The 288358-nt window shown below is 37.0% G+C and overlaps 1 protein-coding gene across 1 annotated transcript; it reads left to right on the top strand.

Annotated features, from left to right (window-relative positions):
• Window positions 1–66327: 66327 nt before the first annotated feature.
• LOC149808315 (fibrocystin-L-like) lies at window positions 66328–251901 on the top strand. Its single transcript, XM_089966980.1, has 64 exons — window positions 66328–66331; window positions 67288–67365; window positions 67868–68012; window positions 71314–71422; window positions 73469–73526; window positions 75119–75212; window positions 80829–80888; window positions 84377–84450; window positions 84884–84926; window positions 89634–89704; window positions 90705–90821; window positions 91194–91283; window positions 92139–92407; window positions 94918–95009; window positions 98047–98206; window positions 100000–100129; window positions 105567–105716; window positions 109012–109172; window positions 112048–112278; window positions 113485–113615; window positions 120885–121045; window positions 121172–121329; window positions 122357–122441; window positions 125575–125729; window positions 131243–131365; window positions 135933–136038; window positions 136588–136869; window positions 139311–139435; window positions 140936–141068; window positions 143772–143964; window positions 153853–154097; window positions 154727–154912; window positions 156708–156884; window positions 158890–160173; window positions 160703–160894; window positions 161750–161908; window positions 164406–164574; window positions 165035–165194; window positions 166275–166434; window positions 170157–170239; window positions 173174–173303; window positions 183284–183652; window positions 184310–185808; window positions 186939–187104; window positions 188119–188403; window positions 190676–190815; window positions 191920–192049; window positions 192695–192937; window positions 193748–193918; window positions 198986–199219; window positions 204496–205221; window positions 210188–210353; window positions 210729–210964; window positions 211198–211452; window positions 218558–219109; window positions 220137–220447; window positions 224423–224791; window positions 229403–229619; window positions 235019–235132; window positions 236332–236567; window positions 237258–237328; window positions 247692–247849; window positions 249534–249848; window positions 250234–251901. Exons 1-64 carry the CDS (start codon window positions 66328–66330, stop codon window positions 250587–250589), a joined length of 14052 nt encoding a protein of 4683 aa, XP_089823106.1. The 3' UTR covers window positions 250590–251901.
• The last annotated feature ends 36457 nt before the right edge of the window (window positions 251902–288358 follow it).

Genomic DNA, 288358 nt, shown 5'->3' with positions numbered 1-288358 from the left:
CTTCGCGAATGGGAGAAAAATATATCAATAAAGTTATTATTTGGGATGAAATCTGTACTGTTTCGTTGGAAACACTGAAAACGTTTCTCGATTGGTTATCAACGAAAAATACCGCCGTAGTAATGTGTGGTGATCACGGTCAACCAAGTCCCATCGACGGAGAATCTCCCCATGACTGGTTGAAGAACTTCGTTGATTACCACGAAGAAGTTGATACCGATTATAGATCACTTGATTCAAAATTAAGTGAGTTTAAAAAATTAATTCGATTACAACCAAACAAAATTCAGTGTACGATTATGCGTGAAATAATTTCAGAAACACCCATGAAGGATTTTTTACAATCGTGGACGCCAGATGATTTGATAGTTGCAAGCAGAAAAATAATCAGAGATACACTTCAACGGAAATTATTTCAGTTGCAACGAAAGAAATCTCCAACGTCGCCGGTGCCGTTATGTTATCGACCAGCAGATAAGTGACGACAAAATATTGACGTTGATGTACCGGGACAAGGAAAAAAGAATTTGGTGTTGAATGATATTGTTGTAGTTGATAGTGAACTCGTCGAGGAAGCATTAAGCGCGGATAAATCTCATGGACGCTAGGATATGCAATTATGATTCATTCATCGCAAGGATTAACTATCGCTGACACGGTTGTTTGGATTGCTGATGATCGCATCAAGTGGTCGAATTTAGTTTATTTAGCTGTATCTAGAGTTAGAAAAATATCTCAATTACGAAGAATCGTTTTAGATAAATTAATAATTAACGATGAAATCGACGACGATGTAATAAAGAAAAAATTATCCAGTTACAAACAATTTGATAAAAATAATAATTACGAATTTGACCTGGATGTGCAATTTATAATATCGCTGAAACAACAACAAAATAATCACTGCACGGGCTGTAATTGTATAATGTTATGGCGGTATCAGAAAAATGATTGAAGACAATTTACCGTGGACAGAAAAAATAATCATCGCGGTCATACACGAGAAAATGTCACTCTGGCGTGTTTGGAGTGTAATCGACGTCACGGAGCAGGTCATTTAAGTGATTTAGGTGGTAACTGAGTGCCAGCAGGAACTATTTGTAATTCTTCACGGGTAAATCCGCGCTGAGGAGCAAGTGAATCAAGAACATAAATTGCTGGTCTACCAGACGATCTTGTCACGGTGGATATTTTATGTGTTATTATGCTCCAGATGGGATCTGTTGCTCTTTTTCTGCCACCCTGAAGTTCGCCTGGCTTATACAGGTATCTTACACTGATGCTACCTAGCACTGGCTGTGTTGAAAAATCACGTCTTTGTATTGGTATAATTGTTTTTGTAATCGAGATAGCTGGTTTCATATTTATTGCTCATGTTATTTCATTATTTATCGCTAATATTACATCTGGTAATCTTTCGACCCACTCGTGGGATCTCATATCCTGAATAAATTCTCTCGCGTATTGATATCCAAATAACCGCTCAGCAAGTGTTTTGTTGAATCGTTCAACAATTGCTTGATCACGATGAATTCCAGTATGTCCTCGCCGTATTTTAACGTTATTTTGGTTCATCAGCGATGATACCGCACCTAAAAACTCTCTACCAGGATCAACTTGAAGTAATTTTGGCCATCGTAATGGTCCTCTTTGATAAATTTTCCTAAATGCGTTTGCGACCTCAGTGGCATTTTTTGTCGCTAGCGGTTCTGCTTCTTTATATCTACTTGCAATATCAACTACCGTCAACACGTATTTGTATGTTTTATCATTAACAGTATCATGTGGCAAAAACATAATATCAGCCTGATGAACTTCGTTAGGAACACTAACATCAAAATGTGCGTGTTCGATTCGTTTAGGCGGCGGAAGATAAATTTGCCACGCTGCCTGCTTGGATAACCACGACGCGGCAATAGCAGGTTTTACTGATGCAGCTTTGGCAAGTTTTTTAATTGCTGATTTACCTTTCGAAAATCCAACTGGAGAATAATAAATTGATTCCATGATATTAATTACCAGCACCTAGCGCTAATTTGCCTTTCATTGTGTTATTAATTAACCAACTAGCTAATTTTTCCCTGATTGATTTACCAGGAATAGAATTTAGCGTGTGAATTAATTTTACATCCGCGAGATGTCTTTGTTGCAGATCGCTACTTCGATAAGCAATATCATGATCGAGACATGCTCGATCAATCGCATTTATCGGATTTTCATTTAATTTTGGTTGATTATAATTGTCAATCCTAATATCAAGTCGTGTTCCCGGCCCACAATAATTATACCCGGGAATATGTTTTTCCCCGGAATATTTAGCCCAAGGTGTACCTGGCAGTGTTATTAATTTTGCTGCGATATCACCGCCGTGTTTCTTTTTTTTAAATTAATTTTATTTTGGTTGGTTTTTGACTAGAAATAAATCTAAATTTTTTTGTGCCGCATCGCGAACATGTACCTGCGACTGCTGATTTATTATTTATAGCAACCGTAGTTAAGCCTGTTGTTGGAGTACGTGAGCGGCATTTTACACAATATAAATCCATGATATAATTATATCATGAATGTAATTGATTTTTCAGCCACAAAGAAACATGAACCAGTTAAACATCATGCAGCGCTACCGAATTCTATTAGAATGATAAAAATAGGTCCATCTGGTAGTGGAAAAACACAATTATTGCTTAATTTGATAATGAGGTGGTTAAAATGGGATAAATTATATTTAGTTGCACCATCTGTTGATGATCAGCGATGTTATCAAGTTTTAAAAGATTTTAACGAAAACGCATCGCTGCTAAGTGAGCACGATAATATTATTGAATTTATCACCGACATCGATGAAACACCATCGGTAGAGTCCATTGACGGATCTATTAATAATTTAGTTGTGTACGACGATGTGATGTTAGATAAACAAACAAATCCTGCCAGGATATTTTCTCGAGGCAGACACAAAAACACTGATGTTATTTATGTAACTCAGCGGTATACACAAATTCCAAAAGTTATCAGAGACTATTGCAACATTTTGGCTGTTTTTAACGGCATAGACACGTACACGTTAAGAACTATTCACCAGACATGGTGCAGCGGCGACATGGATATTATTAAATTCAGAAATTGATTTAGTCGCGCTCAATCAACGCCACATGGATTTATAACGATAAACTTACATGACCCTCGAACACGATATCGAATCGGTCTTGATAAAATATTTTAACAAACCAACAGCAGCAGGGAGGGAATATCCTTGGGAATATCTTATCAGGGCTGATATTTTTTAATCATCGTGGAAGCGTTTATTTTGCCAAATAAAGTTTTTTCCGGAACAATTTCTCGTGGAAGCCTTTATTGTGAAGAATTCCCCTTGGTCTGTTCGCCCTCCCTGCTGCTTAACTCAAACTGTGGAAGGCATGTCCATATTAGTCAAGGGATTAAATAATGGTTCCTCTCTCTGTGCCATATTCGAAACCTAATAGTAGACATATATTTCCCTAGAGGAAGAGTCGGTCCTTTATGAAAACAATGACTATCTTTTTCAAATTCAAGGATAACTTTTTTTGCACTGGTGCACATAAATGTATTTTGTGAGTACAGTCTATAACCATTAAGTCATGGACATCAATTACACTGACTTTTATAGGAATGAAACACTCAGAACTGAAATAGTCAAAGAGTTTTTAAAAAAATTAAAATCCATTTCAAATTGGAGCTTCTTGACAAATACTTTTAAAAGCCGTGTTTGAAGTGGACGATTATCATTGCATCTATATCCAATATATTCTGAACTCAAATAAAACAACTAATGAACGACTGTTTAAATCGTATTTATTTCTATCCTTTTGAAAACCATGACTGTAAGCAAATAATATAATATACACATATATTGGATAAATAGCACTTATGCATGTATTCAAAGGATACAAGTTCTAAAATTGCACCACATAAAACAAATGAAAGTTATTTCTGATGGCAATTTCGGCTCCATATTAGTCAAGGGATTTGTTCAAATTTTAAATGCTTTGACTAGACCTATCGTTCTTTCAATATGCAGTTTTACTACTTATTTTCCTGTCATTTAATACTACCCAGGCACACAGCAACACACACTCTACATTATTAAAGAAATTTTAGTTCCATAATTCAATCTAGGAAGTGTTTCCTTTGTTTGTCATCGAATGTAACTACAAAGGTAATTGATGGTGGCGGTGGTGCCATCTAGGTAGTAACAATAACTTGCTACTATCTACCACTGGATAATAGCTGACATCAGGACCTGGAGGAAAATATTGCTTTATTTTAAACATTTTGAGATCGGAAAAATACAGAAGTGAATTTAATATGCTTTCATAGATTTCTTTTCATATTTGAAGTACAGCAGTTTCAACACTATGTGACAAATAATAGTTTTAAAAATAGGGCAATTTTGAACACATAGAAACTGGAGTCAGAGCTTGTGATATCTAGTTTTAAAAAATCACTAGCCCTGGGTCAGTGTCGGAAAAATGTTTCTATGGGCACTTATACCCCAAATACAACTGACTTTGGCATCCCTAGACATCCATCACATTTCACCCAGCTAAAGCTTATGTAAACGGAACTTGCAAATGTGTGTGTGTTTTGTTTGTGTGTGTGTGTGTGTGTGTGTGTGTGTGTGTGTGTGTGTGATTCATATTTTTAATGAAGCTTTAACAGTTTTGTCATATCGCAATGATGTGTGCAGTGCGGCAGTTTGTAGTGATGTTTATCAATGGGGCATCATGGAACACACACATTTAGAATCATGTTCCATCTAGTCATATGTTCCTGACATCATGCCGACAAGTCCAAACATAAACCTCTTAATGCTGAGCGCCAAGCGAGGCGGGTGCTATTAACATTTATATAAGTCTTTATTATGACTCAGTTTGGGTTCAAACCCACTACCTCCAGCATCCAAGGCAGATACTCTAACCACTCAGGCCACTGGAGCAGTGTCCATTAGAAAACAGACTTCAGAGAAGGTACAATCAGACAGCCAAGTATACTTTAATGTATGGAGAAGTGGCAATATGGGCTGCTGAGTGTGAGAGATATTCTGGAAAATTCGGCATCTTGTTGCCCTGTCAGTCAACCAGGAAACATGCTACTCAAACACTGTTTATTTTTGTAAGAAAGACCCATACAACATCAATATCAAGGTGAACACCTTACATTGTATTATTGGGATTAAGTGTAACAAATTCCCAATACTTACAACTAAACTTTTACTGCCTTTTTCCTGACATGTGAGAAACCTTATCCTTCCTGGCACCACAGACACTCATATTCGTTGCTTAAAATTTACCGACAAATTACACTGGACAACAAATTTTTACAAAAGTCATGTTACTGAAATAAAATTAGTCAATTCTTATCAATTTTTATGTGCTGAACACGAATATGACAGTCAAATTGCAAAATTGGCTCTAGTTTTTTTGTAATCTGCAAGAAATTAATGTTTACATAACGAAATGCATTCCAATAGTAAAAGGTCAACTGTAATAGCCTACCTATAAAAAATCAAGTCATTGACTACATCTTAGATTTCTTCGCCTGTCTCTTGTACAGCTGTTCGGGAGCATCTCTGAGGAGTGTCCAGCAGTAGTCAGCCAGCATTGTAGTGGACCATTTTCCCTGGTATCTTTGTTCCATTGTTGCGATATCTTGATGAAAACGTTCGCCGTGTTCATCACTAACAATACCACAGTTGCTAGGAAAGAAATCCAAATGGGAATGAAGGAAGTGAATCTTTAGAGACATATTGCAGCCAAGTTTCTTATACTTCATCAACATGTCTTCTACTAGTTCCTTATAGTTTTCTGCCCTAACATTTCCGAGGAAGTTTGTAGAAACTAGGCGAAAAGCATTCCATGCTTGTTTCGCGTCACTTTCCAGCAAGTTGTTGAACCGGTCATCTTTGAAAAGCTCTCGAATCTGAGGACCCACAAAAACTCCCTCTTTAATCTTTGCTTCGCTGAGTCGAGGGAATTTTTCATGCAGGTATCGGAATGCTGGCAAAGTCCGGTCAATGGCTTTCACGAAGTTCTTCATCAAACCTAGTTTGATGTGAAGGGGTGGTAGCAAGATTTTCTGAGCCTCAACCAGAGCTGGGTGTTGGATATTCTTCTCTCCAATGGCTACATTCTGCCTGTGAGTCCATTCCTTCCTCATGTAGTGCATTTCCCTTGCTCGGCTATCCCACTCGCATAAGAAACACATGTATTTTGTATATCCTTGCTGCAGTCCCATTAAAAGGGCAACTACCTTCAAATCACCACAGAGGTGCCAGCTGTACTTGTTATACTCAATGGAATTCAGTAGCTGCCTTAAGTTATCGTATGTCTCTTTCATGTGGACAGCATACGCTACTGGAATAGATGGAAGAATGTTTCCATTGTGCAAAAGCACAGCCTTGAGACTCAGTTTCGAAGAGTCCACAAATAGTCTCCATTCTTGTGGGTCATGAGTGATTTTTAAAGCATTCATGAGGCCCTCAATATCGGAACAGAATATCAGATTACTTTCCTTTCTGAAGAAAGGCTCCAATTGCTGGTGGCGCTTTCGATATGCAGTAATTGTGACATCTTCTTCTAGAAGATTCCATTGTTGGAGTCTTGATCCTAGCAATTCTGCCTTGTTCTTTGATAAGTCCAAATCACGAATCAGGTCATTTAGTTCTTCCTGTGTTATTCTGTGTGGGGTTGATGATGCACCACAGTGAAAATCTGGATCACTGCATGCTGATGGACCAGGAGAAGAACAGGTCGACTCACCTTTGTCTTCGTCAGATGAATCAAGAGAATATTCTGCTGGAGGTTCTGGAATAGGAAGTCCCTCACCATGTGGAACTGGTCTCAATGCAGACGGAATGTTTGGGTAGACTATTCTCGACTTCTTTCGCTTCGTTATTCCGCCGGAAAGAGGAGGAACCAAGCAGAAGTAACAGTCATTTAGGTGGTTGCTTGGCTCTCTCCACACCATTGGGACTGCAAACGGCATTGATGACCTTTTGCAATTCAACCACTGTGAAAGCTGTGTTGTACATGTAGCACAGCATATATGCGGAGCCCAAGGCTTGTCTTGGTCACCAGCCTTGCATCCGAAGTAAAGATGATATGTCTTCTTCACTTGAGAATTGATACTTTTCTTCTGGTTGGCAAATGTCACTTCCCCACAAATATAGCAAAAATTGTCCGCGGTATTAACACACTTTCGAGGCATTACTGTTCTTTATTGTACGTAAATGGATAAAATAATAAGTTTTATGTAACAGTAGCTTGAACTGTCTCGCACAACGTCTAAAATATTTTAAATGCTGAACCTATCTGATTGGGCTTTATATAGTACACTGCTTACGTCAGCTTCAGCAGCCGCCTGGCATTAGTATAATAGGCCTACACATGTATAGTACACTGCTGACGTCAACTTACTTCAGCAGCCGCATGGCATTAGTATTGCATTGCATCAGAAAATGATGCAATCAACTGTGGATGATGTGAGCATGATGGTATTATGCAATGTTACATCATTATTCCGGATGTTGCTGCAGTCCTACTGGAGAAATTTACACAGTGAAACATAGAAAATGAGGTATATGAATATCTTCAAAACGAGAGCCAATACAAATTTTTCAAGGTTATATTCGTGTTCGGCACACCAAAATACTACAGATTAGGGCCTTTTCAAGTCAGTAATGATTTCACTGTTGACCAGTGTTATTTATAATAACCCATATGTTATTTTGGTGTATGATAAAATGTTTACAAAGAAATGAAGGATAAAACATAATCCCCCCTATCCAGAACAAGTATTTTTTAAACCTTTTAAACCGTCAGAAATATACTAGCCTATTTTAAGATGGGATATGGGGGAAAAAGAAATAGGAAACATTATTATTCAATGTAATTATGGAATTTTATGTTTATACAATAATAGTATGGCTCAGAATTTACGTACTTCACACAAGAAGTCAAATGCAGTGCACTCAATTCTTAGTCCATCTCTATGCTAGGAATGCCCTATTTCCAATGGATATGGTATACCTTAAAAATGCAAGCGTTACAGAACAGCTGAAAGATTTAATGCAAGGGATTAAAAGTGTGTGTAATAATCATCATTGCTACTTTTAAAAGTGAGGTGAAAAGCACATATGCGTGCAATTAATGGTGTAACGATATACCGATTTACCGGTAAATTGCAATACGAAATGCCCGAAACGGTATAACGCGATACGAGTATAGTAATACCGGTATATCGGTTATATATATATATATATATATATATATATATATATATATATATATATATATATATACACCAACATTAGCTAGTCAGGAACTAGCTTTGAGCACACCAATGTCTTTTATTAGGCTTAACGTAGTTACCATAATGGCGGCTTATGCGTTTGAGCTAGTGAAGGACTCACGGTACTAATTCAGTTCCCATTGTAAACCAATGCAAACACCATGATATTAAAAATTCAATAACTTAACATTTTTTAGTGCTCATGATCAAACCTATATTTATCAGTATAGATGAAACCTGGATTTCAGCTTCTGTAGAGAGGAAAGGACCTGCATGTGTTTGAAACATGTGTTTTCAATTCCACACCAAAGAGTCAGGTGCTAGTAATGAGTGTTCCAAACTCACGACTGTTAAAAGACTGAAATTCCATCAATAAAGCAATGTCTCTAAATTTTTCAGTTACAACTAGGATAAGCTCTCAAAAGATTCTTTTCCCTACACCATAACTAACATTATTAACCAATCCTGATCAGCCAAACCCATATATACTCCATTTTATGTTCACCCATTTCCAGGCTGGTTCCCATTTTTCCATACCATTAGTACCGTGTGTCCTAAAGAACCTAAGAGCGAAGAGTTCTGTTTGGAATAATTTTTCACTAAACAAGGAGTTTAGCACTAATACAATTGACAAAACTGTCGCTGTGTAATATGTGTAAAACTGAAATCAAGCACGCAGGCGGTACGACAAACCTCTTGACTCATTTACGGCGTCATTATCCATCAGTACTTTCCATAAGTACTGTGCAACAGAGTGACACACCGTCTAGCGCAACAGCCGAAGGTTCTTTTACGAGAAATGATTTATCCGTCAGCTTTTATGAGATAAATTATCTCATAAACTCTTAGTCAAACTATTTCCATGACCCGATAGAGAGAGAGAGAAAAATAGAAGGAAGAAGTTCAGTCCTCTTGAAAGAGGTGTCACTTTGACAACGAAGATATGGCTACATCTGGGGAATTTCGGCAAGCGAAAGTACGGGCTCGACTGTAAAGACAGAAGTCTTTTTGAGTTTCTGGAAAGAACTCTTAATTGAAATACTAAACATATAAAATCGCATTCCAATATTAATCTATATAAACTTAAATTACAGATATAAGAGATATATAAAAAAACTACGATATTCTTTCACTTAACAACATCATACAACGGTAATTTAACATGGAGCAGATTCGGTTTGTTTAGCCTCAAGGCTGAACGTCAGATGCACCCAGTTAATGGTGACATCTCCCAGGCCGGGCACCAAAGATACAACTGCGGCTCAAATCTTGCTCCCTATTCACAATTGTTCTTGTGAGCGCAAAGGCAGCTTGAGTGGCCTCATCATCCAAGTTTTCACTTTAAGAGATAGTGAAAATTTCCTTCCTTCTCCTAGTCCACACCCGTGCACGCTGCATCCTTACATCCTGTGGACACTGAGGCTCCCGCTCTTGTCTCTGCCTCTAAAATTCTTGGTTCCAATTCTCTATTTGTGGGACGACGGGTATCTGTGCTGGTAGTGGCTGTGGTGCTTGTCTCTGTGGAGATGTAATCACCATCGGCTTGACTTCAAATCTCTGTCTTAGGATCAGGTGAGGCAGGATAATTTCTTTCTTTTTCTTCTCCTCCTATTCTTCAAGACTTGTACTTTCCTGGATAGCCTCCATGATCAACTCATCCAGGAGGCGCCTGGCATACTCCAGGTACATCAGAAGCTCCATTAATTTGCTGATTCTAATCATCTTGATTGTTAACGAGTGAACACTGTGTAGCTAGACTAGGTAGGTAGGTAAATTAAATTAACGTCGATTTCGCCCGTTAGGACATGTTCGACGGTTTATTCCAGCACCGCTGGATGTTTAATTACTCCTGGGTGAAGGAATTGAAATGAAATCCCTAAAATAATGAGGAAATCTGAAAGCCCTTAAAAGGGCTATTTTTGTCCCTAGAAGGTACCACGGCGGTCCTCTGCAATCTTGACCTTTTCCGCACTTCATCTATCTTGTGCTTTGATTTGAGGGAAAGCGTATTGGTGCAAGGCGGACACATATTCTGCAGCTTCTACTAGTTGCCAGAGAGGATAATTGGAATAGGCGTGGTTGTAGTACTGGGTGAGTATCCTGACTCCGTAAAACCATTGAGCAGGATTAAGCCTGTACGTGTCCAAAGATTGATAGGCTATGAATTTTACAGCGTTAGTGAAATGTCCTCTTTCTTTACGTCTTCCATCGATGGTGATAGGCCCATTTCTTTGTACCTTTTGATTAGGTTTATTGAATTATCATTAGGGGGTCAGGTTCATCTTCTTCCTCCGCTTCTATTTCTATTTCTTCCTCTTCACTCTCCTCATTTGCGATGTCCGATTCTTCTGGACTGTCATTGGAAGTTAAAGACATGTCCAGGTCGGCTGCAACTATGCCCGCTGTTTGACAATTGGTTTTGTGAAATTGCCTGTGCTACAGGAGTATGTGTTACTATGCTCCAAATGTCTCCTGTGATGTTTGTTGCAATACAGCAGCGACATTAGTCCAGACCCCACGTTGTTGTACCACTCTATCTGTAGTAGTTTCTTTTGGTTGGCACTGTCGGTTGTTTGTTGCTAGATGTATGTTGAGTCGACCTAGGTGGGCTACGTACTGGCTGGGCTTGCACTGACTGCTCCCTCTGCTGTTGCAAATTTCTTCCACCACGGCGACTCCTGTGCCTGATTCTTTTGTCTTCTTTATTCTCCCAGATTAAGAGAAGCGTATTTCTGCTTTGTTAGGCTCTTAAACTCCAGCCGGAAGCAGCAAAAAGGCCTAAGCATTTTATTGCATTCAGCGCTGGGGGTGGGTGGGTGGTGTATTAATTCCGTCGTTAGTTCCATTATATGTGCTACCTCTTGCTCTGTTCGCTGCAGACTACCTTATGTAGCCAGAATAGTTAGTTAATTAATTTCATTAAATGGCTTGCGCACAGATGTGCATGTGTTTCCAGTTTATTCATGCACCGTAGGATGATAATTGATCATGAGGGAAGGAAACAGTGCCTCATCCCTCAGGTTTTTAGGCCCTCAGAGAGTGCTGTTAATTTAGACGACAGCTAGCGGAACATCTTGTTTCATGCTAGCTGAATGGAAGACTGACACAAATGGGAATAGACCCAGCACGACTTTATGTATAATATTTATGTTTAACTTGATTGGATGAGCGGGAATGATACCTTCACTCACTCTTTTGATGTGTGTTATGTCGGAACATATTTATGCGCGCATTGCACGCTTTGATTGGTGTCCGGCCGGGGCAAGGGAGGAAAAATGCGGGGAAAGGCTGTTGTCTGTCCGCTGGATTCAGGTTGGTGTCCGAAGATAATTCTTAATTTTGAATTGCTCTTATTATCGCCAATAGACTAACGTAGAGTATTCTGTGCTGCTTATTAACTGTTAGTTTAGAGTGAGTAAGAGAAAAGAAGAAAGAAGCAATATATATATAGACTATTATACATTTGGGCAGGCAGCTCATGACGCCGAGGTGGGTGATAGGTGCAATTGTAGCATCAGCCCGCTCACTGGCAGTACTCTCCCCATTTCGGGCTGTAAACCGTATGATACTCCCGCCCACACTTTCCCACCCAGCCGCACCAAGAGGAGTGTCCGCTAGTGTACAGTCTAATGATGTATGGATGTTTATTAATTTGTCCTATTTCTAAAATTACACCTTAGATTATATTGCCTAAATTGTTTTGATAATTAAATGGATATTTGGTGATTAAGTGGGGTTTTAGTTTATTTGGGGTTTGTTAAATCCTATTTTTGAGCCCTGTTGTTTCAAGGTATTTTATTATGTTAAGATATGTTAGTTGTTTGGTATATGAAGTCTGGATATTTATAGGGGGATCTAATTTCTTTTTTGAGCTCTTTGAAAGTTGTTTCTTGCTATCTGAAGTTTAGTGCAAATATTGAATACATGATATAGGTCTTCTACAGCGTGACACTTGTACCAGTTTATGCTTGCTGGTTTTGGGCTTAAGTATTTACCAAAACTTCCTGCTAATCTTGTTTTTCCTATCATTTTGCGGTTAATGACATTTTGGTCTACACTTTTACCCTTGGGTGGTACGATGGATCGATATACTGTTTTTAGGGTTGACTGGAGTTTCCTACATTTAGGGGTGGAATTCCAGTGTTACTGCCATTTTTGGTTAATATAGGCTTTTACCAGCATTGTGCTTCTGAAGAGCTATATCTGAGTGTGGCTGGATTGGGGTCCCCTAATTTGACTTTAGCGAATTTGTCTACTTGTTCATTGCCAGGGATTCCTATATGAGATGGTACCAACATAAACTCTACTATTTGGTTCCTTGTGGATAATTCTTGAGCATATGGTAGGTCATGGCAAAAAAGAGCTCTTTTGATCTAGTGTTGCGATTTTTGATTGAGTTTATTACACTTAAAGAGTCGCTAAAAATGACAGCATTTGGGATGTTATTGTTAGTGATCCATTTGAGTGATTAAGTGATTGCCCAGGACTCCGTGGTTTAAAAAGAGCAATGATCTGGTAGTCTGGTCCCTATTTGCATGCTATATTGCAGCTGCTTTCTTGTTGGTTCAGCTGTTTTGGATAGGTCTGTGTAGACGTTAGTGAATCCTTGGTAGGTCGTTTGAATATCATTTATGATAACTGTTTTTAGTTTGTTTTCTTGTTCCAATTTGTTTCCGTATTTGGTGGCCTTGGTGTTTGTCGTTCGGTTAGTTTGCAACCAAGTGGCTTGGTCAGGTGGTTTGGTGTATTTTGCATGTTGCTCAAGGATTGGGAGATTTTCCCTTAGCTCCAGGACTAGTTTGCCGCCTGGTATATTTGGAACTAGTTTTTGTTTGAAAGTAACATCGCTATTTTAGTAGGGTGTGTATTTGGACGGTTGGCTAATCCGATTGAGTATCTGAGGAGCATTTCTTGTCTTCTCAGATTTAGCGGCATTTCCCCAATGAGAACTTGAAGTTCGTCTGGTGAGGTAGAGGGAAGTGTGCCAGTGCACACGATTAGTGCTTTCCTTTGAATAGTTTCAAGTTATTTAAGAGTGGTTGTTTTGCCGAGTTGTAAATTTGACAACCATTGTCCAATTTGGATCTTACAAGTGATTTAAAGATTGTTAGCAATGCTTCTTGGTTGGATCCAAATGTTGTTCCTTTTAGATGTCTTAATAAGTTTATATTTATTGTGTAAGTTGGTCTATGTGGTGATTCCTTGTTAAGTGATTGTCAAAGAACATGCCTAAGAACCTTGCCACCTTTACATATTTAATAAAATGATCCTGAATGTATAGGTTTGGGTACTCAAATTTATAGTTTGTTTTGGGGGAGAAGATAATGGCTATTGTTTTCGTGCGAGATTTTAAACCCCCATTTATTTGCCCATGTCCCTATGTTATCTAAGCTTTGTTGGATTTCTTTAATAACTGGTTTGCTGGCTGGGTTATCCGCCCTCCAGATTCCGCTATCGTCGGCAAATTGTGATAGGTTTACTTTAGTGGTGGCTATGTTATGGTCTGGGTCATTAATCATAAGCTTGAAAAGCGTAGGGCTGAGTACACTCCCTTGGGGGTACCATTTTCAAGTGAAAGTTCTTCCGAGTGGGTGTTGCCTCCTCTTGCTACAATCTTGCGACCTATTAGAAAGTTTTCAATCCGTAATTCCGATGTGGTTTAGTCTTGCAATCAATCCTTTAGCCCAGACCAGGTCAAAGGCTTTTTCTAGATCAAGGAAAACCGCTATGAGGTTTCTGTCTGTTTTTCTCATGGAGTTGAATGCTATTTTTATATCCGCTTCTAGTCGGAAGAATTGATCGATGGTGGAGCGCTTGTTTCGAAAACCACATTGGTTTTCAGATAAGAGGTTGTTGTTTTCAAGGTGATGTTTTAATCTGTTCGAGATTATGGTTCCATTAGTTTACAGATATTATTGGTAACGAAGATGGTTCTATGCGAATTTATGTTACTGTGGTCTTTGCCCTGTTTAGGGATGGGAATAACTATGGCTTGTTTCCACCTATTATGTTGTGTACCACTGTTCCAAATTGCGTTTAATAGCTTTATAATGGCAGTTGTTATGTTGTTGGGTAGGTTTTTATATATTATGTACCCTATTTAATCCCAAGATAGCCGCTATCGCTTAACCGGCTTGAAGCAGCTGTTCCGCTTTTTTAGTGCCGTTTGCATGATATTTGTGCTTGTTGCCTGTTTTTATCTTCGTTATTTTGTTCATTATGTATTGGCTGTTAAATTCGTATGTGTTTCTTCATCTCCTTGTTTTGGAAATGAGAACAATTAGACTTTTTCTCAGCTGTCTTGCTCCACTGTTTTTGAACAAACCGCAATCACGTGATACTCGCCAGTCAACCCGTTTATGCTACGATGGACCCTCATTAATTGCTTTAAATGATCACTCCTTGGCTCTCCACTCTACATTGTGCTCTAGACTAAACGAACTGGGACTACATTCATCATTACCTAAATGTAAACAGAAACAAAAAAAGAAACGTTCTTTCAAAGCTGGCCGGCGTAGAACAGGAAGAAGAATCCCAGTTTCCTCCCTTATTTCGGCTCAACAATTTAAAAAAATTCAACCGTTAATTTAGATAACCTAATTCAAATCCCTATTAATTCATCAACCTTTGTGTCAACTATCCAAGAAATACCTCTACGCATTGCATTATTCAATGCCCAGTCAGTAGGACCACCGGAAAAGCGCACAAAAATAGTTAATTTTATCAACGATCAAAATGTTGACATATCCTTCCTGATAGAAACATGACTAAAAACATCAGGCGATGAACCCAAGTGTGCAGATCTAACACCCACTGGTTACTCCATCAAGTCCTTCCCCCATAATTCTCGTGGAGGTGGAATTGCTGTCATCTCAAAGAACTCCATGATAAAACGTCTTAACTACACCACAACATTCAATTTCGACCATATATCGTTTGAACTAGTCCAAACCACACTCACACTGGAGCAAAGGTCAGTCCATTTTTTCTGCCTATACCGCCCTCCTTCTAGTAGAAAAAACAAGCTGGCTGACTCTCTCTTTTTGGAGCAGTTTCCAAATCTCCTGGACTATGGAAATTCGATAGGTGGCAACCTGATTATTCTAGGAGATTTCAACTTTCACTTTGACTGTCCCGGAAACTCAAATACATCAAAACTCATAGATTCCATTAATGTTTTCAACCTCAAACAGTCACTTAACCAACCCACCCATAAACATGGTCACATTTTAGACTGTATTCCTCATAGACCTGATGATAACATTCTACGATCCTCCCTGGTATCCCATGAACTTCTGCATTATATGCCATCTGGACGTATCAGTCCCTAACCATCCACCTTTATCTGCTACTAAGAGAAACCTCCGTGTGATAAATAGAACCAAACTAATACACGACATCCAAGCTAACCTAACAACTTGCTTACTTCCTACCGCAGAACAACTCGATACTGTCTACGTTCATTGCTTGACAAACATGACCCAGCTACCAAGTGCAGAGTATCAATTCAAAAGTGTTCTCCATGGTATAGCAGTGTTAGGGACCAGCTTCGCACTGCTAAAAGAGACCGCCGTAAAGCTGACAGGCTCTGGCTTTCCACCAGACTCACTATTCATAAGCAAATCTATGAAGTCGCTAAGAAGAATGTCACAAAAGTGCAGCGAAATCAGCCCACTACACTGCTAAGATCATGGAAAGTTCCAGCTGCAAAGAGCTCTTCAAGATTACTAACAAGATAATGTCAAGGAACAAATCAACTCCACTTCCAACTACCTTCTCTCCAGTCGTCTTCCGGACATGTTTGCAAATTTCTTCCGTGAAAAAGTACAAACCATTAGAGATAAGCTTGACACCACAATTTCAATTTAACTCGTCGTCACCATACAGTTGGGATACAGAATCTGAGTGCCAACCATTAGCAGCATTTGAACCTGTCTCTGTGGATTTTGTACGTACAATCGCAATGAAGAGTGCACCAAAGTCATGTGAACTTGATCCAATTCCAACATCACTGCTGCTTGAGTGCTTAGATCCAGTATTGCCTTCACTAACTGATGTTATTAATACCTCTCTCTCATCTGGGGTATTCCCATCATTTTTCAAAACTGCCATTGTAAAGCCTCTGCTGAAGAAACCAACACTAGACCATAACGATTTCAAGAACTACGGCCCAGTTTCTAATCTCCCATTCATATAAAAAATCTTAGAAAAGGTTGTTCTATCCCAGCTTGTATCTCATCTAAATTCAAACAGTCTTTTTAGTAATGTGCAATCTGCATATCGCCCTTGCCACAGTACTGAAACTACTCTTCTAAAAGTAGTCAATGACATTCTCTCTGCGTTGGATGGTGGAAAGATTACAGTCCTCACCCTCCTTGATTTGTCTGCAGCATTTGACACAATAGACCATGATATATTACTTCACCGTCTCCAGCATGTATTTGGCATTCATGATACAGCCTACTTGGTCAACAGAACACAAATTGTATCTGCAAATGGAATACACTCCAGCCCAGTTGATCTATGTTGTGGTTCCACAAGGGTCTGTTGTTGGACCTGTTCTCTTCATCCTGTACACTCAGCCGCTCTCAAGTGTCATAGATCATCATTCAGTGTCTCACCAAGTGTACGCTGATGACACCCAAATATACAAATCTAGCCACCCAACTGAAGTTGATGCTACCATCCAAGGTGTAGAGAGGTGCATTTCTGATGTGAAATCATGGATGACATGGAACAAGCTGCAGATGAATGATGATAAAACTGAGGCCATTCTCATCACAATACAAAGACTTTCTCATTCACATCCTTTACCTCAAACAATAAATATCAGCAACACCAACATTAAATTCACACAATCAGTACGAAAGCTAGGTGTTACTCTGGACAGTACTCTCACATTGCACCAACATGTCATGAACATATGCAAGGCTGCATATCTTGAGCTGAGACGCATCAGCTCAGTTCGCAAATATCTTTCAGTTGATGCCACTAAAACACTTGTGTGTTCATTAGTACTTTCAAGACTGGACTATTGTAACTCAATTATGTCTGGTTCATCTCAATATCTACTCCAGAAACTTCAGAAAGTTCAAAACACAGCTGCTCGGATCATACTTAGAGTACCACGATCAGAGCACACCTCCCAGCTGCTCTGTATCCTACACTGGCTATCCATTTGATCCAGAATCAAATACAAAATTTGTTTTCTGTGCTACGTTTCACTGTCGGACTCTAGTCCAACATACCTATCCAATCTCAGCCATGTGTACACACCAGTAAGATAATTACGCTCCTCTTCTGACAACCCTATACTCATTATTCTCGCTATGAAAACAAAGTCATATGGACAGCGTTCTTTTGCATACCATGGCCCAGCAACGTGGAATGAATTGACCACTGAACTTAGACACAAAGACACAGTGATCACATTCAAGAGGGGTCTCAAAACTCACTTATTTCGACTGCAAGAACAAACTTAAAGACTGAATAATATTTCCTACCTGAAATATTCTCAGCATGTTTTTTGTTTTTTAATGTTTTTCTAATTTCATCGTGTTTGCTTTTGTAATAATATTACTATATGTTTTTTATCTTATAGGTGTTGTCTAATGTTGCAAAGCGCTTAGAGCTTCTAAAGATTAGGAGCTATACAAAGTCCTCATTATTATTATTATTATTTGGTCTTTACCTGGGGATGTTTATTTTTTGGAGCCAATTGCTATATCCCGTTCATGTAGAGTGTTCTCGCTATTTAGGTTCGAATCATGGGTTCCTATGTTTTGAAAGAGGTGGGACTGAACATTTTCTATTTCCTGCCTATGTTTTTGAATTTTTTAGCATGGTTACTATTGCTGCTCATGTTGGCAAAATGATTCGCTAGTATATCAGCTTTTTCTTTGTTGGTGGTAGCACCACTTAGTTTGTGGGTTGAGTAGGTTGTTCTCCCATTAATGGCTCCAATTTAAAACCAAACTTGTTTGGAGTTTGATTTTAGGTTTAGTTTGGTTTAGAAGGATTTCCATGAATTACCTTTAGCTGTTTTTGTGGTTTTTATGGTTTGTTTTAGTGGTTTTTCTTTATCTTTGTAGTGGAGGAAGTCTATTGAGTTTTTGGTTCGTTTAAATTTGTTTAGGGCTCTTTTTTTGTCCTTAAGTGCTATTCTGCATTGCTCACTCCACCATGGTAATGTCTGTTTATTTTTGGGGTTTGTGGCTTTTGGTATACTTAGTTTTGCTGCATTGATGATTGTGCTTATTATATTATCATGATAGATATTAATGTTTGGATTTTCTAGGTTTTCTGTTTATTTTAGCTAGTATAGTTTTAAACTGGTGCCAGTTTGCTTGTTTATATTTCCATCTAGGGTGAACTTCAATGGGGTTATGTTGGGTTTTTATTTGGAGGGTTATGATAATTGGGAAATGAACGCTACCTAGTGTATCTCCTTTATCTACACCTCAGTTACTAATTTGTTCTATTTTAGGGGTGCTTATGGTGAGATTTATGGCTGAGAGGGAACCATCCTCGGGGTTTAATCGTGTTTTGGAACCGTCATTAAGGATGACTAGATTACATTCAGTTATCCATTCTTCGATCGTTTTTTCCTTTTATATGTTTTAATTCACCCCCCCCCCCAACAAAAAATTCACTGTGTGCATTGAAGTCGCCACAGATTATTAAGTTGTTGGTAGTGTTGTTTGTAATTTGGCGAAAGGTGATTAAATTGATTGGGTGGTTATTGCCTCCTGGATCGTATATGTTTATTATTTGAATGTTTGTTTTTCCTGTACTTGATACTGACTGTGCTTCTATATTATTTTGGTTATTTAGAGCTATTGGAACTGGTATTGTGTCCGAATAAGTTAGAGTTTATATTGTTTATATTGCTAGGCCACCTTCCTTTTGACCATTGGGCCGGTGTTTAAATATTCCTGGGGAGTATCTCTTTATTTTAGGTAGGCGTTTATGTTTTTCAGTTAGGTGTTTCTCGGAGGCATATACTGTCAGGTTTGTTGGTTAAGTTACTGAGTTTAAGTTGTAGCTCTGGGAGATTTTTAAGTAGCCCCCTGCAGTTCCATTGCCAGATGATAAGTTCTTTTTTGCTTGTGTTGCCCATGGTGGGTGCTGTAATTATCTACTAGGTTGGACGCCCAGTGTCCTATCTGAGTGAGCATGGTCATTAAGGTAATTAGCATGGTTTTGTGGTTCGTGTGTCTCATTATTGTTAATTATTTCCATAATCCTTTTTGTTATTAGTTGTTTATCTTGGGTTGATTTTTTTGTACTCATCTTGCTTCTGGGTATATTACGAGTTGCTTTATTCTCCTGTGGGGGGTCTGTTTGTGTGGTTACTGTTGATGTTGTGCTTTTATTTTTAGTATGAGAAGGTGTTTTTGTGTATTAGTCTGGTGGTGTTTGGGTTGATCGGATGCTTTATTGATTTCAGGTTGTTTAGCTGGTTGATTGGTTTTGTTTGCTAAATTTTTTGCTGCTTTGTATGTTAAGTTTTTTTCGTTCATGAGCATTATGGCTAAGTTTTCTTTTATTGTATATCAACATTCTGCTGTTCTGGGGTGGTGTGGTTCCCTGCAATTTGGGCATTTGCCTAGTCAGACTGACGAGCACATCCTTTTTTTATTTGTCAAGCACGGACGTGAAGGAAAACACCCTCCTGATGCCAAAACTTGCAAGACCCATATCATTACCAAAAAATGACAGGAAAAACTAGGTTAGCAGGAAGCTTTGGCAGATTTATCGGACCTAAACCAGCTAACATAAACTGTTATATCTGTCACACTGTAGAAAACCTAAACCATATATCCAATGATTGCATAAAATACAGGAAAGCAAGGAACAACTTCCAGAAAGCTCAAAAGGAAATTAGATCACCCTATAAATACCCTGACTTCCTATATACATCTAATCGAAGTAAGCACTTAACTGCTCAAAATATATTCAGATTTCTAGGAATGACAGGACTAAAAAATAAGATATAATCAATAATCAATAGCTTAATTAAATAATCATTCAAACCCCATATCAGACTCAGGTAAATAATTATGACGGCCGATTAGGTCTCGTGGGTTCACAGAACAACACAATCGTTCACATCACACGGACACTTCTCTTCACATGAGTTCAATGAAAAGCACTACACTTCACATGGATTCATTGAAATCGCCCACTCAAAACAATCTAGTAAAAAAATAAAAATAAAAAATAAATCAAATTAAGGAAGAAGAAAATAAATAAATAAATAAATAAATAAATAAATAAATAAAATCTAAAAAATTAACAAAAAAATAATAATAAAAAATTCTCTAATTCACACTCTCTTAACCCGATTATATATCTCTCCTAATTATTAATTTTAAAAAAAGCACAGGATATTATCCTTTCCATCTCTAGCAACAATAATTATCTAAATTCAAAATTCGACGCAATCATCAACCTGGATCCAGTGGACACCGCCAAGGACAGCAGATGATAGCCTCCATGCGCTTTGCCTCCCTTGCCACGTCCGGACACCAAAAATTAATTACCGATATATTAACATAAAAATTCGTGAGTGCAGGTAAATTCCCACTCAACCAAACAGGTAAGCAGAAATATTTTAGTAGTATCATGAGTGCGTGGGTCCATTCCCTCTCATGAATCAGCCCTCCAGTCAGACCGCAATGGGTCCAAAAAAGGTTCCGCGGCTGAAGGCTAAAATTATCAGTGCTCCGTGTGCACATAAATGCCTGGAGGATGAGGTTCTTATTCCTTCTCCCAAGAACAATTATCAGGTCGCCGTGAAAGAACACAGCAGCAGAGGGAGCGTAATACATATATGCAAACCCAGCCAGCTAGCATCCAACCCACTAAACTCACTAAAGTGAATAAACTACAGCAGCCGGATAGACCACCACTACCAGAAACTACCAGCAACAAGGGATAGGACTAAATCTAAGGCTGTCCAGGAGAAGACGGACCACGCTCCAGCCCCGCAAAAAATAAATAAAAATAAAATAAAATGAAAAGAGACATTTGCCAACATTGTCTCTAAAACTCCACCACCACAACCACAATCACCTCCGCCAGTGAAGAGCAGGACCACTCCTAGAACAAGCACTCCAATTGCAGTTTCTAGAATGCAACAGGTGCTACAAGAACAAATTCGAGCTGATATCAGAGAAATCCTGCTATCACCACAGGTCACATTAGACCCACCACCGGACAAAACCTTCAAAGTCACCGTACAGGTAGCAACAACACATGATGAAAGCGACCCAAACATAAAGCGACTAAATGCACTGGGACTTCAAATGGCTCCAGCTGACATCAGGTTAGCGCACGATTTTATGAGAGCAACTATATTTATGGGCTGGAGGTCAGTTAAGGACAGAAAACCCACGTCGCAGCAATGGCACACAGGACGTCACATCCTCAAGAAAAGGTTCAACGTTGCCTACACTCAACATCCCTTGAATACACTGATAGAAGCAGCCGAAGTTTTAAGCGGGTTCCTTAGATTCGAAGGTTTTCCAGCCAGAAAGCGAAGGGAAACACGGACAGCGGAAGCAATATGCGAGGAAGAAGTAGTTAGCCAAGGCACCTTCCCGCCTGGGGAGAAATAACAGCCCTTCTTAGGGCTACAAATTGCCATTTATCTAAGGGGAACAGTTTGGCTTGGTTTCCCAATTCGATAAAACCACACAAAACTGACTTGATCGTTTCGGTTGCCTGCATTAGAATTTAAACCCAATTACCTAACAGTGACTAAACTTTTATTTGTCGCTTAGACAATTAGAAAAACAAAATTGTTAGGGCATCTCACTATGTACACTATGTACTAGTACTATTTCAATTGTTAGGAGTTAGGAACATTAACAGACTCATTTGAATTTGACTCAATTGCACAGGTGGCTCGCACAATATTGGTTGTTAGGGTCCATTTACAAACAACTGGATATAATTTGGCTAAGTACGGGCGGGTTGTCTGATGCCGAAATTCCCCTACACTTCCCACGTCCGGACATTCGAACAAAGGGCGGAGATTTGGAACGATTTCCACCAGCATAAAATTGGTGTCCCAGTGTGATGTCATTGCCACCAACCAATCGCGATTGACGTTATAACTGCATTGGTCGACACCACAGTGATTGGTAAACAGAAGATTTATTTTAGTATCATGAGTCCTTGGGTCCATTCCCACTCATGAAACATCCCTCCAATCAGACCGCAATGGGAATCAAAAGGACCCGCGGCTGAAGGCTATAATTACCAGTGTACCTTGTACACACAGACGCCTGGTTTCATTCCCCCAGGATCAAATAACTGTGCAACCATTAACAGTGGTACATGCGCAACGTGCGCACACCACTATAATCCAACTAATCATTTACCAAAAAACGTGAAAAACGGGGACCTAAAAGAAACACTCACATTTTACCTACAATCGCAAACTACAACCAAAACACTATTCGACAAGACCGGGAAAGAATGTGTTGATAGACGCACTTTAATTTTTTTGGACAAAAAACAAAGCAACGACGTGCTCATAGACATACAAAATAATGTGATTGGCAACTGCACTAGCATTTCTTTTCTAGAGTATTGGGGTAGCCACGAAAAGGGCTGTTTTGTGGACGTGGAGTTAAGGCAATCTTTTATCGTCTAAAATTGCGTAACCATCTGGCGGCAGGCTTTCCCACAGGATATGGTCTGCCTCATCGGAAAGAGAAGAAGAACTATTTCGTGTCTACACGGCAGTCGACAAATCATCTGTCTGGTTCCTGCTGCTGATGTTGCTGCTGTTCTCTCTGCTCTCTTTGCTTCTGAAGTCTGTACTTTTCCGTCCTTTCTTTTTTCTCATTTTTCGATTTCCTCTCTGAAGAGCTCTTCTATCAGGTCTTAGGTCATTTTCAATATTCTGACATTCTATATCTCTTCAGGTCTGGGTATCAGGCTTTACCTGACACGATGTGTTGATACGATGTAAATTCACGTAAGCTTCGTTCAGCTTGGCTAGACTTGAAGACATCTTCATAGAAGGATGAGTCAACAATGGATGGTCAGACTGGAGACTGCCTCGCTTTATATGGTTCAATCGCAAAAGCGATATAAATCAGGGTTGGTAGACATCGTGGTCAACGACAAAATAAAAGTGACAGAGAGAATGAGACGTCGTATTCGAGTAGCGTGGTTTTCTGGAGTACGTACGTGTCCTAACGGCACAGTACCGTCTCTAGCACTCTTGATGACACCAACTCTGTTGTTTTTTCTTGCAACCTTTCTCATTAGTGATAGGTTTGAATAGAAGGAGAGTCAACTTTCAAGTCACAGAAGGTAGAAAGACACAAAACAATACAGAGATATTTCAAAGATAGACTCATAGAAAGAGTAGTGACTCAAAAATGAAAATTATCTTGCATGGGTACAAAACATTTATTCAGTTACATACACGAGCGCCACGACCTGTGCTTTGGTCTAAGCATTATCTATTTAATACATAATAATTGGACATGTAACAAACATATTTACAAATTATGTACATATTCATCTGTAAATCCCAATGCAAAGTACTTTACACATTTCTGAATTACTCAACATGGCTTAGTGGTTAAAGCGTCCGCTTCGGATGCGGGAAGTCTTGGGTTCGATCCCCGGCCGAGTCATACCAAAGACTTAAAAAATGGTACTAACAGCTGCCTCTTGCCTGGCGCTCGGCATTAAGAGGTTAGTGTTAGTACTGGTCGGCCTGGTATCAGGATAATATGACTGGGTGGGACAACATGCTACATGTATTCGGCACGATGTATTAGTGCTAGACAACACTATAAACTGCCACACTGCAGACATCGTAACGATATGACTGAAAACCTGTTAAAGCTACGTTAAAAGTCCAAATCACACACACACATACACACACATTTACACCTTGATGTATCCATACTTTAGAGTCCTTATACAAATCATATGTATCATTCCTATATTCCTCTCGTTTATCCGTGTAAGGTCTGTAAATATTTCCTTTATGTACTACATTTAGCCACACGTACAGTCATAAACTTTCGCTGTCTTTTCTCTTCTACCTTTCAATTTAAAACCGTTTAGATTCACTCAACTTCATATCACAAACGAGACTGTAAAGCTCTGATACAATTAATGAATTAACCTCAAATTCTAACTTCTACTTCATCATCTTTTTCAAAAAGCAAATACTCAGGCTAATTTAGCTTCTACTTCATTACGCGCACGTTTAAGAAAATCTTCAAAGAACATTATATATCTACAAACTTCTCCAGTAAATTCAAAAGGATACCTGGAAAGAATATCATGCTGTTGCTGAGTGGTCAAATCTGTTCTTGACAAGTACAGGCTCCAAAAAAGGTTCTAACATATATGAATCGAATATATTTGTTCACCTTTCTCCTATGCAACTCTTGGCTAAGATTATCTTTATTCGCTAGCTTGGATTTGTCATCTTCGCATGACTTGTAGTGAAACTTGCAGATATGATCTTGTATTTCCATTGATAAGCTTTTTATATCAATAGTAACATTCGTATCACGTAATGGAACTTTCACTCCAATTGACTCCATATTAATTCCATGGAAGCTAACCAGGCAAAGACCAAAAAGCCTAACAACTCTTACTCAGATATATCCCATGTTTGTTTTAAGAACCCAGTTCTTTGTCCTAGAAATGTATTTTTAAAAATTACCATTCTTATCTTAGGGAGACAAAAAGTCACTTCATATACGTTTACATTTACATTTCATAAAAGAATGCCGTCTTTTTGCACGTTACATTCAATTATATTGGACGTTGTTCCCCTTTATATGCTGGTCAATATCGGTGTGTCCGTACGGCAAAGTGAAGTGGTTGGGAAGCCGTAATCGCTTCTGGCACACCATGTGATACACTTTTTCCAAAGGTCGACTGACGAGTTGCTGTGTGGGTAAACGTACAATCTTGTGCGGTTCGTAAGTGGTTACTTTAAAGTTTTCGTCCTGTCTAGACTGCAAGGCTTCTTTCAGTACACCAAAGTTCACTTTACACTCGGTGTGCACTTCTCCTTGTGGGTCTAGGTATTCGTAGCCGTAAATTTTAGGACCGCTACGATCAAAATATATAATGTTGTCGTTGGGGTGTTTGTCTGTCCAGGCTCCTAAACGGTCTCCTTCGATGTGGCGTTGACCCAGGTGATCAATGTAGATGCACCTGTCCGTGTCAAAGTACAGGACGCGATCTCCTAACAATTCTAAAGCTTCGTACAATTTTATGCGAACATGGGCTGTCACGTAAGCAGCAATGATGACATTTCCAAATTCGTCGGCTTTAAAAAGTCCAGTTCTTATTCGTAATTGACTAAGATCAAGTCCTCACGAAGGACGTCCACGTGTTTTTTTGTATTTGGTTTTGTCATGAATCATCTGGAAGTAGCATGAAAGTTCTGTCAAATACTCTGCCTTGGGTAAACACGGTCGTTGTGCCATTTTGCCCCACAATCAATTTAACATCACGCTGGCAAAGGACAGCCTTCCTTCGTTTTTCTCCACGTGGTCTAAAATGATGCCTCCCTGCTCCCAGTATTTCTCTTTGAATTTCTTTTGGTCTTCGTGAGTGTTGCACCAGGAAGGATAGCCACTGGCTTCTTCTTTCAGTTTCAAAAAGGCATCCACGTAGCCTGCGAAAATGCCTTTCTGAGTCTCGCTGTCATTGTGGCATTTTTGTGCTTCGGAAAGTGGTAAATTTCGTACACTTCTAACAATTGGTACACCAGGTCCAGAGTTTTCAACAATTCCACGCTGACCCACGTTCCCGTCCAGGCGCGTTCTTCCTGCTGTAGCTGTTGAAGGAGAAAGCTTTTTTCAACTTCTGTCTATGGCTTTACTAAATTCTCCAATTCTTCTTTTTGTCTCTGTTTAAAATCATTGACATGTGGTAAAGAAAGAGAAGGCGGCTAAAGTGCTAGTACAGGAACAAATTATTGTGAAGAAGAGAGAAAATCCATTAAATCCCAATTAAAATCGGTCTCTTCTGGATGTAGGACTGTGTTGACTTTGGTGGCTGCTGATATGCCATCGTTTCTCGTCTCCATGACCGGTGCACCCCAAGTCATCGTCTTCTTAGTTTCCATCATCATGTTTGAAAACTCTGTCGCATTTATTCACTGCGCACAAACGATAGCGCATCTATATAGGGAATGTGACGTCACATGCAGCACTGTGAAGACAGACTCCACACTGTGACTGAATTTTGTAACGCGTGTAAGAATTGATGAAAAAACTCAAACCGGTTCGATGCGCTCTTCCACTATAAATAACCGCGGTTGATTTCATTCCCTTCACCTGTTTTCGTCACAAGATGTGGATTAACTTTGAATTATCTACCCTCATATCGTCAATGCTTTTCCGAACGGACTTACCCATGTATTTCAGAGCATCATGGACAATCATCCGGATCACCGATACGAGCGTTTGGAAAAGGAGAATTTATGTGGAGAGACAAGGCTGTCTGAAGCGAGTCCTCATCTACAGTCCATAATTCAGAAGTTTGAGGAAACGAAGAAGACCTATGCAGTGACCTCTGTGTTAATGGAATGACGTTAACATAAGAGCAAAGGCCCTTTTCAGAACCACTACATTGCCTCGAAAAGATATGCTTTCTTGCCTAAAATAATTTTTTAGTGTTATACATGTGTTTACCGAAGATAGTACGTATTCAGGTCAACAACTTGCAAAACCGTTGCCATTATTCCGCTATTGTCCAGTACAGTTACGTCATTGAAGCTGGCCATTTTGAGACTGTAATTATAGACTTGGGATTTTCCACATGTTGCAGCTATAAATAGATAATAGGGTTTTTAACAAGAACGTCACACAAGTTGTGACTATAAATAGATAGTGGGTTTTCCATAGGAATTTCACACACGTTTAAGCGAAAAACAAATGCTAGGTTTTCCAAAGTAATTTCTTACCAGTGGTGACTATAAATAGATACTAGCGTTTTTCCATATAGTATTTTTGGTTTTGTAAGATATAGTCTATTTTGTGAGATTTTATCGCACTCTCTTACATTTAGGCTAACACAGCGCGTTTGGATAGTGGGTATGATATAATGGATTGCATAGTGGGTGTAATGGATATTTTTGTGGTGTAAGGGATATATATTTTGTGAGATTTCATTCTTTTTTTTTACATTCTAAGCGAATACATAACGATTGAAATGTGTGTCTGTGTATGTCTGTGTTTTTATGCGTTCGCGTACGTTAATGTGGATAGTATATCTGGGGGGTTGTATGCGTGCGCGTACGTTTGTGTGGATAGTATAGTGTGTGTTTGTATTCGTGCGCGTACTTTTGTGTGGATAGTATATTTGGGTTTGTTTATAGTAAATATTGGGGTATTTTTGATAGTAGAAATTGGGTTTTTGTGTGGATAGCAGTGTGTGTGTTTGTTTGCGTTCGAGTACATTTGTATTGATAGTATAATTGGGGTTTGTTTTCCATCCTTTATGTGTGGATAACATATTTTGGGTTTGTATGGTGTGCGTGGATGGTAGAGTGTGTTTGAATGCGTGCGCGTACGTTTGTGTGGATAGTAGTGTGTGTATTTCTATGCATAAACGTACGTTTGTTTGGATAGTATATTTGTTTTTTTTTATAGTAAATATTGGGGTAGTTTTTGTAGTAGATATTGGGCTTTTTACCCTTCCTTTATGTGTGTGGATAGTACATTTGAGGATTGTATGCGTTAGCGTTTTTCTTGTGTGGATAGTATATTAGCTCTTTCTCCTCCCTCTGTTTGGATAGTATATTTTGGGTTTGTTTTTTATTCTTCCCTCTGTTGTGTGTGTGTGTGTGTGTGCACTCGTACGTTTGTGTGTATGCGTTTGTGTTGACGCGTACGCGTAGATTTGGTTTGTGTGTTCGTTTGTATACGTGCGCGTGTACATTTGTTTGTGTTTATGTATTGGTCTTTCTTTGATCCTATAAAACGCCCTTTGTCCCTATCAAACTCATTTCACCTACCTACCTACTGTAGCACATCTTCATGTCTGCCACTTGCAACACTGTTGCCATTATTCCCTAAGTGTCAAGTACAGTGACATCATTGAAGCTGAACATTCAAAAACTATGATTATAGACTTGGGTTTTCCTCAGGTTGTAACTATAAATAGATACTAGGGTTTTTAAACAGGAACGTCACACAAGTTGAGGCTATCAATAGACAGTGGGTTTAACACGCGAACAGAGTGTACTGAAAGAGATAGCCAGGTTAAACATGCAATTAATTAGCTGTACCTGTCCCACTCAATGAAGACTTAGGTGAAGGAATATCATCGGATTCTACTGATAATGGACTGACCAATCTTCGGATTTCAGATTTTAATAAAGATCTGGACCAGAAACTTTCGCATTTGCAACAGAAAGAAAGAAATGATCTTAAACAGTATTATTTGTATATGAGCACTTATTTCCAACTGTTCCTATAAGGACAAACACATTTTTCCATGACGTTGAAATTGTAAATTCTAAACCTGTCAAGCAACATCCGTACAGGATGAACCCTCTCAAACAAGAATACTTGAAAAATGAAATTCAATATTTGCTGAAGAATGGTTGTATAAAGCCCAGTAAAAGTAACTGGAGTTCACCATGCATACTTGTTCCAATACCAGATAAAACCTTCCGTATATGTACTGATTATAGGAAAGTGAATAGTGTGACAAAAACAGATTCATTCCCATTACTAAGAATTGATGACTCTGTTGATAAGATCGCGAATGCCAAATATGTCACCAAATTTGACCTTCTGAACGGATTTTGGCAGATTCCACTAACGGAAAGAGCAAAGGAAATTTCTGCACTCGTAAGTCCAGACATTACCAATATAAAGTAATGATGTTTGGGATGAAAGGGTCGCCAAGTACATTTCATTGTCTCATGAATATGATTACCTCTGGTCTGGACAATTGTGATGCTTACATCGATGATGTCATCATCTACAACGACTCTCGGAAAGAACATTTAGCAACAATTCGGAAATTCTTTGACAGACTCACAGATGTATATTTGACATTCTATCTAAAGTGAGTTCTGCCGTGCTAGTGTAACTTTGCTAGGACACTTCATGGAACATAGACAAGTTAAACCTATAGATGCTAAGGTCAATGTTATCTCTGAAGTTCCCGTGCCTGTTAATAAAAAGCAACTGATGCGATTTTGTGGTATGGCTGGATACTATCCAAAATTTTGTTCCAATTTTTCTATAATTGCTGAACCGCTGACAAATTTATTAAGAAAAACAAGTTCCTTTGGACTGAAAAATGTCAGGAGGTTTTTGACAAGTTGAAAGTCATACTTAAAAGCGCGCCGGTTCTTACAGCTCCAAATTTCAGCCAATCATTCAAACTTTCAGTTGATGCAAGTTATGTTGGGGTTGGAGCAGTTTTGTTTCAAGAAGATGAAAATGGTATTGATCATCCAGTGTGCTATTTTTTCTAAGAAATTAAATAAGCACCAAAGAAATTATTCAACAATCGAGAAGGAATGTTGGCTTTGATAATGGCATTACAATTTGAGGTTTACCTTAGTTCGGCTCCTTCTTTGGTTATTGTATTTAGTAACCAAAACCACCTTACTTTCATCGGTGTGTAACTTATATGAGTTTTTTTTTTTTACCTCATGTATAATTAGTCTGTGGTAGAAAGAAGCTTTAGGTATAAACCTTTCTTTTTCTTTATGGGGGAAGTGTTATGTATATTTGATTTACTTGTATCTGATTTGATATATATTTATTTCAACTTATTTTTTGTCAGTTTTAAATTTTTTATTTTTCATTACATCATATTGTAATGTAAATTTGTTTACTAGAGGTGATACTTTTTTCAGAAAATATTTTGACCTTGAATGTTAATTTATAAACACCAGGTGTTGATCTAAATCCTGACCTTGTTTCAAAATTTATAGCAACCATCGTAAACAAGTTCTATTTTATTTTAAAATGATTGGTTGTTTTCGAGGTCATGATGGGACTTCGTCTTAAAGATGTAAACAATTTTTTTATTTCTTAGAGTAAAATGATTGGTTTTCGTCAGGAACACACTGGGTAAACGTGATCTGTAACAAGTACTTGCTTTCAATAACCTTCGACAAGATGATCACGTGACCCCTTCTTTACGTTTAGATTACCACATAACCCATGTTTTGGAGAATTAATCTCAGTAGAAGCTGGGCCGTTAAATTGGGAGTTGTATGTTGTGCTGATCGGGGTTATTTCAAATTACTTGGATTCAAACCGCTCCGGTGGCTTAGTGATAGAGCGTCCGCCTCGGATGCGGGAGATCGTGGGTTCGATCTCTGGCCGAGTCATACCAAAGACTTAAAAAAATTGTACTAACAGCTGCCTCGCTTGTAGCTCAGCATTAAGAAGTTAGTGTTAGGACTGGTCGGCCTGGTGTCAGGATAATGTGACTGGGTGGGACATCATGCTACATGTCTGCGGCATGATGCCCCAGTGCTAGACATCACTATAAACTGCCACACTGCAGACATGGTAGCGATATGACTGAACAATTGATACAGTTACGTTAAAAATTCAAATCACATTCTTTCACAACACACTTGGATTCAAAAGGATTAATTCTGTTATTTTTCTGGAAAATACGTGTGCTCATATATTATTGTGGAACATGGACAGTTTTTATAAACATTTATTCAGCTATCAGAAACCGGAGAGATAATTCTTGTTTCTACAAGGAACTGTAGACTTCAACAGTACAGATTGCAGCATACGTCATCGTCTTCCATCTTGGGTACTTCCTCGGGATTTGAACGTGAAATCAGTAGAACATTTTGTTATTAGAACTACTAAAATTTTATTCTTGGATTATTCTTGGATTATTTTTGGATTTGATTCCTTAAAACCGCAAGTTCATATTTTTTACATTCTTACAGAATTTTTACAGGGAAATAAATCATTGTATTTTTTCAGTGCTTGTTGTTTTCACTCTTTCTTGTGTTACTGTTTATTCGAGCCTGAACACGTGACATAAGAATAGTAGTCCTTCATGTTGAACTTTTGGAAAGGTTTAACTTCATAAAGATTTTTACAATTCGAACTTTACCTTTAGTGGGCACTCTATAGACTATGTTGTGCTTGTGTACCGTAAAACGTTACTGTATACGCTCATACGTCTACATGGATATTGGCCTTCATTTTCTTCATCTATATGTGGAAGGTAAAAACATATTTTTTGAAGTGTCCATTTCGATCAGAGTAAAAACGTTTGCGTGAATGTAGTGGAAGTAATTAAGTAGCACTGGTATTAATATTTAAATCAGCGTTTAAAATTGTGTTAGTATTTGTGTATCCATTTATGTCAGAATTGGTTATTTCACAAATGTTGTTCCTGTGGTCATTTGGTCACGTGACTAACGTTAGGTATCAGCCAAAATACTCTACAAACTAATCTTGTCTAAAACTGACAAGGTGGACTAATGGACAGGAGAAAGTAAAGGAAGAACAACCGTCCGTTTCGTTTAAATAACATATACTGTATATACCCGCTTATCAGTCGAATCAAACTGCAAAAAGAAACAAAATTCCTGATCTGCCATAGCATAATGATAAGGGTATATCTTGTTTGTCCTACACTCTCCTACTAACAAAGTACACAGACCCAGATATGAAGGCACTTTATGCGACGGCAGATCTGGGTCTATAAAGTTTGCAGTTGGTCTCGTTTTATACGCGAGTACATACGATACTAAATACGCATCTAATTGGTATCAAAGAACGGGATTGTTTGATAATGTTGATATTTTTATCGCTTCTATCTGAAATGAAGACAGTTTGGACCTGGATTTCAGTAATTATCTTGCATACTATCATTTTTTTTTTAACCGGACCTAACTTCAAAACTTCCATCATCTAGACAGCATAAACAATGTTACTGTTTGTCTGTATATTACCATCTTTACTGGAATTATATGTGTTCACATTATTACACACGACCTAGTGTTTCCAAAGTTATAAAACTCATCGAAGATAAACAAAGAAATGCTGTGCTAAAACTGGTAAAATATGTCGATGAAGCATTTGATTTTAAAGAAACGGCTTTATTCAAATTTATAAAATCTGTTATACTACAAACTCACTGCATGAACCAACTCTCATTCAAAAAATTCACTTCTTCTTCAGGTCTCGTGGGTTCACAGACCGGTACAGCCGTTCACATCATACGGGCACCGCTCATCATATGGGTTCACTCAAGAGCATTCCACTTCACATGGGTTCACTGGAGATGTGACCCTCGTACGAAACATTCAAACATTTTTCCAATGGCGTTGGGCGCTGTGTATACTCCCTGTTTGCGTCATGAGCTGAACAATTCCGCATTATCTGGATACCTGTATACATATATATGTTACATTATGTTTACAATGTTTTTACTTTTATTTTAATTTGCATGTATGGACTTCCGTTGTGATACATCTTTTCATATCACTTTCTACTATTTTGTTCTGCCTTTCAATTCTTTGTCAGGGGCCCCGAGTGGCCGAGTGGTTTAAAGCGTTCATTGTTACGGATCACTGCCATCTCACCGCTGTCTGCGTGAGTTCGAGTCTCAGGCTCGGCTAACGTGGGTACGTGAGAAAGCCTGCCAGTAGCTTCTGGTGGGTCGGTGGTTCTTCCCGGGGTTTTCCAGGGTTCTTCCTCCACCAATTATACTGGCCGCCATGTATAGCCTATCTTGTGCTGAAAAATGGCGTTTAATTCTACAACAACAGTAATTTTTCGTCTAGGTCTCGTGGGTGCACAGACCGAGACAGCAATACACATTATACGGGCAGTGCTCTTCATATGCGTTCACTGAAGAGCATTTCGCACATGTAATACGGTGGCGGTCTGAGCCCCAAATTTCAAGTACTTCAGCTTCATTATGTATGTAAACCATCATAGCAGTAACTTTCATGTTTATTTCTATAGATAATCTATACTCGTCACTAAAAGTGGCCTGCAACAACAGTCATGGCGTATGTTATTATTTCTTCCATTGGGCTGAACTCGAAAGACGCTTGCCTTGCAGTATCATTCCAGATTCCGTCATCCGTGTCCAGTCTTGCTTTCCCTCGGGTTTTAAACAAACACCTAACCATAAAACTACTTACGCCTGCGTAAGTACATTTATGGGTGGTATGAGGAGGTTGGGTCTACCTTTTACCTTACTCTGTTATGACAGTGAACATAGCCCGAAAAGGCCAATTGAATTGGCCCATAGTAGTCAAATAGGTTTCACTGGCCAATCATTAGTCAGGGCTTGCAACTGCGCACAGTTACTGTGGTAATTAGCGTCACTTTCAACTGAACAGCAGAGGAGCAGAGACGTAATCCTAGATTCAGAAAATATTTGGTGTGGAATTTTAAGTTTTAATTCCCACCGCCGCCCCTACACAAACTTCCTGTTCCCCCCTCCCCCAATACGGAGGCGAATCCTGCGCATATATATATATATATATATATATATATATATATATATATATATATATGTATGTGTATTTATTCGAGCGTAGGCATTAAGTTTTTATGATGTTGCATATATAGGTGTTTTTGTATATGCGTGTAGATATATATGTATGTGTATATCTATGTATATGTATGTGTGTATAAGTATGTAGATATAGAGATGCGGTGAATTATATGGATCACACTTCATGAACAATAACGAATTTTGTTACTGTCCATTAATATAATCTTCTGGCTCAATAGCACTGGTCAACAGTGAAATCATTACTGACTTGAAAAGGCCCTAATCTGTAGTATTTTGGTGTGCCGAACACGAATATAACCGTGAAAAATTTGTATTGGCTCTCGTTTTGAAGATATTCATATACCTCATTTTCTATGTTTCACTGTGTAAATTTCTCCAGTAGGACTGCAGCAACATCCGGAATAATGATGTAACATTGCATAATACCATCATGCTCACATCATCCACAGTTGATTGCATCATTTTCTGATGCAATGCAATACTAATGCCATGCGGCTGCTGAAGTAAGTTGACGTCAGCAGTGTACTATACATGTGTAGGCCTATTATACTAATGCCAGGCGGCTGCTGAAGCTGACGTAAGCAGTGTACTATATAAAGCCCAATCAGATAGGTTCAGCATTTAAAATATTTTAGACGTTGTGCGAGACAGTTCAAGCTACTGTTACATAAAACTTATTATTTTATCCATTTACGTACAATAAAGAACAGTAATGCCTCGAAAGTGTGTTAATACCGCGGACAATTTTTGCTATATTTGTGGGGAAGTGACATTTGCCAAGCAGAAGAAAAGTATCAATTCTCAAGTGAAGAAGGCATATCATCTTTACTTCGGATGCAAGGTTGGTGACCAAGACAAGCCTTGGGCTCCGCATATATGCTGTGCTACATGTACAACACAGCTTTCACAGTGGTTGAATTGCAAAAGGTCATCAATGCCGTTTGCAGTCCCAATGGTGTGGAGAGAGCCAAGCAACCACCTAAATGACTGTTACTTCTGCTTGGTTCCTCCTCTTTCCGGCGGAATAACGAAGCGAAAGAAGTCGAGAATAGTCTACCCAAACATTCCGTCTGCATTGAGACCAGTTCCACATGGTGAGGGACTTCCTATTCCAGAACCTCCAGCAGAATATTCTCTTGATTCATCTGACGAAGACAAAGGTGAGTCGACCTGTTCTTCTCCTGGTCCATCAGCATGCAGTGATCCAGATTTTCACTGTGGTGCATCATCAACCCCACACAGAATAACACAGGAAGAACTAAATGACCTGATTCGTGATTTGGACTTATCAAAGAACAAGGCAGAATTGCTAGGATCAAGACTCCAACAATGGAATCTTCTAGAAGAAGATGTCACAATTACTGCATATCGAAAGCGCCACCAGCAATTGGAGCCTTTCTTCAGAAAGGAAAGTAATATGATATTCTGTTCCGATATTGAGGGCCTCATGAATGCTTTAAAAATCACTCATGACCCACAAGAATGGAGACTATTTGTGGACTCTTCGAAACTGAGTCTCAAGGCTGTGCTTTTGCACAATGGAAACATTCTTCCATCTATTCCAGTAGCGTATGCTGTCCACATGAAAGAGACATACGATAACTTAAGGCAGCTACTGAATTCCATTGAGTATAACAAGTACAGCTGGCACCTCTGTGGTGATTTGAAGGTAGTTGCCCTTTTAATGGGACTGCAGCAAGGATATACAAAATACATGTGTTTCTTATGCGAGTGGGATAGCCGAGCAAGGGAAATGCACTACATGAGGAAGGAATGGACTCACAGGCAGAATGTAGCCATTGGAGTGAAGAATATCCAACACCCAGCTCTGGTTGAGGCTCAGAAAATCTTGCTACCACCCCTTCACATCAAACTAGGTTTGATGAAGAACTTCGTGAAAGCCATTGACCGGACTTTGCCAGCATTCCGATACCTGCATGAAAAATTCCCTCGACTCAGCGAAGCAAAGATTAAAGAGGGAGTTTTTGTGGGTCCTCAGATTCGAGAGCTTTTCAAAGATGACCGGTTCAACAACTTGCTGGAAGGTGACGCGAAACAAGCATGGAATGCTTTTCGCCTAGTTTCTACAAACTTCCTCGGAAATGTTAGGGCAGAAAACTATAAGGAACTAGTAGAAGACATGTTGATGAAGTATAAGAAACTTGGCTGCAATATGTCTCTAAAGATTCACTTCCTTCATTCCCATTTGGATTTCTTTCCTAGCAACTGTGGTATTGTTAGTGATGAACACGGCGAACGTTTTCATCAAGATATCGCAACAATGGAACAAAGATACCAGGGAAAATGGTCCACTACAATGCTGGCTGACTACTGCTGGACACTCCTCAGAGATGCTCCCGAACAGCTGTACAAGAGACAGGCGAAGAAATCTAAGATGTAGTCAATGACTTGATTTTTTATAGGTAGGCTATTACAGTTGACCTTTTACTATTGGAATGCATTTCGTTATGTAAACATTAATTTCTTGCAGATTACAAAAAAACTAGAGCCAATTTTGCAATTTGACTGTCATATTCGTGTTCAGCACATAAAAATTGATAAGAATTGACTAATTTTATTTCAGTAACATGACTTTTGTAAAAATTTGTTGTCCAGTGATAGTCAATCATTCTTTCGCACTGTGTATTTCATTATTATTTCATTACTGATATTTCATGTGGTTTTTATTTTTATATTGTTTGGCGGTCTGAGCCCCAAATTTCAAGCACTTGAGCTTCATTATGTATGTAAACCATCATAGCAGTAACTTTCATGTTTAATATATACTCGTCACTAAAAATGGCCTGCAACAACAATCATGGTGTATGTTATTATTTATTCTCTGGGGCCGAACTCGAAACACGCTCGCCTTGCAGTATCATTCCTGATTCCGTTATCCGTGTCCACAGTCTTGCTTTCCCTCGGGCTTTAAAGAAACACCTAACCATAAACAATGTTAATGTTTGTCTGTATATTACCATCTTTACTGGAATTATATGTGTTCACATTATTACACACGACCTAGTGTTTCCAAAGTTATAAAACTCATCGAAGATAAACAAAGGAACGTTGTGCTAAAACTGGCAAAATATGTCGATGAAGCATTTGATTTTAAAGAAACGGCTTTATTCAAATTTATAAAATCTGTTATACTACAAACTCACTGCATGAACCAACTTTTATTTAAAAAATTCATTTTCATATAATACTCTATGATCTAACACAGTATAGGAGTACATATCTACACACCATGTGTGCGAGTATTTGCTTTGTTTTAATATTTGTATTTGTTATCCATAAATGAATGTGTTTTTCAGGACGTCGGTCAGCTGTGGTAACGTGATCCAGTAACTCTACAATGTTAGACAAAAAAAAGGACCAGAAGCAACGAAAGAAAAATCAGAAAATTTTGTAAATTTTACAAAGCTAGTGAACATTGGTTTAAAGGCTAAAAAACACCCGACGGTATATAGCATACGTACATAGAGACAGAACATTTATTTAGCTGATTGTATATCGATTTTCATGGGTCATCTCATGTCTTGATTTCTATCTCAGTGCCTTCTTCCACGTATCCATCCTAGTGTTGCTTGACAAAGAATGTTACATCACGATGAACGAAAAGAACGGAACGTATTATTACATCCAATACTAGATATTTGTGAAATTGTAATGCGCAGAAAAAGCAGCATGTTGTGAAATTGTCATAGGTGAATTGAACCAACGTTATAATTCAGGTGGACCGTTATACTATGTTAATAATTTATTCATCAAATCCTCCATTGGTTGCTTCCTTTTTGACTTATTAACCAATAGCTGTCAACGGCTTTTATAACAGCGTAATGCCTGTTTGTTTAGTCAGGTATGAATTTGCATACATGTATTGTGTTCTTTTGTAACAAATGCTTAAATACGGGTAGCGAGTTTGTAACTGCAGCATACTCGTCGTGCTAGACTAAATGGAAGGAACTGCCCACACATCTTTGTGGGTACTGTTAATGCTGTCTGCATGGATAGGGTGCGCAGCAGGTAGGACATTTGTTCGAGTTTAAATTAGAAAAAGACTGCATATTTGTTTTTACATGCAATAGTAATGTTTTAGAAATGGAATTTTAAATTAATTTGCAATCGAAAATTTACATTTCAAAAATTAATTATGTATAGTTTGCTAACAGAGGCAAGAAAACGCAAAATAGAAAACGGACTAACGAAGAAATGAACTAAATGATTTGTTTCTTTTTCGTCTTTTTATTTTTCAGATTGATTTTAAATAATTGCATCCATAGATTAGAACCGAATCAATGGACATCTTTATTATACAAACTGTGATCCGACGTTTTGCTAGTTTCCTGAAATGACTAAATACAAATAGCAATGAGACGAAAAACATTTTTTAAAAACCACTGGAACCCGAAATACATACAGAGAATATATGGTCGCCAGTACAGTAGCATACATTACTGTCTGAATATGTTACTGTCACAAATATATAATATTCATAGTTTATATCTAGTTTATCACCAACATTGTCAAACTGACGAATATACGATTGCATATGTGCACAGTCATATGCTAAGAACTGGTACAATATTCAAGACAATGAAAACAAAAAGGCATTGCTAACATTTATTATCCATTTGTTAACATTCCGAGACGTTCTGAATGCAGGTGTTACAAAGAGACTACATCTCGTAACAAAAATGATAAAGCAAGCGTCGGATTAAAGCAAATGGAGAAGATGGACCAGGGCCCGTCACGTTGGGGGCGGGGGAGGAAGGGGTCGCAACAAAATGAAATGGCTGAGGGCAAGTGGCGCTTTTTGAAATTATTATATGGCCTCCCACCACCTTAATCAAGCCTTGCAGAAAGTCATGCGAATAAAATAATTTGATTATCTGCACGATCTGAGAAAATACTAAACCTGATCTGCATTTATGTCTTGACAACGTAAGAGATACTGACGTATGGGAATTACATTAATTGTTGCTACGCCGTCGTGGTCAGCATCCGCGTGATCGGAAACGATGTAAAGGTGACGTGATATGCATTTTTTAAATTCTCAGAAAGCACAAAGATATTAGCTTTGCTGATGGTGATATCAAGAATAGCGTCAACATAGTGTGCATATCTACACGCGTGCTTTGAAAAGCCATAAAGTTATATATTTCTTCATTTTCCCTTCATATACGTATTATTTACGTTTGAAATATAGTTGCGTAGAATGTCTTTAAGTTCATTGATTCTAGCACGCAAACAGCTCGATCTGACTTATTTTGACTTGCCATTAACCTAAGTCAAGGTGCTGTTAACAATAAGAGTTTCACGAAATCTTTTTCGAAAAAAAAAAAATAATGAAAGTTTGTCATAGTCACTCAAGCATTCACTTTTTTTTTCTCTCCAAAATAACAGGGATATACTATGTCTTTATTTGTATCTTCTTTACATGCGGATCATTTCGCCACTTGGTTTCCTGTTACAGTTTGATTGTAGAGTTAGTTCAAAATGTCAATAAATTGCATTAAACAGAATAATTGGCCCAACTCAGGCAAATACAAGCTGTTTGAATATAAATTTTATAATCAGATTGCTACGAAATGGTTGTACCGTATTATATATATATATATAGAGAGAGAGAGAGAGAGAGAGAGAGAGAGAGAGCACAGCAAACCACAAACCAGAAAATTATGAATTGTTTTATTGTTAATCGTAGCTCAGCTTTAGTGTAAAATATTTTACACAACTGCACAACGAGAACTCGGCTTTGATCAATTAAATATATACCAATAGACTCGGTTCCACGTGCTTTTCGTTTCTTAAATCGAATCGTTAGGAATTTATACAAATAAGTTCTCGATCCCTCTTTCTCTCCCGTCTTAAATGCGACTCGTTCATTCTTTAGCTTTACAAATATTGCACAACACACACAGCGATACGGTTTGAGTCATAAACTTTCCGTCTCGTTAAGGTTGTTTTTTAAAAGCATATTATATTTTATCAGTGTAATTTGTATGGTAAGTGAGATTTCAATAGCCGTGTTTAACGTTGGTCGATTTTTAACGTCAGTATTCATTGACGGGACTTCCATGCCACGTCAGTTCTGCTAGATATTAATAATACAATTTTCATCTACACATAAAATTATGAAATATTTTCCTTATTTTACCCAATTTTCAATTAATCAATTGTTGTGACAGAAAATGTGTATATTCGTCTATAAACGTGTGTTTATTGTCAGAAGTCCCATATCTTCCAAAATATCATATTAGATGAAAAGATGTACAGTGAATAACGTTTATGTGGAATCAATGATGTAGCAATATTCGCTTTAAACAAAGTAACAAATTATGTGAAAGTCCAAAACTAAAAATGTCATGATCTGTGGCAGCGCGGGTTTATAAAAATAATTTGCTTTTTACTCTCTGTGTGTGTGTGTGTTTATGATTTTTAACGTAGCTTTAACAATTTTAAAATTGTGGCAGTTTATAGTGATGTCTAGCACTGGGGCGTCATGCCGCAGACATGTAGCATGATGTCCCCACCCAGTCACATTATCCTGACACAAGGCCGACCAGTCCTAACATTAACCTCTTAATGCTGAACGCCTAGCGAGGCTGCTGTTAGTACCATTTTTGTAAGTCTTTGGTATGACTCGGAAGGGGTTCGAATCCACAACATACCGCTTCCGAGAAGGACGCTCTAACCACTAGGCCACCGGAGTGGTGTACTCTGTGAATTTTAGAATCAAATGTTCCAGTAAAGCTTGGAAAGAAAAAGAAATGGACTTGAGTTCATGCTCGCCAGATTTATAGAAATTCTTTGCATTTCAATCTCTTACTTATACACACTCCCACTTAACGGGTCTGAACCGAGTTTTCCATCTGTGTGTGTTTCCCTGTTAATAAGGAAATTCGTATGTATGTATGTATGTACGTATGTATGTATGCAACAAAATTGCAGAACTTGACGATTCCGCAAAACTCATGGTGACCATAGATTTTTTAATTTTTATCTATCCTTGTGACACCGTGCCGTCTACTGTACTAGCCTATAAGACGAGTCCAATTGCAAAACTGCACAGACCCAGATCTGCCGTCGCATAAAGATCCCGGCAGATCTGGGTTTGTGTAGTTTGTTAGAAGTAACCAGTACAACAAACATGATATACTCAAACTGCAGACGCATTATGCTTTTTATAGCAGATCAGGATCTTTGTTGTTTGCACCTTGACTAGATTATATGCGGTATTCATTAGTCGGGAGACTTAGTGGTTAGAGCGTCCGCCTCGGATTCGGGAGGTCGTGAGTAGTGAAGGGGGGCACCCTACGGACAATGGGAATTAGCATTACAGGGACCCCTGGGTCACTCTACGGACAATGGAAATTTAACATGGAGAAAAATCGTGGGTCACTCTACGGACAAGGGGAATTAACATGGAGAAAAATCGTGGGTCACTCTACGGACAAGGGGAATTTAACATGGCAATAAATCGTGGGTCACTCTACGGACAAGGGGAATTTAACATGGGATTTTTTTCTTTAAAAAAATAAAAAAGGGGTAGGCAATTCAAAAGACTATCTCTTTTCGAGAAATATGGCTGGCCCTGAAAAGGGCCTTTGGTTTTTATGTTAATGTATTCATTAACATAAATGGCACCGCATTGGTCTTCTTCTTGTTCTTAGGCTACGTCTCACTGTTGGTCCGTACATCAGCACTCTTTTTAGGCATCCTTGTCTTTCAACGTAGATCCTACGTATCCACAGGCTGGTGTTGGTCCTGTGGACAACGGTCCACTTCGATCGGACATACATGAGCAAGTCTGTCCGAAACATCATGGAAGACACAAGGGTGGATGACTCAACTGTAGTCCACATCTTGAAGCGACGAGAACAGGTGAATCAATGCAGTCAACGGCGCTTATTTATAGGCGGAGGAAGGATTGAAACGGATTGAGTTCATTTACCAATCCGAACACGCGTTACAAAATTCAGCCAGCCGCATCCAATCCGAAGAGAGCAGTCTGTGACGTCACGTAGTCAATATAGATTCGCTAGCGCTTGTGTGCAGTCAATCTATGCGACAGTGATTCAACATGACGGAAACTCAGAAAACGATCCAGTGGGGTGCACCAGCAGGGGAGACTGCCCAAGGGAACCCGGACTTACTTTCAGAAGAGGTGAATTGGGATTTTGTGGATTTTCTCTCCTCGCAAGAATTTGTTCCGGAACCTTCGTTACTTTCTTCATTACCGCAAGTGGAGAATTTTAGACAGAGACAGAAAGAAGAATTGGAGAAATTTATACAACGACAAAAGGAAGCGGAACAGACTTTTCTCCTACAGCAACAGCAACAAGAAGAAGAGGTAAGAAAAAAACAACAGCAACAACAGCAAGAAGAAGTAGCAGCAAAGAAACAAGAGGGTGAAAATCAAACGGTCACGGTACTGTTGGACATTTTAGCGGAGTTAAGAAGTCTGAAACAAATGTATCAGACTTCTTTATCACGACCGAAGAGAATACGACCTTCCCGAGCTAAACACGTCAACCCTGTGACTAAGCCTACCGTACCACCCTTAGTGATTTCAACCCAATCATTATCATCATCATCAACATTACGCAGTCCAGAAGTAGGCCTTGGCCGTGGCAAAGGCTTAAGGCAGTTAAAATTGATTGCTTAAACTCACCCCTACACCATGAAGAAAAAAGGCCCTTTTCAGGGCCACCCACATTTCTCGAAAAGAAATACAATTTCAATTTGCCAATAACTCAAAAAAACTCACCCATGTTACCCTTTTAGTACGTGTCTGTGTATGAGTGCGTGAGTGTAGCTTCTTATTTTAAAATCACAACTCAAAGACACTTACCTTATATCATTCATTTATTCTTTTCTCCATTTTTTACAATCCAATTCACAATTTATAACACAACACTTTAATGAAAAGTTCATTAATTTCTTCTTTTCTCCTTGTTTAGTCTCTCTGTTTTTTGAATTTCTTCACCGTCACACTCTTTTCCTCTTCTTCTTCTTCCTCCTCGCTTTCTTCCCTTCTTCTTTTTTTCTCCTGTTTCTTCACCTGTCTTCTTTCTTCCTCTGAAGAATCCCTCTCTTCCTCTGAAGAATTCCTCTTTTCTTCTGACTCCTCTTGTTTCTTTTTTGGGCAATCTGGAGACCAATGTCCTTTTTCTTTACAATAATAACAGGTATCTTGACTTTTGTCTTTTTTATCCCCTGTTTTTTTTCTTTTTTGACGGTCTGGACACTCTGAAGACCAATGCCCTTTCTTCTGACAGATATAGCAAGTATCTTGACTTTTATCTCTAAAGGAAGGAGAGTAGTCCGTAGGCTGGTCTGAAGAGAATTTTCTAATGACCCCTCGCAAAGCTCTGACGAAACGTTCCATCTGGTCAGTCTCTTCCATCGTTGTGCTTGGTTTGAGAGTGAAATGAATAGTGAAAGGACAAGACACACACCCTTTTATATACGCTGGTTTGCTATGACTATAAAGTAGTTTATGGTGTTTGAACTTGAGTCATTTGACTTTTTGCTTTCAAGATGAAACGATCCCATTCATTCGAGAAGAAAGAAGAAGAAGAAAGTAAGAGGCAGAAACGTGATCTATCGCCTCGTACCAGGGCTGAAATCTTGGCACAAATTCATGCCAGTGATTTTGAAGAGGACATGAGTGAACCAGAATCAGAACCCTCTAAACCAAGTTCACCACCCTTAGTCAACCCTGAAAAGTACTATTCCATTCGAGAGACGGAAAAGCGCTCCTCTAGAAAATTTAGAACCACGGCTTACAAATACACGGTGAAGTTTAAAGATTTCAAGGCTGAAGTGCCGTTAGAGAAAGCAGAAGGGTTCATCACCGAGGTGTGGGATTCTTTGCTCACTTCACTCAAGCAGCAATGTCAACCCAAAGAAGACGATCGCTTGAGACTTTCCATACAACACGACGGTTTGAAATCCCCTGTTTGGATCGAGTTTAGCACCCCTGCAGAATTGACTGCTTCCAAAGTCATGGACAAGATTCAACACGTACAACAATCTAACGATCAGTTTGACATCACCGATGGTAAAGCCACACTGGACATGACCCACGTCTCTCCTCCTCAAGGGACAGGACGCAAAAAGATGTTATTGGTGGACGACCTTCGCAACACCAAAACGAGTCTCGTCCGAATTAACAACCCTCATGACCAGATGTGTTTAGCCCGTGCCATCGTGGTGGGACGAACCTATGCCAACAAGAACGACACGGTAGAATGGAAAAGAACCTGGGACACTATTCAACGTTCCGACCGAGCCAAACAACGAAACGAAGCAGAACTCCTGTTACAACAAGCCGGACTGCCCAAAGACACACCCTGTGGCATTCCTGAGATGCAAAAATTGCAAGATGCCCTAGCTCCACGCTACACCTTGAAAGTGCACCCTCAAGAAGTGCGCGGACCTCTGTTGTTTCGAGGCCAAGACTTTAAGGACGGAAAATACATTCACCTTTATCATCACGATGACCATTTCGATACCATTACCAGTATCACTGGATTCCTGAGATATGTTTATTATTGTGAGAAATGTGACCATGGTTATAATAATCGAGAGCAACACAAACATTGTGGATGGAAATGCTCAGGATGTTTGGCCTCTCCACCCTGTCTGAGCGAAGAACCAGTGCCTTGTTCCACTTGTCTGCGCACGTTTGTCAGCCCTAAATGTTACCAACAACATTTGAAGACGCAAGGTTCACAGCAGAAATGTGCTTGTCAACTGCTGAGATTGTGCTCTACGTGTGAACAAGTCATACGTACCAATAATACCAAGGCACACGTATGTTCAGGAAAGAAAAAATGTCACATTTGTCACCACATCGTGGACTTGGAACACCAATGTTACGTGCAAAAATACCAACCCCCACCAGAGAAAGAGGACGGTCACAAGAAGAAAGGCAATTTCATCTTTTTCGATTTCGAATGCATGCAAGAGACTGGCATTCACATTCCTAATTTCTGCGTGTCTCATCGAGCGTGCGAGAAGTGCATTCAAGAACCTATCTTCAGTCATTGCCCTCACTGCAGCAAGATTCCTGGAGGGCGTGAAAAAATCTTTCGGGGACCAAACACGTTAGCCGATTTTGCCCAATGGGTCTTAGACCCCGTCGACAAGACGTGGAGCCAAGAGGACATCGAACGTTACGGAGATTGTCATCGTCATGCCACGGTGATGGCTCACAATTTCTCCGGATACGATGGACAGTTTCTTTTGAGGTACTATACGGAACAAGGCACCGAACGTCCTAAAGTGACTTTGAACGGGGCCAAAATCATTTTCATGCAAGTGGGACAAGTACAGTTTAAAGATTCGATGAGCTATTTGGCCATGCCTTTGAGTCGAATGCCTAAAACGTTTGGAATGACAGAAATGGCTAAAGGGTACTTTCCACACTTTTTCAATACGGAAGCCAATCAACATGCCGTTCTACCCCATTTGCCTGAGGCTCACTATTATGACCCCGACAACATGCGTACCGAACAACGAGAAGCTTTCTACGCTTGGTACCAGGCTCACGCCTCGGACCCTTTCGACTTTCAGGAAGAAATGCTGAAGTATTGTCGTTCCGACGTGGACATTTTACGGCGTTGCTGTGGAAAATTTCGAGAACTGTTCATGGAACACGGAGGGGTCGATCCTTTGAAAGAAGCTTGCACCATTGCCAAAGCGTGTTCCTTAGTGTATCGACAACGATTCATGCCTGAAAAGACCGTGGCTGTCATCAGTCCTCAAACGACCCACTTTGTCAAACGTCAATACTCGGTCAAAGCCCTACGTTGGTTACATTACTTGTGCGACAAGGAAGACAAGTGGATTCAGCATGCCCGCAACGGAGGGGGTGAAAAGACCATCGGAACGTATTCGGTCGATGGCTGGGACTTAGAAAACCCCAAGATCGTGTACGAGTTTAACGGTTGCTTATTTCACGGATGTCCCGTCTGTTACCCTGACCGTGGCACTAAAAATCAGTTTTTGCAACGAACCATGGAAGACTTGTACCAGGACACTTGTCAGCGACGCCTAAAGTTAGAACAGCAAGGATACCAAGTGGTGGAAATGTGGGAACACGAGTACGATCACCGTATGAAAACCGATCCCAAGTTTAAACGTGCCGTGGAAAGTTACCAGTTCGTGGACCCGCTGAATCCGAGGGATAGTTTGTACGGAGGAAGGACCAATGCCACCTGTTTGCTGTACCAAGCCGACGAAGAGAAAGGAGAAGAAATCAAATACTTGGACGTGTGTTCGCTGTATCCCTACGTGTGCAAATATTGTCGCTTTCCCGTAGGGCACCCGCAATTGCTGACGGAACACATCGACCTGAAAAACATTCGACAACACGAAGGCTTGATCAAGTGCAAAGTTTTGCCTCCCACGAACCTATACCATCCCGTCTTACCTCACCATTGTCAAGGCAAACTGATGTTTCCCTTGTGCCGTACTTGTGCCGAAACGTGCAACCAAGACCAGCCTTGTCAGCACAGCCAGGAAGAACGGGTCTTGACGGGAACCTGGGTCAGCGTGGAATTGTTCAAAGCTCTGGACATGGGATACCAACTGTTAGAAGTGTACGAAATTTGCCACTTTCCCAAGACACAACAGTATCGCAAGGGTGACCCTACTCAGAAAGGCATTTTCGCCGACTACGTGGATGCCTTTTTGAAACTGAAGCAAGAAGCTAGCGGCTATCCTTCCTGGTGTCACACTCCCCAAGACCAAATAAAATTCAAAGAGAAATATTACGAACAAGAAGGCATCACTTTAGACCACATCGAGAAAAACGAAGGCAGGCGATCGTTTGCCAAAGTGATGTTAAATTGCTTGTGGGGTAAAATGGCACAACGGCCGTGTTTACCCAAGACGGAATATTTGACAGAACCTTCCCGCTACTTCCAGATGATTCACGACAAAACCAAATACATGAAACACGTGGACGTCGTTCGAGAGAATTTGATCTTGGTCAATTACGAAGAAGATCTGGACTTTGTACAAGACGACCCTTTTGGAAATGTCATCATTGCGGCTTACGTGACAGCCCATGCTCGCTTAAAATTGTACGAAGCTTTAGAACTGTTAGAAGAACGCGTCCTGTACTTTGACACGGACAGTTGCATCTACATCCATCACCCGATTCAACATCACCCTAGCATCGAAGGAGACCGTTTAGGAGCCTGGACAGACGAGCATCCCGACGACAAGATTCTAAGTTTTGTCAGTGGCGGTCCCAAAAATTACGGCTACGAATACCGTGACAAACAAGGAGAAGTGCACACGACGTGCAAAGTGAAAGGACTGACTCTGAATTATCGTACCAGTCGAGTGGTCAACTTTGGGGTAATGAAAGAAGCCTTGCAATCGGGAGAGGATGGAAACTTTAAAGTGACCACCTATCAACCTAACAAGATTGTACGTTTACCCACTCACCACATCGTCAGTCGACCCTTGGAAAAAGTCTATCAAATTGTATACCAGAAGCGAGTTCGACTTCCCAATCATTTCACCTTACCGTATGGACACGTTGGTATAAAACATTGGTTGTAAGAGGATAGCCACCCACCAGAAAGATGACTTCGCCACAGCAAGAATCGAGTGAGAAACCCGATGAGAACTCCAAGTTCAAACCCTACCATTTTCCAGTCTTCTTACCTGACTATTGTGATTGTGCCCGTCGATTGGACACGTTTCAGAAATGGCCTACGGATAGGGAAGGATTACCTTCTTCGCATGTTTTAGCTAGAACAGGATTTGTCTACTTGGGGCCTGAGTCAGGATTGGGATACGAGGTACAGTGTTTCGCTTGCGGACTGAAGTTACGAATGGATCTATGTATCTATAAAGATTCAGCTATTCTGGAGCATACTCGATGGTCTCCGAATTGCCCTTACCTTTCTATGGCCTTTCCATCCATCACACTACGGTACAATGTTGACGGTACCTTAGAGACGGTACCTTCCAGAACAGGACATAAAAAACGTAAAAAAGGAAAGATGTACAAGTTGGAGACTGCATTGAGACTAGTATAAAAAAGGGCTATGGTCAAGATCGATAGTTCATTGTGACTACCAAGACCGAGCGAACAAGATGAATACTTTGAAAAAGACATCGTTCCAGTTTGGGGATTGTAAAAAAGTTGTATCTTCCTCTAGTGTGACTAATACTGGATGGATAAGACCCATGCATTGCGACGGAAAATGTCCGGAAGGAAACTGCGATTGTCCATGTGGTTACCATTGTAATTGCGTAACGGAGTTTGCAGACGAGTGCGATTGTGAGCCTTGCGATGGGACCGATGCTGCACGTTGTGACCTGAGTGATGCCGTAAAGCATCATGGGAACTTTGTTTTCACTGCCCCTGTCATGGAAAGTGATGCTGTGCGTGTCAAACCTGAGGGATGCGAAAGCGATGCCGCTCGTCCTCTTAGACATTTTACCGGGTTTAAAGGGGAATGTTCACCTTCACGTCTACCCCCCTACGGATGTCATCCAGCCCTGAGCAAACTCCTGTTCATGTCACCCAACCCTTATCGAAACGAACCTGTGAAAGACGAATATTCGTTTCCTGTGCGTTTGTCGGAATACTGCGACTTTGAAAATCGTCTTCAATCGTTCAAAGGAAAATGGCCAAAGTATCTGGGAGGACCGACCCCCGAAGAATTAGCCAGAGCCGGATTTTTCTACTTGGGCGAAGGAGATAAAGTCAAGTGCTTCAGTTGCGGTGTGTCACTTCACCACTGGGAACCGCAAGATTCGGCCTACGTTGAACATGCTCGATGGTCACCGAATTGTCATTACTTACCCTTAGTGGGACCGAGACATTGAAGAAACTTTTTACCATAATCATCTGTTCATGGATACTTTACAAGAGAACATTCGTGCTTTGCCTGTGGAGTTGAGAGAACGCATTTATCGAGAACTGGTCAAAATACAAGTGAAACGTAAAGAACAATTGCATCCGATACGTCACCGGTGTTTGAACCACTGGTACCTTCAGGCTATACAAGGACTGATTCAATTGAAAGTGTTCCATTGGACAGACATTGATCAACGACCTCCTGGTTATAAAAAGGAATGGTTTGGTATTGACGATTCTATCTACTACATTGTAAACGTACTGCATCGAATTCCAGAGGAAGAGTTAACGAATTACCAACATCTTTCACGCAATGTCAACTTGGTGAAAGAGGAAACTTCTGAACGAATTGTAATGTGTAGATTAGTGACTCAACGATTTAAATTCGACACTGAAGTGAAACCATGTTTGTGCAAAGAGTACATTTCTTGTGTCAGACCAAAGAGGATTTAGTATGACCTATTCATGGATACTTTACAAGAGAACATTCGTGCTTTGCCTGTGGAGTTGAGAGAAAGGATTTACCGAGAGCTGGTCAAAATACAAGTGAAACGTAAAGAACAATTGCATCCGATACGTCACCAGATCTTTAACCACTGGTACTTGAATGGTATAAAAGAACTGATTCGTCAGAAATTCTTTCAATGGTCAGACATTGTTCAAAACTTTGAGGTCGCTAATGATCGACATGTTCATGATTATGGTTACTTCGAGATTCACCTAGTGCAATGCATTGAGGAAGACAAGTTAAAGGATTACCAACATATTTTACGTGGAATCTACTTAGAGGAAGAGGAAACACCTAAACGAACTCTGACGTTTCGGTTACAGTATGCAAGATTTAGATTCCCTACTGGAGAACGAAGATCTCTGGCTAGAAAGTACGTCTATTGCATCCGAAAAAAAGAGAATATAAAAAGAGGCTGCCATGCCACGGTTTATGTCACATGTCATCCAACAGATTCCGTGGAAGGAACTCAATGACCATATTCAAACCGTGGATCATTACCATCAATTATTACAAGAACTTTATCCATTCAATTTTGGACGACAAGTGGTGTGTGTCTTAGTGACTTGTTTTCTGGGATTTCGTTTACCAGCCGATTCTTTGTGGACTCTTTACGATCAGTACTTACCACCTCCATGGCCTTAAATGGTCACGAAAAACTCCTTTTGTTCAAAGCCTTGCGTTTTCATCTGGATACTTCTCGACCTCAACAGGAAAAAAAGATTCGTCAACTTTTAGCGACCCAAGACGTGTATGACGATGTGTGTGTAGCTTGTGACTTACACCCTCATTGGACAGATGTTCGTGATTGGAAAAAGGGGGGTTTTGAGGTTTGGACCCAAGAAGTGGCTCAGTATGCACAAGAGTTGTTCAAGGAAAAAAGTTACTTTTCAACCCGTGTTAGTGACGGTGCCAGAAGAACCCGTCACCGAGAACAACCACTCGCTTCAGGACAGAACTGTCATGGACATGCCTGAAAGGTCATTCCGGGAGGACACTTGTGTGACAATACCTCATGTAGAAACTGTAAGAACATTACACACTGTCCCTAGGACATCTTGGTTAACCAAAACATGTTGTACAGACACTTGTTTATATTTCACTTTGATCGCTTTGCTGTGTTTTATATTCCTGTACATCACTATTTGGGTTGTATGTATTTTTGTCTTTCGTATTCATGTTTGAAAAAAAACATTCAATAAACGTGTTCTGAAAAAGTATATAAACTCTTGTCTTGTTTGTTTTTCGTGTCACAAGTGACATTTCTCATACCATGGCTACCTCTGCTGTCTCTGCTCCCTCTTCCTCCACTGTCAAAGTCATCGACGAACACTTAGATCGTGCCAGTTGGGAGGCTTTGTATCTTCGCCATCCCTTTAACATGCTCATTGCTGGACCTAGCGGTTCAGGCAAAACCGAATTCGTCAAACGTTTGATCGAACATAAACATCATTTGATCGATCGACCCCCTCAACGGATCGTGTGGTGTTACAAAGAGTGGCAATCGGCGTACAGCCTCTTGCGAGAAAGTCAAGGCGATTCCATCGTGTTTGTGGAAGGCATTCCTAAAGAAGACGATGGCATCGTCTCTGACTCCCGTCTAACCCATTTGGTCATTTTCGACGACATGTTAGGAGAAGACGAAGAAGAAATTAAACTGTGGTTCACGCGCAAAGGGCATCACCGTAATGCCAGTGTCGTTTACATCACCCAAAATTTGTTTCAACAAAGTAAAGCCCATCGCACCATCAGTCTCAATGCGCATTACGTGGTCTTGTTTAAAAGCCCTCGAGATAAATCGCAAGTGCAAGTCTTAGCCAAACAGTTAGGAACGCCTTGGCTGACTCAGGCGTACGACGATGCCACTCAAACGCCACACGCCTATTTACTCGTCGATTTGAAACCTACGACCCCCGAGGATTTGCGATTTCGTACCCACTTGTTTCACCACTGGTGCCAAGACGGAGGGCCTGTCCTGTACACGTCTCCGTCCTCGACTTCATTTCACTCCTCCCATGAAAAAAATCTATAAAAACCTCAGACCCTTTTTCGTCTGTCTCACACAGTGTGAACATGACGTCCCTTCAGTCGCATCTTCCCGTCAAATTGATTCGTGCCTTGTATGGCATCAGCCGAGAAAAAGATCCACAAACACGAGCTCGTGTCTTAGAAGCTAGTCTCAAAGAAGTCTTACGATGGTTCACGGTGACGGCACGTCAATTACTCCAAGGAATCATTCAGATTCCTCATCAAACCCAACGCTTTTTCGATCGAAACAAAGTCGCTTTGGTCCAACTGGCCGATCCCCGCATCGACACTCAAACCAAAAAACAAATCATTTTGAAACCTGGAGGGAGCGGTACTCTAGGAGGGGTCATCATTCGCTCACTCTTAAGATGGGATCCTAATGCCCCCAAAGTTATCCCCAAGACAAAAGTCCAACGAAGCCCCAAGAAGAAAAAGAAAAAGACCAGGTCCCCAAGAAGAATAACTTCTCCAGTGGCAGGACCCTCCTCTTACCAGACACCACCACCATCACCCCGGAAAAAGAAAAGAAGCCCCCAGAAAAAGAAACAGAGAAAAAGTCCCCAGAAAAAGAAAAGTCCACAGAAGAAGAAAACTAGTCGCAAGAGAGGCACTTCGGCCAGGACGCAACCTTACACTCGCAAGCCACGACCTGCCACAGCGTCTCCGGCAGCCTCACGTTTGTCCACTTCTCCGTTGATGTCACCAGGAACTGAAGAGTACTTGGAGACGTTGATTACACCAAGAACTTCTCCGTTGATGACCCCCAAAAGAACTTCCCCAGTGGCAGGACCTTCCAATTTAGCGGCAGTGGCTGCTGCTCACAAAGTACCTTCTCCCAAAATCAAAGTCCAAGAAAGATCGGGCATGTTACAAAGTTTACTGGATTTGTCCAAACAAGAACTGGCTCGATTTAGTCCGTTACGTACCCCTGCACGACGTGTCATGCCTGTCCTCAAACTGATAAAACGTAAAGACAATCAGTGGCGACGCGTTCCAGTATAAAAAGACCTGTGACCAAGTCGGGGGTATCAGTGAACTTGTAAAAGATGTCACCTCCAAAAAGCCACAAAAGAAAGAGACAAAGGCAGACGCGTCATCCGACAAAGCGCTTAGCCAAGCATCGACGTTACCCTAAAAAAAGACACAGTCGTTCCAAGAAAAAGAGGCGCCAACAAAGGGGAGGATTCCTTGGCGATTTTCGGAAAAACATTGTTACCTTTATGACAAAGCGATAGTCCCAAAAAAAAAGATAAAAGGGTGTGCGTTAAGTCATCGACGTTAGTGTCTGTTCGGTGAATGTCCCGGAACCCACAAGCAAAAAAATGTCACCCTCCAGAAAACCCCAAGGAAAAAAAAGGAAAGGACTGCCACCACGTTTAGCCAAACATGGGGACATGTTATCTGTCCTGTCCAAAGCTTCTCCACCCCTACGAAAAAAACTCATTCAAACAGCCTCCAAAGAGGTCATCGATACCGTGTGCGAATGTTGTTTGAACGTTTTGAAAGGCACGATCCCTTTGTCCAAACACCAGAAACAATGCTTAGGCAAACATCGTCACGTTCTTCGGAAAATGGTTCAAAAGAAAATTCCCATTCGTCAAAAAAAGAAGATGTTGGTCCAACGTGGAGGCATTTTACCTCTCTTGTTAGGCCCCATACTAAAAGGAGTCTTGGGAACCATGTTGGGAGGACTGATGGGAGCAAGATAAAAAGGCCTTCGGAAGTCCCAAGATCTCAGAATTCACCCCTGACAACCCCATGGAAGGACGAAAACTAGCTTTAGTGCCTTACAAACGATGGATGGAATACCATCGGTGGCAAGAACAACGCACCCCGCATTTACCTCCCAATCCCAATTTGAGCGAGATGTCCCAGTTACAACACGAATTGCAGTCCTTGATGGATCGCCAAGATTTGTCCGAAACAGAAAAATCGCAAAAGTACGGTCAACTCTTGCAACGACTGCAACTCTTTCACCAGAAAGCTTTAGACGAAACAGCTTTACCCACTCTAAAAGATTTTAAGACCTTGATGAAAAGTCCAGCACCATCATCATCATTACCACCACTACCATCCCCAAGGGTCACCAGAGATGCTACCCCACAAAGACCTGAGGAAGAAGAGATGCGCGAAGTGTTTCAAACACCGTCAGCAGCTCCCATTTCGAGTAAGATTGCAGCATCCTTATTGACCCCGTCCCCCACACCCCAACGAGAAGAAATGAAAGCTTGGGTTAAAAAGATGATGTCCACGCCTCCTTCGACAGAAGTGAAAAAGAAAGAAGGGAAACCAGAAGCGAAAAAAGAAAAGAAAACCAAAGCCATTCCATTGCCACCTCCACCGCCACCACTACCTTCGACTTCTACTCCCGTAGCCCATCGGACACGTAAATCCGTTTCCAAACCACCCTTTCGACCCACCCAAAGTAGCATCACCGAAGAGTGGGTGACTTATTAACACAAAAATGGAAAAAGTCTTAGCCAGCATTTACTACGATCCCTCGCATCCTGCAGGTTACGCAGGAGTTCAAAAATTGTATCGTGCTGCCAAAACGCGACTGAAAAGTCTCCGTTTACCTCAAGTGCAACGATGGTTACAAGAACAAGCTACCTACACTTTACACAAACCCATTCGACGCAAGTTTGCCAGAAGTCGCACCCGAGTGGAAGGCATCGATCATCAATGGCAAGCCGATTTAGCCGATGTCTCTCATTTGGCCAGCTACAATCGTGGTTACAAATATTTGTTTTGTGTCATCGACGTCTTTTCCAAATTTGCCTGGGTCGTGCCCTTGACTTCCAAATCCAGCAGCGAGTTAGTGCGAGCCCTGCAACGAGTGTTGAAACAAAGCGGTCGTCACCCTCTTCGATGGCAAACGGACAAAGGCACCGAATTTCTGAACCAAGCTTTCCAAAAAGAATTAAAGAAACGTGACATTCATTTTTTTACCACCGAGAATCCCGAAACCAAAGCCAGCATCGTGGAACGTTTTCAACGCACTTTGAAAGAACGCATGTGGAAATATTTTACGCATCACCACACTCTGAAGTACATCGACATCTTACCGCACCTGGTGCAAGCGTACAACCAATCTTACCATCGAAGCATCGGACGTGCCCCGCAAGACGTGACTCCCGACAACGAAGTGCTGGTGTTTGAGCGCCTGTTCGGTACGTCCCCGACGAGGGCTGTCCCCAAGAAAAGTGGAGAGTTGACCGTAGGAGATTGGGTGCGCATTGGCAAAACCAAACGCACTTTCGACAAAGGTTACTTACCTAACTGGACGACCGAACTGTTTCGCGTCACTGGACGAGTGCATGGCCGTCATCCTGCCGTCTATAAATTGGAAGACATGAACGGAGAAGTACTCAAAGGAACGTTTTATTTGCCCGAGTTACAACGTGTCACCAAAAAAGAAGACGACGTGTACGACATCGAAAGCATTCTCGAACGCAGAACCCGTAAAGTGGGCAAACGACGTGTCAAAGAAGTCAAAGTACGTTGGAAAGGATATCCACCCAGTTTCGATTCTTGGATCGACGCTTCGCAAGTCATCGACTATAAAAAGAAGAAGTGACCATCATGCCCTTTCACACATCAGACGCAGCTACGTCGACCACTCCTTCTTCCCCTAGTTCTTCTGTGCAAGATTTACAAAAACAACCCTTGTGGGTGTGGTGTGGAGAACGTGTGCCTAAAACGCAAATCGTCTTTTTCTGCCAAATCTTCGTGGTGTATTGTGTCATCGGGGCAGCCATCGCCAATTTGAGTTTGCAACAAGGAGACAAACAATTGTGGACCATTTTATTGAGCAGTTGCATCGGTTACCTGCTTCCCAATCCCTCCCTGAAATTCTCCTCGAACGGGAACGTTGTGTCCAGTGCCAGTGCCAGTCACCACTCCAACCACAATCAGAACCCCATTTTGGGCGGAGACACACCTCTGACATCCACTAATATTCCCTCGGACAGCCACAGAACTCTGGAATTATGAGTCACCAAAACCAATTTTACTTAACCTTACCCAGTGACAGTTCCATGGAGGTGTTTCCCAACAACACGTTGTGCTGTTACACGGCCAAATTACCTCAAGCCATCCCCTTAGATCACGAAGCCCATTGGGAAGTGGCTTTAGTAGAAATGATTCACCCAACCCAAGTCCACAATATCACTGCCCAGCAAAATTGGTTTAAGGTGGAAGTTTATGACAAACAATTGCAAGATGAGTTGGATAAGATTGGCACATATACCAATAAAACCTATGATGACAAAACTAAAACATGGACCTACAACTTGTCCATTCTCCCAGGCTATTATTTCAGTGGTGATCATTTGGTCAGCGCCATAGCCTCCAGGTTTAATGGCGTGTTCCATAAAGCTTTGAGTAATGTCCAAAAAAGTGTCACCCTGGAATACCACAAAATAGCTCGTCGCTTTCTGATGAAATTTTCTGAGGGGTCCAAAAAATTCATGTCTTTCTTATTTTGTCCTGAATTGTTTGACATATTGGGTGGTGACACGGAGATGAGGAAGATAGGAGAACGAAAAAAAAGCCCCGAATTAGCAGTCATTCATGACAACGACTCTTTTGCGAGGTATTTTCGTTTCCCGGTAGAACTGAACCAGGGACTGAATTTGATCTTCGTGTATTCCGATGTGGTGGAGTACAACGTGGTGGGACACACCTCCGTGCCGTTACTGCGTGTCATTCCTTTCAAAGTGGATTCTGCCACAAACGCTGACGAGGAAGGTGGAAACACTTATCACGTCCACCGCGAATTTGTCCATCCTCACTATTTGCCGGTCAGCAAGTCGTATTTGGACACGGTCAACATTACTATAAAAGGAGATTTGGGACAAAATATTCCATTCACCAAAGGAAAAGTCACGGTGAAACTCCATTTTCGAAAACGGTTCTCTCACGACTCGTAAGCAAGTCATGTATCCAGTGTACCAAGGGGTGGCTCGACAGCGAGGACACGGTTTAGGAGACATGTTAAAATCGGCCTTTCGTTCGGTGGCCCCGGTGTTAAAACCGATGGTGACACGAGGATTGCACGCCTTGAAAGATGCGGCACTGACACAAGGCAAAGAATTTCTCCAAAATGTCATCATCGACAAACAAAACCCTAAAGAAGCCTTCATGAGGGCAGGCAAAAATGTCTTGCTGCAAACGGGCAAAGACATTTTGGGCCGACGAGACACACCTATAAATGCCCTGCACGCTACCGAGTCAAGCATTCAGCAAGGACAAGGCAGAAAGAGACGACGAAGAAGAAAACACCCTTTCACCAGACTTCAAGCGAGAAAGGCCAAGAAAAGAAGAACCGTTCGAGACTTAGACGTTTTCGATTATTGAAACACAAAACAAAATGATGCACCGAGAGTCTTGCGCTTGTTCCAAGACGGAACTGGATCCGTTTGCCATGCCCCCCACCATGATGACCATGCAAGAATCCCAATGGGTGGAATTTCATCCCGTCTCCTCACTGACCGATTCCGCTCCCATCGAGTTTGAAATCAAAGGACAGCCCGAAGATTACATCGATCTGAATAGCAGTTACTTGTACTTGAAAGTCCAAGTTCTAAAAACAGATGATAAAGGAGTAGAAGACGATGATAATATAGCTCCCGTCAACAATTTCATGCATTCCTTGTTCAGCTCAGTGGATTTGTACTTGAATAACAAACTGGTCAGCAGCAGCATGGATACTTACCCTTACCGTGCCTACCTGGAAAATCTCTTGACGTACGGAACAGATGCCAAGACAAGTCATCTCAATGCCTGTGTGCTGTGGGCAGATGACACAGCGGGCAAGTTCGACACAATAGATACAAGCAATGAAGGCTTTGAGGCAAGAGAAAACAAAATCCTAGGTAAAAAGAGTTTAGAACTGATGGATCGTTTGCATTTGGACATGTGGTTGCAAGAGAAATATTTGCTGAACGGGGTCAATGTCCGCTTGAGACTGAATCGCAGCAGTGCCACTTTCCATTTGCAGGCTGCTAATCTTGACAAGGCTCCTAAAAGCATAATCCAAGAAGCCAAACTCTACGTACGACGCGTAGAAGTGTTACCCAAAGTGGCAAACGACATCAGTCAAACGTTGAGCAGAACGACAGCCAAGTATCCCATCCGACGTGTGGAAGTGAAAACGTTCACCATTTCAGCTGGACTGCAATCCATAACCGAAGATCATCTGTTCCAAGGACAGCTACCCAAGCGTTTAATCCTTGGTATGGTCCTGAATTCAGCCTTCAACGGAGCCATCAAACTAAATCCGTTCAACTTTCAACACTTCGACGTGAAGAAAATCGAAGTCAGTCGTGATGGCAAGACCTTGTGTACCCGACCTTTCGAACCTGACTTTGATCCCACAAAAATGAATTACTTGAGATCGTACTTGTCCCTGTACGAAGCCACCGGTCAGTTAGGAACCAACACCAGTCACGGCATTGAGTATGACGATTATGCAGGAGGCTATGCTTTGTGGGCTTTCGATTTCACTCCAGACCAAGGCAGCGACGAGGGACATTTCCACCCTATAAAATCTGGCCAGATTCGTGTGGAACTTCAGTTTGCAAAGCAACTGGACCATACAGTGAACGTCATCCTGTATGCAGAATTCGATAATACCATAGAAATCAACAGTTTGAGAGAAGTCATTCTAGATTATTAGAAAGCCATGGAAGACTGTTATCCCTCTTTACCTAGTGGAGAAACTTTGGAGATGGAATGTAAGGAGACCGTGGAAGGAGAAGAATCTCAAGACAAAGACGAAGAAGTTTTGATGAAGTCGAGATGGCCAGAACAAGAAGCCCATTTAGTCTCCTGTTTTGCCAAACACTTGGTCGACAAAATAACGGAATTGATCAAGAAAAATTGCTATGGATGTCAAAACGATCATCCCAGTCAAATTCAACACGATAAATGCCTGATGTTGAGTCAAGAAGAAAAATTGGACGAGTATCTGGACGAAGCTTGGAGTCTCATCTCGAACGAAGACGTGTTGCACCAGTGGTATAAAGACTTGCGTGAACATTCTTGTCCACCATTAACCACTCAAGAGATCCATCGTATCGAAGCTCTCCTGAATCAGAGTGAGGAAACAGAACGAATAACCGTTTATTCGTCAGACATTTTCAAGCAAAAAGTCAGGATCGAATTGATGACGTATTATTACCTGTGAAGAAGAAAAGAAACACAAAAAATGGATACCTGGGAACTTCATTACCTTTTGAACCACAGTTCGTATACGGCTTCTTGGAATCCTGTCGTCTGTGCTAAAGATGAACTCCCTCATCGCAAACCTAAAAACCATCAAGCTTACGTGATCAACACGGACGAGAGTCATCTCCCAGGAACCCACTGGGTAGCCGTCTACTTTCCTCAAGAAGGATGTGTGGAATATTTCGATTCGTATGGATTACCCCCTTTGGAAGACGATATCATCGACTTTATGAAAAGAAATGCTCAAACCACCCGATTCAATAATGTGAAATTACAAGGCACAGATTCCTTGGTGTGCGGACAGTACTGTGTGTATTTTCTGCATCATCGCAGCCTGGGCTATTCCTTAGAACATTTAGTGACTCATTTTGATCCTCGTTCTTCTGCTAGAAACGATGTGAAAGTAGATCGATGGTTTTGTGACCATTATGCTTATCTTTTGTCTCAAGCTAGGAAACGTAGTGTCCATCAATGGCCTAATGATTTCCAACAGTGGAAATCACGATTTCATTCACAACGTTGTCAGCCTTGCTTAAAGTAGACTGTCAATTGAGAAAAATGCTGTGTTTTGAAAAAAATTGTTTGATGTTATAGTATTGGGTTATTGTTAAAAATGTTAGAGTTGTTGTTTAGTGTTAAGTGATTTTTGAATAAAAAATGTTGTGTTTTGAAAAAATGTCTTTGTCTTTTGTTTAGCTAGAAGAATGTTGGATTGATGCTCTTTCATTTCTTACTATCCCTCTCATGAACGTTGCGGCTCGAAAACCGTGTGGGGGATGTTTTCCTTCACGTCCGCGCTTTCACTTTAAGAACCGGGTTGTTCCCAGTCTAGCCATCCATTGTCGACTCATCCTCCTAAGAAGATGTGCTCCAAACTAGCTAAGCTCAACGAAGCCTACGTGAATCTGCATAGGGTCAGACACAGTCTGATACCGAAACCAGAAGAAATAGAGAATGTGAGAATGTTAAAAATCACTGAAGACCTGATAGAAGAGCTCTTCAGAGAAGAAATGAACAGGGAGAAAGAAGAATGGACAGAGAAGTACAGACTTCAGAGACAGCAGCAACAGCAGCAACAGCAACAGCAACAACAGCAACAGCAGCAGCAACCTGAAGCTGACAGAGGCTTTGTGGATTGTCGTATCGACACCAAAGAATTCTTCTTCTCTTTCCGAAGAAGCAGACCAATCGCCAGAAAGTCTATCCTCAGAGGACATCGCATTCTTAGAAACTAAAAAAGAATGCCATAGCAAAAAAAAAAAAAAAACAAAAAAACAGCCCTTTTCAGGGCTACCCAATACTCTAGAAAAGAAGTAACGATCGATTTGCCAATGTGTGTGTAGGTAGAGTAGTGTGAAAATAAACACTAACTCTTTTATAAAAAATGTGAGGGCATGTGTTTGTGTGTTTGTAAGAGCTAACGTAAGTTGGTGAGGATAGTAGATTAAAATGATGTTAGTTTTTTGGGCTGTTTGAGGTGTATATTAGGGGTTAGATTGGATTGATTTGCGTATGTGGATAGTCTATTAAAGTGATTTATAAAAAATTTTAAAATAGTGATGGGTAGCATAAAAAAGTGAGTGAGTGTTTCTTTTAGGTCCGCGAGTTGTTGTTGTTTTTTTTTGGTCATGATCTAGGTAAGATGAATTTTATGTTATTAGGGGATGTTTTCCATCACGTCCGCGCTTTCACTATAAATTGAAACTCGTTCGGCAGTCCAGCTACCCTTGTTGATTGATCAACAGTAAAAATGAGCAACAGACTGACTAAATTGATGGAACTTCAGATGCATCTGGAGTATGTCAGATACCTATTGAACAAGCTGACTGCGGAGACCCTTGTGGAAGAAGTGAGAATAGAACAAGAGGAGAAGGAGAGAAAAATGAAAGAAGAGAATGAAAGAAAGAGAGCTGAACCACAATCACAACAAAGACAAAGAAGACAGAGGGAAGAAGAAGTGTTCACTATTCCGCAAACGGAGGAGTGGGATAGTGAAGCCAATCACCCACCGTCTGCTCTTCAAACAAGTCATGTGAATTGGACTAATGATTGGAGTAGACGTTGTGTCTGTGGTGCCAGACCCGGAAGGTGCCACCATTAACCAGGGTCTCTGAAGTTTTAAAAAAACAGCCCTTTTCAGGGCTACCCAATACTCAAGAAAAGAAATAACCATCAATTTGCCAATGTGTAGGTAGAGTAGTGTGAATATAAACACTAACTCTTTTATAAAAATGTGAGAGTATGTGTTTGTGTGTTTGTGTTAGTAAGAGTAAAGGTATGTTAGTGAGAATAGTAGATTATGGGTTTCTTTATTGTTTCTAAGCAAATGTGTTGGGTTATATTATATGAAATGAAAAAGTAGGGGGATGTTTTCCTTCACGTAGGCGCGTTGTTTGGTCATGATCTAGGTAAGATCCATTGTATGTTTTTAGGGGGGGGTGTTTTCCTTCACGTACGCGCTTTCAGTATAAGAACCCACGGTATTCGTCGTTCAAACCATTCTACATAGAAGATGGCTTCAAACCACCTGGATAAGTTTCAATCATTGCAAGACGTCCTTGACAATTTGGGCATGATAGAACAAATGCTCGTAGGACTAGTTGAAGACCACTATTCTTATAGTCCGCATAGAGTAAAAATGGAAATTAACAACTTAAGAAAAGCAAAGGAGAAGATTAGTGGTGTGATGAAGGAAATAAAGGAGGAGAAGGAGGATGAAGAGGAAAAGATAAGAATAAGAACATGGAACGAAAAAATTGAAAAAGAAGAAGAAAATGAGAAGAGGAAGAAAGAAGAGGAGGAAGAGAAGAAAGAAGAGAAGAAAGAAGAGAAGGAGAAAAAAAAGAAGAGAAAGAGTGTTGGAGATAAAATAAGAAGTTGGTGGAGGAAAAGGAGAAATTAGAAGAAGAAGAAAACCCAAAGGCCCTTTTCAGGGCCAGCCATATTTCTCGAAAAGAGATAGTCTTTGAATTGCCTACCCCTTTTTTATTTTTTTAAAGAAAAAAATCCCATGTTAAATTCCCCTTGTCCGTAGAGTGACCCACGATTTATTGCCATGTTAAATTCCCCTTGTCCGTAGAGTGACCCACGATTTTTCTCCATGTTAATTCCCCTTGTCCGTAGAGTGACCCACGATTTTTCTCCATGTTAAATTTCCATTGTCCGTAGAGTGACCCAGGGGTCCCTGTAATGCTAATTCCCATTGTCCGTAGGGTGCCCCCCTTCACTACTGTCGTGGGTTCGAACCCCGGCCGAGTCATACCAAAGACTTACAAAAATGGTACTAACAGCTGCCTCTCTTGGCGCTCAGCATTAAGAGGATAGTGTTATGACTGGTCGGCCCGGTGTCAGGATAATGTGACTGGGTGGGACACCATGCTACATGTCTGTGGTATGATGTCCCAGTGCTAGACATACTATAAACTACCACACTGCAGACAACGTAGCGATATGACTTCAGAATTGTTAGAGCTATGTTAAGAAATCAAAATCACACACACACACACACACACACACACACAGACAGAGTAGCTATGATCTTTAATCTCGCATCGCTCGACACTGGACATACTCTAATGCAATGATAAACAAACGCGTATGATTACTTTGTCGACTACAGATCATCCTCTCTCTCAACCAAGATGCACTTGAACGACTACAACTATAATATTGATGTACACATATATTCATCTTAATGATAGAAATTAGTATCAAAAACAGAATATACAAGTGACATCATTGCATAAAATATATTACATAAAACCAGGGCCGTAGAGCAATCACAGGCCCTGGGGTAAGAAACACCCGACCTTCTACTAGTTCTTGTTGAAAAAATTTCTTTAATAAAATTAAAAAATTTTGTTCGGATATATCGGCCCTGCATTAAACATGTGTATTTTGAAATACAATAAGTCTTTTTCTAAGTATCAATTAGGTCTATATCTAATTTACTACTCTGTACCGGCGTGTAAAAATCATAGATCTGACCCCTATCCAACACGCGACATTAGCCTCAACGGCAATTCCACAGAAGCACCCGTCACACCTTGCAGATAATCAAATACGATTAAGATCATTGTGAGATAAACTGTTATTATTATAGTAATCAAAGATCTGAATGTGCTTGAGGCAGTTGAATGTCTTAGCCTCAACTTGATTGGTTGTGGTTGAAGTAGGGATACTAATTAGTCCTACATGTAAACCAACATGTGCTGTGTCTTACCTTGTAGGACTAGGGTACTATAGGGGACGTCCATTAATTATGTCAACAATTTTTAGGCAATTTTTTACCCCCCTCCCCCCCCCTTGTCAACAACTGTCAAACTTTCAGTGACCCCCCTAATAAAATTTTACCCCCCCCCCACAAACTAACAATATTTTATACCCTGGCTTTTATGCTAAATATAGAATTATGGAAATTAAAAGGTCTAGAAATAAATTTTAATACATTTTTTTTACTCGTTTAACAGATTTCAAATTGACTATAACACTTTGAATTCATGAAAAAAATCTCGAGTTTATATTCTAGCTTCTATCATCTTCCCACAGGGAAGCCAAATGTTCCTCAATTGTTATAATGGGCACAGTGGCTGATTTTTTGTAAAAAAAAATAACATTGTTGACGTCAATTTATCTTAAACTCCCCCCTCCCCCATGTCAACAATTGTCAAACTTCTTCAACCCCCCCCCCCTTTTGTTGACATATTAATGGACTACCCCATACTAGTCTGACTCTACATCCCCGTTTGTTTGTACCCCCTACCGATTTCAAACACGAGATAAAAAGTGCACAGAACTAAGTCAATTGAATCAATGATTTTTAATTTCTAACCTGACTGAGACCAGAAAGGCACTAATGCTGGTATCCCCTGCACCATTTCATGCTTAACGGACTTTCAATACTAACACGGCGCCATATTGCGCATACTATAGCTAGTTTATTTTCATCCTACAACGTAATGACGTAGTTCATCCTGTTCGGCAACTGCTAAACAATTGCCTAAATTACATAACGTTGTGAGTTTGGAATTATAACCCTTTGCATATATGAACATAGAAAATAAACCGCTTGTTAAATCCACATAAAAAGCAAATTTGGAGTGGTCATTATTTTCCTTTGCTTGATTCGATGTAGTAAATATCGGAAGCAGACCACTTACACATATACAGCTACAGTCACGATACACCCCTTTACTGCAAATGGACTTGTCCAGAAACTGGAAATGGATCCGAGCATGTCCATCTATTACACTGAAAACTTCCGTTAAGCATGAAACGCGCATAAGATGACGTGTTAGGGCCACCCTACTCTCTCGGGCTCGTTGCAAAGAAAATCAAGGAACGGGGGTTCTAACCTTTAATAATATAACACAGGGGAAGACACCGGTCCGCACCTCTCAGTAGTTCCAACACTGCTAGTTTATCCTAATTGCGTCTGCTAATTTCCAACTTAGGCCAGACGTAATCAAGAATAGTTCAATTTTCAAAACAGCTCGACACACTTCGTTCAGTTTGTGATATAATGGAGAAAATGCAATAATTGTTCGCCGATCTTGACGTCTGGACAACAACCCGACTAGAAGTGCAATTTTGCATTCGGACAATCTTGGATTTCACCATTGACCGAAAGGTAAGATCCGAACAAACTCGAGTGCGCAGTTGAGCGCTAAATACGAGCAGACGATAGCAAAGAAAGAAATGGAAAATTTTATTGTGCCATGGTAAATTTAGATTAGTAGCTAAATATCTAAATGTAAAATTGTGTTCATTATTTTATACACACTCGAGTTTGTTCGGATCTTATAGCTCTGCCTTTTTCGACACACACGAATCAAGATGAACAGTTCGGTCTCGCAAGTTTGAACGTGTGACACAGTGCTGCAACCGAAATACATTATCCAATATTTGTAGACTTTTATTTTGACGCACATACTTTAAACTTTTTTTATTTTTATACACGAATTATTTTGGCAGATTATGCATAACTAATGACAACGATTTATTCACTGGTACTCTATTTGGCAGGATTTCAAGCGGACACACAGTGTCAAAGTTCGTATAATGCGCCACTTGTATTTGACGTACTTCTCATGAATCTCTGCCAGTTGCACTGTTGTACATATGCTGCAGTAAAACATAATTATTGCAGAGCAGTATCTTCAGCATATAGAAAACACAAGTTTATAGGATGCGTGTAATAAGGAAACTTACATTAGCATTCCAAAATTGTTTTCTTACATTTATCATAATTTTAGTTTTTAGTGACATTTTTTTGTCTCAGAAGCCAAGAGAAAAAATCTAGGGGAAGAAAAGGATGGTAAAATTGTTTACTTGTAAATAAAAGATATGTATTAGATTTAATGCATATATGCAGAACATAGTCATTGAATGTATTTAAAAATTCTCTCTTGCATCATTTTATCTGTACAGGGCATGACATAGACCCTGATATTTTTGCTTTTGGGTTGCCATTAGTCCTACAATGTAAGACGTAGCACATGTTGGTTTTGTTTTAGTGCTATATCTTACTATCCAAATAACGGCCTTATATAGCATGTTCCGATGTCAACGAGATCGGAATGAGTAGTCAAAGTTTCAGGAATATCTCACACATTTGGCAGCATATATCAACACTCTTCCACTAATTTATGTATAATTAATATACTTACTGTGCTGTCTTTATCATGGCGGAATGAAAATATAACACTAGCAAATGGATGCCTTTTCATGTTCCGTTGATATACATTTGAATTTGTTGTAATCTGATGGTAGTCGAGGTATGCCGAAGTATGTTTAAGTAGGTTCTTGTGGCAAATATGTTTCTTGAATGAAATGAAGAGTTGCATTACAGTTTCAATAGGCATAATATATTTTTATTTGTTTCGTTAAAGAATAATATTTCAACTTAACCTTGTTTCGGCATTCCCGGCTTTCATCGCTTTTCAGTCAGCTGAAGTGTAGGCCAACAAAACTTGAAAACAGGTCCATTTTTTTGGTGAGAATTTGAATTTATTAGAGAAAAGACGTCAGAGTAAGTAAAGTCTGACTAAAACATTATGACTTTATTTTGTATAAAAGCTCCATTATTTAGTTGCCAGTTATGTGAGATATTCCTGAAAATTTGACTTTCGTTACGATGTTAGTCAACATCAAAACACACTACACAGTGCTGTTAGTTAGGTAGTAAGACCCTGACGCCCAAAACATGAATATCAGCATCAAGGTCTTACATGGAGGACTAGGTCGACATTTGACTGCATAAATAACTATGTTGTGTAGCATGTTCCCTGGTTGACTGTCTGGGGAACAAGAGACCAAATATTCAGGAATATCTCGTACACTTGGTATCCCATATGTATGCTTTTCTGCAACTTAAAGATGTATTGCGCTAGTCAGACTTTGCTTATTCAGATGTCTTTATTCTAATAAATTAAAATTCTGACACAAGCAAATGGCTGTTCTATTGACCCACATTTAATTTGGCTGGAGACTGCTCCGGTGGCCTAGTGGTTTAGAGCATCCGCCTCGGATGCAGGAGGTCGTGGGTTTGAACCCCGGCCGAGTCATACCAAAGACTTACAAAAATGGTACCAACAGCCGCCTCGCTTGGCGCTCAGCATTAAGAGTTTAATGTTAGGACTGGTCGGGCTGGTGTCAAAATAATGTGACTGGGTGGGACATCATAGTGATATGACTGGAAAATTTTTAAAGCTACATTAAAAATCTAAATCACACACACACACACACACATTTTGGCTGGAATGTGATGGAAGCCAGGAATGCCAAAATGGGTTAAAAGGAAGATAAGCATTTTGGATGAGATAAAGCTATTTGAACACTTTCTTCAATATTAGTATATTTTATTCATTTTGTTAAAGAAACATACTTAAACTTAATCCAATTCCAGTATTCCTGGCTTCCATTTTATACATATGGTCAGCATCACAAGACACCACAACACTATAAACTACAGGTCCATAACACTAAATTAGCTGCATTGAAACTTGAAAACTATCCCATTTCAATATTGTCACTGTCCGTCACTTAATTCACACACAAATAACAACTTTGGTTCCGAGTTCACTTACAAAGTAAATTGTTAAAGTGTTTGCATGCACAACATAAAATATTAAGTTCTAATGGCTTAGTGTGAGTGTCAAAAATAACTTTAAACTTCAGCATGGATAGATCACACGACTTATAGTCATCTATAAATAGAAACCGGCAAAATCCGAACCAGGCTGGCCCCCAGCAAACAAACACATCATTATTTTGTTTTGAACAAGAGTAAATAAAATGCACCAGTGGATAACAAAAATTAAACTCCATAACAAAGAAATATCTTGACATTCCAGCATTTATTTCATAACTCAGAGAATATCAGTGATGGTTTTCAGGTTTCTTTGCAACTGATTTAGTGTTATGGACCTGTAGTTTTTTAAGTTAAATGACAACACTGACACCTTGATCATTTCATAGTAAATAACTAATCTGTTAAGTTTGATTGGCACTAGTACTGGTAGTGCTGTTGCAGCAAATACAATATTGAAATCTTTGACAGTTTAACTTCATTAAATTTTAGTTCTTTAGTACAAGTACATGAAATCATTGCAAATGCCTTGCTACAGAGCTGCTGTTGTTATTAGAACAGCATTAAATTTGGGTGCATTCTAACTTATTTTTTTAAAATTTAAGTAAAATGTGAGCAGTCTTTACTATTCTACATAAGTTACATATATATTTCCAGTAGAACCTACAGTAACAGGAGTAACACCCCGTTATGGGAGTTTGAATGGAGAGACAAGACTCACCATCTATGGAAAAGGTAAGAAAACAACTTCTGTGTGATTTGTAGATTACATCAGGTTCAGGTGAAAATTTTATAATTTTGCATAGACCTCATACTTGTCATAACAATTTGGATTTTTTAAAAACAACATTTTCATTATATACAGAATGATCATAATAGATATTGTGATAAAATTTAAGTTATTTTATTTTTAAAAATTCAGCTTTAATGATAGAAATGATAAAATTCTGATTTCAATTTCTGTTCACTATCTCTATTGTTATCACCTATGGGATAATCAGTCTTAAATTAGAGTTTTATAAAAGTGAGAAAACAATGATTTCTGTGTGTGCTGATATATGAAAATTCAGCAAGATATAGCTTTTTATTAAGGTAAACCACATTTACAAGAAATAAAGATTTGTTGGAAGTAAAAAAAAAAGATATGATACTCTGAGGGATCAAGGCAAGAACATTATGGTTTTAACATTTGTTTTGCTTCATTTGTAACTTTACATGTTGGAAAATTATATTTCAGGATTTGCTGCTAATCAGTTCAGCTTTGGAGATGGAAATTCCTACCTTGGAAACAAAGTTTCCCTGGTCTCCGACACAGCAGAGTTTGAGTGCAGAGTCCATACTGATGGTACCTTGGAGACCCAAATCATGTGTTATACTCCTAAGTGAGTTTTGTATGACTTAATTTAAATGATTTTTGTTGTTGCTGAAATAGCCCCTCAGATTCTGCATTGCCCCCCAAAAGGCACATTTTTGAATATAGGCAGGATTTAATAAAACAAGGATGGTGTAACTTTATAGTATGATGCATTTTATTGATTTTTAAACACACTTATGAGAAATTAGCATAAATCCACAATTGCATGCTCTAGAATAGAACCGGCATCACACTTCCAATATATCATTGCAATATTTAAACTGGATTATGCTACACAGCCTTCCATGTGAGTATTGGTGCATGGAGAACCAGATTATAAGTAACACCTAAGTAAGTATTATAATGGAGACTCAGATATATTACACTCCCAAGTGAACATTTCAAGAGACAGAGGCCCAGTCCAGATGTGTTACACCCAAGTGAATATTCAAGAGACAGAGGCCCAGTCCATATGTGACAATATCAGGTGAGTTACACTGTGACAAAGAGGATTTATTTCATACCCAAGGGATGCTGACTTGAATGATACTAAAGTATGTCAGTGTCTTCATGTATGCGCATTAACTTAAATTATTTATTGTTGTTCAAATATTTGATACTAATATAGTGTAATTAAAGTCTATTCAGTCCAGATTATTGAATGATTTGCATCTTAAATGTCCAAACCAAAAATTATTCATTGCTATGGATGTGTACAGTGGTGGCAGTATACTAAACTCGGTCGAGAAAAGAGGACTTTGGGTCTATTATAACAAATTACAGATTGTTTCACAACTTCTTGCAGCTTCCATTTTAGCATGACATTCAGTTCACTTTGTACTGGATCACACCTTTAGGTTGACTTCATCCAAAAATGTCCGTTAAATTTAACATTTATTCATTTTGTATTTATTGTGTATATAATGACATTCCAAGGAATATACATGCATGAGAATCAAGTAAAGTGATTACTCTCCAACTAATGGTATGTGTAATCAAATTGTAAACTATTACACCTATTATTGAAATAGTCAATATTGATTGCCTACATGACCTGTATGATTTAGCTTGATTATACATGTCATTGGCTTAAGGCCCAAGGGGTTTTGAATCCTTGAGAGTACATATTGTTCAGATGATACTTACCTGATAAATTCTATTTCTGATAATGCATTTATTGGAATACATTGTGTTTCAGCAGAGATTAAATTATGAATGGCTACATTTCAACCAAATTTGGAAATGGTGTCATGAAATGTGTAATTTGAAAATGTACCTCTACCTGCTTTAATTTCTACCTGCTTTAATTATCACTGTGATTAACAAGAATATATATATATATATATATATATATATATATATTGACTTGCTTCATAAGAGGCTTGCAATCTTTACTGCTCACAAGCTAGAGGAGCTAGGAGATGTCCTTTTGTCCATTAATTGTTGGACCATGTTTGTTATTGTTACTACACCTAACCTGCTTGGTCCATGGAGCGTTATCATGAGTCTTTGCAAACACATTGATCCATTATGGTCTAATTGTTCATAGGTACAAATGGTGGTGCTCAGAAATTTAGTATGGCCACCACAGCTGCCATCTTCAATGTCATTATTGCTACTCCATCTGAATCGATGATCATATCACCATGGGTATTTCCACTACAAGACTTCACATCATATCTAGCTAGACCTAAATGAAAATAATGCAGATCTGACATCCAGTATTCACCATGAAACTTGTTATGTTGTCTTGTTGGTTCTATAGGAAAAACTTCATATTATGATGTCTAGTTGATCCTAAAAGAAAATGATGCCAGTCTGACAGCTAATATAGTAATTAATGTAGTTGCATATAAATGTACAAAAATCTTGTTGTATTTGAGTTGGTGAAGTACTTTGAGATCAGTTGGGTGGACACCAGCTTGGAAGAAATTCAGTCCATACTTATAAGCCAATTTCATGATCCTGGAAAGAAAAGGCCTGTTTATTTGCAAAGGCCTGATTTGGAAATTTGCATTAATAAGATTTGTAACTTGATGGACTCCATAAAAGCATATTATATAAACTAATTATTATTCTCCTGAAATTATATATATATATATATATATATATATATATATATATATATATATATATATAGGTATATGTATGTCTAGGTACATATGAACTATGTAGCAGAATAATCCATTATGAATAATATTAATCACATTTGTACATGTTGGTGTAGGTGCTCAGCCATGTTAAAAATGCCCGGACTCCCATTTTAATAGAGATGTTGATCCATACCAGCTGTAGAGTATGTAATTGGTAAATAAAATAAAATTCTATATCTTTCTGATTAATATTGCGACGAGAGCTTTATATCAGATTAAATTTTTATTATCTGACAAAGAGTCAGTGTTAGTGTTTATCGTCTTCCTTTAGGTGAAAGAGTATAGCAAATACTTGGCTTGTTAGCGTTTTCAAATAGGAATGTCTAGATTTCTCTTTTTGTTAGTATTCACATCTCTTCTAATCATGTGGAAGATAGAAGTGCTGATGATCTTCCTTAGAGATTCATCAGGCTGTCTGTTTATTTTGGGATCTGTCAGATTGATATCCTGCAGAGGGTTGCCCTCACTTCAGATTAAATATTAATTACTCGAAAGTGACGACTGAAAGGATGTGGAGATGCACCCTTCCATATGTGGGTGGATCTTATCACCCCAGGTCCCTGACTGGTTTCGTTACTATTGTAACTCATCAGTGGGAATTGATTTGGTTGATTCATTTGTTCAAATAATCACTTTGCCTTATCAGTGAGAGGTTTATATACCCCACTGTCACTGGACTAGTGTATTGATGCAACCTGTTATTGCAGCTTCCAGTTTTTTTTTAATGATACCATTGTTTTGCAGTCAGATTAGCTAAAGCTGCTATTACCATTTTTATAAGTCCTTGGTATGATTTGGCTGGGGATTGAACCTGCAATTTCCTACATCCAAGGCAGACACTCTAACCACTAGGCCACCAAAGTAGTCATTTTTATAAATTTTATATAAACAAAGTTTTTGTAATGCTATAATCCTAATCAAAAGACTGCGCATGATGTTTTTCCATAGTGTTTGGAATATTATAAACAGTTGGATGTAATTGGTGTTTTCTAGTCAGCAGTACCTGCTGCACTGGCAACACAGGCGAAAAAGGGGTAATAACATAACTGATTTTGAATTTGAGAAGAAAAGGTGCCCCATTGGATTTAGGGAAGGGACTTATGCAAATGGTAGTTAAGTCTCAGAACAACTTTATTATAGTACCTTTACACCTTTGTGTTCTTTCCTTTTCTTCAGGGGGATGCGAGAAGTCACTTATCACCTAGCGGTGACTGTAGATGGAATACCAGTGAAAGATAGTAATTACTGTAATGGAAACAAGTACTCCTGGAACTGCTTGTACATTGTAAGTTAAATGTTTGGTGCTTCACTGACATTTTTTTATAGTGTGAATTAGATGGACAATATATATGCCATGTTTTTTTGTGTGGGAATAAGATGGGCAATAAATATGCCATGGTGTTTATGGTGTGAATTAGATAGGCAATACATATGCCATGTTCTTTTACGGTGGGTATTAGATGGTCAATACATATGCCATGTTTGTTTTGTGTGGGAATTAGACGGGTAATACATATGCCATGTTTTTTATGGTGGGAGTTAGATGGGCAATACATATTGCCATGTTTTTTTGTGTGGGAATTAGATATTCAATACATATGCCATGTTTTTTATGGCATGAATTAGATGGGCAATACATATGCCATGTTTTTTATGGTGGGAATTAGATGGGCAATACATATTCCATGATTTTTTATGGTGGGAATTAGATTGGCAATATGTATGCCATATTTTTTATGGTGGGAATTAGATGGGCAATACATATTCCATGATTTTTTATGGTGGGAATTAGATGGGCAATACATACGCCATGTTTTTGTATGGTGGGAATTAGATGCATTGGACAATACATATGCCATGTTTTTCTTTGGTGGAATTAGATGGGCAATATGTATGCCATGTTTTTTTATGGTGGGAATTAGATGGACAAGACATGCCATGGTTTAATGGTGGGAATTAGGTGGGCAATACATATGTCATGTTCTTTTATGGTGGGAATTATATGGGCAATACATATGCCATGGTTTTACAGCAGGAATTAGTGGGGCAAAACATATGCCATTTTCTTTTATGGTGGGAATTAGGTGTAAAATACATAAGGGCTGGTTACTGGACATGTTTTCTTGGCTTGTTTCTTGTACAGTTATGAAATTGTGATATACATAAGATGTGAAAGAATCTGAAAAAGTTAGTCCCTGCATCCAAGTCAGCTATAACTCCCATTACAGTCATTTCACATAAACCAGATTTCTTACTATATATCCAACCAGGACTGGATTAAAATATAAGTGATTATGATTTACTTGCAGTCTTAATTCAGTTATTTCTATACATCCCCAGTTATCAGCTAAAGTCTTTTTTGGATCAGGATCAGAATGTGGGATCAAGTAGTACTTACCCTTTTTGTCAGTCTGACTAATCATTTTAAGTGTTATGGCCCATGAAAGCCAATCTTTTCCAAAATTTGGTTTTACAATAGAAGTTATAGTTTTTAAAGTCCTGCCAAGCAGGCTGTAGAGAGCAGGTCCCTTGGTGATGGACCCATTGTTTTATTTAATAATGATTGTGTCTGTGTATATTAAAAAAGAAGCATGAATAATTCAGTTCCATCCTGAAGTTTGGCATAAAATTATATGGCATTTTGAAAGAACTTTTAACAGGGCTTTGCTTAGTTTTTTTTTTCAAAGCGTCACTGGGACCCCTAAATAAAGGGTCAAAGAAAAACAATAAAAGCTTCAAAAGAAAAAGTAGCAGGTTAGACATGATAGGTCATTCAGGGAAGTCAAATAATACCTTATATAATTAAAAAAAGAAGAACTGATAAGTAACACACACAACTGCACACACACACATACACACACACACACACACACACACACACACACTTTGTACTATATGTCCCCATTTAACTTTAGTAACAACCATCATTTGCTCTTTTAACTATTTTGTTCAAACCATGAATATTTAATATTTGTATTTATTCTGAATTGTTTTTGCAGAAGTTAACGGGGTTATTTTTGGATACGACTTCAAGGTAGTGTATATTATCAGAATAACGATTCTGAGCTAAAATTGTTTCCTTCAGCTATTGAAAACAGGTCTTAAAAATAGTATTGCTTCAAATTGGTGTTGCCACTTTTTTGTGGAGGACAGTTTGGTTTTAAAAGAAGGTGCCATTTATGGCATGAGAATTACATAAAAGACAGCTGTATAATCTAATATTCTCCCTTACTGACAAGCAGACTGCTATATGTCTACACATTGTTAGATACATAATTACAGTAGTTTACATGGTTTGTACTTTCTAGATTTCTTTATATTTTTTTTCCAGCCCTGGTTTTGGAACACACCTTTGATAGAATACATTGTTCCAACCTCAGGATCTCCAGGTGAGCTAGACATGAAACTTGCTCCTAACACACTTATTAAAGCTACGGCAAATGGATATCTATTGGACATTTATATGCCTCCAGTGATTAAGATGAATCGATTAGGACAAAAATGATCAAAGGAAACTAAATTTGAAAAATTGAAGGAAAATAGTTTTGTATGTCAATATAAGTAAGCCTCATTTCATGATATATTTACAGTGAATATAAGATATCTGTTTTTAAAGAAGTTTGGTAGGATGGCTTTTTATCTGTCATCCAACATCTGCCTGTCTGTTAGCACAAGATTTTATCATTACTCTTCCAAAACTACAAGGAGAATTTCCATGAAACTCTTGTGCACACATTCATCTAAAGGTCTAGTTGATTCTAAATGAAAATGGTGCTGCTTAGCTGTCCAATATGGCTGCCACAGTGGCCATCTTGACAATCATCTTGTTACTGCTACTCCTCCAGAATGGATAGACATATCAAAATAGAGTTTTCACTTAAAGACTTCTTATGATGTATGGTTGGTCCTAAATGAAATTAATGCTTGTTACTCTACTCCTTCTGAACTGAAAATCATATTATCATGCAGTCTTCACCAGAAACGTCTTGTGGAGTTTTGTTGGATCTAAATGAATGTGATGCTGCCTGGACATTACTAGAGTGGCTGTATTGAAAATATTGTTGTTACTATTCCACCTGAATGGATTGTCATGTGACCATCAGGTTTTCACTTAAAGACTTCTGATATTTTCTAGTTGGTCCGAATGAAAATGGTGCTAACCAGACTTCCACTTCCAAGATGCATACCTTTCAAATCTTGTTACTGTTACTCCTCCTAAATGGAAAGTTATATCAGCATGGATTTTTCATCATAAGACTTTTATGATGTCACAGTTGATCATAATTTAAAATTATGTTGATCTCAGATCCAATATTGGCCACCAAAGCCACAATTTAGAAAACTTATTGCTACTCCTTCTTGATGAAAAATCATATTTGTATTGAGTTTTCATCAAAAGACTTGTTATGATGTCTCAGATTTTACGGTTGATCTGATATCCATTATGACTACCACAGCTGTCATCTTTAAATCTTATTGCTACTCCTCTTTAATGACGCATCATATCAGCATAGGGTTTTCATTAGAAAACTTCTTGTGATGTCTAGTTGGTACTAAATAAAGATGGTACCTATTTGGTATCCAGTATGGCCACCATGGCATCCATCTTGAAAATATTCTGAATGCTACTTCTCCTAAATGGAAAGTCATATCAGCATGTTTTTTTTTTAAACCAGAGGACAAATTATGATATCTAGATGGTCCTGAATGAACATAGTGCTGATCTTACCTCAGATATGGGTGCCATGGTGAACATATTGAAAATTCATTCACTAATTCTCCTGAATGGATGGTCATATCAACACGAGTGTGGGTGTAGAAAGGGAAAGACACTGGAACTCATTTCTAAAATACTTATGCATGTTGATTTTGAGCCCGCTCAATATCTTTATTAAAGGAAAGGTTTCCACTGTAAATAAAAAATGTCCTTTCCTCAAACAACATTACCTGCATTGTGATGGATTTATTGCAATTCTTTCAGGCACCATTTTGACAATGTATGGACGAATCTTCACAGATAGATTTGGATCCAATATTGACCTGAGCACAAATGGATTAGAACAAAAAATTCTTCGGTAAGAATTGTACTAGCTCATGCATCTCAGTTATGATGAATTTATTTGAAATAATTTTTCAGACTTTACATCAAACGTTTTTATGGTTGAAAATGAAATAGAACAGAAGATATTTATTAGTTTGTGGAAGAACTACTGTTTTACTTGCATTGTACAAAGAGGAAGTAATTTTAAAGTAACATGCTGGTTGCATAATGAAAACATTTGTATTCTTTCAGTAAGTGGGTACCATCATATAAATATCAAAATGATAAAGAATGATTTGTAGGAATTGTCAACTTTAGTAGGTATTGTACTTTTTGCATACATGTTTGATAGTTTTACAATTAATAAGGGACTATTTATGCATGTTGCATTAATTTTCTGGCAAATTAATGAGGGACTATATATGCATGTTGCATTAATTTCCTGGCAAATTAATGAGGGACTATATATGCATGTTGCATTAATTTTCTGGCAAATTAATGAGGAACTATATATGCATGTTGCATTAATTTTCTGGCAAATTAATGAGGGACTATATATGCATGTTGCATTAATTTTCTGGCAAATTAATGAGGGACTAAATATGCATGTTGCATTAATTTTCTGTTGCATTAATTTTCTGGAAAATTAATGAGGGACTATATATGCATGTTGCATTAATTTTCTGGCAAATTAATGAGGGACTATATTTGCATTTTGCATTAATTTTCTGGCAAATTAATTATATATGCATGTTGCATTAATTTTCTGGCAAATTAATGAGGGACTATATATACATGTTGCATTAATTTTCTGGCACATTAATGAGGGACTATATATGCATGGTGCATTAGTTTTCTGGCAAATGAATGAGAAGCATGTTGCATTACTTTTCTGGCAAATGAATGAGGAGCATGTTGCATTCATTTTCTGGCAAATGAACGAGGGACTATATATACATGTTGCATTAATTTTCTGGCAAATGAATGAGGGATTATATTTGCATGTTGCATTAATTTTCTGACAAATTAATGATGGACTGTATATACATGTTGCATTAATTTTCTGGCAAATTAATGAGGAACTAAATATGCATGTTGCATTAATTTTCTGGCAAATTAATGAGGGACTATATTTGCATCTTACATTAATTTTCTGGAAAATTAATGAGGAACTAAAATACATTAAATCATGTCCTGGATTTCAGTGTCTTTAATATATCAGAAATTAATTTTCTTTGTTAAATTCTCACAAAATTGTTTTCCAATGAAAAATAAAAGAGGTATATGATTTATGATTAATAGAAGTGGCACATGTACATTACTCCATAGTTGCCAACCCTCACGAATTTGGTGTGAATTTCACGACTTTTTCAGCGATTCACGGATTCACGCCGCAAGCCAAAAATTCACGAATTCTCCAATCCTCAATTATTTTAAATCTTAATAAAATAACCGATTTCCCGTTAAGCGCTAGTCGTGATATTCGCAGTTGCCGAAACGGTCCGGTACTGCTGGTCGCGATATTAGTAGATCTACAGCCGATTAGTACAGTTGGCCCGGTAGCAAGCATTTTAGCCTATTTTAATCTGTATGTATAAGAGTAGTTTTACAAATGCTTTTGAGAGAAACTGGGGTCTAACCGGAATTTTGCTCCGCGCATGCGTCACCAACACTGATTTGAGTTACGGTTCAGCATCGCATGTACGATTTTGAAAACGTCTTCACCACTTAGAGAAAAGAACTCTGTTACTCAAAAAGTGAAGTTTAATTTGGAATATATAAAAAATTGGCCATGCATTCTGACATTAAACATTGATATTCATCATGCTTTTTGCACTCAGTGCGCCATCGCAGAGACGATGTGAGGAAGCACGTCGGTTGCAGAAAACACGTAGAAGTTGGGAAAACTAAGAATTCGCAGATTTTAGCTCCGGAATATTTTAAACAATTGGCGGAAGAAATGCAGGCTACCAACGCTGAAACATTATTTGTGAGTTTTCTTGTCGAACACAATCTACCTTTATCAGCTGGAGACCATGCTAAACATTTGTTCTGACAAATGTTGCCGGACTCGAAAATCGATTCCAAATTTTCCTGTGGAAGGACCAAAAGTGCTTCAGCTCCTGTGCATTCCTCACAGCAACAGTGCAAGCGAAAGTGTATTTTCTCTTGTGAGGAAGAATAAGACTTTAGGGCCTCTTCAGCTGCAGAAAATTTGTCAGTAATTTTAGTCACCAAGATCAACCAGCCGGCAAGAAGTCTGAACTGTTTAGAAAACAAATTTACGATCAAGCAGTTGAGGAAGTTCAAGTCTGCCACAGTATCATATCTTGATAAATAAATATTTCTGCATATATGTAGTGTTTTAGTTTTATATTGCAAATTTGATATAATGTAGTATTTACGGTCAGAGTGGATGGAGTTATTGTCATGGTATTTTTCATGAATTCTTGTCCAAATTCACGACTTTTTATCCCTATTTTCACTAATTGTGAGCCTGGAAGGTTGGCAGCTATGTTACTCTGTGGATGCATATTTCCATGATAAAATATTCATATAATCATCATTCATTGATCATAACAGAGATCAAGGTCATGGGAGGTTAATCCCAAGAAGGACTATACCTAGTATGGTTAATTCCCCTTTTATTGATGGCACTAACTTGAAACCTGTAACATATATGCAGCCAAATTCTAGTAACAAACATATGTAAGGTATATGCAGCCTAACATGCATCACATTTGTAACATATATGCAGCCTAATTCTAGTCACAAACATATGTAAAGTATATGCAGTCTGACTCTAGTCACAAGCATCTGTAAGATATATGTGGCCTAACCCTAGTGACATCTGTAAGTTACATGTAACCTAACTTGCATCATATGCATGCACTTTTAATATGGTGAAACTAATGCAATGCTTTTTATGTGTAACCCTCAAAACCTGACTTACAGAAATAGTACCTAGTTTGGATATTTTTGTACCGCATGCTCAACCCAGGTTGATGATACATACCTATATTTATGATATGTGCTTTAAACCATTTTCATGTATTGGCAGATATTATTGGGGCACTAGTACCTGATTAGTTCAAGTTTCCACTGAGTTTTCTCACCTACAGCAGATATTTTGACAGAGTCAGACATAGTGTTTAAACTATAACTTGTTGCATTAATAGTATGGTATTTCAGTTTATATCCAGTACTTGTTAACAGATTTTAATCTCAGTTCTACATATCTTAGTCACGTAATCATCATGTTATGGCTTGCATAATCAGAAGTAATCAAGTTTTCATAGGCCTTTTCCCTGCATAATCAAAAGTAATTTCATTCCATTGACCATTTCCCTGCATAATCAAAAGTAATTTCATTTCCATTGGCCTTTTCCCTGCATAATCAAAAGTAATTTCATTTAATCAAAAGTAATTTCGTTACCATTGGCCTTTTCCCTGTATAATCAAAAGTAATTTTGTTTCCATTGGCCTTTTCCCTGCATAGTCAAAAGTATTTGATTATCATTGGTCTATTTCCAGTATTATCAAAAGAATCAAGTTATCATTACCCTGTTCCATGTATAATTTGTTTATATAACATGACGTTTGAGATTATGAAACATGGGCTGTGCGATTTGGACTTTACAATTATGTAAAGTGATAAACTTTAATCATACGAGGTAAATTTTTTAAACTTAGTAATTTTGTCTCATGATAAGGCTTATTAAAGAGATTAAATATGTTGTAACTGTTATGAATGAGTAACTGAATTGTCTGTTAATTGATTTCAGGCAGGTAGCGTTTGATATAATGTCATATAATTTTTCTAATCCATGAATAAAGCAACTATATTTTGTCTTGTGTTTTTGGCAAGTTGCTATAAAAGGTAAAGTTAAAGGAAACTCATATTAGTGCCTTATTGTTTCCCAAAAGAAGCATGAATAACCACTTCTAGTACCATGTTATTATGCATTTTGTTATTATGCATTTTGACAGTGGACCATTTTGGAGAACCATTCAGACTTCTCAAAACCACTAACAAAATTTTAAAAATTTCGTAAGAATGCATTTTGTCTTGAAGACCGTTGAAGTTACAGAAATGATGCTGATCTGCCATTAAGTATTGCCACTGTTACAAAAACAACAGCAGTTTCTCATAAACTCAAAAGTTGACCACATTTGAAAGAAACTAACGTGTATTTCTTAAGTTCATGCAAATATTACTGATCTGACTTTAGCTGTCCTTGCTAAAACAATATGGTAAAAAACCTTTATATGTTTGAAAGCATCATAATAAACTGCATTTCTTGGCCAACTGACCTTACATATGGCTTTTAAGTGACTAACAGTGAAATTAACAACCTCATACCCTTATGAACTTCATGTTACATGGTCACAGTGCCCAAAATGATTATTGATATCTAGGCAATTAAAGCTGAGAAATGTATAATGGCTCATTTAGATGAACCATTTGAGTTATGGCAATATTTAACAAAAATAGAGAAATATTTATTTTTGTCATTATCTTTGTAACAACTAAAGAACAATTAATTGTTTGTCTTGATCTTTGTAACATCTAAAGAACAGTTAATTGTGTTACAACTATATACTATTAAACTAAGTAACTGAAAGAAGCAGGATCAATTTTTTTTTGTAAAACTTTACAAATAATTTAAATATCTCAATTATAAATGAAAATTTAAGGGGGAATTAAAGTATTGTAATAAATCCAAAATAAATTAAAACATTCTATCACAAGTCCAAAAGAATTTATTGTTCCAAATGAATTCCAGGTCCTGTATGTTCTGATGTATCAAAAGCCTTGAATGTGCTAAAGTTTCTTCAGTCTTGATGAATCACACAATGGCATTGTCCAAAATTCCTTTGAAGTGATTCACAATAATTCCAAAATAGTATTAAGTCCAGTCATATGATCACTTTGTTGTATCAATAAATGATTTAAATAAATGATTTCTCTTAAGTTAAATATAAACACAATGTTAAATACTTCTGCAGACTGAAAATAAAATAAAAACTAATAAAAATTGGAATTACAAATGTATTGTTTTCTTCTTCCTTATATACATTCCCATGACTATATCATGACTCTGTGTTGCAATATGTCACAACACAACCCACCTGACTTAATCATCCAATGGAAAAGTATCCCAAACTGTAAGCAGGTTCATTAAATAGAACTTGAACCCAAATCAACAACCTATTTGTAGGTCATTACCTTAAAATAGAATCTGTACTCATGAACAAAAATTTATTATATAATATCTTGTCTACAGATGATTGTTACAATCAATGATCATGGCAAAAAATAAACACACAAAATAGATATACATGACAATTGATTGTCTTATTCTTTGTAACATTTAATGAGCAATTAATTGTGTGTCTAGATCTTTGTAACATCTATTGAACAATTAATTGTTTATCTTGATCTTTTTAACATCTAAAAAAAGATTGATTGTCTTTATCTTTGTAACATCTAATGAACAATTAATTGTTTGTCTTGATCTTTATAACATCTAAAGAGCAATTAATATGTTTGTCTTTACCTGTGTCACATCTGATATCTATATGGTTATTTGAACATTACGATTATTTGTTCCTGCACTAATTTCATGCACATATATTTTTTATCTAGGGTCTATTCAGGACCACATTTGTGCAGCTTGAAAGACACAGATGCCATTGCTGACACCTTGTAAGTAACAATGTCTTAATTGATAAGTACCATGTATACTCACATATAAGTCCTAATTGATAAGTACCATGTATACTCTTATATATAAATCCTAATTGATAAGTACCATCTATACTCACTTATAAGTTAGGTCCAACTGCAAACAACATAGACCTTTAATCTGCCATTGCATGATGCCCTGGCAGATCTGGGTCTTTATTTGTTCTACCTAACAAACAGCATTGACCCATATATACTGGCACGTTAGGTGATTGGTGATCTGGATCTATGCAGTTTCATTTGGATCTTGTATGTGATTATATGCAGTATATTAATGCCGCAACAAAAGTAATAGTCTATTTTTTCTTCAGATTTCCCAACATTTCAACCTGAACTTCTTTTTGAAATATATTTACCTAATTATAATACATTAGGAGTACAACCAATGCATTACTGTCCAGCCCTCTCAAGTTTGTTTTACCAACAAAAATGTTAAAAATTGTCTGCCTACCTATATGAAAGGTAGATAAGAGTGAACTTAGAGGAATTGAAGTCATATTTTTTCCATATGTTTGCTACTTTTTCCACTTATGCTAGGAGGCACATTCTTTTGAGAGACTTGCAAAACTGATATCTTTTGCCTCTTCACCATTCGAGCTTGTGAGTTTCTCCACAGGAAGGGGCTTTAGGTGGGAGTTGCTCACACAGGAAGGAGCTTTAGGTGGGTGTTTCTCACACAGGAGGGGGCTTTAGGTGCGAGTTTCTCACCAGGAAGAGGCTTTAGGTGGCCAGTTGGTCTAAGGTACATGCAGCACAACAGATTAGATTATTGGGTCATTCAGCAACTTTTAAAAGACATGGTCACTCTACTTTCATTTGGTTTGCATGAGGAAAACTTTCTTTCTATAAGCCACATCCAGTCATATATATATGCTGTCACTAATCTGTATTTCTCATGAGATTTGGAAATTTTGCCATCTGCTGGATAAACAGATGTAACTTGTTCCACATCTTACATATTCTTCTTCTGTATTAAGATTGGCGTAATGCATTTGGAGAAGATATACATTTTTGAAGTAAAATGTTTTTTTCTTCTTCTGATAACACTTACCCAATAATAACATGGGCACACCTTCCCAACCTCCCCAGTTACATGTCCGCTCCAGTACTAACTGAGATATGGAGGAGATTTGTCACCAATCTCACATTCCAAAGTGAGAATCATTCTTATCTGATTCAGCCTAGATGAACAGACAAATTATAGCACTTTGTTGCAAAAAGCAAGCTTGTGAAAGTTGATTTGTGAGGTAGTTATTGTATTCCCAATGTATTAAGATTACTTAACTTTATCGAAGGAACAATTTTAGTCCAATAATTGGTTTCTTATCACCTTAGAGATTAATTTGGCAAATTATGTCAAAGATTTAATTTGTTTTAAATTCTATTATGTATGTGTAGTTATTAACATGCTTCCAATAATAATAAACAAGTGAGTCTTCTATTCTAAATCCTTGATATGCATGGCATTAATTTAAAGAATGAGTTTTCTGTTCTATTTAATGAAAGGCATTCTTCTAGCTATAGCTTTTCTTATTTAGAGTTTTCTATAAGGTAAGCTATAATTCAGCCTTTCATAAGAATGAATATACTGTAGTAATAGCCAATAAGAAGATAAGGAAACTTACCAAAACTGACCCACTGTAACATGGTTTCCAGCAGACTCACCAAATATTTCGGTCCTGTTAAAGCTGTTCTGATACTGCTGTTTGCTGTTGATACTGGTCACCTCTATGAAGAAATCAAATGTTTTGGTCCTAACAGTACCCAGATATATATATATATATATATATATATATATATATATATATATATATATATATATATATATATATATATATATAATGAAAGGCATAATGGATGTATGCCTGCATGCAAAATATATATTTTTATAGCTTATTTTATGCTAGATGTATATTGAATATCAGAGCCGTGTATTTGTGTGGTAAATATTTTGTCTCCTTTTAATTTTTATTATTTTTTTTGTTGTTTATCTAATTTTAGCTCTGCTGGTAATAGATCAGAAGAGCTTATGGGATAATCTATTGTCCACTGTCTGTCCATCCAGTAATGCAATTTTGTTGTCCCTACTCCTTAACTCCTTGGAGGATTAACTTGAAACTTTACACACATACTCAATCCCATTATCTAGTTGGTCTAAATGAAATGGTACTGCTTGGACATTCAATATGGCTGGCATGGAGGCCATCTTGTTATCTTTACTGCTTCTAAATGGATGGTCATATCACATGGAGCTTTCACTGAAAGACTTGTTATGATGTCTACTTGGTCTTATATGAAAATGGTGGTCATCTGATGTCCAGTATGGATGCCACAGTGGTCATTTTGAAAACTTTGTTATTGCCACTCCTACATGGATATTCATATCAACATGGGTTTTTTGCTAAAAAGACTTCTTATGATATCCAGTTTGTCCAAATTAGAATGGTGCCACTGTGATGTCCAGTATGGCAGTTAAAATACTTTTTATGATGTCTGCTTGGTCTTAAATGAAAATGGTGCTGATCTAATGTCCAGTATGGCCACTGTGGTGGCCATCTTGAAAATCTTTCTATTGCCTCATATTATCATGAGGTTTTCACTAAGAAAACTTAATATGATGTCTTGTTGGTCCTAAATAAAGTGTGCTGATCTGACATCCAATATGGCTACCATGACAGCCATCTTGGAAATCATTTTATTGTTATTTCTCCTAAATGGATAGTCATATCAACATGGGGTTTTAACAAAAAGACTTCTCCAGATATCCAGTTTGACCTAAATGAAAATGAGGCCAATCTGATGTCTAATATGGTCATCATGGTAGCCATCTTGAAAATATTATCATGACTTTACTGCAACAGAAAGTCATATTGATGGGGGATTTTCACCCAAGACTTCTTATGATGTCCAGTTCATTGTTATTGAAATTATATATGATTGGCACAGCAGCAATCTTGAAAATCTTGTTATTGCTACTCGTCCTGAATGGAAAATCACATCTTGAAAATACTGATCTTTATTCCTCTCCAAACGGGTGGCTATATCAACATAAGGTTTTCACAAATAGACTTCTCATGGTACCTAGTTGGTCCTAAATGAAATTAGTGTCAGTTGTAAATCCAATAATGCTGCCATGACCGCTGTCTTACAAAGCTTTTCACTACTCCCCATGAATGGGTGATCATTATGACGTGTTTTTGCTAAAAGGTTTCTAATAATGTTTGATTTGTTCTAAATGAAAATAGTTTTAGGCTGAGGTCCAATATCTTTACCACAGCAGCTAATTTAAAAACCACCTTGTTATCAATGATGCATATTAGAGATGGTTTCAACACTTAACAGTTAAATGGCAGAAATGGTTTTATCTTGAATTCCTGGAAATTCTTTTTGCTCAGTAGAGCATCAGTCCTTAAAGGGACTCTTGCTTATTTTTCTTACTGTTTTGCTAGCTATGGAATACAGTTGAACTCAGCGACCAGCACATGGGGATACATGAAGTGTAAAATGGAAGGAACATACGTTGGTGAGTTCAAATTTAAACCTTTATGGAGGAATTTCCTTGTAAAATACAAGGCTACTAATGTCTATACATTCAGCATTTAATTTGTATCCAGTTATTTGGCATTGTATTATTAATTAGTTTAAATAATATATAATCTTCATGTGTGTTTGTAATGAATTGTGTAAGGAATACCATTTTGAATTGGAAAATTTTGTTAATTTGCTCTGAAGTGATTCAAGTAGAATTTACTTCTCACTTTTAAATTTAAGATTTTACACATATCTGGAATTTTAAAAATGTTAGTGTGTATTCAGTCAGACATTTTTAATTAAGCTGTTGTGGGGTGAGGCTGTATTTAATGACTACAATATTTGTCCATATATGTTCTGTTATGTATTAAAGTCAGAAAATTGTATGAATGTGCTTCATCACTTGCTTAAACTTTTTTCAACAGGTAACTTGAATACCAGTTTCATAATTGAAGCACCCTATGGAAGGTAATGTAAACAAATATATTTTCTGTATTAAAATTTGTGGCATTTATTCCATTTGAAGTTGCAGATGTTAACCATTAAAGCTTTTCCTAGTAGCATAGATTTCCATCCTGAATAAGGGTTTGACAAATTACGATTGATTAAAAAATGCTTAGCTTAATTTCAGAATCTCTCAGAAGGTACTTTTCTTATACTAAAAATGAAGGGAACAAATTACCCCAGCCATCTTGAAAGGAAAGGTGGGAATGAAACTATAGAGAGAATTCATGAGTATATCAAAGTAAGACCAAAACATTATGTTTGATTTTGCATGTTTTCTTAACTTTTATGTGCAATACTTATGAAATTAGAATGAAATCTCACAATCATTCATCCTTAAATAGACCATTCTATGACATAATTAGGTGTTGATCAGAATGGTTTGGTTTGGTTTTGTGGGTTTAACTCATTATCCCCTGGAGACTTTTGTCATTTTTGCTTGAAGTGCGAGTAGGAAACACATTTTGGAGTCTGCTTCTGAATAAATCCAAATAAATCTGCTTCCAGGAGATTTTTTTCCTTTAGCCTTATTACTAGTTGTGTTAGAAATGTTTTTCATTGGCTATTTTGCTTGCACATGTGCAGAAGGGCATAGGTGTTATTTGGGAGGTTATCATTTTGCTTATTGGGCCCATAATTTTTGTATCCTAGCCAAGTTTTACTCCAAATCCAGAACGTATCCTACTTTTTGCAATGGTTTGTCTGTCTGTGTGCAGTTCAGACCAGTCAGCCTAATCTGTGTCCAGAAAGTATAGAATCCGGACAGAAAATTTGATTCCAACAATGGGCGAATTATTTGGTAGAAATAAATTGAGTCTAAAATAATGTTTTCTCTCTGTATTTTATAATGTGAGTAGAAAGTCTAGATTATTTGGTATCATTGTAAAGCTACATCTCTCTACTTTTCTGTAATACCACCCACTTTGGTGTATCTTGATTCTGCATTGCTCAGAATTAGGGTACTAACTCTTAATGCATGAATGTGGTGCCATGGGTTAATGATTTAATGCTGTTTTTTAGGGCATGCTTGCTAAAACATGGCATGGTAATATATCTGTTGGAGCAAGAAATCGGGGCAGAAAAGCCCTGGGAATAACTGCCAACCCATGGGAAGCTTCTGGCAAGCTTCTACCCACATGGACAGAGGTGATATGTCAGTGATCTGTAAAGGCGAGCACCTAAGACCACTGTCTCCATCAGAATTTGTAATACTAAGTGAGGGCTGTGCACTCTGCTTGCATGCCTTTGTGTGCACAAAGTTTGAGAAAGTATTCTTTCACTTAAAATTTCAAAATTTAATGCAGACTGGTAAAGTTATTTATAAAGACCTGAATAGTGTATAAATATTTAAACTTAATTTTGTTTGTTTGCTATGTATTTTCTTCTTTAGATACTTTATTCAGTAATAATATCTTAAGAATATAACTACTACCTTGCAAATCAAGCCCTCCTGAACTTAAATGTTTAGCTATGAAAGGTAGAGGTTCTCGGCCCACATAGGTGGGAGTTAGATAAAACTGATCTCCCCTTAGATAGTAGAATTAGTGCCAAATCCTGTTCATACTTAGTTACAACTACTGCTTATTCAAAGTAGCATGCTCAGTAGGTACCTCGCAAAAATCCAGTATCAAGAGTTACTTGTATGCATAAATGGAGCAGGTTGGAGGAGTTTCTCATATAAGGGAAACTAAAACAAACTGTCCAAGTTTACGAGTACATGGTGTCACATCTCAGCAAATGGAAAAACCTCACTTGGCTTATGACAGATGTTCTCTTTCCATTCTTTTGTAATATGAATTTGTATGGAGGCAAGCATGGCAGGCCATTGGATTGTGGTCTATTCAGCATTGACTATTACACATCAGAATCTTAGAAATGAAGGCCATAGTAACAGCCTTTAATTGGTGGCAGGACACAATTTATGAAAAGGTCATACTCATTCTATTTGACAATTCCACTATGGTGAATTATCTATAATTGCAATGCCAGTAGCTGGTAAAGGAAAGTAACATGTCCACTGGACAGAATGTTACCACGTGATCAAAATGAATGGCGTTCATTTCTGTATGAACTGTAAGGAGAACTACTTTTCTAAGAATACCCACTTCTATAAATAGAGTCACGTGTACAGCAATAAGATAAACATTGCCAGTTAAGGCAGACATGAAGTTAGCATTAAAGAAAAACAACATTCTAACAAACAAACAAAATAATTGAAAAATTTTCTCTTCCATTGGTCGAAGGACTGGTATTATGATGACCTTATTGCGATCAAGCTAGACATCCCAAGTGCTATAAATAGTTACTTAACAGAAAAACCACAAACATGTAATTCTACGCTCAATTAAGATTTCTGTTTTTTTAATGATGCAAACAAAATAGCATAACAAATAATTAAAATTTCAATTATAAGAGTTTGACATTGTTTTTTCTGAGTTTATTGTGGTATAAACTGTCAGTTGCTGACTCACACAGCTTACATAACGCCCTTTGGGCGTTATTTGCTGTGTGAGTCGGCAACTGACGGTTTTTATATCACGATAAATGAGAAAACAACGTTAAACTCTTACTAGATGGCAGGTGGGCCAAATTCCAAGACGTCCACCTCCTGTTTTGGGATTTTCTAAACTGGTGTCATAAGCAACAAATACATATTCAAGTTCTGCACATTCTTGGCTGACTAAATATATTAGTGGCCTTGTCCTGAATTAATTAACTGTTATTTAGTTTGTATTATTATCTGCTGGGATTGACCATTGGTAGAGCAGTCTGTGACAAGGTGGAATGTAAAACTCGCATCCTTTGTCTCTCCAGTCCCAGATCAGAAGTCCTGGGCAGCTTATGTTCATTACATGGCTTGCAGTGGTGTTGACAGCTACTCTTATTTTCCATCACCTCTGACGATGTAGAGCTTGCAGAAAGCAAGGAAACTAAAGTTCTGTCTTATCCTGACTGCTCCTTTCAAATGGTAAAACTCATAGATAAATGATTTGTTAAATATGGCAGTGGAATTCAATGGAAGTTGGGTCCTTCTCTCGCCTGCTCTAGCAAACTTGACAGCCAGAGTTTCATTTGAAACCAGATATGTTGAACCTGCAAATTGAGACCTTACTGGGGAAAACCCTCTGAGAAACACTTTTTAGAACAAGAGGTGGAGAGAATCACTCAGGCGCATGAGAAGTGGTGAATTTGCTCACAGGGGTGTGAGGAAGGACATGTTTCTCCACTTAAGAAACTCTTTACCCTCAGTAGGTAACTGTCTGCTATAGTTTTTCAAGATGAAAAAGCTAGCACCCATCATGATAAAAGGACACCATTCCACAATATAAAATTTGTTGCATCACCATGGAAGGGTGGGTATAGGACATACAAAAACCTCTGCAGCCTTCTGGGAAACTTTGATTTGTCATTACAGAAGGCTTTGACACTGTGCCAGAAATGAAATCTACCATGTATTTTACATTATTGAGTAAAATAGCTTTTGAGTTGTTCTTGAAGTCAACATTGGTTCATAGTTTATCTCTTGTATAAGACAATTTTCCTACTTGTCTAATCTACAGCAGGTATGATCAGAAAAATAAATTGCCAGTCAACCCAGCCTACCTACAGTTCCTTCAAGATAGTTCAGTTTAACTCATGATGGCCTCTGCCTTCATTGTCAAGAACACTCAAATTCATGGGCAATCAGTCTTTAGTGGTGAAACCTATTTGTATGTTGGACTCTTTGCCTCAGGACCATTGAAAGAAGGAAAGGTTAATACTTTAAGATCAGACTTTGAAAGAAGGAAAGGTTGATACTTTAAGATCAGACTCTATAGTCATGGATAAACTAGGTTATTTATTCTGCATTTTCAGAAAATTAACGTAAGATAAGACAAGGTTATCACACATTTCTTATGTTCAGGCTAGAACAGTTTCCACCAGCATGTGAAAGCAGCTATGCCATTAGTAGTTTTACATAAAATTCTAAGCCCATAATATTATAGAAGTTGTAGGAGGTTGGTCAGAGATGACTTGCGTTAGGTTTACATCTGAAATCTTAAATAGTGAAAGGCTAAGTTAGACCTGTTTGCACCTATAGTAGTAGTACAACAAGCAATTCAGAAGAGATAATAGCCATGAATAAGGTTGAATTACAATACTAAAATTATATGATTGAAAAATACTTTTTTGGTCATGATGAAAATGCAGTATATAATTGCAGTTCAAACATCCTGATAATGAGGGAAATGAGGTGCAAGTCATCCCCTTCCTTGTCAAAAAATAATCATGATTTAATGTCCGCTATGACTCGGACAAACTTCAGTGGATTTTATGATGGTTTGGAGGTGGCTCTTGTGACAGATGCCAGGTCAATGCATATCAGAATTATTTATAAGAAATGGTTATGTTTTATCAGTTTTTATGGAAAGAAATTATTAATCAGGGTAGAAAGAATAATAAATATGATGCAAAAGAAACTGGAAAACCCAAACAGTAGAGGTTTAATGTAGTGAAAAGTTCCCAGTAATAATCAAAAATATATGCAGCCCAGAAGGCAGTGGTAATAGAAGAATACAACAACACTTTCTTTTTTCTAACGTTTGTTAGGGATATGGATTCATGTTTGTTTCTTTGACTGGTCAGTTGTTTGCTGTAGTGAGTTTTCTATATGCTAGGTTTATTTTGCAGATCTCTTCCTGAAAGCACCACACTGAAGATCTTCAATGATGACAATATTGCTATGTTTCAAGCTTACACAGGTAAATCTAGTACCTTTTCAGAGTGACAGGATTGCCATTCTTCAGGCCTACACATAGGTAATCTTGTACCTTTTGTGTGTAACAGGATTGCCATCTTTCAAACCTTCACATGTTGTCTTGTACCTTTTTGGAGTTTGTCTTGTTTAAAGAGGTCTAAATAATATCTTTATTTTCCAGAGATTATATACCTTGATTCAGTGGTACCGAGGCTTGTTATTCAGGTATTTTCATCAGGAAAAATTTGATTCATTCTTGCAAAACTGTATATATAATTTAATTTTAAAATTAATTTTCAATATATTGTGATTCGTTATTTATAAAATATATATTTATTTTATGATTATAAGTATTATGCACACCATAATTTTTTATTATATAATTTGAGTTCTGATGAAATGTTGAACATTTGTCAATACGATATCAGGGTATAATATTTTTTTTTTAAATGTGCATTATACATAATAAAAATATTATTAAAACTTTATCTCTGTTTATTCATAAATTTTATATATATATATATATATATATATATATATATATATATATATATATATATATATATATATATAAAAGGAGGGATGGATGGATAGATATATAGAGAGAGGGAAGGAAGGATGGAAGAATGCATTGACCATAGTATTATTTTGTGTATAGATGTCTGAAAGTAAATAGGCTTATAAATCAGAGAGTGAATGGAGTGATTGATAATTTGGATAATTAAATGGTGAGACCCATAGTTATTATTACAGTGGTCAAAATTGAATTATATTTCAGTGTAATCAATATAGGACAAATCATTTCAGTTATCCACCTTTCAACAATGGTATAAATTGACATCTTAGCTTCTTGATACAGTTCAAAGTTGACTTCATAAATGTATTTGTATTGAATCATTTTAGAGTGAAATTAATATTAGATTATATTAGAACCCTTAACAATGACGAACCATCATGCAGATTATGTCAAAGGACTGAATTCCCTTACATAATTTTTATTTCAGAAAGCACATCCATCTCTCCTAAATCAGGTAGCACAGAGGGGGGCCTTCTATTGACCATATATGGCAAATACTTTGATGAGCATGCCCCTTATTCTAAGGCCAGGGCCTACGTCGGGGGTAAGTACAGTGTTATGTGCTCAGTGTTAATTTATATAATATCGTTCTTGCAGAAAGCACGGAATCAATTTTAATTATTTATGTTATTTGCTATTAATGTAATGTATTTGACAATTTGAATAATATTAAGTATATGATTCTATTCAGCATTCATTTGTTTCATGCCAGAAGTCTTGATTGATTGATTCCATTCTATTTAGCATTCATGTCCTTCGTGCCAGAAAGCTTGAATGAACTCATTACAATTTGACTTGATACTTGAAATTTTATAAAACTTAAAATGTAAGCTCAAATAGATTACAAGCAGATGTTATAACTGATTAAACCAAAATTCTTTTCTAATCTCAGATCTGGTTTCTCTCTATTTTCCAGAAACTATATGTGTAGTCAAGGAATTGCAGGACACTTACCTTAAGTGTGAAGTGGCAGCATCACCATCTGTCCTGGGATCTGATTTTACAGGTAAAAGACTAATTAAAGACCGATTTTTTATGATGCCTTATGAAATCATTCAAATTTTTGGAAAATGTATATTGAACAAATATTGCTACAGAATACCATCAGGTTTAGAAGGGCACTAATTGGGGTCAATGTACCAATCAATTTTTTGTTTGTATACACTAAACTGAATGTAGCTTCGAATGTAAGTTTATTTCTTGTTTAAGTGGCACCAAAAATCCTCAGGTTCAGTCCTTTTTTGTTATATATCATTTTCAAGAATTTCAGCTTCTTTGCTTTTATCTTCTGTCTTCAAGTATTACATGTTCATGTTTGTTTGGAATGGAATTTTTTTCTTTAATTAATTTTGCAATGCTTTCTATTAACATTTTTAAAAGTTAACTTTTAATCAGCACTGTATAGTTAGTATTGTGCTGTTGTGCCATTAAATCTTTGAAATAAATATTCAGATTCTGCTATTGTTGCATCAGATAGTCAATCACTGACCTATTCAGTTAGTATGCAAAAGTTTCATTTACTCAGTAACTTGTATGATATGACAACTTTTTATCCATAGAATAGTTTGTTTAACTTTTTACTGCATACATATGTTGTCTTTGTTTATTTAGTCTTTTACTTTCTTTCTTGACATTTATAAGCATGAAGGTAATCAGGTAATGATTTATATATTATCTTATAGTATTATTACATGTATGTCTATTTATTCACCTGTCTGTATGTCTGCCTGTACACCTATTTTTTTTTTTTTTTAAGAATTGTATCATTAATTTATAATATCATTCCTTGTAACCCTAATTTAAGAATTTCTCTCTTAGATGATGATTCAAAACCTAATATACATGAGTTCTTTTGCTGTAGGAGGTCGAGGCTTAAAATTAGAATACTGGAATGCAACCCAGAAGACTTATGAGACTTTGGAACAAATCTGGAACCTCAGCACAAATGCCACTGATTATCATTCTGGTATTACTGATGAAGCATATTTTGAGGAGAAGAATTATGATGATTATGTTTCTCGTCTCTCTGGCTATTTCATACCTCCTCATGATGGAGAGTACCAGTTTTTTGTCAAGGGTGATGATCGTGTCAAGCTTTACTTTAGTCAGACTGGCCCACCTAGTGGAAAGGTAATGTTTTACTATAAAATTAAGAGGTATTATTTTTAAGATATATTAATATGAAGTTTCTTTCTTATCATGGATTATTGTATATTTTTACCTTTATCTTTTATTTTAAAGAATTTTAACATATTTTTGAAGGAGTTTTGTATTAAATATTTTGCATTTTTTATCTTTACACTTTTTAAACCTCAAATTGGTACTATGTAGCTAGGCTTGTGCTAATTTTTCTACACTTTTGGAACTTATGATTGAAGCATAGCTGTTAAACCCTATTCATACATAGGAGATATTACATGAGTGCTTACTTCAAATAAAAATTAGGAAATAAGTCCAGGAAAAAACTGGATTTTTTAAAAACATTTCATAAACTTCATTTCAACTGACCACAAATGTAAAATTCTATTTATCATGTGAAAAAAAGATGGATGATTGTAAACTGGATGTTTGAATGTCTGATTTGAAAGAACCACAATAATAAATGCAAATTTGTAGCCCATAATCAAAAGTGAATTCATGCTTTTGACATGTTTGAGTATATTCAAGTCTTTTCCATAGCAAATGACTATTCTGTATAGCCATGATATGAGAAATGTTCCCTTTAGCAGTAAAGTTGACTTTTTAAGATTTTGTTTGTTTCTAAGAGAGCAATCTTTTATAAATATATTGCAGGTAAGTTATTTAAATATCATACATTTTAAGAGAAAGACAATACTTTGAATGCCTTGTCCAACAATATTACAATGCTAGAAATTATATAGTTACATTTTTGGTGTGTCATGTTGTCCAGTGATACTACATCTTGTGTTGTGGCTCTTGTTTACCTATTACGAGTTTAATATTATGTCTCGCCAGCCTTTTTAAATTTCAGAACTCTTTTATGGTTAAACTTTGAAAGCTTCTTTTAAACAATTCTCCAAATTCATCTAAATTAGTGGAGCATTTGGGTTATTGTGGAATTTTCCTGTACACAGACATTCTGAAAAGAATCAATTAGCAAACATGTCATGATTAAGGTATCTGGTTGTTCTGTCTTTTGTAACTCTTTGGTGTTTGAAGGTAAATATTCCATGCCTTCTGCAGAAATAAAGTTCATACAGTTTAATACAGGAATGTAGAAGTGTTTGCTGTATAGCCTTGTTTTTAAACTGCTGTTTTTGGTCAGGACATATGTAATCAGAATCCTTAATAAGTAGCTTCATGGCAGATGTTTGTAGTGATACATAGTGGCCAGGGGAGGTAAATATCGATAAACTTCCAACCGGAAAGGTCAATAAAAGTCATAATGACTACTAGATGCCCAGAACCAATAATGTATGAATCCTTGCATATAAGAAATTTATTCTCCTGGATTTCCAGTGTTAATCAATCAGTAGTCCTTTCTTTTAATGGAGCCATCTGTCCAGATTATGTTTGAATTCTAAGCTTTTAAATGTCAATACAAATTAAAGACAAAATAATGATTTGCAGATGCCTTATTGTTGTTAAGGAAAGTTTTATATTAAAATTTGCAAAGTTAAATTGAATTGATAAATTAATTATCAAAAAAAGATGTCACAGAGGCATAGTGGTTAGTTTGCCAGACTTGTGACCAAACGTTTGGGTTCAGGTTCATATCATACCATTGGGTTAGCCTGGCTTGGCTTTAGTGGTTTGTCCTTATGCAAGTCACTTTGCTCCAGTTACCTCAGCACAAAATAACCTAATTGTGTTGCTGTGCTGTACAAACACCAAACCAAACCAAAGCAAGCTGTTCTTGAAATTTTTAATGCATGCTGAATGTTAACTTCATGTAGTGGCAATGAGGCTGAAGAACACTTCCTTAGAAATTCATTTCATACTATAAATTGCACATTCTTTTACAGTTGTAAGGAGACTTCTTGATTTTTTAACACTTTGTAAATGTTAATGGCAAAATAGCTAATTAATAGTAAAAAAATATATAATGTAAATGGGCACATTTGTTTTTGTTAACTTTTTTGTTTGTCCTTGCATCTTTCCATTTCTTGATATTTTTATTACTGTATTAATGTGTGTAGCCAGTGCCCAAATGCATTGTAAACCTAGATCTGCTATCACATAATGTATTGGCAGATCAGAGTTTAATGCTGTTTGCTTTAAATCATTGATAGAAAAAAACCATAGTACACCCAGGCCTCATATTCTGCAAACTTTTGAGCAAAAACACTCGAGCTCAAAATTTCAAAATGGATTTTGCACTTAGACTGTACTGGCCTTTACTGGTCCATTCTAGTCTGTACTGGTTTATACTTGTCATTACTGGTCGATATGTATGTAATGAAAATTGTTCATGCTAATAGAGAAAGCAAAGTAAGAAGATGCTGAGATTGTCATGACTTTATCTTCCATCTCTTCAAAGTTACAGACTTTGAGCCGAGTTTCTTGGTCCAAAAGTTTTGAGAGCACGGGGGTCTTATTTTTTATATGGCATTATATGACAGTAAAACATAGTCATGTTATATTTGTTTATAAAATATAGAAACTTTTTATTTGCTCAGGCTCTCATCGCAAGTTCTCCAGATTACACTACAAGTTTTTGGGAATATGGTGAACAAGGCTCCCCTCGCATTACTTTGACCAAAGGAAAAAGGTACTACAAGGATCCCACTCCCTAACTTGTGACACCTGCTTTATATGGCCAGAATCCCAAGTCACCAATGATTTTTTGGTTCATAAGTATCACTCAAGGACAGCCACCCCTCTAATGCATCTAGTGGCTGTCATATTAGTGCAAAAACTGTAAAATTTATCATGCAGTCACAAATTTTTGTTTACAGATTGAAATCTCAACTGAACACATTGAAATTTGTTTCAGCATGCCAATAAAGTAATTTTAGTCCATGCAAAGAAGTAAGTAATTTGCTATCCTTGATGATGCGTGTTCCATAGATTTTTAGGTTTTGTCACTTTTATTTAATTATCACTGATAATTATCAAGATGATAAAAACTAATTGCTGAACAACAGTATTGTTCATTTTAATTCAGCATGTCGTCTGGTCACCCGATGGTAAAAAGGTATGTTAGCTTTTGTGGCTTCCCACTCTTAGATTTTGAAGTGTACTTCACTGGCTACCAGATGGAAAACAAAGTGGATAACATGACAAGGTCACTTCCGTTTTTACTACACTTGGTGATTATTCATAATTTTTTTAAAATAACATTAATTTTAGCTTTATCTCATTAAGTCCCAAACCTGATAACGTTTTTGTGATTTCTAAATGTTACATCTTTCATTCTTTATATTTAGTTATTACTCACATCTGCAAGAGCCCCCTTTAAAAGAGCCACCACTCTTATAAGCTCACTTTCCTGCAGCAAAAGAGGTTGCCTTATAAGAGGGGGACCACTACTGGAAAGGAAAAACTTGCTGTTTATCTCCTCTAGTCTATAAAATACTCATTCAGATATGTGAGACTCATTGATCATGCTTCCATGAATCTTTAGTTTCGTGATTTTAATTATTGTTATTTTCATTTGTACATTAAGTAATCCCTTTAAAAACTGTTATCTTATTTTTTGATATATTCTTATTGTTAACTATAAACTCTAGAGCTTAAGTATGTTTGGTGCTGAAGATTGTACAAGAGGCAGAAAAATCTAATAGAACATAAAGGGTCAGCATTTAGTTAATTACATTTGTGCTGTTATTATCATGAATATTATTGATTTATCGGAGATAGATGTCAGGTACAACAGAGGGTGATTGTTTCATAAAGAACTTGTTTTATTAGGGTTCCAGTTGACAAAATTGTAAGAGTCATTTAAAAATTATGTCAGTCCATCAATTAGCAATTTGGTTCCCACAAAATAACTTCACTGGTAATTGTTTAATTGTAACTTGATTTGGTATGTTGGTTTATATTGGTATGACACTGAAAGAGTTTTGTTTTCATCGTTCTCTCTCACCATTTAGAGGAGTTTGATGGGACCATAAATTGGTTTGATTTCCAGCTATCGCCACTCTGACTTTACCAAGTTGTGTTGGATTTCAAACAAATTTTGTGAATGAGTACAATTTCCAGTGTTCTGTGACAGCATTTACATGGGTTAAGGCCCTTGGTTGACCATCCACTTGACTTGTGGTTTCTGTAGCATCACTTTTTCAAAATTTGTTGGATTACATTCAGATTTAGCAGACATCTTTATAGTAACAAGATATTACATGAGTTTAATTTCCAGCATCCCACATTATTGTTTAGAAGAGTTATGATTCATGATTGCCCCATTCTATGCCAGTTGTTGTGAGCAGAGCTCATTGTGATGCTCATATCATTAATAGTTCTGGTTTCAGGTAAATTTGGCAACTTTTGAAGGTTAAAAAAGTTTTCTGCATTTTTTTAAATCAAAACTTCTCTACTTAAATATGTGTAAAGTGTAGGTGTTATTTAAATTGTGTAGTCAACAAAACATTTTGGAGAACTATACTACAGTACTATTTTACAGCAATATTTGGCTTGTAAAATGAACAGGAAAAAATGAACTTTTGTTGTATCATTCTTTTTTCTAAAAAAAATTAAGTTTCAGATAGAGGGACTTCGTAAAATCGAATGATATCAAAATTTAATATATCACAGTTATCTTTTGGATATACTTGTTTGGTTATTTTGTTTTTTAATTCTTCACCATTAATGTTGTTGGTGTTATGCTTATCTGCCCATCTATTTGCCTACATTTTGTGCAAGACCACTCTGGTGGCCTAGTGGTTAGAGCATCCTCCTCAGATGTGTGAGGTTGCGAGTTCAATCCCCGGCCAAGTCGTACCAAAGACTTACAAAAATGGTACTAACAGCTGCCTTAAGAGGTTAGTGTTAGGATTGATCAGCCTGGTGTCAGGATAATATGACTTGGTGGGACATCATGCTACATGTCTGTGGCATGATGCCCCAGTGCTAGACATCACTATAAACTGCACCACTGCAGACATTGTAGTGATATGTTAAAGCTAGGTTAAAAATCAAAATCACATACACACACACACCTTTTGTGCTCTGGTCAGTTTCAGGCATTTGTTGGGGCATTTGTGTTTTTTATCACATTTATAGTCTTTGTCAAGTTGAAAACCAGCCTATTCATAACAACTGTGAATTGCAATGTTTAAATGCCATTCGATGTGCACAAAGTTTTCAAATTCACCATCTTTGTAGATAGAAATTTGTGAAATTCCTAAAAGCAGTATGTCTGTTAAATTATACAAAGGATACTATCTTGTGAACATTAGATTTCTGGGTAAACTCATAAAAAATGTGACCGCTCCAATGGCCTAGTTGTTAGAGCATCCGCCTCAGATGCAGGAGGTTGTGGGTTCAAATCCCTGGCTTAGTGATACCAAAGACTTCCAAAGATGGTACTAACAGCTGCCTCACTTGGTGCTCAGCATTAAGAGGTTAGTGTTAGGACTGTTTGGCTTGGTGTCAGGATAATGTGACTGGGTGGGAGGTCATACTACATGTATGCAGCATGATGCCCCAGTACTAGACATCACTATAAACTGCCACACTGCAGACATTGTAGTGATATGACTGAAAAATCCAAATCACACACAAACACATAAAACATGTGCTTCTTGAGCTATTGTAATGCACTGGAGCATATTCCAGTAAATATATGTTTCATTTCTTTTTCATAGCTATTACCTAGATGTACTACACTTAGAATTTTGGGGTGATGTTTCTGTTCAGATTGGGACCAAATTTTTTGACACCACCTTGACAAATGCTTATTCTGGCAATGTGCAGCAGGAGCAACAGAGGTTCGAAGTAAGATCCACAGTATTGGAAGAGGTCCAGGTGAGAGCAAAACTTATCCATATTCTGACCAATTTACTGAACCATATCCCACTCTCTTTGTTTTGTTGACCTGGAATGAATTTCACAAAAGTGCATGACTTGGTTGTTAAGATATCAATTTTTGCGCAGTTTTATTCAGTTTCAACCTTGGCACCATTTTTATGGAGGCAGAAGAATACTAAGCTTCATCTGTCTCCTCCTCTTGCCATCCAGCACTTGTTAGTCCACCAAGTCATGCAATTTTTGATGGATTTCCATGATTTGGACATTGTCTAAAGATGTGCATAACAACAAATCACTTTGATCCTATGAATTTGGTTAGAGTTATATGCAGCTTAATACAGTGTATGACACAGTTTTGTTAAGACAACTAGTCCTACCCCCAGTTTTTGATGGATTACTTTGAAACTAAGTAGATATTACGGTCATCACCTGAAATGCAACTTGTTCTTCACTTGTGGTCATCATTTAATGATGCACATGTTGATAAGTGTTTATGCTGCATGATTTTGGTAAGAGTTGCTGCTCTTTTGGTTTATAACTGGATGCAGTGTATGGCATAAATTTGTGAGTCTAGCTATTCTCTTAGTACATATTATGGTCATCATTTAACAATGCACATCTTGACGAATTTTGATGCTTCCATGCTGTTTGTAAGAAATGTAGCCTTTTTCATTGACAACTGGTTGCAGTGAATGACATAACTTTGTGAATAAACACCCTTGCATTTTTTGTGGATTGCTTGTGAAACTTGTTTCATATTATGATCATCATCAAAATATATGTATGTTGACAATTGTTGTAGTATTTTCCAAAGAGTAAACTGTATTATGGGTATGCTGGGACAGAGGGAGGTGGTATCTCTCATAGTATTTTTATATATATATCTGATTGTTATTTGCCATATGATTTTAATTCTTTATATATATATATGTATATATATATATATATATATATATATATATATATATATATATATATATATATATATGTATATATATATATATATATATATATATATATATATATATATATATATATATATATATATATATCATATTGTGAAAATGAATCCTTTCATGTGTACTGGATCCAGCAAAGGAGTGCATGTGTCAGGGATTGATTAAGATCAATGTGATAAACTGCCAAATGAACAGTGCAAAATTGGTTTCTAACTAGCCTAAGTGCTTTCAACTCTAGTAGAGTCTTTTTCAAAGAGATATACAAAACAGAGACAAGACAAACAAAAAGAACCCAGAAACAGTGCTGAGGTTACAGACGTTTACATGACTTATTTCTACAGGAATAAAAGCTTGAAATTTTGTGTTTCATCTAGTTGATTTCATATTTATGCGGATGCTGAAAAATACTTTATATTGACCATAAAATTGATTAGCCATATCACCGTCTGTTTTTAATGTAAATTTGCATAATTGCAAATTATATCCCAGATATTTAATTTTGTTAGTAGTAATTATAGGTTATTGGGTGACTAATAAGCAAATTGAAAGAATTATTTAAATGAAAATGTGCAGGCACAAACATAAAAGACTCTAAATATTTAGAGTCAAAAATGCTTAGGCATCAAGTTTTATTTGAAAAAGATGTAAAAAAAATTCTCTTCACTAGATTTTTATCTGATATCCTTCAGCATTGGGTTCTGACAATTCCAATATAAAGGTTGCTGAAGGATGAAGATTTTATGGGATAACATATATCATGCATGAAATTAAATTTACAGTTTCCTTTGTATTGTACATGATGTTTGTATTTTTACTGTTATGTCCTTGTAGAGAGTAGATTTTAGTAGTTTCACAAGAAGGGCTGAAACCATGGCTGTTCAAGATGTGCAGATTGTGGTGGGTGCTGGTGGAAGCATCAGCGATGCCAAAGTCCGCCTTGGGCTCTTTGGAGTGTTCACTTGTGAGTTTACTAGTTAAACATAATTTGTTGCCTTTAAACTGAAGATACATATTTACAAGAGAGAGAAAGAAGAAGGGAGAGTATGGTTTACATGCAAGTCAGAGTTAAATTATCAGCTCAGGAAAATTTATTTCAAAGTGTAATTCAAAGCTGCGGTACATTGACAAACCTACCAACCCTTATGATTTTGTTAAGTCTTATGAAAATGACCCTTAACACATTAATCCCTGGAGGTTTTTGTTGTTTTGGCCTGAAATTCAAGTAGTAAACACATTTTGAAAGCTATTTCTGAATAGAACCAAAAACACCAAATCCCAGTGATCGTTCAATAACATACTGCCTAGTTGTGTTAGAAACATCGTTTTTCATTGGCTATTTGGCTCGTGTGTGAGCAGAAGGGTAAAAGTTGGATTATTGAGGTTTTATTTGCTAAACGGAGCCATTATTTGGGTATTGAGACCACTCTTTATTCCAAATGCCCATCTTATCCTACTTTTTGCAATGGTTCATCTGTCTGTTTGCAGTTCATACCAGTTTGCCTTAGATCTGAGACCGAAAGGTCGAAAATCTAACACAAAATCAGATTCCGACCATGGACGAATTTTGGGTAGAGAAAAATCATGTCCAAAAAATGAGGTTTTTCCCTCTGTATTTTGTAGTGCAACTGGAAATTCCAGATTATTTGGTATCATTGTAGAGCTACATCTGTCTGCCTTTCTATAATACCACCCACTTTAATGTATCATGCATGACCATGATGCTACAGAGCTTGGCAGTAGGCTGCTACCTCCTGCCACATTAACTCGTCGCTAGGGGTTAATGTGTTAAGTTACTGACTTACAGAATAAACAGAAAAACTATGGAAATATGATTGCTGCATTAAAATATGTATAATTGGCTAGTCTGTGTTTGATTTGGATCTGGGTTTCACATATTAACTTTAGTGGAATTAGTCAGAGAACCAGACTAACTTTACAGTGGTGCTCAGACACTTTAAACTGCATATATTTTTCGATATGAAGCATCTGCATGATCAAATTGTTGATATATTTTTTTTTAAACGAAAGGAAAAATAAACCTCTTTGAATGTTTTAATAGTCAATACAGAAGAATAAATAGGAATATTCAGATTGTTCTGAACAAAAGCAGGAAGGGACATAATTACATTTGTTAGACATCATGTGTCGATTTGCATAGGTCACATAGCCGGAGATACGATTGCTGTCGTAGTGTGAAATGAAGAAAAATAATTGAAACAATTACATCAAGTTGATAGGGTTTGGAACTGAAGTTTCTGCAGCTGTACTAGAGGTAATTAAGGTGTATGTGCACTTTACAGACTTTTACAGATGAACATAATGTTTACCTATGGTGCATCAGATTGGAATGTCAAACTTTTTAAATACACGTTTTCCAACTTGACAATAGCAGTACATGATATTTTATTATACCTTACTGAAAACTGGTTAAACTTAAGGATAAAAAAATCAACTGCCTTACTGAAACGATCTTGTTAAGGTTGGCAGGTCTGCGTTGATGTGTCCAACATTTTATTATTGACGATCAAAGATATGCAATGCCCATATTTTTTTAATGTGAAAATTTTGTTTTTGGAAAACTTGATTGACATTGTTTAGATTCTTTAATATATTTCTTAAAAATTTAGCATTGCTATTTATATAATAACAAAACTGTGGAATAATATAATAATATTTGTTTTTACTTCTTGGATAATTGATAGCTGGAACAGATTATGTTTTAGCTGTCTCACATAAATTTTGGTCCTTGCAATGACAGAAGCATTCAATAGTTCTATATGTGTTCCAGTATTTATAAATAAGAGCCCTGAACTGGTTAGGGGATAAAACTGGATAGGCTGATATGATACATCGTCATTAAGTGTGCTGTGAACCATGCTAAGGGGTGCTATCTTCAAGGTCAAGGTTACAGTTCATTTACTTTCCCTTCCACTCCATAATTGAGATGAAGGGATGATGACCTCGCTATGCTAGGCAGAGGAACAAATATTCACAGGATATCTTTGTTATGTTTAAAATACATTTTAAATAAGGTGTATGGTCAAACTTGCCATAATGGTAGCCTTTATGCAGTGGTCACCTGATCTCCATGGCCATTAGCAATTGCCTCTAGGAAATTTTCTCCGTGAAAGTAGTGTATTAAATGGCCACCTGTTTTCGCAGTCAATGACCAGGTGTTTTCTAACCAAACAGTAGTTTCTTCTTGCTTAAAGTGGTCACTCAAGCATGTCAACTTTGCAGAAGAACCATTTGTTTTCTCAAGAAATACATTTAAGTACAGATGTGTTATGTGATTTGATGCATGAACATGCCGGCTATTGCTTGTATTCACCAAACAAAAGTCAGTCTGTCAGTGTAACTTTAAATTGACAATCTCCCCATTGTTATTTTAAGAATTATAATAAAACCATGCTTTTGCTTAGAAATTCGTTGAAGGAGTAAATATACATAAGGTAAATCATCATTCTTATAGCACCCTCTCAATCATTTTTTCAGGATGGGTGGGGGATACACAGATGACTACTAAATATATTCAGTATGAAATATTAGATGGGAACTTAATTTTGACCTCAAAGGATTGCTTTATTTGCTCAGATTTGACCTAAATGAAAATTTCCTGCATTGTTTACTGTATAATAATAGTTTGGGATTCAGATCATTATATGTATTCCTTACAAAATGAAAAATTCAATTTCGGTCTGAAGTATTGATTAATGTTGTAAGATAAGTGGATTGCAAAATTATTGTAAGTAGAAAGCATATCTGCAAAAAAATTACTATGGAAAAGTCTGCATAAATTCATATGTGCAAAATGACTTGGGGTCCCGAGTGGCTGAGTGGTCTAAAGCGCTCTCCGTTATGGATCACTGCCATCTCACCTCTGTCTGCGTGAGTTTGAGTCTCAGATTCGGCCAGTATGGGTATATGAGAAAGCTTGCCAGGAGCTTCTCGAGGGTCGGTGGTTCTTTCCGGGGATTTCCCAGGTTCTTCCTCCACCATTAATATTGGCCGCCATGTTTAGCCTATTGTGTGCTGAAAAATGGTGTTAAATCCTACAACAACAACAACAACAACAACAAAATGACTTAGCAGTCAGAGAAAAGTGAACAGATAGTCACAATGTACATACCAAATCTTCATTCAAAATAATCCATGTTTGAGATGAAAATATTAAGAGGCATTTAATAATTAGGTTACTCCTTTAAGTCTAAGAATAGCAGTGGGACCAACATCAATCTCACTATTTCATATCAAGTGTTATGTTGTTTCAAATTTTCAAGGAATGTATGCCAAATCTGGCAAGAACACAAAGCTTAGAACAAAACCTTGTGTGCATTTGATAGTAAATACATAATGGGAGCAGTGGTTCAACTCACAAGTCTATGAACAAAGGTGACCTGTCAATCATTCAGTAGATACTTATACTTTTGGCCTAAGTCTGTTACAGAACTTACAAGACAACCATCTTGGGCATTAATATAGAGGGAGCTAGCTACCTCTTTACTGTCTCAGTAAACAAAAATATATAACATGAAGAACAGAGGGAAAGCTTGAAAATTCTATGTTGTTGTTGTTGTTGGGTTTAATGCCATTTTTCAGCATAAGATACTCTATGCATGGTGGCAAGAACCACTGACCCATGAGAAGCTACTGGAAAGCTTTCTCACCTACCCACATTGGCCGAACCTGCGACTTGAACCCACACACAGAGGTGTGATGGCAGTGATCCGTAATGGTGAGCGCTTTAGACCGCTTGACTACTCGTGGCCTCCTGAAAAATCTATGAATGAAACCCTTTTCTACCAGAATATATTTTTTATAAATATGTATAGTGAATATATTTTGCCTGAAATAATAATAATGATAATAATAATAATATTAAAAGAATAATAATAAAAATAGCAGTTGATAATGGTAATTTTGTCTATGCTTAAGAAAGGTGAATCTGCATTTAGAAGTCACCACTAGTTTGGTCTTTTTCCATGGGTGGCTGCTATTGACAGATTTGAGTGTATGATATTGTATGTGTATATATGCTCTGTACCCTACACTGGCTAAACATTCGATCCAGAATCAAACACAACATTTGTTCTCTGTGCTACGTTTCACTGTCGGACTCTAGTCCAACATACCTACCCGACGTCACCCATGTGTGCACACCAGCAAGATACCTACGCTCCTCTTCTGACAATCATATACTCATTATTCCCACTATGAAAACAAAGTCATATGGACAGCATTCTTTTGCATACCAGGGCCCAGCAACGTGGAATGAATTGCCCACTGAACTTAGACACAAAGACACAGTGATCCAATTCAAGAGTACTCTCAAAACTCACTTATTTCGACTGCAAGAACAAACTTAAAGACCTAATAGTGTTTCCTACCTTAAATATTCTCAGCATGTTTTTTTTTATTTTTTCTAATTTCATGGTGTTTGTTTATGTAATCATATCATTATATATGTATTTTATCTTATAGGTGTTGTCTAATGTTGTAAAGCGCTTAGAGCTTCTAAAGATTAGGCGCTATACAAAGTCCTCATTATTATATATATATATATATATATATATATTTTGTTTGTGTGTGTGTGTATATATATATGGACCATGGTTGTCAAAAATAAAGAATTTATCTTTTAGTCACATTGTAAATCAAAATAAATTTAATATAATACTTTAGTAATCATCAGAAACCTTCAACAGTGTCATAATTCACGTAAAAATAAAGAATTTATCTTTTAGTCACATTGTAAATCAAAATAAAATTTAATATAATACTTTAGTAATCATCAGAAACCTTCAACAGTGTCATAATTCACCTGAAAATGCAGGTGTGGTGACATTATCTTTTAACAAGAAAGCATGGGATAATAATTGTAACTCTCAGTAAAGTTTCAATTAGAAGTGAAACCTAAATCATATTGATTATAAAGTGAGTGGTGAGATTCAAGTTTAAAAGATCTATTTTACAATGTAGCAATTTGGATGTTTCTTTCATCCACCATATTTAATGATGGCAAAATTCACTTTACCATTTGTGACAGGTAAAGTATACTGGATATATTCACATATAAGTGGGATCCAAATGCAACTGCACAGACCCAGATCTGCCATAGCATAATGTGTGGGCAGACCTGAGTCTGTGCAGTTAGTCAGGTGTAATCAGTGGAATAAACAACATAGACACTGATCTGCTATCTCATTATGCATTGACAGAATAGGGTCTATGTTGTTTGTAGGTGGATTCAAGCTACAAGAGAGTGGTCCTGTTTTCTTCACAGGTGAGTCATTTATTTGGTGTCTTTAAATTCTTTATTTGTTGTAACCAAATAATCCATGAAAGTGTGCACCTAGTAAATAAAAGTAAATCTACAATGTTTCTCTTTTACAATGTAGACCCAATTGCTCTTGGTTCCACAAATGATGAGGATGTAATGGCAGCCCTGAATAGTCTCCCCTGGCTGGATAGCACAGAATCTTTTACAGTTGTATCTACCCCTATTACTAATGGAGTCAAATACAGGATCACCATCAATTCCAAAAGAGGTAAGTTCCTATGTGCGGTCCTTTTTAGTTCTTGATTTATGCAAGAAGATAGTACTTAAGATGAATATTTTCACACAAAACAGGTCATTTTGAAAATGTGGGCATTTGGATTAACTCTTCTAGTTTATGAGCTACAAGTTTGCAGCTTTTTTGTGGTTATGTTAATGCTGTTGTTGTTGTGGGGTTTAACAACATTTTTCAGTGCAAGATAAGTTGTATACAGTAGCCAGTATAACTTGTGGAGGAAGAAACTGGGAAAACTCTGGGAAGAACCACTGACCCATGAGAAGCTACTGGCAAACTTTTTCATGTACCCACATTAGCCAAGGCTGAGACTTACCCCCACACAGACAGAGGTGTAATGGCAGTGATCCAGAACAGTGAGCGCTTTAGACCACTTAGCCACTTGTGGCCCCTGTTTTTATGGTTAAGTCACTTTTGTATGCAAGTGATAGTTCTGGTGAACATTGCCAGATTGTGTGACAAGGTTTGTGGCAACCTTTATGGCAACTGATATATAAAGTGAAAAGGTTTATCAGAAATTATTATGACAAAGTTTCTGTTATTGATTAACCAGAAAGTTTACCAGAAATTATGCCCACCTTTTTGTTTATTGATTAGTCAGATAGTGGTAAACATTCTGGCAATATTATCCACTTAGAATGCAGTTTATTATGTGAATTAATATGAAAACAGAAGCTGCATGATTCTCATGTTTAAATTTAAATTTATTTAATTCATTGCTGCTTTGTTTATACATTAGTTTTTTAGGCTGACAAAAAACTACTCAATTTTGACATTTATATTGCCAGACATTTTTTAAAATATAATATTGTGTCATGCCATAATCATGCTGGACATTTATACTGCAAAGAAAGTCATAGTTTTCCAGCATCTTAGTAGAAATATTTAACACTGAATGAGTTATATGATGATGAAAATAATTTATGATGAAGGTCATTGTTGGGTATATTTGATTTTGAATTGTGTGCTTGACCTTTGTCCATGACTGATGGTTGACTTTCAGTCAACCTGACTTTTATCGTTTTGTTAAAGATGTTTACTTGGATTTGAGCTCAGGACCTGGGTTTTTACCTGGGAAATTATATTTTATGCCTGATTTTTGTCATGATGTTTGTTTTAATTAAAGTTCAAAGCCTGGCTGTGTTTACCAGTTTGGTATTTTCTGGAAACAAACTTGTTTAAAAGTTTGATAAGAAAGTGACCCACATTACAAGCATTTTGTTTTGTAATAAATCAGGTGACAGTCTGTATATAAAGGACTGGGTGGACAACTATTTATTCCTGTATTAACATGTCCATGGCATCACATTTGTTGCATTCAGTTATTTTTTGAGAGGAATTATTTATTTAAATCATTGGAATTGCATTGGAATTGCAAAGTACTCATTAACTTTTAAACTAAAACACTGCTTTGGGATTATTGAGGACTCATTCAAAGACATTCTGGATTATGATCTTTGTGATACCTCAATACTGTTAGTACATCAGCACATTCAAGAGTCTTGTAATTCATTAAGAACATTCTATACTTTTGGACTTGTGTTAGAACAATTAGGATTATTTGAAGATTTAAGTCACAATACTGCAAGTTCATTTTAAATTTTCAGTTTGTACTCTAGGGAAATTGTTTGTTGAATTTTACATAACTTGTTGGTTTTGCTTCTTTCTGTTACTTCATTTAAGACAATAGAGTTTTAACTTGACAAACACTTATTTGACTTTTTTCTTTTTGTTTTTCATAATAAAGCATGTAAGAAACATTAGATGATAATGACAGAGATTACGTACACATCTCGGGTCAGTTTTCAAGCAGCTTTGGGTTTAGCTTAAACCTCTACTGACTCTGAAAATCATCGATGAAATGGTGAGCAATGTTAACAGTTCCCAGATTTGAAGCAGGTTGTAATGGTCCCTGTTCCTGTTCAGTGGCAGTTTGTGTGCATAGATGTAGATCAATTCTTTAACCCTTGCTCAAACCAGGCTCTTACTTGATCTAAAAATTTTACTGAATTCCAAGTTACAATATGTTCAAGGCAAACATTGTGGATGTGCCATGATACTTCAAATGAGAATGAACTTGATCATCTGTGTTCACTAAATCTCACTTTCAGTGTGCTTTCCATTTCCCCAATATAGTTGTAATGGCACTGACTTTCACCCTGTCCATCACACTTAATGTAATAGAAAGGTTCACAAATGTCTTTCTTATCAGACTTATCCTTTGGGTGAACTAACATATGTCTTAGGGTCTGGTACAGTTTAAAACACATTAATTTTGTGTTGTTGCATTTCAGGCATTTGGAAGTCCCTTTTCCATATGGTAGGATGATATTACCTTTTTAATCAGTTGGGCTAATCTTCCTGGTATTGTCATTAAGACTAGCATTTAGCCTGTTGGAAACCTTTATCACCTATTCTGGATAATGACACCTCTTGAAGGCAGCATTGACATGATCTAGTTCTAGTTTAAAATCTTGGGGGTCAGATGTAACAACTTTGGTTCTATGATATAATGTTCTGGCCACCCCAAGTTTCTGATCTAATGGATGGTGTGATTCAAAATCAAGGTAATCTGCCATTTTTTCCTTTTCATTGGTGAATTTAATATCTGGATCAGTGCTTTTAATGTGATCTGTTACATATTATAACTTCTGCTTAGTGTGTGTGTCATCAACATATTTGTACCACTAACATGGGGGATGGGGAACTGTGGTGAGTGCTAACAACTCAAAGTGTTCCATTGTATAAATTCACACTGGTGACCTTTTAGTAGCTCCATGTATTTGAAGGTAGAAAGTTCCATCATACAAAGTATGTGCACTTCAAGCACATCTCTAACAGTCTTGTTACTTGTTGTGATGACAGTGGTATCCTTTGTGTAAGGGTACTGTCAGATGCCTAGTTTGAAGGGTGGTTACACTGAACGATGCTGAATAGGGAGGGAGGTGACTGTTAGAACCTGTCCCATATCTGGAACAATCTGTTGTCATTGCTTACCAAAAGTTCTGTTAACAGTCAGTTGAGATTGAAAAATCAGTCTGCTGATGAAGTTCTTAGTGTGAGAATGAAAGCTTCAGGTTATCTTTCTATGTAACGTTTGTGTATGTGATTGAACAGTTAAAACATTGTCAAATATGAATGATAATACTGTGTAGTTAGGTTTTCATTAAAGTCTACTCTTTTGGATGTCGAGACATTGGGTACATGGTCCTCTCTTTATGACCTTACCTTAGTGACATCGTATATTCGTTATTTTAATAATTTGTTTCAGGAGACTTTGATAAAATAGAAGTCAGGACTGTGGCAGGGACCCCTAATGTTACAGCCCAAGTTACTGTAGTAACAAATGGAGTCTCAGATATGTTCACCTTATCTCTTTCAATGGAGGGCATTCCATCTGGCATCTTCACCAGCAATGCAACCACTGATCAGGTAATGTGACTTCATTTAACTCCGTTATTAGGAGCCAGAATATTGCAGATGGTGAGACATAGATAAAAAAATTCCCTTGGTTGTTTTTTTTTAACTTGTTGTTGTTGGTAATGGTTATGGTTTTAACAGGACATTCAACACAATATTGACAATATACTGAAAAGGGTATGGGATCTAAGTGCCTTTTACAAGGACACAATTAGGCAGCCAACCCAGGCTGGCCTGAGTGGGTGTTGAACTCATGATCATTGGATTACAAGTCTGCAGTGCCAGTTGAGCTGCCTCAGCTTGCATTGTTGTCATCATCAGGGTTATCATTCTGAATTAATGCTATGTTTGTATTTGAGGAGTTTTGATTATTACACAGTTTCTGTTTTGTTTTACAAAAGATATTGGGTATGTGTGTGTGTGATTAGAATTTTTAACATAGCTTTAACAATTAACATGTAGCATGTGTCCCACCCAGTCACATTATCCTGACACCAGGCCAACCAGTCCTAACACTAACCTCTTAATGTTGAGCAGCAAGCAAGGCAGCTGTTAATACCATTTTTGTAAGTCTTTGGTATGACTCGACTGGGTTTTGAACCCATGACCTCCTGCTTCCGAGACACATCAAGCCATTTTCTGTTCACTTGGGTGCAGCCTGTTACACCCTTTGTTAACAAGTTAATCTCTTTATGTCATCAGTGAATTAAACATTTTGGTTTTGTCTTTAAATACTTTATTTTGTTTCTGAATGGGTTAAAACTGTCTGTTGATTTAATTTATTGGTATGTATATATTCCATATTTTCCCCAAAAGCCTGATCAAAGCAGCTTATTGATACACAGGATGATTAAGCCTTATCAAAGCTAACTGTGCTACATTTGAAGTAAGCCTGAAATTATGGACATGTCAAGTTAACTTTTAGACAGGATAAATAAATATTACCTTAGTTAATTTTGCAATTCATATGCTAGTCTACATGTAAACTTGATCTTAAAATAGAATTGCTAATTGTTTTATGATATATATATATGCATGCACAACAATTACGAATATTATCCCATTTGAAACCTATTGCATTTTGAATAATGGTAATCTTGCACAAACCTGTTATGGGAGACCACCTGTCTTGATAGACCAATTTTGGTTGGCAGAAGGGGTTTTTCTTGCAAGATAGGTCGTAGTTTTTATTATACATTTTGGAATGAGATAATTCAAATATATCAGTGGGAGAAAATTGACATTGCAACAGTGGTTTTACCATTTTTAATGCCATAGTGGCAATATCACATTTGGAACTACTGTTATTCATCCAGAGAGATAACGTTTGTCAATGAATTAACCATGTTCTGTGAACTTTTCCTTGCTGAAAAAGACTGAAATATCCTCATTGTATAATTAACCAGTCAACATATGTGAAACCAAAGTGTGAGTCAATCAAGTTTTTCAATTGATTGCTCTGTTTGAGAAAAAAAAGTTGTCCAAAACATATTTAAAGCAAAATCATAAGAGGAAAGTAGGTATTTTGTTTTAAAAAAAGAAAAACCCACAGGAAATAAGAATAGAGGATACTGAAAAACACGTCGAAAAATCTTGTGCAGATGCCTAGAGTGTTTCTTTGAGTTGGAGATTGGTGAAAATGAATCTGTGACAGTTAAATTCTGCAACACTTTTGTGAAATGTGTTTTAGGAAATGTGTAATTTAGGTGTGCAGATCTATTATGGCAGACTTGGTTCGGTATTGCTTGAAGATCATGTCTAATCATTGTAATGTTATTTGTTATTGAAGAATAACTGCCGAAGGCGTTCTACACTATTTATTAAATACAAGACATCAATACAGCTAGGAAGGGAAGTAAAGACTACCCTGAGAGTATGTTTTCCATGGAACATAAACCCTAGTGAATGTATAACATAAACCATCTATTTGACTGTATAAGTTCTAATCCAGTGTGGAATGTCTGATTACTTTTTCTGTCAAGTGATATTTCAAAGCTACTTAGATTAAGGTTTACACTACAATCATGTGACAATTTTGAAGCTGACATGTACCAACTACGGCACTGACAAACTGTTAAAACATTTCAGTGATGAACCTGAAGCAATGTCACAGCTAACATGTATTCTGACAAAGAAAGAATGTGTGTATGTGATTTTGATTTTTAACATAGCTTTTAGCAATTTTTCAGTCATATCATTATGATGTCTGCATTGTGGCAGTTTATAGTGATGTCTATCAATGTGGCATCATGCTGCAGACATGTAGCATGATGTTCAAAACAGTCACATTATCCTGACACAAGGCTGACCAGTCCTAACACTAACCTCTTAATGCTGAGCAGCTTGCGAGGCAGCTGTTAGTACCATTTTTATAAGTCTTTGGTATGACTCGGTTGGGGTTCAACCCATGAACGCCCACATCCGAGGCAGACACTCAAACCACTAGGCCACTGGAGCAGTTAACAAAGAAAGAAAACTGTTAACTTTATATATTAATTTACATTTTTTTCCTCTGTTTTTCTTGATACCTTGTTCACAGCATTGCATTTATTGCATTTGCACAAAATGGGAAAAAAAGTCCACCCAAATTGACAGCTTTTCCTTTAAAATATATTTAATTCAAAGACAGTCTACTTTTATTGAGAAGATATAGAAACATATTTCATGCAGGAAGTGGAAACATTTTGTATTTCTCACGTTGTGCTTTTCCATTGGTGTCAGTGCGATTTTTTCACTTCACTAATAAATATGTCCATATCTCTATTAAAAACTTGTAGATATCCTGTTTATCAGTGATAATTAGAATGCATTCATGAAACACTTAATAAATTGTAGACATATTCAGATGGCAGATAACATCATCATTAATTAATTTATCCTTTCCCAGGTTAAGGCAGCTCTGGAGCTAGTGTTTGGTGCTCGATGTCCCACAGCATTGACTGCGCCAGCCAATGCAAAGTTGGCTGAAAATTTTGAGTCTGGCACTGGGTCATCAAATGGAGAGTGGGTGAAAGTTGAAGCTTTCTGTGGGCATTATTCTATCAAGAACCCTACTGTGATCATTCAGAAGAACGATAATCAGGGTTTGACATACATCACACAGACTAAATATCAATGGGTATGCTATCTTTATAAAATGCTGGCAAGATTGCACAGCTATAGTCAATGCCAAATTGTCATAAAGTATGAATTTACATATCAGTGGTGGCCTCTCTTTCAACAAAGTCCCCCTGACTTCATAAGACCTGCTGCATTTTAGAAATATTTAAGATACCCCAGTAATTATTGCTTGGCACAGCAAAGTGTGTTCCATAGTAATCAAATTGTTTATTTCATGGAACAAACTGCAGCTGCTGAATACCCAACTTGTCAGTAACAAAAATTGTTTTTGAAAATGTAGTTATTCATGCTAGGATCATGGTTGTTATCTGTCCCATGAACTGTTTTGTCATTCCATCCATTCCTGTTTCTCTTCAAGGTTCTTTTCCCTCCTTGTAGACTTCATAAGCCCTCTATTCACCTATTTCCACCTCTTCCAACTGCTTCTAAAATTTGCCTACTCAACATACCTTAAAAATCATGCAGACTTTAAATCAGTGAAACCCTTTTTGTCTCTTAATCCTTTTGTGATGTTTTTCAGTACTGCTAAATTCTTCACCAACATAGAGCTATCAAATATAACATTGATTTTTCTGAAATTGTAATCTTACAGTCCTGGCCTAGTTTCACTAAATTTCTCTCACAATTTCTCCTTAAATTCAGATTTAGAGATATTGGAAAATATCTCAAAACTATCTTTTAGTTTTCAAGCCGAACATGTGGAAACATTTTATTCTTGACACAAGGGTTGAATATATGCTCAAAACTGTGGAAATCCTCCAGTTTATGTTTGAGTTAAAGCAAGACTTATCCAGGAAATTTAAGATATTATGACTTTTCAAATCTTTGATGCCTGCTGAATATTTCATGATAAATTCATTTTTTTAAACCAAGCAATGAGAAAGATTAGAAGCCTTAATTTGAGGTAGAATTTTAAATGTGCACTGAAACTAGGACCATTTCTTTGTTGCTCTTTCTGCATGAAAGTAAATTTAAGCAATGATTTTCTGTTATGAAATTGTTGCAGTTACAACATACATTGTGAAGACTAGGGTGTTCACCGTGCAGTAATTGTGAAGACTAGGGTGTTCACTGTGCAGTAATTGTGAAGACTAGGGTGTTCACCATGCAGGAATTGTGAAGACTAGGGTGTTCACCGTGAAGTAATTCATATCACATACTTAAGACATTATCGCAATTCACAATTTTGTCCATTTCATTCCAGCTGTGTTTTGCCTACAAAGGCCTCCTAAAGAACTGGGTGAAGCTGACCTACACTTATACTATTGCATCTGGAGATACAGTGGGCCCCATTACTAAATCATTTGACCACCAGTTTTCTCAAGAGTTCACAAGGTGGGTAGAGTATATTCAAAGGACAACATCACTTTGTCTCCAAATTATTTACAGCAAATTGTTAAGCTACAATTCAAATATTCAATTCTTTAAGACACCTTGTATTAAATTTTTTTCATTTAAGAATTATCATTGATTTATTTAATTGTTACTTTAATATTAAACGTTGTGATACACTTTTTATTTGCCATATTAAATGGATTCAAATAAAGAGTTTACACAATTACTAAACTAGCCAGTACATTGCTACAGTAGGTGAAGACCGCTTCTGCATGGAGTTGCTACTTGCTTGACTTACTTTCAGACAAAGCAAGTATCTCTTTTAGGATTTTTTCAGCTTTTGACATTTTCTACTTGGATTCAGTTCACTTGGAAGGATGCCACATTAATTTGTTTCCAAAAATTTTACATTGCACAAATCTTTGATGCATTGGTTTACACAATTTGTATCTCTATTGGTCTGTATGTCTTTTATTTGTTCTATCTGTCTGTATGTTTATCTTTTGATCTCTTTATTTACTGATTCCAAAATGGATATTTTTACCAAATTTAGCATTTCATTTGTGCTTCATTTACATGTCTTTTGCATTAATTCTGCATTTTAATTGCTTTCTATTTTGCATTTCAGCTATGATTTCTTTTTGCTTTTCAGCCTCAGAGATGCATTCTGATTGTACATTATTATTTGTAGTGCATTTACCAAAGATGGTATTTCCCATCTGTGATAGTATTAATGGAGGGAACTATTGCTTTCATATCTTGTTGAATTAAAAGTATTATTTAGAGAAACAGAAAATATCTAAAATTCAAACAGCATTTTTACTTACAATAAATAAATAATACTAAGGCTCTTCAATTGATAACCCAACAAGTTGTTGTTGTTGTTATGGGGCTCAATGCCCTTTTTCAACACAGGATAGGCTATACATGGCGGCCAGTATCAATGGTGGAGGAAGAACCTGGGAAAACCCCGGAAAGAACCACCAACCCACGAGAAGCTACTGGCAAGCTTTCTCACATACCCACATTGGCTGAATCTGAGACTCGAACCGGCGCAGACAGAGGTGAGATGGCAGCGATCCGTAACGGAAAGCACTTTAGACCACTCTGCCACTTGGGGCCCCACCCAACAAGTTTTTTGTTGGTCATGTGCCAGACATTCCCTTGGCAAGTGCAATTTTTCAGCAGTAAGATTTTCACATTTTTGTCACTATTTCCCTCTTCCAGGTAATTTCTCCTTCAGATACGTTCCCCGATCACATTAACGTTAGGGATATAAGCCTGCTACCTCTTGAATCCAGCCCTACTAAAAGACGAAAATTCGTCTTTTCTGTCTATCTCATATAGACCAAAGGGCAATAACTCTTGCCCCTTACCTCCCCTTGCCACCGTCAGGTGTCACTAGTTTATAAGCTTCGCTTGTACTGATAACGCGTACATTATACCTCCAAACAATCCAAGCCATCTTAGCGTTAAATTGGACCATCCGAAGTTAAATTTGGATTTATTGTGTCGGACAATCATTCTTCTACAGGTTGTATACATTATTTTAACAATTTTTTCAAAATTGAGTGACTTTGTCACCCTACGGATTTCGTCTACTGAAGACCATGTTACACACGCTGTCGCTGAACTCGTGTTGTCAGTTAAGAGTTAACGCGACACTGACTAATTTCGCTTACTCCGTTAGTAATGGTTGTGGTATTAGCAAATTAATAACAAGCTGAATTGCTAATTTGTGCTTTGTTTTCTTTTCTTATGTCGTTTCAGTAGAAATGTCAACCAAATGCATGAAATGCAAAAAGTTCAAAGCAAAAGAAGACAAAAGAAGACAACCATGACTCTTGTATTGTATGTACCAAGTGTACATCATCTGTGCCATGCAGCGTGTGTAATACTTGGACAGAGCAAATGTGGGCTGATGTAGTCCAGAAGGCAGCAAAAGGGAGGGATAGATGGAATAAGTCGAAGAAAGATAGTATTGATGTCCTCAGTATACATCTGAAGACAGCCTCCATTGCGAGTCTTGTGGGGGATGTTGGGGTCCCCCCTCCACCTAAAGTTCGTCGTTTGCAACCGTCAGCCACAGTAACATCAGTGGCAATGGAGGAAAATAATGTTGACAGGGTACAACAGTCCACCTTTGAACAGATGCGTCATTTGGTCCAGGAAACGACGATGCAGCTATTGACATCAGGCCAGATATTACCCTTATTTTCCTCGCTCGCTTTCACAGCTTTTTCTGACTCTTTGGGGGAATGTTTCCCCAATTTTAGGCTGCCCAGTGGGCGTAAGTCCCCCCGCATATCCGAGCATGGCCTTCGGGCCTGTAAGTCAGGACGCATGGGGTTTTTACCGGATCCGTTGGATCCATTTCATTGTACAACCTTTGTCACCGGCCGTCCAGCTGTCCCAGCACGGGGACCCTATTGCTAAAACGGTCCGACCAAATATGATTTGCAGGGATCTTAGTGATAAATCCGTCTGTCAAGCTGTACCGCTGGCAAAATACCAATACTATGGCGGAGATTTTAATGAGAAATCTGTCTGTCCAGCCAGGCCATTGGAGCAGCCGGTACCGGTGATAGCAGGACCGTCGCCAACATTCAGGCTGACCACAAGCCAGACAAACCAGCTGGCAGGGCCGGCTGTCCATATGTTCACGGCTTATCCACAAGGGAGAGTTAGAGACAGTGTCAAGGATGACGGAATCGCGTCATCTATGCAACCTGGTATGCTCTATCTAGAAATGCAAGCTATTCCAGAACACGAATCGGCACACAGTGATGGTGACGAAACTCCTGCAAATCAGCCGTACACAGATCCAACCATGGAACGGACTGAGTTTGGCTTAAAGGCGGCAGTGGAGGAAATTTATAGGGTGTTGGCAACTTCAGAATGCCCTTCACCTCCTACCGCCACTCAAGACTACAAAGTTAAGGCATCTGTAGATCTTGACGGGAAGGAAGAGACACCATCCTTCCAGCTCCTTCCCCAGTCGGCAAAAATTAAGGAGATCAATGATCGTCTATCAGGACGAATAGGTGATCCGGGGAATGCTAAGGCGTTCTTTTCAGAAAGCCAAGTATCAGCGACGTTCTCGTGTCGCTGGTACAAAACTCATTCAGACGCCTTCAGTACGGATCTTCCAGCCCTGGACAAAAATATGGCAGCAGTTCACATGTCCGCTTCACTGTTTTACAAAGTGGACTAAAAATGTGTTCCATGCCACGTCAAAGCTAGTCCAAAACATAGTTGCTACATCTTCAATGTTAGACTTGGCTTCATTAGCCATTTTCCGACTCGCAGAAAAATCCGACAATGACCATGCTTGGGAAGCGACAGCCCGGATTGCTAGAGTTATTAACAGGGCAGCTCACCATTCCATGGCTAATGCATTGACTGCTTCTGCCAACTTAGACCTGATACGACATGACGCATGTCTGCGGTCCACGTCGCTCAAGCCCCATCATACTCTGGCTTTACGGAAGACTCCGTTTGGGTTGCCTTTACTCTTTGGAGGAAAAATTGAAGAAGTTCGGAAGCAGGCGGATCAGGAACTGCCCCTCCAACTCTCGCAGGTGTTTGGAAAAAATCCCCTGCCACAGTGGAGGGATGATTGGCAGACCAGGGACAAGGGATCCTTACAATCAAATGTGCATTATAGATCCCAACCCAGTGCCAGGAGACAACAGTCTTATCAAACTAGGAGGCAACCATACAGAGGCAGTAAGAAACAAAGTTTCTTCATCTTCAAAGCCTCCTAACTCTAAAAGTTGACATACCCTCCCCACCACCCGCGGACAGCCTACCTGTGGGCGGCCGCCTCCTGCAATTTCAGGACCACTGGACCACCTTTTTTCCTCGGAACGATCCAGGTCATTTCGGAGGGGCTTTTTTAGTAATTTTTAGTAAATTATGTTTCTCCGAGAATACTTACACGATCACATTACTTAAAATCCCTCCCAACCACCCCGCTATGCGAGCATCCTCGTATAATATATATCGCTCAGCTTAAAAAACTAGTGACACCTGACGGTGGCAAGGGGAGGTAAGGGGCAAGAGTTATTGCCCTTTGGTCTATATGAGATAGACAGAAAAGACGAATTTTCGTCTTTTAGTAGGGCTGGATTCGAGAGGTAGCAGGCTTATATCCCTAACGTTAATGTGATCGGGTAAGTATTCTCGGAGAAACATAATTTAATAAAAATTTGCTTTTTTCTGTGTTAAATATGTTATTATTAGTGGAGAGCCTGCAATTGGTATGTGACAATATGGCATGCCAAAATGTAACTGTGCAGTCCTTGGTAAATTTCAGCACATTTGCACACAAAGTATTGGTCCAGGGTCGGGGATCTGCATGATCTTCCAGCAGATGTATCCTAGAAAATCATAGCATTCCCCATGCTGCTCAAGCTCCTGAGGTTGTTGGTATTCCATTCATGTCCAGGGTCACTTGTTCTTCATGCCTGAATTTTGGCAGGGATGCCTTGCATGAAAAGGAGTTCTGTGCTGCAAGCATGGAGAATTGCTCAATGTGTGAAGACCCTCCTCTCAGAAGGCATATAATGGGAAGTGTGTTTTTCACAGACTGTTGTTGCATTAATGACATGTCACCACTCTTAGTCTCCACCCACCCTTTGGGTAACTTCTTTCATTCTATGTTTGAGGACAGAAAGTTAGCCCATATCACAGTCAGTCGATATCATTCCATGATTTCAGACCTGTTTAGACATAATAAAACGACCGCTTCGGTGTCCTAATGGTTAAAGCATCTGCCTCGGATGTGGGAGGTTGTGGGTTCGATCCCTGGCCAAGTCATACTAAAGACTTACAAAAATGGTACTAACAGCTGCCTCACTTGGTGCTCAGCATTAAGACGTTAGTGTTAGGACTGGTCAGCCTGGTGTCAGCATATGGTGACTGGGTGGGACATAATGCTACATGTCTGTCACATCATGCCCCAGTGATAGGCATCACTATAAACTGCCACAATGCAGACATCATGGCAATATGACTGAAAAATTGTTAAAACTACGTTAAAAGAATGAAAAACATAATAGAATGGATGATATTGGCAGCAATAAGGATCTTTGCAAAATGTTGACCAGTATCCATGACCTGCAAATCCCCTTGTTCCCTAAATAGAACTTTTTGGGTCTTGACATGTCTTAACTCACCCACATTTGAGTCCCTCTCTGTTCTCCCTTTTGGTAGTTATCATACAAATTTGCTTCCTGATAGCACTAGCTTCTTTGTACAGTGGGAGTGAGCTGCATGTACTGTATCTGAGCTACATGCAGTTTCATTCCAGCAGCTTAGTTATACTAGTATGTAACCTGACTTTGTCTCAAAGAATAGTGTGATCTGTTGAGAATCGAGGTGCTGGACCCAGGTGGCATTCTCAGATGCCATCTAAGGTGCATGTAGAATGTCATTGGTGTCCATCAGATGATCTTCCTACCGATTAAGAAAGCATAGCAAGACAGAATGACTAGCCTCATGGCTAAAATGGGTCAATAAATCAGCAAACTCAGAACTCCTGTCAGATAAGGTATGACTCAAGATCTCAGCTGATGAAATATGAGTGATTTCCAGGAGCCTGACTTACGAATGTAAGGTCTCACTTCAAGTCAGAGTGGAGTCACTTGGTTGTCACGTCCAGTCTACATTTTGAAGCTTCTATTTATGTGACATGTCTGTGTGAAGGAGAGAGCTGAATTTCAGTTGATCACTGGTAACTGCTTTAACAGTTACTTTGTCTAATTCATGCAAACACAACCTCAGTCTTGAGCATGGCATGTCCAGTCTACTTTCTCCAGCTTCTATTTGTATGACATGTATGTGTGAAGGAGAGAACTGAATCTCAATGGATCATTGATAGCTGCCTAGGCAATTACCATGCCTGATTCATGCAAGCACAGCCTTAATCCTGAGCATGACATTGGTAGAGTATGACACTGAGTATTATCTTGAGCATGACATTGGTAGAATATGACACTGAGTATTATCTTGAGCATGACATTGGTAGAGGTTGGATGCATTTTATCCTCCTTTTACCTATTCTCTTAAAATTATGAACTAAAAAAATGCAAGTTTAAAAGATTGGTCCAAGCAAGTCCTTTTTCCCCCAATTTTTTTTTACACTCCTGATAACCACATTTGCAATAAATGTAAAAAATATAGTTGTAAAATAATTATCAGCAAATTTTATTTCTATTTAATTTCATTCAGATAAAAATTGTACAGACACAGCTGCTGGTGGTAATGTCAAAATATCACTGGCATCATTAAACCAATATCATAACTTATAAGTAGTGAACAATTGTCAGTGTAAAGAATCAGATCCTGGGTTATCGTGCAGAAGGGCTTTCAACCTTGCATATTTAGTGTCAGCTAAAACACAGGTAAATAGATCTTCAAAAGGATTCATGAAATGCATTTGTTTTTTATGTATGTTCTATTGTATTTGTCATTTCTTTTGCATTCAATATGCATTTTATTTGTGTCCATTTTTTCATTTCATCTGCATTCAATATGCATTTCATTTGACTTCATTTCATCTGCATTCAATATGCATTTCATTTGTGTCCATTTCTTCATTTCATTTGCATTCAATATGCATTCCATGTTTGTCCATTTCTTCATTTCATCTGCATTCAATATGCATTTCATGTGTCTATTTCTTCATTTCATTTGCATTCAGTATGCTTTTCATTTGTGTCCATTTCTTCATTTCATCTGCATTCAATATGCATTTCATTTGTCTTCATTTCATCTGCATTTAATATGCATTTATTTGTGTCCATTTCTTCATTTCATTTGCATTCAATATGCATTTCATTTGTGTCCATTTCTTCATTTCATCTGCATTCAATATGCATTCCATCTGTGTCCATTTCTTCATTTCATTTGCATTCAATATGCATTTATTTGTGTCCATTTCTTCATTTCATTTGCATTCAATATGCATTTCATTTTTGTCCATTTCTTCATTTCATCTGCATTCATTCAGCATATCATTTGGAGTTCTTCTTTTCACTGGTAAAATTGTCAGTTTCATGGTCCATATCTATTTCTTGATCTATATCGATTTATTATTCTACTCAGTTGGCAACATTTGAGCTCAATTACTTTGAAGCAGTAACAATTCTTTGTCAACATTGCTTCTATGTAGATATTAACCTAGTATAATCATCATCTCAAGATACTCAGAGAATAAAAGAATTAGATATAATTGGTAGTTATTTTCTTTTCATTCTTGTACAGCTGGCATTATGAGTGTTTCAACATGTATACCTGGCTGAAGAACAAACATGGAGACTTCACTTTTGTTCTAAAAACAGTGTCGCTGGAAAGAGACTCAGATAAAATGGACATTTTCATTGACATGTTGGCCATCAGCCTTCAGGAAACCACTACAGACTATGGTAGGTTTACTACTTGAAGATCAGTAAAGAGTCATTGTTTTGAATTTATGATTTAGATTGTGTGCCTTTTCGCCAACATTTCAGTACTGATGATATATAAAATAAAAAATTTGTGATCTTTTCAAGCTGAAATCAACCTTCAGAGGCTTGAGGCTGCTAAACCAAATGGGGCCATTATTGATACAGTAACAGTGACAAGTACCACAGTTGGGGTTTATTCCATTTATCTGAAACCCTTTGACTGTGGCAATGGTTTTGAACTCTTCACGCTCACCAACAGTCAGGTATGTTAAAGTACTTGATAATGTATTCTTATCCCCTGAATCACTACAAATGTTAAAAAAGGAGTATAGTAAAAATCCATTTATCTGAACTGTTAGAAGGACATCTGTTTAGTTTGAATGTGCAGATTTTTGTATATATCAATAATACCAATTGCGATGTGATAAAGCTGAGGATCATGGGTTCAGTTCAGAGCAGATGCCATTTCAAATTAATTGATTTGAATAGTCAGGCATATTCTTTATATTTTGGTTTATTATCTTGCCTACAAAGCATGCTTGACACATTGATATCACTTTTCAATGCAGAGCATGCTTGAAACATTGATATCACTTTTCAATACAAAGCATGCTTGAGACATTGATGTCACTTATCAGTGCAAAGCATGCTTGAAACACTGATATCACTTTTCAATGCAAAGCATGCTTGAGACATTGATATCACTTTTCAATTCAAAGCATGCTTGAGGCATTGATATCACTTTTCAATGCAAAGCATGCTTGAAACATTGATATCACTTTTCAATGCAAAGCATGCTTGAGACATTGATATCACTTTTCAATGCAAAGCATGCTTGAGACATTGATATCACTTTTCAAGCAGCATTACCTTAATTGTCGGTGTAAGCATCACTGTTAAGTTCTTGTATTGAACTCATTTTCTCTGACACTGTTGCATATACAGTAATGGGATTTGATGGGTTTATTTATCTTGGAGGTTGCTGCTTGTCATAGGTTATGGTGACATACCTTTCAGGCTTCAGTGACTTTGCTGGATGTTTGGAATATGCCATGGCAGTGACTTTGCTGGATGTTGGGAATATGCCATGGTAGAGCAGGCAGAATTCTTGTGTTTCATGAAATTTGAAGTAAGATTCCTACTTTTACTACCACTAAGAAAATCAGGGAAAATTGTGCATAATCATGTAATGTGGATCGTTTTGCATAATTTTTTAAGGTGATTTTATATACATTATATATTTTTGACATGTCATGATGTCAATCTTGGTTTATTTCTCATTGCTTCTAGGCAAATGTGGTTTCAAGGATAGCAGCAGCATCACCACCTGTCACTGGAACAATCAGTGTAACCTTCAATGGGAAAACAAAGTCAGGTACACCATGTCCTGTTGTAAATGTTGGCCATAAATACATCTAAGTGGAATTTATTATCAATTAACAAATAAATTCAATTAATTAATTCGCCAGTTTTTATCTTGCATCTGTGAAGTAGAGGAGCATTATTGTGCTATCCCTGGTGTAATTGTTGGTACATGTAAAAGCATACACATATGTACAGCCTAAATACAGCTCAATGTTTCTGTTTCCTAGCTCATCAGCAACAATTTGGAGTGGGTTTTATGGCATTTCCCCCTTGGGAAAGGGGCTAGGGGAATAACTATACATATACATGCATTATTTGTTCATTCTCATTAAAGTTAATATTGCATTAATTCATGACTACTGGTTTCTTTGTGCCCAGTATATATAATTTTGTACCTAGGATCATGAATCTTGCTGAGCAGATTTATCTTGATAAGTACTTTACAATTATCACAAATACAGGTCACTGTGACCCTTATTTTACACTTCACTTTAATTAAATTTATGCCATAAGTTTATTTCTCAGGCACTGTTAATGAAAGAATCATTAAACTAGATGATTGTATGCAATGAAAGAAGGTCATTTTGACATATATTTTACATTTCATTAGCTTTGGTTAACTTTTTGTGTTTAGCTTATGACTACATAGGTGTTTTGTTTATTATGTACATGGTGTGATTCCTAGGATCCTGAAATATTGTGAGGAGATGCATCATGACAAGTACTAAACCCTTCTTACAACGTTACATCACTATGACCCATAGTTATTGCTTCATTGAGTGGTTAAAGTTTGTTTCTAGAGTTCATTTATTAGTTGCTTTTCATGCTAGAGTTAAGAAACTTTATTATAGGATGCATGTATGTTGATACCACACCTTTACAACAAAGGAAGGTCACTGTGACCTATATTTCACCTTTTGCTGGCTTTTGTTAAGTATTTGTGTTTAGTTCATGGCCACATGGAATTTTGCATGTTGGTGTATATATATATATATATATATATATATATATATATATATATATATATATATATATGTATCCTACCAATAATAATGAAACATGGAAAGGAAATACATCTTTAAGTACTACATCCTTACTGCAAAAATAGGCCTTTGTGACTTATATTTTTTGCTCTGGTGACAATTCTACAGAAAGAAGCAAAACCAACATGTTCTGTAAATGTTTAATTTTTTTAAGTTTTAAAAGGAAATTTGAATAGGAACTTTCAATATTATGAAATAAAGCCAAAATAATTAATCCTTAAAGTTACATCACAAATCCAAAAGAAAATAGTATTCCAAATGAACCCATGTTCTGAATAAGCTGATGTGCCAGTATCCTTGAATATGTTGAAGTGCCAACTAGCCTGATCACAATGACTTTGTCTAGAATGTCTTTGAATGAAGTCACATTAATCTTAAAATATTTACTTTAGTCCGGACCTTCACATTTTTTTGTAATTCCAATAAATAATTTAAATAAATGATTCCTCTTAAAAAGATCTAAACACAACATTAAATACATCTGCAGATTGATATTAAGACAAGAACAGTACTAGGAAATAGGAATTAGGAATGAATAAATTCTGACTTTATATATATCTCCACAACTCTATTACGACTTTGTTGCAATACCTCTCTAGTGACACTTTCACAATTCATGACATACGTCAAAATACAGTCCACCTGACCTGTGTTGCAGTACTCAACTATTGAATAAAAAAATAATCCAAACTTGGAAACAGGTTCATTATGAAGGCTTAGTTTAAAACTAGTAAACACCTATTTATAGTTCTATCAAAAATATAATCTAGTCATGGACTAACATTCAAGCATATAAATATATAACACTTAAAAATTGTGTTTAAAGTTCATTGTGTACTTTTCATGTTAATGTCATCCCCTCCAGCCAAAGGTCACTGTGACCTACATTTTATTCTTTACTGGCTAAGTTAAATGATTATATTTAGCTCATGACAACATTGATTTTTGCATGCTATACACATAAAGGCCTACATACAAGATCCAATCTGACAAGTGCAGTTGAAAGTAGGAATAAATACTTTGTTGTACAAGTATACTTTCCATAGTAATGACTTTGCATTGTATATTTTGATAGGATAATCTCAAAAGGTACCATGTGAATGAGTCAGAATTAGAACACTGAATGACATGCATTTCATGTGTGAGTAGTGACTAATTAAGGCGATCACTCCTGTGGAAACTGTGCTCGTAAATTGAGCTATTTATTGTTACTCAAATATACTCCAAGCATACAATTTCCATGTATTGAAATTGGGTTTCTGTGGGTGGACAGTGGTAATAGCAACTGATTTGGATTTTATGAATGTTGATTTGAAGGAAACAAGTATTCTCTGATTTTTTTAAAACTTGTTATCTCAAATAAACTTGGATATGATATAAAATAGTTGTTGCTGTTGTTTTGTCTCTTGTGTCTGTCAGAGAACCAATGTTGTTTTATGTCTCTTGTGTCTGTCACAGAACCAATGTTTTATGTCTCTTGTGTCTGTCACAGAACCAATGTTGTTTTATGTCTCTTGTGTCTGTCACAGAATCGATTTTGTTTTATGCCTTTTGTGTCTGTCACAGAACCAATGTTGCCAAAAACAAGATTAGTCAGATTTTATTTTTTTACGTTATTTTTGCAATGACAACTGGAGACTTCTAAAAGGATAGTTATGTAATGGTTGATAACATTCTGTTGTTTTTTCTCATCTACCCAAAGGAAATCTATCAGTCACCTTTTTGCTATCAGTGTTGGTGAGAGTATTGTTGTCAACAGTTATGTCAGGTTTTGGTTCAAGTTTTTCATTTGAGAGTAGGGCTTGACATGCCTTCTTTTCTCAAGGTTTATTTTTTGTTGTCTGGTTAGGTGTTGTGATCATACTTGTGTTGTACATTTTTGAGAGGATATAAAATTATCTAATTTTAAACTAAGTTATCTGGAATCAATTTCCAGGGCTGACTGTATTTGCAATTCATTCACACCCATTAATCTTTTGTGTTCACAGATTGTTGTCTATTGGATTACCATCTGGAGGGAGGCAAAGCGCAGGCTGGTTATGACTTTATTGTTATCTGATCTGTTTTTCTTTGTATTCACAGTTTGTTGTATGTTTCCAGGTATAAATATCACCCTGGAGGTGGAGGAGATGAAAAAGGAGCTTGAGTCCATACCCAACATTGGCTCCTTGCTTGTACGGAAGGAAGGAGACTGTTCCAACTTTGATCTCATCATAACACTCAACTCTTTGCCTGGAAACCAAGAACAGCTACAGGTAAAACTATTTCACTTGAATTGGTTGAAATGATTGTGTTCCTCTTGCTTTTAAATTTTGAATATTGTACTCTTTATTATGTGGAAATTTCTCAAACATCTCTTGTTGCTAGTTATATCCATACATTTTAAATTATTTTTTGAAAAAGTGAGAAGTTCATTCTGTAGAAGCATCTATTTTGATTGGATCATGATATTCATTAAAGCCTAGTTTCTTGGCCAGGATGGTGTTAACCCATTTTATCCTGAATATGACTATGGTCGTAATACCTCATTCTATCCAGAATACACCTATGGTCATAGTATCCCATTTTATCCTGAATACGATTACGATCATACTCTACTACATATGTGTGTAGTGTCTCTAGAAACATGTGTTATACATCAGAGATATTTGTGTGCTTCTTCACCAACACAGGAAATGGTTAAAGCATGCACATGCAATGAAATTTTTAAAAAACGTGGTCAGAAAAAAATTTGATGGCTTGAAAATCGCTTGATAAAACGATGGATGCCAATCAGATATAAACATGGATGTTGATAGCAAGAATAGCTACATTGAAGTTGATGATATGGATGATTCTGATGATAGTATTGACTTAAATGATTGCTTAGAATTGAATCAAGTTGATGAAAGAGATGATGCATGGCTTCATGCACTTTTCAACAGTGATTCAGAGAATGAAGCTGACTTTGAAGGCTTTCATGAGGAATGGGTCCAGGATGATTTTCCACCGTGGTTGCAGCCATGATTTAAATTGATAGAAGAGGTAACTGTTCAATACCCTGAAAAAGCTGATGCACAACATTACTTTGAGTTACTTTGGGATGATTTAATCTGGAAAAAACTTGTTGATGAAACAGACTATTATGCTTAACAGGAGCTTAGAAAAAATCCCTCCACCACCAAAGTCACCAAGATTTACGCCAGTCGATATTCCCACAATGAAGGCATTTTTAGGCTTATGTTTGCCCATGAGAATGATTCGTCTTCCATCAAGACATAATTATTGACAACAAAATAAGTATATTTTTGAACCATCCATCAATAAAATCATGTCTCATGACAGATTTGATCTGATTTGGAAATACTTGCATCTCCATGACAACGAAGAACAAGCTGCAGAGTCTCAGAGGGAACACTAGAGAAATTAATGAAAATTAGATGGTACCTGGATTATTTAGACAGAGATTTTCATCAAATTTCATACCCAAAACAATTGCAACACTTGATGAAAGCAAGATAAAATTCCAAGGAAGACTTTCTTTTAGACAGTATCTCCCAGCAAAGCCAACAAAATATTGGGGTTGAATCTATGGAATATGGCCGATATGTCCAACTGGATACATGCACAGATTCCAGGTATACACACTGGCAAAGAAGATGGGCAATAAAAGGGGCTGGCTTACAGAGTGGTAATAGATCTCTGATCACACATGTTTGGACAAAATCTGAGTCTATTTTGAAAACTTGTACACAAACACAGATTTATTGAGAGACTTGCAGACCTTTAGTATTGTTTATTATAAAACATTGTATTCTGAATTAGTTTTTTGAGGACACATTTGCTGTGTGGTATGTATTTTTATTCCTTCTTTTAATATAACGATGGTAATTAACATTAGTATATACCGTATAAAAATGCCAGGTGTTCACTCGTGTAAGTTTCTTTTGTGGGAATGGTGTTATAGCATATGGAGTTACAGCATTCATAGTGATCATTCTTGGGATTTAAATTAATTGTGGACTCATTTTATTTTTGTGATTTACTTTTTTGTCCTGGTTTATTTTTTTAATTTTTCTTATTGTAGAGGTTCAAAAAAATCATTAATTTACATGAATAATGTTTAAACTTAACATTATGTTTAGTGAAGAAACTAATTTTTTCTAGTAAAGGAATTATTTCATCACAACAGTAATTCACAGGTGATACAACAGAACATGTAGGTCTTTTCTTGTTTAGAAGAAATGAAAATTGCAGACATAATGTAATAATTGGGAGTTCTCTGCAAAAATTGGAAGATGATAATGAAATCAGGAGGTAGGTTTGGAGCAACCCCAAAAATATGGAGTTTTTTTTCCTCCTGGTGTGAAAGTTGACAGGTATGGTGTAAGGTCACTTACATCAAAGCAAACTACAGGTCAGCTTTTGCAGTATTAGCATCGAAACGTATTGTTTATTTGTTGTGTTGTCATAGTAGGATTACATTTTAATTAGTTAGGTATTTACAATTTCAAAGCAGAGTAAAAACGTAATTACAGGTGCACTGAAATAAAATGTCCAATGCAATAATGCATAAACAAACAGTAATCAAGTCAAAAGGGAGAGGTAGTGTTATAGCAACTCACGATTGCTAAATTCTTGTCATCGTTTGATCAAATTATACACAAATCTAAATTAGGCAGAAGCAATAATAAAACAGAAAATTGAATAAATTACTTTTAAAACAAGTTTATACCATTTCTTTTTAATAATCATGCATGCCAACCATAAGATGAGTATACATGCAATTTTTTAAAATATAACTTTGCCTAAGTAAATGCACTTAGAACTTACCTCGTGCATCTTGAGATGTCTCAGAGTTGTAGGTCGGCTAATACATGGGTCATGCACTTTTTAGTGTTTATACCTGTTCAGTTTGGAGGTCGGTTTATGTGCGAATGGTTTTATACGTGAGTATATATGGTAATGGAAACTTTGGCATACAATGCGTATGTGATTGCACGGGACTCAAATCCAGAGAAAGTAAAAAGTATGTGGCCAACATTTCAGAGCTATCTGGATGACTTAGTTGCATCTCTGGTTGGTGACACTAGATCTGGAAAGGCTGCAGCACTTGTTCCAGAGCCTACCAGAGGAACAGTGCAACATACCATTGAAAAAATGTTTGACAGACAAAAAACCTGTCATGAATGTTCACTGGCTGCTCAACCTGGAGAGAGAAGAGGGGTGACAAAATTTGGTTGCGGCTAATGCAGTGTCCCTGTTCATACCAAATGCCAGGGAAAACACATTACTAGGTGTATAAATGCTTAAAAGCTGATGTTCAGACACCAACTGATGTAGTATTGACACTTTTAAAAATGAACTACGTTTTTGCAATGTGAAGTGGACATTTTTATTCACCATTAAAGTAATATTGTTATTACTGACATAGTGATGATGTTGACTTCAAAATTTGGACAAAAATTGTACTGATTAATTTCCTTTATCTTACTGAAAGATTTATAGGACTAATTTGTGACAAGTTTTCATGAGAAACTGCACGCTGAAGTACAAGTTCTAGAATGTGAAGTAAACAAATTGTTTCAGGTGTTTTGTTGTTCAATTTTGGTAAAATTATTATAACTTTTGAACTAACAGTGCTAGAAACTTCAAATTTGGACCAAAATACTAGAAATAGAATTAATCTTTATTTTGTTCTCATAATATTAGGAGCATTTCATTCATGTTCATGCACAAAAGATTTACTGAACATCATGGGTAAGTTTTTTAATTTGTTTTTTTCTTCTTCTTCTTTCAAGTCAATTTTCAAAATACATTTCTGAGCATGTGCATTGGTAAATGATAACAAAACATATATCACTGTGTTGCAAATTTTATTACCTTTTCAGAGATACTTAGTTTTAAATGATATAAGAAAGAAATAACAATGTTACAACATTTTTAGTAAACATGGTGAAGGTCATCACTATTTCTGCTGCTGCTGTATGATGCTCTGTTTTACCACAATGCAGTGTATCCCCCAGTGGTCTAAAATTGAGGGTTAAAAAAAACCCATGGTCTCAGAACTGGGGAACAAATAAAATATGTAGGGGTCAAAAATGTACTGACAAATTTTCATATGACTCATACTTTTTCAGCTTGAAATAGGATATTGCAACTTGCACAACATACTCTTTCTCTCTAAACATACAAATAAACCAACATCCACAATTAACAAACAAAAGCATTGTCCATTCGAATAATAATTTTATTAATTCATATTTTATTTAAAGTCGTGTTTTTAACAGTCTCCTTATAATCAATATGAAGCAATATTATAGCCCAACACATTACATACAAGCCAATACAAAAAGCCAAATAAATCTTTTTAACCAAATGGCAGTTAATTTACTGCTTTTCATAAAATGTTTACTACCATCGCTTTCATTGTACTTCATCCCAGACCACATTTATCCAAATATCAAGGAGGATAATGATTCATCTTCTTTCTAATAAGTTACAGTTGAATTTTAAGATCTTTCTTTTATTGCAGCAAAGTTAAAAACCAACAAAATCTGCAATGACCTGCTGACTTTGTAATCCAAATAACGCATTTGTCTCTTCAAGTTTGCTAATTTCTTTGTTGTGAAAGAATGTCTTGGGTTATAATGTGTTATCCAGATGTCTTGTGGTGAACGAGGGCAGATTTTTAAAAACCCTGTCACGAAAGGGTTATTTACTTTTGCAGTCTTTGCAATCACGTGATCAGAAGTCACACCGGTAGTCCTAATGGATGTGCCATATTCCAGTCAAGGGAATTATTTTCTCCATTTTTCATTGAAGTTCGATCCACAGTTGCTCTTTTGTGTTCTGGAATTTACCCAAAAGCATTATTTTATTTCATTCTGTTGTTTTTAAATTTGATTAATTGATACCAAACCGATTTATTAGCAAAAGTTATGTAACACCTAATTGACAGGTATTTTCAGCAAAGTTTAGTAATGAAGGTTTGCTTTATCAGGTCCAAAATAAATTTTTGAGAATGGTAATAAATGTTAATTGTTGTTACTAGTCTCTTCTTCTCTTAAATTGGTCTTAGGCATCACATATTTTGTTCCAATGGTATGGTGGGTACTGACACATCAAAAACAACATAGCTAAGAGACCTGGTGTGAGCAAATGATGTTCAGCACAGACCTTGTGGCAATTGTTCAATTATAGTTTAGTTTTTTTAAAATGAGTTTAGGAGTTAAGCTTTCACAACTCTTTGTCTTATGCTTGGTGTCTATAGTGTTCATACAATTGGAGAAAGATAATGAAAAAACAAACTTTGTTGCTGACACGCATCTATTAATTGTCAGCATAGAAGCAACATGCAAACTAGATCTAATCACCTTTGAATTAAGTTTACTTGGCGATACCTTTATTGATAGTCCAACAAAGAAACAATCTGTCAGCAAGACCCAGTGACCTTTGAATGTTACTTTGTTAAGGTGTTTATTTGATAGCTCAATGGACAAACAAATCAAGGTAATATAATGATATCTGAAATAACCTTTGACTGCTGTCTGATTGGTCAGATTATGTGTTAGTCAAAGTGCTGGGTATGTTGGGCAGATAGACTGATTTCAGGATTCATAACCATCATATATTTATGACTAGACTCCAGCAGATTCGATTGAGCAGACAAGAAAAATTGAAGTGTAGACTATCAATTAATGTTATTTAATATTACACATATTGACTAAAAATAATTGAACAACTTTTGCAAAAATATTAATTGTTGATATTGTAATTTTATATGCAGGTTGATACATCTCAGCTGCAAGGACTGAATCAGTCCCTGGTGGTATTAACAGACTGGGATGGAGGGGCATGGTACAATCCCATCCCAGGGGACATGCTACGTACACCCCACACATGTCCACAGGTAAGTCATTGTCTATGCAATTTCAAATATCAATTAAAGGTTTTAAATGTCATGCCTGTGGGTCACAAACAGAATTCATTGTTCTCATTAGCAGCCAGGTTACAAAGCTTCTACTATTGCAAATTACAGCATTGTTGTTATCTACTTTTTTAATAGTGTAGCATTTGTTTTACTTTGTTGCATTGACTTATCTTTGTACTATTTAGATTGAGCCAGCTGCTTAAAATGATAATTGGAAAGCTGAGGATTGGGCTCTAATAATGATGAGCTGTGCTTGTATTCCGATGTTCTCATAGAAAGATTCATGCCCTTTTTCGAAGGCAGCATATTTGTTGTTTAACCTCTGTTTTGCAGTGTTAGATACTAGCTTAAAAAAAGATATATTCATGAAACAAAAGTAATATGTTTGCCTTTAATAGAGGATAGTTAGATTTTAACCTTTCTTGAGAAAATTTTGCTTGACAAGTGACCATTTTTCTATTTCAGATGTACATATTTAACACATTCATTAAAGAGCTCTGTAATGACTGTAAATGACAGTAGAAGATTGCAGCATTTTCATACATATGCATACATGCCAACCATTATGCTTTTGGCATGATCATTACACTTTTATTCACCAAATTAAGTTTTCCACTAAACTGTTTATGCATTATGCTTTTCAGCTACATTACAACTAAAATAAAAATAAAGCAATTAAAAGTTGTTTTTGTCGTTTTTATTATCATCTCTTTAATTTCACTCATATAAATTTGAAAATATGTTTAAAAAAAGGAAATGCTGCATGAGAATAGCATAAGATCACTTTCCTTATTTGCTATTTATAGCAACTGTATGTGACCCCTTTCCAAGGAAATGGCTGAGTTTCTTCAAAAGTGAACTTTGCCTGATAGATTATTTTATTGATATGCATGTTAGCTAGTGAACCAGTCTGTATATTTAGAGAAAATGGCACCAGTGGTTAAGTGTAACTCTTTTCTGTGTGAGTTGTGGATGATGGAAAATATTAGAGCAGATGGATCTTTTCAAACTTCAAATCATGTCAGATTGGAAAAATTGACAAATCAACACAGCTTTATAAGCTGTAGAAGAAGAATATGAGAATAATTTAAATCAGTACTTTAAACAGCTTACCATAATCATTGCAGGATACCAGTTCACAATCATTCAGCGAAAGTTACGCATGTAGACTAGTTGGAGTGAGTGTGGAAGATAAATAATTTTTCAGTATATTTTGTGTTTGTATTCTGGTTCTAATATATTTGGATTTTGTCCTTTGTAACAAGAATTTTTACCAAATACAGAACCAGGTTAGTAGTAAAAATGTATCTTTTTTATATATGCTGTAATTATGGCTTGTAATATATAAAGATCACACTTTTTTCCCCAAATTACACTTCTTTGCTACTTGTGGTGTGTGTGGCAAGTTTATGATATGATACGTATATGATATTTATCATCAAGAAAAGGTGCCCCGAGTGGTCTAAAGCGCTCACTGTTCCAGATCACTGCCATCTCACCTCTGTCTGTGTGGGTTTGAGTCCAAGGCTCGGCTAGCATGGGTACATGGGAAAGCCAGCCATTAGTTTCTCGTGGGTTGGTGTTTCTTCCCTGGGTTTTCCAGGGTTCTTCCTCCACCAGTTATACTGGCCGCCATGTATAGCCTATCTTGTGCTGAAAAATGTTGTTAAACCCTAGAACAACAACAACAAAAACAATCATCAAGAAAACTTATGCTGATTCAGACTCTAAATATGGCCAAATGAAATTGAGAAAAATCAGAAATATTTCAATAAGCTAATATAGAATTTCTGTATATAATCCATATACTTTGGAAAAAAATTCCAAGTTATATAGACATAATTTCCTTTAAAGCTTTTCTAAAAGAACTCATATATATGTATTTTTGGCTAATAATCATGGATTCCTCATGATGCCCAATATTAAATATAAATGTATGTTTGCAATTTGTGGAGCACAATTGTGCTTTGTACAATATTCTACTAGAAAGAATTATTATAAATTTAGGAAACATGGCTTTGTGGAGTTTTCTGTATCTTATTGTATATACAATCTGAAGTTGTTTAGCAATTTTCAGATTTGTGGATATGTTACAAACCTTTTATTGAATGATTTGTGTGGAACGTATTTTGATTAGTTACATAATTTTACTAAGAATAATAAGCTTTAAACCTAAGGTGACTAAAACTTTTTTGTTTATTTGTCCTAGGTGATTATTTGTATAATGTTTATATGTGTCATTAATGTATATTAAAAATGTTTTGAACGTTTGTGATTACATGTTGATGGTATTATGACCATTTGAAATCACCAGGGTAAAGGTCAAATATGGACAAAATCTTCAGCAAGTAAATTTGTTGTGTTGTATACATTTCCATATTATTTTATTGTAAGAAATTAACTTTGACTATCTCCCAATTCCAGGCCTCCTGGAAAAACATAAAAGGATGTTTTCTTTATCTGTATAACATGTAGGCTAAAGAATAATATTTATTGAAATAGACTCTTCCTTGGTACCATTATAATTATCTCCCTTTTCCACAAATAGGTGGATACCCATGTACTAATTATTTCTCATATCAAGTTTTTGTTCATTAAATAAAACATCATATTGAATCCTTCCAGAAATCAGCAGGATTTCTGTGTAAGCACATTTGACACTTTGGTGCAAGAAGGCACCCATGCAAAGGAAAGTGGCATGTCTTTATATGCTGGTGCAGTGATGACATCATTTCCTTGTGGGCCTCTATTCTGCATTTCACTGATTTATATCCCCAGCTCTTCAAGGGAGAGAAATTATCACTGATTACTAGTAAATGCTACTGTTGTATGATTTCCAACACCTTCAGACCACATGGGAGAGTGGATTTTGCCATAACAATGCTGTCTCTGATTTGTAGTCTAACTTTGATCTGAAACAGCCCTGGTTAATTACATTATTCCAGAAAGCTGTCACGGGTTCTTACATGACTTAATTTTTCTAAGTTCAAGCCAGGACGTTGCTAAAACTACTATAAGACAAGATATGCAACAAGATAGCCTTGCTTTCATTTTGCATGTTGAGTGAATTGCAGGCTCTTTCAGTTAAATGTCAGGGTTGGTAAAAACTTTCTTCATCGCTTAAAAGGAAAGCAGGACATTACTCTCAAAGTGTTGACCTTTTGGCTGAAATGGGTGATTAACTTAATATATTATGAAATTTCATAGAATCAGATACTTCTTACAGAATTCTGAGCAAATGAGATTCAAACTGCATATGAGCCATACTTTTGAATTACAAATGAAGACATGATTGAGTTTGTCAGGTGGCATTCACCATTGGCTTTTTAAGTTTTATAGTTCAATTCAAGCTCTGAGACAAAGAGAAATGAATCAGGTGGGTGATTTCCTTGATGTTCACTTGACCTTTGTGATGCCAGCACAACCTCATCATTGACACTGGTTGCTGGATTTGCATGGAATTTTCTTTAGTAATGGCACTGCATTTTCCTCGACATTTGACTAGGTCTTATTGGCAATTATTTGTTGCTAGCTGTTATTCCAATGTTTTGCTGCCTGTCATTTGGTTGAATGGTTCTTCTCTTCAAATGAGGACCAATATTACAACATCCTTTATTCACCAAAGAAAGAAAATTTTTCAAATAGAAAATTAAAGTTTATCTTTTTGAACATATACCAAGTCACATCAATGTTAATGATGCCTCCCACAAATGTGTGCATCATCTTTGATGTATCACTTAAATTTACTTTAACTGTACATGTTGTGACTTTTATTTTTTTTAAATTTTTTTTAAGTTTGGAAACTATATCCTGAAAAAGCCAACTTTGTACCATGTTCTTTTAATCCTTCTTACTATTTTCATTATTCAAGTTATTTTTGGTTTTTTAATTCATGAATGACTCATTTTGACTGCAGATGTGTTATTAGTCATTTGTACATTTCTGCAAGGTCACTTCATTTAATTATCTGTACCCCATCATGAATCTTTTCTTGCATGAACGTCTACTTTTGTGAGTTCTTTGTTTGCTTGATAACATCACTTCTTTCTACCTATCGTAGTGGTGGTGGGGAATGCCTGCTCCAATTTTGTGAGAGCAGGACTTTGAAAAGACATTTATACATAAACTAAGCAATACAACTTCATAGAAACAGTGAATATTTTTAATTTTCAAGAATGGAAGATTCATAATTAAGTTTAGATAGATAACCTTTAAGAAACGAATTTTTAAGACACAGAATGCTGATCTTGTGTCATGCAGTTTTAGACATTTTTAAATTTGTGTTCTAATTACATCATTATTTGTATTGATATTATATCTGTGCTTTAGCAGGGGATACTGTGATATTTCTTAACTGTCTCTTCATTACAAAATTTCCTCCTAAGCCTGGCCTGCCTTCTGATCTTTCACTTCTAAAGGTTGGTAGGTATGTATGGTGTGGTGATGGTAAAGATGGAAGGTTTTAATATTCATGTTTAAAAGCACAGGGATTTGTTATTAGTGTGCCAGTTTTGTTACTCTAGTTACAAGTATTAATTTTTTTAAGGCATTGGTTTACATCAATGACATCCCCAACAAATGCACAGGAGACTGCTGCTTTCATTGGAGTTCTGCTGTAACTCCTACTGTCACTGCTATCAACCCCAATAGTGGTATGTACTATATTACTGTCTTTTTAGTACATTTTAGTCTTTTATCAAAACTTATTTTGCAGTAGGTGATTTACAGTTAAACTCATTTAATCTTGCTGCTTTTGTTCACCCTGTTTTGTACAGTTTAATAAGGAAATGGGATTATTGATTTATTCAGGTTTAATAAGGAAATGGGATTATTGATTTATTCAGGTTTAATAAGGAAATGGGATTATTGATTTATTCAAGTTTAATAAGGAAATGGGATAATTGATTTATTCAAGGGCAAATAGAAGATATTTGTTCCAAGAAATTGTTACTGGATGCCAAAACATGGGACAAATCAAGTCTGAATTAATTTTGCATTTGTATTTAGATTTTCTAATTTTCTGTTAAACTTTGTTTGGGTTTTGAACTTAAATCTTTTCGCATGAATTTTTTTCTTCATCTTAAGTCATCCTAGGTAATAAAGCCAATAAAATAATAAATACAAAGAATGTAACATTATATTTTTTCAAATGCTTGAAATATTTGGACATATTGTATTTAATATTTGGATTTATTACACAGGTACTCTTGCACAAGGGACTGTAGTAACCATCACAGGGACAGGATTTGATGGCACCACAACCTCCAACAATCAGGTGGAGATTGGTGGCAAGGAGTGTACCATTACCATTGCTACAGACACATCTATCAGCTGCATTGTCGGTAATGGCCCTATTGGAAGCTACAAGGTGGATGTAATAGTGAGTGGTAAAGGCAGGGCCTCTCATCCCACAGGAAGTGCCATTATGTTTCAATACACAGCTGGAATCACTAGCATGAGTCCTACATCTGGAAGCTTAGGAGGTAAATTTGCTAACTTTGGAGGTCTCTATATACTTTTTAAAGGGAAAGTTGAAATTTATGATCCTGTTTGTCTAGACCTGCAAACATCTTTGTAACATTAATGTTTTGCAACTCCTTCAAGTTTGTAACTTCATACTTTAAGGTATGATTATAGATTGTCTCCAAGACAAGCACAACAATTGCAGAATCAGTTCTGATCTATCCTTGGAAGCCAGAGCATAGGGGCTGGGGACACTTCTACATTCATTTATGTATGTATGGAGGGTGGGGTCTTAGGAAAACTTAGAATAATATGGGAATAACACTGCTTCAGTGCAAACTTCATTAGTATGTATTGCAAACAATGCCACTATATAGCGATTAAAGTTGAACCTTTAATATTTTCTCATTATGAGTAAATAAATTTTCTTTCTTCTTTTTTATGCTAAATTACTACAATCAGACATGATTTATCTCCATTTTGAAGTGGAATTCCACTTTTCTCCCTACCTGAATCTGATTTTTCTTGTTATAGTCTGTTTTTTTTATAAATCATCCCCAATCTTTTTTTTTTCTTCGGTTTTTTAAAACAGTCTCTTCAGTCCCATTCTGCAACGACCCTTGTAATGTATTTGTTCCATATATTAGTTAGCCCACAGCTCTCGTAAAGAGTATTCTGATTGGTCAAAAGTTTAAATTCATGCAGTGAATTTTCGTGTAAACGAAGGAAACTGATGGCAATGGAAACGAAGTGTGCTTGCAAAAAATGGCATCCTGAATTGTTGAGAGACCATGACATGAGAAGTTTAGATAAAGGTTTAAAAACGTATGGAAATGGGCTTGGCTGGAGCGAAAAGTCAACGGAAATTTAGTTGGTCAGTTTATAAGAAAACTGAATGCTTGAGGACTGGCATTTTGTGACCTCTGCAGTAAAGATATAAATTATGGAAGTTGTGGTTGGAAGAGTCTGGAACAGCACCTACAAATGAAGCTGCATACGGAAAAATTGAAGCTCAGAAGCACAAGACATTTTGCATGAGAGAACATATGTAGCCCTCTGTCAGAATATGCGCACTGCATGTCGCCAATACAAGCTGGATTTTGAAAGGAGAAAGGCTCTTGTTGAGAAGGAAAAGAAATGATTGCATATTGAGCCAACAAAATCAGTGGTGACATAAAGGAAGGCTAAAGAAATCTTTGACAGAGCCGCAAAAAGAACTTGACTGGCATATCAACATGTTGTGTCCAGTGGACAAAACGACAATTAATATATGGGATTATTTGTAAATAGGTGATGTACTTGGGTGTTTATTTTACAGATTTGTTATAAAAAGAGAGAAGTGTAATATGTTGGCAGCAAAAATTGCCAAATTATTGACTTAATTACGATGTAAACACTGATATGCACATGAAATAAGTTAAGCACCAGTAGTATTGGAGAACAAATTCATGTGACAATAAATATTGTGAAATTATTCAATTTGAATTTTTTTGGTAAGTTTGTTAGTTTTTCAGATGATTATTTTGTTATATATTTTGATCATAAGTTGCACCAGGAGGAGCTTTTCATGACTGTAAAATGCATTTTTGGCTGGGGGACTTTGGACCCCCGGATCGGAGGCGCTGCCCCTTGAGACCCCTTTGGGGGAGAACCCACCTTTCAGATTTTCAGCTTTTTTTATGGAAGACCAAAATCATTTCGGTACAATAGAACATTGTCTTATTTTTGAGTTAGAAATCTTCACAAGTGATTCATCGAGCTCTTGCAATGATGAGTCACATGAGACATGTATTTAACAGTTACCATGAGACATGTATTTAACAGTTACCATGAGACATGTATTTGATAGTTACCATGAGACATGTATTTAACAGTTACCACAAGACACGTATTTAATAGGTACCATGAGACACGTATTTAACAGTTACCATGAGACATGTATTTAACAGTTACCATGAGACATGTATTTAACAGTTACCATATGCTTTAATGCTTTATCTGCTGTATTGTCTATGGGATTGTGCCAAAACGGTAATAAAAAAAACTATATAGTGCATTCTGACTTAGGACTGGCAGTTTCATTGGAAAATTTTCATATAGTCTGTATACTAGAGACTCGGGTTCTTGTCAGGTACCTTGTCTGTACTTGCTTTATAGTAAATATTGTGAATAAACTTGGAGGTCAAACTAGACTGCTTTTGGGTGTGTGTTTAGGAACCATGCATGCAATGGACAAATAATTATGTAAAAATTACCCATCCAGAAATTTGCATATGTGCCTGCATAAGCTTGCCTCTTGATCATTTATGTGGTGGTGTAATATGCAGTTTTAAAGTCACTAATGTCATATCTTAATTCCCACAGAAAGCTGTCAATGTTTATTGCTTCTTTTTCACTGTTTTAAGTCTTTTTGAATTACTTTTGTATTTTGATCTAATTTTTACCTCTGTCCTTTGCAAAGGTGGTACTGCCTTAACACTGACTGGCTATGGATTTGCTGAAGATGCTGCTGTTACAGTAGGAACTGACTCGTGCATCATCACTTCCATTAATCCAGCCCAGATTTTCTGTTTTACTCCTGCCTCTGTAAGTACCAAATTTATTTTGATTTTGTTTACCTTTTCAGCTTGTATCAAATTTGTGAGTACCCATACTAAATGAATTTTGCAAGGTTTAAAATTTTGGGGATATGAACATTAGAGGTTTCAGCTTTCAGAGATTGACAAGTGCAAGTGTCATTTTTGATATGCTGAAAATGATGATGATGCATGACTGTAAATAAACATATTACTTCATCAGTTTATTCTTTGTTGCATGAAAAGCAAATTCAATGTTTTGTTTCTCCATCAGCTTATTCCTCATACTCAGTGTATTCAAAACAATGTCATTCACGTTTCTGTCACTTCACCATCAGGATAATTACCATTTTCACTAGCTGTTGTTTAATAATTTAGCTAAATTATTATCTTTCCTTTCTTAGAACTGTGAAAAAAATAAGATCCATTTATTCTTTCACTGAAGTATCATGGATAGTTGCTGCCACTGCTCCAATGTTTTAACTTTATATCTGCAAAGCGCCAGGATTAAAGCATATGTTCCAGATTTCTGGTCAGTCTAAATTATAGTCAAAACAAAGAAGCTGAGTTCATGCTAGTATTCCACATACCAAAAACTCAAATCACTTTCATTTTCACCTGTTAATATTTTTTGTAATGTAAGATAACATAAAATGAACAAGAACTTGCTGTGTATTTCATGTTTCAGAAATTTAAAAATGAAATATTATCATTCCCATTGATCAGGTTTCATTTATATGCAGCTGGCGTGTAACTGGTTGTAATTTTTATATACAATTTATGTTGGTGAGAAACTGAGCAGTGGCTTGCAAACTTTCGATTATGTGAAATGTGAGGCATACCGAATTCTTATCAACTTCAGTGTTTCCTTAGTAGTGCAACATTTTGATGTGAAAATCATCCATGCTTCAAGAAAAGAATCAATAGGAAAAAGTCTGTTTAAGTGGACCTGTTAAGTAGATTTGGAAATAGATTACTTGGTATATCTTCTGCACATTCTTTTTAAATTAACTAGAAAATTGTCAAATTTGGAAATAACTATCTTAGAGGAAATTTTAGTTAGTTTAGATCGATAGGTACCTATTTTGGAGCTTTCATAAAAATAAAATATATATTATTACTAAATTCTTAACTTTAATTAGTGCCTTTACTGAGTTCCATGTGAGTTTAATAAGAAATATGTGATTGATAACAATGAAATCCGACAAACAGATCATGACATTCAATTATCTTTTGCATTTTGTACATCTAAATTCAACTTATATTTGTAATAGAAACTTCTTTTTTGTATCATGTATTTAAAAACTGCATGAAAGTCACTTCTTTAAAGATGAAACTTATGTACTCTTTTATTTCACCAGTCATTAACGAAGAATCAGTTTTGACATAATTAAGCCTATGGTCAGACAGATCCAGTGAAGTAACAGTTTATATAATTTTCAAAATGTCTTTGCATTCAGGATCATATTATGAACTTAAATTTGAAATAGGTTGTCTCTTATATCCCCAGGCAACAGCCAAGACAGTGTCAGTGACTGTGGAACAAGATGGAAGTATCCTGACCTCCCCCAGCTCCTTTACATATGATTCTTCACTGACAGCAACCATTACCAATATCATGCCATCAATTCTGGGAGTTCAGAGTAAAGCAAATTATTTATCCTTATACGCCTAGCTGCATGTCTGTAAATCTCTGTCACTTGTAATGTACAAGTTACTATGACTGGTTTTCTGTCTCTGCTATACATCTATCTGTAGATCTGTAAATCTCTGTCTCTTGTAATGTACCAGTTGTTATGACTGTTTTTCTGTCTCTGCTATACATCTATCTCTATGTCTGTAAATCTCTGTCTCTTGTAATGTACCAGTTGTTATGACTCGTTTTCTGTCTCAGCTATACATATATCTGTATGTAAATCTCTTTCTCTTGTAATATACTAGTCTCTATGCCTGGTTTTCTGTCTCTGCTATACATCTGTCTGTATGTCTGTAAATCTCTGTCTCTTGTAATGTACCAGTTGTTATGACTCGTTTTCTGTCTCTGCTATACATCTATCTGTATGTAAATCTCTGTCTCTTGTAATATACTAGTCTCTATGACTGGTTTTCTGTCTCTGCTATACATATATCTGTATATAAATCTCTGTCTCTTGTAATATACTAGTCTCTATGACTGGTTTTCTGTCTCTGCTATACATATATCTGTATGTAAATCTCTGTCTCTTGTAATATACTAGTCTCTATGACTGGTTTTCTGTCTCTGCTATACATCTGTCTGTATGTCTGTAAATCTCTGTCTCTTGTAATGTACCAGTTGTTATGACTGTTCTTCTGTCTCTGCTATACATCTATCTCTATGTCTGTAAATCTCTGTCTCTTGTAACGTACAAGTTACTATGACTGGTTTTCTGTCTCTGCTATACATCTTTATGTAGTTCTGTAAATCTCTGTCTCTTGTAATGTACAAGTTACTATGACTGGTTTTCTGTCTCTGCTATACATCTATCTGTAGATCTGTAAATCTCTGTCTTTTGTAATGTACCAGTTGCTATGACTGGTTTTCTGTCTCTGCTATACATCTATCTGTATGTAAACCTCATCTCTTGTAATGTACCAGTTGTTTTGACTGGTTTTCTGTCTCTGCTATACATCTATATGTATGTCTGTAAATCTCTGTCTGTTGTAATGTACCAGTTGCTATGACTAGTTTTCTGTCTCTGCTGTACATCTGTCTGTAGGTCTTTAAATCTCTGTCTCTTGTAATGTACTAGTCTATATGACTGGTTTTCTGTCTCTGCTATACATCTGTCTGTATGTCTGTAAATCTCTGTCTCTTGTAATATACCAGTTGCTATGACTGTTTTTCTGTCTCTGCTATACATCTATCTCTATGTCTGTAAATCTCTGTCACTTGTAATGTACCAGTCTCTATCACTTGTTTTCTCTATCTGTCATTTTTATTATGCTCCATCTTGACATTGATAGGGCATAAAATGCTGTCCTTTTCTGGGTGTCTGTCTGCATGTCTGTGCATCTAGTTATGCTTTTGTGGTTAGGTTAGTTTTCAGGCACAGTGGTGGGGCCTCTGTGTTTAATATATCTGTATCACTCTCTTTCTATCTCTTCATTATGAAATCATGTTCTGCTTGTTTTTATGGGAATTGTTCTTTCGTCCAAAATAAAAAAAGTCTCCAGTTTCTTCTAATCAGTACTCATTATTCTAGAGGTTTTCATTTTCAATTTCAATTCTGTGGCCATTTGGTTGATTTTAGTTATCTATTTAGGACTGTTCCATTTAAACATACATGGTACCCAGGGAATACAGTTTTAAAAAAATATATGCCAGGATACTTTGATTTCACAGAGTTCATATTAAAATGATAACAAATTTTAAATTGCATCTATGGGCAAGTACCCCACTTTATAAGTGCCTTCCCTGGGTCCCATGTAATATTTAATGGAACAACTCTTAGTCTGAGCTTGGTTTGAAGCAATTATTTTTCTTACCATATTGCAGAATGATTGATTTAAATCTGCCAGACAGTAGAGCAAGTACAGTCTGTTTGGTTCCAACAGGGTAGGCTCTTGAACAAAAACGCTTTACTTGTTTTTAGAATGTGAACAACAGTTATTGTAATCCTCATGGACTTATATTTTGGATCCCTCAAACAGCTGATGGCAATTAATACATATGTTTGCTATAGCTATGTTGATTAAGTAATTCTGAGTAATAATCATACTGGAATAGGATGAGCCACTTAATCTACAAAGTAAAAACTTGGAAAAAATCATGTGTTGGTAGGACTATACCACATTTAGAATATTCTGTAAGATAAAACATTGATAACTGATCATATCCATTTTGTGCAAAGGGGTGTTCTGATGGAAATGCACATGCTATTACATGATCTTGGTCTTGCCATCTACAGGGATAAACCCTTGCAATAAGAAGTTGCTGTCCACATTGGCTGCCATTTTTTGTGCTGGAATCTGTTCAACATTGTCATATGATTTCATAGTATGAAATTATTCTAATCATGGATATGATGTCTTATTGGCCAGTATACATTATAAAAGTACAACAGTATCTGTTAAAGGTTTGTTCAAGCTTTTTGGAAGTTGGAATTGTATTTTCGATAAAAATATTAAAAATGCCAGCATAAGCTCATCTTAGCATACTTCTGGTCCCTTTGGTTTTCAAGCTTTTGCTAGATGATGATATCAATGTGAAGTGGATGTTGGGCAGTTTTCAAATGTGCATTTCAAACATTTCTTGTGTTCATACAGATCATCCACAAACTGATGATTTAATGTTTTAATGATATGCGTGTTGTTGACATTTTCAGATGGCACCATTCAGATTTCAGGGTCAGGGTTCGGGTCTTCATCAAGTGCAGCCACCCTTTTGATAGGAGATGTGGTGGCCTCCACTACAGCCTACAATAACACACATGTGACAGCCTCTTTCTCAGGACTCAGTCCTGGTTCCCAGTACATCAAACTCAATGTTGGAGGAAATGGATTTGCCGTAAATAGCAAGTATGTGAGATAGTATTTTTAATATCAGGTTTATTTGGATGAGATTTCAAAAGATATATTCAATTTGTCCTATTACTGTGACTTGAATCACATGTATTCCATTACATACAAGAACTTGGCAATAATTGGGTATTGTAGGGACTACTAGACTATTACATGGCTGTCCTGCAAATAATTTTAAATATTTGGGAAATGAACATATATATGAATGAAGATTAATCTTAAACAACACATAATATTTATCTAAACCCAAGTCATAATGTTATAAGAGTTGTTTTTTCTGGAGCCAAACTATGGATTTCCTTGCACTCTTTATATAAGGTCATATGACTCATCCATGGGTTTTAAGAATCATTTTAACAGAACAATCATTTGTACAATTTTTATAAGTTAGTACTAATTTTAAAACAAAGCCTCATTAATGTCTTTAATATACAGTTTAATAGCAGTAATACAATTTCTGCTTCTGTTGCATTGCTTACCTTTTCTGGAATACCAGGTCTTCAGCCCAGGCTAAATATTCCCTCCTCCTGCTAGTAATTGGAGGCCCAGGATTGAACAGAACATTGTCTCATGTGATTCCCAAGTCGCAGTACAATGTCTTCTCTTCTTCCATGGAATTTGTTGTGTGATTTGAACATGTTATGATTGCCGATTGATATTTGCCTTCATTGTGTTTGTAACACATTTAGGCAAATCTTATAACTTTTTGTGCTAATTGAATGTTTTTCTCACCAGTCCTTGCCTTATTTTAGTGTTGTTTTGTGTTTCTGTTGATCTTTCGAAGGGATTTTGTGTCCTGCTTAGCAGGTGGTACTCCTGTTCAGTGTTAATCCCTTTTTATTAAATGGTGTGCAGGTAAGTATTAACTACCCTTTTTCAGTTCCTGATTGTCAGGTTTACTGTAACTGTCTTCACTTTCAGAGATTAATATGTTACAAGGTATATTGTAAACTGGTTGTGCATGCATGGATATGTTGTCTGTGGACTAATAATTGTATGGGACTTAGCAAATATTTGTCACACCTATAGAGGGAGGAGAATAAATGTCCTCCTTATCATTACATGATGACCCCATCTATTCACAGGAGGGTTCAGGATCTCTCCCAGTTTAGGGATGTTAGCTGTCCTTGTGAGGAAGAAATGAGCAATTTCCATAGTTTAGAGGTCACCCAAAAGACCAAAGATGCATGGCACCTGGACTGATGCTGTAAGTGCTACTGAAGGATAGATCCTTGGTTCATTCCAGTGGAGGAAAATTGCCTGAGAGTGAGTTGCAGGAAGTTGTTGTTGTAGGGTTTAATGCCATTTTTCAGCACACGATAGGCTATACATGGCAGCCAGTATTAATGGTGGAGGAAGAACCCGGGAAATCTCTGGGCAGGAAGGAGCAGCAACCTCTGAAGGTTGAGGTAGATACTTAGTGCTAGAGTTTGATATAAGCAACATGCATCTTCCAGATGACAGGGAAGAGTAGTGATAAGCAACATGCATCTTCCAGATGACAGGGAAGAGTAGTGATAAGCATCTTTCAGATGACAAGGAAGAGTAGTGATAAGCATCTTCCAGATGACAGGGCAGAGTAGTGATAAGCACCTTCCAGATGACGGGGAAGAGTAGTGATAAGCACCTTCCAGATGACGGGGAAGAGTGGTGATAAGCATCATCCAGATAACAGAGAAAAGTAGTGATAAGCACCTTCCAAATGACAGGGAAGAGTAGTGATAAGCATCTTCCAGATGACAGGGAAGAGTATTGATAAGCACCTTCCAGATGACAGGGAAGAGTAGTGATAAGCGTCTTCCAGATGACAAGGCAGAATAGTGATAAGCACCTTCCAGATGACAGGGAAGAGCGGTGATAAGCATCTTCCAGATAACAGGGAAGAGTATTGATAAGCACCTTCCAGATGACAGGGAAGAGTGGTGATAAGCGTCTTCCAGATGACAGGGCAACATAGTCATAAGCGCATTCCAGATGACAGGGAAGAGTGGTGATAAGCACCTTCCAGATGATAGGGAAGAGTGGTGATAAGCATCTTCCAAATGACAGGGCAAAGTTGTGATAAGCACCTTCCAGATGACAGCGAAGAGTGGTGATAAGCATCATCCAGATAATAGGCAAGAGTAGTGATAAGCACCTTCCAGATGACAGGGAAGAGTAGTGATAAGCAACATGCTTCCAGATGACAGGGAAGAGTCATGATCTTGATCTGATGATCAGAGCATTGCTTGTCTGTCAGATCTTTGTTGTTGGACTGGTCTGTGTCTAGTGACCATGCACTAGTCATCAATTACTGGTCATCAGACCTTGCCCACTGAGCAGCCAAACTCCAAGCACAAAAGGATTGGTCTTGGGGCAGGGATTGGGTCAGTGCCCCAATCTCTCTGTTTCCATCCAGTCCCAGTGGGAATTGGGTTTTGCTTGCCTATCTGGAGAAGGAGATAGGATCAGCATCCCCCTTCCCTATGTTTAGGTTTAATAACTTTAAGATTAAAGGACTAGTGTTATCTGGTAGTGAGTCTTCCCCCCCCCCCATGATATCATGTAGATCCTTGCCATTATTTCAAGGCATGGTGGATGTGACAAATCAAGCATTTGATCAGTTATCTCTGACCTCATCCAACATAAAAGAGGTGAGTCACATCTCTCCTCCTATACAATCGAGACTGGATCAGTGATCCCATTCACTTAGGAGAACAGTTTGTAGAGTTAATCCCAATATTCCTCATGAGTGGTTACAAGAAAACACAAAACATATTGGAGAGGGATGCCAGGGAAGACAGTCCTGTCAAACTTAGAGAGTAGCTTTAGGATGGTGATGCTAGTTCCATTTTGGTAGACTCTGATGAGTTCCCTAAAGAGTTGGCTGTAGGAGGTTCTTTCTTTCCATTTGGGTCCCTTGCTTCCTCCCACCTGTTTGGTCAGTTGTTAGGGGAGGGGGGAGTCTGGACATTTGATGCAATGAACATTCCCCTTCTCAGACTTTAACCCAAAGCATTCTCAGGGTGAGGTCAAATAGAAGCTTTCTAGTCTCTAGAGGCTTTCTGGATTATACTATATTTGGGTAGGGGTAAGCAATTTTATTTATATAATACTCATCTGCATAAATTCCCTTCCTCTGCTTTGATGTCACAAACCGTATTTACTGAATAGAAACAAGATGGCCGCTATCACTTAACTGGCTTGAAGCAGCTTTTCCGTTTTTTAGTGCCATTTTCATGATATTTGTGCTTGTTGCCTGTTTTCATCTTCGTTATTGTGTTCATTATGTTTTGGCTGTTAAATTTGTACATGTTTCTTCATCTCCTTGTTTTGGAAATGAGAACAATTAGACTTTTTCTCAGCTGTCTTGCTCCACTGTTTTTGAACAAACTGCCATCATGTGATACTTGCCAGTCAACCCGTTTATGCTACGATGGACCCTCATTAATTGCTTTAAATGATCACTCCCTGGCTCTCCACACTACATTGTGCTCTAGACTAAATGAACTAGGACTACATTCATCATTACCTAAATGTAAACAGAAGCAGAAAAAGAAACGTTGTTTCAAAGCTGGCTGGCATAGAACAGGAAGAAGAATTCCAGTTATCTCCCTTATTTCGGCTCAACAATTTAAAAAAAGTTTGACTGTTAATTTAGATAACCTAATTCAAATCCCAGTTAATTCATCAACCTCAGTGTCAACTATCCAGGAGATACCTCTGCATATTGCATTATTCAATTCCCATTCAGTAGGACCACCAGAAAAGCGCACAGAAATAGTTAATTTTATCAACGACCAGAATATTGACATTTTTTTCCTTACAGAAACATGGCTAAAAACATCAGGCGATGAGCCCAAGTGTGTGGATCTAACACCCACTGGTTACTCCATCAAATCGTTCCCCCATAATTCTCGCGGAGGTGGAATTGCTGTTATCACAAAGAACTCCATGATAAAACGTCTTAACCATACCACAACATTCAATTTCGACCACACATCGTTTGAACTAGTCCAGACACACTCACAATGGAGCAAAGGTCAGTCCATTTTTTCTGCCTATACCGCCCTCCTCCTAGTAGAAAAAACAAGCTGGCTGACTCTCTCTTTGGAGCAGTTTCCGAATCTCCTGGACTATTAAAATTCGATAGGTGGCAACCTGATTATTCTTGGAGATTTCAGCTTTCACTTTGACTGTCCCAGAAACCCAAATACATCAAAACTCATAGATTCCATTAATGTTTTCAGCCTCAAACAATCAGTTAACCAACCCACCCATAAACATGGTCACATTTTAGACTGTATTCTTCATAGACCTGATGATAACATTCTACCGTCCTCCCTGGTATCCCTTGACCTTGCATCAGATCACTTCTGCATTATATGCCATCTTGACATATCTGTCCCTAACCCTCCACCTTTATCTGCTACTAAGAGAAATCTCCATATGATAAATAGAACCAAACTAATGCACGACATTCAAGCTAACCTAACAACTTGCTTACCTCCTACCACATAACAACTTGATAACTGCCTGCGTTCATTGCTTGACAAAGATGCCCCAGCTACCAAGTGCAGAGTATCAATTCAAAAGTGTTCTCCATGGTATAGCAGTGTTAGGGACCAGCTTCGCACTGCTAAAAGAGACCGCCATAAAGCTGAGAGGCTTTGGCTTTCCATGAGACTCACTATTCATAAGCAAATCTATGAAGCCGCTAAGAAGAATGTCACAAATATAGTCCATGCAGTGAAATCAGCCCACTATACTACTAAGATCATGGAAAGTTCCAGCTGCAAAGAGCTCTTCGAGATTACTAACAAGCTAATGTCAAGGAACAAATCTACACCACTTCCAACTACCTTCTCTCCAGTCGACCTTCTGGACATGTTTGCAAATTTCTTCCGTGACAAAGTACAAACCATTAGAGATAAGCTTGACACCACAATTTCAAATGACTCATTGTCACCATACAGTTGGGATACAGAATTTGAGTGGCAATCATTAGCAGCATTTGAACCTGTCTCTATGGATTTCATACATACAATCATGATGAAGAGTGCACCAAAGTCATGTGAACTTGATCCAATTCCAACATCACTGCTGCTTGAGTGCTTAGATCCAGTATTGCCTTCACTAACTGATGTTATTAATACCTCTCTCTCATCAGGGGAATTCCCATCATTTTTTAAAACTGCCATTGTAAAGCCTCTGCTGAAGAAACCAACACTAGACCATAATGATTTAAAGAACTACCGCCGAGTTTCTAATCTCCCATTTATATAAAAAATCTTAGAAAAGGTTTTTTCTATTCCAGCTTGTATCTCATCTAAATTCAAACAGTCTTTTTAGCAATGTACAATCTGCATATCACCCTTCCCACAGTACTGAAACTACTCTTTTAAAAGTAGTTAATGATATTCTCTCTGCGCTGGATAGTGGAAGGATTACAGTCCTCACCCTCCTTGATTTGTCTGCAGCATTTGACACAATAGACCATGATATATTACTTCACCGTCTCCAGCATGTATTTGGCATTCATGATACAGCCTACTTGATCAACAGGACACAAATTTTATCTGCAAATGGAATACACTCCAGCCCAGTTGATCTATGTTGTGGTGTTCCACAGGGGTCTGTTCTTGGACCTGTTCTGTTCATTCTGTACACTCAGCCGCTCTCAAGTGTCATAGATCTTCATCCAGTGTCTCACCAATTGTACGCTGATGACACCCAAATATACAAATCTAGCCACCCAACTGAAGTTGATGCTACCATCCAAGGTGTAGAGAGGTGCATTTCTGATGTAAAATCATGGATGACATGTAACAAGCTGCAGATGAATGATGATAAAACTGAGGCCATTCTGATCACAACACAAAGACTTTCTCATTCACATCCTTTACCTCAAACAATAAATATCAGCAACACCAACATTAAATTCACACAATCAGTACGAAACATTGGTGTTACTCTGCACCAACATGTCATGAACATTTTCAAGGCTGCATATCTTGAGCTGAGACGCATCAGCTCAATTCACAAATATCTTTCAGTTGATGCCACTAAAACACTTGTGTGTTCATTAGTACTTTTAAGACTGGACTATTGTAACTCAATTCTGTCTGGTTCATCTCAATATCTGCTCCAGAAACTTCAGAAAGTTCAAAACACAGCTACTCAGATCATACGTAGAGTACCACGATCAGAGCACACCTCCCTGCTGCTCTGTACCCTACAGTGGCTATCCATTCGATCCAGAATCAAACACAAAATTTGTTCTTTGTGCTACTTTTCACTGTCGGACTCTAGTCTTACATACCTATCCGACCTCACCCATGTGTACACACCAGCAAGATACTTACGCTCCTCTTCTGACAATCATATACTCATTATTCCAACTATGAAAACAAAGTCATATGGACTGCGTTCTTTTGCATACCAGGGCCCAGCAACGTGGAATGAATTGCCCACTGAACTTAGACACAAAGACACAGTGATCACATTCAAGAGGGCTCTCAAAACTCACTTATTTCGACTGCAAGAACAAACTTAAAGACCTAATAATGTTTACTACCTTAAATATTCTCAGCTTGTTTTTTAATGTTTTCTAATTTCATAGTGTTTGTTTTTGTAATCATATCGTTATATGTTTTTTTATCTTATAGGTGTTGTCTAATGTTGTAAAGCGCTTAGAGCTTCTAAAGATTAGGCGCTATACAAAGTCCTCATTATTATTATTATTATTATTATTATTATATGTTGGGACACGATAAAATAATTTTTTTTTCCTGTCCCAGAATTTATGGTGAAACATTGTTTTCACTTTGGTCATATGTCCTAAGACTTAAGAAACAAAAAATATTTGTATTGCATTTGCACTGGCCCCCCCCCCCCCCCCACTGCATGTTGCAATAAAATAGGTAAATAAAATGCTTAATTGATAATAAAAAGAAAGAAACTAACCTTGTGTTGTTATCATTTATTCCTTTTTTCAACATGAGCATTGTAGAAAAAAATATATCCACATAATCCGTATAAGCATAGGCTTCCATACTGTAGCATGTATCAATTATGTCCGATACCACACACCACATTGTTCGTTGACATGAACATTGAGAAAAAATTGTGTAGTTGTGCTCAAAGGTTTGAACATGTTATCTGACTGAAAATTGGAGCCAACAAATTGCAAACAGGAGGGAAATAGTCAACCAATATCTTGAAGACACCATTCACGCATGACACGGTGTTGGGTGCAAAATAATCAAGATTGAATTTTATCCGTCTACTGTATGACAGTATCTCGCAAATAAAAATCATCATTTGAAAACACATTCACTTGAGTGCAAGTGACAATCTTTTCACCAGCTCAGGTTACAGAAGTATCCTTACTATTTACCCGCAGACATCAGTGCTCCTTTGTATTAATTGTAACCACAGATGCCAAGCACATAGAAGCCCTAGTGGTGAATACACATGACTGGCAGCGAGCAGTTAACTCCTTCTTTGAACCTACTGACAGAACATCAAAGACAAAAAGTTATTTTTATTACAAAGCAAGCCGATCTCAGAAGCCAACTTTGGTTACTTTTTTTTTGTAAAGGATATCAATACAAAGGTTTATTTATTGCAAAGCAAGCCGACATCGGAAGCTGACTATGGATTCTGTGAAGTGAGCCAAGATATAGAAGCAAACTTGGGTTCCATTTCACCTTTATTCACGGGAAGTTTGAAAATAAATTGAAACAATGGAACAAATTTTAAAGTGACACAATATAGGGCTTTTTGCAACTATTTGTCAATGACCCAGCATCACCCAGAATATCTGGAGAAAGTAAAATCATGTGATGAATTCGTGAAGGGTAGAAGAGAAGCAAACGATTTCATAAATAAGAGGGAAATAATCAACCGATATATTGAAGACAACTACCATCTACGCATGACACAGTGTTAGGTGCAGAATAGCCAAGATTGAATTACATCCAGGTCTACTGTATGACAGTATCTCACAAATGAAAATTATTATTTGAAAACACATTCACTTGAGTGCAAGTGACAATCTTTTCGCCAGCGCGGGTTACAAAAGTATCATTACTAGTTACCTGCAGACATCAGTGCACCTTTGTATTCATTATTACTACAGATGCCAAGCACATATAAGCCCTGGTGGTAAATAAACACAACTGGCAGCCAGCAGTACGTCTCCTTTGAACTTACTGACAAGACATCAAAGACAAAGGTTATTTTTATTACAAAGCAAGCAGACTTTGGACTCTGAAGCCAGAATTTGTTTAAAGGATGTCAGTACAAAGGTTATTTTATTGTAAAGCAAGTTGACCTCGGAAGCAGACCATGGATTCTTTTAAGTGTGCCGATTTTTTTATTTTTTTAGTTTCGAATATACATCGACAGCCAAGATATGGAAGATAACTTTGGTTCCTTTTCACCAGTATTCACGAAACTTTTGAAAATAAAGTGAAACAATGGAACAGTTTTTAAAGTGACAAAATATAGTGCTTCGTGCGTGAACATTGATTATCCAGCATCACCCAGAAGATTTGGAGAAAATAAAATCATGTGATGAATTTGTGAAGGCCAGAAGAGAAACAGATCATTTCGCTGACAATATGATCATTAACATGGATGAAATACTAGTGTACTTTGATCGCATTCCTGGATGGACTGATGATAAGATGGGGGTCAAAAATGTGAGAATTAGCAAGACTAGTGCAGATTTGAAAAAATCTGACTTCTGTCCTTGTAGTTTCCGCCTCAGGTGATGTGTTGCTTCTAACAGTTTTTCACGGTATGAGAAAGCTAAAAAAAATATTCATGTACCGAAAGAATGGATCTTATATGTGCAGGAGAAAGGTTGTGTTGATGAGATGAGTTTTATCTCAAGTACACAGTTTTATATATTTTTTAAAAATTTCAGTTGGAGTGCATTTTCCGACATGTAATTTTCGAATGATTTAAAAGGTGTCCCACAACTTACGACTAAAAAAAACCGATGTGTCCCAGAACATACAGTGCACAAAAAAATTACTTTTAAAGTTAATTTATTGTCTCCCAACAAATACGGTGTCCCAACATATACGATAAGTATGGTAGTCTTGGTCCAAATAAAGTTAAAAGGAAGTTGTTCCATATAAAGAATCAGACTGGGACATTTTTATTTTCAATTCTGGACCTCCAATTACTAATTGGAAGACCATGAATATTTAACTTGGAATGGGACTTGGCATCCAGGAAATGTAAGCAGTGGAATATTATCACGTTAAGTATTACATAATTAGTTTATCCATTGAATACATGTTCACTACTACACTTTATATAAATACTAAATAATGGACTACCCTGCAGTGCATTGTACATGTTTTTGTAGTAGTAGTTGGTCAGTTATCTTGATCAATAGATTTGTTGCCTAACAACATTTCAACTTGTAAGAAATTGCACATTACATACATGAAATTGTACAAAGACTCAGAGAAGATTAGTTTGTTGAACAGATGGGCTTATTCTTTGCAAAAGGTTATTATAATTATTATTATTATTATTATTATTATTATTATTATTATTATTATTATTGTACTGAGACCAACTATACATCTGTATATGATTAAACAGCAATTCAAATGATGTCATCTTAAATGTGTTCATTTCTAGTTTACTAAATCAGAATGCTTAAAATCTAAACTTAAATATATAAAAAAATTCCCCAGTAGATTGATTTATTTGTTGTTTGATATAAATTGAAAGTCAATCATGTTGATCACCATATAGGACACATCTGACAGCAATATTTTATAATGGTCCATGACAGAGGTGTTTAATTGCTTTCCACAATGTCCACATAAATAACTTGTCATATGCCATATCAAAACATTGATATTTGCTCTTTCTTAGTGGTGCTGTACCAACAGTAGATGTGCAGCTGGAAGTGACAAATGTCCATCCGATCATGGGTTCAGTACAGGGAGGGACCAAAATCACTGTAACAGGAAGTGGGTTTGGCACAGATTCTTCAGATGTGGAAATAACAGTTGGTGGCTATGTGTGTGATGTAAAAGTAACTTACCCAACTGAGGTGATCTGCCAGATTGAGGACACTGCAACAGTTTTTCAAGTCACCAACCAGGGAACTGATCCAGGTCAGTACTACTTCCTCGTCAGAGGGAGTCAATAAATTTAAAAGTTTTCTGTTCACAATTGATTTCTCTCTTGAACCCAGTTTTAAATGGGCCAATATTAAGTTGTCGAAGTCCTATAACACCTATTCCATCTATATATCCCTTTGTCCATCTATTCACAATTTTTGTAACCAGCATAGCTCAGTGATATTTTAACTTAGTTCAGTAATATTGTTTTGGTGCTGTGCTTTATGAAACAAAATGTTTGTTTTAAAACCTACTCTCCAACATCATTTTGTGCAGTTTATTAGAAGTAATCAGTAAAAGAAACAATATGGACCCTGATCTGCAGGCACATTATGCCATGGCAGATGAGGATCATTGTTGTTGGCAGTTTGACTTGACTTACCAATCAATGAAACTAATTTTTCAATCATTCTTGCATGTTTCAAAACTTGAAAAACAGATTTGCAGTATAAAGCAGCAATTCTTCAAAACAAATGAAAGAATCCCAAATGGTGAGTGACATGTGCCCTTTTCTCAAGAAAAAACAGACTGCTCACTTAATGAATTTAATCTTATCATTAGTTCATAATGTTCATTTACTAAGTAAGGAATCATCCTGCAGTTAAAAATATCATTCTTTGCAGACTTTGGAGAAGGCTATGCCTTTAATCCAAACTATGTAGAGGTCAAGACTGGAGACATTGTGCAATGGACATGGAGCACCCCAACTTTTGTTAATGGCATCAGCCACTCTGTCTATCAAACTGTCAGTGCTAGTGCTGCTGTCAACATGGAAAATGGGTTTGGCAGCGCCATTCAGAGTAAAGATGGTATGTGTTAAGATTTGTTTGTCAGAAATATTTATATTGAGTTCAGATTGGTATTAAGTTTACATTTTTGTGTTGATAGCATTGAGTTATGTACATTGCAAAATTTTCTCAAATTGAAACATAAATGTTTGCAGTTTTGTGAGATAACTAAATTGGTGACAAAATTTAAAGATAAAATCTGTAATTTTTTTTACATTAAGTCATTAATTAGATTGCAATAAATGTAGCAGATATGCTGAATTGACTGAACTGGCAAAAAATTATGATACTGATATGTATTGATTTATAATTTGAAACATTTTTTTCTGAATCTGATGTTAATGATGATTTACAACTGTAAAGTACATTTCATCAGTAATGAATCAGATCAGTGGGAAAAGTGATTTTTTTAAAATAGTTAAATATAGCATAAATTTCAGATTATGGAGAAAACTGTCCTAACAGACAGCTGATTTTTGATGGACTGCAGCTCATAATAAACAGATATTCATAGTATCATTTTTATTGTAAAGTTAATCTTTTTGGAAGCAGGATTGGGTGATCACTCTAGAATCTATCTGTCCACACGTTAGGCATAGCTAAGTGTTAAAGTTTTTAATTTATAGGTAAATAAAAGGTGGGCATGACAAAAAAAGAGGTCTCTTGTCAATGAATGCCCTTGTAGTCTTAAATTAGTGGACACCTTTTGATTATGGATTGAACTTTTCCATAACTTAGGTTTATGCTAAAACAGATTTTACTGTATTAACTCTTTACCTCATAGAGTATATGGCTTTTTAGCCCTTCAATACACATGTAGCAAAGTTACCCAGTGCAGTGCACTATAAATAGAACACCTGTTACTGATTCGACTCCATACACATACGCCTGCCTGTTAACTGTTAAGTAATGTAGTGTATGTTATGTTTAACAGCAATTTTAATCATTTTACATTTTTGGTATACATCTATTATGTATAGAAAAATTTAAGAGTAAAGTCCGATCGTTATAGCTGTGTAATTATTTTCCATGGAAGAATTTTCTATGTGCTTTAAAATCTTGAGAGAACTCACTCACCATCAAGTCAGTGAAGCCGTGTGACCAACCGTAGCTGCCATTTCTCATACTCGAAATTTAAAAGTTTTTTGTCCACGTCTTCATCACTAAGTCATCTGATTGGCCTGGTGTCAGGATAATGTGACTGGGTTGGACATCATGCTACATGTATGCAGCATGATGACACAGTGCTAGACATCCCTATAAACTGCTACATTGCAGATATTTTAGGAATATGACTGAAAAATTGCTAAAGCTAAATTAAGAATCCAAATCACACACTCACTCAGTTCAGATTCAGCACAAAACTCTGATATCTGATTGGTCAGGAATTTGATTTTGACCAATCAGGTATCACAATTTAAGAGTGAGAATGTTTTGCCATTTTTGGGCATGAATTATGGTCATTTGGTGATATATGTAAATGAATTTACCCACTCCATTACTGTCTTTGGCAGCCAGCAATCATATGAACTTTGTCATTGAGAATATGAAAATAAAGGCTGCTAATAGAATAAATGATGCTCAGACAAAATATTATTAATTGGGAATATGTAATCTTTTTATTCTTTACATATTTAGATGTGTTTGGTTACACTTAACACTTAAAATAGTGTCTCATTATTTCATCTTCATTATAAAAGATTCATTGTTTTGAAAAGCTTATCTTTACAAGGTTCTAAGTACGCTCATAAGCTTTTTTTAATTGGTGCTTGATGTATGCCTGAAAGTGTGATTGCATATTTTATTTCTTTTACAGGTAGTTACCAGTTCCGTTTCACTTTACCAGGAACATACTATTACTGGAGTGGATATGTAGACCTTAATAAAGCTATTAGCTACAGAGGTGTTGTGATAGTAAACAACAAGACTTCTCATGTGGGAGAGGTTGTTGTAAGGGTTGCTGGTAAAACTGCTAATTACAATATAGGTGCAGGTAAGAAAAGACACTGTTTAGTTAAACTGAAATCAAACTTTCTAGCTAAATTCAGAGATATTGTTTCTTCAAATCATGTTACAGTTGAAATGCATATTATGGGGAAAACAAATTTGTGATTTTATTTTCACTGTTTTTGTCACTGCTTACAAATTCATGAAATTTTACCTAATGAAAATTTACATATCAGAAATATCAAAGTAAAAAATTAAACCTGGAAAATGTTACATAACCATGAATTTGGAAATATGTTAAATAACAATGTGAAGATTTTCTCATGTACATTAATCAGATGCTTTTAAAGATGAAGTGTTCTGTATTAATTATACTAATGAAAACAATATTGGGGGTAAAAATAAAATTATTTTATATTAATAGGTGCTGTATATCACTTCGCTTGAAATAGTCGAAAGAGTACAAAGTGGTTGAAAAATTGAAACCAACTTACACAGTTGAACATATTTATTCATTAGATTTATTTAATGTACTGCTCTTGTGGCCTAGTGGTTGGAGCGTCCGCCTTGGATGCGGTAGGTTTGTGGGTTCGAACCCCAACTGAGTCATACCAAAGGCTTATAACAATGGTACTAACAGCTGCCTCGCTAGGCGCTCAGCATTAACCCTTTACCTCATAGAGCATAGTGACAAAGTGCAGCGCGCTATAAATAGAACATCCGTTACCTAGTTGACAGCATACGCATAGGTCTGCCTGTGAACTGTTAAGCAGTGTAGTGTATGTTACGTTTAACAGCAGCTTTAACCATTTTACATTTTTTGGTACACATCTATTATATGTGGAAAAATTTAAGAGTAAAATCCGATTGTTATAGCTGTGTAATTATTTTTCACAGAAGAATTTTTTATGTGCTTTAAAATCTTGAGAGAACTCGTTCACCGTCATGTCAGCGAGGCCACATGACCAAACGTAGCTGCCATTTCGCATACTTGAAATTTACATGTTTTTCGTCTGCGTCTACATCACTAAGTCATCTGAATTTGATAATTTATAAAAACTAATTGCTGCCTACATCAATATCAGAGCCTTTACCTAAGTTATTGAATCTTTCATAGTTGTGATTCTAATCGTGAAACCTTCGTAAGTACTGAATGAAAATCCTGCCTGTGAACTGTGAAGCAATATAGGCTATGTTATGTTTAACAGCAATTTTCACCATTTTACATTTTTGGTACACATTTATTATGTGTGGAAAAATCTAAGAGTAACGTCTGATTGTTATAGCTGTGTAATTATTTTTCACGGAAGAATTTTTTATGTGCTTTAAAATCTTGAGAGAACTTGTTCACCGTCATGTCAGTGAGGCCGTGTGACCAACCGTAGCTGCCATTTCCCATACTTGAAATTTACAAGTTTTTTGTCTGCGTCTACATCACTAAGTCATCTGAATTTGATAATTTATAAAAACTAATTGCTGCCTACATCAATATCAGAGCCTTTACCTAAGTTATTGAATCTTTCATAGTTGTGATTCTAATCGTGAAAACTTCGTAAGTACTGAATGAAATCTGCAACCGCCATTTTGGAGAGTGGAGATTACGACCCAGTTACTTTAAATAGCAGATATCGACCAGTGCATAAACAGCGACCACATGATCTGATGTAATTGTCATTCGCAGAAATGAATGTAATATATAATAGGGGGGTTTTCCCCAAAGGTGGCGCTACGAAAACCAACTTAAAATGGCTAAATTTTCATTGGCTAAATATTATAAAAGAGAACAGATGTTTGTAATTTCATCCAGTACAAAGCTTTAATATGAAATGTATATATGCGTATCTGTGGTCTCTCAACCCTTGGCCGGAAACGCATGTATGAACCAGCCAGGACAGAGAGAGTATTATTAGCAGCTTGTATATGCGTCTCTGGGGTTACAAGGCTATTTTTATGGTTGCATATATGCGTTAGCAGAAGGTAAAGAGTTAATTAATATGATCAGGATAGAAATTAAATCTACTTAATCTTGATGTTTTCCCATTTATTTGTAGGGGTGAGCAATCCAGTGGATTCCAGTTCCTGTGCACCAGATAACACACAGGTATCAGGCTGCACTGATATTCTTCCCACTAGCAATGACTTAAGCAGGTTCTGGTTTTCTTTCTACACATGCAGCACTCCTGTGATTGAATCTCTTAGCCATAATAATGGCACCACAGAAACCACAATCGTCATCCAAGGTAGTGGATTTGCCTCAATAAACTGCCAAAATGAAGTTAGTTTTGGATTGGATGTTTGTGCAGTGTCTGCATCAGCAGGGAACATTATCAGCTGCAAAATAGTTGCATCTGGTGAACCGGCAGTTGCAATACAACAAGAAGTCAACCTGCGTGTAGCTAACCGAGGGTATGCACTTGTGACCATTGGCAGTGCTCATGATCGTACTTTTGGTCTTTTACCTGTCATCACAGACATTAACCCCAGCTGGGGCTCTACAGCAGGTGGCACATCAGTGACTATACAAGGGTCAGGATTTGGAAATGATGTGGATGCAGTTTTTGTAACAATTGGTGGATATGCATGTGAAATTATTTATGTGTCATACAGTGAAATATTTTGTGAGACACAGTCTGGGTTTGAAGGTAACCAAAGTCTAGTTGTCCAGGTTTCCATCAACTCCCAACATCTGACTGCTGTATGTCAGACAGCAACAAATATATGCCAATATGCCTATGCCACTGACCGAACCCCAACTTTATCTTCTGTGTCACCAACAACAGTGACTGGACCCACAACTCTTACTATTACTGGCACAAGGTTTGGAACTGACCCTGCTTTTGTGGTAGTTACTATTGGTGGAGAACCATGCATTGTGACTACAGCAGCTGACACAAGACTCACTTGCTTATTTACCAGTGCACCTGTGGGAGTAAATATTGTAATTGTGAGGGTCAGTGATTTGGGGAAAGCTTTGGGTTCAGTACAGGTCTTTAGCAGTGCTGTAATCACTGGTATCTCTCCTTCCCAGGGTAGCATATATGGAGGAACAATGTTGACCATCAGTGGGAATGGCTTTGTAGTCAGTAACACTGTTGTACGGTTGGATGGCACAATGTGCACAATTATATCTGTTGCACTAACTCAGATCATCTGTGTAACAGCAGCCCATGCTGCTGCCACTGTGACAGTAATGGTGACATCAAAAGGCCAGTCCTATCCCTCTCAGGGTTTTGTATATACAACTAATGCTTCGCCCACCATTACATCGATCATCCCAGTTGAAGGTGTGAGCGGTGATACACTTACCATCACAGGATCTAATTTTGCTGCCTCAGGTAAGTTCTTTGTCTTTCTCTGCATTAAATCAAAATAGACTTTGGTATGGATGCTTTCATTAGTCATAGAGATCATAATTTACATATAAAACATGCTAATACATGTAGTTATTTTGTTCAGTTAAGAAAATTTTACACTTGAATGGATAAGATGGACAAATTTGAATTCATCACAGGTCCATTTCAGTTTTAAACTTTCCATTGCGTATGTTAATAACTGCTGTTTTAACCATGTTAAAAGAGGGAATAAGATATGTTTCTATATGATGCTAAGGTTAATTATAGCAGATGTGCAGTTTTTGTATATACAGTAAAGTTAATTATAGCAGCTACACAGTCTTTTATATACAATAAAGTTAATTATAGCAGCTACACAGTATTTTATATACAGTAAAGTTATTTTGCATCTGTTAGTGATTTCATAAGTGTTCTTTCTCTCTCCATGGCATTTACACATTTTATAACATGGAAACTTGAGATTGACAAAGAGCCTTGTTTGGTTGGTTTTTATATTCTTGAAACATTTCAGGTGTGATGGTTAATATTAATGGCTCTGCCTGCAGTGTATCATCCTCCACCCCTACATCCATCATGTGTACATTGGGTGCCCATGGATCAGGAAGATACCCAGTGGTGGTGGCAGTGGCAGGAAAAGGGTCATCTAACAGAAATGTTGAGTTTAGCTACCAGCTGTCTATCACTAGTATCAGCCCCAGCATAGGTAAGGATTGTTACCCTTTGTAATGGTTATTTTGTAATTCTGCACAAGCTTATAGTTGTTGAAAGAGTGGACATTATGTAATCCAACCCATTCTGATGTGCATCCCTACATATGTAATGTGACAAAGAGCCTCCTATGCTGGTAAAGAGAAAGAACTTTGGGATTATAATTGGGAATCATCAGTAGATGTGCTGTTTGGTTTTATATGTTTGATTATGTGGGTTCTTGGGGAAGGGTAAGGGCTCTTACAGATGTATGTATGAGTGGAGAGAGGGTAAAATAATTGTCACAGGTCCTGGGTAATGCTGTTTAGGAGAGGAATTGCAGTTTATTTTGAAGAACAGTTGGACTGTCTTAAGCTAAGCTCTGTATAGTGTACTGTGTAGTGTACTGTATAGTATACTGAGCAGTCTAAATGATGGTATTTTTTTCCTGGTGTAGCTTATAATGAGACAATGGACTTTGTAACCATTTAATATCAAAGACATCTGCATCAACAAAATAGTATTTCTATGTTTATGTTTATTATAAAGTTATTCTGTATGTGTTTTAGCATGATTCACAGGTGAAAGTTTATTACACTGAATTCTTGTTTAAATAAAACTTTTCCCAGAAATAAAAGAAGTCCACATATCATGACTGAAAGATGCTGCTTTGAATAAATCCACCATTTTCTCTAATTAATTACTCATTTATACTGATATAAGATAACAGAAATTTATATCATATGTCTTTTTATGAGTGACAGTTTTGTCAATCTTATCTGTAACTTGCAGTTTCAAAGTACCACATGAAAATATCTTTCACCTATTTTTTTTTTGTAGTTTTGGTACATATTTTTGTGTATTTCAACAGGTGGCATTGCTGGAGGGCAGACAGTCACCATCTCTGGAAAAGGGTTTGATCGTAATGCAACATCTGTCACTATCTGTGGAAATGTCTGTGATGCAGTTAGCACTGCCGCACTGTCCTCCACTAGTTTTATTTGTTCCACACCTGAAGCCTCCATTACAGGTGAGTCATATTTGAATATTTAACATCATGCTACAGATAAACCTGTTAAATAGGAAACCTGGTTTATAAAAAAATTGTGGTGACATGTGAACAAATGTTGCAGTCTTTGAGCTAAGATCGTAAATGGGATTACCTTTCTACTCAGACTCGCTCTTTGTTCAAGACTGTATGAATTGGATTTAAGATTTAATAAAAAAAAGTTTACATTTTAGGAAAGATACTTATCATGGTTTCATTATTCAAGTATTTAAACTTTGGGAAGACAATGACTGTTTGGATGAGGATGTGAACTCCCATCTGCTGGGGTGCCCAAGTCACCCCCTGTGCCTGACTGGTTTCATTACTACTGTAACTCATCAGAGGGAGTAATAAGGGTTGATTTGATTGTTCAACTGATCACTTTGTTATGTCAGTGTGAGGTTTATATACCCCTTTGTTGCCAGTGCAGCCAGTATAGCTGCTTGTGAGGTTATGTGACTAGTATTATCATGACGGAAGTTGTAGCATCTGGGTTCTGAAAAAAACACATTGTCTCATAGACAGATTTTGGATACAAAGAGAAATATTATTTAAAGAGAGGTATAAATAAAGAAATGAGTAGCAAACTCTTATGAATTTTTACTTTGATTTACAGAAACTTAGTTCTATAAAGTTCATTTCCATTCAGTTTATGATGACATCGATCTTCTTTTTTTTGTGTGAAGACTTTTCTGCAGTCACTGCAAGATACTCTGGTATCAAAGTGTCATGTATCATGCATCATCTATCAGATGTGTCATGAATCATGCATCATCTATCCAGTGTGTCATGAATGATGCTTCATCCATTAAGTGTCATGAAATATGCATCATCCATCCAGTGTGTGTTATGAATCATGCATCATCTATCCATTGTGTGTCATGAAACAGTCTTCATCCATCTGATGTGTGTAATGAATCAATCATCCATCTGTCAACTGTTGCTTGTTATCACTTTTAGATTCATATTTCTGATCTGATTTCATTCACACTTGGAATATGTATTTATAGTTTTATAGTCTTCAGATTAGTTTGATAATGAGCAAGAGCCATGTATGTTAATGTGGTGATTTTACATCTAATTGGTTAACCTTGTTACCACTATAGAGGACATATTTCTGATCCAGATTTTAAAACTTCGATTACAAAATTATATTATTAAGTTCTTCATTGATTTTGATAATGAGACAGATCAACACATTCTAATTTGATAATCATGCATCAGATTGGGGCTTGGTTTGGTACTACTCTGGTGACTGTATTTCAGGTCTGATTTTGAGAAAAATTAGAATATATGCTTAAATCATTAAGCTCGCAGATATATTTGACAATAAAACATATCCACTGATACAAATTAGATGATCATGCAGCTAATTGGCTGAGCTTGTGACCCATTTGGAGGTCATGTTTCTGATTAGAATTTGATCAGATTTGGAGCATATTTATGTATCATTAAGATTTCAGATTTTTCAATAATGATCAAGATTCACATATACTAATTAGGTTATCTGATTGGCAGATCTTGTTATCCCACTGAAATCCATATTTCTGATCTGATTTTGATAAGACTTGAAATATGGGATTCTGTTAGCAAGATTTTAAATGGGTTTGAAAATGAGTGAGATCTAAATATTATAATGAGGTTATCTTGCATTGGATTGGCTGACCTTGTGACCACTCTAGCAACCTGATTTCTGATCCATTTGTGATGAGACTTGGAATATATTCTTATATCATTAGGATCTTGGACAGTTTTGATAAACAGCAAAATCCATGCATTTTAATGATGTGATCATGCATCTAATTAACTGAGCCTTGACCATTCTAGAAGCTGCAATTCTGATCCAGTTTTGATCAAACTTGGAATAAGGGCTCTCTAATAGTACTGAAATGGAACAGGCTTCATGCATGTTAATAATGTGATTCTGAATCTGTTACCATTCTTCAGGCCATATTTTTAATCTGATTTTGATTAAACTTCCAATATATGATATATTAATGAGAAACCTTGCATATTAATGAGGTGATTCTACACCAGATTGACTGAACCTATTACCATTCTTCAGGCCATATTTTGAATCTGATTTGGATTAAACTTCCTATATAGGATGTATTTATGAGAAACCTTGCATCTGATTGGCTGAACTTGTTACCTATCCAAAGCTAGAATTTTATTTCTCATCCAATTTTTTATAAAATTTTATAAGGAGATTTATATCATTAACTTTTTGGATGACTAATTATGAGTAAGAGACTAGATATTAATTATGTCATTATCTTTAGAACAGATTTGTATCGGAATATAAAATAGGTAAAATAAAAAATGATATAAAGTTTGGGAGATATTTGATCTAGGTCACAATCTCAAAATTGTACATAAGCCTGTTTAGTGTAATGATCAACTCTAAAATTATATGAACTAGGTGGGCCCGTTGTTTGAAAAGTGTTTTCAACACCTTTTCTTATTTTATTTCCTGTAGTTGGAACACAGTCCTGTAATGTGGTGGCATCTGCAAACAATCTGGTGGTCACACTGAGCAATGGCTATACATATGATACAAGCCTTACACCATCAATAATAACAGTCAGTCCTGCTCGTGGTGGTACAGCAGGTGGCACCACTGTCACAATCAGTGGCTCTGGATTTGGGTTAGTACACATTTTTTACTGCCTAATGTTCTTATGTAGACAATGTTATTTTGAGTGTTAACAAAGGATTGATTCAATGCGTTTATGTTTGCCAACATTTGGTAAATGTAAATGTAAAAAAAAAGAACAAAAACTTTAACAGATAGATTGCTACCAGAATAAAGATAAAGGTTGAATTTTTCTTCTATATATATATATATGTATTCACAAACTAGTTGCAAATGATTACCTTAATGTTTAATAAGATCACTACAATTACATTAAGATAGGTTACTATTTCAAATATACAGGTATGACTTAACAAAAGATGATTGTGCAAAAACAAATAATATAATCTTTTAGTCCCTAAAATAGAAGTTTTAGTTTTAGTGACTGTTAAATAACTTACATGTGTTCTATACACTTGTCCAAATTTAAATTTTCTGTTCAAAGTAATTTATTCTTGCAATTTCATTAACAGCACCACAGCTGGAGCAGTTAGTGTTACAATAGATGGTAGCACCTGTAATGTATTATCTGTGACAAACACTGTGATAGTCTGTGTAACTAGTGCGCACTCTGGATCTATCAAAACTAAAGTCCGAGTTGAGGTTTCAGGAAATGGTATTGCAGAACTACAGGTAAATTATTGTTTATTCAGACCAATGGTAATGATACTCATTTTTTCAAAGAAAAAAAAGTTTTTATGATGTCTGTACTTAAAGAATAAAATGTTTATAATTAGAGATTAAATGTTTTTCATGTTGTTAAAAACAAAAAATTGGATAACAAAAGATGTTCAGTTTCTGTTACCTTATGTCTTTGATGATCAAAATAAATTAGATGTTCACACTTTTTTCATCATTTTAAGTAACACACAAGCTGAATTTGTATCTTTGTTTGATTTCAATGAACAATTTTGAAAAGAAAAGGTAACATAAGTTTTATTCCTTTAAAAGTTTGAAAGTTTAATTGAGACATCTGATATTGTAATGTATTTCTTTCACACAATGTGTCAGTTTTTATTCGGGATGAATTTTTTATTTATAATGATAACAAATCAATAAGTTGAAGAATTTTATAAATTTGAATACAGGTTTAGGGACACAGTTTCCATTCCTTTATGATGGATAATGCTGCAGTTGCTTTCCATTGTGTGTATGTTGTCTTCAGGCATATATATATATATATATATATATATATATATATATATATATATATATATATATATATATATATATATATATTATGAATAATTAGATATAATTACACTCCGTTCTTATTCTTGCATCCTGTGATGTACTTGCATAGTTATAGTTAAAGATGGCTATAAAGGATAGTCAAGGGAGAAAAAAAGGTGCTGATTCCAGTATACAAATGGCTTACACAGTCAAAACTGTCTTGGTCACATGTTTGAGCAATTGCTTTTGAACAGTCAATGTTTCAAGGTCCCTTGTGTACAATTTATATTAGCCTAAGGATAAAACTGCCCATTAAGCTGCTACCTGTGTTGATAAAAGCCAATTTTCTACCTTCCCAGAGGAATCTGCTTAGGATCAGTTTGATTCTTTATGAACCTATCGACATGTGTTCATGGACATAGAATGGTAGCCAATAGACTCCTAAGTCATGATTAAATTCATTCATATGATAGTCCTTAAATATGTTTCAGATGAACAGGTGTTAGGTTTCAGTGTATATACATGTATTTTTAATGCCAGAATGAGTCGCAGACATTTTACTATGTGGATCGCTGGTCTTCTCCCTTCACCTGGGGTGGTGGTCCCCTCCCTGCTGCTGGAGAGATGGTCATCATTCCCAAAGGGCAGACCATTCTGTTAGACACTGATACTCCAGTTTTGAGCATGTTACTCATACAAGGTAATTTTCTTCCCTCTGGTGAAGACATTTAGTGTTGTTGTTTCCATCATGTTTTAAAAAAGTATCATGTATTTTATCTTTTGTATATTTGATTTCAGATTGATAATTATACTGTTCACATAAAAATCTCCATTTTCCACCCATACACTATAAATTGTGGATTTTAAATTATTTCTTTTGGTGGTTATGAGATTTTCAGGGTTATCAAAAAGAAAATTGCTTTTCATCAGTGATGAATTCTTGATTGCAGAAAAGAATCTTACTGTTCCCAGAATGATTATTTTTCAATTGGTCTTTGCTGTTTTTTAATTGATGTTTGTACCAGCCCAAAAGAATCTTTGAAAATTGGTAACCCAATGATACATTATTTCTCCCCTAATATGACCAAGGGGCTTGCTTAATAAATGTTTTAAAATGTTGGGGGTGGGGTGGGGTGGCTTGTTGTCAGACAAAGATAGAAATGGTATATATTTGATGAAATTTTGTAAAAACTTAGGCATCAGCTTATCTAATAAATATGTCTTATCTTATGTTTTGGCTCAAATAAACAGTAACACGAGAAAGAGTGAAAACAACAAGCTTTGAAAATATAATTTATTTTCCTGGAAACATTCTGTAAAAATGAAAAATATGAACATACATTTGTAAGATTCAGATCCAAAAATAATCTAAGAATAATCCACGAATAAAATTTTTGAAGTCCTAATAACAAAATGTTTTAATGATTTCAAGTTTGAATCCCAACAAAAAATCCAAGATGGAAGACGATGATGTATGCTGTAATCTGTAGTGTTGAAGTCTCCAGTTCCTTGTAGAAACAAGAAATATCATTCCAGTTTTGGAAATCCGAATAAATTTTTATAAGAGCTGTCTTTGTTCAGGAATTTCATATGAGCACATATATTTTCCAGGAAAAGAGAATTAATCCTTTTGAATCAAAGTAATTTGAAATAATTTAAAACAGCACAACATACAACTTCCAGTGTAAGAACCCAACTAACACACTGAGAATATCTCTCAAAAACTAAGGTTTATTTGTATTCTAAAATGCAAAAAGAGGGTCATGTAATCATGTTCCAGAACTTCATAGAAATTATTTACTTGTTAAAAATCTTGTACACCCAGTGTGGCTCTGACGAAAACCAATCATTTTACTCTCAGAAATAAACATTTTAAAAAATGTTTACATCTCAAACACATAGTCTCATCATGATCTCGACAACAACCAGTCATTTTAAAAATAAAAGTAGAACTTATGTACATAATTGCTACTAATTTTGAATAAAGGTCAGGATCTACATCAACACCTGGCGTTTACTAAAAGAGTCAAGGTCAAACTATTTTCTGGAAAAAGTATCATCTCCAGTGAATAAATTTACATTACATCAGCATGTAATGGAAAATAAAAAAATGTAGAACTGACAATTAAATTTAAATAAATATATATCAGATCAGATATAATTAAATAAAATATATATAACATATGGTAATAGTTAATTCACCATTTTTTAATCTTTAAATATAATTTTTAAATATTTTTTGGTGTCTAGTTTGTTTCTCAGGAATTTGTGCCATTTTTACCCTTGACATTAAGATCAAGATGTTGAATATATGGACACCATTTCTTCTGATTTCTCAAACATAAGGACCAGTGAAGTGTCTACCCAATTTGTGTTTTATTTATCTGTATAAATTTATTATCTGACCAACAAATTAATTGAGGTAAAATCCACATTTTCCAGTGGGTTGGGATAATGAATTTTTACAGTGGTCCCCCTCTTGAGTGGCTATCTGCTTTATGTGGTCAAATTGCATGGTACTGATCAGTTTGTGTTCATGATTACCTCTTTTGGATGGCCACTCCTCTTACATGGTCAGCAATCAATAGGCATGTGCAAAAATGGTCAGATTCAACCTTTGTGAAAGGCCACTTAATGTTGTTTACTTATAAAAGTCTCATAAATATTTGTTGATTTCTAAATTCAACACTTCAACAATTGGGCCAACATGGTGGCAGTGAGGTGAGGAATCCAATATTCCTTCTGCTTTGTGTTCCTTGGATGTTAGGTTTTGCCACTATGATAATTCTTCAACTCAGTTCAGCATGACATCCAGTCGTCAGAAAAAAATGTAATGTTATCCCTACTGGCTTCTCTCTTATACTTTTTTTTAATGGAGTTGAATGAGTATCAGACTAAAACCAGTTGACCATGTGACACGCTCACTTTCTTTAAACAGTGAGTGTATTGTATAATAACTGCAAATTGCCAATGAAGGAATAATTTCTTGTAAAAAGTGCAAATTGTCATTCGACATACTCAGTTTAAAAGAAAAAAAGTGAAAATAGTTTGACTTACTGAAAAGAGGGCAAGCATTTGATTCCTTCTGAGAAATTTGATGTAAGAAAGGTTCAAATATACAGCATAAGTATACATTCTACTACTGAAACAGTAGAATAGTGGAATCAGCAGGCAGGGTTAGTTAAACCAAATGTTTGTGCCTAGATTTCAATGACAGTGTGGTTTTCCACAACTATTAATAAATGTTGATAATTGTTTTAGGTGACAATGATATAAGTTTATTTAATTGATTCCATAACATTCCTGTGATTTTTAAATGAAAACAATAAATATTTAAAAATCAGGTTGCCCTTCATACTTTAATACTTTATAAGTAGTTATTACTCTTGTCAGTGTAATTTCCCTCTAGAAAGGCCACCTTCCAGCTGCAGAAGGGGTGTCCTTGTAATGAGGGTACCAATGAACTGTACTTTGTAATATCATTATAGCTGTCAAACTTCAATCACCATAGGGTGACCTACTTGAACATTTTAGTGGCCATTTCAGATTATCTTGTCCTGATAATTTGTTGTTTTAAACATTGGGATAACATCTGCATGAAAAGGGGAATTAGTTGTAGAATTCGACTTAAAGTATTGGTTTTAGTCAAGACAAATAAAAGGAATTATAACTAAACCTAGATTTTTCTTACAAAACTGGTAACAGCTCTCATACTAAAATCTGAAGTGTTTTAATCTATCTCTTTACATATTTACTGGTGTGAAACAGCGTAACATTCATTTTTTTATGCTAGTTTTTTATTAATAAATCTTCAACCATATCTGCACTTGTACTTCAGCTGGCAGTAATTTTACTGCAGACTAAATTTGCATATTTATCTTCATTTCCAAATTTTTCTTGATTTATAGGATTAACATAGGTTGATTGCACTTTTCGTGTAATGGATTAGTCACTTAACAGGCTGTACACCACATTAGCCACATGTTAAGATGGTTGATAAATGTAGGATCCAGCAATCTCAAACTTTAAAAGGTTTATTCTGATGAATAATATTGCATCTGGCTGGTGTTTTTAGCATAAAAAGTGAAATAAAAGGTTGTAGTTGGAAAGTATTCATATCATTTTCTAGTTGCTGCATTATAATTTTCAAGGTCAAAGATGGCTGATCTGCAAACAATTTTCATTCACCAATTTAGAATTTTTGGTTGCACATGTGACCATTTAATCACAACTTTGCTGAATATATACATTTTACCATCTGTTTATTCCAAACATTAATTTATGTGTCATCATACTCTTCATCAAAATCTCAGAGGTGTGACTTTTTTACTGAAGTTTGATGCCTTGACATTAAGGTCAGGAAATTGTTTTTTTTTTACATTGTAGCTGGATTCAACTAATTTTTTTTTGTTTTTACTTCAGGAGGCCAGCTGATCTTTGATAATGAGAATGATGTAGAACTGAAGTCTAAAATAATTCTCATCACTAACAGTGGTCTTCTACAGGTCAGCGGAAATGTCACATTAGCCTTATTGTAACTTCATGGGCTCAGTGCTTTGATCTATTTCTTCTCCAAGAATGCACAGTTGTTTATTGTAGGCACATTAGCAGTGATTGTGTGGTATGAAAAATGGCATTGTGTCATATGCATTAAAACAGCATATAACAAAAGAGATATTAGAGTTGTTTATCTGTATTATTGGCACATTACAAAAATGACTCAGTATCAAATGCAGTAAAACTACGTGTAACAAAGGATGTGTGTGTGTAATGTGATTTGGATTTTTAACATAGCTTTAAAAAAAATTTCAGTCATATCGCTGCAATGTCTGCAGTGTGGCAGTTTATAGTGATGTCTAGCACTGGGGCATCATGCCACAGACATGTAGCACGATGTCCCACCCAGTCACATTATCCTCACACCATGCCAACCAGTCCTAACACTAACCTCTTAATGCTGAGCACCAAGTGAGGCAGCAGTTAGTACCGTTTTTGTAAGTCTTTGGTATGACTCAGCAAAGGATCGAACCCACAACCTCCTGCATCTGAGGCAGATGCTCTAACCACTAGGCCACCGGAGTGGTTGTAACAAAGGAGACATTACAGTTGTTGTCTTCATTATGGGCACAGCATTTGTCTGCTATGACTGTGACACTATGTCAAGTGCATTAGAAATGCAAAGGAGATATGTTATCACCAATACTGAAAACTGCATGTCTGTCTTGTGTGCATTTGCTGTAATACTTTGTTAACTAGATAATTAATGAAAGTGTCGTATTGCTCATTTGCAAAGAATGACTTAATAAATGCTTGATTATGGTGGTTGAACCCCAGTGTGACCCCGCTGTAGCATGCTCCGTTATAACGCGAATTATGATATAACATATAACACAGTTTTGGTGTGGCTCCCAAAATTTCATATGCATGTATTTTTGTCATACACGAAGAAAAAATCTTTCTTACAAGTATGAAACAATGTAAAAAGTTTATTATCATTTTGGGGAAGAGATCACATATGAATAATACAAGACGATCGTGACGTGGCTTCTGAAATATTATATGTATTTTTCTTGTACACAAAAAAGTAGTTTTTTCTTCTTAAAAGTACGAAAAATAATGTGTAAAAAGTTTATTCTGGGATCGTGTAGGGCTTTGCCAATGTTGCAAACTTGAATTTTTTTCCTTATTGGCAGCAAAATATACCATGTGGCAATCTTTTTATTATTGGTGACATTGATGTCTGTTTAAACTTGCATATACAACCGTTGGTTTCAAGTGGAGAAATTCAGAGGCCCCATGAAGGAAGCTGCAAAATGGATATAAAATGTACTGAAATTTATCTATTGTTACATAAACAAATTCTTTGTCCATATTGACAAACCATCAAAATGAGTACTGTATGTTACAAGATATTTGCTTTTTTTTTTGTTTATGTTTCTGGTAATGGAGATCAACTGGACGAGGAATGATCTTGTAATCTCTCTTTTGTCGGATTTTCAGCTGCTTGCTAGTAATTAATATATTTACATTTTCGTGTGGATGGTAAGTAAAATTCCTCTTCTTTTCACTCAGAATTAGAACCTTCAGAACACTCACATTTTCTATAATAATCACAGTCATCAGACCAGAACACCTGCGTCTCTATCATCTGTTGACCCTTTGTTAAATTTCTGATGCATGCATGGAAGGCAACATCATGCTGCTACCACGAGTGTAAAAATTTGTTAAAAAATTCTTGGTTTATTCAATAGACAGGAGGAACACTAACTAGAATAGTCCAGTTCCTTTATAAAAATGTAACCAGATAAAATAGTTTGTTGAAATTTCAAAGGAAATGGATTACCTTTGAATCACTGATTGTTATGAAAATGAACTCAGCAAATGGAGGAAAAAATCAGTCTCCATCATGCAGTACAATTATTTGATGTTGCCGCCACAATAAGAAACTGGTATTTCTTTGGTTCTCCAAAGCTGTCCTTTAGCGATGACTTAAGTAATGCATGCACCCTTCATCAAAGAAAGCCAACTTGAGTCTTCAATAAAAACAAAGAACTTTTCTTTAAAGGAAGTCAGTACCAAACTTAAAAATAAAAGTAATGGAATCTGATGGATTTTTGCATTTTCTAACATGACTGGAAACACATTAATGGTGCCGTGAAAGTTTCCTTTTTGCAGGGAAAAAGTTTATGCTTACAAATGCTACCAATGGCGGCTTAAAACACAAACTAATTTTTACCAACTTGGGATGTGCTTCATTATTTGTTACGTGATTGTGCTATATTTTCCACTGAATTCAGATCAATATGACCTATGACAAAATTATTGAATATGTTAAATCTCTGTGCATGTATATTTTTGATGGAATAACTTGTATTGTGGATTCATTGTATATAATGAGATTTGCGGGTGAGTTCACGGTGTTCATACTCTATTCATGCTATACATTAGACATGTATATATAAACAGTATTCACGTATATGTACCAGTTTGTGGTTCTCTAAATAAACTATTATATGTTCCTTCTCTGTTTTCACTACAGGTGTATTCTCATTTAATATGCATTGATTTAAGATGGTAATTGTGCCAATGAAGTACGTATTTTACCACCCTCATTTATTACCTACCCTACACACACACACACATATGCGCGCAATTCTTTTTGGGTACATGCATCATTTTCTTCAGCTATCCAACCTGGTTGCTTATATGGTCAGGTTCTATGGCTCCCATCTACCATGTTATAGCTGGGTCACACTGTAATTAGATTGAGCTTTAATGTTAATGAATTTTCTTTACACTCAGTATGATTGCTATATGCTTGCTCATTCTTAAGGGTTCATTCCTTAAATTTGAAGAGGATGAACTCAATTGCATGTCTAGGAAAAAATGCAAACATTTGTGAAAAATACTGAATAACCATTGATGTCTTCCCTTCCCAGGCTGGTACAGAGACTGAGCGGCACCCAATGAAAGCCATCATTACTTTGTATGGACACAGTAGAGACCGGGAACTGCCCATCTATGGAACCAAGGTGTTGGCACTCAGGGAAGGAGTCTTGGATCTTCATGGTAAATACTGTACCCCTTCAACAGGTCTATTGTTTGAGAATTTTTACTTTTTGTCACTTTCCTTGGAAACACTTGAATAAATTTAGAATCGTTAAACCTTTTTGATTTTCCTAACTTGTACTTAGCATATTGCTTGCTTTATTTAAATGACATTGACGTATGTGCTGCAAGTATCAGAATTATTGGTTTTCAGCTGGAGTCTGAGTTTATTGCATTTTGCAAATATTGGACCAGACCAGCCAGTTCATCAGGGTTACATTGATCTATCCTTTGACATTACTTAATTTGAATATTGTAAAATATGTAACTTTCCCTGGTCAAGACCAGCTACTGTCTCATGGTTACAGTGCACCATCCTGAGACATTAATCATTTTGAACACTGTAAATAATGTAACTTTGGGGAAGACCATCTAGTGCCTAAGCGTTACATTGCACCATCTTTTGATGTGCATCATTTTGAACACTGTAAACAATGTAAATTTGGGCCAGACCAGTAAGTACCTCACATTCACATTGCACCATCCACTTATTTTGAGCACTGTATACAATGTAACCTTTACTGTGCCAGGCTAGCCAGTGTTAAGGGGTTATAATAGTGCATCAACCTTAGACCTGACTAGTTTTGAGCACTAATATCATGTAACTTTTACTGAGTCCAACTAGCCAGTGCCTCAGGGTTCCAAAATTCCATCCTTAGACTTGATTCATTTTGAAAATAGTAAACCATGCAACTTTTACTTTTCAATGTCTTAGGCTTTCAGTGCACCATCTATGGACATGACTCTCTTTGAACACTTGTTTTGTAACTTTTGCAACTGACTTTTTGAAAATGTAACTCCATATATACAGTCAGATCTCATTTATCAGACACCAATTGTTGCCATTAAAAGTGTCATATAAAGGTGATTGTCCAATAATTGGTTTCAGTTTATGAATGACTTTTATTCCTATTTTTGGCATAGAATGAAATTAGTGATTAATAAGCAGATACCAGATAAACAAGACTAGACTGTACAGTGGTCCCCCTCTTATACGGCCAGAGGGGGGCTAAATTTGTTGTGAGAAGTATATGTAATGTACGTAGTAAGAAAGCTGCATTCTCCAAAGCACTTAATATTGTCATTTAATATCTTTGTTTTAAAGTAACATTAATTATTAAAAGGTTCTTCTTATAAATAGACTTATTTCAACTGCATGTACATTAATAGTTCTTATTCTTGGCATAAGCTTGATACATGAGTGGGTATTGTTGTTACGCATATTGCAAAACCATTCCGAAACGTCATTTAAATCTTGGTATATACATAATTATCATTCCATTTGCTCCATTTTCCCACTGCTGCAGAATAACCTAGTTATCAGTTATAACGTTGTTTATTTGAGTCTATTTAACATAAAAATGTTTTCATCTAAGTCTTTTCTACATAAAATTGTTCAGCAAGTCCCCCCTCACTTGATGTTGTTGAGTAGAATAAACAACTTTCTTCTAAAATAATACGTCTCCGTTTATTTGATGACATGTTAATGTTTGGTAATGATTGTTTCGGATGTTGCTAACTGTATGCAATTTAATTATGCAGACGAAACTTTTTTCGAGTGGACAAAATGCCTTCTTTGTAAAGGAGGCGATAATGTGTTGTCACGTGATTTTTTGGTCTTTGTCTGGTACCCTGTTTTGTTCAAGGTCAAGGTTAAGTTCTCTTTGTATGTGTGTGTGTCTGTTAAAACTCTATCATAACATTGTTAAGCCCATTTCCTGTAAACATCGGCTTTTATAAACAATGATACAATATTAATCTGACTGTTACATGTACTTTAGTGTACACTTCTTTCAGTAACGGAAAATTGACATTGGGAGATATCTATCAATGATAGCGATAAACTGATTACTTATGTTATGTCACAATATGAATTAATTAATAGTTCTGGATACATTTGAAGAAAAAGTGACTGCTCGTGAGAGGAACATTTTTCATTTTTGTACTTATATGCTGGCTGCTGGTCACATTAGAGGGGTGGCTGTTCTTGACGGGTACTTTTGAATACAAACTCGTTGGTGCCAAAGGATTCTGGCCATAAGTAGCGGGTGGCCATTGGTCAGGGACCAAACTTGTCAAAATGATTGAAAAACATGTCCATGACTCATTCATGTCATATTTAGCCAAACACATGCTGTTACATCCTAATCAATCAGGCTTTAGACAGAAACATTCCTGTGAGACTGCCTTGATCTCCCTAACTGGTAAATGGCTTCAAGCACTTGACCAGAGTAGAATAATAGGATCTGTATTTGCAGATTTCCAGAAATCTTTTGACATGGTGGATCATGAAATCCTTTTGAAGAAACTGAAAATCTACCAATGTGAGGAAAGAACAATTAGATGGTTTACTTCTTACTTAAGTGAGAGAGCACAACATGTTTTGTCTGAACCTGGAACAATTACATATGGAGTACAACAAGGCTCAATTCTAGGTCCATTACTATTCATTTTATTTATTAATGACCTACCACTTTTACTAAGAGACTCAATGTCATCTACAGATCTCTATGCAGATGACACAACATTGTCAGACATCCAAAACACAAAGCATGAACTCGACATTTCTTTACACAAACTGGTAAACTGGTGCACATGCAATGGCATGGTGGTAAATACTGGTAAAACTAAAATATTCCTTATCTCAACATGGCAAAAATGGACAAATCATGGTCATGAATTTGTATCCTTACTAAACTCTGTGTTTCCTAAAGTGATCAATATGTCTTGCTATTTTTCTTTGTTCTCAGGCATGCTGCTTTTGGTTAGAATAATAGTTAAATATTGTATTGCTTTAAATGTGTGGTCAGATTCTATGATTCATTGTTATTATTTTTTCCAATAAATGTTTTGGTAAACTTTTATGATTTGTCAGAGAAAAAAAAACAATGATGCCTGTGGAAGTGATGTTGCATCATTTGTCTACTTTTACACTATATCATTTCTTGTAAGAACATATTTTTCAGTTACCGATGTCTTATTTTATTTTTACGCCTTGTTGCAAGACTAATATAAAGTTATAACAAAATATATCAAGTCAAACATTTTTATATCATAGATTTAAAAAAATGGATGAAAGTCAAGGAATCATTTTTCCCAGAGCACTCATAAAATCAATGTCATTGCAGTTAACTGCATTGTCAACAGCATCATCATCACTGATGGCCTAGCAGTAACATTATGCACTTTCAATCCAGTTGTCACAGGTTCTATCTCCCACTTCTAGTCTTTCATATGAGACTTATACCTATGGCCTGAGGGGCTTTCATGGCAGAGTGGTATAAGATGCTTGTCTTGTGATACAGATCTGAGGGGCTTCCATGGCAGTGGTACAGGATGCTTGTCATGTGATTACTTGGCTCCAATGTGCTAATGAGAATGTTGCCGGTTACTTGTGGAAGGTCAGTGGTTCTACATAAGTGGTGTTTGGTGTCTCAAAAGGACTTGGATTTTCTTCAGCAGTAAAACTGGCTGCCATATATAGATTCTCTTCATCTGAAAATGGTGTAAGGCCATACTGATCTACTGAAACCCCGAGAACTCATGTCTAAATGACTTCAGCTGTTGGAGATAAACGTCAAATTAACAGAGGCTCTATGTGCCCAAGTGTACTAAGGTGCCTGCTTTTACATCACTTAAACATCTCACAGAGTGAGTTTGTGTCACAGATCAACCAATTTAGGTTGGTGGTCTTTCGGGGTCCTTTCTCCACCTAATATGCTGTAAAAAAATCACCAAAAAACCCCAAAATCAAACCACACTGAATCAACCAACTAATCAACTGTAGCAACAGCTGCAAAGGTACTAGTCAATCATTTTTGCCACTGCTGTACGAGTTTACAACTTTTGATTCAAGTAATTTTTGTAGACTATAGAATATCGTCAATTATGCCTTTCTGACAGTTACCTAAAAGTCATCATCAGTTGGTGCAAATGGATTTTTCATGGTGAGCATATGAGATGGAAAAGTCTTGAGCAATCCTGCATCACACACTGCCAAAAAGTTTACATTTTAGCTCACTTAAATTTTCTCTTAACAATGTTCATTGTTCCAGCTAGAACTGTTATAACTTATTCAAGCTATATTCACCAATATGTGATGATATGCATCTGTAATAAATATTTGTAACAAAGTATGAGAATGCATCAGTGTTTTTCAATGATGCATTTGAATTGAGCAACAACTACAATAAACAAACCAAGAAATAAAATTATTCACATCTCTCAGGCAGAAGTAGGGTATAATCATAATCTGCCAAAAGATTTTTAATTTTTTAAATTTGCCAAATATTTTTATCAACTATGCTGATTCAGTGGACATCTCACCAGAATGGACAGAAACAGACCAGAAGGTTAAAATCAATTTGATACAGCTTTTAAGTAGCTAAATTCATATTGGTTTAGTTACCTGTACACCCTTTATTGTCTTCCTTTTGATGAAATTTCTTACTGAAGCTAAGAAAATAATGTTGCACACATAAAAAAGGAGGCACACTTCTACTCATTATTGTTTTTATTATACTTCTCCATTCCAGCCTGTTCTAATGATCTTCTCCCTCTCACATACTGTTTGTCTTGTTTATGATATGTATCTAAATTTCTCACTTACTTTTCCTACTACTATACAAATGTTCTGTGAATATGCATATCAGTGTGAAACACAATGGGGAGACTAAATTCAAGATTAAAAACCTCTACATTTCTGGATATATTCTGCTTGGATTCCATATTTCTGCACAAAACTCAGGACTCTGCACTAATTCAGTTCCCACTGTAAATTTGTGCAAACACCACGATATTAAAATTTAGTAACTTAAAATTTTGAGTGCTCATCAAATTTATATCAGTATAGACACATCTATGATGACAGCTTTTGTGAAGAAAAAAACCCATAACAGCCGCACCATTTTCTGGATCTATACAAATTTGAAATGTGTGCTTTCAATACTGCACCAAATAGTCAGCTGCTGATTTCAGTAATGAGTCATCCAAACTCGGGTCTGTAAAGGGATGGAAATTATGTTAATAAAACAATGTCCCTCACTTTTTTCAGTTACAAGTAGGACAAGCTCTCAAAAGATTGTTTTTACTAAATTCTTACTTTCATTATCAACCAATCAGGGACAGTCAAACACATATATACTCTGTTTTATCTTCACTGATTTATAGTATGGTTCTCGTTCTTTCACATCTGTAGTAATGGGAGTCCTTGAACAACTCAATGGTTGTAAGCCTTTTTCGACCATGCTGAATGGACAGACTGTAAGATAATGTTCAAGTAACAGAAATACCATGGGATAACCAGAGCCCAATGAAATTGAATAGTCAAGTTATCTCCTCTGCAGGGATGCTGCCAGGATTTCAGGATGTACTCTAAGTTTTGTGTGTGTGTGATCTCCAATGAGGAAGTGGTGGTGGTGGGAATAGCCATTGTTAAATATCTCCCTAACACTTAAATATCTGTCACTCTTTCTTACTGTTCCACTCTGTTACAGCTCTACTGAAATCAAAATTCTCGAAGAGATGTCATCTCTAGTTGTATAGCGATTATTACTGTGAGGTCATTGGGCATGGTCATGTGGTTGTGGTGGGGTCATGGTTTGGATGTCATAAAGACTATAGGCTTACTCCATATTTGACAGCTAATTATGATGTTGTCAAAAGAATTAAAAAATTTCTAGCAATTCCGTTGGACTCGGATACTTGATTCATAGTCATTGAACAGGTTCTAATATTGATGTGTTTATTTTGGAGTTACTTTCCTCCATCACATTCAAGATTTGGATATACCAAAGGTGAAATTGGTACTGTTGCATCCTAAACTACTATCGTGGCTACTTAAAATGTCATTTACTGTGAGACTTTAATGCAAGAACTTGTAGCTTCAGTGATTTTTGGGTTTAAAAAATTAATTTCTTCTCAAACAACTAAATTTGGTGCAGATTACATTGTTTTTTAATGATACGGTGAGAAGTCTTGATGTGTAAAAATTGCACAAGAAATGAACATCAGATCAGAAAATTACTACCACTGGGAAAATACTGATAGGAATATACAGAAATAATGATATAATTATTTAAGTAGAATATGTGGTGACAATACGAGCGCTAGTTCTACAACTTTGTGCAAAATACATCTTGTACAACTATTCTGTTGTTTCTAACAGCACTGTAATATGGCAATAACTTCTGTCCACTTTTTACTTTAATCCCTTGCTAATTAATAGTTTTAGATTTTACAACTCTAAGCACATTTTACCTTTTGAAAATAACACATCATTATAAATATTTAGATTGCAAGAAAATAGAAGTTACAATTTTATTAAAAGCACCGGTACCAGTAAGACTAAAGGATTTGGTAAAAAAAAAGAAAAGAATCAGGATGAACAGATTAGTAGTTTAGTAAAAAATCCATATATCAGAATGACATAAAGTATTTTTTCATCAATTTCATCATCAGTTAATGATACTGCTTAAAAATGTATTGTACTAGATAATATACTTTTTTAGTTATCCATTTTGCAATACAAATACCAAATGATGGCTTGGAACTAAGTGCCAAAAGGTCTGCAGAAAATACCACCATGATCTATATATATGGAAGAACCGAACATAAACAGGTCAAATTTTATCCATCTTGCTTTGAGTTTACACAGATCAGTCAGTCTCTTATGTTTAATGTCATTTAATTTTTGCACATAGAGAGCATGTACATCATTTGGTCATACATAAGCATATGATACAAAAGTTTGTCTTTTTATTCTTTTGTTGCTCAGTGGTTCTGCCAACTTGAGATCTACACACACTTAATTATGTTGTATGGGGATTCTCTGATGTTCCTTATGAGTATTAATCTGTTAATTGTTTCTGAATTTAATATGATCCTCCTCCTCGATGTACAAATATTATTCTGTGCTGTGAACTCCTTTCATTGCCTTCTGTCTGAAACGCATATGCATAACTAGCTTGAACAAGTTACTGTTCTTTATTGTTGTGCAATTTTCATCATCTCACATGTATGGCCCCATGGGTATTCTCTCTTGGATATCTCTGTCCCAGAAAGAAAAGTTTTGAACCAGAGGTCTCGTTAGGATTTTAAAACTAAGAGTCCATGGCTCCCATTTTGGTAAAAATATGAGTCCCATCAGGAAAAGTTGCAGTCCCCTCTCAGAAAACTATGCCAATTATAGTAACTACTGGTTGCCATAGAGTTTAATTTCTTCATTCTTTATAACACTGACATATTTATAACACTGACATAGCTCTTGCTTGTCCATCAGAGTGAGTCTGAATTTTTTCGATCTAAGGAAGGTCTTATTCAAAGCACTAAGCTAGGCATCACACACTTTCATACACTTGGCTAATGTCCCTTTCAAATTATCAGTTCTAGCAACTGTAGCCCTCTCCTGAATCTCACAATCTTCGTCAGTTTGCCATTGAACCCCAAAATACTCATTCAAGTCTATGTCTCAACATGTCATGATTCCGAGGTCATCTGCACTGCTTATTCCGTTACACTTGGAAATGAACACTAGAATGAAAGCTAAAGTTGTTTATTTGATGTACTGTTATAAATGACCACATGTACATCTCTGGGTATTTCTGCCTCTAAATTCAAGCACTGTAAATATCAGTAGATTTTCCCACCCAGCTGCCAGTCAAAGCCTTTGATCTCGCCGCTTAGCTATTGCAGCATGTTCTTTTGATATACTCTCATAATGGTGACGACGGGCGGGGGGGCTTTCAACCACTAAATTCTGTCATTGTAAATATCATCACAGCTAACTGATCAACACATTTTTCCACTATCCAGGTGACTGAAGCAGGACTGGCAAGTATTTGAATTTTACCGCCCGCCTAAATAAAAAAATATTTGGCGTCCAGATACGCGTGATTTTAAGCGTTTCCGAGACCTCTGTCAGTTTTCACTAACATGAACCCTGCCAAAGATTCACTTCCTTGAATCAGTGTTTTGCTGCCTCTTTATGCCAGATTTTTCACTTCCATGTGTTGTATTGGGGTTTTAAGTCCAACATTCCCATAATATGCTTGTTTAGACATGGGTACATCGGACTCGCACTCAACATTAATTTTGGGCTCAAAATCACACACTGGTTTTCCAGTGACATTTTTCCAATGTCCAACAGACCGATATACATGAAATTCATTGTCATCATAGCTATCACCAACCAGTATTTGCCGACTGAAAAACGTTGTCTGAAGGCAAACCGTGTTGTGATTTAACCATTTTGGTTTCCTGTGTGGCCCTTATTGGAAACACACATTTGTAAAACTTCCACGATGAAAGTAAGGCCAAAACTCCATAAAATGCCTGTTCCACAGCCAATGAACGAATCAAATTTCATTTAACAGCCATTCATGTCGAACCGAAGTATCCTGATATCTGGATGTTGCATCAAGTGTTGTGAGACAGCTGCGGCAGCGCGAATTACGTCGCGAAATTCACTTTTTAAGTTAAAGTTAAAAGTTTAATAAAAATTGCATACTGCGCAAAGAACATTTTTTATATCCGCGGCGTTGACGTAATTTGCCGAATGCATATCACTGCATTAAAAGTACACGAATTCGTACAAAGTACGTGCACTCGCGTGTACTGGCATCATTTTCTGACCCAATGTTTTATTCACGTTAGACCGCTAGGAGGGGGGTAGATGCAATTTTAAATATATATTCGGGTTTTTTTTCTTTTTTCTTTCTGACAAACCCACCAGCGATTTCTCAGTTTGTTAGCACAACCCACAACAGAAGTGATTTTCCTAACCAACCTTCCACTGTCAGAATTAAAATAGTTCGAAACACAACCTCCTACAGAAGTTTTTTTGAAGTGCCGTCCCTGGGGGGGATATATGTTTTACTGGAACAGCCTTAAGGAGTTATTTAAAAAAAGTTTCCAATACTCTGGAACTCTGCTCTGGAATAGTATTCCAGTTGAGATTAGAAATGCCCACTCTATTTCCTTCTTCCAAACCCAATATGTCCAGTGGCTTCAGAGGTGCATCTAAAAGAAATAAATTCCTTTGAATGAGGGCCTCAAGGTAGATTAGTTCTTAGCTAATTGTGTTACCCTTTTTAAATAAGGTCATTATTATTATTGTTCAAGAGGGGGAATACTGTACATGTATGGAAACACAGGAATTTTCACTTGGATTTTAACTGATCTAGTTAAATATACAAAAGTAAATTATATGAAATAAGTGAGAGGCTTTACAAATAATGATCATACTTAATTAAAATGAAAACAATATATCTCAAATTGAAACTATAGAGATTTGTGCTATTATGTGCAGATTATTGCCTTTATGTAACTGATGTCTGCTAGTGTAGCATATTTTCATGATTGTATAGAATGATGTAGTCAGCTTAATTTCTTATAATAAATGTGCACAATGTATCATCAGAGAATAAATGGAACTTTATTAGTTCAAAAAGAAAAAAATTGGATTAGTGGGAGAATTAGAGGAGAAAATATTAATTGGCAACACTAAAGTTGAATACAGCCAGATCTGGAATGGGAAATTTCTTATGCAGGCCATTTCTAGGATACAAGATAATGAAGTATGTCAATATTTTTCAAAGCAAAATTTTGCAGCAACTTGAGAAATGCTTGTGACAACCTAATCAAACTGATCTGGGTCAAGGTTTCTTGTTGAAATTTTTTGTACTTGATATTAGAGAGTACAAACTACAGTAATACATTAACTTGTATTTCCCAAACATTGCTATGAACGATAGACATCAGTGTTTACATAATAGGCAAAATCACTACATTTGAAATCTTTTTATTCATTAAACTATATGCATTATAGTTTATAACAAATCCATACATTATGGCCTGTCAAAATCTCTTTGAAATAACTCTTCAAAGATTCATGTTTTTATTTGTTGTTTCCCCCGATTTATTTTAGCTGTAATATTTTCCAGGCAAGCACATTCCTCTAACATGGACCAGACTTCAGACTACAGCTGTGGCAGGGGGAACCACTATTGTGCTGACTCATCCTGTGGAGTGGAATGTGGGAGATGAAATTGTAATAGCTTCCACTGGTGGGTTCCGGAGTCAAAATGAAACTGAGAAACACATAATTTCTGCCATATCAGCTGACAAGCAAACCTTAACATTAGTGTCACCACTGAAGTTTGAACATCTTGGTGTCATAGAGACATTTGGTGGAACACAGGTGGAATTCAGAGCAGAGGTTGGTTTGCTGACACACAATGTGATTGTACGAGGCAACTCCGATCCAGATTGGAATGATAAGATAGAAGCATGTCCTGCAGGGTTTGATACAGGTTAGTGAATGATTACAGGCCTTGAAGAAACCTGCTTCCATTGTCAATATTTTTGCTATTTATTAGATGGTCTGTTTGTCTACAGAAAAAGTAGGGTGGTGAGGTGGTATTACATTTGCCACCTTTACATGTTGACACAGATATATCTATCCATATTTAAGCAAGTCTGTCTTCTTCTAGGGTCCCGATTGGCCGAGTGGTCTAAAGCGCTCTCCATCTCACCTCTATCTGCATGGGTTCGATTCTCAGATTAAGCCAATGTGGGTATATGATAAAGGTTGCCAGTAGCTTCTCGTGGGTCATTGGTTCTTTTTGAGGGTTTTCCCGGGTTCTTCCTCCACCAATAATACTGGCCGCCATGTATAACCTATCATGTGCTGAAAAATGGCATTAAACCGTACAACAACTGTCTTCTTCTACACCATGTACAGCTCAGATTTTGAAAACCTACTACGTAGATTGCCATAGCAGTTGTACCTGAAGACATTATTTTTAAAATTTTAAAAATTAGGTGATTAGCCAATATATGTCCAGAAATCATTTTCAGATTATTGGATATGTAAATGCACAAATACTCAAGCATGAGTTTGAATTATTCTCTGAAATTTATGTCTCAGCACACATATGTATTATTTTAAACTTGTCTCTTTCTTTCAGGAGAATTTGCCATTCAGACTTGCTTCCAGGGTCGTTTTGGAGAAGAGATTGGCAGCAGTGGGTTCGGAGGTCACATTTTGATCCATGCTTCTGCGAAGAACAAAGACCTTGCCATTGCCAGGATTGAGAATGTTGAAGTGACATTTGCTGGTCAGGAATTCCGACTAGGCAGATACCCAATACACTTCCATTTGAATGGTGACATGTCCAGCTCTTATGTACGTGGCTGCGGGATCCATCACACCTTCAATCGTGCTGTAAATTTACATGGAGTCCACAATACTCTTGTTGAGCAAACTGTAATTTACAACATCAATGGAGGAGCCTTCTTCTTAGAAGATGGTATAGAGACTGGAAATACATTTCAATATAACCTAGCTTTATTTGTACGTTCTAGTACCAGTCTGTTGAATGATGACATCACACCTGCCTCATTCTGGGTTACAAACCCTAATAATACAATTCAGCATAATGCTGTTGCTGGTGGCACCCACTTTGGATATTGGTACAGAATGCATGAACACCCCGATGGACCATCCTTTAATCCCAATATTTGTCCTCGCAGTGTTCCACTTGGACGTTTTTACAACAATTCTGCTCACTCCTGTGGCTGGTTTGGTCTGTGGACGTTCCAGGAATACCATCCCACTGTTGGTGGAACTTGTACAAGTAAAGAACCACAACAGGTTACTTTTGAGGCATTAACTTCATGGAATAATGAGAAAGGCGCCGAAACTGTCAATGGAGGTGCATTGACTTTTAACAACTGTATATTTGTGAACAATGATAAAGCTGGTTATGAAGGGAAAAGGGTTGACTATGTTCCACAGTATCCAAATGAGGGGGCTATGATTAGTAACACTCTGATTGTAGGATCTACCAACACTCTGGTTTCATCTCAAGGTCCCTCAACTGGAATAGTTTTGCCATATGGTAATGGGTTTTTGGTGAAGAATGTTCGCTTTGTCAACTACAGTAATTCTGGTTTTGTGGCGCTCGCTTTCACTCGTATTCAAGGTACATGTTCATTATACTGTGGGGGTTACAATTATCACTTCAAGGGCATCCAGTTCATCAACACACCCAGAAAAGCTCGATTTGAATGGGAGCATGAAGGTGTACTCATTGATGAAGATGGAACATTGACAGGAATATCATTTGGGAGCAAAGTCACACCAACAACTGGCATGTTGCCAACTTCATCATGTGCTGCAGGATTTGCTGGTTTCAGTGAGGGAATCAGTGCCAGTATATGTGGTGCTAATATACATTTCCATCGCCTGGCCATGAATAACATTTTGCCCAGATCCATGGAAGGCAAAAGGATGTTGCTTACCAACAGCCATGGAACAAGTGCCATACCGTTTGCTCTGAAACGTCTTACACACAAACCTGGGTGGGCTGGAACTGTGATCAATGGAGAGACTTACCAAATGGCATTTGAGAATGCAGGGCAAATCAAAAATATCAGCTTCACATCAGCTTTCTATCAGTTTCAGGTATGAGCTTAGGGTCATGTGTCAAGACTAACATTGGGAGGTATAAGCTTAGGGTCATGTGCCAAGAATAACATTGGGAGGTATGAGCTTTGAGTCATGTGTCAAGACTAACATTGGGAGGTATAAGCTTTGAGTCATGTTTGAAGACTAACATTGGGAGCAGCTTTCTATCAGTTTCAGGTATGAGCTTAGGGTCATGTGTCAAGACTAACATTGGGAGGTACGAGCTTTGAGTCATGTGTCAAGACTAACATTGGGAGGTATGAGCTTAGGGTCATGTGTCAAGACTAACATTGGGAGGTACGAGCTTAGGGTTATGTGTCAAGACTAACATTGGGAGGTATGAGCTTAGGGTCATGTGTCATGACTAACATTGGGAGCAGCTTTCTAACAGTTTCAGGTATGAGCTTAGGGTTATGTGTCAAGACTAATATTGGGAGGTATGAGCTTAGGGTCATGCATCAAGACTAACATTGGGAGGTACGAGCTTAGGGTTATGTGTCAAGACTTAACATTGGGAGGTATGAGCTTTGAGTCATGTGTCAAGACTAACATTGGGAGGTATGAGCTTAGGGTCATGTGTCAAGACTAACATTGGGAGGTATGAGCTTAGGGTCATGTGTCAAGACTAACATTAGGAGCAGCTTTCTATCAGTTTCAGGTATGAGCTTAGGGTCATGTGTCAAGACTAACATTGGGAGCAGCTTGCCCATTTAGATGAGTTTAATTTACTGCATGTTTAAAGTCACCAGAGCAGTACCATTGAATTAAATTTATTTTCATTTCAAAGTCGACATATTGTTAAGAAAATTAGAACAGGTTTATATTTGAAATGAAATTATTGGTTTTTTGATGTAATACTTTCTAACTGCTAATTAATTGTAAAACTTCAATATAAATAAATTATATAATTCATTTACAAATATTTGCTGCGATTCAGTTTGTTGCCTGCATAAGCATGATGAAACATATGTATTACTTTTCCAGTGATGATATCAGCCTTTGCTTCTATGTTAACATAATGCAAGGACCCTTATTTGCTTGTGGTACTAAGATGATAAATCAATGAGAATTTGATTATATTTCATGTTTTCATAAACCTCTGACCAGATCGCTATATCTTTGATCAGCCTTCAGATTATGTTGTCTTTGAGCTGTCAGTGGCCCAGTTTCCAGACAGATTCACCATTGATGGTTCCAACTACATTCAGCCTACACTAGGAGGTCTGAACCCTGCCACTGCTACTACAGGAGACTGGGAATGGGACAACACCAAAAATGTGATCCGATTAGTTGGTAAATATCAGGTGCCATCAAGGCTCAGATGTTTAACTAGAAGTCAGTTTTCTTCATTCACACAGTTAATCATTTCTGTATTGTGTACTATAATATAAATGTATTTTTCTTTTCAGTTTCACACAGGATTTGTTTTTCTTCAACAATATCAATACATAAATAGAGGTAACAGTTTTATCCAGGAGCTGTTGAGACTTTAGCATGCAGGCTCACAACCAGAAGTGTGTGGGTTTGAATCCTACCATTGTATCAGCCAGGGCTAGATACTGTTAGGTGACCCTGAGCAAAGCACTTTACTTCAATTGCCTTTGCACAAATTGAAATAATTTTGTGTTATGGTGCTGTAAACACAATATTGAACAAAATCAGAGAGTCGTCATTAAAGGTCAGCTGTTCATAGGGGTTTTTTCTGTTATTTTGACATTGTGTTGATCTTATTATCATCAGAGAATGAGTCATAAAACAAATTCCTTAGTCTAGATGATGGATATTATTGTGACTTCTTTTAAAGGAATTGATTACTTTCTTGTCTTTGATGTTGAGTTTGCTTTCCTAGTTTCCCTATAAGACTTTTTCTATAATATCACTTTGTTCATTTGTTTACTTTGGAATGCACAGACAGTAGCTAAGATATACTTCAAACAATGTGGAAGCTTACTGTTCAAAAGATTAGGATACCATCATATATTTTCGTGGGTTTATGTTACAGAATGGCAAAAATATATGAAACCCTGGCTTTTGCCTGACCAGGATGCGTAACAAGTGGATATACACCATAACACTGGTAAAGGGAGCAATAAAAGTATACTAATGTATAAATGAGGTCACCATATACTGAGGTAGGCTTAGTGTCAAAACATTTCTTTCCCACAATGTGAGCCATGGCCATATCAATGTCATGTGCAGGAGGGTTAAGATTATATGGAGGTGTAAGGGATTGCTGTATATTATCAGTCAGTACATGAATCTTGATAGGGCAACAGCCAACCTTCATATTTATTATTCCTATTTTAGTGTCAGGAACAAAGAGGGCCAAGAGGGGAGGCAGCATTTATGATGTTGACCGAGAGTTCCCCAAATTCTCTGCCTTCAAGTGCTTCTATGAAAACTGTATCCCTCCAAAAGACCCCAACACTGTACCCCCTGAAGACTCACGGCCACCTGTGTTTAATTACTGGTCCCAAGCAATTTGGGTTGTGAAACAGTTCAGTGATAATGCAATCTACTATACCATTGGCAATGAATCTGCTTCAAATGTAGGCATGCCTCCAGCTTATGCCTATGTAGTTATCCCTAAAGGTAAGTTCATAAATCAGCATGCATCCCTTACTTTTGTCATTGCCAAAATTAAGTCACTGTTACACAGTATATGCACAATTTTTAATTCATTTTTGTTTTAAATTAACCACAGCAGCATTTGTTGGCATTCAACAAGGAGGATGGTAGGGGCAATAAACATCTTAAAAAGTTGTAATAATACAGAAGAATAAAATGGAATATTTAGATTATTGGCAGGAAAACAGGGAGGGCAACAATTATATTTAGTGGACATATGTTGTTTTGAGTACATCACATGGCGGTAAAAACGATTGCCATTGTCACGACTTCTTTGAAAGGGATTACATCAAGTTGAGAGATATCAAGAAGCCATTGAGCTCCATAGGGTTTGGAACTGCAATTTGTAGAACTATACTGGAGGTGATTAAGGTTAATGTAAACTACAAACTTTTGAGTTGACAACAATATTTACTGTCAGTACATCAGTCTTAAATCACACTTCTAGACTTTTAAATGTACGTTTTCTAACTTGACAATAGCAGTACATTATATGTTGTTACACCTTACTGAAAACTGGCCCTACTTACAGAGAACAATTGACTACATTACATAGAAGGTCTTGTCAGGACTGGCAGATCTGGAACATAGGTGTTGATTACATGGTTGAAAAAGGCTGACTCTAAAAATTTGAAACAATTTGACTGAGAAAATTGTTCTGCTTGGACACAACTTGTAAATCATTACATTCAATATTTTGTCGTATCACAGTCAAGACCACTAGCAAAATCATTTTCTATTGAAATTTATTAGTGTCTTCAATTCACCATTCAATATGGTCATAACAGCAGCAATCTTAACCAATCTTGTTATCACTACACCCCCTCAGTAGATGACCATATCAAAATGGAGTTTTCACTAAAAGACTTCTTATGATGTCTAGTTGTTCCTAAACAAAAACGGTACCAATTTGATGCCCTATAAGGATGCCATCTTGAAAATCTTATTGCAGCTCCCTCAATACTGCCAGTCATATTGACATGGTGTTTGCTCAGATAAAGAGTTCATCCATTACAGCAATGATCTTAAAAGAATGGATTGTCATATTGCTGGGTTCTCACTGAAAAACCTTCTATGATGTCTGGTTGGTACAAAATAAAAATGGTGCTGATCTGACCTCAAATATATCCAACATGGCTTCCATCTTGAACATCGTTATTGCTACTCTTCCTAAACAGATAGTGATAATGGCATGGGATTTTCAAAAAAGACTTCCTTTAATGTCTATTTTGTCATAAATGAACATCCATTATGGCCACCACAGTGCTGTGGCCAGCTTGAAAATCATGTTATTGCAACTCTACTTGAATGGATGGTCATATCAGCAATGACCATGGGGTTTTAAATATGATGTTTAGTCAGTGCTGCATGAAAATATGCTGATATGACTTTCAGTATGGTAACCACAGCACCCATCTTGGAAATCTTGTTATAGCAACTCATTTTAAATGGAAACTCAAATCAGCATCAGGTTTTAACTGGATTACTTCTTATGGTTTGTCATTGGTCTTAGATAAAAACTCTGCCAATATGATATCCAATATGGCCATCATGATGACCATTTGATTTTGACCAGAACACCTTTTATAATGTCATGTTGGTAGCCACCCGTCTGACATCCAGTATGGCCACCATGGCAGCATCTTGAAAATCTTGTTATTGCTAGTGTTTCTAAGTTTAAAGTCATGTCAACATGAGATTTTTATCAGAAGACTAATTATGATACCTAGTTTGTCTTGAATGAAAATGGTGTTAATTTTACATCAGTGGCTAATTTTAAAATCTTATCACAGAAGAATATCAGAGAAGGTTTAAATAGTTGTTTCTTGATTTCGTTGAAATTCATTTAAGGTGGTTGACTGTCAACCCCTTTGCGGGACTCTTGCTACTTTGTGATTGCTCTCAATCTTATTACATTAATTTTAAACAAAGCCACATCAGGATTAATTGCTTTAGCATTGTAAAATGGAGATTCTGTTTGATGTTTAACAGTATGTATTACTTATGGATGTGATCACTTGGGTGTGGCCTCTTGTACCATTGTCTGCTTAGTTGGAAGCATGAAGCCAAGATTAGGTAGCAGTTTTGAAGATTTACTGTTCCATGCTTGTTTTGTCAGATAAAGATATTAAAATTAAATGAAATTGTAGATTTTACTATAAGAAATAGAATAAGAGGCTAGATTATTACTACAAATGTAATATCATGTAATTTGCTTCTGGTTGTCATTTTTCAGGTAAATGGGTTGTTGTTGATGTAGAAGACCTAAAGTTTAGTACACTCAAGGTGGAAGGCAAGCTGGAGCTGGACTACTTCCCAGATTCCAATGGAAACTACTATGACTTTAGAATAGAAGCAACTTACATCATCATTCAGGTACCAGAATTTTTGTACGAGTTGCAGTGGTGCAGAGGGTGGCATGCTGGAATTGTGACCTGAAGGATATAGATTCAAATTGCTCAGCAAGGCACCGTATTCCTCAGCAAGGCACTGTACTCCAGTTGTCTCAGCTCTAAATAACTAAATAACTTTCATTTGATGCTGTACTGTAAAACACCAAAAGAAACAACAAAAAAAAGAAAAACAGACAATAAAGCTTGAATTTCTTTGCAATACAGTTTTATTTAATCATTTTTGTCAGCATAAATTTTCATGGTTTGGTAAAAAAAGAAATGTCTGTTTCTGTTTAAATTCATGGTAACGGCCTTTGTTTTTGCAACAAACAATCATTGCGTGTTGGGTCTTTAAATTTGTGGCTGTCACAACTACAAAATCAATGAAAATTTGGTGTCTGATGAAAAATAGTGAAATTAACAGTACATAGTTTTATTTTGTATATTCAGGCTAATAGAATATGTTCATGTACTATTAATTTGCCCATGATAAATTAAATTGCCCCAAGAAAGGGAATACAGATTTTGAAGGCTGTAAATTCAGTAAAGAATTAATGGTTGTCTATTGTGTCAAGTACAGATTGAACAACTTTTATTGCTATGAATGCACCATGAATTAAATTCTATGTATCAGCTAAATAAATTACTAGCTTATTCATATGTCAGTATATGTTTTATTGCCCTCCATTTGAATGAATATAAATAGTGAATCTTCCCTTTTAAATGAATATAAATAGTGAATCTTCCCTTTCAAATGAATAGGAATAGTTGAATATTCCCTTTCAAATAAATAGGAATAGTGAATATTCAGTGAACATTCTATGATTCATCAGTGAACATTAATTTCTATGGAGGATGTTATCAGACTGTATTTTCATGAAGCAACTCAAATGGCTTATAACTGCAATCTTGACAAAACAGTCCAGGAACAGAGTGGAATGAGTTTCTTTAATCTGAAGAGTTTCCTTGAGAAGAGTAAAGTTTATTTGTCATTGAGTCATTATTATTTATGATTGTGTCCCTTGAAATTAATCTTTTTTGTATAGTTTGGAAAGGACTTGCATTCAATCCTTTTAATCCAATTCAGGGTGGCCGTTTTATTGGTGGCTGGCAGAATAATCCCCTTCAAGGATCAGCTGAAATTACACTTGTTGGTGAACATTCAACACCAGAGTTCCCACTCTCTGATGGACCTACTATTGGGAGTAAAGTCATAGGTGAGCTAGCTTTGTTGCAAACGAAGTTGTTATGACTTTTACTGTGACATCATTGCACTATATTAGTGTTTTCTTACAACATAATCTACATGGGTACCACCAGTCTGAAGGAAAAATAGTAATATTGCTCTTTCACTAATTAGGGCTCTCAAGCATGCAGAACTGTCAAATGCATCAACAATTTTATGCCCATGTAACTTATTCTATTGGTAGAGGCATTCTTTCAGAAATAATGTTTTTCACAAGTCTGTGACTTTTGAGAGGTGGTGTATTTATTACATTTTAAGAATTTGCTACAGTGAGATTTGTTATTATAATAAAGCATTGTAACTGAAAATTGTTTGACAGGTTATTGATATATTTCATCTCTAATGTTGCCCAGATGATGTGATTTTGCATTTTGTCCTTTTATGTCATTAGTATATAAGGAGATGATTTCATGAGAAGATCATATAATGTAAGAGTGGAAATTCTTATTATTTTTTTTTCAGCAATAGAGTTTAGAACATGAAATGCAAATATTGTCCATCTTTTCAAATTTTCCTGTCCCTTTACAGTAGGTAATATCATCATGTTTGTTTTTAAAATAAGCTAATCAGTTCAAAATTATGGCATGAGCAGTTATTAAAGTGAATTATTTTCCAGGTGTGTTTGGAGGCTTAGACCTGCATGGGAAAAATGTCAGTCACACCTGGACCAAATTGAACACCACGGCAAATGTTGGAGACACTCAGATCATGGTACAGGATGCTGTGGACTGGAAAGTTGGAGACAGCATTGTGATTGCCCCCACAAGCTATAATGCCTGGGAGACTGAAACGTTCCAGATATCTGCCATATCATCCACAACTATCACCCTTTCCAGAGCTCTAACTTACAAACATCTAGGTATGTAATAAAAACATTTTATGTATTCTATAAGGATTGTATAAGAATTACAGAAATAACTTGTGTATTAATATATGCAAAATGAAAGTAGTTCTGACTAGCACTTTGTAATGTTGTTGAACCAGGTACTGTGTATGTTGTATGTAGTAGACATTTATGGCATGTCAGCACAATAGGGGCTATATAATGTCCAAAAAATTAAAGTTTAAAATACACAAAAATGGATGGATGAAAATAATGGAGAAAAAACCCTCTGATTAAATGTAAACATGAATTACATAAGGTTGAACAAATAATGTAAAGTTGTTAAAATTCTTTCAAATGTTTATAAAACAAGATGAAGGTAACAAATATAAATCCTTAAAATAGTCATTCATTTGGAAAGGGTGATCATAATTCATGATTGCATATACAAGTTCTTATATTCCAGCTGTATGATCCATGTCAGAAAGATATACAGGTTGCAGGCTGTTATTAAGGTATAAATGTAATTGCAGCAGAAAAGATGTATTTTTCATAGATTGTTTTTTCTTAGCTTACATTTACAAAATTGAAATTATGTACATCAGGTGTTAGGAAATTATGGCAAAGTCAAATGCTGGAGGTATGGTTTTCTTTCAACTGTTTTTAATTTAAGCTTGTTTGAAACTTCCAATTAAAATGCATCATCATATTACAGTTGGAGACATTTGAAAGTTACAATTTTGATGAAAATGTTCAATAACACAGACAACAAAAATGCCATAATATGCTTCAGTTTAATAATATGTGTTGTGCAGTGTTTTATGGTTTTCATTTTGTACATGATAGCTTTCTCTGAAACACTTCCATCTGGAAAAATCATTGAAATGAGAGCAGAAGTTGGCCTGCTGACAAGGAATGTTAAAGTTATTGGGAAGAGTTATGTCAATCTGGATGCTGAATCATTTGGAGCCAGGATTATTGTATCCACCAGAAGTGAAAATGGGCTGGCCTTTACTGGTATTTGAGACTTTTATAGCTAATTTTATTTATGAGATTTTTTGTCTGCATAAAGCATTGACCCAAAACTGCCATTTGCAATTAGACCAGCAGTAATTGTAAACAATAATGGTATTTCATGTGGATGTAAAAATTGCACTGGAATCTATTGTTAGATAAACAAATTCTTTGTTCACATTGACATATCACCCTAACATGGCATTGTTATATCATAATTTGCTTATGCTGATATCTGGCTTTAGTACTCTGTGCTGTAATATAACCCAAATAGTCATTCTACCTGAATAGCTACAATCGACCACCTCTGAAATTGGGAACAAGACTACTATAATCAGCCAGACGATGGCATTATTTTCCTTTTTGAAAATTGTACCAGAAAAAATAGTCTTGCTTAAACTTAAAAGAAAACTGATTACCTTTGAAGCATTGATTGTTCTGTATATACTAAGCAAATGAAACAAAAAATTATGTTTCTGTCAATGTTTAATAATTATTTGATGTTGTTGCAGCAATAAGAAATGGGCATTTGTTTGGTCCTTCAAAGAGTGCCCTTAGTGATGCATTCACATGAACCTTCATCAAAGCAAGCCAAAGACCTTTGATTACAGAAAGGCAGCAACAAATTTAAATAAAAGCATTGTTACATTTTTGTAATGATTGGAACATATTTATTGTGCCTTGAAAGTTTCCTGTTTGCAATATAAAAAAAAGCTCATGCTTACAATCGCAACCAGTGATGGTTTGAAACCCAAATTAAAGTTCCAATATTTTGAAACAATAGATATCTGGCAGTTGAGTTAAATGAAGGTGGGATACCTCACAAGAATGTTAAACTTTTTAATTTGTTCACATGTTTTCATTTCCCTATGAATAGTCTCATCCCTTTGGTAGCCTTGGCATCATGGTAGTTGTCTCTGACCAAAATCTAGGCCAATTTAAGTACATGTACATGTAGCATATAAACATCTATACAGCCATGTACAACAAGGATCATAAATATCAGTTTGAATTGTTTCAGGAAAGGTGTACATTGACAGTGGGATATAAATCAATCGAGGACTACCATTTTTATATATACAGTTTGGTTATATTTTCTTACAGGATTTGACTGATGCATGAATTTTCTAACATACAATCAGCTACTCGAATTCATGGATTTTTCATATGCATGTATATTATTTAACACATTGTGGAGTGTACTACACAAATGTAAGTTGTCACTACACAGTGTATTTCATCCTAGTTGTCTTCATTTAATCAAAATTTTCATTTTTTTTCTGTGTAAATCCTAGTCACTCACAACAGGTCATCTCTAAAATAATTCACTTTCTATGTGTAATTTTTTTAATTTTCTGACCCCCCCCCCTTAGTTATTTAAACATCTGCTTATGTCAACAATATTGCCTTGGTCCCAAAGGTTGTTGAGATAAACGGATAGTACTGTATTATGAAAATGGCAATATATTTTGAAAATTGGTGACAACATATTGAGGTTGGTGTTTTTTGGTGACAACTTTTTTCAAGCCAGTGCCATCCCTGATGTCAGTAGGCATTGATATCTTTGATTGTGTTATTGATAGCTGACCCAGGAAGTGAGTTGTCTTTTTTTGTATTTAGTCCTTTAGGAAATGCATCCAAGTGTGAACATTGTATAACCAGATATGCCATTGTATGATGCTTTCAAAGATCAGAGTATATACAGTTTGAAAGAACAGCAAGGACCCAGTCCTGCCTTCACATGATACTCTCAAAATTCTAAGTGTACACTGATTGCATGAACGGCAGAGATCCAGATCTCAGAGTGCATAATATATTAGCAGATCTTGGTGTACGCCATTTGCAGCTGAGTATACATTTACTCATATATTTAAGACTTGACACAGTTAAACTGTTGTGGGGTGTGGAGGCTTTTTTATTATATACATTAAACACAAGTGGCTACAAGCTAATTAATATTACAGCTTTTAACAGCAGTAAATACATTTCCAGCTACTATGCATTAACCTAGGACACCAGATTCACAGTCTTAGCTAAATATTCCCTCGTCCAGCAGGGAAGAGCAATTATTATAATCTCATAGCTCAGTGGCATGCGCATTTGTCAGATCTTCTTTGCCAGACTGGTCTTTGTCCAGTAACCAAGCTATGGTCAACTGTTGGGTTTCAAGTGCTGGTTACTGATTACGAGTCACTAGACCACACCTGTAAAGCAGATGAATACCAGGCTTTAGGAATCTATCTGAGGACAGGGGACAGGAATTGGGTTGATACTGCACCATTTCTTGTTAATGTCCAATGACAATGTGGATAGGAAGTTGGGTTTTTAATGCTCTTCTGGAGAATTTATATCACATCAGCATCCCACCCTTTCCCATGTTCACATTTAATCCCTATTTGATTCAGAGATACCCATTACCTGTTAATTAGTCTCCCCCTCCCCCTCCCCCTATGGTATTGTGGCTGTCCCTGTCATGGTTTCAAGGTATGGTAGGATAGTGACAGGCCATGGATCTGTTCAGTCATCTCTTGCCTCGTCCAACAAGAAAGGAAGCAGGCGGCCTCTTTACTCCAGGATGATCAAAAAGGAAACAGCACATCTTTGTGCATAGTATGACATCTAGTAGGGTTAGTCTCATTACCCCTTCCTCCCATGGGCACTTACAGGATGATGCAAACACTAATGTGCTATCTCCCTCTCTGGAACGGTATGCCAGGGATGATAGTCCTGCCCCACCTTGCAATCTGGTTCTGGACAAAGATGACATTTCCATTCAGCTGGACTTGAAATGAGTTCGCAGAAGAGCTGGCTGCAGCAGGGTCCCCTGTTCATTCCCACCTTTTGGTTCAGGTTTTGGAGGAGGAGGTCTGTATGTTTGATAAAGTGGTACATGAATTTGCCTTCTTCCCCAGAGTTGTACCCAAAGCCGTCTAGGGCTGAGGACACTAAGATTCTCTCCAGTCTAGATAGGCTTATGGGGTTTGTCACATTCAGTTCTGCTGAAAGAACACTCTGCTGTGGTTCAGGAAGTTTTCCAACTGTGACAGAGCAGTTGGGTTCTTGTTCCTGATTGGATGTTTATGCCTCCAACCTTGACTTTGGCTGGAACCTGGGCTCATCTCCTGGTAAAGAACCTGGAGGCCTTTGAGCTTAAGACTTGAACCCTAATATTGATCACCTCCCATGATGATCACTTTCTGACTGCCTTTTTTCAGTCTCATGTCTTTAGTGGCACTTCAGCATCTTTTACTATATGAGTTGGTTGAATAGGACAAGTAAAGATGTGTTGAGACTCCTACTTCTCTAAGGTGTGTGTTAGTTAGTTGTAACAAGTTGCATCCTCTCTTGCATCTCCCATCACCCAAGAGGGTGCTTGACTAACCCTCTTTTCAGAGGTTTGCTTGGTCATTACAGACTATGTTTGGGTCTATTCCACTTTAAAGGTGGGATTCTGGCATCACTCTATCATAAGATCAGACAGGACTGCTAGATTCTGTCATTTATAGTGGTCATATGACCAAAACTTCATTGTTGACTCACCTTTACTAGCTCTACTTTGGCTGTAGAGCTAGTTAATGTAGGGATACTTGCACCCACTCCAATTCATGCTTTTAGGAAAGAGAAAACTGAATAAGGACCTGCTGTTTGCTTGGATTCCTCAGCAATCTGTTTTTTTCTTCACAACCTGAATTGGTGGCTAGATTGGGCTCAGTTCTTGACTGGAGTCTAGTACTAATATTAGTAACCACAACAAATCAAGTTGAAGCTGCGACATCGTAGCTAGACTGGAGTCCTGATTTACTGCCTTGAGTCCCATCCTCTCTGTATATGGACACATCAGATTCATGATGGTGTACTCACCAGAAGCCAGAGGTGAAGTTCTTCAGGAATTTTATGTTGGGACGAAGTGATCTGTAATTTAAACAATCTAAAAGTACAAGAAGTTTTACTTGCTTTTCAGATGTTATCAACCACATATGGTATCATTGTATTATGGTCGCCTAGAACAATATTTCAGTCATAAGGTACCTCAGGCATTAGGAAGGTACATATATTTCTCCTCTTAACTTGGAAGTTTGGAACCTCCTTCAGTAGGCAGTTTCAGAAGAGCTAACTTGCAGAGTCTGCCATACTCCAGACAAAAGGAATATTCTGGCAGACAGCCTGTCCAGAAGGAGCCATCTGGTCCTTATGAATGGTCTCTACACCAGTTGGTAGCAGATGCATTTTTAACTTGGGCAGGGATGTGTTCACTATGAGAATGAACAATAAGCTCACCACTTTTTTGCCTCTCCATATCAGAGAGCTTGGGTAATGGACTCCTCCAGTCTAAAGTGGGGTCATCTTTACTCTTATATTTACCCACCTTCAAAATAATTCAACAAGTTCTTTACCAAGTAAGGATCACCATGTCCCATCTCATCCTGATAGCCACAGCAGATCATGCAAGTCATACAAATGAAATTTCATATGCATGTTTTTATACACAGATAACTAACTAGATTCTCAAGTCACTATAGCATTTAGTTTTAATTTGATAAGACTTGGCATATTCTTGTTGTGCAAGGTGTGGGTGGGACATATATTTTGACAAATGCAAATTGATTGGTTATTTAAGGTTTTTCACTAATCATGAAAGATGAACTATTTTTATTGAGTCTACATTGGCACAAGCTTCTCATAGCTATCACTTTGATATACTTGTGTATGTCCATACATTGATACAACTGATCTCAAGGTGAAAAGTTATTTTTCTTCCGTAAATAAAGGCAGGCTGTAAAAAATGGGGTCATCTTGTTATTCTGTATCATAAACATAGAGATCAATGCACCTGCTTTGCATTTCCAGGTTTGTTTCCTTGAGCTTGCACATTCAAATAAGAGTGGTTGCCTGGCCATGTTTGCTTTCATTGTTTGTTTCTTCCATCCTAAAGGTCACCATTAGACACCACCTGCGTTGTTAAATGCAAAGTTTTTGAGCTTGTCCATATAGCCACTACTAATACTAATAATAATAATAATAATGAAAAATAAATATGATTATAAATTTCCAAATCTTTATTTGTTGCAGGTTATGCTCGACTGTCTAATGTGGAATTTGTCAACTCAGGACAGGAAGGCTACTATGAGTTCTATGATGCCCGATTCTCCATTACATATTCTGATACTAGAACAGTGTCCAATATCAAGCCATCCTATGTGAAAGGGTGTGCATTCCATGATGGCTTTAGTCCTGCAATAGGGCTCTTTGGAGCCCATGGGATGATTATAGAAAATAATGTCATACATCATACTGTGAAGCATGGTAAGTTTGTTTCATTGTTATTTTTAAAATGTACAAGCAGCTTTAATTAAGATTTTTGCCTTTCTAGAAAAAGTCTTAGATTGTGTACAAATTTATTTATGTTAGTATGGGAAAATTGGTCTTTGCTTCATAAAATTCATAGAATTGATTTCAGGACTAATTATGCAGTTCTTATTGTCTTAGATAAGTGACACTCTGTTTCTTCTGTTTTAATGGTGAAAAGAGAAACAAAATTCTTATAAAATAATGAGAAGTCCTTTTTTTCACACTAGTTTCAGTAAGTCATCTTTGTTTTTCTTTCAAATATATTCCCTGATCACATTAACATTAGGAAATTACTCTTTACTATTTGTAATGTTTTGTGTTTGCATTCTGTTACTAGATTTTGCATTTAAATCCTCTGAATATGGAGCAAATAGCTTGAAGCATTCATCCAGATTTTGAATTTGTTGAACAGTATTATAATTGGGATGTTGGGATACCACCCCAACCCTCAGTGAAGGTAACTAAAACAGCTCCTATAGTGACCATCACTTCTGATCCAGCTTAAGCTATGCCCAGAGATTCCACTCAAGCTATTTTGGAATCACATTGTGTATATATATTTCAGAAAGTTATGTCATCTAGAGTTCAATGAAACTAGGAACATTTTTAACCCATTGTGGCAGGCCACTGGATTTATGCCCTTATCCACACCCATGCATGGATTTAGGAACATTGTTAATGGGCATGCATATTACCCTCCGACTTTGCCTGGCATCCCAACCCACATGGTACATTTCTTCTGTCATTTACCATCTCAGTTGCCATCCAACTGGTCTAGTCATACAGACAATCAGTGTATGGCTTTGTTGGTCATGAATGTGTCATTTTGGACTGACTAACAGTGAATTACTTGACAGTTCCTACAGCAGTGTCATCCTAGTTCAGCAGACCAAACAGACCAATCATATCCATGATACAGTAAATAGTTAAATGGTATCACAATCAGGGCAGTCTTGTCCAACGAGCATTCTCCAGGCATTCCACCTCCATGCTGGACATAACTTGGTAGCATATTTGACAGAACCATTTTTATGCATGGTGTGATTTGGTATTATCACTCTGGTACAAATCTCATACCAGTGTTTATCATTTGCATGTACCTAGCCTAGACAAAGATGTTACTACCATTAACATTTCTGCTGTACTCTGTGAAAGAATTGGACAGACTTGTGTTTAATGCCACATGAGTTGGCCAGGATTATCGTGTTGACTTCCACATCTCATGTGATCTTTCACCTAACTGAGAAGGCCAGAAGTGACCAAGCTTGGAAATCAGGATGCCATGTTTCCAAGTTTGTCACTAGGGCTTCTTATCACACAATGGCAAATGCCTTTATGACCTCTTTTATCTGCAGCTTGATGTACTCATGTAATCTTCACTTAAACCCCATCATGTGGTGACCCTGCGCTCATTCCCCTTTTGTTCCCCTGGGTATTTTGAAGTCCAACTGAGGAGGGAAGATGGCAGGGGGCACAGGAGTTGCCCCTTCAGCTTTCCATACAAACCCCTAACTATATATGAAGGTGTATCAAAGAAGGGATGATTGCTGACAGAAAGACCACAGAGGTAATTCTTAGCAACAATGGCAACTTTTTGATTGCCAGGCAAGTTATAGGCAGCCATATGCTTCTTACTTCTGCATAAAAGTCAGGAATAAGGGAGAATAAACTTCTGACCAAAGTCTGCAATCAACTGTCAGTCGTTATCCTTCCTAAATGAACCTATGGCAACCTTAATGTGAGAACCAGACTCCTTCTGTTACCAGACTTGAATCTGCTTCCAATAAATGATTGGACCAAGGAAGTAGTTTTAGAGAGGTTCCAGATCTCATTCATCCAGACCTCTCCACTTTTTGTCCTACCTATTTGTGGTTGAGATCTCAAGCAATCCCAGGAAGAGGGATGTTGGATATAAGGAAACAGAGTTTTAGCTCATAAAACAAGTATTGTAGATAGTCCACAAACCTGACTCCCTGGGTTTATATTCCAACATTTTCTAAAAAAATAAACCAAAAGAAAGTTTAGACCCATCATGGAGCAGACTCAATCAGTTTTATTATTGCTCCAAAGTTCAAGAGTCAGCAAGGTCCTTCCATCTATGTGACACAATGAATAAGTTGACAATTCCCAACCTGGCAGATGTGTATTATTTCCATGTACCTAATAGCATGGTAGCATGAAAATACCATCATTTTTGCTTTCATGGTGTAGTGTACCAATTTTGTGCTCTTCCATTATGCCTAAAAACCCAGTCTCAGTCCATCACAAAGACACTGTAAGACCTTCTTGTCCACAGTAATAATAGTGTACATGGGTGATATACTATATTTTAAAAAATGAGGTAAGTTCGGTTCTGATTCATAATATGAACAATTTTCACTACCTAATTTGCAGTTTATTGCATAATGGTAGTTTAGCTGGTAAACCCATAATGAAAAGATTGTAGGTGTGGATACCTCTAAGCATGCTTGAGTTGCTTTATTTGCATATTTTTGCTAGAAGCACTTAGCTCCCATTTCCTTGGCTAGATATAGCCAATATTGTGTCAAAGGTGCTGTTAAAAGCCACACAAAAATAAAAGTTATGGGTAAATAGTCAGTGTGAAGTGGAATCTTGTCCCTTCTCAGTAATTTTTTCATCTTGGTATGAAGTTTCTAACTCACAAAATCCTAATTTGTCTTCCTCCCAAATGCATCAACAATATTGTTCATGCATTAGAGGAGTCTGCAGTGATGTTCATTTCAGAGGGAATTTCTTCAACTCCAGTTGCACATTGCATTGGTGAACCTGCTATATCTCAGCTGGCTTTACATGTGCTCTTTACAGATGGCCAATCCAATACAGTGACATCAACCTTGGGCCATTGCAATGGCCCATCCAATACTGTGACACCCAACCTCGGGTCATTGTGATGGCCCATCCGATACTGTGACACCCAACCTGGGGTCATTGCAATGGCCCATCCAATACAGTGACACCCAACCTGGGGTTATTGCAATGGCCCATCCAATACAGTGACACCCAACCTGGGGTTATTGCAATGGCCCATCCAATACTGTGACACCCAACCTGGGGTCATTGCAATGGCACATCCAATACAGTGACACCCAGCCTGGGGTCATTGCGATGGCCCATCCAGTACAGTGACACCCAACCTGGGGTCATTGCAATGGCCCATCTGATACAGTGACACCCAACCTGGGGTCATTGCAATGGCCCATCTGATACTGTGACACCCAACCTGGGGTTATTGCAATGGCCCATCCAGTACAGTGACACCCAGCCTGTGGTCATTGCGATCACCAGGTCATGATCATGACCTGTATTAAACACTTTCTATTTCAGTGGTAAAACTTTTAGAAATGACACAAATGGAAATCACAATTTGTTCAAATGCCATTTATCAGGTTGGGTGGCACATGCCACTTGTTGCTGTATTTTGTAATGATCAGTGGCAAGTGAGCACTGCAAAAGAAGGCTCTTCATACTAATCTCCTGGAAATTAGGGCCACTCTCTACACCTCCCACGTTTGGACAAAACACAATCAAAGAAAGATGGTTCAGATGATGTTAGACAATTTAATTTGATTTTAGACAGGAAAGCAAAATTTATTTGATAATTGTACTCAGAACTCAACACTGTATTGAGTATGAAAAATGAAGATTTCTGTTCATATATTTCTGCAAGCCCAGTCTTCAAACATAATTTCTGAATTAGAGACACAGTGGAATCAGTTAGCTGGCATGCACTGTTTACTTTCTTCAGCTGTTATTTGTGTGACATGGATTTGCCAAGAAACGAGCTGAATATCTTGTTCATGACATTATAGCTCTAGGTCCCTTCTCGGTATTTTGTTCATCTTGGTATGAACTTTCTAACTCATAATAACCTAATTTGTCTTCCTCCCAAATGCATCAACAGTATTGTTCATGCATTAGAGGAGTCTGCAGTGATGTTCATTTCAGAGGGAATTTCTTCAACTCCAGTTGCTCATTGGATTGGTGAACCTGCTATATCTCAGCTGGCTTTACATGTGCTCTTTACAGATGGCCAATCCAATACAGTGACATCAACCTTGGGTCATTGCAGTGGCCCATCCGATACTGTGACACCCAACCTTGGGTCATTGTGATGGCCCATCCGATACAGTGACACCCAACCTGGGGTCATTGCACTGGCCCATCCATTACAGTGACACCCAACCTGGAGTTATTGCAATGGCCCATCCAATACAGTGACACCCAACCTGGGGTTATTGCAATGGCCCATCCAATACTGTGACACCCAACCTGGGGTCATTGCAATGGCCCATCCGATACTGTGACACCCAGCCTGGGGTCATTACGATGGCCCATCCAGTACAGTGACACCCAACCTGGGGTCATTGCAATGGCCCATCTGATACAGTGACACCCAGCCTGGGGTCATTGCAATGGACCATCTTTAGTTATGCTAACTTTATATTTAGCAGTTTCATACTTTCAGTTGAGCAGTCAGTGTGCTCATACATGGTGATGTGGATAGGGGTTGTATGTCCTGGCAGTTTCTCCTACTTCTACCTATTCTCATAATGCTAACCTGTTTGGGTGATGTATTTGATGGACAAATGACATATTTTTGATAAATAATATTTTTCCAAAAATACTTAGCTGACAGCATTACTAACAATCCCTCCCACCATTCCCTGCAAATGTGAGCATTCTGTTACAGGTTTTGCTTAATCTCAAACTGATAAACATCAGAGATATGGGTGGCCACCTAGCAGGAACAAGAGGTGTTAGTCTATTAGTTGCTTTCCTTTGTATGATGTATAGATGGAAAGACATTTTCTTGTCTTTCATGGAGGGTTTGATTTGGGGGTAGCAGAAAGTAATTTCCTGATGTTGATGTAATGTGGAAATTATTTACAGAGAAACATAATTTGATATATAAAAAATTTTTTTTATGATAGTTGTCAATAGCATATATTATGAAGAACTTTATATCTTTGAAACATGACATTTTTTGTGAATATATTATGCAGGTGTTCACAAGGTTGTGTGTGTGTGCATGTGTGTGTGTGTGTGCTAATTTCAGATTTGTCAAAAATGACTTTTCAAAATATAAATCTTGTCTGACTTCAGGGGGATCTGTTCATTTCTGTTAGGGTCATTACTTAGTTGCAAATTATTTTGTGTGAATGTCATTCTTGTCACAGTTTTCAAGACAAATTCATTTTCATTCATTGCAGCAATTTGGACAGCATCTGGGAACACAACTATCCGTGGTAATCTGGCTGTGTTGAACATTTGGACTGGAGGTTATCAGGATCGTCGTGAAGAATTCAATATAAAATATGAGGCAGCAATTGAAGCCTTTGCTCAGGGCTTGGAAGCTACAGGTCTGACATTGATAGACAATGCAGTGGCTGCATCAGAGAGGGTTTGTTACCATGTGCCTGGAACAGAATGTGATGATGGTAACAATGGAAAATATATCAACAATATTGGTCACAGTTGTCTGGTGGGAACAAGTTTGTTTCCTTTGGATGCCGATGTCTACAGTTGTACAAGGCTGGCAAATTTTACTCTTTGGAAAAACCATGATTATGGATTGTATTACAATAATGACCCAAGTACAAAGTTGACAGACAATGTCGTAATTGAGAATGGTGTGAATGTCTTTTCCATGGTTATAGGACCAAGTTCACTGGCTCATCAATATGATGATAAATTTGCATATGTGTCAGACACAATCTTTGTGGGTAGAACCTCTTCATTTGACTGTTCTAGAGATGTCTTGCCAAGTGGAGACACTAACATTGAGCTAAGTTCAAAGAGTCGTCCTATGACGATCAATGGTGGGATGGTGGGACTTGTTTGGACCACATTTACTGAAGGTTCTAACAAGGCTCCTGAAAAACCATTTGCCAACATTATGGCATATCAGGCTATTGGTGGCAAAATGCATGTTTCAAGTAAGTTTTTGTTTATCAAATCTAATATAATATATATTTGTGTGTTTTCAGGTACAATCAATAGTGGATAAACATAGTAAATGTTTGATTCTGCCTTAGCAGAAATTATCCAGTGTTAAGCCTAGTTGTTTAAATTCTTTATGGGGTTGTACACAGCATTCATGTGCAGAACAAATTCATAAACAATCATACGGGAAGTGTGTAGTCACACTATTTTTTCTTCACTGTCCAATGAGCAATACTCTTCTTAATGGTGAATTTATTTCTTGGGATTTTCCTTGCCCCAAGAATAAAACCCAAAATGTATTCCTTCTGAATTTTCATTTCAGTACATTCACTGATAACATTAGGAAAATAAACGGCTATCCTCCAGAAAATGTGTCTTTTCTGTCTGTAAACCATTTAATACAAAGAAACAAAAGGAAAAACTCTTACCCATTGTCCCCACTTGAGCTCCACAGTATTCTGCCAGTTTTAAACAATACAGCACTATCACATAGTTATGAAGACCTCTTGAAATCCTTTGAACATCTTTGTGATTTCAAGCCATCAATCCAGAAAATTGGTATACTTGAGTGTAGGTTTTCACTATATGTTTTAAACATTATTTTTGAATGTTGTTTGATATTTACGTAAATTTTTTCTATGTTTCGGCCTTTTTTATTCAGACCTTGTGCTCCAACATAATATCATTGGTATGTGTTTGGTGGTTGTGATTAACTTGCACTGCACATATATTTCTGAACATTTAAATAATGAATACTGTGATTTGTAAATGTTTTGAGCTATTAATTTATTTCTTATTGTTTGGTTCTTGCCATTTCAGTTAGACATGATCAAATGCATTAAATGCAAGAAATTTATTTAAAGCTAGTGAAGACACAAGACACGTATTGCTTGTACAGAGTGTTCTTCATCCTCTGCTTCCATTGTCTGCATGTTATGGTCAGAAAATGTCTGGTCAATGGTGATACAAAAAAACTGTAAAAAAGCAAGGATAATTTGTGTAACCTTGTTGAGAGCAGTGTTAAGTATTTGAACCAAGGATGGCGTTAGTTGTGAGAATTTTGGGGACTTCACCATGATCAACCCTGCATACAAAATCAGATGTTTGATGCCAACTGCAACGATTACTGTAGAGGAATTGGAGGAACAATGGGTTGTGGAATTGCCATTAAAGCTGCAGATGTGTTGACCAGTGCGGGAAGTGATGATATAATTGCCAAATTCAAGACAATCTGTGCCTGTACATCTGTTGCAAACCTGGAGCTTATTGGAGTTGTCCCTGCCCCCATATCTGGGTGGCCCTGTGTTTTGAGCATGGTGTTAAGGCTAAGAAGTCTGTATGTTGTTTTTAATTCAGTCTTCATGATCCATTTCAACATTCTTTCAGCTGACCAGTACACAATACTTATTGTCTAATAACATCTGTCACTTCGGTGAGCTGTGCCGCATACCGGCTGATAATGCCATGATATATGGAATATTACAGGAATCAGATTGACTAATCCATCTGAAACTGGCCATCCAACCAATCACACAACCATGAATACCAGCTGGCTGATAATGGAGCTGACCATCAAGCCAGCCAGACATCATACACTGGCTATCCATATCAGCAAAATTTACTCAGCAAAAATGGTACTAACAGCTGTCTTGCTTTGCGCTCAGCATTAAGAGGTTAGTGTTAGGACTGGTCGGCATGGTGTCAGGATAATATGACTGGGTGGGACATCATGCTACTTGTCTGTGGCCTGATTCCCCAGTGCTAGACATCGCTATAAACTGCATATTGCAGATGTCGTAGCAATATTACTGAAAAATTGTTGAAGCTACATTAAAAATCCAAGTCACACGCACACACACTCAGCAAACTCAACCAGTGAGTCATTTATTTATGACTTATCCTTTCGAGTGATACCACAATACATTTAGAGACAATGGCTATGCCACGTCTATGACAACAAGGATGTTTTACATGGATTTAGATGCAGATAATGATCAGGATGTCCCTCACAGTGAGTGTGCATATAAACTTGATGTCTTAATACACCAAGTTCCAGTTGTGGAATGGACTGAATTTGGTTTCAAAGCAGCTTAAAATGCCAGCCACTGCCAAATGATTATTGGCAAATATAAAAGAGGCTTAATCCAATTTCAGGAGAAAACAGGTCCCTTAATTAAATGGACAGTAATAAAAGAGTTAAAAAACCATGGTTCCACTTTTTCCAATCATCCTAACAACCGCCAGTGATTCACTGCCCCAACCATCTGCAGATAGCCTATCAGTTGGGGCCAGATTTCTTCATTTCCATCAGTTTTGGATTTACCTTTTGTTGCAGAGTTGTTTCAGAGGTTCTTTGGATTTCGTTAATCCAGCACTTTTTATAGATAGATTTGACCAACGTGCATTTCCATGTCTCTTCTCACCTGGGCACACACAAGTTACTTTGGCTTGCCTACCAAGGTAAAATATATCAAGTCCATGGGCATTCATACATATTATCAACTGTATTGTCACCCAGTTATGGTCAAAGTTTTCTACACAGACTGTGACATATCTGCACGACCACTCATGGTGAGTTCTTTGGTGATGGGCGGGAGTGATCTTCTGTCCCTTTTAGACTACCTAGATTTTATAGTGAACTGGGAAAAGTTGTATTGTTACCCTTCCCAGTGTCTTATCCACCTGGGCATAGAGTTTATCACCAGTCTCAATATTTTCCATCTCCCTCATGTATGGGATCATCAAACACAGGTTTCAACAAGGAATTAATTACAGAAAGAGAGTTCTTGCAACTCTTCATCTTGCTAATTGCAGCATCAGATCTGATTTTGCTTGGCCACCTTTTTACCTTTTTATGCACCCCTTGCAGATGCCACAATGTTCCCCTTTCAGGTTGATTCAATTGCAAGTTAAAATAATGATTGAACTAATATTGTTACTACACTATTGGTGCAACAGAGATGGGCTTAATGCAGTGATCCCTTTGGAAAAGCCCCAACTGGATGCCAGTCTATACAGTTGGGGAGCCCACCTGTTGCCATGCTGAGTCATGGCTGGAGGAATTACCTTTTCATACCAACATTGTTGAAATGAAGGCTTGTCATATCTGGAAGGACAGACTCAGTGCATTTTGGTTTAGAAGTTTCTAAGCTGGTACTCCCAGCTAAATATAACTGTACAGATCAGACACAATCCCTGAGAGAAAAGTTGCAGAACAAGAAAGCAACACTTTCTCTCATTGATGGCTGGGAAAGATAGCACTCAAGCCCTATCATCATAGAATCATAGCTGAAGTGGGTTATATGCTCAGTGTACTCTGAAATCCAAAATGATCATAGTTATCTCACAAAGATTTTAGGTCAAAAAATCATTGCAATCTTTGCAAGCCTTTCTAGCAAACATAACATTTGGATCCAAGACATAATATAAGCTGTATTTTGGCATGTACAGCCCACCTTCTTGAATCTTTATCTCTGATATTAACTTTGGCAGAAACAAGATTTCAGTCTGGTGGGCTCAGTGGCTGCTGCCTAGATGACTACAAGACCCAATTTAGTTTTTAGCCATGAGACAATTTTGAGATCATGTGACAAAAGTTTCTGCTTATCTCATGTTTGGAGTGTGGGCTAGCCTTCTTGGAAGGAATCCATTCATTCTTCCCTTGAAGGATGTCAGTGGTAGAGGTAGGATGTTCAGCATTTTCTCTTTTTACCTTCTCTCATACTGTAAATGTGATTGAGGGATTATTTTCAAAAGAGAAAGTAAATGTTTCTTTCCAAATTGTGATATCCTCCCCACTAATGCAAGCATCCTAAGTTGATGTATCTCTCAGCTTAAAACTGGTGCCACCTAGCAGTGATCAAAGGGAGGTAATGAGTAAGAGTTTCTTCCTTTTGTTTATATGATATAGAGACAGAAAAGACAAAGTTTCATCTTTTGGGAAGGCTGGATTCAGGAGTTAGCAAAGTTTATTTTCCTAATATTAAATATTCTTGGGGAGAGATAATTGACTAAATATTTGCCATTTCTGATCTGGCATTTTTTTTTGTTTCTGCATCATAATATTAATAGATTTTTCTTTACCAGGTTTGACTTAGTTACACATGTATCTAGAAGATCTAGTAAATATTACATAAAACATGTGAATTTAACAATGTTTTGAGATAAATGAAAATGCCAACTATAAATGACACATGAATTTATGAATTTATTGCATTTGAGAAAAAGTTCATTATCTCAAGACTTAAGTGCTGATTCTTGTCAACTACACTAAGGTTGCCAAATCAGATAAATCCAGAGTGGTCTGCATGTCTCAGTTGTTGTTGTTGTTGTTGTGGGGTTTAACGCCATTTTTCAGCACGATAGGCTATACATGGCGGCCAGTATTAATGGTGGAGGAAGAACCCGGAAAACCCCGGAAAGAACCACCGACCCACGAGAAGCTACTGGCAGGCTTTCTCACATGCCCACATTGGCTGAATCTTAGACTCGAACCGCCGCAGACAGAGGTGAGATGGCAGTGATCCGTAACGAAGAGCGCTTTAGACCACTCGGCCACTCGGGGCCCCTGCATGTCTCAGAACAGATACATAAAGTATAACCAAAATTCATACAACATTAGGACTCCAGGGAGTATTTTTTTGCCCTTTTGTTAGTGTTAAGGGCTTGCACATATCTTTAACATTCTGCTTACACATAAATAATATTTTTTAAAAAACTTGATTGAGTTTACACCAATTACATTAATTGACAACATCATGCTTACTCTGTGTTGCATTTTTTTTTCTTCTGAAAATGACTTGGCATTAGTATGGTTTGGATATTAAAACTGCTCAGTTAATCAGATGTTTAATTCTGATAATATGGGGTCATATATCTTATGCTTTACTGTAATTGTTTGGTCCAAATTGTAGGATAGAATCTATTAAAATCTTAAAATAGTTGAAATTTCATTTTCAGATGTGACATTTGCACATTTCCAAACTTCCTGCTCAACCCAGACAGACTTTGCCATTACCACCAATGAAGGAAGTGATGATGGTAACCATCCTCTGACAATAGAAAGGGCTTCTTTGGTGTCTGTTGATGATGCTCAAAAGGTCTTCATTCACAGGCCTAATATTGCGTATGTTTGATGTTTTTATATATTGAGATTTCTTCAGGTAACGTGTGGGGGGGTATGTGTGTATGTATGTATGCATGTATGATGTATGTATGCATGTATGTATGTATGTATGCTTGCATCCATGCATGCATGTATATGTATGTATGCATGCACGCATGTAAGTATGCATGTATGTATGCATGTATGTATGTTGTACTTATGCATGTATGTATGCATGAATGATGTATGTATGCATGTATGTATGTATGTTGTACGTATGCATGTATGTATTCATGTATGATGTATGTATGTAGTGCACATGAGTATAGTGCAGCTGTAAAAATGTGTGTGTGTATGAGTGTAAAATATAAATGCCCTAGTATTTTTCATTTTTAGGAAGATCGATCCATCTGACTGTGTTGACATGGACTGTGATGCCAAGAAGAAGACAATTATGACTGACCTGGATGGAAGTTTCCTTGGCAAGCAGGCATCCATCATCTCTCAGTCTGAGTTTGAATGGGGTGAAAATCCAGTAAGAGGATTGGGTGACTACAGGATTCCAAAAGAGCTCCTGACTGACCCTGTCACAGGGGCCAGGATTAGTGTCAACAGTATTGCTGCAAAGAGAGGTACAATCATAGATACAATAATAGTATCAATAGCAAGTCTTTATGCTGACATACAGCTTTCTGATGCTCTACGATTGATGAATAAGTAGGAACAAGAAAATTTGGGTATGAAAAGAGCAATATTTCTTAATCCTGTCTTAAACAAAGCAGTGTAAAATATAAATTTATTTTAGGCCTTCTATGTCATCCATCTGTAATATAGATTGCTGTATTTCTGCACCAAATTCTTTCAGGTATAATTCGGAATGAGAACTGCACGCTTAGTACCGGATGGCAGGCCTGGCTTTGTCAGGGGCTGGATTATCTGGTGCTTACCATTGAGAGTATGGATGCTGATACCGAAACACGTCGTCTGTCCCCAGTTGCAGTTGTGGCCCACTATGGTGATGGCTACATTGACCTGATAAATGGCCCCCAGGACCATGGATGGTGTGCAGGATATACCTGTCAGAAGAGGCTATCTACCTTCCAGGCTGTTGTTGCTGCAGGTAGATATTCTCATTTTGATATGGAAATTATTACATAAGCTTATTTTGGCATTAAAGTAAACTGTTTTTAATTACTATGAAATTTGCAGCTCAGAGATGTTTAATAACATGTTTTGTTACAGTATTATATTCTGTGACAATTTTGAATTCATGCTATACTGGTTATAGCGGAAAACAATAGATATGAAATACCCTAACAAATTCCAGGTGTACAATATTTGAAGTAAACTTAAGACAGCATGAGTCTAAGAGACCCAACAAATTGTATTGTAATATCCAAATTTTATTATAACTGAAGACAGATGTTATCAGAAAAACACCACAAGGAACCTTGCAGTGTACCCTAGTATCTGATATTTTGTTTTATCCAATTTCATTGCTAATTGATTTTACTGTGTGTGCATATACTAGCCTTATTTATAATATTTCTGTGTATCTAAGTCTCACTTTATGCCATAAATGTGAGGATTTGCAAAATTTGTTGATGTGTAAGATATGCCTAACTGCATTTAGTGTAGACCTTTGTCTACTATCAAATATTGTGCTGGCTGACATATATCTAGACTGATTATTTGACTTTCTTTCTGTAATGTTTGTTTGACTCACAGTCTCTGTTGTTCCTTTTCATACTCCCTGTCTGTGCTGCTTGATCAGTTTTCTGTCTATGCTGTTTTCTGGGACTTTCTATGCTATCTTTTGAGACTTTCTATGCTGTTTTCTGGGAGTCAACCAGTCTTTGCTCTGTGTTTGGCTCCTTATCAACAGTTTGTTATCTCCCTTTCTATGCTGCTTATAGCGAAGCGGATGATACATGTGTAAATATCTATTTTTGATTTATAAAACTTGTTATCTGATATTTTTGTTCATTTTCCAATGCATTACCTCTGTCCACTGTTCTGTTACTGCAACTACATCTCATCCTAAACATCTGGCTGGAAATGAATGAAACTTTGCTGTAGTTGTATTTTCCATATGGTGACTACTTCTGCATATTGGTGTCACCTTTGACTTGTGCTTCTGGGATCCTTGGGTGGGGCTCCAGTGCTCAACATTGTTAATAAAAATGACATTTTAAAATATTTTCTGCTCAAACTTCATAAATACAGTCATTGCAGGAAGTATCATCAGATATTGAAGGAATTTGTATTATTTTTCTCTGTTCACTATGTGGGGGTTGGGGATGGTTGCGCGAGGGTTTGGTTAGAAGGGTGTGGTTAAAAGGGTATTCAAAAGTGTGTGAGGGGATTTGTTTGCAATGGTGAGGTATTAGGGTTGCTCTAGTTTTTACAGTTTTAGTGGGAATGGTTTGTATAGGATAAATGTGACTGGCCAGTAAATTATATTTTAGTGTCACAATATTTATATATCAGTTTATCGTTAGGTGGTATTTTGCACAGCTTGAAACTATCCATGACATAGTAGATTAACAAGTTACTGGTCTCGTGTATTTCTGGTTTCAAAGAACAAGAGGAGTTCTGAAGTTTGTAACATTATTTATATTTTACAATGCAGTAACTTTGATATTTTACAAGGAGTAAATGTGATGGGTGTAGGAAGCTTTAGTACCTTGATCGTCATATTTATATGCCCTTTTGAAAACAAGAATAAGTGTAAAAAGTATGTATTATCCTACAAAATATGTTTAAATTAAAAGCATAGAATTTGTGAGGATCTTCCTAACTCTGGTCTTTTTCCTGTGCTAATGGTAAATTACATTGTTGTGCTCCAAAATTATCACTCAGACCTGTTCCTATAATGCTAATGATAAATTACATAGATGTTATCCAAGATTACCATTCAGTCCTGTTCCTATAATACTAATGATAAATTACATAGATGTTGTCCAAGATTATCACTCAAACCTGCTCCTATAATGCTAATGGTAAATTACATAGATGTACTCCAAGATTGTCACTCAGACCTGTTCCTATAATGTTAATGATAAATTACATAGATGTTATCCAGGATTATCACTCAGACCTGTTACTATAATGCTGATGGTAAATTACATAGATATTGTCCAAGATTATCACTCAGACCTCTTCCTATAATGCTAATGGTAAATTACATAGATGTTATCCAAGATTATCACTCAGACCTGTTCCTAAAATGCTAATGGTAAATTACATAGATGTTGTCCAAGTTTATCACTGACATTTTCCTAGAATTGTAATGATAAACTACATAGATGTATTCCAAAACTGTCACTCAGACCATTAGCTTTTGAGCTTGAATTTCTTCCTTTAAACATTTTGGGAATATGGGGCCTGGACTTACAGTGATCGTATGTTGTACTAACATTGAGAATTTCATTATTTCAGCTACATACCATGGGGGCACATATATCATCAGATTTACATTTAACAGGCAGATTTTTGCCATCCTATATATTGTAAGAGGCAACTAATGGAGGCAGGAACTCCGTTAGCACCCAAATTGAAATTGCAAGCTTATCAAGCAAGTGTGTGACAACCTGTTGCAAGGTTGCCCAGTCCTAAATATTGTAATGCACAAGCTGATGCAAGCTTGCATGGACTGACAAGTTTGTACAAGCCATAGTTGAGTAGAAAACACAAGTTTGTGCAAGCTATCAAATTGAATGCAAGCTTCATTGCTGTAAAAATATGGCATGCAAAAATGACAGTAGACAATTCAAGAATACCCAATGTGATGATAATTTTTTTACTTGCATTTGAAAACAGGTTACACATAATATCAATCTAATGTAAAGTAAACAAAAGTGAACCGTTTCTGAAGTAAATTTATTTACAAAAACACATTTTGAAACTTACACCCTTTTTTGAAGACTGCTGAAAAAAGTACAGATTATTACAGTAAATACTTGCTTATAAGTCGAGTGCAACTGCAAACTGCACATAACCAGATCTGCCATCGCGTAATGCATCAGTAGATCTGGGTTTGTGCAGTTTGTTAGGAGTAATCAGTAAAATAAATTGCATAGACCTTGATCTGTAGGCACATTACGCCTCAGCAGATCAGGATCTCTGTTGTTTGCAGTTTGACTTGACTTTTAAGCAAGTATATATTGATAAGATAATAACCAATCTATTAAAATCAAACAATTTATATCCTTAAGAAAAAGATAAAAAGAATTTACATATGAAGAACAGGACAGTCACGATCATACTGAAATGTACACACCTTAATTTCTGTGCCTTTGTAGAAACAAATATTATTCACAATTCCCTCTTCCAGTTCAAGGCCTCTTTCTTAAGGTACCAATGATATATCATTAAATTATGCAAAATGTGAATTTCTCCATTAGAAAAAGAAATTGAAAGGCTTCCAGAATGTGATCATGGTTTGAGTCATCAGAATAGTGTATCATATTTCTTTGATGATTCCATTAGCTTACCAGATTGAACAAATATTCACATTATTTTGTTTTCATATAGATTTGGAACACCCTAATAAAACAGTATATCAATGATTGTGAACTTTATTGCAAACACTCTAAAGCTAGTGACTTTTGAAACAATAAAAACAACATCCATTTTATGTGGTTTATTGATTAAGTGCCATGCATCAGCATTTAGCAAGATGAAGCATGTTGTTACACTGGACAACAAATTTTTACAAAAGTCATGTTACTGAAATAAAATTAGTCAATTCTTATCAATTTTTATGTGCTGAACACGAATATGACAGTCAAATTGCAAAATTGGCTCTAGTTTTTTTGTAATCTGCAAGAAATTAATGTTTACATAACGAAATGCATTCCAATAGTAAAAAGTCAACTGTAATAGCCTACCTATAAAAAATCAAGTCATTGACTACATCTTAGATTTCTTCGCCTGTCTCTTGTACAGCTGTTCGGGAGCATCTCTGAGGAGTGTCCAGCAGTAGTCAGCCAGCATTGTAGTGGACCATTTTCCCTGGTATCTTTGTTCCATTGTTGCGATATCTTGATGAAAACGTTCGCCGTGTTCATCACTAACAATACCACAGTTGCTAGGAAAGAAATCCAAATGGGAATGAAGGAAGTGAATCTTTAGAGACATATTGCAGCCAAGTTTCTTATACTTCATCAACATGTCTTCTACTAGTTCCTTATAGTTTTCTGCCCTAACATTTCCGAGGAAGTTTGTAGAAACTAGGCGAAAAGCATTCCATGCTTGTTTCGCGTCACCTTCCAGCAAGTTGTTGAACCGGTCATCTTTGAAAAGCTCTCGAATCTGAGGACCCACAAAAACTCCCTCTTTAATCTTTGCTTCGCTGAGTCGAGGGAATTTTTCATGCAGGTATCGGAATGCTGGCAAAGTCCGGTCAATGGCTTTCACGAAGTTCTTCATCAAACCTAGTTTGATGTGAAGGGGTGGTAGCAAGATTTTCTGAGCCTCAACCAGAGCTGGGTGTTGGATATTCTTCTCTCCAATGGCTACATTCTGCCTGTGAGTCCATTCCTTCCTCATGTAGTGCATTTCCCTTGCTCGGCTATCCCACTCGCATAAGAAACACATGTATTTTGTATATCCTTGCTGCAGTCCCATTAAAAGGGCAACTACCTTCAAATCACCACAGAGGTGCCAGCTGTACTTGTTATACTCAATGGAATTCAGTAGCTGCCTTAAGTTATCGTATGTCTCTTTCATGTGGACAGCATACGCTACTGGAATAGATGGAAGAATGTTTCCATTGTGCAAAAGCACAGCCTTGAGACTCAGTTTCGAAGAGTCCACAAATAGTCTCCATTCTTGTGGGTCATGAGTGATTTTTAAAGCATTCATGAGGCCCTCAATATCGGAACAGAATATCAGATTACTTTCCTTTCTGAAGAAAGGCTCCAATTGCTGGTGGCGCTTTCGATATGCAGTAATTGTGACATCTTCTTCTAGAAGATTCCATTGTTGGAGTCTTGATCCTAGCAATTCTGCCTTGTTCTTTGATAAGTCCAAATCACGAATCAGGTCATTTAGTTCTTCCTGTGTTATTCTGTGTGGGGTTGATGATGCACCACAGTGAAAATCTGGATCACTGCATGCTGATGGACCAGGAGAAGAACAGGTCGACTCACCTTTGTCTTCGTCAGATGAATCAAGAGAATATTCTGCTGGAGGTTCTGGAATAGGAAGTCCCTCACCATGTGGAACTGGTCTCAATGCAGACGGAATGTTTGGGTAGACTATTCTCGACTTCTTTCGCTTCGTTATTCCGCCGGAAAGAGGAGGAACCAAGCAGAAGTAACAGTCATTTAGGTGGTTGCTTGGCTCTCTCCACACCATTGGGACTGCAAACGGCATTGATGACCTTTTGCAATTCAACCACTGTGAAAGCTGTGTTGTACATGTAGCACAGCATATATGCGGAGCCCAAGGCTTGTCTTGGTCACCAACCTTGCATCCGAAGTAAAGATGATATGCCTTCTTCACTTGAGAATTGATACTTTTCTTCTGGTTGGCAAATGTCACATCCCCACAAATATAGCAAAAATTGTCCGCGGTATTAACACACTTTCGAGGCATTACTGTTCTTTATTGTACGTAAATGGATAAAATAATAAGTTTTATGTAACAGTAGCTTGAACTGTCTCGCACAACGTCTAAAATATTTTAAATGCTGAACCTATCTGATTGGGCTTTATATAGTACACTGCTTACGTCAGCTTCAGCAGCCGCCTGGCATTAGTATAATAGGCCTACACATGTATAGTACACTGCTGACGTCAACTTACTTCAGCAGCCGCATGGCATTAGTATTGCATTGCATCAGAAAATGATGCAATCAACTGTGGATGATGTGAGCATGATGGTATTATGCAATGTTACATCATTATTCCGGATGTTGCTGCAGTCCTACTGGAGAAATTTACACAGTGAAACATAGAAAATGAGGTATATGAATATCTTCAAAACGAGAGCCAATACAAATTTTTCACGGTTATATTCGTGTTCGGCACACCAAAATACTACAGATTAGGGCCTTTTCAAGTCAGTAATGATTTCACTGTTGACCAGTGTTATCAAACAAACAATAATAATAATGTCCAAAGGACTGGTGAAATTTGATCTTTTATTTCCAACAACAACAAGAGAGGTCAGTTATTTTGAACAGTGTAATGTATTTCAGTTTGTGTTCAAAGAATAATTGTTGTGACAATGGTAAGCACATAAATTCCTGTACAATTCTGCCATAATGTGTGTTTAAGCTATTCTCAAAGAAACACAATTTCCAAAATATTTTCTTTTTGTTGACTAGACCATTGTCCACAGAATGTCGCACTTGTAACTGAAACTGATGTTTATTTACTTGCTCAAAATGTCTGAGCTGTCATGTACAATGATGTACCATCCAACAATTTTAGACTTTTTGATGAAATGTGGTTTTATACAACAATTTTTTGACCATATGTTTTAATTATATTAGTTTGTATAAACCTTTATATTTTATTCTATATACATTTTACAGAATTTTAACATTTTTTTCTTTCATAATTTTTCTTGCTGTACTTAATGTTTACATTTATTTTGAAGCTTTTATCTTTCTAAAGTTTTTGTGCAATTTTTATATACATTTTTTGAAACCTTAGTTGGCATTCTGTAGCCACCACTGTCTAGGAGTGTTGCAGAATGCTACTGCAACTCATGCTGTGAAGATTCATAGTTATAATTTTTAATTAGATGAAGTATTTTTTGTTTCTTCGTAAAACTGGGAGGATATAGACACTTGTCCAGGTTTATGTTTTTGTTGTTTTACAGCACAGCAACACAGGTAGGTTATTTATAACGAAGGCAATTAGAAACACCATGGTAGCTGACACTAGCTGAGTCAGAGATAGGATTTGAACCCACACCCTTTTCATTGGGAGGCTAGCATGTTAACCACTGAGACACCATGACTCCTGCCTCCATTAGTTGTATGACATGCAGGAGGGTGCATTGCATCTATTCCTCATCCCAAGCATATATTGGTCGACTGAAATTTATTTTACTATTTTTTTTGTTGGACCATATAAGTCCTTGTTATGAACAGGCTGCATTGTAGTTTAGTTAAATAAACTATTTACTTAATTTTTATTACATCTAGCAAAGTGGACATTCCTATATAAAAGATGGCCTAATCACTTGTTCATTGATATCTCTTACAGGGCATAACTATGATGTGTTCTTCACCAGCACATCTCCTCAGAATTCCCGATACCTCATGCTGGGTGCTTCCGAGTCACAGGCAGTGCTTGTATGTGTATACTACAGCCAGCCCAACCGACTTGATGTCTATCTTAGTGGGACATATGTATTGCCTAAAAATGCTGCATACACTCCTACAGGCGCCATGGTCTTAAAAAGAGAGACTTATGAAGGCCAGTATATGCCTAATGTCAACACCGATGCATCTGGCACAAACTACATCAATATGAAGACGGGAATAATTTGCTTCATCATAAAGGGTCCTAGAGCAGTGGAAATCAAGACCTATGAAGTCATTATGGTGGCATTTGGATTACCAATGATGACTGTAGATGACTTCTTTGGTGAAAATCTAGTACAGAACCTGGCAGCATTCCTAAGCATTCCATACTCCAAAATCCGAATTGTAAACATCATCAGTGAACAATCAAGTTCTGGGCGTCGTAAGAGAGCAACTTCTGCAGGCGGCAATACAACAATTGAAGTGGAAATTGGAAATCTACCCCCATCTGGTAATCTTCAAGTTTTCCTGGTCCATATACTATTTTTAAGTATTTGGTATTTTCCATGCACATTGTTAACTGAGACCTACATTTTAGGCATGAAAATTTCAAGGATCTGTCTGGATGAAGGCTGTTCATTTGCCATTTTTTGTCACCATTATGTTCTTGGAGCATGGTATTCATGGACTTATATTAGCATTGGTGATGATTGGAAAGTACTTGACAGGTGTGAAATCCTACATGTATGTAGATATATATATATATCCATACTTGTAGATATTACATCGTAGATATGTACATTGAAATCTATGCGTGTTGATCTGTAAAGTGTTAACCTGTACATGTAGATCTATACTTGTGGATCTGTACATGTAGCTCTATACTTGTGGATCAGTACATGTAGATCTATACTTGTGGATTGGTACATGTAGATCTATCCTTGTGGATTGGTACATGTAGATCTATACTAAGTCTTGTATATCTATTCATGTAGCTCTGTACTTGTGGATCTGTACATGTACATCTATGCGCTTTGATCTGTAAAATGTTCACCTGAACATGTAGATCTATACTTGTGGATCTGTACATATAGATCTTTACTTGTGGATCGGTACATGTAGATCTATACTTGTGGATCGGTACATGTAGATCTATACTTGTGGATCGGTACATGTAGCTCTATACTTGTGGATCGGTACATGTAGCTCTATGCTTGTGGATCTATACATGTAGATCTGTTGATATACATGAAAATATGTACATGTAGATAAGTTGTAGATTTTATACCTTAGCTGATAAAGTCAACTTGTACATTCAGTTTATTTTCTTTCACATGGGCTTTGTAGAACCTAGTTTTTAACAGAAGCAGAAGCATATGAATAAATAACTTGTTGATTTTTGGATTTAGTTCTTATGTCTGACTTGATTGGTTATTTGATTACTTTAGAAGTCAACTATTTAGTTTGTATAATAAATTGTAAGTATTTAATGAGTTGGTTGTAAATATATAGAAATGTTTCTTTGGATCATCTTTCAGAGATCAATGGAACTGGACCTGGAGGTGACCTGTCTCATGGGCAGCTGATGAACATATCCTACACCCTTCAGAATGAGATTCAGAGTGGAACAAACCTCAATGATGTACTGAATACAACAATTCTCTCCACTTCTATTGCTGATCCATTGCCCAGGCCAGGTTCTGAGGAATGGGAATCTTTTGACCCCCAAACCTCGCGCTATGTCAGCTACTACCCTGTGGAGAGTTTTCAGTTCCATACTAATCTCATTCCAGCAAATGAAGGCTCAATATTCAGCATCCAGCCTATTCTCAAGTTCGTGGATAGAAATGTAAGTTTAAAATTATGCAGTTGGTTCTTTTGAATATTTCTCTGGTCAGTACAAGGAGAAAACTTAAAATTTTGTAAAGCTGAAACATCTGATAAATGTCAGGTTGTGAAATTTCTTTGTATTATTATTTCAGTGTACCATACATACCACAGATAAGTGACATTTTTACTGAGCCTGTCTTAGCTGAAGCTGAGCATAACAATCACTCTGTTTAGCTTGTTCATCCACCTCACCCTGGATAAGCCACACTAATACCTCCTCCTTCCTCAGCAGAGGTGTAGGTACATAGGAATCAATGTTAATTCATCAGTCCAACACACAGACTTATTACCACAATTAGTATCATGACTTTTTATAGATTGCCATGAATCTTTATGAATATGTATTTTGAGCTCCAGTGACATTTCTCCCACTCTTTAAACACAGATTGAATCTGTGTTGTGTTTTGTGCTTTCTAACCCAAACCCCCTATGAACTATTGAGTGAGATTTCACATTGAAGACTCTTTTTACTCACCTTGGCATCTGCATCATGACAGAACAAGCTTCATGCTGCCTTGTCTATTGATGCATGCTGGTTTAAATGGGAATTATGAATCTATTTCTCTCATTTGTCAACTGGAATATTTAGCTAAATAAAAGTAATATTTGTTGGTATCTTCACTACCTACAGAGATCTACAGTCTCCAATGAATATGTGCTGAAGATGATCTAGTTAGGTTTTTATGCCATGTTTGAGCACTATGTTTCTATTGTTAAGCCTCCAAAGAGAAAAGGAAGGGTAGTAAATATATTTTCCTTCCTCTTAAGGACTCCATTGATATTTCGACCTCCACCATTTCATGTTGGATTGTCACTACCATCAAAATAGTTTATCAGTCCCTTGCCAATAGAGAGACCTTTCTTTTGTGGAACTAGAAGTCCATGATGTTCAAGCCATTGCTGCATCATGAACCTGTTTAATTCATTCTTCCATGGAGGACATCATGAAGAAGCATCTTGCTGATCACATACTACTGTCTCCTTCTACCTCTGCTCTCTAGCACAACAGAATGCAGGCATTTTTTTTCCTTGGACCAACAGTTGTGACACAACTTGTGGACCAGAGAGACTCCAACATTCCATAAAGTGTATCTCTCCATTAAATGATGAGTGCTTTCCATTTTCTATTGTTTTTTTCCTCACTGTTAATACATCAGCCTACTGACCTAACTGAAAACTTAGCTTTTATCTATGCAGTAGCAATGGGTTATGTATTTCTGCAGTTAAAATGTAATTGGTGGTGGGGGATAAAACTAATTTTATTATTTAATACTTATCTGTTGCTATTGCCTAATGCCCTTTTCCCAACCCACTCAGATGACCTGGCATAATGATCGTCTATGAAAATGATAATTGTTCTGTACATGGGCATGCAAGATGCTCTTCTGGACCCTGTCCTGTTGCCAAATTCCCTTTTCCTACCCCACTCAGATGACCTGGCATAATGACTGTCTATGAAAATGATGATTGTTCTGTACATGGGCATGCAAGATGCTCTTCTGGACCATGTCCTATTGCCAAATGCCCTTTTCCCACCCCACTCAGATGACCTGGCATAATGACTGTCTATGAAAATGATGATTGTTCTGTACATGGGCATGCAAGATGCTCTTCTGGACCATGTCCTATTGCCAAATGCCCTTTTCCCAACCCACTCAGATGACCTGGCATAATGATCGTCTATGAAAATGATGATTGTTCTGTACATGGGCATGCAAGATGCTCTTCTGGACCATGTCCTGTTGCCAAATTCCCTTTTCCTACCCCACTCAGATGACCTGGCATAATGACCATCTACGAAAATGATGATTGTTCTGTACATGGGCATGCTAGATGCTCTTCTGGACCACGTCTTGTTAAGAATTTTCCACTCTTTGGGAGGAAACAGACGAAGTTTTTCAACATCAGAAAACACTAAACTATGCAACAGTGACAGGTAAGTGTTACATGATAAAACTAGTTATCCACTCCACCCCACCCCAAGAAAAAAAATCTACATTTCAGCAATAATACATAGCATAACAATTCTAAGTACCCTGAGTGATTTGAAGCTTAAGCTGGATTACTGGTAGGTGGGTACATTTATGAAGCAATAACCAAATCTGCTGCAGACAATTCAGGTGATAGACTTGTTTCAACAATGGTATTGCTTTCATGAATGTTTGTGTATGATGGCAAAATGAGCAGGCATTGGTGATCTAATGTTTTCCCATATGTAAGTAGGTAAATTCATTGACTTGAGTGAGAAACATTTTTGCATCATTGCATTGTCTGATGCTTGGTTGTTTATGCCAAATGAGTCCAACTAACTGTCTTGGTTGTGTATGCCAAATGAGTCCAAATATCTGTCTTGTGTATGCCAAATTAGTCCAAATATCTGTCTTTTTTGCGTATGTCAAATGAGTCCAAATATCTGTCTTGGTTGTGTATGCCAAAGGAGTCCAAATATCTGTCTTGTTGTGTATGCCAAATGAGTCAAAATATCTGTCTTGTTGTGTATGCCAAATGAGTCCAAATATCTGTTGTTACATGTAATAACATAAAAGACAAGATATCATCTGACAACAGTAGCAATAAACATGGTCACTATCATCTTTATTTAAAGTTTTGTGCATAAAATCAGGTATTTTTAAATGTACCTTATTTTTGCATGAGGTCATTAAAATAGCAGGGCTGAGCAAATCCCATAGCCCGACGTCCCGGACTAGTCATTTTTGAAGTTGGACAAGTAAAATTTTCCAAGTCACTAGTCCAGGACAAGTGCAGTGACCAAATTATTGGCAAATCAAAACATGTCAAACAAAAGAAAGCCAGTATGATCAATTAGCAGTGTTGTAAGCAGTTTTGTTGCAATGAGTTTACTCAGTCTAGATCATAACGAGCAACTCACTATGATTTTAATCCAGTGAGTCAGTGTAATTAAATTAATGAAAGGTATTTTACCGACATCAGTGTTGGTTTCCTTTATGAACTGATTAAATGACAGTAATGATTCTTTAATTTATAATTGATTATACAGATGATTAACTTCCACGTGCAATATTGTGTTTGAAGCGAAACAATTAAGCTAACTAATGAGCTGTTTCAGTTCGTATTTAAGAGAAAATTGATGTTTTGACCACTATATAAGTAGTTGTCAAGCAAGCTGATAGTTACTCTCTGGATAAAATGAGTTTGCTAAATTATTTTCGCAAGGAAGTTAATAACGGCGATTCGGAGAAGGTAAATTTGTTTGAAAATGGAGAGATAAAACGTAAGAAGGATACTGAGTGTGCGGTAGCTATTTCTGAGTGTGAACGAGGATTTAGTTCAATGAACTTAATCAAGACTTCTTTAAGGAATTCCTTAAACAAAAAGAGTTTAAAAATGCTAATGAACATTTCTGCAAATGGACCAAAGCTTGAGGACTTTAACCCAGACACAGCTATCAACTGCTGGCTTAGTGCTGCTGAAGGTGGCAGACATATACATGGACATATTTTCAAATCCATCAGCTATAACATATATACATGAACCTGAAGAAGCCAAATGTATAACAACCAATGTTTTTGAAAAATTAAATTCTTTTAAGAAATAATTATGTTGTATTTTTTTTCTTTCTTTTATTGGATTAAGTACATACGTCTCATCAAATCTCAGCAAGTGATTACCATTTTGGGACAGTGAAAAGTAAGGTGGGACAAGTGAAGAGAAAAGTGGGAATAGTGAATTTTCTGAAACCACTTGTCCTGAACTAGTGGCTAAAAAAAAAATTTTGCTTAGCCCTGAATAGTGGTATTTTGTGTCATGCTTTGAGTTTATATGTACACCAAATTTATAAGGTGCCTGTCTTATGTTACTGTTTTCAAAAAAAATATATAAATTGCATAGTTATTTGACAGTACTGATCATTATATTAAATCCCATAACTCAGATTCTATTCTTTTCTTTACAGGGTTATCTAGTGGTGGTTGGATCTGCTGAAAATGAGTGGCATGTATTAGCAAGTATTCGTGCTGGGACGGGTCACCCACAGGCTGTGCTCGGTGGTAATGTGATTGTGAGTTTTGTTGGTGGCTTTGCCAACTTTACAGACCTCTCCATTTCCCATAAGGGTTATAGCTATATCCTAGACTTCAAGATCTCACAGCCAAGCACTGCCAAGAACTTAACTCTAAGCTCTGAACCTTTTGATGTCCCAGGCAGAAAAATTAGCGCATCTCAGACCATCTCTGGAAATGTTATCATGAATGCTAGAACTGAGGTTGTCCTGGATCTGATTGATGGAACATCTCTACAGAAGATTGAAGATATTGCTTGGAGGGTACGTTAATCTTAATCTCTCAGTCAGTCTTGCCCCTGCAAAAATTAGTTCTATGCCATGACTTTATTCATTGGTGGGGCATGAAATGTTATCTGTTTGTCTTTCTCCATATTTCCGTCTCTTCCAAACATCAGGTTCTTTATGTCCATCTCTTCCAAACATCAGGTTCTTTATGTCCATCTCTTCCAAACATCAGGCTCTATATGTCCATCTTTTCCAAACATCAGGTTCTTTATGTCCATCTCATCCAAACATCAGGTTCTTTATGTCCATCTCTTCCAAACATCAGGCTTTATGTGTCGATTTCTTCCAAACATCAGGTTCTTTATGTCCATCTCTTCCAAACATCAGGTTCTGTGTGTCCATCTCTTCCAAACACCAGGCTCTATATGTCCATCTCAACAATACATCTGTCTTGCACCATATGTCCATCTGTACAATACATCTGCCTTGCTCCATATGTCTGTCTGTTAGATATATTAATTAGCTCCATATGTCCATCTCTTCCATACATCTGTCTTGCACCATATGTCAGTCTGTACAATACATCAATCTTGCACCATATCTTCATCTATATAACACATCTGTATATTTCCATTTGTCCATCTCTTCCATACATCAGTCTTGCACCATCTGTATGATACACCAGTCACGCACCATATCTCTATCTGTTGAATACATCAGTCTTGCACCATATGTCCGTCTATACAATACATATGTCTAGCTCCATTTGTTCATCTCTCCCATACATCAATCTTGCACCATATGTCCATCTTTACATCTATATTGCTCCATGTCCATCTGTACAATACATCTGTCTAGCTCCATAAATTCATCTGTTCCATGCTTCTGTCTAGCTCCATAAATCCATCTGTTCGATGCTTCTGTCTGCTCCATATGTCCATCTCTTCCATACAATTTTCTGTAATAAATGTTTTTTCTGCTTAAAACATCTTAAGTACTGGATGGAATTAAGTTGGATTTCTTATGAAGTCATAGGTCAAATTCAGTTGACACCCTTTTCAAATTAGATTTGATGAGCTATGTCCTTTGTTTGACGTGGAGCTTTTACCTTGCATACTGAATCAGGCATACTTCCCCAGTCACCATATTTGTGAGGAAATTCATGCCATATGAACTAATTCTTAGTTCAAAAGTTCATATTGACTCTTACATTGGAATCACATATAGTCAAACCTGTCAACAGCATTCACTTGTGGGAAAAGGTAAAACTGGCTGTTACACACAGGTGACCGTTATTCACAGATTCACCTTTTAAAGTTGATATTTGAATAAATACAATGCACAGAATATTATTAGTATTATATAATCAAAATTGTTTTATGTGTACTGTACAACAAAATCATAATTACAGGTATATGTTATTCTTTTCTAAATTTATGCTTCAGACAAGATTACTGCATTCCTGCTGACTTTAATCCATGCTATATATGAAATCATCACCAACTTAAAAATATTAACCAATCTTGGTTTATTTGCACTCTAAAAATATACACCAATCTTAGTTTATCTGTCCTCATAAAAACTATATCTGGAGTAGTTAGTTGCTGAACTCGCTAAGCTCCAATGACAGTCGGCTTACTTGAGAAACCCATGATGAACAGAAAATCAAAAGCTGTGGCTTTTCATTGTGACCCATGAACCAAAGCTTCACCTGCCTTTACAGAAATATTTTGATTACTGAATAACACCTGACCCCAATGAAAAAGGTTGTAACTCTTATCTCTTCTCAAAGATGACCAGTTTTTCTTCAGCAATAGCTTAAATTCACATGCAGGTGAAGATATCTACTATACCTGTCACAGTGGTACAAAAGGCAATTTCCATTTCTGCTGTGATAACAAAATATTTCCCACCATCCAGCAAACAAACTGCTTTAACCCTTTCCTGTAAGGATACAAACTGCCTTGCTTTTCATGCCGATATGTTGATACCTTTGAGGTTGATAGTGTTACTAGAGTATGATATCATATTTGCTGGCCTATAAGCCAATGTTGAGTATAAGTCAAATGAGCAAATTTGGTAAATTTTCCATCCATCATCCATATGTAAGTTGATGCTAAGTATAAGAATAGGCTAGATCCTTACCTTGGCTTCGTCATTTTCACTTTGTTCCACACAGCATCACAAAATTTATCCTACCTGTAACTCGGTAACCTTTCCAGTCTGGATCAATAAATGTAGCTAAAAGTACCTAATTTGTTTCACACAAAGTATTTTAAATGTATTATGTACTTTTAGCTACATATAATGATACTACCTAAAAATTTATTGAGTTGCAGATAGGATAATATTTGTGATGCTGTGTAGAATTAAACTATAATAACTTCTGGTTTCATAAATATTAAAAGTATCACTGTATGCTATTACCAGCAATAGGGAAATTGCATCATTAATGCTAAAATGCTTTCTCCACATTTTTGGGAGAAGAGAGATACAGAGATAGTTGCACGTGTATTCCATCACATTTTTCTTCTTGCACCTTGTGATCAAAGTAAAATATGACCATACATATACATATATATATATATATATATATATATATGAGAGAGATTCCAGTTCTTTGTTGCCACTGTTTAGCTGAAGCTTTTGTCAGAGAGAGAAAACATTAATAAATTAAGCAGTAAATGTAAATTATGAAAGTATATACCATACTCCTTCAGGGTTTAAATATTCACAATAGTTATATCCATATAGACTCAAATTAGGTTAAATCCCAAAAATGACCATTTTGCATGCTAATTTTCTTTGCAAGTATAGCAACCTATCAATTCCCAACAAATAAGGTCTTCTCTTTTTTTTTTAAGTGCATGTACTCTTCCTGTTCTTAGGCAGCAATTGTTTATAATCTTTGCTTGTGCTATATGTTACTTTAAATTGCTCTACGTCTTATCGGCAAGTTCAAAAGATGTCATTGGTTGTGAAATTTACACGTGTAACCACCTGGCATTTTCTTTCATTATATTATACCTTATTCATAAAGCCCATGGGTAGCCTAATTTCCCTCTTGGTACCCGCACTAATCTGATCCAGTCTGCTGAATCTTGAATTCAAACAGATGTTTGCTTGGAAAACCCGACTACAGCAGTAGCATATTTAATTAGCATGTAAATACCACTAAAAACCCATATGATTCTTGGACAATGGAAGTGTACACTAGTAAGATCAGTCATCAAGTATGTGAACAATACAGATTACCGTACAATCATCAAAACCTCTATCTCTCATAATAGGGCATAATTTTTATTTGATCATGATGTGCAATAAGAAAACTGTGATGGAATATGTTTTTGTCATGGATATTCATCTTCTAACTTGTCCATTCTAACACACGTATATCAAATTTAAACAATGTATATTACAAACAGTGTATATGCTGCTTTAGCGCAATTACATCCGATGTACATTCATTTTTAACACTGACAATCATGTAATTGTTTAAAATCCTTCTCAGTGTGGGGTTTTATAAATTTTTCATATACAGTCTCTTCCCCAAAATGAAATATTTTTTTACACATTATTGATCTTGCTTTTTTTCATACAAAAAATGATGTGACACACGATAAAGTGATTTGGATGACAAAATGTATGTATAAGTCGATTCAGAGTATAAGATAAAACTAAGATTTTTTGGTCATAAAGTATTGTCTTATAGGTTGGCAAATACATTAAGTACAATTGAAATATGAAATGCTTAAACATTGATTCACATGATATGCCTTTATCTAAACAATGCCTTGCTCATCAAACAAAAGAAGTGTTTAATTTTTCATACATGGAACTGTAAACTGCTGATACACTAAATGAGCACATAAGACTGGGGGAAACCAGTTTGGTTAGGAAGCACAGGGTCACTAACTGTAGAAGGAAGGTGACCATTAAATACCAAGTATTTGTATTAGGGGGAAATAAAATGGCCTTAGTGACAGGTGACTGTTGAACACAGGTGACCATTAGGACAGGTTTCACAGTATATCATATCTGGTTTTTCATTTCTAATATCAAGTATCTCTTTGTTTCCTTTTGTTTAACTTATCTATACCATGTATGTCATGTTAGGTCTATAACAGGTACAAAAAAATAATAAAATTGAAAAATAAACTAAGGATTAACAGCTGGAGAAAATATATTCACTGCAAGCATATATTTACTTTGTTTGGAAATAAGACAAGTTAATTTGCCTCAATTAATATACATCATGGATTAGTTGTGGGACACAAGATGGGAAGAAAAACAATGAAAACATTTTTCATGAAAGTTATAGTTTTGTTTCCTTTTTTTTTTTTGATGGTATGTTTTGTTTTTGTGATGGTATGTTTTTTTTAAAAATGTTTTTTTATATTATGATATGTTTTTTGGGGGGGATCATACGTTTTTGTTATGTTTTTATTTTGTTGTAGTTTAATTTTGCTTAAATGCTCATGAAATGTAGAGATCTGCCATGAACCTCAAAAACATTTTGGATGGAAGTTAGGCATTTCAAGTTGAGTTTTAAATTCTTGGTTTAAGGAAGATTTAGCTTACTTGAACAAATTAATCCATAATGAATGTAGAGTCCTCTTCAGAGTTTTTCTGTATTTATCCTCACAGGGTCACACATGGAATGTGACAGCATCCTTGGTGAATGGCAGTAGTTGTCGTACACTAACAGGAACTCTTAGCACAACCTTTAATCCCTCAACAGGGAAGGCCACCTTCAGCAACCTGAACTTCACTGCTATTGGTCAAAACTATGTAAAGTATCGCATCATGTCCAACCCAGCAGAGTATGATGAGATTTACAACACTGCCATATCCTCACAAACGAGTAATGGAACTTTTCTAACATTTTTTTAAAGGATGAGTTGTATTGCATAAGTCTAAATATATTTATTGTATATTCGGATTATGTTAATCATATGGACTGTATATGGTTAGCGTTTATTGTTATATTGATAATTTTCACAAGTATGACACGATTAGTTTGCACTGTCATTCCCTTGGGAAGAAAAGAACTGCTGTTTGTTTTTATTTTTTAAATAATTTCATAGATATATTAATAAATCCAAGATTATAATACTTTTAAATATTTTGATTATCTAGAATTAACTTTGTGAGAAGGTTCTGAATATTGGGCATAATTAGTTCTGTTTACCATTATAGTTTCATCACACTCATGATCTCAAACACATTTATTATTTCTTTAGTAATGCAGAACTATTATAAAGTGTTATTGGATCTCATAATTACTATTTGCTAAAATTATGTTAAAAATTATACTTTGAAATACTTTGTCACACGTGATCCATGTAACAGTCTCCCCTTAGTCTTATATATTTTATCCCACTGCAAATTATCCTCAAATATGAGATTGTATAATTTGGCTAATTCAGCATGTTCTTACAGTATTAAAAGCATTGAAACTTATTAACTATAAATAATTATAATCTTATTTTTGTGCTCAATGCTTTATTAAATACATATGAAACAAGCTCAGAATAAGCGGATGGAAACACAACATTGTGTTTAGAATATTCTTCCTTTTAAAATCATCCAAATGTTGAAATCATTAAAGATTCTTATTAGTATGGTCATTGGAAACTATAGATGATTTGTTGTTGTAGGGTTTAATGCCATTTTTCAGCAAACACTAGGCTATATATGGCGGCCAGTTTTAATGGTGGAGGAAGAACCCGGGAAAAACCCCGGAAGGAACCACTGACCCACAAGAAGCTACTTGCAAGCTTTTTCACATACCCACATTGGCTGAATCCAAGACTCAAACCCACGCAGACAGAGGTGAGATGGCAGTGATCCATAACGGAGGGTACTTTAGACCACTCAGCCACTCAGTGCTCCAGCAATAGATGAAGTTGTTAATATGTTATATTTTCGATGATCATATGGACTGAATGTGCTTGGCATTTGTTCATTCTTTTGCTTTTATTTTATTTATCCTTAAGGCATATGAATATGTCAACAAAAACTGAAACACAAAAGCACGTGGAATGCTATGAGATATTTGATTTCAAACATGTGAGTTTATATAGGAAAGGGTACATTCCAAGCAGCATCAGTATGGAACTAGTATGATTATTACATAATGAATAACCTTTTGTTATTATCTGGACAATTCCATAATAATTTCTCGGAAAATGAAACTTTATAAATAATTATCCATTAAACTGCTACTTTATGATTCAATCATTTCTAATATATGGCGTTTAGATCATATCATTTTCTTGTCTATGCAGCAAATACTTTATAAATAATGCCACTATACAAATAACATGATTAGTTGATCCTGACTGAAAGCCATGCAGTATTTCTTGAGATAGATTAGTAAACAAACTGTATGATATTCATCTTCTACAAGAGATATATTACTACAATAAAAGACAAGTATCCCACGGATAGTAAGTAGCAACACAATCCTGTTACCACTACCTATAAGATCATTAAGATTAGAGCATCGACAACTCCAAAGATCTTTATGGACAGTTGTTATACTATGGCAAAATACTTCTCAACATTTATAACTGTATTATACTTTTGGTAATACCTGCATTTTGTTTGATATTTTAATGAATGCAATCTCTCACGCCTTTCAGAACTGCTGACACAAATGCTGTAACACATCGAATATCTTACGATCTACATACAAATTCAAAACCATTGCCTTAGCTTCATGATACATCTCTGACATGTGATCTTTATTTAATCCCTCAGTTATTATCTAATGAGTCATATAGATTGTAGCATTATGCAGGGTACTGGCTGCTATCCGTACATAACAATTTGCACTAATATTTAAGACACTTCCAGTAGTATTAAGCATGCAACTGTAGTCTGTCTAATCCCGAAAACAATCCATAATACTTCACATTACATAAGACACATAGATATTGCTGACGGAATTGACTCTTACCACTTGTAATACCCTTTGAATATGTCTGGTCCCCAATTGCAGAACCATAGAAAATTCCAATTTCGTTTATCTAATAAAACAAAGGCATAGCTCAGACTTGATACACTAATGCTGACGCTTCTTTAGCCTTCATCCAAGATATTTAGGGTTAAGTGATTCATATGTTTGCAAACTTTCTTTATTTCAAGCGATATCCCATTATATAAAAAGTTCCCAACAATGCTAAATTTCTTATTGGTACTCCAGTGCAAAACATAATTTTTTTCGTATCTCAACTAACTACTATTGCATTAGCATTATGGAAGCGATATTTTCAGTATATGTTGGTGCAATCATGCCATTCCGTCGGTGCAGTTTACTAGATTTTCCACACCTGAGAGGGCAAAACATCAAGGACGTTTTTGGATAAAAATATACCTTTACAACAGCTTTCTTTCTGTAAGCTTACCAAATCATTATTAAACAAAAACAGAATGTTAATGGATTCAACACACATCTTTATTTAGTCTCATGTTATCAGTTTGTGATCTTTACTTAGAAGCTCACATTTGATGCACAAATGTGTGCACATCATTCAGAGACAAATGTGATACTTACCTGGGTATCTGTACATATTGATGCCTTGGTTTATTTTTATACATATTCTTTCATAGGGCTGCACTCAAAATGAATGACACTGCTTTCCTCATTACAGGTCTGTTGGTAAGAAGAGCAACATTTAATTGCTTTAGATATGTTTTGGATGCAATATTTGACCAAAGCAATGTATTTGTGTCACCAGCAATGAAGCTGGCTACTGGCCGTATCACTACTTGATTTAGAGCAAGATGAGTACATAGGTACAAAAATCAGCTTTCATGTAATAACTTGTTAGATTATGCTAAATAAGCTAGTTCCATCTTTAGTGAAGCATTACAGAGAAATGGTTGAACATATCCATAAATGTCCAATAGATGATTCCATAGTTTTTTTAAAAAGTGCTTTGAAAGCGTCTAATACTAACATTTATCTTACATATATTACAGTAAACTTGACAGCATGCTAAATAAATAATACATGTTTGAACAGTCTTTTGCATATTGAAAATATTTGAGAAGAGGCCTTATTGTTGCTTTTATTGAAATTAAATAACGCTTTGGTAGGCAACTGATTATTTGGGTCAATCACCTAAAAGTGAAAATCTGTTCCAATTTGTTCAAAATATGTCATCCATTGAAATTTATGCTGATGGAAGAAAGCTTGGATTGAAAACTTGCATACAATGTGCATAATATGATTTTGTATTAAAAGAAGATAATACATATATAAGAGATTGTGCTGCATTATATTCAACTTACATGATAAATGTGTTGGGAAAGCAGTATTTTCACAACAACAAACAGTTGATTTTATTTGTCGTCGTTTTTTTGTCAAACATACAATAAATCATATTCACGAATCAGAAAATAGTAATAATCATCCCAAGCATGACAAAATTGTTTTTCACTGTTCGTCCCTTGTGAGGAAAAGAACTGCTGCTGTGGGTTTTAAAAAAAATAACATAATAGATACATCAATAAATCCAAGATCATGATATTTTTATACTTTTAATTATTTTAATTATTTAGAATAAACTTTGTGAGAAAGTTCTGAATATTGTGCATTATCAGTTCTCTTTACTTTACCATTTATAGTTTCATCACATGCATTACTTAGACCACACTGATTATTTCAGATTCGGCCAATGTGGGTATGTGAGAAAGCTTGCCAGTAGCTTCTTGTGTGTCGGTGGTTCTTTCCTGGGTTTTCCTGGATTCTTCCTCCACCATTAATACTGGCCGCCATGTATAGCCTATCGTGTGCTGAAAAATGGCATTAAACCCAACAACACCACCAACAACAACAACTGATTATTTATTTAATACGACAAAAATAGTATCAAGTGTTATTGGACCTCATCAGTATTATTTGTTCAAATTATGTAAAAAATATACTTTGAAACATGTTCCTAGAGTTGGATTAGTAAACAGTCTGCATGATATTCAACTTCTACAATCAATACGTTACTAAAATAAAAGACAATTACACAAAGGATACTAATTAGCAATAACATCATGCTACCACTACCTATATATAATATCATTATGATTAGAGCATCTGAAACTCCAAAGATTTTTTTATACATAAAACTGTAATCCTATGGAAATATAATTCTCAACACTTAGAAGTGTATTATACTTTCAAAAATACCTTAGTACATAGCAGTTTGTACTAATATTTAAGACACTTCCAATAATATTAAGCATGCAACAGTAGTCTGTCTAATCCTTAAAGTGAGCCATAATCCTTCACTTTACATGAGATACACAGAAACTGCTGAAAGAATTGACTGTAATATCCTTTGAATACATCTGGTCCCCAACTGCAGAAAAATAGCATACTATAGGTTCCCCCGTCATCAGATCTGTTAAAATATCCTTCACAACCAAAGTATTCCAATTTTGTTTGTTAATAAAATAAATACATTGATCAGAGTTGATACTACATCTTTTAGTCTTCGTCCAAGATAGTTTATGGTTAAGCCTGTGACCTATATAATTGCAAAATCAATTTTTTTGAAGCGGTATTCCGTTATATAAAAAATCCAAACACTTTGCTTAATTTCCGTCATGTACTCCAATGTGAAATCTAATTTCTTCTCAAATCCCAACTCACTACTATTGCATTAGTGTTACGGAAGCAATATTTTCAGCATATGTTGATGCTGTTATGTCGTTGCATCAGTGCAAACAGCTAAATAATCTGTATCTAGGTGAGCTAAGCATGAAAGGAAATTTCTTATAAAAAATGTACCTATACAAGAGGTTATTTTAGTAATCTTACCAACTTGTTATTTAGCAAATACAACAATCCTAGTGAATTCAACACAGATCTTTATTTAGTCTCTGTTGTAAAATGCAAGAACTCAGTTAAACCTTTTATTTACTTTACATATGACTGCACGTTAGAGTACACTGAATGTAAAAAGAAATGTTAATAATTTCCTATACATTTTGATCAAAGATATTGCTATAAACAAACTTGTACTCAGCTTATAAGAACAATCTATACTGAAATATTTTTTTTAGTGCTCTACTGTTTATTTTTATGAACATTACACAAAGGGATGCTTTCAAGTATATGCCCTATGCAACCCTGTGGAACACCAACATTCTTATCAGAATATTCCTTTTTCCAGAATGATCTGAAAGTTTAAATATATTTTTTCCACAACATCAGCATGTATCAGTAAAGATTATTGTTAGTCTTGATCTTTGCAGAGGATTATAACTGTATCACTGAGCCATGTGCAAATGGAGGAAACTGTACAAATAGAAGTGGCTCATATATTTGTAACTGCAAATCTGGGTGGAGAGGCACTGATTGCTCATACGGTATGTAAAGTTTATTCTTTATTGGTATGCCAAAATTGTTGAAGAGCAATTTCTAACATTGCATTTTGAGCAATATAAGTGATTTGGCAATTTGTTTTATACTTTTAATGTGTTTGCCATATGAGATACCTATCATAATATGAAGCATTTAACCTAATGATTTAATTTTCCATATGGAAAATGCATGCAGTCCTTTCTGTTCTGTGACACTAAGAACATATTAGGTCAGTCAAGAAAAACACCTTTTCCTTCTATTGGCAATTTTTTCAGATTTAAAGTTAAAAGAGTAATAATAATTTTAAAGTATGACTTCTTTTTAAAGTGAATGCAAGACTGAGTTCAAACAGTTGCTTCAAGATTTTGTATTTAATAGAATTTATTCATAATTATAATAATCATTCAAATTCCATAAGGGCATTTCCTATTCTATATTGCATTTCTATTTGAGTTACTAAAGCATTTAATATCCCTATTTACATCTAAGCATACAACAATTCCTCAGAAGATCGCTTTTATGCAGTTGGTATAAGTATTTTATTTTCACTCCATTTGCTGGTTGGTTGTTAGTAATGGAACAATGCAGGAGAACTCAGATTGACAATAGAACGAATGACATGTAATTTGTCTTGAAAATGATACAAAATGCCCTGGATGAAGGTAATTTCCAATGGAAATTTCCACCCATTTTGTAAGGTCATGTCTTTTTACTTAAATTTTAGCAAACAACCTCACAAAATTCAGGTACACCAGTGAATTTCTAAGGGAAAACCAATTTTTTGATCTCACACAAGTAAACATATTTTTCAAAATGGCATTCATGACATAGACTCAAACTGCTACCCTCAGATACCAGATACGGACAATGGTCAAGGACACATACAAATTAAATATGCATAACAACTCAATTTGTCATCATATTGATGAATTCAAACGTACAGTGCAAAAAAGTACATCTATTACAAATGATTAAATATGCCATTGAATATATCAATATAAAGTCTCCAACCTGTTTAAACATTGAAACCATTTTGATAATATTCTTTAACTCTCAGATATGATATATTTAATGTTTGTTCTTTACAGAAACAGTTTTATACACAGTGGTTTAAATGCCAGCTTTTATGAAATTTGTTTATTCATTTTCAAACGGTATTATATATATATATATATATACTAAAAATTACTCATGCTGTTTTCAGACATTGACGAGTGTTTCGAGGGGATATCCAATTGTCGTCAGACGTGTAGGAACACTGATGGAAGTTACAGTTGTTTATGTTATTTGGGTTTTAAAGGAAATGGTTATAATTGTACACCTGATGCGACGAAAAATGCTGTAACAATAATGTTCGTATTCACGTTTAGTCTACCGCCCAATGAGTGCCTAACTGAAACCAGTACCTACTATAAATATAAAACAGCTGTAACAAGGACGGTAAGCTAACTATATGTTATCAGTCAGATGCGTACAAAAGGGTTTGAAATCCGTTTAAACAGAGATAGCCCCTTTCCTTTAGAAACAAATTGTCTCTCTTGAATCATCTTATAGTATGCAATATTATTAATACAAAAATGAGATAATGTGTGAGTGTGTATGTTTGTGATTCGGATTTTTAACATAGCTTTAACAATTTTTCAGTCATATTGCTATGATATCTGCAGTGTGGCATTTTATAGTGATGTCTAGCATTGAGGCATCATGCCGCAGACATGTAGCATGATGTCCCACACAGTCACATTATCCTGACACCAGGCCGACCAGTCCTAACACTAACCTCTTACTGCTGAGCTCCAAGCGAGGCAGCTGTTAGTACCATTCTTATAAGTCTTTGGTATGATTTGGCTGGGGATCGAACCCATGACCTCCCACTTCGAGGCAGACACTCTAACCACTAGTCCACTGGAGCAGTCTTTGGAAATGATTGAATGATAATGCATATGAATTCATAGTTCATACATCCAAATATAAAATGAGTTTGAATCCACATAGAACACAAATAAAACTTCTGTGCATTTTTATGTGTATTATCTCAGTTTTTGCCTGTAATAACAGGCACATCTTATAGATTGCAGTTGAAATCATTATCTGTTCCATGATTTAAAACCAAATAATTATATCTTCCAGCTCTGGGAATACTTTCAACGAAAGCTTGAGGACAATTTTGTTAGCGTTGAGATAATACAAATGACATATACGTAAGTAGTTTCCATTTATTATATACATATGCAAACATTGAATTACAAACGAATTTGGCTGCTTCAAGATGCTTTTTTAAAAGAATATAATGTGTCAAGTAAATGTGGGCAACTTAACTGCTCAACATTTGTATGTTGTCATTGCAACTCATTTAAGCATCAGTTACATGGTGCTTGATTTTTAGACATTTTCTCAAATGTTATAAGATACATTTATATGAAAGCATCGTATCCATCCTTTCAATAACATCAACTATGCTGCCGATCAATGAATTTGGTATATGAGTTGTGAGCTTTCTAATATTTTAATGTATGGCAAATAAGATTTAACAATATATGAGAGTACTTGTTCGTGAACATCAATTGTGAGCAATTGCTATGTTAATTGATTGTTAATGGCTTAAGTACATTGCTATGTATATATTGTTCGACAGTATTTTTGAATTTTGTATGCAGTATATCAGGTCAATACCTAACAATACCATTGAGTGTAAAGGTGAAACATTAAGGTAATATACTAGTGTATCGGGTCAATACCTAACAATACCATTGAGTGTAAAGGTGAAACATTAAGGTAATGTACTAGTTTATCAGGTCAATACCTAACAATACCATTGAGTGTAAAGATGAAACATTAAGGTAATGTACTAGTTTATCAGGTCAGTACCTAACAATACCATTGAGTGTAAAGGTGAAACATTAAAGTAATGTACTAGTTTATTATTATGAAGCAATATGCTGATTTGTTAATTCTATGATAAACTCTAAATAGTAGCTAATTATGCAAATGACTTGTATACTTCTTTTAAACCAACATAAACAATAGAATAACCATTACAATGAAGTGCAATGTGCCAAGTGCTATTTATCTATATATATATATCCAGTTTCATCGCAACAGCACATGAGAAGTAAAGACAAAAGCATTCAAGTTGGGCATTTGAAGTATGCTTCTCTAAGCCAGTTATTTGTACATGCTACAATAAAATGTAATTTTATTTCCCCTGTAAGTGCTTCGGGATCCCATGGGATAGAATTGGTCACGTGATGAGTCAGTGAATGGTCCAGCATCAAGGAGTCAGTACTTTGTGTTTTTCTAGAGTTTTACATTTTTGCGATTTCAGTAATTTACAGATGAACTTTCATGCAAATTTGAAATTAGTGTGGGACAGAAACTTCCTCTACCGGCATTATACAGCCATAACTGTACCATACTTCATTGTTTCATCATTTTTGAGTGTCGTCTCTTGCACAGCTTTGCACAGTGTTGGAATCGGGACAAAGCCAAAGGTATCTTGTCAGTACTGGGAATGGACTATTGCAAGAAATATTGCAAAATAGAGCCAAGCAGCATTTAGCTGATAAGGCCAAAGATTCTCCAGCACAGTTGCAACAAAATGCAATGATTCCCAAAGGGGAACAACTATGCAAAATGATAACCTTGTAGTGGCATCAAAATCAAGGAGAAATCCTGCACCTACAGATAAGGGGACTATGCCATTACCGATGAGTTCGTCATGTAACTGTGAAATCTCGAGAGAGAGTCGGTGACAGAAAACGTGACATCTGCACAATAATGGCGGTGTCCAGATGACATTCTTATTGAATAACAAGTGACACACAATCAAGTGATGTGGGACCGTCAGCTTGAATTATTGACAAATTTCTCAGCTACGGTAACAACTCTGAAGTCATAAGTTGACAGTCTTAGCAAAAAACACATGGCTGATATGCTAGTGTTACCCTTCTCAGGCTCATGGATGAATTACTACATAATAAGTTAGACAGTACACCTGCAAATGTAAATAAACTGCTTGCAGATGCTGGTGATGTATTGTGGATGCTTTCTTCTTCATTTTGTGACATGTCTTATAAAAGAAAAGAACTGATCAAGCCAGATCTCCATTACAGTTATCAGTCTCTCTGTGCACCCCAAAATAAGGTAACTGACCTCCCATTTGGAGATGATCTGTCTACAAAAGTTAAAAATATTGCAGATGCTCAGCAGATAGGGAACAAAGTGTCTGGAAAGCTTTCAGCTTTAAGCACTGGAAGATACTCAGATTATAAAGATGCTCAAACAGGACCCAAGTCCTTTTTTTTTTCAAGATGGGGGACAGGTCCCAGCCCTATCAATGACAACCCCTGTCAAGATTTGTGAACAAAGGCAGTGTTGCATAAGCAGCAGTTTTCCCATTCATGAGAGCAGTTTCTTTCCCAGCCTGATATAATACACCAGAAAATCTTTTGCTGGTAAAGTTAGTCGTTGTGCTAAAAACTGGCAGAAGATAACCTCTGATGCATATATTGTATCTAATCTAAAAGGATAGCAGCCCAGTCCAAACTTGTATTCCAAAACAGAGAAAATTCTCTGACTGACAAAGAATCCACTCTAATTACAACTGAAATTGATAAACAGCTGAAAAAGGTAGTATTTGAGAGAATAAACTTTGCCTTTGTCTAACATTTTCACTAGAGAAAAGCGTGATGGGAGCATCAGGGTTATTCTTAACCTGCATGCTTTCAATGCACATGTGGTACGCCACCATTTTAAAGTGGAGACATTAAAAACAGCACTGACCTTGGTTCGCAAAGATTCTTATTTTGCTTGTATGGACCTGAAAGATGCATATTACTCTCTTCCAGTTGACATTTCTTTTTGCAAATATTTATGCTTTCACTGGAAAGGACAATTTTATCAATATACCTATTTACCAAATGGACTGGCATCTGCACAACGAGTATACACCGAAATAATGAATCCTGATTTTTTTCCTTGTGTAAGATGGGTTATCTCAATGTTTTCTATTTGGATGATAGTCTGCTTCAAGGTTCAACATACTTAGAGTGTCAAAACAATGTGTACCATACTACTGCATTACTGGACGATTTAGTATTTACAATACACCCAACTAAATCTATTCTGCAACCTACCCAAACTGTCAGCTTTGTGGGATTTCTCATTAATTCAGTAAATATGATGATTAGATTGACTGAGGGAAAGGCACAGGTATTGACTGAGTTTTGTTACAGAGTATTGAAGCGGAAACATTTGACTATTCGTGAATTAGCACAATTAATAGGTACAATGGTTGCTAGTGAGCCAGGCTTAGAATATGCCACTCTATAATCCTTTGGAAAGGGTGAAAGACAGATTGCTGAAAATGCATAAGGGCAATTATGATGCATCAATATCTCTTTCTTTCCAGCAATGCTAAAGATACAATTAAATGATGGATCCAAAATGTTAAAATCAGTTTTAAGCCTATTTGCAGAGGTAACCCAGACATTATTATCAAAAGTAAATGAGACAGACGATGTTAAAACTGGTGGTTGCTGGAGTAGTACTGAGAAAATGAGCCACGTCAGTGTTTTAGAATTGCAGGCCTGCTTCCAGACATTAGTCTCTCTGTGGATACAAATATAACTTACACATTAGTATCTTCATGGATAATACTGTAGCTATTGCTACATCAACAAAATGGGAGGTAGGAAGAGATTACTAGATCAAATAGCCTGTGATATTTGGTTATGATATATAGAAATAATAATAATAATGATGAGGGCTTTGTATAGCACTTAATCTTTAGAAGATCTAAGCACTTTACAACATTAGACAACACCTATAGCATAAAAAACACAACATATATAATGATATTATTACAAAAAACAAACACCATGAAATTAGAAAACATAAAAACATGCTGAAAATATTTAAGGTAGGGAACATTATTAGGTCTTTAAGTTTGTTCTTGCAGTCGAAATAAGGGAGTTTTAAGAGCACTCTTGAATATGTTCACTGTGTCTTTGTGTCTAAGTTCAGTGGGCAATTTTTTCCACGTTTCTGGGCCCTGGTATGCAAAAGAACATTGTCATATTACTTAGTTTTCGTTTTGGGAATAATGAGTATACAATTGTCAGAAGAGGAGTGTAAGTATCTTCTGGTGTGTACACATGGGTGAGGTCGGATAGGTATGTTGGACTGGAGTCCGTTAGTCAAACGTAGCACAGAGAACAAATTTTGTGTTTGATCCCGGATCGAATGGATAGCCAATGTAGGGTACAGAGCAGCGGGGGAGGTGTGCTGTGATCGTGGTACTCTTAAGTATGTTCCGAGCAGCTGTGTTTTGAACTTTTTGAAGTTGATATTGAGATGAACCAGACAATTGAGTTACAATAGTCCAGTTTTGAAAGTACTAATGAACATACAAGTGTTTTATGGCATCAACTGAAAGATATTTGCGAATTGAGCTGATGTGTCTCAGCTCAAGATATGCAGTCTTGCATATGTTCATGACATGTTGGTGCAATGTGAGAGTACTGTCCAGAGTGACACCTACGTTTTGTAATGACTGTGAATTTAATGTTGGTGTTGCTGATATTTATTGTTTGAGGTAAAGGATGTGAATGAGAAAGTCTTTGTGTTGTGATCAGAATGGCCTCAGTTTTATCATCATTCATCTGCAGCTTGTTACATGTCATCCATGATTTCACATCAGAAATGCACCTCTCTACACCTTGGATGGTAGCATCAACTTCAGTTAGGTGGGTAGATTTGTATATTTCCGTGTCATCAGCATACAATTGGTGAGACACTGGATGATGATTTTTGACACTTGAGAGCGGCTGAGTATATAGAATGAAGAGAACAGGTCCAAGAACAGAATCTGTGGAACACCAAAACATAGATTAACTGGGCTGGAGTGTATTCCATTTGCAGACACAATTTATGTCCTGTTGACTGAGTAGGACTTGAACCACAGTAAGGCTATTGTGTCAAATGCTGCAGACAAATCAAGGAGGGTGAGGACTGTAATCTTTCCGTTCTCCAAATCGGAGAGAATGTCATTAACTACTTTTAGAAGAGTAATTTCAGTACTGTGGCCAGATATGCAGATTGTGCATTGCTAAAAAGACTGTTTGAATTCAGATGAGATACAAGCTGGGATAGAACAACCTTTTCTAAGATTTTTTTATATAAATGGGAGATTAGAAACTGGGCAGTAGTTCTTTAGATCGTTATGGTCAAGTGTTGGTTTTGTCAGCAGAGGCTTTACATGGCACTTTTGAAAAATGATGTGAATTCTCCGGCTGAGAGAGAGGTATTAATAACATAAGTTGGTGCAGGCAATACTGGATCTAAGCACTCAAGCAGCAGTGATGTTGGAATTGGATCAAGTTCACATGACTTTGGTGCATTCTTCATCACGATTGTACGTACTAAATCCATAGAGACAAGTTCAAATGCTGCTAATGGTTGCCGCTGAAATTCTGTATCCCATCTGTATGGTGACAAGTCAGTTGAAATTGTGTTGTCAAGCTTGTCTCTAATGGTTTGTACTTTGTCACGGAAGAAATTTGCAAACAGGTCTGGAAGGTCAACTGGAGAGAAGGTAGTTGGAAGTGGTGTAGATTTGTTCCTTGACATTAGCTTGTTAGTAATCTCGAAGAACTCTTTACAGGTGGAACTTTCCATGATTTTAGTACTGTAGTGGGCTAATTTTGCTACATGGACTATGTTTGTGATGTTCTTCTTAGTGGCTTCATAGATTTGCTTTTGAATAGTGAGTCTGGTGAAAAGCCAAAGCCTCTCAGCTTTACGGTGGTCTCTTTTAGCAGTGTGAAGCTGATCCCTAACACTGCTATACAATGGAGAACACTTTTGAATTGATACTCTGCACTTGGTGGCTGGGGAATGTTTGTCGAGCAATGAACACAGGCAGTTATCAAGTTGTTCTGCTGTATGAGGTAGGCAAGTTGTTAGGTTTGCTTGGATGTCATGCATTAGTTTGGTTCTATTTATCATACGGAGGTTTCTCTTAGTAGTAAATAAAGGTGGAGGGTTAGGGGCAGATGCATCAAGATGTCATATAATGCAGAGGTGATCTGATGCAAGTTCATGGGATGCCATGGAGGAACATAGAATACTATCATCAGGTCTATGAAGAATCCAGTCTAAAATGTGACAATGTTTGGAAGAATGTACAATTACTAACAACTTGTTGCAATAGGCAGGGAAACTATGGCTGTGTTGTCCACAATGATGCTATCAGTTGGGAAACATATGTTGATCCACCTGTAAATTTGGTCCTGGCTTTCCTGACAGAGCTGTTTGACTCTAGTTTAGGTTACAGCTCCATCAACACTGCCAGATTTCCTATATCTAGTTTAGTTAAATTGAGTAGTAATGTTGACCTGGGTAATAATGTGCACATAAAAGGACTTTTGAGAGGGTGTCATAACCTGGGATGTGAGAACTGTGCTTAAGGCATCTGGAATAAATGTTACCCTTGGGGAACATTTCTTTGAAACAAGTGACTCAGAAACTATTGATCCTGTTGGCCTTACTTACCGTATATACTCGTGTATAAGCTGATTAATTTAGGAAAAAATAAAGGCCTGGAAGTAGGGTGGTCAGCTAATCTGCAGGCCAAAGTCTAAACTTGATAGTTTTTAGGTCATTTTGTAGACTACTGTAGTGGCTGTAACATGAAACAATACTTTTTTCAGCATCCTAAGACATGCACATGTAAAAAAAAAGTAACTTTCCGTGACCCGACAATTATTAAACTTTTATAAAGTAATATGATTGATTTTGTTATTATTCTGCACGTGCATATTTTCTGATTTCCCAGACACAAAATTAAATAAAGGTAAATACAAACTTCATAATTCACGGGCCTGTTGAGTTTACCAGGGAGACCATGCTAACTATATTGTACAGTACTTACACAGTGCAAAGCATGCATAGCGTCACTTAAATCCTTACTTATTCCCAAACATATTAGATGCAGATTTTGCTTTATTCATTATTTCAACCAAATTGCATATTTCCAGATAACATTTCAGCTAGTCCTTAATAGCTGTTTCATTTATTTTGAATCACGCACTCATGAGTTACTCATTTTCAATGATATAAGCGATCCTAGAAACTGAGGTAATATTTTTAAAAGGTATGCACATTTAATTGTACAAGGCACATAACCATCATAATTTACATGTTCACAAAGTGTGGTAATAATAAAGGCTAAAATTCACATATAGACCAACATCAATCAATTTTAGTTTTGTGTTTTAGCTGAACAAACATCATAACTTTCCTCACAATGGAAAGCTTGATGCTTCAGCGTATCCTTTGTTGATAATTGTCGGATTTGTCTTTCATTTTGCGACAGCAGTACAGGCAAGTTAATCATTAAAACCCTGAAACTGGCTTTTGATAAGAGGGCATTCTGACCGTTAACTATACCAGTTCATTGATGTGTAATGGCCTTTTATTCCATAATATTAGCATGATTACCATAATTTTGTAAAATGGGGTGTAAGGCATACCTATGATCTTTTCAAAAGCCAAGTAGGGAGACTGAATATAAAAAAAATAGAGATTGAGACCAAAAATTGGGAGGTTTTTCGTGTCATTTTTGAAGCCTTGTTTTCACTAAATATTTATTGATCTTCCTGATCCAATATGCATGAAATTTGCAAAAAGACGCCATGTGACGTGCCCTATTTTCCCCCCGGATGTGCCCTATCATATTCTGGTCAGCTGTGGTCAAACTGCACAATAGCTAAAGATTAGTCTTAAATAAACAAGCAAGAAAGCCAGCATGACTAATTAAAAGTTAATCCTTATCCATGCAACTATTTTGTGAAAACAATTGGCCCTCTGTTGTAATTGAAAGAAACCACATTCTGCACTATTGTGTGTTAAGCAAGCACCAGCAATTGATTGTCAAATTAAAGATTTCCAATTTTGTTGAACTAAAGGTACCAAAATAGCCAGCCTCATGATACAGTACATGTGGCAACTATCTTCCCCTCATTGTATATCCGACCGTATTCCCTTATTGTCAGCTCATAAAGCATTTAGTATTGCTTATTATAAAACAACTATTCTGAATTATTTTTTGAGGACACATTTGCTGCATGGTATGTATTTTCATTCCTTCTAATGGTAATTAACATTGGTATATATGGTATGAAAATGCCAGGTGTTCACTTGTGTAAGTTTCTTTTGTGGGAATGCCGCTATAGCATATGGAGTTAAAGCATTTGTAGTGACCATTTTTCGGGATTGAAATTAATTGTGGACAGTTTCATTGTTGTGGTTTATCTTGATTGTTCTGGTTTATTTTTTTATTATCTTTATTATTGTAGAGGTAAAAAAAATCATTAATTTAAGTGAATAATGTTTAAACATAATGTTCTATTTAGTGAAAAAGCGAATTCTTTATAGTAAGGTAATTATTTCATCGCAACAATAATTCACAGGTGATACAACAGAACATGTAGGACTTTTCTTGTTTAGAAGAAATGAAAATTGAGAAAATGTAATAATCGAGAGTACTCTACAAAAATCGGAAGATATTATGAAATCGGGTGGTAGTCGTGAAGTGACCCCCAAAATCGGAAGCTTTTTTTTCCTCCTGGCATGAAAGTTGACAGGTATGGTGTAAGGTTGCTTACATCAAAGCAAATTACAACTCAGTTTTTACGGTATTAGCATAATTTTGGAAGCATTATTTGTGAAACCTTTTTATTTTCAACTCCAAGGAATGTACTTAATTTAGTGCGTATTACACCTACAATGTACATGAGGTGGCGTCATTATATAAATATGTTAAGTAGCCTAATTGTGAGCATTGAATCAAACCGTATTGTTTGTTCATTATGTTGTTATACTGGGATTACATTTTAATGAGTTAGGTATTTACAGTTTCAAAGCAAAGTAAAAACGTAATTACCGGTGCACTGATATAAAATGTCCAATGCAATAATGCATAAACAAACAATAATAGAGTCAAAAGGGAGAGGTAGTGTTACAGCAACTCACGATTGCTAAATTTTTGTCATCGTTCGATCAAATTATACACAAATATAAATTAGGCAGAAACAATAAGAAAACAAAATTAAATAAATTAATTTTCAAACAAGGTTATACCATTTCTTTATAATAATCATAAACACCAAAATATAAGTTTGCCTAAATAAATGCATTTAGAACTTAACCTCATGCATCTTGAGATATCTCAGAGTTGTAGGTCGGCTTATACGCGGGTTATGCACTTTTTAGTGTTTATACCTGTTCAGTTTGGGGGTCGGCTTATACGCAAACAGGCTTATACACGAGTATATACGGTAGTGGACAGAGATACCAAACCTTGCATGTCATAAATATTGATGATATTACTATTTATTCTGATAGAGTTGTCAGAATTAGGGACCTTTTGAAGCAAAGTAAACCTAGTATCACAAATGACTTTTTCTGCGTATCATGATAAAAGACTATGTATAGCTGAAACCTTACAAGATCAGTAGAACTTCTTCCCTTTAAGGAAATGAGAGAAAAAAAATTGATAACCACACAACCTCCTTTTAGAGCTGTTGCCAAAAGCACCATAGCAAGATGGATCAAGACTGTTATGAAGGAGGCAGGGATTGATACATCCATTTGTGGGCCCCACAGCACCAGAGCTGCATCAAGCACTGCTGCAGCTAAAATGGAACTGTCTTTTAACATACTATTATTAAGACTGTTGGATGGAGTAATGACTGCAAGTTCTATCATAAACCTGTATCAGATGGCTTAGATTTCAGCAGTGCTGTGCTTGAGAAGTCCCAGCTATAAAAATATTTTGATTCAATCTCAGATGCTTATGTATTGTTCTTTATAATTTTATCTATCATCACAAATATACATTTTACTTTATTTTTTCTTCATTGTCGTGCTTGGATGCATAAACTCTGAAATCTCATGGGATCCTGAGGCACTTACAGGGGAAATAAAATTTCACAATTAAACAAGACTTACCAAAGTTGCAGTGTGATTGGGATTTTATGAACCTGTAAGTGCCTGAGGGATCACATGCCCACCCTTATGCAAATTAATTATGTTCATGCATAACCCACCCTATTGTTGTTCTCTGAGGCATCCAAGCTGATCATGTGCTAAAGACAGACTCATCACGTGACCGATTCCATCTCATGTGATCCCTCAGGCACTTACAGGTTCATAAAATCCCAATCAAACTGCGACTTTGGTAAGTCCTGTTTAATTGTGAAATTGTGTAAGTTATTTGCGGTACAGTGAGAGCCAATTCCAAATGCCTTAAAACTGCAAACAATTACCAAATTATGGAAATATCCAGTACATTTTTTTCTTCATCTAGTATTGCGGTAACACATGTTTTGTTCCACATTACCTGCAGACAGTACTTTTGTTCAGCACAAAATCCATCTATTTCTGTAGCACATTTCCAGTACATATAAAATTCAAAACATTGACCAACTCGTGTACACTCAGGGTAGTGCGTACTTACAACTATAACCTTACAATTGTCATTTATATCATCATCTATTTCAGTATAGGGAGTTTGCAGGTCAATTTCAACGTAATCACTCAAAACAGAGGTACAGCCAGAAGTTCTCTTGTTAGATCAGGAGCAGAAAGTTACAATGAGACGTTTCTTATAGATGACAAAAATGCTTCAGTTTTATCTGTCACAGTCGGTAACCAGACAGGTAAGAAAAACATGAACAAACTAAAGATACATTATCTGTGAAAAATTAAAATCAGTCAGTGTAATTATCCTAAAAAATGGCATAGATACTCATTAAGTAAATAATATTAAGTATTAATCCGCATTTACATTCACAATATTTTAAATATTTTAAAGTTGCAGTGGTTTAAATGATCAATAAGGTGTTCATCATTTGTTCACTTCCTGGTGGCTTTATCAACCGTATTGTATATAACTGTTACAAATTCTTTTGGTAGATAGTCATTTGTATCAAATGCTATGTTCACAGGCAATATATATATTTCACAACTCTAGAAGTATTGGATGTTCTGAATGAATTCCAATCTTTAATTCAGTGATGTATCAATGGCTTTGATTGAGCTGATCAGCCAAGTCTTGTTGGATTTCAACGACATGATCCAGGATGTATTTGACAGAATTCACAATATTTTCAAACGAATGATTTAGTCAAAAATGTTCATGAGCACGGTTTGTAATTCCAATGAATAATTTTAATAAATGTTTTCTTAAATTATAACTGAAAATAACTAAAACAATTATATTATGTCAGTACTGAATAAATTTATTGATCAAAAACCTTATATTAACGATTGAGACATAATAAGCTAACCAGAATATGGGTTTAATTTCCCATCAAATTTGCAACATAGATATTTTTGTAGAACTTGCAAAGGTCAAATTCCATGACAAAATGTTCACATATATAATTGTGTGTTTTATGTCGTTTTGTTCTAATATATGGGTAAGAAAGCATTCTCATCACATCTGCCTTGTAAGTTGGTCATGATTTTGTTTTATTCGTTGCCTGACCTGCTTCTGCATATAAAAAAATTCTGTTTCTCAGACAGCTAACTATTCTATTATAAAATTACTGAATATTTTGAGAGTATTATTTCTTCTTAGAACAAAATGTTGAAGGCTTGTAAATTGAAATTAGTGTGAACTCAACATAAGCAAAGATCACAATACTTTGAAAGCATTTTTCTTGCAATGGAAATAGGACAAGGTGCCTACTGAAAAGCTTAGTAGTTTTTAGAAAGTTAATATAAATACCTTTTAATTTTTAGCATAAAAGCAACTGTCTTGGAATCAAGCGACCATGTGCATTTGTTGAGAGTATGGTCAGAGATGGTTTGGTGAAAATAATGACATTTAAGAGAATTAAAAATATACGAGTCGTGTGATTTCAAACATTGTTATTACTTGTAGTGTTATGCAACTCTCCAGATACTTTTAAAATTTGTTGGCATTCAGCGGTTGAAATATTTAGGTTTTTTTAACTTTAGACATTTAGTTTGCCTTTTTTTAAAAATGTTTACATTATCTGACAGAAGCAACAAAGTCATGCTTTATAAAGTATTGTATCTTGTATCAAGTTTCTTATCTTTCCATGGAAGGCTATAGAAATATGGATAAATTGATAGACATACTGATACCTTCACTAAATTGAGTCATACATACTGAAACTATAGGCATTGGTTATTAGCTTTGATGTCATGATGTAAAAGTCCAAAGAATCAGATTCCTATAATAGTTCGCATTTCTAATCTGATTCAATTTTGAAAAGGTGAAAAGATGTTGCATTCTAATTTGATATGCAACTTTTGTCCACTGAATATTGAGTTATTAATAAAGTTGGGTTACACTTTTCTTGTTTCACACAGTGCAACCACAATCAACCACGATCTGTATCCAAGCAAAGATGAGGATTTCTCTTCAAAAAAACATTACAGAGGTGTATGGTAATGTCCCATTCATCTCAGTCCTTGACAGTAGTGAAGGTGATCGCAGATCCGCATGCAGCTCAAAGATATTGCTGAAAGCCACATTCCAAAAAACCAATCCCTCAAACACTTCGCAAGGTTGTACCAACATACCTCAATTTGGAAACAGAATGTTGAAAATTGACTTGCAGTTATCTTCCATTTTAGATGGCTTCTCCTTCCATGTTGGTGATAGTGACACTAACAATGGAATTAGTAAGTATACATATAATTGTCAGTATTGTTAATTATCACAGATGTCATTAAGCTGTTATTGCAAGCTTAAATATTTTCTTTTCTCAAAGACTTGCCTGTATTCTGGATTACTATCAGCAACTAATTTTGATAAGTGTTGGTCATATGTATTTTATTACACTAAGAGCGAGTCTCCTCGAGTTAGCAGCAGGACTATGTGCTGATGAAATAAAAGGAAATATCATTTTATAAAACCATTTAAAACCATTCATATTTGAATTACCAATACTAGTCGTATGCACCACTAACGAATCTTTTATGTAAATACTCTAAGTTCAGCTATTTGATATGAAGTTTTTCAGTTTTGTTGCATTTCGTATTATTTTATCATTGGCTTTATTTTCAGGACAGAATTATACCATGCAACGAAATGATGCCGAGTTTTTCTTTCTTGGGTACCATAGTCAGCTGTACGGCAGTAGCAAATGTTTCAGCTTTGCTAACAGACTCACTGGTCTTCTGAATGTGAATGTTTCTACCATCACCATCTATATTGGCAATGAGTTTATCACTGTTACGAATAACCTCGGTTATGCTTATAACCTCTGTTCATCTTGTTTATTTGCATTGAATGGACAACATGATTCAGTGGGCTTGGCAAATGAAGAAATATACATTGGTTTGAATAGACCCATTTACAACCTCTATCACCGCAAAGGAAATGGCATCTGCAGCGCAGAAATAAGCTGGACCTGCCCTTGAAATTATATAATGAAACATTGCAACTGCTGCAAGCTCAGTACCTCATCAGATAAGACAAAACTGCAGTCATGTATTATTATCTGAAATTGCAGCAACATAGTTTTACAGCATTAAGATAAATTGATGGATAAACTCCAAAATAGTTTCATAAATTTATATTGACTTCAGAATGTACATATTTTTGACACTAGGAAAATACAAAGCATATATCTAATAGCGTATCCATCTTTATTTCGCTGGTGTTCTATATTTAGCATATACATTATATACAATTTAGCTTACATATATCTCATTAGGTTAAACATTCATAAAGAAGCACAAATACTTATGGTGTAAATCTGCAAGAGTAAAACTAAATTGAACTAGCTTTAAAGCCCCAATGCTGTCGTTTATTGTACATTTCGCCATTCCTCCAATCTGAATAACGTTTGGAAGGATGGAAATGATCTGTTAAAAAGGCTATCTGACATAAACTGTTCTGTAAATTAATCAAGATCTTAGGATTAAAACAATGTTAAAATATTCACTTTAGAATTAAGAGGTGCCACCTGTTAATTTATTCAGTGATGCTGGTCTTTATTCATTCTTTTTTAAAAGTGCACCTGTTGGTGGCTTATCTAATAACAATAACATTCGCACCTGGCGCACAAATTGATTACAGAGGAATGAAGAGCGGCAAGGCCTCTTTTTAAGTGGATCTGACGTGAAATGGCATCCCTCAGATGAAAGTAAGACTAGGGTGAATATTGGCAGTAATCAACTTGGTATTGGCCTACTTAGGCGCACAAATTTCGGCTGAAGACAATCTGGCATAGAGTGGTGTTGACTTAATTTTGTTTACAACAGTGAGGTCATCAAATCCTTTGTTCCTGCTTTCATCTGAAATCGGTTTACCCACGGATGGCACCGAAAAACATCAGATTAATTTGTACACATGTGAAAAATGGCAGAAATTTTCAGTTCAAAGGAGAAATTGCATGGCTCATAATATAATGAAATGTCAATACTATCTGGTATTTTGGAAACCCAAAGATGTTTAAGACCAATACCTTTCAAGATTCTGTATTATTCAGATGATTTGGTATATAAAAGTTTTTGCATGTAACGGAGGCATTTGGGGCTTTTTATGGACACATCCATTGGTGTATGTGTGTTAACAAATTTCTGGATACCAGTACACAAATGGCAACTTTACGAGCTCTGTTATGTATGCTTTACTAATTCTGTAAACATTTTCGAAAATTTTCTTAAAATATATACATGTATACTGATTTGTATAATTATATTGTTGTAATAAAATGTTAGATTCAGAGGTTGTTTTCTTGTGTTCCTGTTCATACCTAAAATTGGACAGATAATAATTTCAAAGATATCAAAGTATGCAGGGCAACTGTGGATCATACATTAACTGCTATTGACTAGGATGTTAGTAAATGAGTCAACAAAAGATGTACAAAAGGAGATTGACGTTACGATCTCTGGAGGCTTAAATGTCATAACAGGAAAGAGCGATTAATAACAAGATTATATAAAATAATAATCTATCTTCCTAAAATGCAAAATGAAATAATTACATATAGCTTTCATTTGTTAACGAATTCCAATTAATTATAAATGTTATGTCAATTCCAATAGTTCCAAGTAATCCAAATACTTTCAAAAGGTATTCCGATTTATAACTGTAATGTCCTGACGTACCAAAACCAAAGAAGATTCATTATGATTCAAATCCAAAGGAACTTTAAACAATTTGAGAATAAAATGAAATGAGATATTAATCCAAGTGTTCTTTTAAAATGAATTCATGGCACATGTATTTCCAATCAAGTTATTAATCCATATGTCCTTTAAATGAATGTTGCATCACTGCAATTCCAGCGAATGATTATATTAAATAAACAAATCTATATCTTTTAAGACAAGAAGTAATATCAAGAATGAATTATTCATATCCAAATTTCAACTAATTTGCAATAATTAGAAATGGAATACAAGACTTTTTAATCAATAATATGGTTTCTCAGAATGCTAATTGCATTTAACAGGGGTCAGGTGGTGTACTTTAATTAATCCGAAACTAGGTCTAACCTTTTGCAATTACCAAAGTCCTTGTTGGATCATGTGATGTTTACATGAACAGTTATAATACATCAACCTTGGAATTTTATGAATGAAATCGTACTACATACTGTTGGTGACTCCTTTCTAAGTGCAAATTACGATGTTACAATATTAGCATTAAAGAGATCATTTACAAAATAACTCTTTGCTAAAATCAATGTTATGTAAATAATATATATAGTATAGATATACCTCTCACATCCCCTCATAAAAAGGGAAGAATTATGCCATAACCCTTATCATATTTATCAAGAATATGTGTAATTTATATTGGATAAGATTATGAATGATGCAACATATATACCGAATAATTCAATATAGTGCTTTATTGTGCAAGTACATCGGCCAGCACTTTTTCCTTTACCTTTATGTGCCTAACATCAATATTGCATGACTGTTACATCAAACTCCATCTTAACCAATGTTTAGTTATTGTTTTTCATTTCTTTCATCCCACCGCTCTGGTGGCCTAGAGGTTAGAGCTTCTGTCTCGGAAGCGGGAGGCTGTGAGTTCGAACCACCAACAGAGTCATACCAAAGACTTACAGAAATGGTATTAACAGCTGCCTCGCTAGGCACTCAGCATTAAGAGGTTATTGTTAGGACTGGTCAGCTTGGTGTCAGGATAATGTGACTAGGTGGGACATCATGCTACATGTGTGCAACGTCATGCCCCAGTGCTAGACATCACTATAAACTGCCACACTGCAGACATCGTAGCAATATCACTGAAATGTTTTTAAAGCTACATTAAAAATCCAAATCACACATGCACAGCTTTTTGTCAGGAATTTTGTCCATAGATTTGACTGGATAAGCGCTTTAAGTATTATGGGAGGATTTCATATACAAACACGGAATAAAAATACAAGTATGACAACACTACATCAAAACCTATTTGAAAAGAGAGGAAGAGAAAAAAAAAAATTATACAAATATATACCTTAAATATGAAGTTTTATGATTTGTTTCTTTGTTGGTGTTAATGACACTAAACACATTTAGCTATAGAATGCCAAGGATATGGTAGGTAAAGGCCTTTATCATGCACCCAATGAGGCTTCTGACCAGAATTATCAAATCATGCAAGCAACAACATTGTGATATCCAGTGAAAGATCAGTTCTCATGGGAATTATTTGAAATCATAACAAGGTATACTCATTGTTTCTGATGTTATCATCAACAGGTGCAGCTGAACACTCAACTGCGAACTGCTAGAAATCATCTTAAATTACTTAAAAGTATATTTCTGTTTGCAAAACATGTATACCTCACTGAAACCAAAAACATCTTAACTTAATCCCACCAAGGTTAAAAACTTCATAAAGCCAAAGATTTGATTTAGAAGTATCAGTTCAACTCATCCACATATTGGATACCAATAGGCCTTCCTTAATGCATTTTTCTATGTTGAGTGATTTTCACACATTTGTACTAACAAGTTTTACCAGTTTACATCCATTTATCTTAAAACAGATGTTAGTTAAAGCAGATGGGTAAATGCAGCTGAAACCTAAACTATTGACATGTGACCTTAACTTTGAAAGTAAGACTTCTCCCCTAAAAATGCAGACCTGCCAACTCTAATTAGACCTTCTCTGTAAGGCCATTGATTTTTTTTCCAAAGTTAGACCAGTTTTCAGTAATGTTTAACAAAATGTCAAAGACTTTTTAAGATTTTTATTGTCCCTTTCATTCTGTCATGTCACTTGTTGGATGCTGTTTTAAAAAAAAGCAACAGCTTGATCATGGCAATTTTTCAAATTAATAAATATGCATAGTTTAAAGCATCTGAGGTACTGTGGTAAAGTTAGTCTGGTTCCCTGACCAATTTCACTGAATCTAATATGAAACCCAGATCTGAAATACACGCAAGTCTGTATCTGGATTTTACTGCAAACAATTGTATCTCTGTAATTTGTGCTTTTATTCCATAAGTCAGTATTTTACGGGTCATTTCCATAACACAACAAAATTGGTAACAGTTGGCAGGACTGTCAGTGTGGTATGCTACACACCCTTTGGTGATATAAAATCTAACATACATGTAACACCATAACACTGACCATTACAGTTTGAGTATAAAACCACCAATGTGGAACACATCACACCCACCAATGATCACACACATGCAAAACCTGTCCTTAAATGAATGCATGCTCCCCCTCCACACCCTCAAATGGTTAGTTGTTAAGATGGACTACTGGTATAGGTGAAATCAAGGTCAGTACGTTTTGATTACTTGTACAGTTAAATATGGTGACTGAGGTTCTCCAAGAAGTCATTTATTCAGGATGAAATTTGCAATGATATGGTCAATTTAATTTGACTGCCTTAGTACACAATAACTAAATTTTAAAATGCCATTGTTCTATACCATATTTTTATGATCCTGCCACATTATGCATCTTTTGAAGGGTGTCTGAAAGACAATGAATTCAAATACTGATGTCAGCAATTCAGACTAATGACATTATAATGACCTTGTGGGGGGGGGGAGCTTGAATTTAAGCTGATGATCTTCAATAATGTTATTCTTTTGTGGACTAATTCAACAGTGCCAAGTTTACACTTTACCTGGTTTGTCTCTACTACAAAATGCATCCAAACTTGCCTACAAATCCTTTTATCCAAATATTTGCCAGACATATTCTGAGTTTAATGTTTGATTAATTGTTTCAGCTCTAGCTTCCACTGCTACAGATGGCTTGGTTCACTTATTAGCCAACTTTGTATTTTCATATCCAGATACCATCTTACTATGGGTAGTATACACTTTATATGCCTCACATCAAGGTCATGAACAGAAGCTGAAACATACAATTCACAAATATACAGTATCAGTACCTTTAATTTTTAAAGAATCTTAACTGAAGAAATGAACATAATAGCCTAGTTTATGAATTTCAGTGGCCCAATAGTTTACTAAACTATTCCCTGCTACCAGAGGAGGAATTTTTATGAACAGACCCAAGTCTATTTTCTTCTGAATTACTTTCTTCCAACCTAAAGAACCATTGTATTACAATTACTTGACAATTTGCTTATTTTCATAAAATTGGTCACTGTATTTGCATAAATTTAGTCACCTTAAACCCTCGCTAGAGGGACAACATTATCATCGAAAAATATGTGTGTTACATTAACAGCCATCAAGCACAATACTTTGCAACTTGGCAGACTACCACAAATTTTGAATGTTTTAATTGCCTGATACATGTTTAAAATATATATTCATTGTCATCTTTAACTTTTATCACCTGAGACTTTGGACATTGCTATCTCTAACAAACACAGAGGGACATCCACTAATGAAGGCATATTTTTAGTAAGTATTTTTTCTGTCAAAAAAGCACACCCTCGAGGGTGCACAGGGTCAAGACATTAGGAATACCAAACAAAATTGTCAGATACAAATTTAAAGGGGTTATAGCTATATTACATGAGACTGCAGACAAATTTAAAATATTCCTTTTGTACTCAATTTATTATTATGGCTCAATAAGGCATCCAGATATAATGTCTCAAGTTTCATGACCCTACCTTAGCAACTTGGGTTGGCTGGATAGAAAAGTTGTCTTTCCCCATTATGTTTCTCCTGGTGATTTGGGACAGAATTGAGAGTGACAGAGGGTACAGTTGTTCTGTGTTATTCAAAAGCCCATCCTACCCTCCATATTGGACTGCAGGTTTTAATTATATGGAAAATGGGCAACCAGTCTAGAAATTGGTGCAAATAAAAAATATTGGATTGGTAGACCATAATTGGTTGATAAAAGTAATGTTTTAGTCAAGATTATTTTTTGTGAGCTTACAACTGACAAAATATGAACAATATTCTACTGATGTTAAGCTCAGAATCTTTGCAGACTTTACTTTGGAACACTCAGAACTAAATTAATAATTCAACTCCTATCATAAACTTATGCACATGCCATGTTATAAAAAATTCAATTACATTAAATTTCTGGATGCTCAATATTCATTGCTATATAGAACCATCCTTGATGCAAACTTGTGTGTGGAGAAAGCCACATGTCCAGCTTCATTTTCTTGATTTACATGGGGTTGAAATATGGTTTCTATTCTGCACCAAAGAATCACTAGTCAACTTGAGTAAAGAGTTTTCCAGACTCAAGACTGTAAAAAAGACTAAACTTCCATCAATAAAGCAATGTATATTTTTTTCCACTTAAAACTAGGATAAACTTTCAAAAGAATCTTTTTATTATATTTTAATTTGACATATCAACCAATCCTGGAGTCACAATCATTAATTTGGGATTACCTAATACAAGTTTGATTTATGCATTTTTGTTGTTTATTCTTTAGAATATGACCATCAAGGTGTGGTTGTCTGTATTTTGGCACAAAGTGCACATTGAGATGTGATGCATTGTTGCTTGTCCATTAAGTGAAATATGACCCAGTGCACGTTTTGTTTACAGTCAAGCCTCTTTTTAAAAAAATGCCAGTCAATGTACAACTTCACTGTGAGTTCACCTTTAAGGATCTTTTAGATTAACATGATTTATTATGATTTGGACACATTGGAAGGTTTCATTATACTCACAAACAAATGTAGGGACTATATAGAAAATATAATTGTGATAAAACTCCAAAGACTATTTTATATTCACCCATCTATACACTGGTTCCCATTCTTCCATGTAATTAGCACCAAGAAAGGTGCACCTGATTTGTTTGGTGCAGAATTGGAAACCCATTTCAAACACATGTAGATCAAACAAATGCAAATGTTCGTAATGGTTTTCTAGCTTTATAAGCTTGAATCAAGAATGGGTCTATACCAAATGATATTGGTTTGATCAAGGGCATTTAGCAATTTTAAGCTAGTGAATTTTTAATATGATGGATGTTTTTATGGGTTTACTAATGGTGCTGAATCAGTTACTATACTCCACCACCATTACCTTCAATTATTTTAAAATCCCTATCATTCACCACTCGATTTACTGGAAACAAATAGTTGCATGGCATAGTTCCTTTGAAAAAGAATAAGCAGGATTACATAATAATATGATTGGTTAGATATAAATACTGTACATTTGTGTGATAACTTGCTGTAAATTTTACCTGTAACAATATAACATTGTTAAAGGTTGTAGTTGTACCCCATCACTCAGAGCGCTCTATCCATTTACCATATCATTACAGGTTGGACATCCTTCACTCACAGCACTCTATCTATTGACCATATCATTACAGGATGGACACCCATCACTCACACACCTCTATTCATTTACGATATCATTACAGGTTAGACATCCATTACTCACAGCACTTTATCCATTGACCATATCATTATAGGTTGTACCCCACCACTCACAGCACTTTATTAATTGACCATATCATTATAGGTTGGACATCCTTCACTCACAGCACTCTATCCATTCACCATATCATTACAGGATGGACACCCATCACTCACAGCACTCTATCCATTGACCATATTACAGGATGGACACCCATCACTCACAGCACTCTATCTGTTGACCATATCATTACAGGTTGGACACCCATCACTCACAGCACTCTATCCATTGACTATATCATTACAGGATTGACACCCATCACTCACATAACTCTATCCATTGACCATATTACAGGATGGACACCCATCACTCACAGCACTCTATCTGTTGACCATATCATTACAGATTGGACATCCATCACTCATAGCACTCTATCCATTGACCTTATCATTACAGGATGAACATCCTTCACTCACAGCACTCTATCCATTGACCATATCATTATAGGATAGACACCCATCACTCACAGTACTCTATACATTGACCATATCATTACAGGATGGACACCCATCACTCACAGCACTCTATCCATTGACCATATTACAGGATGGACACCCATCACTCACAGTACTCTATCCATTGACAATATTATTACAGGATGGACACCCGCCATTCACAGCACTCTATCCATTGACCATATCATTACAGGATGGACACCCAACACTCACAGCACTCTATCCATTGACCATATCATTACAGATTGGACGCCATTCACTCACAGCACTCTATCCATTGACCATATCATCACAGGATGGACACTCATCACTCACAGCACTCTGTTGACTATATCATTACAGGTTGGACACCCATCACTCACAGCACTATATCCATTGACCATATCTTTACAGGATGGACACCCATCACTCACAGCACTCTATCCATTGACCATATCATTATAGGATGGACACCCATCACTCACAGCACTCTATCCATTGACCTTATCATTACAGGTTGGACATCCATTACTCACAGCACTTTATCCATTGACCATACTACAGGATGGACATCCATCACTCACAGCACTCTATCCATTGACCATATCATTATAGGATGGACACCCATTACTCACAGTACTCTATCCATTGACCGTATCATAACAGGATGGACACCCATCACTCACAGTACTCTATCTGTTGACTGTATCATTACAGGATGGAGACCTATCACTAACAGCACTCTATCTGTTGACCATACTACAGGATGGACACCCATCACTCACAGCACTCTATCCATTGACCATATTACAGGTTGTACATCCATCACTCACAGTGCTCTATCCATTGACCATATCATTACAAGATGGAGACCTATCACTCACAGCACTCTATCCATTGACCATATTACAGGATGGACACCCATCACTCACGGCATTCCATATGTTGACCATATCATTACAGGTTGGACACCCATCACTCACAGCACTCTATCCATTGACCATATCATTACAGGATGGACACCCATCACTCACAGCACTCTATCTGTTGACCATAGCTTTACAGGATGGACACCCATCACTCACAGCACTCTATCCATTTACCATATCATTACAGGTTTGACATCCTTCACTCACAGCACTCTACCCATTGACCGTATCGTTACAGGATGGACACCCATCACTCACAGCACTCTATCCATTGACCATATTATTGGATGGACACCCATCACTCACAGCATTCTATCTGTTGACTATATCATTACAGGTTGGACACCCATCACTCACAGCACTCTATCCATTGACTATATCATTACAGGATTGACACCCATCACTCACATAACTCTATCCATTGACCATATTACAGGATGGATACCCATCACTCACAGCACTCTATCTGTTGACTATATCATTACAGGATGGACACCCATCACTCTATCCATTGACCATATCATTACAGGATGGACACCCATCACTCACAGCACTCTATCCATTGACCATATCATAAGAGGATGGACACCCATCACTCACAGCACTCTATCCATTGACAATATCATATTGATTGTACCCACCACTCACAGCACTCTATCCATTGATGATATCATTATTGATTTTACCTACCACTCACAGCACTCTGTCCGTTGACCATATCATTATTGGTTGTACCCACCACTCACAGCACTCTATCCATTTACCATATCATTACAGGATGGACACACATCACTCACAGCACTCTATCCATTGACTGTGTGTTATTGCGGGCATATCATTATAGGTTGTACCATACAACTCACAGCACTCTATCTATTTACCATATTATGGGTTGGGCACCCATCACTCACAGCACTATCCATTTACCATATTACAGGTTGGACACCCATCACTCACAGCACACTATCCATTGACCAATTGGATCATTTTGGACATCATGATTGTGTAAGAAAATACCCACAATGCAACACATATGCACCTTGCACCATCATTTTGCTTCCCTAGCAAACCTTTGTCAACATCACGCATATTCAAGACAAAACTGATTTAATCATCAATAAGGATGTGTACTTTAAAATGATATATAAATTATACTTTAGTACAAATACTTTTCGCAAAAGCAAGTGCTTGTGCCAAAGACAGTTGACAAACCAATTTTATTTAGTACAATCAAATATTTTAATTGTGATGGAGATGATGGACAGGTTGATACTGAAGAAAAACAAGGAATGTTTGCAAATGTTTCATCTTCAGGTATAACGGTACCAATTGCGCAAGTCCAGGTGGGCGGAGCTTAAGGTGTATGGAACATTGTATTCAGAATTAAAGAACAAAACTAGCTGTGATTGGTGCATTATGTAAGACTTGTACTTTCTGTTTGGCTTTAAAAAAAGTTGAGTTTCTTGGCAACATGTGAGTTTGTGTTAATTTCTATCTAGATCATATTTTGTATTTTTTATGATTTTTTTAAAATATGGTACACATGACTGAAAATGTGCTTGTTGTGACTAGATAAATCTTACCCCTGTCTAGTTCCAGTAGAGTTATCTCTCTTAAATGCAATGGAGTACCTGGTTATGTCATTGTCAAATTGACAATCTAGCATTGTTCTATATGACAGCGTGTGACATGCATGCCCAAGTAGGACAGAAAGTATATTTATTTCACAAAACATTAGCATTGAGGTATATGGAAAAACAATTGGTACCGTGATACCTAAAGGAAAGAATAGCCTCACAGTGTTTCCATAGAAACGCATACATGTGGGCGGCATTTATGAACTATACTAGTTTGATGTAGGAAAACAAATGTATGCTGAACACTTTTGGTCAAATATTGAAAGTTCTTTAAGAATAAAATGTATGAAATCTTTAGAAAATAGCACAAGATGGCTTTGGATGGGGACTTTTGATAACTATAGCTATGATAGATATAGACTTGTGTTACCTGATGCCTTTATGTATGTGCTGTTACCTCCTAGATTGGAATGCATGCAACAAAATAAGTTATGTAAACATAATATAGTTGATTTTGGCCAAATATTGGCTATTGTACCTGCAAAAGATGAAAAATCATGTGTACAAAAACAACTATCTTGTTCTTGTAAGGCATGCCATAAACCAGGATAGAGAACATTCTAAGTACACTTGTAGATAGATCACTTGTACCATGTGGGATGTTCTGGCATGAGCAATTTTTAGGTAATTTATTAAGGATTTGGTATTCCTTCCCATTTTGATTTGAATTGTCCTGCTCTAATTGTCCCTTTTTTTTTTACACTCTCCTGCTTTGAAATTGTTCATGTAGTTAGTTCAGTTCTCTTGCATTCCCTTTTGTTGAAGTAGCAGTGAATACCAACAAACAAGAACAGTTTCCTTAAGTCAGCATTTCCCATTGGCACTTGTATAAGCCCAATTATAATCTACTACTGACTTTCAATTAATCCTATTTCTTTCTGTCAAGCTGCTCTTGTGGAATTTCCATGTTTGGTCCAACATTACAGAATGATAACCATTTTAGTCACACAGTGCGTATTCATTCCATTCAAATCCACACTGTTCTTGAAACTTTGCATCCCATCGCAAGAATCCAAATTGGCATGAGATGATATCTGCATGGTTATGGAAGGCTGCACTCTACATGCCGGCATTGTAGAAAATATGAACTATGTGATATGAAAGAGCTGCGTCATCTTAGAAATTAAAATTACATGACTCTTGAGGTCTCCACTAAACATAGGAGTCTAAATGTTAGGTTCTCACTTTGTCAGTAATGTATTTTGAGATAATTTAATTGCAATGAAGTTAATACAGGTTGTTGATGAACTCATCTATATTACATGGATAATGTATTCAAGGTTACCACACCTTATGTATATCATTCAGTTATCTCCCTTACACCAGTCATAACATTTCAAGGAAATAAAATCTCACATTTTCAGTGACTGATTATGAAAATAAAGAGAAGATTTGTGAAGTATTATATTAGCCCTCAATCTTGATGCAAATGTAAGTAGAAGCAATTTGATAATTTCTCACAGTAAAGTTTACAAGTTTAAAAACTGATAAGGTATGTTCTGCTTGGCTCTGAGATAAGTTTCTCTCTATCTTATGCCAATTATTATTAAATTCTTATGTAGAAGAAATATACTTTATATGTATCTATATTATCTAAATTATTCACCCTTTTATATTAGATGGAAATGAACACAACTTCGCTTGAAATTTGGGTCCTGTAAGGGATGTTATAGCACAGTTGCCTTTGGGCTGTCCTTGGACCTGTTGGGCCCTGCCCCATATATTTGTCCAAGGTAAGGTCATCAAACTTTCACTTCTCATTTTTCGCATTGCTGATTTTGCCACCTTTAATTCCTTTATCATAAGCTACCTCTCCCTTTTAGATAAACACTTTCCTCCTGTTTTTAACTCCATTTGATGTGCTATACTTAGTGTTTATATTTGGCATTTTTCTGTATTTTATTCCCCTAATTTCACCTCCCAATCCAAACATAACCACTTAGAAGCTGCGATTTACTATATTTGGTGACTGACTGGCTTATTGAAACAATTTTATTCACATTACAAAGGAGGAAAGCTTACTATTTGTGTTACAAAGAGGATGGGTAGGTGGACCTTTGTGTGAGGACTGGTGGTTAGTGACCTCTTGTATCTGTAGATAGTGTAAAGTGGTCAAAGCTTATACTTTATAATAAGATTGGGTCATGTCCACCTGTCTCTGATGTTAAGTTCTGCACCTACCAAACAAATATAAATTCCTTTCTTTTAGGTGAATTGTACATTTTGAAGTGGGACAGGTGCATACTATTTGGTACATTGACCTTTGACCTAGTTATTACATAATATGATATAATGTGATTTATCCCATATCACCTATGTGAAGTTCAATAATTGCTGATATGAATAAGATACAACTCATAGTTGAAAGAATTCATTTTATTTCAAAAGATGATTTTGATGGTGAAGCAAAAGTATGAAAACAATAGTTCAAACAGCTCAATGACATTTCTATACACATTCATATAAGACATAGGTTAGTACCTCATCAAATTGTTTTTCACAAGTGAGACTAAGTATATTTGTTACTTATACAGTCCCAAACTATTTCACAGATTATTGGAAAAATTAAGGTTTGCTATAGGTATAACGGTACCAATTGCGCAAGTCCAGGTGGGCGGAGCTTAAGGTGTATGGAACATTGTATTCAGAATTAAAGAACAAAACTAGCTGTGATTGGTGCATTATGTAAGACTTGTACTTTCTGTTTGGCTTAAAAAAAAGTTGAGCCTCTTGGCAACATGTGAGTTTGTGTTAATTTCTATCTAGATCATATTTTGTATTTTTTATGATTTTTTTAAAATATGGTACACATGACTGAAAATGTGCTTGTTGTGACTAGATAACTCTTACCCCTGTCTAGTTCCAGTAGAGTTATCTCTCTTAAATGCAGTGGAGTAGGATATGGTTTGCTTCTTCGGAAAGAGAAGAACTCTTTCGTGTCCACACGGCAGTCGACAAAACCTCTGTCTGGTTCCTGCTGTTGTTGCTGCTCTCTCTCTCTCTCTCGCTCTCTCTCTCTCTCTCTCTCTCTCTGCTTATGAAGTCTGTACTTCTTCTTCCATAATTCTTTCTCCTTCTTGATTTCCTCTTTGAAGACCTCTTCTATCAGGTCCTGACATTCTCTATATCTTCAGGTTTGGCTATCAGGCTTTGCCTGATATGATGCAAATGCACGCAGGCTTCGTTTGGTTTAGCTAAATTAGAAGGCGTCTTGCAAGGTGAACTAGTCAACATGGATGGTCAGTTATGTTATGTTGAGTTAACGTGATTTTCGTACTATTGTGCATGTATCACGATTTATGTCAGCATGACTATCTGTTTAATTACTCCCGGGGGAAGGAATTAGTGTCTCATCCCCCATGCATTTATTGTTCACAGAACACTCATTAATGTAGGGCCGTCATGAGTGGCGATGAACCCAACACTAACTCATGATAGGAAGTTGGTATTCAGCTGAGATTGAACGCACCAGGTGTCAACCCAAGCAGTGTGTAACGTCCGCTATGATTGGTCGGCAGCGATGACGTCACATTAGGACACCTGGTTTCTTTGACGGGTGGAAATAGTTCCTCGTCTCCGACAATGTACGTTGTCCGAGAGAGGCAAAGAAGGCAAGGAACTCGGCAAGCCGGCTATGGATGTCGTGTACTCCCAGAAACGCCAGACCGTATTTATTTAAAATCTAGTCCAGTTAGACGTGAGTTATGAAAAGTATCGCTTTTCCATCGGTGATGTTAAACTTGTCGTTGGATTGTTGCACGTGTTGAATCTTGTCGATGACTTTGGAAGGTGTCAATTGTGCTGGGCTGCTAAAGTCGATCCAAACGGGGGACTTCAAACTGTCATGATGAATGGAAAGTCTCAAGCGGTCGTCTTCTTTGACTTCACGTTGTCGTTTCAGTGTGGTAACAAACAATCCTACATATCGGTGATGAACCCCTCTGCTTTCTCCAACGGTACTTCGGAATTTAAATCTTTAAACTTCACCCCTGTACGTGTAAGCCGTAGTTCTAAATTTTCTAGAGGAACGCTTTTCCGTCTCTCGAATGTGGTAGTACTTTTCAGGGTTTACTAGTGGACTTTGGTTGGGTGTAGACTCTCTAGGTCTGGATTCTGGCTCACTCGTGTCATCTTCAAAATCGCTGGCATGATAAATCACGTTACTGCCTCTTATTTTCTTCTCCTTTCTCCACGAAATGATGCGATTGTTTCATCTTGACTGCAGAAAGTCAAATGACTACATTTTAAACGCAATGTTCCCCTATATCCGTGTCAGACCAGTGTATTCCTTATATAAAGGGTCAGTGTCTTCCCTTCCAGCATTCGTTTAACTCTCAAACTGACCAGAACATGCTATATGATATATATGAAAGAAGAAAGGGCATTGGGATTACGGAATGGCGAGACCGTCAAACAAGCAAGACAGGTGTCATAAGAGACAAAATTCAAGATGCCTGTTATCATTGCCAAAAAAAGGACACTGGTCTTCAGAATGCCCTAAACAAATTACAGGAGCAAGAGGAAGAGAGGGCTTCAGAACAGGAAGAAAAGGTACTCTCCCAAAAGGAAGAACCCAGAAAGAGAAAAAAGATAAGAAAAGACGTCGAGGAGAAAGTGAGGAAAAAGGAGAGAAAAAAACCGTGAAAGTAACGAAATTATTTTTAAAAAACAGAGTGAACAAACATACAGAAGTTTTTTTAAGTGTTGTGTTGTGAACTGATTGTAAAATTTGTAACAGAATAGACCAGAAAGAAAACGTTAAGGGTCTCTTCCTTTTATATTTTTTAGAATAAGAACCTACACTCTCTCTCTCTTTCTCTCTCTCTCTCTCTCTCTCTCTCTCTCTCTCTCTCTCTCTCTCTCTCTCACGCGTGCGTGCGTGCGTGCTCGCATACATGAAGGGCAAAAGAGGGATTTCGAGTTTTAATTGATTTTGACAAAATGAATGCTATCTCTTCGAGAGAGAGGTGAGTGGCCCTGAAAATAACAGTTGGGTGCTTATTCTTTTTATATTTAAAACTCCGGGACGGGAAGAAATCAGCGTTAACTGCCTTAAGCCTTTGCCACGACCAAGGCCTACTCCTGGACTGGCTCTTGGTGATTTGGTAGAAATCACTAGGGTGGGTAGCTCAGGCGTAGTAACAGAGTTGATCTGTTTGGCTAGGGAAGGGTTTTTTTTCTCTTGGGTCATAATAAAGAAGTTTGATACATTTGTTTTGCCTCTTCTACTTGATGTAGCTGTTGAATGAGAAAAGCTTGTCCTGCTTCTTTCTGCTGATGTAAAATTTCTCCAATCCTTTCTGTCCTTGTTTAAAATCCTCGACGTATCGTAAAGAAGGAGAAGGTGGCGAAGGTGACGGTACCGGAACAAATTCTTGTGAAGAAGAGAGAAAATTCACTAAATCCCAATTAAAATCGGTCTCTTCTGGAAGGAGAACTGTGTTGGCTTTGGTAGCCACTGAAATGCCATCGCTTCTCGTCTCCACGGCCGGTGCACCCCAATTCATCGTCTTCTTAGTTTCCGTTATGTTTGCAAACTTTGTTGCATTGATTCACTGCGCACAGACGCTAGCGTATATATATATATACATATATATGGCGATTGTGACACACATGCAGCACTCTTCGGATTGGAAGTTTTTCTCCTTCAGCAACAACAGCAAGAAGAAGAGGCAAGAAGGAAATGACATGAAGAAGAAGCAGCGAAGAAACAAAGTAGTGAAAGTCAAACGGTCACGGTACTTTTAGACATTTTAGCAGAGTTAAGAAGTCTGAAACAAATGTATCAGACTTCTTTATTACGACCGAAGAGAAAAACACATTCCCGAACTAAACAACCCAACCTTGTGACTTCGCCTGCCATACCACCTTTAGTGATTTCTACCAAATCATCACCGACAGGAGGCAGTTCAGAAGTAGGACTTGGCCGTGGCAAAGGCTTAAGGCAGTTAAAGTTGATTTCGACCCATTCCTAAGTTTGCTGTTTAAACAAACAAATACCCAAAGGCCCTTTTCAAGGCGTCCCATTTTTCTCGAAAAGAAATAGTATTTCAATTGCCAAGATCAAATAAAACGCAAAAAAGCCCTCTATACCCCTAATGTATGTGTGAATGTAAGAGTGCATGAGTCTAGGTTCTTATTCTAAAAATCAAAACCAACAGACACTTACCTTTTATGTCTGGTCTATTCTGGTACAAATTTTACAATTCAATTCACAACACAACACCTTAAAAAGTTATTAGGCTTCTTCTGTGTCTGTCTTCACTCTCTCTCTCTCTCTCTGTTTTTTTTTTCTTCGTCTCCAGAATCCCTCCTTCTTCTTCTTGCTCCTGTTGTTTCTTAGGGCATTCTGAAGACCAATGTCCTTTTTCTTGACAATGATAATAGGTATCTTAACTTTTGTCTCTTCTAGCACCTGTTTTGCTTTCTTGACGGTCTGGACACTCTGAAGACCAATGCCCTTTCTTCTTACATATATAGCAAGTATCTTGACTTTTATCTCGAAAGGAGGGTGAGCAGTCCGTCTGCTTGTCTGAAGAAAAGTTTCTGATGACATCTCGCAAAGCTCTGATCAAAAGTTCGATCTGTGTAGGCTCTTCCATCGTTCTGTACGGTTTGAGGGTGAAATGAATAGTGGAAGGCAAGACACACACCCTTTATATATACGATGTTCTGCCATGGATATAAAGTAACCTATGGTGTTTAACATGTGGTCATTTGACTTTTTGCAGTCAAGATGAAACGATCGCATCAATTCGTGAAGAAAGAAGACGAAAGTAAGAGGCAGAAACGTAATTTATCGCGTCGTACAATAACTTAAGTCTTGGCACAAATTCATGCCTGTGATTTTGAAGATGACATGAGTGAAGTGAACCAGAATCCAGACCCAGAGAGTCTTCACCGAACCAAAGTTCACCACCACCAGTAAACCCTGAAAAGTACTATCACATTCGAGAGACGAAAAAGCGCTCCTCTAGAAAATTTAGAACCACAGCTTGCACCTATACGGTGAAGTTCAAAGATTTCAAGTCCGACCCACCACTCGAGAAAGCAGAGGGTTTCATCATCGAGGTGTGAGATTATTTGTTAACCACTCTGAAACGCCAATGTCAAGCCAAAGAAGACGATCGCTTGAGACTTTCCATTCATCACGACAGTTTAAAGTCCCCTGTTTGGATCGAGTTTGGCAACCCACCAAAACTGACACCTTCCAAAGTCATCGACAAGATTCAACACGTGCAACAATCCAACGACCAATTTCACATCGCCGATGGAAAAGGCACACTGTTTATGACTCAAGTTTCTCTCCCCAAGGGGACCGGACAACGCAGAGATGTATTATTGGTGGAAGACCTTCGTAGCACCAAAAAGAGCCTCGTCCAAATTAACAATCCTCAAGATCAGATGTGTTTAGCCCGTGCCATCATGGTGGGACGAACGTATGCCAACAAGAACGACACGGTAGAATGGAAAAGAGCATGGAAAACTAATCATTAATCAGACCCAGCCAAACGACGAAATGAAGCAGAACTCCTGTTACAACAAGCTGACCTGTCCAAAGACACACCCTGTGGTATTCCTGAAATGCAAAAATTGCAAAATGTCCTAGCTCCACAATACACCTTGAAAGTGCACCATCAAGAAGTGCGCGGGTCTCTGTTGTTTCGAGGCAAAATTTTAAGGATGGAAAATACATTCACGTCTATAATCACGATGAACATTTCGATGCCATTACCAGTATTACCGCATTCTTGGGATATGGTTATTACTGTGAGAAATGTGAATATGGATATAACAATCGAGAGCAACACAAGATTTGTGCATCGAAATGCTCAGGATGTTTTGCCTCTCAACCCTGTCTGGACGAAGGACAAGAACGAGTGTATTGCCCTGCTTGTCGGTGCACTTTTGTCAGCCCTGACTGTTACCGACAACATCTAAAGACACACGGTTCACAGCAGAGATGTGCATGTCAACTCCTGAGATTGTGTCATACGTGTGGACAAGGCATACTTACCAATAATGCCAAGGCACACGCATGTTCATGAATGAAACGATGTCACATTTGTCACCAAATCGTGGACTTGGAACACCAATGCTACATTAAAAAAGATCAACCCCAACAGGAAGATGATGACCACAAGAAGAAAGAGAATTAATTTTTTTCGATTTCGAATGCATGCAAGAGACCGGCATTTACATTCCTAATTTATGCGTGGCTCATCGAGCGTGCGAGAAGTGCATCCAAGATCTTTAGTCAATGCCCTCACTCCAGCAAGGTTCCTGGAGGACGTGAAAAAGTATTTCGGGGGCCGAACACGTTAGCCGAATTCACTTAATGGGTCTTATACCCCATCGACGAGACGTGGAGCCAAGAGGACATCGAACATTACGGAGATCGTCATCGTCATGCCACAGTGATGGCTCACAATTTCTCCGGAAACGATGGACAGTTTCTTTTGAGGTACTATACGGAAAAAGACACTGAACGTCCTAAAGTCACTTTGAACAGATCCAAAATCACTTCCATGCAAGTGGGACAAGTACAGTTTAAAGATTCGATGAGCTATTTGGCCATGCCTTTGAGCCGAATGCCTAAAACGTTTGGAATGACATAAATGGCCAAAGGTTATTTTCCACACTTTTTCAATACGGAAGCCAATCAACACGCGTCCTACCCCATTTGCCTGAGGCTCACGACTACGACCCCGACAACATGCGCACCGAACAACGAGAAGCTTTCTACGCTTGGTACCAGAATCACGCCTCAGACCCTTTCGACTTTCAGGAAGAAATGTTAAAGTATTGTCGTTCCGACGGGGACATTTTACGGCGTTGCTGTGGAAAATTTCAAGAACTGTTCATGGAACACGGAGGGGTCGATCCTTTGAAAGAAGCCTGCACCATTGCTAAAGCGTGTCCCTTAGTGTACCGCCAACAATTCATGCCTGAAAACACCATGGCTGTCATCAGCCCTCAAACGACCAACTTTGCCAAACGTCAATACTCGGTCAAAGCCCTACGCTGGTTACATTATTTGTGCGACAAGGAGGACAAATGGATTCAGCACGCCCGCAACGGAGGGGGCGAAAAGACCATAGGAACGTATTCGGTAGATGGCTAGGACTTAGAAAACCCCAAGCTCGTGTACGAGTTTAACGGTTGCTTATTTCACGGATGTCCCGTCTGCTACCCTGAACGTGGCACTAAAAATCAGTTTTTACAACGAACCATGGAAGACTTTTAGCAGGCCTCTTGTCAGAGGCGCTTGAAGTTAGAACAGCAAGGATACCAAGAGGTGGAAATGTGAGAACACGAGTACGATCACCGTTTGGAAAATCGATCCCGAGTTTAAACGCATTGTAGAAAGTTACAAGTTGATGGACCCCCTGAACCCCAGGGATAGTTTGTATGGAAGACGGACAAATGGCACTTGTTTGCTGTATCACGTTAATAAGAGAAAGGAGAAGAAATCAACTATCTGGAGGTGTGTTCACTGTATCCCTACGTGTGCGAATATTGTCGCTTTCCTGCAAGACACTCGCAATTGTTGACGGAACACATCGACCTAGGCCACATTCGACAATAGGAAGGCTTGATCAGGTGCAAAGTTTTGCCTCCCACCGACTTGTACCATCCCGTGTTACCTCACCATTGCCAAGGAAAACTAATATTTTTCTTGTGTCGTACTTGTGCCGAAGCGTGTAACCAAGACCAGCCTTGTCAACACACCCAGGAAGAACGCGCCAAGACGGGAACGTGGGTCAATGTGGAATTGTTTAAAGCTCTGGACATGGGATACCATCTGTTAGAAGTGTACGAAATCTACCACTTTCCCAAGACACAAAAATACCACAAGGGTGACCAAACTCAGAAAGGCATTTTCGCAGACTACGTGGATGCCCTTTTGAAACTGAAACAAGAAGCCAGCGGCTATCCTTCCTGGTGTCGCACTCCCGAAGATGAAAAGACATTCAAAGAGAAATACTGGAAGCAGGAAGGCATCACTTTAGACCACATCGAGAAAAACGAAGGCAGGTCATCGTTTGCGAAAGTGATGTTAAATGGCTTGTGGGGTAAAATGGCACAACGACAGTGTTTACCCAAGACGGAATATTTGACATAACCTTCCCGCTACTTCCAGGTGATTCACGACAAAACCAAATACATCAAACACGTGGACGTTGTTCGCGAGGATTTGATCTTAGTCACTTACTAAGAAGATCTGGACTTTGTACAAGCCGACAAATTTAGAAATGTCATCATTGCGGCTTACGTGACAGCCCATGCTATCTTAAAATTGTACGAAGCTTTAGAACTGTTAGGGGATTGCATCCTGTACTTTGACACGGATAGTTGCATTTACATCGATCGCCCGGGTCAACGTCACCCTGCCAGCGAAGGAGACTGTTTAGGAGCCAAAATAGACGAACACCCCGACAAGAAGATTTTAAGTTTCGCTAGTGGCGGTCCTAAAAATTACGGTATGAATACCGAGACAAACAAGGAGAAGTGTACACGGAGTGTAAAGTGAAAGGATTTACTCTCAATTATCGCACCAGTCGAGTGGTGAACATTGGCGTATTAAATTCTTGCAATCTGGAGAGGATGGAAATTTTAAAGTGACCACCTACCAATCGAACAAGATTGTACGTTTACCCACTCACCAAATAGTCAGTCGACCCTTGGAAAAAGTCTATCAAAAGGTGTACCAGAAGCGAGTGCGTCTTCCCAATCACTTCACTTTGCCGTATGGACATGTCGGTATAAAAACTTGGTTGTAAGAGGATAGCCACCAACAAGAAGAATGACTTCGCCACAGCAAGAATCGAGCGAGAGACCCAATGAGAACTCCAAGTTCAAACCCTACCATTTTCTTGCCTGACTATTTTGATTGTGCCTGTCGATTGGAAACGTTTCAAAAATGGCCCATGGATAGAGAAGGATTACCTACTTCGAATGTTTTAGCTAGAACAGGATTTGTCTACTTGGGACCTGAGACTGGATTGGGATACGAAGTACAGTGTTTCAGTTGCGGCCTGAATTTACGAATGGATATATCTATCTATAAAGATTCAGCTATTCTGGAACATATTCGATGGTCTCCGCTTTGTCCTTACCTTTATATGGCCTTTCCACCCATTACACTACGGTACAATTATGACGGTACCTTAGAGAAGGTAGTACCATTGTCCAGGAAGAAAAAAGGAAGACTTCCAAAACTAGACATAAAAAACGGGACGACGTCCAAGCTTGAGACTTCATTGCGACTAGTATAAAAAGGGACAATATGCAAGATCGATAGTTCATTGTGACTACCAAGACCAAGCGAACAAAATGTATCCTTTGAAAGAGACATCATTCAAGTTCGGCGATTATAAACAATTTTTACCTCCCCATAGTGTAACTTGTAGTGAATGGATAAGACCCATGCATTGCGACGGAAAATGTCCGGAAGGAAACTGTAAGTGTCCATGCGGTTACCATTGAAACTGCGTAACGGAGTTTGCAGACGAGTGCGATGCTGAGCCTTGCGATGTGAGCGATGCAGCAACGCATCATGGGAACTTTGTTCTCACTACTACTACTACCACTACACCTATCATGGAAAGTGATGCTGTGTGTGTCAAACCTGACGGATGCGAAAGCGATGCCGCTCCTTATCGTGGACACTTTACTGGTTTTCATTATGGATGTCAACCTTCACGTCTACCACCCTACGGATGTCATCCAGCCCTGAGCAAACTCCTGTCGATGTCACCCTACCCTCATCGAAACGAACCTGTGAAAGACGAATATTCGTTCCCTGTGCGTTTGCCTGAATACTGCAACTTTTAAAATCGTTTTCAATCGTTCAAAGGAAAATGGCCTAAATATCTGAAAGGACCGATCCCCGAAGAATTAGCAAGAGCCGGATTTTCTACATGGACGAAGGGGATAAAGTGAAGTGATTCAGTTGCGGTGTTCACTTCACCAGTGGGAGCATCAAGTTTTGGCCTACCTGGAACATACTCGATGGTCTCCAAATTGTCACTATTTACCTTTAGTGGGACAATATCAGTAATCCCTGAATGGATACTTTACAAGAGAACATTCGTGGTTTGCCTGTGGAGTTGAGATAACGCATTTACCGAGAACTGGTCAAAGTTCAAGTGAAACGTAAAGAACAATTGCATCCGTTACATCACCGGTGTTTAAACCACTGGTACCTAAATGCTATAAAAGGACTGATTCAGATGAATGTGTTTCAGTGGTCCGACATTCATCAACTACATTTGGTTCAAAGGATTGGTATTTTATTGATGATTCTATTTGCTACAATGTAGACCTACTGCAACGAATTCCAGAGGAAGAGTTACAGAGTTACCAGATCTTTTACACAGCATCAACTTAGTGGAAGAGGAAACTTCTGAACGAACTGTGATGTATAAGTTAGTGACTAAACTATTTAGATTCGCTACTGGAGTAAAATCTTCTCTGTGCAGACAGTACACTTATTGTCTGCGACAAAAAGAGTTTAGTATGACATGATCATTGATACTTTACTAGAGAACATTCGTTTTTTGCCTGTGGAGTTGAGAGATTCATTTACCGAGTGTTGGTAAAGATACAAGTCAAACGTAAAGAACAATTACATCCGTTACGTCACCGGTGTTTAAAGCACTGGTACCTGAATGCTATAAGAGGACTGCTTCATGAAAAAGTATTCCAGTGGTCGGACCTTGTTAAACACTTCGAGGACGAGAAGGATCGGCATGTTCATGATTTTCGTTACTTCGAGATACACCTACTGCAACGAATTCCAGAAGAAGAGTTGGAGGATTACAAAAATCTTTTGCGCAACATCAGCTTAGTGGAAGAGGAAACTTCTGAACGAACTCTGAACTGTAGGTTAGTGCTTGGAGCATTTAGATTCCCCTACTGGAGAACGAACATCTCTGGGCAGAAAGTGCATTTATTGCTTACGAAAAAAAGAGGGTATAAAAACAGGCTGCCATGCCACGGCTTTTATCAAAAGTGATTCAACAGATTCCGTGAAGGAACTCAATGACATTATTCAAACAGTGGATGATTAGCAACACTTAGTACGACAACTGTGTCCATTCAATTTGGGTCGACGTGTGGTGTGTGTCTTAGTGACTTGTTTTCTAGGATTTCGTTTACCAGCCGATTCCTTGTGGACTCTTTACGAACAATACTTACCACCCAATCAAACATGAAAGTGGTTCCTTTAAATAGCCACGAGAGACTCATTTTGCACAAAGCTTTGCGTTTTCATCTACATACTTCTCGACCTCTGCGGGAAAAAAAAAATTCAACAACTTTTGGGTACCGAAGAGGTGTATGACGAAGTGTGTGTGGTTTGTGACTTACACCCTCATTGGACAGATATACGTGACTGGACAAATTGGGGTTTTAAAGCTTTGACTCAAGAAGTAACCCATTATGCTCGAGAGTTGGGATCAACGTCTTAGGAAAAAAGTCACATTTCAACCTGTGTTAGTGACAGTGCCAGAAGAACCCGTCACCGAGGACAACCATTCCCTTCAGGACAGGACTGTCATGGACATTCCCGAAAGACTATTTCGGGAGGACACTCGTGTGACATTATCCCATGTAGAGTCTGTAACAACATTACACATTGTCCCTAGGACATCTTGGTTACCCAAAACATGTTTTACAGAAACTTGTTTGTATTCTACTTTGATCGTTTTGATCTGCATTTTGTCATTGTACTTAAGCCTTTGGCTCTTATGTATTTTAGTCTTTCGTGTTTATTTTTGAAAAATCAATAAACGTGTCCTGAAAAATTGTCTTGTCTGTCTTCGTGTCACAAGTGACATTCCTAGCACTATGACTACCTCTACTGTCTCTGCTCTCTCTTCCTCCACTTTCAAAGTCATCGACGAACACTTAGATTGTGCCAGTTGGGAGGCTTTGTATCTTCGCCATCCCTTTAACATGCTCATTGCTAGATCTAGCGGTTCAGGCAAAACCGAATTTGTCAAACGTTTGATCGAACATAAACATCATTTGATCGCTCGTCCACTTCAACGAATCGTGTGGTGTTACAAAGAGTGGCAATCGGTGAGACGGTCAAGGCGATTCCATCGTGTTTGTGGAAGGCATTCCTAACGAAGAGGACGGAATTGTGTCTGACTACAGTCAAAACCATCTTGTCATCGACGACATGTTAGGAGAAGACTAAGAAGAAATTAAACTTTGGTTTACGCGCAAAGGGCATCATCGTAATGCCAGTGTTATTTATAATACTCAAAATTCGTTTCAACAAAGTAAAGCACAACGCACCATCAGTCTCAATGCTCATTACGTGGTCTTGTTTAAAAGCCCTAGAGATAAATCGCAAGTGCAAGTCTTAGCCAAACAGTTAGGAACGCCTTGGATAACTCATGCGTACGACGATGCCACTCAAACTCCACACGCCTATTTACGCGTCGAATTGAAACCCACTACTCCCGATTATTTGCGATTTCGTACCAACTTGTTTCACTACTGGTGTCAAGACGGAGGGCCTGTCCTGTACATGTCTACGTCTTCAACTTAACAAAAAAAACTATTAAAACCTCCGATACGTTTCGTCTGTCCTGTCTCACACAGCGTCAACATGACGTCCCTTCATTCTCATATTCCCGTCAAATTGATTCGTGCCTTGTATGGCATCAGTCGCGAAACAAATCCACAAATATGTGCTCGTGTCTTAGAAGCGAGTCTCAAAGAAGTTTTACGATGGTTTACGGTGACAGTACGTCAATTACTGCAAGGCATCTTTCAGATTCCTCATCAAACCAAACGCTTTTTTGATAGAAACAAAGTAGCCTTGACCCAACTGGCCGATCTCTGCATCGACACTCAAACCAAAAAGCAAATCATTTTGAAACCTGGAGAGAGCGATACTCTAGAAGGTTTCATGATTAGCTCTTTCTTAAAATGGAATCCTAATGCTCCCAAAGTTCTCCCCCCAAAAAAAGCCACTCCCAGAAAAGCCAAACGAAGTCTCAAGAAGAAAAAGAGCAATGGTATCAACACCAGGTCACAACCCCAGAAAAAGAAAAGCCCGCAGAAAATGAAAAGTCCCCAGAAAAAGAAAAGCCCACAGAAAACAGCTTCTACTCGCAAGAGAGGCACTTCGGCCAGGACGCAACCTTACATTCGCAAACCACGACCTGCAACGACGGTGACTGCGTCTCCGGTAGCCTCAGGTTATTCCACTTCTACGTTGATGACACCATGGAAACCCGTGTCTCCAAGAACTTCTCCTCCAATGGTGAAACCCTCCTCTTCTTTAGCTGCAGTGTCAGCTGCTCACAAAGTACCTGCTTCCAAAATCAAAGTCCAAGAGAGATCGGGTATGTTACAGAGTTTACTGGATTTGTCCAAACAAAAACTGATTCGATTTAGTCTGTTGCGAACGCCTCCACGACGCGTGATGCCTGTGATCAAGTTGATACGACGTAAAGACAATCAGTGGCGACGCGTTCCAGTATAAAAAAGGTCTGAGACAAAGCATGGGAATCAGTGTTTTTCTGCTCCTGAAGACCCAAAGATGTCACCCCCCAGAAAACATCCCTCTTCTAAACCCAAAGGAAAAAAAGGAAAGGACTGCCTCCTCGTTTAGTCAAACATGGGGACATGTTGTCTGTCCTGTCCAAAGCTTCTCCACTCATGCGGGGAAAAACCCTCATTCAAACAGCCTCCAAAGATATCATCGATACCGTGTGCGAATGTTGTTTAAATGTTTTGAAAGACACGATACCTTTGTCGAAACACCAGAAACAATGCTTAGGCAAACATCGTCACATTCTTTGCCAAATGGTTCAAAAGAAAATCCCCATTCGTCAAAAGAAGAAGATGCTGGTCCAACATGGAGGAAGTTTGTCACTATTGTTAGGACCTTTGCTGAATGGAGTATTGAGAACCATGCTGGGAGGACTCGTGGGAGCAAGACAAAAAGAACCTCTGGAGTCCTAAGATCTCAGACGTGACCGTTGATATCGAATGGAAGGACAAAAACTAGCTTTAGTGCCTTACAAACGATGGATGGAATACCATCGTTGGCAAGAACAACAAATCCCACATTTGCCTCCCAATCCCAATTTGATCGAGATGTCCCAGTTACAACACGAATTGCAGTCGTTGATGGATCGCCACGGTTTGTCCGAAACAGAAAAATCACAAACGTACGGTCAACTCTTGCAACAAGTACAACTCTCTCACCAGAAAGCTTTAGACGATAAAGCTCTACCCACTCTGAAAGATTTTAAAACCTTGATAAAAGTCCATCCCCCACACCACCACCACCACCAACATCCCCAGTGGTCATGAAAAACACCAACCCACAAAAGCCAGAGGAAGAAGACATACAAGAAGTTCTTCAAACACCGTCAGCAGCTCCCATTTCTAGTAAGATTGCAGCGTCCTTGTTGACCCCTTCCCCAACACCCCAACGAGAAGAAATGAAAGCTTGGGTTAAAACGATGATGTCCACTCTCCTTCGACAGAAGTGAAAAAGAAAGAAGCGAAAACCAGAAGTGAAAAAAGAAAAGAAGACCAAAGCAATTCCATTACCACCTCCACCACTAGCTTCGACTTCTACTCCCGTGGTCAATCGAACACGTAAATCCGTTTCCAAGCCACCCTTTCGCCCCGTCCAAAGTAGCATCAGCGAAGAGTGGGTGACTTATTAACAAAAAATGGAAAAAAAGTTCGCCAACATTTACTACGATCCCTCCCATCCTCTAGGTTACGGAGGAGTTCAGAAATTGTATCCTACTGCCAATACCCGGCTGGAAAGTCTCCGTTTACCTCAAGTGCAACGATGGTTACAAGAAAAAGCTACTTACACTCTACACAAACCCAAACGACGCAAGTTTTCCAGAAGTCGCACCCAAGTGGAAGGCATCGATCATCAACGGCTAGCTGATTTAGCCGATGTCTCTCATTTGGCCACCTACAATCGCGGCTACAAATATTTGTTTTGTGTCATCGACGTCTTTTCCAAATTTGCCTGGGTCGTGCCATTGACTTCCAAATCGAACAGCGAGTTAGTGAGAGCCCTGCAACGGGTGTTGAAACAAAGCGGTCGTCACCCTCTTCGATGGCAAACGATCAAAGGTACCGAATTTCTGAACCAAGCTTTCCAAAAAGAATTAAAGAAACATTCATTTTTTTACCACCGAGAATCCTGAAACCAAAGCCTGCATCGTGGAACGTTTTCAACGCACTTTGAAAGAACGCATGTGGAAATATTTTACGCATCACCACACTCTGAAGTACATCGACATCTTACCGCACCTGGTGCAAGCGTACAAACAATCTTACCATCGAAGCATTGGACGTGCCCGCAAGAGGTGACTCCCGAGAACGAAGTGCTGGTGTCTGATCGCCTATTTGGTACGTCCCCGACGAGGGCTGTCCCCAAGAAAAGTGGAATGTTGACCGTAGGAGATTGGGTGGGCATTGGCAAAACCAAATGCACTTTCGACAAAGGTTACTTACCTAACTGGACCACCGAATTGTTTCGTGTCACTGAACGAGTGCATGGCCGTCATCCTGCCGTCTATAAATTGGAAGACATGAACGGAGAAATACTCAAAGGAACGTTTTATTTGCCCGAGTTACAACGTGTCACCAAAAAAGAAGACGACGTGTACGACATCGAAAGCATTCTCAAACGCAGAACCCGTAAAGTAGGCAAACGAAGTGTCAAAGAAGTCAAAGTACTTTGGAAAGGATATCCATCCGGTTTTGATTCTTGGATCGACGCTTCGCAAGTCATCGACTATAAAAAGAAGTGACCATCATGCCCTTTCACACAACTTCAGCTACCGCTACCACTGCAGCGACAACTCCTTCACCCAGTTCTTCTCTGCAAGATCTACAAAAACAACCCTTGTAGGTGTGGTGTGGAGAACGTGTGCCTAAAACGCAAATCGTCTTTTTCTGCCAAATGTTTGTGGTATATTGTGTCGTCGGTGCAGCCATTGCCAATTTGAGTTTGCAACAAGAAGACAAACAATTGTGGACCATATTATTGAGCAGTTGCATAGGTTATCTTCTTCCCAACCCATCCATGAAATTCTCGTCGAACAGGAACAGCGGGAATCTTGCGTCCTGTGTCAGTCACCAGTCCAACAACAACAACCCCATTTTGGGCGGAGACACATCTCTAACTTCCAGTAATCCCTCGGACAGCCACAGAACTCTGGAATTATGAGCTACCATAACCAATTTTACTTAACTTATCCCAGTGACAGTTTCATAATTTAAAATATGAGAATAAAACATATAATGAACAAACTCAGAAGTGGATCTATCAATTAATCATTCCCCCAGGCTATTATTTTAGTGATCAACATTTAGTGAGCACCATTGCATCCAGTTTTAATGTCGTGTTTCTTAAAGCCATGGAGAGTGTCAGAAAAAGTGTCACCCTTGAGTACCGCAAATTAGCTCGTCGCTTCCTGATGAAATTTAAGGGGGGTAAACTGATGTCTATTATATTTTGTCCTGAATTGTTTGACATGTTGGGCGGGCACATGGAGATGAAAAAGAAAGAAGAGAAAAAAGGCGAATTAGCAGTCATTTCCGACAACGATTCTTTTGCCAAGTTATTTCGTTGTCCAGTATAAATGAACCAAGGACTGAATTTGATCTTTGTGTACTCCGATGTGGTGGAGTACAATGTGGTGGGACGCACCTCCGTACCGTTATTGAGTGTCATTCCTTTCAAAGTGGATCCTGCCACGGTCACTGAAGAGGAAGGTGGAAACACCTATCGCCATCACCGCGAATTTGTACATCCTCATTATTTGCACGTCAATAAGTCGTATTTTGACACTGGCAACATTGCTATAAAAGGAGATCTTGGACAAAATAATCCATTCAAAAAAGGAAAAGTCACGGTGAAACTCCATTTTCGAAAACGATTCTCTAACGAGTTGTAAGTCATGTATCCAGTGTACCGAGGTGTCGCTCGACAGCGAGGACATGGTTTAGGAGATATATTAAAATCGGCCTTTCGTTCGGTGGCTCCAGTGTTGAAACCGATGGTGACACAAGTATTGCACGCCTTGAAAGATACCGCACTGACGCAAGGCAAAGAATTTCTCCAAAATGTCATCATCGACAAACGAAACTATAAAGAAGCTTTCTTGAGAGCAGGCAAAAATGTATTGTTGCAAACAAGCAAAGACATTTTGGGCCGACGAGAAACTCCTATAAATGCCATGAACGCTACTGGGTCAGGCATTCCCGCTTCCCTGACTCTATAGCAAGGACACGGCAGAAAAAGACGACGAAGAAAACACGACTTCAGAAGACGCCATACTTCTAAAGCTAGAAAGACTAAGAAAAGAAGAACTGCTCGAAACATAGACATTTTTGATTATTAAACAAATACAGAGACAGAAAAATGATGTACCGAGAGTCTTGTGCCTGTTCCAAGTCGGAACTGGATATCTTTGACAAAAGAATCTCAGTAGGTCGAATTTCATCCCGTCTCCTCTTTGACGGATTCAGCTCCCATTGAGATTGATATCAAAGGTCAGCCCGAAGATTACATTGAACTGAATGGCAGTTGCCTGTACATGAAAGTCAAAGTGACCAAAACTGACAACACTAATGCAGGAGCCGATGCTAGAGTAGCTCCTGTCAACAATTTCATGCATTCCTTGTTCAGCGAAGTGGACTTGTACTTGAATAACAAACTGGTCAGCATCAGCATGGATACTTACCCTTATCGAGCGTACCTGGAAAATCTCTTGACGTACGGAAAAGAAGCCAAGAATACTCATCTGGATGCTTGCGTGATATGGAAACCTAACACAGCGGATGAGAACACGTTTAACGATACGGTCCTGACAGCAGATGACGATCCTCACAATGTGGGGTTTAATGACCGTCATAAAAACGAAATCTGCAAGGACGTAGTTTAGAACTGTTGGATCGTTTGCATTTGGACATGTGGTTACAAGAAAAGTATTATCTGAACGAAGTGGATATCTGCCTGAGACTTAATCGTAGCAGTGCCGCATTTCATTTGATGGCCAATGCCAACGAATAAAAAAAATATCATCCAAGAAACCAGGCTCTACGTGCGTCGTGTGGAAGTGTTACCTAAAGTGGGAAATGACATCAGTCACACTTTGAGCAGAACGACCGCCAAGTATCCGATACGAAGAGTGGAAATGAAAACTTTCACTATTCCTGCTGAACAGCGATCTATGACCGAAGATCATCTATTCCAAGGACAATTACCCAAACGTCTGATCATTGGCGTCGTCAAGAATTCAGCCTTCAATGGACTTCACAACGAAAACCCTTTCCAGTTTCAAGATTACAACGTAGCTAAAATCGAAGTCAGTCGCGATGGCAAGACACTATGTACCAGACCCTTCGAGCCTAAGTTTGGTGATAGAAATTATTTGAGATCGTACTTGTCCCTGTAGGAAGCCACCGGACAGATAGGGACCAACACTAGTCACGGTATTTCGTACGACGATTATGCAGGAGACTATGCTTTGTGGGCTTTTGATTTTCACTCCAGACCAAGGCAGCGACGAGGGACATTTTCACCCTAGAAAATCCGGCCAGATTCGTGTGGAACTTCAGTTTGCGAATCCACTACCCCCAGATAAAACAGTGAACGTCATTCTGTATGCCGAATGTGACATTACGATATAAATCAACATTTTGAGAGAAGTCATTCTGGACTATTAGAAGCCATGGAAGACTGTTATCCCTCTTTACATAGTGGAGAATCTTTGGACATGGAATGTGAGGAGTCTGTAGAAGGAGAACCCCAAGACAAGGACGAAAAGAACATCCTGATCAAGTCGAGATGGCCAGAACAAAAACAGCATTTAGTCTCTTCTTTTGCCAAACACTTGGCGGAAAAAAATACTGAATTGATCAAGGAAGATTGTTATGGATGTCAAAACGACCATCCCAGCCAAATTCAACACGATAAATGTCTGATGTTGAGTCAAGAAGAAAAAATGAACGAGTATCTGGATGAAGCTTGGGGTCTCATCTCGGAAGAAGTCGTTTCTTATCAGTTATATAAAGGCTTGCGTGAACATTCTTGGCCTCCATTAAAGCCTCTGGAGATCCGTCGCATCGAAACTCTCTTGCACAAGGGTACGAAGTCGGAGCTAACAGCCGTTTACTTGTCAGACAAATTCCAATAGAAAGTCAGGATTGAATTGATCACCTATCATCACCTGTGAAGAAAAAAGAAAACAACACAAAAATGCATACCTGGGAACTTTATTACCTTTTGAACCACAGTTCGTACACTGCTTCTTGGAATCCTGTCGTGTGCGCTAAAGATGAACTACCTCATCGCTAACCTCAAGACCATCAAGCTTATGTGATCAACACGGACGACAATCATCTCCCAGGAACTCACTGGGTAGCCGTCTTCTTTCCTTAAGAAGGATGTGTGGAGTATTTTGATTCGTATGGATTGCCCCCTTTGGAAGACGATATCGCTGACTTTATGAAAAGAAATGCTCACACAAAACGATCCAATAATGTGAAATTAAAGGCACAGATTCATTGGTGTGTGGAAAATATTGCGTGTATTTTCTGCATCAACGCAGTCTGGGATATTCTTTAGAACATTTAGTGACTTATTTTGATCGTCATTCTTCTAGAAACGATGAGAAAGTAGATCGATGGTTTTGTGACCATTATGGTTATCTTTTGTCTGTAGCTAGGAAACGTAGTGTACATCAATGGCCCAATGACTTCCAACAGTGGAAATCACAATTTAATTCACAAAGTTGTCAACCTTGTCCAAAATAGATGGTTATTGAAAAAATGTTTGTTAGTTTATTGAATTTGTAATTTTAAAAAATTTTTAATTGTTAGTTGTTAGTTGTTTGAATAAAAAGTTGAAAAAAATGAGTTTGTTGTTTGTTTGCCATGGGTATCATGAACCATGCTCTTTGACTTCCCTCTATCCCTCAAATCAAACTATTTTAGCGTTCCGACTCGAAACCGTTTAGTTTTGTTTTCCTTCGCGTCCGCGCTTTTACCATAAAAGCGGGTTAGTCTCCAGTCTGACCATCCATTGTCGACTCAACCTACTACGTAGATGTGCTCAAGATTAGCCATACTGAAAGAAACTTACGTGAATTTGCATCGGGTCATGACAAGTCTGATACCGAGACCTGAAGAGATAGACAATGTTAGAATGTTGAAAGTCACTTAAGACCTGATAGAAGAGCTCTTCAGTGAGGAAATCAAGAAGGAGAAAGAAGAATGAAGAGAGAAAAAGTATAGACTTCAGAATCAGCAAAGAGAGCAGCAGCAACAAGAGCAGCAGGAATCAGATAGAGGTTTTGTCGACTGCCGTGTCTACACGAAAGAGTTCTCCTTCTCTTATCCTGTGGGAAAGCCTGCCGTCAGACGAGCCCGCAATCTTAGACCATAAAAGATTGCCATAGCTCCTCGTTCACACAAAAAAGCCCCTTTTCATGGCTACCCACTACTCTAGAAAAGAAATACACATTCAATGATATGTTAGAAAAAATTAGAAGTGCGTCCATAGGCACATGATTAGTTTATCTCGGTTAGAAAGTGTGACTCTAAGTCCTTCGTTTCCGTCGCTTGTCAAAACTGTTCATTGAGTGATTGTCAGTACAAAAAGTGAGTAAGTGTTTCTTTTAGGTCCACACGTTTTTTGTAATAATATGGGTAATGTAAGCTCGGGTATAATCATCATGGAACACAGTAGCAGTAACACATGAATATGGAGCTAGCGACGGATATTATCCCAGCTCAAGTACTGAGTGCACTCCAAGGACTTGGACTTAAAGTTGCCACAGGATTCAGTGTAAGAGCACAAGTTAAACGAACAACTCTGCTCTTAGTATGGGAAAACGACATACAAGAAGAATATGACTGTCCATACCAATACGGACCTCGATCCGTTAGTAACACAACAACAACTGGCTGTAATATTAAATCAAGCTTCACAAGCTATTACTACTAACGTACTCAGCCAAATCCAGGCAATGTTGGGAGACGACCCCGAAGAAGTTGAAACTTCCACGCTAGCAGCGGATCTGGAGGTATCATCATCCAGCGGCGATGAAGTTGAGGAACCGGCACCATCTAAACTGAGTGAAAAAAGGAAGGCTCTATATACCGGAAAATGGGACTGGGAAAAGCAATTGGTGATATCAAAAAGCGGGCCACTTCGTAAATGCAATCCAATACATTAATTGGCGCTCCCTATATACCCAGAAACCACGACCGGCACAATGGTATTATGGAGTCAGAATTTTGAGCCAATTTTATTTTGAAGCTTACTCAGAATATTCCTTACACCAGCTGCCCGAAGCGGCTAAACTCATCGCAAAACTCCACGGTTACGCCTTTCCTGAGGAAACTAACAACGGATGTAAAACAGCTCAGCTATGCAGGGAAGCAGAGGACAGAAGGGGCACGTTTGCCTAAAACAAAAAGCCCTTTTTAGGGCTACTAAAATTGCCTGTAAATATTTTATAGGGACCCATTTTGGCTTGGTGTCCCTCCTAGATTAACTAATCTTACAATCCGATTTGATCTGTTTTGGTACCGCCGTTTAAATTCTCACACTTAATTTTCTACCATGCGTGACTTAAAACTGCTATAAGTGGTTTAGACTTGACCGATTGGTTTTTAATTCTTACAATTATGTACACTATGTACACTAAATTCAAACTTGTTCGTAAATACTTTTTCAAAAATTTATAACTTTAATAATTTGACTAATTGCAGAGGTGGCCTACACATTATTGGTATATTTTGTCCAATAGTAAAACTAGACTTGATTTGAAATAAGTACGGGCTAGCGTTTCATGAAGTACACAACGTCCATGGCTGGCTTGTCGAGTGCCTTTTCCTCCTTCACCTTGTTCGGACAACGTACACGTGGCAGTAAGTGGAACGATTTCCACCTGCCACACGACCAGATGTCCTAATGTGACGTCATCGCTGCCGACCAATCGTAGCGGGCGTCACATAATGCTTGGGTTGACACCTGGGGCTTTTCGATGCATCTGAACTTTTTAGTAACATGAGCTGTATGGTACTATTCCCTCTAATGTAACAGCCATTCAATCAGATTCTTAGGGACTTATTAGTCCTACTGTCTGAAGGCTAAATTAGTAAGTATTCTGTGAGTACATAAAAGCCTGGGGGATGGGGCTCTCTATCCTTCCCCCAGGAGTAATTAAAAATCACGCGGTGCGTGAACAAACCAGTGATACATGTTCTAGATGAACGAAAAGCACTATAATCCAACTGAAGAAGAAGGAGAAGTTCGGGTATTCTGAGGCCATTCTGATCACAACACAAAGACTTTCTCATTCACATCCTTTACCTCAAACAGTAAATATCAGCAACACCAACATTAAATTCACACAATCAGTACGAAACCTAGGTGTTACTCTGGACAGTACTCTCACATTGCACCAACATGTCATGAACATATGCAAGGCTACATATCTTGAGCTGAGATGCATCAGCTCAATTCGCAAATATCTTTCAGCTGATGCCACTAAAACACTTGTGTGTTCATTAGTACTTTCAAGACTGGACTATTGTAACTCAGTTCTGTCTGGTTCATCTCAATATCTACTCCAGAAACTTCAAAAAGTTCAAAACACAGCTGCTCGGATCATGCTTAGAGTACCACGATCAGAGCACACCTCCCCGCTGCTCTGTACCCTACACTGGCTATCCATTCGATCCAGAATCAAACACAAAATTTGTTCTCTGTGCTACATTTCACTGTCGGACTCTAGTCCAACATACCTATCTGACCTCACCCATGTGAATACACCAGCAAGATACTTACGCTCCTCTTCTGACAATCGTATACTCATTATTCCCACTATGAAAACAAAGTCATATGGACAGCGTTCTTTTGCATACCAGGGCCCAGCAACGTGGAATGAATTGCCCACTGAACTTAGACACAAAGACACAGTGATCACATTCAAGAGGGCTCTTAAAACTCACTTATTTCGACTGCAAGAACAAACTTAAAGACCTAATAATGTTTCCTACCTGAAATATTCACAGCATGTTTTTTTATTTTTTAATGTTTTTCTAATTTCATGTTGTTTGTTTTTGTAATAATATTATTATGTTTCTTATCATATAGGTGTTGTCTAATGTAAAGCTCTTAGAGCTTCTAAAGATTAGGCGCAATACAAAGTCCTCATTATTATTATTATTATTATTATATGGGGATGTTTTCCTTCACGTCCGTGCTTAACGTAGTTATAGGAAACACTCGTTAGTCTGGCTATCCATTGTCAACGAGACAACATTGAAGAATAAGCAGTAGACTCGCTAAACTCTTGGAACTCCAGATGCACCGGGAATACGCCAGACGCCTCTTGGATGAGCTGGCAGCGGAGGCCATTGAAGAGAAAGCAAGGACAGAGAAGGAGGAGGAGCAGAGAAGAAAGAAACAAGAGGAGGAAAAGAAAACGACAATTTTTGCTCACGTAATGAAGAGGCAAAAATGTGAAGTCAAACCAATGGTGAGGACGCCTCCACAGACAGTACCACAACACCCGCAACAGCCACAACGTATTCCACCAGTAGAAGTAGAGGTTCGCGTGGAAAATATAAGGAGGCCACAACATACACAACCACAACAGCATCCACGTCTCTGGCACTTACAGAGGGAAGTCTTCAGGTCTCAGATAGTGAAGACTGGGATTCTGAAGCCAATCATCCCCCCTCTGCGACCCCAGCCACAACAATTAATTGTGATAATGATTGAAGATGTGTTTGTGTTTGTGGGGCAAGGTCTGGAAGGTGTCATCACTGACAGGTGCATCTGGAGTTGCAGAAAAAAAAACAGCCCTTTTCAGGGCTAACCAAAACTCTGGAAAAGAGACTATTCAATTTGCTAATTTCTGTGACTGTGGAGTAGTGTGAATATAAACACTTACTCCCTTACTAATGACAGTGTGTGTGTGTGTGTGTGTGTGTGTGTGTGTGTGTGTGTTAAAAAGCCAAATACGAAATGAAAACAAAACAAAACCAGTTTGACCAGGTCAGTACATAGTTTTAAAAGAAAACAGCTGTAGTATGCATGAAAGTAAGATAATACGATGGAAAATGCCATTATCAGCTTCAAGATAGTCTCATAACTGCTTTAACAAATGCTGCAGTTGCAATATTCCACTTCAAGTCATTGTTGTTGTTGTGGAGTTTAACGCCATTTTTCAGCACATGATAGGCTATGCATGAGGGCCAGTATTAATGGTGGAGGAAGAACCGGGGAAAACTCCAGGAAGAACCACCGACCCACGAGAAGCTACTGGCAAGCTTTCTCACATACCCACATTGGCCGAATCCGAGACTCGAACCCACGCAGACAGAGGTGAGATGGCAGTGATCCGTAACGGAGAGCGATTTAGACCACTCGCCACTCGGGGCCCCTCAAGTCATTGTAATTGCTGGTTTGTTTGGCTTCATCTTTTAGGGAATTCCACTGTTGTTTTGTATGTCTAAATTTTATAAGGAATTCCACAGTATAGCTAAAACCTTGATGCCATTGTTGTCCATGACTCTTGGTCTGTTAAGCATGCTTTTGTGTCAGAAATAGTATGTAGAGTTTTATGTTTTCTACTACCCCTGAAGGCATCATGAACAGAACTTGTGCCTAAACCATAAACTATAAGCAATCTGCCTTAGTCTGCCTATGTGTTAAGTAGCTGTTTTTGCCTTTGAATTGCATCTTTAGCATTGTCGGCATCATTGTAAACAAAATTTTGAGCTCAAAACTGTAGTTTTCTATTTCATCTGTCATTGTTTTACCAGAAAAATTGCACTAGACAGAAATGTATACTTATCTAACGATTGAACGGCATTTATTTGTATCTGAACCCTTTTATAGATATTGCTCACACAAAATTAGTAGTCATTATTGACTCTCAAGTAATTTTACAAATTCCTCAGTTTGTATTGATTAGAGATTAAATGAATAACAAATTTTTGTATTCATATCTTTGTCACATGCAGCTGGATACAGCTTGAATATTCCTGAATGATAATAACACTATCAAATTATGTTTTTTCTTCTTTAGTTTATGTTTAATTTTTATACTATGCTAAATTTAAAACACTACACTCAGTTATCAGAATCTAACCAAAAGACATTTTGGGGTTTTTGAGTAAATATTCTTCTTGACTCAAACTGATAATCAAAAGATGCAGGTGATATTTTCCCAGTTTATCTTTAAATTCAATCTTGCTTTAAAGTACTGGAGATAAC

This window comes from Sinohyriopsis cumingii, chromosome 1 (genome assembly GCF_028554795.1).
Source record: "Sinohyriopsis cumingii isolate HCF-2022 chromosome 1, ASM2855479v2, whole genome shotgun sequence".
Classification (NCBI taxonomy): Eukaryota; Metazoa; Mollusca; class Bivalvia; order Unionida; family Unionidae; genus Sinohyriopsis; species Sinohyriopsis cumingii.
Note: the sequence above shows the minus strand (reverse complement) of the source record. Positions and strands in the feature narration are given on the sequence as shown.

What these genes read in the sequence shown, in the direction of transcription:
- LOC149808315 (XM_089966980.1), top strand. An exon ending in GGAAACCACTACAGACTATG is followed by an intron (nt 121,046 to 121,171) that starts GTAGGTTTACTA and finishes GATCTTTTCAAG; the next exon opens with CTGAAATCAACCTTCAGAGG. An exon ending in AGGAGTCTTGGATCTTCATG is followed by an intron (nt 173,304 to 183,283) that starts GTAAATACTGTA and finishes AATATTTTCCAG; the next exon opens with GCAAGCACATTCCTCTAACA.